Source organism: Canis lupus, chromosome 27 (assembly GCF_003254725.2).
Source record: "Canis lupus dingo isolate Sandy chromosome 27, ASM325472v2, whole genome shotgun sequence".
NCBI classification, from domain to species: Eukaryota; Metazoa; Chordata; class Mammalia; order Carnivora; family Canidae; genus Canis; species Canis lupus.
In genome coordinates this window covers 33,377,383-33,647,789 of record NC_064269.1, presented here as the reverse complement: position 1 = coordinate 33,647,789, position 270,407 = coordinate 33,377,383, and the positions used below count along the sequence as shown (strand labels likewise).

The 270,407-nt window shown below is 42.1% G+C and overlaps 5 protein-coding genes and 2 long non-coding RNA genes across 13 annotated transcripts; 2 read left to right on the top strand and 5 right to left on the bottom strand.

Moving 5' to 3' along the window:
* Nucleotides 1-12,337: 12,337 nt before the first annotated feature.
* Nucleotides 12,338-21,017, bottom strand: GPRC5D (G protein-coupled receptor class C group 5 member D). Of its 2 annotated transcripts, XM_025455144.3 has the most exons (4): nucleotides 20,691-21,017; nucleotides 18,945-19,882; nucleotides 13,878-13,945; nucleotides 12,338-12,775 (listed from the first exon to the last, which is right to left on the bottom strand). In XM_025455144.3, the coding sequence occupies exons 2-4, from the start codon at nucleotides 19,837-19,839 to the stop codon at nucleotides 12,653-12,655; spliced, it is 1,086 nt and encodes a 361-aa protein (XP_025310929.1). In that variant the 5' UTR covers nucleotides 19,840-19,882; nucleotides 20,691-21,017; the 3' UTR covers nucleotides 12,338-12,652. The 2 variants fall into 2 exon arrangements, with proteins under 2 accessions (XP_025310929.1, XP_025310930.1); XM_025455145.3 differs by lacking the exon at nucleotides 13,878-13,945 and having other exon boundaries at nucleotides 12,641-12,775; nucleotides 20,691-20,934.
* Nucleotides 21,018-39,033: 18,016 nt separating this feature from the next.
* Nucleotides 39,034-64,003, bottom strand: HEBP1 (heme binding protein 1). Its single transcript, XM_025455146.3, has 4 exons — nucleotides 63,811-64,003; nucleotides 54,757-54,895; nucleotides 52,404-52,584; nucleotides 39,034-39,623 (listed from the first exon to the last, which is right to left on the bottom strand). Exons 1-4 carry the CDS (start codon nucleotides 63,886-63,888, stop codon nucleotides 39,452-39,454), a joined length of 570 nt encoding a protein of 189 aa, XP_025310931.1. The 5' UTR covers nucleotides 63,889-64,003; the 3' UTR covers nucleotides 39,034-39,451.
* Nucleotides 64,004-99,906: 35,903 nt separating this feature from the next.
* Nucleotides 99,907-134,884, top strand: FAM234B (family with sequence similarity 234 member B). 3 transcript variants are annotated; one of them, XM_025455147.3, is made up of 13 exons: nucleotides 99,907-100,152; nucleotides 110,197-110,595; nucleotides 113,658-113,756; nucleotides 116,302-116,490; nucleotides 117,518-117,648; nucleotides 121,649-121,796; nucleotides 122,161-122,302; nucleotides 124,039-124,182; nucleotides 124,357-124,438; nucleotides 127,350-127,505; nucleotides 129,813-129,930; nucleotides 131,471-131,691; nucleotides 132,464-134,884. In XM_025455147.3, the coding sequence occupies exons 1-13, from the start codon at nucleotides 100,116-100,118 to the stop codon at nucleotides 132,467-132,469; spliced, it is 1,872 nt and encodes a 623-aa protein (XP_025310932.1). In that variant the 5' UTR covers nucleotides 99,907-100,115; the 3' UTR covers nucleotides 132,470-134,884. The 3 variants fall into 3 exon arrangements, 2 of the variants coding, with proteins under 2 accessions (XP_025310932.1, XP_035562917.1); XR_007406364.1 differs by having other exon boundaries at nucleotides 100,001-100,152; nucleotides 131,514-131,691; XM_035707024.2 differs by lacking the exon at nucleotides 99,907-100,152 and adding an exon at nucleotides 100,426-100,578.
* Nucleotides 134,885-135,619: 735 nt separating this feature from the next.
* On the bottom strand, nucleotides 135,620-151,204 carry GSG1 (germ cell associated 1). 2 transcript variants are annotated; one of them, XM_025455150.3, is made up of 6 exons: nucleotides 150,961-151,204; nucleotides 141,132-141,450; nucleotides 139,904-139,951; nucleotides 138,741-138,893; nucleotides 137,989-138,100; nucleotides 135,620-136,040 (listed from the first exon to the last, which is right to left on the bottom strand). In XM_025455150.3, exons 1-6 carry the CDS (start codon nucleotides 151,006-151,008, stop codon nucleotides 135,695-135,697), a joined length of 1,026 nt encoding a protein of 341 aa, XP_025310935.1. In that variant the 5' UTR covers nucleotides 151,009-151,204; the 3' UTR covers nucleotides 135,620-135,694. The 2 variants fall into 2 exon arrangements, with proteins under 2 accessions (XP_025310935.1, XP_025310933.1); XM_025455148.3 differs by having other exon boundaries at nucleotides 139,781-139,951; nucleotides 150,961-151,201.
* Nucleotides 151,205-151,344: 140 nt separating this feature from the next.
* Nucleotides 151,345-160,476, bottom strand: LOC118352492 (uncharacterized). The gene is made up of 3 exons (XR_004809686.2): nucleotides 160,175-160,476; nucleotides 156,842-157,039; nucleotides 151,345-151,504 (listed from the first exon to the last, which is right to left on the bottom strand). It is a non-coding gene; the product is annotated as an uncharacterized LOC118352492 (long non-coding RNA).
* A 34,142-nt stretch (nucleotides 160,477-194,618) lies between these two features.
* Nucleotides 194,619-246,093, bottom strand: LOC112665420 (uncharacterized). Of its 3 annotated transcripts, XR_003140362.3 has the most exons (5): nucleotides 238,971-246,093; nucleotides 237,219-237,292; nucleotides 233,872-234,301; nucleotides 195,201-195,267; nucleotides 194,619-194,947 (listed from the first exon to the last, which is right to left on the bottom strand). It is a non-coding gene; the product is annotated as an uncharacterized LOC112665420 (long non-coding RNA). The 3 variants fall into 3 exon arrangements; XR_007406401.1 differs by lacking the exons at nucleotides 194,619-194,947; nucleotides 195,201-195,267 and adding an exon at nucleotides 221,336-221,448; XR_007406400.1 differs by lacking the exons at nucleotides 194,619-194,947; nucleotides 195,201-195,267 and adding an exon at nucleotides 227,448-230,670.
* On the top strand, nucleotides 237,881-258,934 carry EMP1 (epithelial membrane protein 1). The gene is made up of 5 exons (XM_025455151.3): nucleotides 237,881-238,625; nucleotides 253,164-253,277; nucleotides 255,543-255,639; nucleotides 255,751-255,891; nucleotides 256,653-258,934. Exons 2-5 carry the CDS (start codon nucleotides 253,200-253,202, stop codon nucleotides 256,817-256,819), a joined length of 483 nt encoding a protein of 160 aa, XP_025310936.3. The 5' UTR covers nucleotides 237,881-238,625; nucleotides 253,164-253,199; the 3' UTR covers nucleotides 256,820-258,934.
* Nucleotides 258,935-270,407: the final 11,473 nt, after the last annotated feature.

Below are 270,407 nucleotides of genomic sequence, written 5' to 3'. Positions count from 1 at the left end.
CACCAAAATGTCTGGCCCCAGCCACTTCTAGTTCAGGCTCCCTTCCATATTATTTTTTTTTAAGATTTATTTATTTATTCATGATAGAGAGAGGCAGAGACACAGGCAAAGGGAGAAGCAAGCTCCATGCCGGGAGCCCAACGCAGGACTCGATCCCGGGACTCCAGGATCGCGCCCTGGGCCAAAGGCAGGCGCCAAACCACTGAGCCACCCAGGGATCCCTCCCTTCCATATTATGATCTACTAATCCTGCTGGATTTTTATTGCCCCAATTAAAAAAACTTTGACAAGTCCAGTAGCTATGCCCTGAGCTCTGGGGCTTGGTGGTAGCGGCTAGCACCGTGCCCTGTGATTATGTACAACTACTACCTCTCTCTAAGAAGGAATAATTCTAGATCAACTGTTTTTTACCTACAAGAAATTGAAATAGAGAAAGTATATATTGATTTTGGCATGATATCTTTATGAACAAGATGGAGAAAGGGTAATGGTAATAAAGTTAGGTGGAGTCCCAAGTCAAACATTCCAAAAGATCTGATCATTTAGAGATGGAGGTCCTTAGCGGTTTTCCACAGGGCTCTGTCTTTGGCTATGTTTGGGTAACACTTTAATCAACCGCTTGTATAAAAAGAAAGCATATTTGTCAAGTTTTGCACATGACATACTAGGAAGGACTGAATAATAAAGCGAGAATGCAGATATATTGCAAAGGACTGGAATCAAGATCCCACACCAAGAGTTTACTTGAATAGACATAAGATGTATTCATAACCCCCCAAATAAATTACACAAATATTGTTGGGAGGGGTTCAGTTTGACAGTAGTTTTCATGAAAACAAGCTGGTAGTTTATGAGACTGACACCCACCCATGATGTAGTTCAGTAGGCAAAGAGCCAGTGCAAACGGAGGCCACACTGGTAAAATTGTGAAGCTTGGGTCAGGGCAGTGCCATTCCCACCGAATCAGGGGTGCATTACACCACATTGGAATATTAAATCCATTTCCATGCCTCTCACTGTGAGGAAGGAGCTTCTAACAGGGGAGCTATTTCTAGAATTATATGATCTACAGCAGGGGTGATGAAATGGAGCTGTTTCATCTGGAGAGGGCAAGACTTTGCAGGGCACAGTATCATCACCAAGAATATTTGTATGCTTACTCTGTGCCAGCTTCTGTTTGAAGGGCTCTATTTGTGTATTATCATTTGATACTTATAAAAACCTTAGGAGTTATTATGACCATACTCTCCCTTTTGCCTAATACCTACAGAAACGGAAGCCCTAAGATGACATAGCTACCAAGTGATAGGGCTGGAGGGTCAAAGCCACTGGGGGCTGCCTCAGGATTGCCTACGTGTAACCCCATGCTGTCTCTCAGTTGTCTTTAATGATAACAGCATAAAAGAGGTTGCTCAGTGGTTAGAAACTTCAGCAGGGGCAGATCCCAGAAGACCTTCCCACAAAGTGGTGGGTTATCTCCTGTGAGTGGTGTACAAGCTGAGTGATGCTCTGCTGAGGGCGATGTGGGGAACCCTGTGTAGGAGCAGGCCGGGATGGATAAGCTCCAAGGAGTCTTGGAAATTATGAGGTTCTGGACTTTTACTTGCTGTGGTGTCGTTCCCGGGATTGGATTCTAAGAACCATGGAGGGGTTATCAGGTTTACTATACAGTTTTCATCTCCCACATATGCAACCCCAACACTCCCTTAGCCCTCAGGTGAAAATGAAAATGCTTTTCATTATTTGGACACACCCTTACCTATTTGTGTGTTATTTTGGGTTATCATAGTCCGTCCCCTGGCTGGCAGTTTTATTTTACAAAACAATTCCTCATAGCCTTGCTTGGGGCTGGAAGACGCCATGTGAAAACCTTGTATGCTATAGTTAATAACACTTTATTGTGCTGTGATGATCACTGTAGAATCCTTTGCAAAGATACTTGAACTTAATGGAAGACAGTGTGCCCCCTCATGCCTGAGATACATGTGGTCAATGCCTCATACATTGCCCGATTGAGTTCTTTGCACAAAAGCTACCATTTTTTGGGATCCCTGGGTGGCACAGCGGTTTGGCGCCTGCCTTTGGCCCAGGGCGCGATCCTGGAGACCCGGGATCGAATCCCACGTCGGGCTCCCGATGCATGGAGCCTGCTTCTCCCTCTGCCTGTGTCTCTGCCTCTCTCTCTCTCTCTCTGTGACTATCATAAATAAATTAAAAAAAAAAAAAAGCTACCATTTTTTAAGTACAAAAAAACCCACCACCAACAACAAAACAGGTCCATGTTGCTCTTTGAGGGTGATTCATTGCATAAGAAAGAAACTCATGGTTTGTGTTGCTGAGCAAAATCAAAAAGGTTTTAAAAAAAATCAAAAAGGTTTGTGGGTGATGCTTGCGTAGCGTGTGGTTAGTTATCTGAGTCATAAGCCCATGAACTCTGTGAACACTTGGGAACCGGGGAGCAGGTTACAGGGAGCATCTGACTGTATTTATGTAGCAGAGAGAGAGGGAGGAACACAAGGCTGAGCTGGAAAGAAAGCATAGGGATCGGTTAGGGGGGAGGGGAAGAAAGCTGATAGGTAGGAGGGAGGGTTAGAAAATCAGGCACCTGGCCAAATAACGAAGAAACAAGTATCGCAGGTGAAATGAAAGTTAAGGCCTTAAGAATCAGAAATTCAGGAAAACATGAAGTTACACTTCCCAGAGTGTCACGAGCTATCTGTGCAATTGGGCAACCTCATCCCAGAACCTCTTAGTAAGAGAGGCTATTTTTGCCTCTAAGTTCCAGAAGGCTCCGGATGATGAAAGAGGGGGATAATGTGAGGCGAAGCAGCGTCCAAAAGGGACAGACCCTGGTGTGTGCAGGTGGTTCTTTTGATGACATGGACCAAAACTCTTCCCACCACCCCCTTCAAAGGCATTGGCTGGGTCCTCTGTCCCCTCCTTTTCCTGACACATCTGGAGGCTGTGAACCTGAATACTTTGCCCAGGTGGCTGGTGTGTGTGTGTGTGTTGCATTTTATTTTAACAGGAAATGAGAATAGGAAGAAAAATAGTTCTTTATCAATTTTGCATAAAGGATAAGTGGAGAAGTTTTTAGGCTCTCCAAACATCTTTCCCTACGACGTGTGTGCAGTGTCCCTACTGAGATCCCTACTACGTGTGTGCAGTGTCCACTGGCATACGCACTTGTGCATTCACCTGTACACACAGCACATCTACACATGTATACGCAGCTTAGATGTAACTGTCAGATACAGAGTCCTTTCCGCAGTGAGATGAAACCTTTATCCTTAATCCTATTCATTCTATGTATGCATACATATTATTGTGCCAATAAAAAACATTTTCCAATTAAATCAGTTAAAACAGAAGGTTGTAGATGGTGAAGCAAGAAGGGATGCATGCTACCAGCTGTCCCTTACCTGGGGCCCTTGCTTTCTATGACCTTTCTCATGTACTCTTAGGGTTGTGTCACAATCAAACAGCACTATCTCACTTTTTGGGGCTTCCCAGACCCTTGCTCTTCTCAACCTGTCTCTTCTGCTAGAAATGCATTCCAGTCTGAAAGGCCTTCCTATACATAGTGAAGAAATTTGAAGAGATAACATATTTACCCGGTTGAGGTTAATCCCAGGTAGCTTCCCACGAGCCTGTTTGGTTGGGCCTAAACCCTAAAGCAGGGCCTCTTATTTTCACTTACTGGGGCACTTAGAAGAACATGAATATTTTAAGGTGCACTAGGGTAGATGGATGCTGCTCCTCACTGACAGATGTGGCCAGTCTGGAGCTCTGGTCACCTCAAACCATGCCTGGCTGCCCCCGGGTCTAGGGAATCAACAATTCTCCATCTTGTAATAGACTCACTGCCTCTCTCCCATCCAAGTACTAACCAGGCCCGACCCTGCTTAGCTTCCAAGATTAGATGAGATTGAGCATATTCAGGGTGCCTCTCTCCTGTCTGGTTTGCCAGTCCTTCTTGGGTCTGATCCTGCAAGTTAGATTTCTTGATAGTTTCAATCATCCCCTTCAGAGACAAGTTTTTCCATAAGGCCTCTCCTTGAGGGGCCAACCCCTACATGCCTCCCACTTGGGTCTTGCCCCAGCTCCTCCCAAACCTCTCCAAGCTCTTCTTCATGGCTTTTACACCTCAGTCCAATATGGCTGCCTTTGCGAGGCCTCCACCAGTCAAGGTAATGCTGGTCTCTCACAGTAGCTGGTCTTCAGAGGACCAACCTGTTGTCTTCAGAGTGCTTATAATTTTAAAATTGTATTTATTTGTCTTACTTGTTTCTTCTCTTTTTTCTTCTGTAGGTCTCAGGAAGGCAGGAACTTGCTTTGTATTCCCAGGGCCCAGCATAGTGTCTGCGCATGTAGGAGCATTTGTTGCATGAATGAATATAATTCTGGGGAGAGAGGGATTTTTTTTTGTATGTTTGTCACAGGCTAATTGGGATTATGGTACCTCATTCAGAGAACACCACTCTCAGATTCCCTTTTGTCTGTTCTGGGGTCTCCAATGCCATTTCTCCTGAAATAATTTTGATGAATTTCAGCTGATCAACCATGAGAGTTTTCTTTTCTTTTTTCTTTTTCATATACAAACACTTAAATTCAATGTGATAAAAGCTACTTACAAGCCTGAGGCTTGTAGGAAAGAAAGAAACTTCTTTTGTTGTTGGGTTAAGCACATTTCATCACATCCAAGTTTTATTTCCCTGAGGCTTTTCTTTGTCAAGCTTGGGAAAGTGCTGTTTCCTAGGAGAACCACACAAGAACAAACTTCAAATATAAAAGAGAAAAGCATCCCTCAAAGCAAAAATCAGAGAAGCATTTTAGATTGATCCCCCCTCCCCCAAGATCAATTGCAATCTTTTTTTTTTTTTTCTTTCAAGTGCATTACTTTTCTGAACTGACTCGAACCAAATGGAACAAGAACCTTTTAGTCTGTATAAACCTAACTGGAAATAGATGAGCATGCCAGCAAATAGGCTCGGGAGGGATTTATCTTCCTAAATTTCAAGGTGGTAAGCTGCTTTTGGCAATGTTTTCTCTCAGGAGAACTGAGTGTGTCCTGCGCTGAATATTACGCTGGACAAGGGGAAGAAAGAAGATGTAAATTGGAAACCAAATGTTTCCAGTGACGGAATTGACTCATAAAATTTTTCCATTGATTATGTCACATAAAGCCAATCACTTTCTGCCTTCCTGGGCCAAGCTAGAAAAGCCTGGACAGTCTTTGCTACAAACCAGAGCAAAGAGGGAGACTTTTCTTGTCAACTGAGCAGTGCTTCCCAAACTCACACTATCTTTAGAGTCACATGGGAACTTGTTAAAATGCGGAGTCTTGGGGGCTTCTCCTGGAGGTTCTGATTTAGTAGCTCTGGGTCTGAGAATGAAAGTTTATATTTGGAACAAGTGTTCTAGCTGTTTCTTCTGATTCAGCAGGCTTGAGGAAAGGCATTGGATAGTTAGCCATGTGTTTTCTTTGGTGGATCCACCAATTTTTCCAGGCAAGCTCTAATCACTGCCTCCTGAATCTTTGAATTCTTTCTTTTTTTTTTTTTTTAATTTATTTGTTTGTGAGAGACACACAGAGAGAGAGAGGCAGAGACACAGGCAGAGGGAGAAGCAGGCTCCATGCAGGGAGCCCAAGGTGGGACTCCATCCTGGGTCTCCAGGATCACGCCCTGGGCTGAAGGCGGCGCTGAACTGCTGAGCCACCTGGGCTGCCCTGAATCTTTGAATTCTGAGCCAGAGAAAGACTCTTAGTATGTTCCCTCAGTGCTATGGTTGTGGTTCTGCGAACAGTACTCAGGTCCTCTCTCTGGCGGGATCTTGGTGGATATGCCACTAGGTAAAGGTGGAACTGAATGTCAGGAGAGAGCCCTTTAGGGATGGAATGGCCTTTTCCAGCACTAGATCTCCACCTGGGGCGCCCTCCTTATGTTCCCGGTACAATCACATCCCTCCCCCCCCAACTTCCACCTTAGCCTCTAAGCTCCTTCCTGGGTTTCTGTCTCTACTGGAAGTCCACAGCCTAATGCTCATCGGTGCATTTCCACTTCAAACTCAGCTGGTGCAAGACTAGAGTCATTTGCTTTCCTCTCCACCCCCAGATCTGTTCTTCTCCGGAACCCTTCTTCTTCTGAGTTACCTCTTCTACCAAATAGAATCATCATCTACCCAGTTACCCAGGCCAGGATCCTGACTTCTCCCTCTTCCTGATTCCTTACATCTAATCCCACATATCTGTTTAAGGCAGTGGTTTGCAACCCTGGCTGCAAAACAGAATCATGTGGGAAGATTTTAAAACATACCCATGCCTGGGCTCCACTCCCAGAAGTTCTGGTATAATTGGTCTGTGGTGAGGTCAAGCCATGGAAAGCTTTTAAAATTTCCCAGGTGATTCTAATGTGCAGCCAGGGTTCCCTCTCTGTTCCTGGTCACACCCTTCCACACGAGGCAAATCTGATCAGCAGGGCTGGGGCTAGGGGAAAGAGAATAGCATTTACCTTGGGCACAAAATTCAAGGGAGAATCAAGCCCCCAGTAATCAAGATTGAATAATATGTTGAAAAAATCAAAATTAATGCCCAAAAGTCTATGATAAACAACACATCAACATTTTATAAAAACAGGCTGTTGTGGTTTGTTTGTTTTCCAACCCGCATTATTTCACAACAGGAGCAATTGTTTCAGGCTGCGGTTCCCAGGCCTGTGTGGCTGTCATGTCCCTCCCGAGGGTTTATGAGGATCAACAAAGGCTTGTAAACAGATTGGGCAATGGGTTTAGATTTTTTTCAATGGAGAGTTTCCATTTGGTTCAAAATGTGGGAGATATTTGGATAAGTGCAAACAAGGAGCACTCATTTTGCCTTTTGCCTGAGATCCCAGCACGACTCAACACAGCATGGGCTTCTCACACCCAGGGCTTGATTCCTGCCTTTGGGATATAAGCTCCGTGTGAGCTCACCAAGCCCAGCTCTGCAGCCTCATCTCCTATTGCTGCACCCTGTTGTGCATTTGTGCTCTAGCCATAATAGATGCCTTGTGATTCTCTGGACATATCTTGATTTTGCTTGCAGATAAGCTTTTCCATAGGCACTTTTTCTGCCCCATGGATATGGGTCATTGCAGTCAGCTGAGCAGTTTTTTGTTTCTGTTGTTTTTGTTTTTTGTACTGCGCAGAAACACTTGGCTGAGATGGTGAGTAGAGTTGGAATCTAGCCTTGCTCCACTTACCAAGTCCTGTGTCCTGGCATGAGGCTGCATCCCTGGGCTTGGGGGAAGGTGGGGGCACATTTTCTAATTCATCCACCCACAGGAGGCACATTTTTCTAGTTTGCCCAAAGACTCCCTGCTGGTGGCTGCTCTGAGTATCATTCCCTATATCATCTGTCCCAGGAATTCCTGCCTACCAATTTAAGACTGAGCCCAAGCTTTTGTACTCCACTGTGAAGTCTTCCTTGCCCTCGGTCACTCAGCCAGAGTGGCTCTGTGTTCTAAGTTTCCACCTCACACTCTGTATTCTTTTATGATGACAGCTATCTCAGTGATTGTAATTATGTGAACAAGCATGGAGCCCCATGGCTGGCAGATCAGTTGGGCATATATAACAGTCAAGAACAGGATGGTTCTTCTTTAATCTAAGGATGTCTTTGAAGAGCACTAGAAATATCAGTGGTAAAGGAAAATATTCAGACAACTACCTTCTCCTCCTCCTCCTCCTCCTCCTCCTCCTCCTCCTCCTCCTCCTTCTTCTTCTTCTTCTCCTTCAGGACACCAACAACTGGTTCCTGGCTAATCCAATCAGAATGGGCTGAGGTAACAATTCTGACTGTAGCTTATTTAATAACAGAGTTTTATTTCTTGCTTATACTACATCTTCATCATGGAATCCAGATGGATGGAGCAGCCACTGTTTGAGATACTGCATGCCACCATCATAGAAAGAAATCAAATTCCTGAGGGTCTTGGACTGACAATTTATTGCTTCTGCCTGGCATTGACCTTGGAAGTGACATTGTTTCTGGTCCAATGTATCAGCCAGATTTAGTGTCATGGTTCCGCCCAGCCTCAAAAGTGCAATCCTGCCATGTGCCTGGAGATGGGAGGGTTTGAAAACATTTGGCAAAGAGCACTTATGGCCATCAGAGTTAACATTGTTTTGGTGTTTAGAAAGGAAAGTTATCAATAGCAGGACATGGCGTGATAACAACTGAAGCTAAAAACCAAAAGCGTAGTCTTTTTTGGAAATCTTTCAGTGACATCTCTGCCCATAAATAAAGATTCTTGTGGGGTATGTGTCTATTTCATTTTACAGATGTAGTTCAGATTTTACTGTTAAAAAACAGCAGAGTGGCCATGGCCCAAATGCAGTTTTAGATGACACTCTTAGTATCTTAGAAAGATATATATATATACACATATACATACATATATCTTTATATATGATATAAAATACTGAATAAATATATAAAAATTAAATACATAACTATTGCATGAGTATATATAAACACTAAATACATATAAGCATATAAATATATATGTGCATTTGTGCTCTATACATACACAATTGAATTGTGTGTATATATACACACACAATTGAAATAAATTACCTAATTCATCCAAAAAATCAATGATAGTGGATGTGAAAACCATTTGTAAATTGTAAAGTGCTAACATGTGAAGTGCTGTTTAAAATTAAATTACCATTAGTATAAAGGACTAGTCATCCCAAAGATCCATCTGTTCTAAGATCTTATCCTGCTATGAACATTTCTTTGTTTTTTTCCCCCGAATTTTTATTTGCTTTTAAAGCAAACCCCTCATAATAACAAAGATAGCAAACATTTTTTAAAATGTGAATCAGCTGTAAATTCAAATAAAAAATCAAAACCCTCAGTTTTTCCAGATAGAAATTGCCCTGGGAATAATGCCACTGAGATCGATATTAATGAATTCAAAAATGAATTGCAGATTACCTCTACACAAGGTTCTTCTACACACAAATGAAGTCATTCTTTGAGTGATGCATGACATCAATATTGGAAATTCATCATTCACCTCACCTCTCAGATCTGACAGTTCAAACATCACCATAATCCAATCCCACTGATTTCCTCGAGACTTTCCAGGTAAGGCATTCTAATATTGTCAGCAAAGGATGCATCCTTGTGCTTCCCGAGTCTTCCACTTTGAAGTCCTTTGAATAAATAAATTCTGATTCATGTTAAAATGTAAACTTAATTCTAACTCATCTATCTGTGGAGCAGCAAATATGATCTCTCACAGGAGACCAACAGCTTAGAACTGACCTGAGCTATGAAGACGTTTCCAAGTACTCCACGTAGAAGCCTTTACAGAGATGTCAACCATGTCTTCTCAGAAGTAAAGGTCTTTGTGATTGTTCCCATTGAATGTTAATTGAGAAGCACTTTCTTCAGTGAAAGTACAGAGGCTTTTAAAGTACCAAAGGAAGGAGAAATAGATTTTCTAGTTTATTGCTCATTAATTGTGGGCTTTTAAAATAGATGATTAGGCTTAATCTGAGGAAGAGACTATAGAAGTATCTTCTTTAACCAACTGAGCTTGAAAGAAAAAAAGAGAACCTCGTTCTGCTATAACTTAAGGGCTTGATGTGTGACCACCGTGGGTCCTTATGTCATTAGAGCTAAGTTTCTGGGAAAGGTAGATTTGGAACTGATTGTGGAATGAGGAAAAAAAAGGATAACAAGGCATGAATCTGGCCAATCTGAAGTAGATATAATCCTAGGAAAAGAGATCATTTGTTTAAAAGAAGAGATTCTCTCTTAATAATGGTAGAGTAAGAAAATTTTAGCCTGACCAGACTATAGCTTGAAATAAAACATGTTAACTGGAAGACCTTTTAAGCTTACGGGGAGAGCATGAAATTTAATGTGCAGGGAAACAAATCTTTGATGGTCTTTAGATCAGGAAAAAAATAAGATGAAGGATATATTAACTCTATAGGTATTGTATTAGCATCATGCACTAACTGAGCTAACCAGCCACGTAACACTGGGGAGATATTTTTATAATAAAGGTTTTTACTGATACCCTTCTTTTTGGATAAATAAATAAAGTCAGAAGAGGACTATCTAAAATACTTAAGAGAATAAGCACCTTTCCAATTATACAACCCAGGACATAAAAGTAAATGAGTTTGAATCTTCAAACTGTTGGGCCGACGGGACTGGGGAGCCTGAGGGAAACCTCTAAAATGGCTGATGGAAGGCCAACATTCAGTACATCTACCCACCCCCTTCTCCTTGCAAGTCAAGTAATAAACCGGACACTTAGCAGGCTTACAAAACCTGTGACTGTTGCCCTAGCCAACTGGAAAAAACAAGACCTGGAAGAAGACTGAAACCTGAAAACACCACCAAATAAGGAAACTTCACCCCATATCTCCTTACCAACTCTCCCGCCAAAAACTCCTTATAAACCCTCCTATAACATGTGACCACGTCTGTACCACATGACCAAGCCAGGTGAAGCTGAATGGACCAAGGGTGGGTACAGGACCCATGGGCAGTCAGTTTACAGGCTGATTGTAAATTAAGAGGGCCACTTCCAGAGACCTCCCAGTCAGGAGCAGTGATGATAAGCTGGACCATCTATGGTTTTAATGGGTTTATTAAAATGTGTCTGCCAACTCAACAGAAACCTTTCCTGTCTGCAACACAACATAACACAACAGGATTATGTTGAAGGTGTCCCTGTTGACACTTTTGGGATAAAAATTAGGAGGATCAGTGATGATGATTTTCTTTCTTTTTTTTGTTTTTAAACTTTTTAAAAAAAGATTTTATTTATTTTTTTTATTCATGAGACACACACACACACACACACACACACACACACACACAGAGAAGCAGAAACACAGGCAGAGGGAGAAGCAGGCTTCATGCAGGGAGCCCGACGTGGGACTCGATCCTGGGTCTCCAGGATCACACCCTGGGCTGAAGGCGGCACTAAACCGCTGAGCCACCCAGGCTGCCCTGATGATGATTTTCTTCCAGATCATGGGTAAGATTCCATGGCTTGTTTTCCCTCTCAAGTTGGGTTCTTTATGTGGTTCACTAAATAGTATGCCCTCTAACGGGTCAGAGTCTTAATGTTAACATTTTCCCTCAATTTTGTATTACCAATAAGGGCAGAAGGTCAAACTCTTTGGTCACTTACCTGTATACTGGTTTTTTCTGAGAACACTGCTCAGGGCACAGATTTTAAAAAGGAGTAGCTACCTGAGTGTAGCAGGAAAATATATGAAATGTTGGAACATTGTGTAGGGAGTGAGCAAGCACTTGAACAGTAGTTGAGGATCCGGATTCTAGTCAATTCTGCCATCTAACAAATCATATTATTCTAGCCAAATCCCTTTCCTCATCTGTAAAAGGAGGCAACTGTGTCCCTGAAATCCTCTACATTGTGCTATCTTCCCCAGAGAAAACATAAGCTCCACCAAAGCAGCACTGTCTGCTTTATCTGCTTAGGGCCCAATCTAAGAACAGCTCCTGGTACCTTGCAGGTGCGAGGAAATACTTGGTGATATTGAACAATTCATGCTGTATGTTGCTCATTAAAAAGGTTTTTTTTTTCATATATGGAGTCTTAGCTATTTTTCAAATTGCTTTGGTCTGAACTATCACATTTGATTGTCAGGGGGTCCACATTGTACTTGTTAACACAGAAATATAGGCATGCCTTGTCGAATGGGAAGAGGAGTGGCTTGTGAGTTGGAAGACTTGGCCTACCACTAACTACTGTGTGTGACTTTGGGGAAGTCTTTCCATTTCTCTAGGTTCTGTTTTCTTATCTGTAAGGTGAGGGGGTTGAATTAGACCCTAAGAAGCCCTCTGGTGGCACACATCTAACTTTGGTCCTGTTATATACAATATATGGGTAATAAGAACAGATGGATCCATTGGGAAGGATGTGGGGCTGCAGGAAGATTGAAGGCAAAGTAATTAGTGCAGAGGCATCAGTTCATTGGAAACATCAAGACAGGCAGACTCAGCTGTTTATATGTAGCACCTAAAATCATTTATGAGCATCAAGTAGGGTGGCTCTTTCTTTGCTGTTACTGGTTTGTCAAAGCAGGTTATTGACCTCAGCCACATCTGCCGCCATACTCACTGTTGCTGGGTGCTAGAACCTTGGAAAAAAGCCTACCAGTTGCAAGCTATGAAATGTCTGTGTTATTTAAAATGCTTAGTCATGAGGATCCCAGGGCTATAACTTTTATCATAAATTCTGGGTCAATCATATTTAGGGGCCCTTTATAAAAAATGACTAGAGGAGTAATCCAGTAGTACATGGCTAGTGCTCTCTATATTTTGTCACATTAACATGACCCTAATTTTTTCAGACCAAGGTCTTTCAGCAACATTAGTAAGAGGTGCCAATTTGTTCTTACATTGCTAAGGAAAGGAGTCTTTCAGTTGCGTGAAGGAAAAAAGAGACACATAGTCAAGGTAGGGTGGCCAGCAAGATTGTAATTATGGTTGAGAGGGTAGTCTTCTGATGAAGGGCCCAGATGGATGGAAAGGGCTAGGAAGCAGGGGAGGAAGGATGAGCCCATACTTTGTTGGCAGCATGACTCTGAGCTCCCCAGTAGCCCATCAGGGCTACATTAGGATGGTCTTCTGGGTCTTCACTATGCATGTTTCCTGTGGACTTTCTTCTTCTGTGTCTTGCTGGGGGCTTGGTTTGGCCAATGGGATGAAACACTCTTGTGTGGGATCAACAGTCTGGAAAAGAAGATATGCCATTGTCAATTTGCTGAGCAAACACAATAACTCTCCACAGCTATGTTTAAAATATCACTTCAGCATCACTTAATCCTTTGTTAATAAAAGGAAAAAAATATTGAGGCTATGCATATCAGAATTTTTTTTATACCACCTTCCCTCTTAATCAGTAACAAGAATCTTTATGCAAGATTCATGACTAGCTGATCACTGGAAATTGAAGTAATCTAAGAAATTCTAGAAAAGATAATATTTTCTCATCATGTTAGTGCCCTCCAGAGGGTTAATTACAGCAAATGATGCATCTCTGTTTTGGTCTGTGTGCCATTCCAGGAAAAGGCTAAGTCTCAGGTAACAGACCAGAAGGATTAGCTAGAGTTGCCTCACATGGTTCATCGAACAAACAGCCTAAGCATGACTTTCACCCTCAGATTTTAGTTATGGAGATAAGGATATAAGAATTACGTCCCAGTTTGGTATTTCTGGCTGCCTGTATTTGTATGCCCTCAAGCTATCATGACACAAACACAAGTTACCTCCAATTCTACTTACTAGTGCTTCTGCTTTTGCCTGAAAGGATTAAAATTGGTTATACCCATCTGGTGATGAGGGTGACAGACCTAGCCCAGTTCTTGGGGCAGCTTGGGCTGCAGGAGCTAGACAGTGACTCAGAGAGGCAGCTGGTGGGGCTCAGGGGATTCATTTAGACAACTGATAAATACTAAAAACAGATCTGACCTCATACATATTTACAATTCCCTGTTGTCCCGAGGGCAAAAAGCAGTAAGCTTGTTCCTCTTCACGCTCTCACAAACCTTTCGAGCTGCCTTTTTCTTTCCAGCGACATTCACTTGTATCAGAGTACATTGTTGATGGTGTGGGAGGGCCTTGGGCAGGGGCAAAGGCATGACTTGCCTTTATTGCACTCCTCCAATATGGATTATATCTGGATGGCTTAAGTTCCACATGCTTGTGGAGATGAGCCTGCCCTACCTCTCCTTTCTCAGGTCAGTAAAGACACCAGAAATGAAGCCTGACAGCTTTCTTAAGGAAGGAGTATTTGCTATGCCCCTCTTTGGTGATGGTAGATGAGCACATTTACCTGCAGCTGAATGGGGGTACCATATGAAGTTAATGCTACATCCTCCTCAGCTCCATCACTGTCTCGGGCTGAAAGCCAAAGGAGGGAAGGGCTTGGGTTAGTGTTAGAGATTCACCTGGAAACAGCACATGAGGACCATGAGAAGACCCAAGGGCTTGCAAAGAGGCTCTTGACCCTTTAAAAAGGAATTCTCACTTGAGGCTGTTTTTTTTTTTTTTAAAATCTATGATTTTAAGAAAGAGTGTTTTTAAAGCTTATGAGGAAGGTTGGCTTTGGATGGCATCTGTGTGTTCAGGAGAGCCACATCTGTGGTTAGTGATTGAAGAGGCTGAACACTGGTCATCACCTTCTAGAGGAAGGGCGCTGCTCACAGTGGGTCAAGGTCTTTGGCCCTGCAGTGTTACCTGTGTGACCTTGCATACCTCACTGTCCTCAACACTAAAATAAAAGGCCTTACCTAGATCAAAGCTCCTTCAGGCTTGATACTCCATAAACTTTGGTTCGGCTTTAAAAAAGCAGACCTAATAAAAAAGATCCCTAGAGACAATTTTATCCCATCACTGAATAATAATCATAATAATAATCACATGCACAGTTATTGGTTTAAGGTCAGGCTTCTCGGCAAGACTGTAGGCTCTATGAAGACAGGAGCCATGTCTGCTTTAAGGCCAGGCCCTCGCCTGCATATACATATTTGTTGTTTGATGGTCACAGATGTAGCCATGTCCTAAGTGTTTATGCATAGTGGTTCTCTCACTTACTAGCCGTGTGACCTAGGGCCACATTGTTTAACCTTTGGTTGCCCTTCTTTCTTGATGGGAATAAAAGAGGGATAACAGTGATCATGATAGTAAATCTACTTCATAGGGTTATCTTGAAGATTGAGCCAATCAATATGTATAAGGCTCTTGGAACAGGGCATGATATGTAGAAAACACTATAATGCTGTACTTTGTGTATTTTTATCCATGGTGGTGCTGGTGGTGTGGTCATAACTGATGCTCTGACATCCTCTCCAAATGGTATTTTTTAGAGGGTTGAATCTTAAGAAATATGAAATGCTCTTCTTTCCCTGGAAGCAGAGTGAACTGAATTCTTGGTTTAACTTTGTGCCTTGAGGCAATATGAGACTCCTTCACACTTAGCATTTTGTTGACCAACATTCATCTAACATGCTCATCAGACCAAATCATAAATGAGAGAAGCCTCATTCTCCAGCAATCTCCAGCATTCTCCAGCATTAGTTGTTGTTCATGGATTTACCAAAGGGCTGTGTGTTTCTCTCTATTAATCCTGCAACCCCCTCATGGTGTGAAATCTGAGTTGAATGAGGAAGACCTTACATTTATATGGGGAGGGGGCGGGGATGTTATAACCATCATTTAAAGACAAGGAGCCTGAACTTCTAGAGGTTAAGGAGCTTGGTTTGGTCTCAAAGTTGGAAGGAAGCAGAGGTGAGTCTCAAAGGCAGAACATCCAGATCCTGCCTTCTTTCTGCTACCCTCATGCTGCCCAATTATTTCATGCTCCCTGGATCTTTAGGAATGTCAAATCCTTGCCTTCTCTGCCCTCAGACCAAACAAATCCTGCCCAGACTCATTGTCTTCTTCCCTACTCCATGCGACTTCTCTCTCTGTAACCTGTTGCTCTTGAGGGTGATAAAACAGCAGTTTTGCAATTTGTTCCTGCAAAAGAACAAATAGAAATTACACTGCTTGGGACTATTGAAATTGGTTTCTTCTAGGAAGGGGGGAAATGCCTTGAAGAAAAAAAATGCTGAGAATTGTCAAAAAGGACTGTCCAGCAAAAGCTGGTACTTGCTATAGGGAAAACAATCCAAAGGGACTTCAGTTTGCAGGTACATTCTCTTGGTTCATGTCATTTTATAGTTATTGACTTCTTTTTACACTGCACAGACTCATTATTTTTATCTTAATATCTTCAAAAAGACTCAGACTGGCTTTGTCTGTACACCTTCAGACAACGGACAGAAATAAATGCCCACAGCAGTGTGATACTTTAAAATATACATGGGTCTTGATTTTAGCAAACTTGATATAACAATACACTAAGTAAAACAGATAAAGTAAGCAATAATCCAAACAGAAGCTTTCCCTTGATTAAAAAAAAAAAAAGATTCATAGCTGATACTTTATATTTTGGATCTCCATGAATTAGATCACATTTAAAATTCTCAGTTACAAGGGCAACTGAGTTTTTAAAAGTGCAATCAATATACAGCTCTCTAGGAACACATTTATAATACAGGGCCAAGTATATTTACTCCTATTTGTTTGGTGTCCTGTAGTAACATGCTTGAATGCATTTTCATTCTCCACCCGGATGTTTTTATATCTTGGAATTAAGTCCATAAGCCACTTCAGGAAGATAAAGCCTAATCCTCTTTTGAAAGACTCGCAGGGAAGTAGAGTCCTTAATCCCCTTTGCTGATCTATTTCTGTGTTTACCGACTCTTATTTTCACATTTAATCTAAATCCTTCATGCTTTGGGTTGAGTTCATTTCTACATGTTGTCTGTATTTGGAGATATAAAGCAACAGGGCCACAGCCTCTTGGAGAGAGGTTTCCATACTGGTGAAATTCCCTGCTGATCTTTTCTTGTTTTATTCTTCTTTCAGATGGATAATACTGGCCCCACAACCTTGTGGTAAATAAAATAATTATGTGACTGGAGTCACAGCTACAAGCAGTAGTAATCAGAACAGTAGTAATCAGAATGCGACTTCTCTCTCTGTAACCTGTTGCTCTTGAGGGTGATAAAACAGCAGTTTTACTACTAGAATTAGTAGTAATCAGAACAGTCACATGACAAATGGATGTCTCATGGACTCAAAATGTCACATTTTGGTATAGAGTTTAGAGAAAGAACTTGAACAGTCTACGAGGAAGGTATATTAAGAACTACCACTTGTCTCATTGTCTTAACGTTTCCATATTGGTCTGATGCTATAACCCTTAATTATCTTTGTGGTTCTCCCTTATACTCCCCAAATTGCTCACACTTCTCATTGGTGGATCCCAGAACTGGAATGGGTATTCTCGTTGGAGACTGACCAATGCCAAGCACAAGAGCCTGATGGATCTTGCTGACCACATGTCTGCTTACATGGCACTAGGACTGTTTTCAGAGCCAATGAAAACAAAGACAGTGGTAAGCCGCTTTCCTCCCTCCAGTTTGTGACCTATGGTACACGGGGTTTTTCAGGTTCCTGTTATCACACTCTACTTGTCTGGCTCTTATCTATCTTGCATTGTATTTTTTTCCTGAGCTTGGTGTCATCCTGTATTTTGTACTGAGTTTTCATCGTTCTTCTTATTTTTGATATTTGTATCTTTCCCAGGTGACCTAAATTCTGATTCTGTTGGCCAAGTTTAAGTTTCTGGTTATTCTGCCCAATTTGAAGAGCAATCTGTATCTTTTTTACTACATTACTGATTTATTTTTTATTTTTTTTTAAAAACACCAAACTACATCGACAATGACTGTCACTGGAAGGCTATTTCCTGCTCAGAAATGGATTTTCTAACCATACTCAAGTAACAAGGATAGGACCAGGAAATGTGCTTTTGCAAACCTTAACTCTTCCACCAAGACACTCTTGAAAACACTTGGAACACTTGTGTCTTCGGATATAGAATATCAATCATTACAAATCCCAGTATGTTTGAAGTATCATAAAACTCTAAAAATTCCTCTCTCTTTTTTCCTCTGACTTTTGTGTCCTGGAAACATACGACAACCATAACACGAACACAAGAAGTTTTACCCTAACTTCTGGTGAGAACCATGAAAAGTAGTTTCAGGGATTGACTCTGCAATTCTGCCACAAACCTTAGTGATCTGATGATGCACCAGCAACAGGAAAAGAGAAACTGTTCTAGGAAGGATGTATAGCCTCAATTTCCGACTCTGTCAACTGCACTGAAAAGAATTAATGGGTGCATCTATCTGAGCAGCATTTAATTTGAATGTGTAATTAGCCAGAGATTACAGCTCAAAAAAAGTGTATATGCTTAAAGGGAAGGCTTCTATTAATTTTTTTGAGCCTGGTGAACATTATGTGTGCTATACAATATATAAGATAACATAATTTTTACACATTATAAATAAATTGTGAGGAATCGGATGCCTATTAAGACACAAAAATTGATATAAAATTTTGATATCGGGTTATGAACAATAGGCCAGATGTTTTAGAAAGGAATGAATGAGTTTTGACATATTTCTAGATAACCAGAATTAGTCACTATTTTTCACAGGTTGTTAGGGTCCAAGCATTTTTGTTGTCATGGTTAATATATTTTATTCATTAACAAAGTATAGTCAGATGGCTTGGTCTTACATCATGATAAAAATCTGACCAGAAATTTTTATGAAAATGTTACCTAAGCAAGTTGCTTTATTTCTATTAATGATTACACATCTGAGCCTTTATTAGAATTGTGATTCAGTGGCTCTTCACCTTTTGTAAACCTTGAAGGCTTTCAAGCAATAAATGGTTTGAAAAGTAGAAATCCAGAAGTTATGGGGCTTTGTGACGTTAATGAGGTGATGAGTCCTATGAATCAGTTTATTATGATGTTTGGGCAAATTAACTTCAAGACTTAAAATTTAAAAAAAATGTCAATTGCTGTTGCCAAGATTGACTTTTGCACTTGATAGCCCAAACATCTGGACTTAGCATCATATGTCATGCAATTGCGTGGTCCAAGCCTAATTTGGGGCTGGTTAACTCACTTTATAGTGAGTGCCTTTCTTTACCCAGCGTGAGCACTCAGAGCCACACCCTCTTTATTTAGGCCCTTTGATTCATTTCTGTCTTGGTCTCTTCCCCATAAATCTCTGTATTTTGGAAGAACTGATTTTTCATAAAAGTTTAACATTGATTCTGGCTGTCTTTATCTCCATCCTGGAACTCTTAAGTCACCCATCAAAATTGTGACCATTTCTTTATTGTTCCCTCTTGGTTCATCCTGTTTCTCGATTTCTCTCCTGTTTCTCCCATAGGAGAGCCTCCCTGCTCCCTAAATCCCCTGGGAAAGTACCTCGTGAGAGTTCTTGGTTCTCCACTCTGAAGCTGCATTGGTAGGCTGGGGCTGGGCAGGCATTGCCTGGTAAGGGGCAGTTTTGCCTGCTGGATCTGTAGAGAATGCAGAGCTCGGGTATGATGTACAGCAGCAGGAAGACCCATGCGTTGGTGACCAGGGCAATACAGATGACAGGGTCATCCCACTGGGGCTGCCGCTGGAGCTGTGGGTTGCCTCTCAGGAGCATGGAGATCCACACTACCCAGATGATGATGGAGATGAGCACAGTGACAAAGATGAGCCTTCCATGTTGTTTCCAGTTCTCACAAGGGCCACAGAAAGTGGCTTTGGAGATGAAGAATGTGAGGGCCATCAGGAAGAGGACATAGACCAGGAGTACAACAAAGTCCACATTGAGCTGACAGGGTGTCATATGCATAAACATCATACCTCTGGTCATCATGAGAGTCACGTACTCAATGGCAATGATTACCTGCAACAAGCTGACACCAATAGCAATGCACAGAATTGTCGTCCAAGAGAAGGAGACTCTACCCCGGACCAGCTTCACCAGGTTGGAGGCATGAGCCAAGAGGCATGAGAAACAGAGAGCAAAGAGAACCCCAAAGAGGAAGTAGCGTACGGGGGCAGTTTGCTGATTGAATTGAGCGATGAAGGCAAATGCAAGGCTAAAGAGTCCCAGCACACCCAAGAGGAAGAGGAACTGAGTGGGGAGGGTATTCCACAGGCTGCAGTCTTGAACTCTTCGCAGGAGGAAGAGATATGCCAAGAGTAGTATGATTGTAACCACTATGCCGATTATCGCCAGGGACTCGAGAACAATGCTCCATGCTCCCTCGTTGTCACAGACAAAATAATAGTCCTCAGTGGACTTGATGCAGTCCTCATACATGGTGACTTGTAGGTGGACCTCACGAGAATGGATTTCTGTTTCCCTGCAGGAGAAAGATGAGACAAACTCCTGACTATATCTACACACAAGAATGCCTGTTAGGTAGTCCTATTTGGCCACTATAATGTCTTTCACTCCCAACTATGAAATTGCCCCGAACTATCAAACCCTTAAAACTCTCTTAGCTGCATCTTGCTGGGAAAAGCAGAAAACTCTTCACTTGGAGCTTCCAGATACTTCATCCATCTTCATGTCACAGTTTGCATCAAGGCTTTTCGAAAACTAAGACAAAACCTTTTTCATAAAATGGGGTGTGTGACCACGTTTGCATGGTTGACAAGATTCCAGCTATATCAGGCTCCAGAACAAAGGTTGTCAACATTAATGGATCTTTGGATCATTGAAAACACTACTGCACTGCCTGAAGGAGATAGGCAGGTAATTTTTCCTCATAGTTCTTTTTTTTCTTTTTTTTTTTTTCTTTTTCTTTTTTTTTTTCTTTTTTTTCTTTTTCTTTTTTTTTTTTTTTTTTTCCTCATAGTTCTAATGACTGTTCCTTCTTTTGATTTAAGTCAACCTAACACAACACGTTCTTGCTAAATATCTACTATTTGGTCATCAAAGAATTATACAAAATGGTCCCTGCCTTCAGATAACTTTTTCAACAGTCGAGCCCCAAAATCTATGTCTTTACTGAGGTTGCCTAGGAAAAAATCCCACATATTCATTAGGAATAAAGTACTTTGCAATTGAATACTCCTACCTGGATTCCTCTTCATTTATTCCCAGACCAGCTGGCTGGAGCAATTCGGGTTTACAGCTAAGGGCATGGGCCCTGAATTCCGACTTACCTTCTCTGTGTCCACACTGGAAGTTGAGGCTGTAGTGCCTGCGAGGTTGTAACTGCCAATGAGTAAGAAGGAGACAATCTCAGCTTCTTTAATCTCTCCCCAAATGGGCGGAAGGAGTGGAGGCCCTCACTCAGTTCCTGCAGTGCCTATAAAAAGAACCGGAAGGTCAGAAAGACACACCTATTCCAGTTTCACAGCAACTTTTCTACAGAGATTTCTTTGGTGAGAATAATTATTTTTTAGTCTAATGCTAACCAGAGGCACCTTGGCCTTGGGGGTTCCTGAAGGTGACTTTAGGAAAGACTGCTTCCTCTCCGTATGCTCCACTGTGTTTAGGAAGCCTCAAGAAGCCCTCACATTGGCTGTTATGTGAGGACACTTCATTCTTCTTCTGACCTACTCCCTAGAGAGCCATCTCTGGAGTCTTCCCCACAGCTTGATTTTGATTGTGAGAGCCAAAAGAGCATCTGTTCAACAAAGGAATGAGTTTTACTGGGCCATAAAGAAGGCTCCTGTGCATTTAAAGGACTGGTGGTTGGAAAAATTGTGTAAGAGGGGACATTTGTCTTCTCTACTACTCTCTCTTCCTCTCTATTAGAAGTCTTTCCTCGGGCTTTGGCTGTCCATCAGGTGTGGGCATCTACATGGACCAGCTTCTGGTTATGCCAAAGATTTTGGTGTAATTTCCCTTTATCCTTCCTCACTTCATCCCCATCAGAATGCACTTGCTCTGGGTTTTATTCCATTGGGGTCCCCATCCCAGGGGCCAAGATAGAACTCACAGTTGAATTTACCAGCTGATACCGCTGAGTGAAGTAAGTCAATCGGAGAAGTACAAACATTATATGTTCTCATTCATTTGGGGAATATAAATAATAGTGAAAGGGAATATAAGGGAAGGGAGAAGAAATGTGTGGGAAATATCAGAAAAGGAGACAGAACGTAAAGACTGCTAACTCTGGGAAATGAACTAGGGGTGGTAGAAGGGGAGGAGGGCGGGGGGTGGGAGTGAATGGGTGATGGGCACTGGGGGTTATTCTGTATGTTGGTAAATTGAACACCAATAAAAAATAAATTAAAAAAAAATTCCTTTCCTCCTGTGACAGCGTGTAATGAAGCTCAGAGTAGTGTTCAGCCTATACTGACTGCACCCCTACTTCCCCAATTTACTCCTTGGTTCTTTCCCTGGATATTTGTATTTTGACAGAGGACTTACAGAGACCCCAAATCAGTACCTGTTGTCGGGTTTCAAGTCACCTGTGTGATCTGACCCTATCTTTCTCATCCAATGTATTTCTTTCAGGCCTCCTGGCTCTATGGTTTATCCAGGTTGGCTTTCCCACTGCATCATAAAGAAACAGCTCCTGTCTGCTTGCCTTCTCTTAGATGTTGTCCATGGTCTGAATTGCCATTTGCTTATTCCCACTGATCCTGTTTTCTGACCTAATACTTTCCCTACCTCTAAGATTTAGCTCTTACCTACTCTGAGCTTTCCTGCCTTCCCTGATCTCTGGAGCCCTCACCGATTACTTCCTACCACCAACGCCACAGCATCTTGGGTCTGTGCTGTTCACAACTCTGGAAGCTATATTTTCTGCCCATTTTTTGCATCAATTTTTAGTAAAGAAAACAGTAAATGAATTAAAAATAGTAACAAGCAATAAATTTATTAATTTATTTTATTTGTATTAGCCTCACCTCCTTGATGAGATTTACAGCTGTTTGAGGGGGCAGGTTCCACATTTTATTCCCTCATAGCACCTGGCCCTGAGGGGAGAACCTTCCAGGTGATGGGTGGGCTGCTCAGCTGAAGGAAGGAGTCTAATGATAGAATTCCAGGTCTTGTGAAGTTATGTTTTAGCAGTGTGGTTTTCCAACAGATGCTTTTTAATGGGAACCACCTGCAAATAAGTCAGGACCTTAACAAACCCCAGACGAATTCATTCTGAAGTGGTGTTCTATCTTTAGAGACTCCTCAACTTTAAAGAGCCATTTCTTTCCTCTTTGAGAGAAGAATATTTTAGGGAGGAGAGTCCTCTCCTTTACTTGCTTTAGGCATAATTGTGGTTTGTTGGAAACTGTAAAAGCTAATCTAAAGTTTACATTAAGGGTGAAGAGTTTTTCTAGGTGATGAAATGTGACATCCGTGAGAATTTGCTCAAAGAGCCTAATGAGTGGTTAAATTGCTGTCTGTAGAACAGTAGAGGATTTTCCATTTAATTCCTCCAGAGAACTGTTCTGGTGACCCCTTCCCCACCTCCTCCCTTCCAGTTAGTTACCACTCATGGCCACTCCTCACTGTGGTGATATTTCCATTTCTGGCATACTTGTCTTCTAAGGAGATTCTTTGTGACCTTGATGGCTTGAGGCAGATGAATTAATGGGTTAATGACCACAAAGCCCTTTGAGGACCTTAGATAAAAGAGCTTGTCTCAGGTACTAATTATTGCTATTCTAAAATCTAGGGTCATGGAATTAACCCATCTGCTGCTAGGCCTTAAGGAAATGAAGGCCTCCTTTGCCTACACACATCCACATTACTCATGTCTCCTTTCTTTTGGCTTTTATGTGGCAACAGCATCACACCAAACAGCCCAGATATGGCTTTGATGAATCCAAGTATATTGATTATAACAAGTCCAATAAAAATGAAGACAAAACAGTCAAAAGGCCAAACGCCTTTTGCCAAACACCAATTTGTGTTGTCCCCTTCTTCCAGAAACAGAACTGGAGGGAATGTTAGAGGTTACCTAGTCTAACCCTTCCATTAATAATTAATAATAAGAAGGCCGATATTATAACATGATGAATTTCATAATAAGGAGGCAGAGGCCCAGAGAGATGAAGAGATGTACCGAAGGTAGAGAATGTTAGACGGGACAGCCAGGGTTGTCTGGCTGTTGGAATATTCTTGGCACTATCCCAGGTTGCCTTCCTGACCCTTCCCATCTCAGGAGGACAAGCCTTGAAAGAGACAAGCACTGAGACATGACATGTGGGTCATGACCATAAAAGAAAGAAAAAGCGTAGACTATGAGAGAGTGTCAGATATTCTGTGTCCTTCAAGAAACCCTGTAACTATCATGACTGGCTGTGTGAGGACTGGCTGTGTAAGAGGGGGGTTGCTAACCAGGAATGGGTTCTTTGCTCATTTTGCTCCCTAGCAACTACAGGGCTGGCTTCATGGATGTGTAACCAATGTAGTTGTTCAGAGACCTCCATTCAAAAGGATCCCATGCTGGAAATTTCATGCTCTGTGGTCTCTATCTTGAAATTCCTAATTTTATCTTCATGAAATTGTGTTTTGAACATGAAGTCAGATGGGACAAGAAGCATGCACTGGGGGTTGGGAGCCTGGGCTCAGGTATGATCCTGTCTCCCATTTCCTCACTGCTTCCCTAAGACAGGTTCTCTGTCACCTACTCTCTATCACTCGTTGGTGCTCTGGGTCATTTGGCTTCTCCATTTCTACTCCTGACCTGTGACTGTGGCCACACTCTACCCGGGGTCACTTGTCCCCATGGGTTGAGGTGGTAGGCTCTTGGAAAGGGGAATTGATTTACCCACATCCAGCCAGGCTGCTCTCTTGTGATGCTGGACAGTGACAGCCATAGCCCCTCATCAGCCATGCGATCATTAGGGTAAACAACCCATGCATGCACTTAAAACCAGCCTGTACCCATACAACCATTCGGTTTTCATTTTCAGTATAGTATTCAATAAACCACCTGAGATATTCAACACCTTATTATAAAATAGGCTTTGTATTGGATGATTTTGCCCAACTTTATGCTAAAGTTCTAAGCACATTCAAGGTAGACTAGGCTTGGCAGCCCCGGTAGCTCAGCGGCTTAGGGCCACTTTCAGCCCAGGGCATGATCCTGGAGACCTGGAATCAAGTACCACATTAGGCTCCCTGCATGGAGCCTGCTTCTCCCTCTGCCTGTGTCTCTGCCTCTCTCATGAATAAATAAATAAAATCTTACAAAAAAAAAAAAAAAAGGTAGACTAGGCTAAGCTATGAAGCTTGGTAGGTTAGGTTTTTTTTTTTTTTTTTTTAAGATTTTATTTATTTATTTGAGAGAAAGAAAGCATGATCATGGGAAAGGGGTAGAGGGAAAGGGACAAGTAAACTCCCCGCTGAGCAGGGAGTGTGACACGCTGGGCGATCTCAGGACCCTGGGATCATGAGCTGAGCCAAATGCAGACGCTTAACTGACTGAGCCACCCAGATGCTTCAGGTTAGGTGTATTAAATGCATTTTCAACTTACTATATGTTCAACTTGTGATGGGTTTATCTGGATATAACCCCATTATAAATCAAGGAAGTTCTGTATACCATAATGTCTCATCAAATCTGTATTATTGCAGAACATAATTATAGTCTCATATAAATTTTGTGATTCAACTTGATCAAAGCACTGATGTAAGTTGTCAACACTTTTAGTTAGATCAGGTATGAATGACAGGAAAATTTTTGTGGAGGATTTTTTGTGTTGTTTAATTTTACTTACAACTGGATTAAGTATAATCTTTGAGTTGGAAAAATATATTGATTCAATATCATTTAGACTGGAAAAATTGTAAAAGAATTATAGAGTTGGACAACAAATATGACTAGAAACTATGTCAGAGTTATTAAAAACTGATTAACAATCATGGTTTATTCATCACGAATCTTTGGCACCTAAAGAAATTTTTCTTGAGCCTCATGGATTTATTGAAATCAAATGAGATGCCAGTTAGCAAAACTTGTAGAAATATATTGTTCAGATATTGGTGCTGACCATATCTACTTACTATAGGTAGTACAATTCCTGGTTGCCATAAGATAAAATATTTAGCAAAGTATGATACATAAACTCAGAAATAAGATTTAGATTTCTTGAATTGGGAAAATACCTTATTTGCCAAATATTTTTGGACATGATACTGGATAGTAAAAGTGCATATTTGGCTGATTTGGGGCATTCTTAACTACTATTTTGGAAGAAAACCATATATATATATATTGGTTGGTTGGTTATATATATATATAATCTTTTAAAGATTTTATTTATTTATTCATGAGAGACATAGAGAGTGGGGCAGAGGCACAGCCAGGGGGAGAAGCAGGCTCCCTGTGGGGAGCCTGATATAGGGCTCGACCCCTGGATCCCAGGATCACGACCTGAACTGAAGGCAGAAGCTCAGCCACTGAGCCATCCAGGTGCCCTGGAAGAAAACTATATTTTAACATGTCAAACACATTCAAGGATTCCAAAAGGCATGGCAGTTTTAAAAGATGGTGGTTATGTATTCCTCCCATCAAGAAATGGGATTGAATTCCTTTCCACTTGAATCTCAGCTGATTTTCTTGTAACCAATAAAATATGGTGGGAGTGATGATGTATAAATTCTGCGGTGAGGTCAAAATGAGACTTGCAGCTTCTGCTTTGGTCCTTTGGAATACTTGGTCTCCAGATGATTTCTCCTGAGACACGGCTGTGAAGGTCTGAGAATCCCAAACCACCTAAGAGCCCACATGTAGGTTTGCTGGTCAACAGCACCAGCTGAGTCCAGTCTTCCGGCCATCCACGCCAAAGCACCGGACATGAGAATGGAAAAGCCATCTGGGAAATGGATCCTCTTGTTCAAGGTGTTCACTTGAAATTTCACTGAATGGAATTTATGTACATGTCTGTATGCAAGAATTATTTGCATTGCTATGAGTTTTCTACAAGTTAATGTTTATTTCTACAGAGTTCTAAACAGCCAAGTCAATACTGGGCGAAGGCAAAGGTGACATTGGCAATTACTACTGAGTGGATTTGCAGAATCAAGTATGCATTAACACATTTAGAGAGATCTACACTAGTAAAGTTGGGTTGATTTTTTTTTTTGACTGGTTTACCAATGTGTTATTCTCTTGTTTTTCATTTTTAGAGGTGAATACCTACCTCCTTACCCACTGAATGGTCAAATGACCAAAAATTAGCACCTGGAAGTGTGCATGGTATTTAACAAGATAGCAAATATTGGCTTAGCTAATACTAGAAATAATGGATATCTCCGGAAAATTTGTGGACAACATGAATGCCCGTAACTTTAAATGTAACTTTAATAAACTGTTGGCTTTTAATAGAAGGCTCTGTATGACCCAGTGATAAAATGTCCTGGTGACAGGTCAGCTTTTTTTCTGTAGTAGAAATACAGATAATACTTTTCAAGGTTGTTCTTGTCATATTCTCAAACACATGCCAATTTCCCATCTACCCTCTAAAATTGTTCCTATTCTTAAGATTTGAAGTGCACTGCAACTTCTTCATTCAGTGCTCCAAATAAAAACTGACATGTTTTACTTGGGTGGGTAGGTGGGGGAGGGGGAGCTATCAACCCAGAAAAGCCAAAGGCACATGTCCCTAGAGGATCAGAAGCACCAGCATTCCAATAAAAAGATGTTCATTCCAAAGTCTTTAAATTTCCTTATAAATGTAATAATTTTACTTTCTGGACATTCCCAACATCATTGCAACATATAGAAGGGAACATTACAAAATTAGTTTGAGTGAGATAAAATGAGAGATATTGTTATACTTCATTTCCCTCTCAAAGTCCTAATCATTCCTTTTTAGAGGAAATTCTGAAGCTTGAAAGAACATTTGAATAAATTATACATTTGCTTTTCACTGAATCTGAACCAATAACTCTGAATCAATAATTGAATTGCCTTGGTGAAGAGAAAAGAGAATAAATAATTGCATTTAATTCTGACACTGAAAAATGATTAAAAGACATTATGTTTATTATTTAGGTTGAGATTAAGAAAAATTTCTAGCGCTGATTAGAAAGTATTAACATATTACCAGTCACAACAACCCATTTGGGTGAATTTGTAGGGTTTTCAACTTTGGATTAAAAAGGCAAAGGACAAAGGTCAACAGTGTGTACTAGTTTCATCAAATGGGCTCTGGACTGGAATCTGGCTTGGGTTTGGGTATCAGTTATGAATTATCTCTTTGATCTGGGACAAATTTCTTGATATTTCTCAGCTTAAATAAATGTTTTCTCTTTCCTGTGAGTATATTTACCCAGAGAAAAAACATCAGTGATTTTTCTGATAATTTGATGTGGTCTGGGTTAAAAGTTTTGAAAGCAAATGGATGGTACAAAGCACACAGAAGTTTAAGATGGTTCAACCTAGTAATACTATTACTTTTTAAAGAACTTTCATACCTTAATTACCAACATGTGAATTATTATATTAAATTCAAATTTTAGGTTTTAGGATAAGGTACCTTATTTAGAATAAAGTAGTCCATTTATTTACTTCTAGGGCCTCTTTCTAGAAATGTATTACAGCATTAATTCATTCATTTGCTCATTAGTCCTTCTAATGACTTTTTTTTGAGCGTCTATTTCATGCCAGCCACTATATATGTGCCTGAGATGTCACAGCTAATGAGATCTAGGACCCATTGTCTGTATTCAGGTTGCTTACAGATGGGGTGGATGGAGAGTGAGCAGATAATGGAAATGTTAGGTATTCAGTAAGTAATCTGTAGGCACACAAAGGGGAGGATCAGAGAAGACCTTTCAGAGGAAGCGATGTCTAAGCCAATCTATGTGAAACAAAGGGTCAGAGTGCTCCAGTTGGAGGACACAGTCTGTGTGTGCAGTGGCCAAGGCCAGGAATGGCAAGTAAGTGAGTGGGGAGCAAGGCAAAAACTGGTGAGAGAGCAGGAGGGGCCCAGGGCTTTGTATTGTAAAGAGTATAGATGTTATTCTGAGGGTAATTTTATTTATTGCATTTAAGCTTTATATTGCATTACACTTAATATAATCCATTTATTCCCCTATCCAACACATTGTTATGGAGCATCTGTAAGTATTTCTTGTGTCAAATGCTGTGAAGAAGACAGATATGTTTCTTGCCTCGATGAGCTTACAGTTTGGTGGGAGAGCAGGAAGTAAAATAGTCAATAAAAATATATACATATTTACTGATTGTGGAAAGTACTATAAAAGATGTTGTAATAGGGAATAATGGAGTGGGGTGCCTCTGGTAGGGTGGGTTAGGAGGGCAGAGACCCAGGGGTTGGGAAAGAGCCAGCCACGACCATGCGGAGGGGGAGGAAGAGCAATCCAGGCAGGCAGGGGAAGATGCCAACAAGTGTGGAGTGTCTGAGGAATGGAAAGAAGGCCATCTGTATCTGCAGCAAAGGATGAGAGGGAAACAGGAACTGAGCATCAGATGGTGCAGGGTTGGCACCCAAGAGTTACAGGGCGGTTAGCAGGAGCACCCGGGTGGCTCAGTTGGTTAAGCATCTGCCTTTGGCTCTGTATAAAAGAGAGGAGCCCGTCACAGGAGTTTATGCAGAGGAGAGGCATAATCAAAGCCAACCTTTGAAAGAACCCCTCTGGCTGCTGAACTGATTCTGTTCTGTACGAGCCACAGGCCTGGAGTTAGGGGTGGGGACAAGACAGGAAGCGGATGGTCAGAGAGGTGTCCTCTCCCAGGTGACTTGGGCTGGCCTGTGACACTGAAGTAGTGAGAAATGATTGGAGTCTATATATAGTTTCAAGCTAGAACTAACAAGATTTCCCATTAAACTGCGTATGGCATGGGAAAGAAAAAGTCAAGATAATGGCAAGGTTTTTGGTTTGAGCAATTAGAAAAATGGATGTGGAAGAGGTGAAGCAGGAAGGGGTTCAGGGGTCCAGTTTTCCGTCATTCTCTGTCTCTCAAACACCAGCAAGACAGAGAGTCCACTCCCTGAGAGTCCCTTGAATCTCACAGGCTCTCCCCCACCGGCCCCCTTATATCCTGCAGTGGGCCCCTCTCTTTTATACAGAGGAAAAGCCAAAGCTTTCAAGTGGCCTCTGAGGCCTGAAATGACCCATCCTTTTCATTACTTCTCTGACCTCACCTTCTGTGCTCTCGCCTTTCTGCTCCAGCCCCTCTGACCTGTCAGTTCTTCCTCACTTAGGCTCCCCTTGTCTTAGGGCTTTGCGCTGGCTGGTTCCTCCGCCTAGAATGTACCCCCCCCCCCAGAGGAGCACGTGGCTAATGTGCTCTCTCGCTGCCCCATCCTTGTTCTCCATGGGGCCTTTCCACACTGGTAACAATCTCACACCATCCTCTAACGCTGCCTATTCTCCTAGCCTGCTCTACCTTCTAATTTGGCCATAGCATTTATTACTTTATAAAATATAAGGTAGTAAATGATTTATTATTTCTACTGTGTACTACCTATATTACCCAACTCTACAGGGACAAGGGTCTTTGTTCTGATCACTGATGAATCTAATTGCCTGTGACCGTGCTTGGCATATAGTGAGGGCTTGATAAGTATTTGTAAATGAATGAACGATGCAGAAGGAATCAGCAATGTGTGAAGCCAGAGAGTAGAGCCTAACGCAATAAACACAGGCTAAAGCATGGTTTATACAGGGAAGACTCAGAGGCAGGGGGTCAGCAAAATGTGTGGAGTGCCCCCAATTGTCACTCTTGGCCAGGCTTGACTTGAAGCTCTCTGGTTGTGCTCCAGGAGAGGTCTCCACTCTTTTCTTTTTAATTGTTGTTTAAGATTTTATTTATTTGAGAGAGAGAGAGAGAGAGAGAGAGAGCACGGGGAGAGGAGTAGAGGGAGGGGGAGAAGCAGACTTTCCCCTGAGCAGGGAGCCTGATGCAGGGCTGGGTCCCAGGACCCCAGGATCATGGCCTGAGCTGAAGGCAGATGCTTAACTGACTGAGCCACTCAGGCACCCTGAGGGTCTTCCCCACTCTTCCCCACCCATCCCTCTGTCAGAGGAGTGGGGAAACAACTGGCCAACTGATCAAGTTAAAATAGGGGCTTTCCAAGCAGGAGAATGGCCTTGTTGGCAAGAGGAATGCTCTGATCTCAGATGACAGCCTATGGGAGAGAAAGAAGCTGCTTGAGGACCCCCCAGCAACTAAAGAAGACTTATCTCTTCCCAGGATGGTTTCCAAGTCTTTGACTCGAGCAAGGAGGCAGATGGTGTGCTGTTTTGGAGAGCCAAGGAGGACTGAGGGAGGGAAAGGTTGTGAGGACCAAGAGTTCAGTTTCGGACACATTGCGTCCGAGGTACCTGTGAATTGCGTGTGTGAATGTCAAGGAGTTTGTCTGATAAATGCGTTCTGGAGCTTGTAGATTTCTTTTTGCTTTTTTTGTACTTTTCTTTATGTGCCAGCTTCCTGTTGGCACCCAGCCGGATGGCAGACAGGGAGACAGGTGGCCAGGGTGCCCCTCCACCCTCATTTTCCAGCTGTCTCTCAGCAACTGCATGAATTAGGAAGTACATTCTTTCATTTCTTCATCCCATAATCAGGCTTGGAGCTTTTTCTAAGACCTGGTATTCTGCTGGGAGCTGAGAGTATAAGAACTAATAACATTAAATATCAGCACTCAAGAAATCACATCTCATTGGTGAGATATGCTGACAAATATTGAGATATGCTAAGGTGTTTGTCACTTGAAGAATAAATGAATACATCCACCTCCCTTCCTACCAGAAAAAGACCCCTAATGAGGGTGAGTCTTATCAATGACCTATTAACCCTTATGAGTTAGGGACCCATTTCTTTTTTTTTTTTTTTAAACCTGACAGTTTATTCTCTTATGTTTTTTTATTTTTTAAAAAGTGTTTAATTGGAGTTCAATTTGCCAACATATAGCATAACACCCAATGCTCATCCCGCCAAGTGCCCCCCTCAGTGCCCATCACCCAATCACCCCAACCCCCTGCCCACTTCCCCTTCTACTACCCCTTGTTCATTTCCCAGAGTTAGGTGTCTCGCATGTTTTGTCACCCTCACTGATATTTTCACTCATTTTCTCTCCTTTCCCTTTAGTGAAAGGGAATAAAGGGACCCATTTCTTATTTCCACATGCCTGCAGGCCACGTTTTGAAAAGAGATGGGATATATACAGAAGTTAAGTCAGAGAGGTGGGCTGGAATCAAATACTTGGGAGTCACCAGCACATGAATGGTCACAGAGCCCACAGGCATGATCTGTGACATCGTGGATGGGCTCACCTTGGGAAGATGTGCAGAATGACATGATGTGTCAGGAAGAAGGTAGGGTGTGCCCCCGCCTGGAGAACACCAGAGACTTAAGGGCAGGGCGGGAAGAGAGAGAAGCCCACGAAGGCAGTAGAGAGTAATCTGAGGTAGGTGCATTTGAGACTGATAGACCACAGGGGCCAAAGGAGAAAAGCCAGGGAGAAGGGGGGATCTCTGTCAAATGATACAGAGGAGCTATCCACCCTGATATAGACCAAAATATGCCTGTTGGACTTTGTGAATGAAGATCAATTTCAGAGGAAGTTTTAACATCTATCAACAAAGTGAACAAGAGGAAAGGAAATGAACACTCTGTGTGTAAAGCAATTTGTAAAGCAATTTGTGGAGGAAATGAGAGAACTGAGATATACTGGAAAACAAGATAAGACCAAGGGAAGTGTCTCTGCTTCAACTGGAGGGTGTGAGATGATTCTACGTGGAAAGGAGAGAGTCGGGGGAGAGGGAAAGGTTGAAATCACAAGGATGGAGCAAGATGGGCCAGAATGCCCAGAGAAGTGATACCTGGCCCCAGTGCAGGTGACAGGATCAGCCTGGATGGACAGTGGGACACCTCATCCTCTGAGACAGGGGAGGAATCAAGGATGGTATTCTCCAATGACCACTGAGCCCTTGTCCTACAAGTTACATGAACTCCCGTAACTCCACTTCCTCCATGGGGCCTTTGCAGGTACAACCAAGTGCTAAAGGTTCTTCTTCGTTTCTGGAATGGTTGAGGCATGACTGGGCTCTGCCTCTACTGTAGGCTTCTCCATTCCTGATGCACTCTGCTCACCCAGCAAACACCCTGTGGGAATGCCCCCTTTGGGTGGCCCAGAAGAAAGGACTCTAAAATCAAGAGTGGAGAGAGCATGATTGAAGACACGTATTATATATTCGGAAGTATGTTATAGATATTATTTAAGGAGTGGCAATGGTTCTGTGTTTGCACTGGCGGCATAAGATCTTTTAGCTAAATTTTAATCTGTAGAGGGACTGAGAGAGAGACAAGACAGACAGGGCTGCTGGTTGGACAGGTGGCAGACAGGTTGCTGCTGCATATCTGTGTTGTCTCTGAAGTTCATGGGGTTTGTTCACCTAAATTTCAGGCAGTGGGACATACCCTAGGGATATGGGGTTCTATCATTGCCACTTTGGTTGAACCTCGGAATAAATTATACAAGGAGGAGGGCACATCCACCCAGACAACTCCCTCCCAGCCTCCTTTCCTTCTTGCCAGATGAGGAAACCAGACATCGAACTGAATGTTGGGGAGTATTTGCTCCTGGAGTCAAGCTTCCTGAGCTTGCATTCTGGCTCTGTCAGGTACCATCTCTGCAGCCTGGGGTATGTTAATAGGCCTTCCTGAGCTGCCCTAGTAAATGGGTAGAGGTGCAGAGCCTGTAACAACCTCACGGGCTTGTTGTGTAGGATAAATAAGGCAATTCATGCAATGAGTTTGCATAATGCCTGGGACTTGACGAATGTTCCATAAATGTTAGTTATCAAAAGCTCTCTTTTAGAAATTCAGAATAATCTACATTAGTGAGACTGAGCATTCACTGTGCACATGTCCTTATGCTCTGGGCGGGGTGGGGGGGTGACATAGGGAAGAGGGGCATAACTGGAGGAATTAGGGAAGAATTCAAAGTCTCTTCAGCTGATATTTGAGGGACATGCAGAGGAGACGTGGGGAGGTTCTAGGTGTGCTAGCAGTGCGGGCAAAGGCACTGAGCAGGGGAAGTGAGGGGCACCTTAGGGGAACCAGCATTTATTCTCATGCTGCTGGAGGATGAGGAGCCCAGGAGAGAAGAGGCATGACATGAGAAGCTGGGTGTGAGCCAGCTCATCAGATGACCTTTTGATGAAGGTCTAATGAATTCATTGCCAACAAAAACTAAATTCAAGTTTTAGTTGGAGTTTGACTACGAGATCGCTCTATGCAGCCCATACCAATTCCTGCTGCACCTCCATCCAGTCCACTTTGGCATTTTCACCGTGGGCAGGTTGATTCTTGATTTTGCATTTGTGTCTATCGCCCGAGTCTCTCCCCAGATGATGATGGCTATAGAGACAAAGTATTTCTAAATAAAAAACCGTAGAGCTAGTCAAGAATATAAATTCAAAGGCAGGATCTACAGTATTCAACCAAATAAATACCCATCGATGTGGCATGCTATGAAGCTTTAATTACTGTGCTCAAGATCAAAGTAGTATTACTCAGGAGTGGAGAAGCCAAATGTAAGTGAAGGAAGTCTTCCTTAAACAAGTGATGACCGGGGCGCCTGGGTGGCGCAGTCAGTTGAGCTTCTGCCTTTGGCTCAGGTCATGATCCTGGGGTCCTGGGATCGGGCCCCATGTTGGGCTCCCAGCTCACTGGGGAGCCTGCTTCTCCCTCTCCCCCTTGTTTGTGCTGGTGTGCTCTCCTTGCTCTGTCTCTCTCAAATAAATAAATAAAATCTTTAAAACAAAACAAAACAAAACAAAACAAAAAACAACTGATGACCAATTCCCTGAGCTTAGCCAAATGTTCCACCGTATTTATACCCACAATGACCTTATGGAAAGAGGAGAGTGTGGTATTGTGCTGTGTTAGGTTCGGGACACAGTTTACTGGGTGGTGCTCACAAAGCACACAAGGATGTTAATGCCACAGGAAGATGGCTTCTGAATGAGGCAGAGCATCCTTCTATCTGCACTTCCAGGCTGTGTTCCTGAGCACTAAACCCTGAGCATTGCTTAGATATTTGTTAATATCTGTACTTTACTGTTTTCCAACTTCATTACACCATGATCTAAAATATTAGCCATATGCTCAACTCTAGACCCTAGGGAGAGGAGGAGTGAGACGGGGCCAGAGGATCTTTTCAAGTTCTATTTTGGGGAAGATACAGACAAGACATGGGAGTCAGGAAAAGAGATTGCTTTACTTGTCCATAGATTGGCAATTAGAAACCATGGTCTCCGTGGTTCTGTTTTTCATTTTAAATCCAGATCGAGAATAAACAATTTATTTCCTTTGCTCCTGGCTCTCTTTTCTCTGAATTCACTATATCACCATCATCCAATCACCCCATGTCCTCACTGAGGGGGAGGAGACCTAAAACCAATCTCTTCCTAATCTTAAGGGATGCTCCACTATTTGGGGGTTTCAAAGGGGGAGGAGACATGGCCAGGGGAGGTGGCAAAGTGCTCCTGTGCCATTTGCATCAGCTCATAAGTAAGAATGTAGAATTAAAACCTTAAGAGCCTTTGCAATCTGGCCTCAACCCGTCTCTCCAGCTGTCTCCCATTTCTCACTGTCCCAAATTATAGGCTCCTAGTATACACCCCTACTCATTGTCTCCTAGCAGAAGCCCCTGTAGGCTAGCTACTCCAAAGCCATTCTGAATATCATTCTTCTTTGCTGCTTCCCACTATAGAGCCTGGGAAGCCGAACGAACACTTTCCTCATCTCTTTTGCAGATGTAGGTGACTCTGTGTCAGCTCTGGCCCATTAGATATACATGGAAATCTGATGGGGGAGCTTCTGCTTTTGTTTCCTCATAAAATTAGACAGATACTATTGATACAGCCTTTGCTCCTCTCCCTTTTTTCCTGCTTTGAACATGGATGTGATCATGGATGCAGCACCAGCCATCTTGCAGCCTCTGACAGCAAGGAAAGTCAGAGATGTAAGCATGGAGCTGCTGAGCCTACTGCTAGGTTTCTTACTATGTGAGAACATAAAAGTGTTTTAGTTTAAGCTGCTGTTGGTTCAGTTGTCTGTTACTCACAGCTGAATTCATCCCTAAATGTGGCCCTGAACTAGGTGCTGGGGGCATAAGGGGGAACAAAGTAGGTTTGGGCCTCCTTCTTATTATCAAGAGAGAGAGAGAAAGAGTTAAGTCTCTAAACTGCAAATGATGGTTTGTCTTAAGAAGGAAAACATAAACACAACTCTATGATGGAGAACTGTGGGGGGCTCCTGGGTTAGACAGAGGGGCCACTGAGGACCTTTTTGAGGAGGAGTGGGTTAGGTTAGGACCTATAGGATGAGAAGGCCCGGCTGCTTGAAAAAGAGGTAAAAAGGGCTTCAGGCAGACTTAACAGCTAGTGCAAAGGCCCTGGGACAATAAAGAGCTTAGTATATTCAAGGAAGTAAAAGTTCACCAAGGCCAGAAGATTAGAGGAAGAGATTAGAGAAAGGAAGTGGAAGGAGTGGTCAGGGGCCAAATCACACACAGCCTGGCAGGGCATGAAATGGAGTATACATTTCAGTCTAAGGGCAAAGTGAGAGTTTTAAAGCCAAGTCCTCCTGGATGTTGCCTAGAAACAGATGGAAGGGAAGTGAGACTAATTAAGGTCACTGCAGGAGTCTAGGGAAGAGAGATGGTGACAAGCCCTAGGATGATCCAGTGGAGGCAGACTTGCCTCAGTGGCACTTACTGATATAGTAATGCAGGCTGGTCACCTCCTCCTCGTTGATTTTCTCATTTTCCTCCCATATGACTGGTCGTGTCTTTTTTTTGTGTTTTGTTTGTTTGTTTGTTTTTGTTTTTGTATTTTCTAATCAGGTAAACTTAAAAAAATTTTTTTTGTATTTTTTTTAATTGGCGTTCCATTTGCCAACATATAGTATAACACCCAGTGCTCATCCCGTTAAGTGCCCCCCTCAGTGCCCATCACCTAGTCACCCCATCCCTCCACCCACCTCTCCTTCCACAACCCCTTGTTCATTTCCCAGAATTAGGAGTCTCTCATGTTTTTTTCACCCTCTCTGGTTTTTCCCCCTCATTTTCTCTCCTTTCCCTTATAATCCCTTTCACTATTTTTTATATTCCTCGTATGAGTGAAACCATATAATGTTTGTCCTTCTCCGATTGACTTACTTCACTCAGCATAATACCCTCTAGTTCTATCCATGTTGGAGCAAATGGTGGGGATTTGTCGTTTCTAATGGCTGAGGAATATTCCATTGTATACATAGACCACAGCTTCTTTATCCATTCATCTGTCGATGGACACTGAGGATCCTTCCACAGTTTGGCTCTTGTGTGGAGTTTCCTCAAAGAGTTAAAAATAGAGCTACCCTATGACCCAGCAATTGCACTACTGGGGGTTTACCGCAAAGATACAAATGTAGTGAAAAACCAAGACACCTGCACCCCAATGTTCATAGCAGCAATGTCCACAATGGCTGTGTCTTTTTGATTGTTGTCAGGCTCTTTCCCTCTGCTCTTCTCCAAACATTGAGGTTCCCCTGAGCTCTCACCTAGGTTCTCTCCTCACTCCACAGCCTTTCCCTGGGAGAGGGCATGATTCATCCACTCCATTTGTATATTCATGACCTCCACACATCTGTATGTCTGCAGCTTAGGTTTCTTTTTCTTTTTTTTTTTTTTTTTTTTTAAGACTTTATTCATTTGAGAGGGGTTGGGGAATATTAGCAAGGGGAGCGGCAGAGGGAGAGGGAGAAGCAGGCTCCCTGCTGAGCAGGAAGCTGGATGCAGGGCTCCATCCCAGGACCCTGGGATCATGACCTGAGCCAAAGGCAGACACTGACTGAGCCACCCAGGCTCCCCTCAGATTTCTTTTTTAGCATCAGACCCCACTTCCAATTGTCTAGGAGACAGCCTCAGTCAGGTGCTCTGGGGACCTAACTCCGGTCTAGTGCACGCTGCTCTCGCTGCTCTCGATCACCTGCTTCCTGCCTATGCTCCCCACTGCTGAAAGTGGCAGCCCCAACCACCCCACCCCAGTCAACTTCCTGGGCATTGCACCTGACCCCTTCTCCCTCACTTCACTCACCTGCTCCCTTCCCAGTCCTGTTGATCCTGTTTCTCTCCAACGGTTCCCTTCTCCCCACCCCCATGCCCCTACCCTGGCTTCTAGGCCTCCATCATCTTAGAGTTTTGTAACTGGTCTTCCTACCTCTGGTTGCATTCCCTTCTGATCGATTTTCCACACCGAGGACAGAACTTTCCCTTTAAAACACGATGATGTTGTGTTCCTGCTCAAAGTCATTCATTTACTTTTCCTAAAATTCAAACTCTTCGACATGCCCTAAGACCCTCATGGCTGCACTTTTGTTTTGGCCCTGAGTTCAGGGTGTGAGACTACAGGCCCTCAGCTGTGTGTGGGGGTCACAATGATACCTCCCTCACAGGGTGCGTATACGGGGTACGTGGGGATCACATAAGGCACCCAGCACGGTGTCTGCCAGGTGGTCAAGACTCAGTGTGCTTTCCCACTGATCTTCAGAAGGGATTGGTTGCCAGGAAAGGTGATGGCATAACTCTTACCCCTTTCCTTAGCAAATCCCTTTTTTTTTTTTTTAAAGATTTTATTTATTTACTTATGAGAGACACACACAGAGAGGCAGAGACATAGGCAGAGGGAGAAGCAGGCTCTCTGCGGGGAGCCTGATGCAGGACTTGATCTCAGGACCCTGGGATCATGCGCGACCCAAGCCAAAAGCAGATGTTCAATCACTGAGCCACCCAGGTGTCCCAGCACATCCCATTTTATGTCCAATGGGAACCTTTCTTGGTGAGGATTCAAGCTCATTTTTGTTTCTTTCCTCACTGCTCATGCAGTAACTTTCTGATGGGTGTCAAGGTGGGTTTTTCCATTAAAACCTGTCCAGCTGTCCTGGGGAGGGCTGCTGATAGGGCCAGGCCTTGGTGCATGCTGAGAGATCAGCATACTCTCCACACGTCCTGTAACCTGCTAGGCTCTTCTGTCCTCTTGCTTGCTTACACATTCTATTCCTTACTCACACATTCTGTTCCAGCTCAGCCACTTTCCCACCTGCCCCTCACAGCCTTGGTGTGGTGGTGGGGGGTACCTTTCCTTCTCTGCAGGCCAAACTGCTCATTCTTCTTCAATTCATGAAACTGGACCTCATTTTTTTGTCACCTCATCTTACCCTCATGAATAAAGCCTCCAAGCAGATTTCCTGCCTCCAGGGATATGTATCAGAATGTGATGATTTTTCTCCTTGGTTTACTTTTGTCATTCCTGGAGCCCTTTGTAGATCACAACTGCAAACAGGATCCTCCACTTATGATTGTAGAATCACCGTGACATGGTCATGGTAAATGTCTATGATGTAGATGTATGCCAGCATGTGGTACATGCCCTTCCACCCCGGGATCTGTGGCTTTATATCCTGAAGGACTTTGGAACTAAATATGGGATTCCTGTAACAGTAAATATCATCATTAGTACTCATAATGATATTCCTTATAAGACTGTGCGGTCTTGGAAATCACTATATTCTGGATTGGTCTCAGCTGTTTTAAGTCAAAGATCTTTATTTTCAGACAAAGGCCTCGTAAGAATCACAGAGGAAGGATCACGCACAAATCGCATTTCCCTCCCTCAACAACAAAAACACAGGTTCAATAATTTTTAAAGATCAGTTCTGAGGGACCCAGAGAGCTGAGAGAATGTTTGCTGGATTTTTTCTCATCTACCACAGAAATGTCTCAGTCAGTTCGAAGGATGCTGCCTATCTTGGCTGAATTATTTCCCACCGGGAGAGAAAGAGCATGGACAAAATACACATGTTTCAGAAAATTGGCAGTACATGGCTTTGAAGGAAAGTTGGATTAAGCTAGAGATACAGTTGGAAGCTGTGCTCCCTCCTTCTCCCCTGAGGAAGTGGAAACACAGAAACACCCGTCCGGGAAGTTCTAACTCAGCGCGTTACTCATGCTTTCACCAGCCAGACCTCATTGCGACGTCCGTAGGGCTTCATGGGAGGGTCATACCCAGTGCAGAAGTAGATGTCACTCCGGCAAGTGGCCGTGCCCTCTAGGGCAGTACGGAGCTGGGCGGCATGAGCTACGTAGTCAGCTTCCTTGGCATAACCACCAAATTGCCTGAGGGACAAAAGCAAGGGGCTGGTTAAGAGAAAACATGGTCTCCAAGAGAGGGGGATCTTTAAAAAAGAAGTTGTCACCTGCTGCTCTTACAAGCACACTAGAGCAGTGAGACTGCACATCTGCCACTTCCCAGATGGGTGGATTTGACCCCTCCGAGCCTCAGATGCTCGTTTGTACACCTGGGATATGCTGTCTTTTTCCTCCAGGGTTGTTATGAGCATTAAATACAATAATGGATGTGAAAAAACACCAATGCAGAGCCTGAAACATGACAGTCAAGTACTAAGCGTGAGCTTCCCTTTGCTTTCTGAATTGTCCCTGGGTGACAGTAGGCTGACCTTCCCCTAGGCCATGCCTTTACCCTTCTCTCTAGCTCTCTACTGCCTTGGCAGCTCCTCCTCTTGGCCCCTCTGTCTCCAGCTGGGGAAGGAGGAGGCTGCAGGGGCATTAGTTCAGGAGGAGCTGTAGCTAATGCTTCTCCCCCAGCAGATCCTTTCTGATGAGTGAGCACAGCAGAGCAGTGACAAGTAGCAGCTTTGTTAAAAAACAGAGCGACCAAAGGCAGGGACCCAGGGAAACCTTGGGAGGCCCCTTGGCAAGCTTTAAGCATACCCCAAATAAAGAAATCACTTCTAATAAACCCCTTTTCCTGCTCAAATCATGAAAGCCTTCTTTTTCTAGTAAGTAAAAAGACTTGCCTAAATCAGGCTTTTCTCTTAATGGCAGAAGGTGGTGACAGAGAAGGAATAAAGCTTGTCTTTTCAAGATGATTATTCCCTCCTTACGTCATCTGCCTACGCTCCAAAATTCATCCTGCGGCCTACCCTAAATATACCACTCTAAATCTGGGTTGCACTAAAATCTTTATTAGAGTCAAATATGTCCCCATTTCTAATGAGCTTTATGACTCAAAAGTCTGAATCTGCACCAGGCCAAGATTAGGCCAAATGCATTATTTTTGGTGGGGTTCTCTGAGTCACACTTTGCTCTTTTATAAGTGGTTAGTCATGCTCAACAAGCATTCAGCATGTTGATTACAGGGTTATTGATGTAAAAATACCGAGGATTTCATCTCTAAGGCATTGGTTCTTCCAACGTCTAGACAACTGCTATAGGACACGGACAGAACTGAGACCAATCTGGAATAGAAGAGGTTTGGTTCAAGTATCTTGAAGAAAGACTTTAAGGCAGATGAAGAAAGTTGAACTCTAGCTTCACTGAGGCTCAAATGAGAGGAAACTGGATTAGTAGACCAAGGATGAACATTAAGGAAAGAGTGTTCTGGCAATAAAAGCCTGTAAGACAATGCAATTATTTTCAGAGATTGTCTATGGATTGCAAACCACTTGCCTGAGACAGATCAGATGCTGAATGTAGGAGCAGGTATTGAGTGTCTCCTGCATCCCACACTCATGCTGTGACACTTAATTATTATCCTCGAAAACAAACCATGTTGGCTCTTAAGTCTACAGGGTTTTGGAAACGTCTAAAGAAGGAGTGGTCCTCAAATACCTCCACTGATCATTTGGTGGCAAAAGGGCTAGTTGTATGCTCAGTCCTACCTCAGCCCCTTTCTAGCTCATGGCCTTGGGTAAATGCCTTAACTTCTCTAACCTTCAGGTTCTTCATCTGTTAAATCGGGCTGATTGTATCAATCTCAGAAGGCTGTTGTGAAGATGAAGGAAGACAAGATGGTGGACAGTTCAGCGTAGTGCCCAGCGCACAGTAAGCCCACAATGAACAGCAGCTATTACTGTTACTTTGCAATTGTTGAGAACAGCCATCTAGTTCCCTGCCTCCTGGGATGAGGGACATGACGGTGATCTCAAGTAATATCAGGCCAGGAAGGGCTGCCCGGGTGGCTCAGTGGTTTAGCGCTGCCCTCAGCCCAGGGTGTGATCCTGGAGACCCGGGATCGAGTCCCACGTCAGGCTCCATGCAAGGAGCCTGCTTCTCCCTTTGCCTGTATCTCTGCCTCTCTCTCTCTCTCTCTGTGTCTCTCATGAATAAATAAATAAAATCTTTGAAAACAAATTAAAAAATTAAGAAAAATATCAGGCCAGGAAGAGAGACTAGTAATGAAGAGGTGGCTCGATGAACAATCTCACCTTCTCGACTGGCCCTTCTCTCAAAATCTTATTTAATCTTTTTTTTTTTTTTTTAAATTTAATCTTTAACCCTGCTCCCCCTTCTCATTCTTTTTCCTTTTTTATCCTTGTTTTTTCTTTTCTTTTCACTCTCTTCCTCTCTTTCTTTTTTAATTTCTCTTTTTTTTCACAGCACTTACGACCTTCTAACATACTACATAATTCATTTATTGTGTTCATTGTTTATGGTCTGAGTTTCCTGGTAGAATAGGCCCCATGAAGGCAAGGATCTTTGTCATGTTTTGTCCACTGGTGTAGCCTGAGCACCTAATACAGTGCCTGACACATGTTAGATCCTTTGGCTAAATCAACAATTCTGGAGTAAACAACAAAAGTTAGTGTCTTCAGGTCTTCAGGTTGATAGACCTCAAGATGATAGGGCTTAAGACTGTTTGCCTCCATATTCACTCATTCATATAATAAAGTCCGAAGCACACACTAAGGGGACAGTGGTGGGAATCCAAACAAGGAAACGATTGACTGGAGCCCACTGGGAAGGGCCTTGAATGCTATGCCAAGGATTTTGATCCTAGATGCAAAGGTGGACCTTGCTTTGAAAGTAAGGGCTGACATGATTGTGTTAGGTTGTGTTTTGATAGCTTTGGTGGCACTGGAGGAAAGAGATGGAATTACTGGAGGCCAGGAAACAGTCAAGCGTGAGATGGCAAAGGCCTCTGGACAAAGGCAAACTTGACAGGGGACTGGATATGAGGGGAGGGCGCAGGGAAAGGGAGGAGTTGAGGATTCTCTAGGGCTTCCAGTGATATGGTTTGGGTGCATGTTGATATGAGGGTGTGTCTATGAAATATATTCGTGTACCTATGTGTCAGGCACTGTGCAAATTTCCTCCAACCTGGGAAAGAACTGGAGCCAGAGATCCTGATTTGGGAAGGAGGTGGGCCTAGTGACAGTTACTGGGAGTCCTCAGTGAGTGGGTACTGGCTATAATCATGGTAAGGAGGGAGACGAGGCCTAGATGGTGAGCAGACAGGGTGTCAGCAGGTCACTCTTGAGAATCCTAGTCCCCAAGTGGTGGGTGGAAGGAGAGCCCTTGGCAAGGGCACGGGAGAAGGAGCTGTCTGAGAAATACAAGAAGACCCAGCAAGTGATACAGAGAATGTCATCATTTGGGGATTTTTAAATGCACTAAAAAAAAAAACCCCTCCCAAAACAACAAAAAGACCAATTTAAAAATATGTATTCCCAGGCTGACTGAGAAGCTGATAATGAGGATAAAAATTTCCTTCTTGCTTCATCATGGAAGCATTTTTCTAGAAAATAAGCAAGTGAATGGGTTATGAAACAGCAAATACATGTGTTCCCTTCATGGCCAGCCTAACCAACACGCCCTCACCCAATCACAGAACTGCACAAACAAGCCAGAACACTAAACCCAACCAGGTGCATGGCCTTCATGTATAGGATGGAGGCCCATAAAAAAAAATAAAAAAAAAAATAAAAAAAAAAAAAAAAAAAAAAAAAGGATGGAGGCCCAGTGCTAGCTCCTCAGCTCGTTCTGGGATAAGCCACCTCATTCCTCCCTGCCTCAGCTTCCAAGGTGTACACAGAGGAGAACACAGTGCCCACAGCTCTCCAAGCTCACAAGCACATTTGAGTGTGACTTCCAGAATTCTCATAAAGCACTGTGAGCTCCTCAAAGGAGGTTAACATGAAGTCTATACAATATTTTTGTAAGCCTATTAACAAGTCTCTGTCTCCATCTTCAAAGAAACTCTCCTCCAGGGCACTGTATTTTATCCCCCCACCCCCATGTCAGAGATCAGTATTTGGAAGAAAGAATTTGGTTACTATGGGAACCGAGTAAAGACACACAACCCCCTTGATTCCACACAACCCCCTTGATTCCAGAAACACAAAAGGAGCTGTCTGGAAGCGTTTGGAACAATCTGGAAGAGTTCGCAGGGTGGGAATGAGGCAGGCATCAATGAAGTGGGCTAACAAATGGAGGCTTTGGGCCAAGGAAAAAAAAAACAAAATCATAATGGTTGAGGCATGCAGTGACATAGACAAAGAAATGGATGGTCTGAGCCTGACCCTCTGACTTGGTCTAGCAAATCAACAAATGAACACAAATTTGGGGGAGAGTCTGCTATGCACATAGCTCTGTGCTAGGCAAAAGTAGTGTTGAGACTAGGAGCTGATAATTCCATGTCAATAGGAAAGAAGCTTCACATCATAAGCCATTTATTTCATTCAGTCAGACTGAACCATGCTTGCCAAGTTGAACATGACACGGCACAAAACACAAGTGAGACACCACACAGTTGTAAAGATGATAAAGACGTCTTCCTACCCTTGTGAGGTCTCACTGTAGTGGTCAGGCCAGAAACACACATTAAGATTATATAGGGCAGAAGGAAGCACTAGAATGAAGGCAGAAGGTACAGATGGAATGCTCTGGGGGTGGGGAATAGGAAATGATTAGCTCTGACTTATAACATGAAGGGAAGGCATCATGGAAGACCTGATATTAAGCCATTGTTTATTGAGCATCTCTTCTTGATGTCAGCAATGAACACTATGACAAAAATGCCGGGCCTCACACAGTTTCCAATAAGCAGAGGCTGGAGAAGGGCCATGGGAGGAGCTGGGTGAGTGGAAGTGAATGCTGCATGTGTAGGTGTTCGGGGGGAGGTAGGAGGTTGGCATATCCTGAGAGCAGGTGGACATGGAGCAGGGCCACATCGTGGATTAAATGCTATGACAAAGCATTTTTACTAGGCTTCACTGCCTGGCTGGACATTTGGGAACCCAACTCAAAGTCTATCCATCCCCCATCTCATTTTATTACCAGCTGGGGCTCTGTTCCCAATCCTAACATGTGCCTAGGTCAGAGGCAGGTCAGAGGCAGGTCCGAGGTCCAAAGCAGAGTTGAGAGGCAGAGGATGGTAGTAGGATTGGTCTTGTGCTTTATGGCTGGCAGTGAGAAAAGGACACTGTAGAGGGGCAGAGGAGGAAGACTTAGAAATAATCAAGAGGACACAGCAATAGTTCAGGCAAGAGGAGCTGCAGATGGAAGGGAAAGCACGGTCAGGAGGTGACAAGGACTTGGCCAACAGCTGATGTGGAAGGTGAATGTGTCAGGATGCCATTTGAATGGGATGAGCAGGAGGATGGAGGGGACTTTTAGTGAAACAGAACACAGGGCAACAGGTCTGGGAGGAAATCCATTTTTCACGTATTGATTTGGGAAACCTTAGGAAGGTTTATGTGGAGACGCTCCCAGGGAGCTGGCGCTTGGGAGATGCAGTAGCACCAGCTGTGTTGACTCGGGCTCATCCACCCAGAAATGGTGATTGAAGCTACTTCCAAGTACCCATCCATAAAAGACTAGTGGGTTATTTGACCAGTTGTGGGGGGAAATGGTGATTAACTAGGTTTTTGATTCAGAATCTTGTCACTGTCAGGACTCTCAGAAGTGAGGAGGCTTCAGTGTCAGAAGTGCTCAGGAGACATTTGCCAAATGGAACTGAACCTGCCACTGAGCACACACATTACATGGCATACCTGCTGTATGTCTGTCCAGATGGCACATAAGCTCCCCAGGGCCAGGCCTTCATCACCTCATTGCCTGCCCCTCTTACTGGGAAATACTTCATGCCAAAGTGTTTTCCAGTAAGAAATATGCTTCCCTATAGTTTCAATCCACAAATACCACTTCTCATCTCTGAAATAACACAGGCCTGAAATATCAGGGACATTTGTTTCTCGTCTGTTTTCCCCACCAGGATGTTTTTGCTGCCTCAAAGAGCGGATACTTTGCTTGTTCCCCTGCTCTATTTCGAGCACCAGAAACAATTCTTGGCACAGAAAAAGTGAATAATGAATACATGGGTTTTTTTTTTTGAATGAATGAATACATGTGTAAATGGCATCATCTTGGTCATCATGTTGAGTCTCATAAATGCTAAGACATTTCAGGGAGCTGGAGAGATGGTCGGGTTGGAGATTTACCAATGGAAGAGGACCAAGAACTTTAGGGAGGACAGCAAAAAAGGAGAAATGTGGGGAAGGCAAGGACCCAGACTTTCACTAGCTTATTTATTGCCCAACTTTCAACTGAGCACTTACTAGAGGATAGCTCAAGCCCTGCCCTCAAGAATATTCTAGTGAGGGACAGGACAATAAACAAATGGACAAATGGGTTATATAATGCAAGTAGTAAGGTGAAGTAAGTAAGGTGAAGAAAAGTAAGTAAGTGAAGAAAAGTAAGTAAGGTGAAGAAAAGTAAGGTGAAGAAAAGTCAAGCAGGGTAAGAAGACAGAAAAGGAGGGGTGCTATTTTTGATAGAGTGGTCAGGTGAGGCTCCTTGAAATCAAGATGACAGAGTTTGGGTGTTGAGCAAACCAAAGAGGCAAAACTGTGTTATGTTATCCATGGCTAGGGCCTCCTGTGATTACAGATGGGTGCTGGAATGATCTAGGAACTTGGCTAACACTGATCTAAAGTGCTCCTAAGCAATAAAATGGAACACCCTTTGGGTTAGCAGTTGGGCCCTTTCTTTCCAAGGGAAACAGGCTAACATTTACTGAGCATCTACCTAACGTCCAGCATCGTGTAGGCATCTATGGACACCATGTTTCCTCCTCACAACAACCCTGGCCGTTAGCTACCTCCATCTTGTACTTAGAGAGACCAAGGCACAGAGAGGCTTGGTAACACACCAGAGGTCCCATGGCCATGGAGCAGGAGAGCTAGGACTGGATCACAGGTCACCCTGACAACGAGATCATTGTTTCCAATTCTTTCTTTTACATCCAGACATTTCACCATTTCACTAAGAAATTTCATTACCATCCGCCCTCTCCTGCCATTGGTCTCTGTTGAACCCAGTGCCACACTGCGCTAAGGAAGCTGTGCTGTAACCTAGGTGGCCTTTAGGGAACACAGAAGGACCTGGAATATGGCCACCCATATAAGTGTGAGGATACTTCCATTGCATCTTGTGAATACTAAGATTCTGAGAGTGTTATTCCTTTTTAACCTTCTACCCACTGACAGGTAATATATGCTACTAATAAATGCACAATCCCTTCTGAAAATCCCTTTCCAAGGTCATACAAAAGGGAGCCTGAATTAAGGATGCAAGGCTTTCATTTTAGAAGTAATTTTACCATCAAATGCACTTACCATGTATTTGAACTAGTACTTTTGCCTTCTACTACCTCGTTCACTCTGCCTTCCACAGGAAGGGGCTTTTAAATGCACATTTGACTGTGCAGTGACACCAAGTGGCTAGCTGAGGAATAACATAAGCTAATTTTAGGACCAGGTGTTCCACGAAAAAAGCATCCACAGAGCCAAGCTAGACACTGTATTTATCGCACTCATCTGTTTAGGTTAACAGGGAATTAACAGGAATCTTCCACAGACCTGACTTTGATAGTAGCTTTTAAGAGACATCCCATCCCACCATGAGGAACCAGGGTTCCTTGGAGAAATAGCTAATTCCAGCTTTAGGGCAAGAAATGCCAAAATGTGTTTGCAACACCTTGTCATACCAGAAGCCAAGGAAGCTACCATAGAGTACTAGAGTCATATCAAAAGGACGAAGAAACAAGTTTGAAGAGGCTCCCACTGGCCAAAGATGGGACAATTTCAGCATCAGTAAGAACAACTGAAAGAACAGAAACACATCAATTATGTTTAAATTCGTATGTTTATATTGATGCTCAAAAAACAGGGATCACCATCACCTTGCCTGTAGAGGAAGTTCAGGAATGAAATCATTCTTCTGAAAACAGACAAAGAGAAGGCAACAAGCTAAAGAGAAGGTATCTTGCCTTTTCCCTGTGACTCCGTCTCAGGGAAACCAAATAGCAGATGAGGGGAGGTTTCTCTTTATCAAAGTATTCCAGCTAATAAATGAAGGAAAATAAATGAAGGAAAGAATGACACATTATCATTTTTATAAACTCTATTGAGGCAAGGCATCTAAGTAAGGGTGATCTACAGCCACTGACATCACAAAAACAGAGGCAAGCAAACATTATGAGTTCCTGACGGCGGTATACACCATTACTTATGAAATATCCTTGTTGAAAGCACCAACCTGAATCTGACCATGCCTCTGGTTCTAACTAATAATTTACAGGCAATGCCAGAGGCAGAGAACATGTTAAAATGCCAATGGAAAGGCAGTCTGCAAAATTCAGACTATGGGAAACAATAGGACAAATGATCCATAAGTAGCAATGAAAAATGAAAAGGTGTGGTAGTGAGAAAAGCCACAGGTTAGTAAAAGCTTAAAAGGTACACCAGATAATTGCAATGGATGGATTTTATTTGGATCCAGGTGCAAACAAACTTTAAAAGCAAATTACCAGATAGTGGTGGAAATCTGAACCCTGGACATTTTATATTATTATGATACTAATGAAATGATGTTAAAATTTTAGGAGGAGTAAGACATTATGATTGTCTTTATAAAAAGTTTTTTGTAGCCACACTGAAGTATTTATGGATGAAATTAATATAATGTCTGCAGTTTGCCTCAAAATAACCCAGTGGAGGGGCTGGGTGGCAGTTGTGAGGGTACACATGACACAGATCTGCCCTGGAGTTGAGTTAATTATCACTGAAGGTTAGTGATGAGTTCCATAGGATTTCATTACCTTATTCTATCTTGTTATGAGTTTGAAAATTTCCATACTAAAAAGTTAGGGACAAAAGAAAAGCATCGTGCCAACTCATTACCCTGGCTCTGGTAAAAACACCAGCCCTGTCTGCTTGAAGTCTGCTTGAAGTGAACTGATTTAATCATGCCAATGCTATTCCTTACGAAATCAAAAGGGGCAAAGGGAAAAAATAATTACTGAAACCTACCACAGGTCATACATAGTAAGTCATCTGTAAAAACAGATGCATTTTAGTAAGTACTAAAAGATATTCTTTAGTAGTAATCCTATGAGGTAGGTTGTTACAGGCACTTAGCAGATGGGGAAACTGTCTTAGGCTCAGTGACTCCCCGAGCATCATTCTGGGATTCAAACAAAAATATACTTGTTCATTAGGGTGTACCAGCTTGCCTCCCAAGACTCGAGAAAGAGAATGGAAAAGAGGGAGCAGGAATAAGGGTGAGACAGAAAAGACACAGCACCCAAGGTTTAAGGAGGCACTCACTCTCAGTGCCAATCCTGCACTTAGACAGCTGTGCACTTGAAAGTGGGTGCCTCCTTAAATTTTGTACCACTGCCACCACCTCGCTTCCCCACTCTAGTCCTTGCCCTTGGGAAAGATATTCTGTTCCTAGAGTTTGCTTTCTCTGCAGCCTCTGTAGTGAAGGCTGGAAAGTCTGAATGATGGATGGCTGGAGTAGAAGAGCTAGGGGCCCCGCTGCAGTACACTCACTGTCCTCTGGGGGGCTCTGCAGCACCTGGCCTAGGGCTGCTCAGAGCAGACAAGCTCACATTCCCAGCATTAGTGTCAGTTCCAGAGAAAGCTACATGTTCAGGTGCAAGGCAGCCAAAAAGTAAGTTCAGAGGCCCCTGGGGGTAGACAAAAACTGCCCAATGCAAGATTATTTGTTAACCTATTTTTCTTTAGGTTTTTCTAGAGCAGAACCAAATCCACACTTATAGTTAATACTGGTCAAGCTCCTGGTCTGTGACTGTACATGGTTCAGCGTTTGTTACAATGTAGGATTTTAACAAATGGGGAGTCACTGATTATCTACAAGAGACTTGTTTTCTGAAGAGTTCAGACCCAAAGAATAAAAATATGTAACCATCTGCCACCCTGTTAGGCTCTATAGTCAAAAGAAATATGACCTCAAATAAGGCCCTGGAAACAGGATGAGAATGATAATAGGATGCATGTGTGCTCTGCTCAAAGGACCATGGATAGTGAACAACTAAGGGGGTGGCAGTCCAGTTCTGGCAAATATTCCTTGTTGTCTGGCATTCAAGGGGAGCATGGAATAAAAAAGGAGGTCCCTCAAGTCCTATATATTCATATACTCATTTATGTATTCATGACCCCAAACTAGAGTTTGGCTTAGATATTCCTTGAGTCTCCCAGAACGCTACTGTGACTAATGTAGGTGCTTAGCTTAAACTGAGGGGATACTCTATCCAAGTCAATTTGGCAACTGGCAAAGTATTTATTCAGATACAATGCAAATGTTTGTGTGCTATAAGCTAAAGAGAATGAAATGAGAAATTGTCAGGACTCGGCATTTCTTAACTTAATTCATCAACAATATAAATTAATTAGAAAAAAATCCAATTTGTATCAAAAAGAATAAAATACCTAGGAATAGGGGTGCCTGGGTGGCTCAGTCAGTTAAGCATCTGCCTTCGGCTCAGGTCATGATCCTAGAGTACTGGGATGGAGTCCCACATTGGGGTCCCTGCTCAGTGAGGGGTCTGCTTCTCCCTCTGCCCCTCACCTTGTTCATGTTCTCTCTCTCTCTCTCTTGCTCTTTCTCTCTATCAAATGTGTGAATAAAATAAAAAAAAAACCTAGGAATAAATTTAACCAGGGAGGTAAAAGATCTATACACTGAAAACTCTAAGACATTAATGAAGAAAATTGGAGAAGGGACAAATAAGTGAAAAGATATTCCAAGCTCATGCATTGGAAAAATTAATATTCTTAAGATGTATATATTTGTATGGAACTACAAAAGACCCCAAATAGCCAAGCAATTTTGAGAAAAAAGAATAAAGCTAAGCATATTTCCTAATTTCAAACTATATTACAAAGTTATTGTAATCAAAACAGTATGGTGTTTATATAAAAATAGGCATATAGATCAATGAAACAGAATAGAGAGGTCAGAAAAAAACTCATGCATATAAGGTCAACCTACCTAGAATAAAGAAGCCAAAAACAGTGTCTTCAATAGACAGTGTCTGGAAAATTGGACAGCAACAGACAAAAGACTGAAATTGGACCTCTATCTTATACCATACACAAAAATCAATGTAAAATAGGTTAAAGACTTGAACATTAAGACCTGAAACGATTAGATTCCTAGAAGAAAACATAAGGAGTAAGCTCCTTGGCATTAATCTTGGCAACAGTTTTTTGTATTTGGTGACAAAAGCAAAAATAAATGAGTTTTTGTCAAACTAAAAAGCTTCTGTATAGCAAAGGAAACCATCAACGTAACAAAAAGGCAATCTACTCAATGGGAGAAAATGTTTGCAAATCATATATCGGATAAGGAATTAAAAGCCAAAATATATAAAGAACTCTTATGACTCAATAGCAAAAAAGCCAAACATTTTGATTAAAAGATGGGCAGAGGATCTGAATAGACATTTTTCCAAAGAAGACATACAAAGGCCAATAGGTACATGAAAAGGTGCTCAATATCACTCATCACTAGTGAAATACAAACCAAAGCCAAAATGAGATACCACTTTACATCGATTAGAATGGTGAATATCAAAAACACAAGGAAAAACAAGTGTTAGTGAGGCTATGGAGAAAAGGGAATCCTTGTGCAGTGTCGGTGGGAATGTGAATTGGTGCAGCCACTGTGGAAAACAGTATGGAGGTTCATCAAAAAAATTAAAAGAACTACCATATGATCCAACAATTCCACTTCTGGGCTTCTGGGTATATATATATATATATATATATATAAAGGAATTGAGATCACTTATAAAATTTTTTTTTTTAAAAAGGAGGAAATCACTATCTTGAAGAGATATTTACACTGCCATGTTCATTGAAGCATTATTTACAATAGTCAAGGCATGGAAACAATGTAAGGCCCATCAACAGAAGATATGGTATATATACACAAAGCAATATGATTCATACATTAAAAAAAAACACAGAAAATCTGCCATTTGTGATAACATGGATGACCTTAAGGATATTATGCTAAGTGATATTTCAGAGAAAGGAAGATGCTACATGATCTCACTTGTATGTAGAATTTTAAAAACAACCACACAACCAAACTCATAGGTAGAAGAGACTGGTGGTTGCCAGAGATGGGATGTGGGTAGGGAATGGGAGAAATGGGTGAAGGTGGTCAAAAGGTACAAATTTCCAGCTATAAGATAAATTTGTCCTGGGAATGTAATGCAGAGCAAGGTGACTATAGTTAACAATACTATAATATATATTTGAAAGTTATTAAGAAAGCAGATCTTTAAAGTTCTCAACTCAAGAAAGAAATTATAACTATGATGGATGTTAACTGAACTTACTGGGATGACCATTTCACAATATTTATTTATTTATTTATTTATTATTATTTTTTTTAAAATTTTTATTTATTTATGATAGTCACACATTGAGAGAGAGAGAGAGAGAGAGAGAGAGGCAGAGACACAGGCAGAGGGAGAAGCAGGCTCCATGCACCGGGAGCCCGACGTGGGATTCGATCCCGGGTCTCCAGGATCGCGCCCTGGGCCAAAGGCAGGCGCGAAACCACTGCGCCACCCAGGGATCCCCATTTCACAATATTTATATATATCAAAGCATTTTATGTTGTATACTTTAAGTTAATACAATGTTATATGTTAATTCTATCTCTATAAAACTGGAATAAAATACACAGTTAATGCAAATGCTCACTGCAGATGATCAAGGAGCGGTTATGGAAATCAGACGTTACCCTTGGATGTCTAAAGAATCATCTCCTTACAGGGAATAGACAGTGATGCTTTCCCTCTCCTCGATCTTAATGCTGTCATCAGTGGGAACCGGCGGGTTGCTTTGAAACTGGTTTGGAATCCGGAACCAGACTTTTAATTTCTTCTGTAGGGAGCCATCATCACCAGGAAACACAGCAAAGGAAACAGGAACTGTCATCCCCATTCCAATCCCTGAAAACATAAAAACCCACAGAGTGAGATGGGTATTATAGACAGAACTTGTTCAGGACTGTGGAAGATCTGCTAGTCTCATTCTTCTTCCAAGATAGTATTTTTTGTTCTTGAAATTAGTAACAAACCTTTTAGGCATTAAAAAATATATAGTCAGATACATTTAAAAAAAACTCTTATTTGTGTATATTGGAAATAGGACTGTAGTGACCCAACTCATTTGGAAAAAAATTATTTGGTAATATACATTAAGACTGTAAATATCCTCGTATCTAATTATTTTCTATTTAAATATACATTTTAAGCAAGTAATCCAAAATACGGAAAAGGGGCAACCTGAGTGGCTCTGCAGTTTAGCGCTGCCTTCAGCCCAGGGCATGATCCTGGAGATCCGAGGTGGAGTCCCACATCAGACTCCTTGCGTGGAGCCTGCTTCTCCCCTTGCCTGTGTCTCTGCCTCGATCTCTCTCTCTCTCTCTCTCTCTCATGAATAAATAAATAAAATCTTAAAAAAAAAGATCAAAATATGGAAAAGGCTAGAGGTAATAGGATATTCATTGCAGCAGAATTAATAATTGTGAGAGACTGGGAGCCATATCAATGTTCCAAAAAGAATGTGTCTAAGTAAATTATAGACACATGATGCAATATAATGTGGCTATTAAGAATTAGACTTAAGAAGACTATTGAGCAATAGTGGAAAATAGTTATAACAACAGAAAGATATATAATTGCACAAACACTATGATTACATTTTAAAGGTCTATTAAAAAGCTCTAAAGAAATACATTCAGAAGACAGCAATGATCATATTAAAAAAGATGGATCAGGGGTGCTGTTTTGTTATTTTCAAGATTTTCTTTAATGAGTTTTATCATTTAAAAAATTTTTTTAAAGACATGTATTTATTTAAGGGGGGGAGGGGCAGAGGGAGAGAGAGAGAGAATTCTAAGCAGACTTCATGCTGCTCATAGAGCTGTGGGGCTCGATCTCAAGACCCTGAGATCATGACCTGAGCAGAAATCAAGAGTCAGATGCTCAACCAACTGAGCCACCCAGGCACCCCCAGTTTTATCATTTTTATACATATTGTCTTCTAAAAAAAAAAAGTTACAACAGTACTATGAAGGAAAAGATTTTCTTTTTCTTTTTTTAAAGATTTTATTTATTTATTCATGAGAGACAGAGAGAGAGAGACAGAGACATAGGCAGATGGAGAAGCGGGCTTCCTGCAGGAAGCCTGCTGTGGGACTCGATCCCAGGACCGCAGGATCACGATCTAAGCCAAAGGCAGACACTCAACCACTGAGCCACCCAGGTGCCCCGAGAAGGAAAAGATTTCTTCCTGACCTCCTACTAATGGACTTATTGTCCAAAGCCTGGTTTCTTTACTACCAAATGTTACTGAGGTTAATACCAGTTTCTGACTTTCCAAATTATCAGCTTGAAAAAATATCCATAAAATTAACATCACATCTCTTTTTTCACCTCATTTTCTGACCCATTTTGGGTTTGCACTGATTCTAAAGAGTAGTCCAAATTAGAGAGCTTTAGAGTTAAATTCATATTTAAACATGGTTTACATGTTGACAGGTACACTGAAACTTCAGGTTCATCATTTTAAAAATACCCCTATCCTGCAGCCAGCATAAAGGGCCAAGTCTAAGAATGGAGTAGCCTCCAAATTCTCAGACCCTTCATTTGCCAGAACAGAGCCGAGGACCTGCCATACTCATTATTCACTAAGCCTCAGTACCCCACAGATTTTGAGCGATCAGAGGACTGAGCAGAGATATTCAGCCTGGAGGCAAGAGGTATCAAGTCTGAGGCTGGCCTGGCTCTGTGACTTGGCTTTCTTCATTCAGTCAACCAATCCAAAGATAGTATCAGAGCTGTGGGATTAAAAAAAAACCCAGAGTGTCTATACAGTTCACACTTGGACGAGAAGCATGCATCAGTAATATGGAGCAGGGATACCGCCTACCGGTGGGTAGGCAGGGATGACGTTGGTGTGGTCCCCTAGAGCATCCCGTGCACACAGTACAAGTTCACATGCTACTGAAGCAGGTGGTGACAGGTGCCCTGTGGCCCCTTGCTGTATTTTCCCCTGATGTCACGGGACCTAGCAAGCTTGCCTCTGAGACGAGAGTCACATCCCTCAGGGATACTCACCCTTGTCATTGGTGCCTCCCACGTACTTCATGACTTTGGGCATTGCTTCCCTTAGACCCTCATCCACAGGCTTATCAGTCACTTCCACTGTGGCAAACCGCCCACCTTCACAGGTCCTTTCCTCATAGGAGACTTCTTCCTAGACACAGAATACACATGCTTAAGAGATTTATTTATTTATTTATTTTTTTAAAAGATTTTATTTATTTATTCATGATAGTCACAAAGAGGCAGAGAGGCAGAGACACAGGCAGAGGGAGAAGCAGGCTCCATGCTGGGAGCCCGATGTGGGACTCGATCCCGGGTCTCCAGGATCGCGCCCCGGGCCAAAGGCAGGCGCCAAACCACTGCGCCACCCAGGGATCCCTGCTTAAGAGATTTAAAGTGGCAACCTGTGATCACTCTAGAAGCTGTAATGGTGCAGTTATAAGAACTGCTAAAGAGCTTTATTTTATTTACTTATTTTTATTTTTTTAAAAGATTTTATTTATTCATTCATGAGATACACACACACACACACACACACGCACACAGGCAGAGACACAGGAAGAGGGAGAAGCAGGCTCCATGCCGGGACCCTGATGTGGGACTCGATCCTGGCTCTTCAGGATATCACCTTGGACCAAAGGCAGGGGCTCAACCACTGAGCCATCCAGGCATCCCTAGAACTGCTAAAGAACTTTCTATAATGAACCTGGGCGTGGTGACAGGGTAGAAGAGACAGTATGAGTATGAAGGGCCATGAGAAAAAGATTCTGAGATTTCTTACAAATGTACTGTCAGCAGAAAAACTTCAAATAATATCCTCAGGGAGACAAGAGAAGATATGCGTCCCAAGCCACTCAGAACACCCTTAGAATGCTATAAAAATAGAATGTTTAGAGATAAAAGAGCTTTTAGAAATTGAAAATAGGGGATCCCGGAGTGGCTCAGTGGTTTAGCGTCTGCCTTTGGCCCAGGGCGTGATCCTGGAGTCCTGGGATCGAGTCCCACATTGGGCTCCCTGCATGGAGCCTGCTTCTCTCTCTGCCTATGTCTCTGCCTCTCTCATGAATGAATAAATAAAATCTTTTTTTAAAAATTAAAAAAAAATGAAAAATTCAGTAGAGAAGTCAGAAGATAAACCTGAAGGAAATCTCCCAGAAAGTCAAGTAAAAAGCAAAGAAGTAGAAAACAGAAAAGTAAATCAAAGGATCAAGCCAGGAGATCCAACTTCTGAATGACAGGAGAGCCAGGAAAAAGAAGAAAATTGGAAAGGAGGAAAGAAGGAGCTGCAACAATAATGCCACAAACTCTAAGGCCCCAGGATTAACGTCATTCTAGAAGCAGAGCCACAGGTCAAGAAGGATCAGAGTAAAGTTCTCTTCACTCTGTACTCCCAGATGCAACTCCTCATTCCCATTCATCTAAATTGTACCCTGGACTCCCCTGAATGCCCATGGCTACTGCCACTTCCCCAGAAAGCCTTCCTCCCTGGCAGGACCCCTGCTGATCATGACCACTCCCATGCAAGTTTCGGTCCTAAGGTCATTTTCCTTTGCCCAACAGACCCACACAGCTCTTCTTTACCCCCTCCTCCGTGCCTTTTGGTATCTCATATAATTTTGTATTCCTTAAACATACACTATAAGACAATGTTTTCCAAACTTGAAAAAGAATCATGATCCAAAACAAGAAATGCAGTTTTACATCATGCCCTGTCAAGAACATCCACATGATTGAAACAAAGTTTCACAAGATAATACTGTACCCTGATGGAGGGGAGGCTTTCTAATACTACTGGCCTTTTCTTTCTTTCCTGTTGACTTCTGCTCTAGTCAAGTGAATTTTATTCCATATTCCACTAAAAGAAGGGAGATGTACTCTATATCGATTTTGCTATCTGGTAATGGAATACTGGTGCAGGTTGAAAAATCTGCTATAAAGTCTTTGTGGACCAGAACTATACCATGGAGTATCATAAACGCTCAGGCGTTTGTTTAGTGATTAAGGAGCTGCCTCTCTTACTAACAATTATGAAAAACAGACATAGGAAAAACAGTTCCTATGAACTAAAAGAGGAGTTGGCTGCCCTAGCTGGGCAAACAGACTTCCCTGTCACATCCTAGACTGCAAGTTCTTAACTCCAAAGGGGATAGGATGACTCTCTGGAGGTGGGTAGGGCTGGCAGGCTAAGGGACCTGTATAGTCTGAAAAAGTACATTTACATTATAATTTTATGTTTAGAATGAAAAAAATACCTTTTTTTTTCTTTTTTTTTTTTTTTTTGTAATACACAATTAAAGGAGAATAGTGAGAAAGGGGCTGGGAAAATCTGAAAGGTTTCTGAGTGCCAATTTCATCAACTTCCCTCCACATGGAGCCAGGAAAATAGCTCCAGAAGCTGCAAATCCACTGTGGCTACTAATTCTGAGGACTGCTGTGAGGTCCTCCCCTTGCAAAGTGAAACATTTCCAAAGGACCTTCAGTAGCAAATGATGTATAAATCTGGGGAGTTTTGACCTTCCTTGGTTCTGTCATAGTAGAAACTAGATTCACCCCTCATTTGATGGCCTATTGAGTCTTGCCACTTATGTTTAAAATTCTAGAAATGCTACTCTGTGAATCACAGAATTTTCTGCCTGAAAGAGGTTAAAGTTCATCCAATCCAACTAATTTTCTCAAAGAGGAAATGAAGAACCAGAGGAATAGAATTGCCCAAGAACACATAGTTATTAAGTGGTGAAAAGAGAACCAGAATTCCAATCTCCAAACCTTGGTCTGATGCTTACTGCAGGGCTCTACACTCTATGGGGGACAATGTGAGTGCTTTACAGCATCTTTCTTTAGCTATTGAGTTAGTTCTTTCTGATAGACATTTGTATGTCTGTGTCAAACTCAGAACAGGGGCATCAGAAGTCATTTAATGCAGCTTCTTCTCTCATAGATGGAGAAACCAATGACAAGCTCTCACTGGAGAAAAGAGCTGGTTGGCTCTTTCCTTTCTTATTCATTCAACCAACAACTATGGAGTTTCTACTATGTGCTGGGTACTGTGCCAGGTGCTAAGAGACAGAGATGAAAGACACAGTCTCTGACATCAGGAAGGGTGTGGTCTAATAGAAGTAGCCAGGAAAAAGGGTTATAATCTCATGATATGTTTAAGAGAGGCAGGGCACTGTGAGAACACAGAGGAGGACTACTTAGGTTATTTTGGGGGCATGGGTGTGTGTTTATGTGTCTGGCTAGGTTAGGCTGACTTCAAGGTGCGCATAGATCATTTAGCTAGACATTCAGTCACTGATGCATTGACTTATTGAGGAAGTATTATTGAAAACCTCTGCCAGGTGCTATGGATTTGGAGATTAATATGATATGGGCAGTCTAGTGGAGTGGTGAGAAGATTATGAAATTATTTTATGATGCAGTAAATGTTCTGATAGTCTGGGGAGGGTGATTTCGGTTAGCGGGCACCACAGGTATAAAAGAGCAGAATAGAACAGTGTGCTGCAGGCAAGGAATACAAGTGGCTCACTGGGGCTAGAGCAAAGGCTGTCAGGCAAGGAACGGCAAGAGAGGGGCTGGAGATTCTGACAGAGGCCAGACCTCCGAAGAACTCAGGCTGTCATAGGGAGGATTTTATAACCATTGTTCCAGTGACGGTGAGCTGAGCACAGGTTGGTTTCAACTACCCCAAATTAGTTCAACTGGGGCACCTGGGTTAGGCTTAGGTCACGAATCCAGAGTCCTGGGATTGAGTTCCACATTGGGCTCCCTGCTCAGAGGAAGAGTCTGCTTCCCCCTCTGTCCCCCCCCCTGCTTGTGCTCTCTCTCTTTCTCTCTCTCTTTCAAAAAAAAAAAAAAGTAGAATCTTAAAAACAAAACAAAATAAATTAATTCAACGGACTTTGTGATCCAAATATGGGATTTTGAGTGGGAGGGGTCCTGGAAGAGAAAGGAGTTCTGGGGATGGTATAGGTGATCTGTGCTCTCAGCCTGTTCCTCAGGCAGAAAGTCCAGGGCAAGGGAAGAAAGGCTGACAAGAAAGGAATCCAGTTTAATTCAGAGAGCCAAAGCCCCCATGATAATTCTACCAATCTTTAAGGCTCAGCTCCACCTCCTCTTCCTGAGTGATCCCTGCTTCCTATTAACTCCAAAGGTGGATAACAAAGACTAAGGTTAAAAAGGCCCTTTCACATCTATCACTTCATCTGCCTTCTGTTACAGATGAGCAGCTGGACATGTAGGTCTGGAGCTCAGCAGGAGACTGATATCGAGATATAACTTTGAGAGTCATCAGCAAAAGGGGAAATTAAAGCTGTGAACAAAACTGATATTGCCCAGGGAACATACACATAGCATTCTGTATCACTTAATCCTGTTAATGTATGCCCTACCTAAAAGCCCTCATTCACCAAGTTCTTAACCTATCCCAGGTGGTCCAAGTACCACCTAGCTTCTACCTACCTTGCCAACTATACCCAGAGTACTTCCTCACTGGCCTTCCACTGTTTCCTTCAATGCCATGGTCAATCCTGCCCCAGGACCTCTGTACCTGCCTCTTCTTCTGCCTGGAATATCTCTTTCCTGTCTTTGCCTGATAGACCCCACTTATCCAGAAAGTCCCAACCTAAAGGTCACTCCTCAAAGAGGATCCTAATCGAAAACAAGTTCCCATGAGATTTTTTTATAGGCTCCTGTACTTTCACAACACAATAATAATGTGTTTAATCTCCATCTGCAACCATAAGCCCCTTGGGGTCAGGAGCAATCTGTATTTACCACTGTTTCTCTTAGCATCTAGTACAGCATCTAGTACAATGTCTTGCATATAGTAGGTACTATAAGTATTTGTGGGAAAGGACGCTGTGGAGTAAAGCCTGGTTTTACTCTAATGACAAGGAATACAACAGAAATAGCTGAGTAGACAGATGAGAAATCAGTCTAATTGTATCTATGCTTGAGCAAAGCAAACTCACAGTATCCTAAGGCGATACTATGGCAGGTCCCATCTGTTTTTATAGCATCTATGTCCATAAACTTTCATTTGAACCATGGGATCATTGTGAAGATTTAGGTTTGAGAGATGGATATTATAAAACTACTCTAGTTCTCCAGGGAGAATTTAGAGTCTTCTCTATCTCTGTGGAAAATAAAGCACCTAGGTTAACACAGCCAACACGTTGGATTCTTCAAATTTAACGTCTTTAGTGTGTGTACTTGTCATATGGAACATAATAAGCCCACCTTTGTCCCAGATCCAGCCAGTTTATGCTCCCAGTCAGGTAAGGATTTGGCCCACAGCCACCAACACCAATTTTCAATGTTTACTGGGAACCCTGGTCAAGTTCAAATTCCAGACAGGGATCTTGCAACAATGCCTCTTGCTATGGGCTTTTCAAGGCCTTCTGCATCAATTTTTTTCCTTGCTACCTGCTATGATAAGTATACATGTTGATTCTGGAAGCCAGCTTTCTCATTATAAGAAAATAATCTGGGCAGCCTAGGTGGCTCAGCGGTTTAGCACCGCCTTCGGCCCCGGGCGTGATCCTGGAGTCCTGGGATCAAGTCCCACATCAGGCTACCTGCATGGAGCCTGCTTCTCCCTCTGCCTGTTTCTCTGCCTGTCTCTCTCTGTCTCTCTCTCTCTCTCTGACTCATATGAATAAATAAATAAAATCTTAAAAAAAATAAGAAAGTAATCTAACTCAGTACTTGTTATGTGTCAGGTGTTATTTTTAATATTTTGCACAGATTTGTTCATTCGATCCCTCCAATGATCCTGAGAAGAAGTGAGTGCTTTTATCTTTATTTTCAGATGAAACTGGTTGCACAGGGGGTTAGGTTACAGTGGGCAAGTGGTAGAGCTCAGATTCAAGCCCAGGTTGTCAGGTCCTAACCAACGTGCACAGGCTGGAAAAAAAAAATCCCATTAAGATGTCAGTTATTAACAACAGTCCTGCTCTGAGCATCCACACACCCACCTAATCCAACACAGAGAGCAACGTGCCCTCCTCCTTCCCGAGGCAATGTGGAAGGCACCTGATAAGTTATGCGGTAGCCTGGACCTCCCCATCACAATCAGTCCTGAACATCTGGTATGCTTAAACCTGAGCTACACAGGGCCTGCTGTCTGTCATCAATTTGCCCAAGAAAGTGGGCAATGGTTCCTGACCCAGATGCTTTCCAGGGCAAGAGAGATAATTTCAGGGAGGGTCTGTCTTCAAAATAATAGCCCCCTGAATTTGTATATATTTTTAAAAAAGGCTTATAAGTATCTTTGAATAGTTAAGTAATTGTCACAGGGGCACTGTCATTCTCATATTACAGTTGAGAATACAGAATATTCAGAGTTCAGAGTGGTTAGGAGGTTTAAGTAGCTTACCCAAAGTTACCTGTGAAACTGATAGGAAGCTGACCGTTACCATACCCAACCAAGTGCTAGGTATTTTGTTGAACAACTTATAACTGGTTATCTCATTTAAACTTCCAAACATTCTTATTTCCTCTCAAGAGTGGTTTCAGAGAAGTTAAGTAAGTTGCCTGTGACTACACAGTTATTAAGAGCAGAGCTGAGTTCTGACATAATGATATCACTACATTTGTAGGGTGTATTAGTTTACAAAGCATTTCATGTTTTTAAAAGATGTGATATTTTTCGTTACTCTGGAAGTAGATGGGAGAGATTTTTATACCCAGTCTACAGCTGCAGAAACTGAGATCACTCAGGTTAAATGATTTGCATCAGCCTGGTAGCAATATCCCCTACGGTGCCATATTCCCATCAAATGTTGAGGGAAGATGCTTATCAGGGAGCTGTATTTATCCCTGGAGGAACCAAATCAGTGGCAGGTGACACTGTATCACTAAGGGTCTAACAGTAAACAGAAACTACTAGAGTATTTTGAACTAAGGCACTTTGTTTCAAGGAATTAATTTCACAGATAACAGAAGAGCTGAGTTGCCCAACAGGGAACAGTGAGGCAACCCAGACATGAGTGAGCACCCTAGGAGACGAAGAGGGAGGATTCTGTTACCTGAGCTCAGATACCTGGATCACTCGATGGAAGCTAGAACCATGGTGGCCTGTTTAGAAAAAGCCAGAGCTACAGAGAAACTCTTGGTGCCAGAGACCCGATAGTTGGGAGGAGAGGGAGAAACACCTTCTTCCCTTCCTCCCACCCTCTTATCTCCCACTGGTGCCTCCCACTGGGTGAACCTCACTGCGAGTCGACTGACATTGGCGCCCAGGAAGCAAGCAACTGGAATCAACCCCCACTGCAGACTCCAGACTGAGACGCAGGGAACGAGCCAGGGAGGGATCTGAGGGCAAACAGGCAGCAGAGCAGCCCAGACCTTGCGTTGGCCATTGTCCCCCACAAAAGACCAAGTGAGCTGGATTCCACTACAGAAAGGAAAGCACTCGGGGAGCTGTTGGTAACATGTAGATTCTTTATGCATTAGGGCCAACAAGTACCCTAGATAGCGCTGGGCCGGATCCACAGACTGGCATGCACATGGCACACAGTCACCGTCTAGCCACAGACAGAGCCTATGGCCTGCAGTTTGCAAACATTTGTAGGCAGTTGCCAACAGTTGAAACTGACATGTTTGCCCCGCTCAAAACCACAGCCTCATTCCTAAAATTCCCTACTCCTGCCTCCCTTTCTCACTTGTTTTTCTTCACAGCCCTCATCACCATCTGATAAGGAAAGATATATTTGCCTGTTTGTGTGTTAGCCACTAAAAGGTAAGCTCCACGAGGCCAGGAATTTTTGTTGGTTTTGTTCCTTGCTTTATCCCTACTGCCTGTAAGAGTGACTGGCACACAGATGGCATTCAGCAAATAGTTACTTGTTGGATAAATTAATTTTAACTAGGGAGAGCTCACATGAAGTCCGGATTTCTGGTTTTCCTTAAAAATCTGGCAAGCCTGGTTTGCATCCCTGCATAGCAACATTACTGCTTCTACAGATGGGGCTCAGAGTTCTCTCTTGGTTTCGCCTCAGTCCCCACCTTGCCTTAGAGTCTGACCCAGCCAGCTTCACTCATTTCATAACCTGCCTGGAGGATTGTAGGCATCTGCAGATGTCACCCCTGATCTGGTCTAAACTTGGTCATTCCAGTGGCAGCTGAGGAAACTCAGATGAAGTGACAGGCCTCTGGTTATAGCTGCTTGAAGTCCAGACTAGAGTCTGGTTGAGGGCTTTTGTGTGACCATCATAGTACTAAATGCCAGAACTTGGCCCCCAGACAACACAGTCCTTAAACATGCCAGGTTCTGAGCGAGGAGCGGAGTATACCAAGTGCATGAAGTACCTGTTTGCAAGGAGACTATCGTCTAGTGGCAGACTCTGTTTTCAGGGGCAGTCCAACTCGCTTGTGTTAGCACTGATGTGAATCTTGGGAGGTGGGGGATAGAGCAGTTATGCTTCATTCACCCATCCTGTATTCTAGGACCCAACTCTGGGAATTCCACTGGCCCGCATACCATTTTATAGCTCTGGGCCTTTGCACATACTCCTCCCTTTTCTGTGCACTCTTAACACCCCGGAGACCCAGAGGAAGTGTCTTCCGAAGGCCCCCTCCACAGGGGGCCCCCTGGCAGGATGGCTTGTTCCTTCCCCATGCTCCCTCCCTTGCACATATACCTCTGTGGAGCACAGGTCTTGTTCTTTTATACTCATTGCTCCTGTAGTTGGGAATTTTTTACGGACATGAACGTTTTCGGGCTCAGCAAACAAATGCTCAGAATGCCTGGGATGTTAAAATGGACCAATGCATTCAACAGGCGCTGCTTTGTCGCCCGCCACCCCGGGAGCCCGCCCGCAGAGCAACCTCCTCCGGCAGAGCCCTCGGCCTGCTGCTCTGAACTTCCCTCTCACTTCCTCCTTCCCAGTCCACGCGCCGGGCCCCTGGGCACCGGACGGCCGTGCCCCCCGCCCCGGCAGAGGCCAAGACGCACATTCTGGGGCAATCGCCGTCCCACCCGCCCGCCACGACCCGCTCCAGCCCCGGTCAGGTGCGGTGGGGGGCGCAGCCCGCTTCAGGTCCTCGGCAGCCCTGCGGGCCTACCTTGCCCCCTTGGCTCACAACCTGCCAAGGCCACGTCTCTACGCTCCCGAACAGCGAGTTCTTGATCATGCCCAGCATGGCGAGGCTGCAGCGCTCCGGACGCCCCGGCCGACGGGGGGCTGCGAGGGCGGCGGGGGCGGCGGGCGCCTGGGACTCCGCCCCGCGGAGAGGCGTTCGGGGGCGGGGCGGGGCTGGGGGCGGGGCTGGGGGCGGGGCTAGGGCGGGGCTAGGGCGGGGCTCGGGGGGACCACGCCCCGCCTCCTCCGCCGGCCCCTCCTCCTCCGCTGAGCCTGACTTTCGCCAGGGCCTGGACGCAGATTCTCCTCCATCTGGGATTTAGGCTGCAGTGACGAGAACTTTCTACATCCCTCCCTCCCCCACTCAGTCCACCCGGGCTTCCGCTCTCAGGTACCTGAGCGCCAGACTTCCAAGCCTCCGGATTCCTCTCGTGCTTTTTTTTGTTTTCTTGGCCCTCCACCCCAAGCCTCTGCCCCCAGCACGTACTGCATGGACGAGATTCAATCTGTCGTCCCCGCCCCTGAGACACCTGATTGCTGCATCTCCACTGATAGATATCCTGGCTTCTTTCCCCCTCCACCCCATTACCTCTCACCTAGATGATTGAAAAACCATCTTTTTTTTTTTTTTTTAAGAATTTTATTTATTTGAGAGAGAGAGAGCATGAGCAGGGGGAGGGGAAGAGGGAGGAGCAGACTCTGCTGAGCTGGAGCGGATGTGGGACTCGATCCCAGCACTCTGGGATCATGGTCTGAGCCAACTCAGCCACCTAGGGGCCCGAAAAACCATCTTAACTAGTTTTCTTCTTACTACTCTCTTTCCTCCAATCAGTTTTTTTTTTTTTAATTTTTTATTTATTTATGATAGTCACACAGAGAGAGAGAGAGGCAGAGACACAGGCAGAGGGAGAAGCAGGCTCCATGCACCGGGAGCCTGACGTGGGATTCGATCCCGGGTCTCCAGGATCGCGCCCTGGGCCAAAGGCAGGCGCCAAACCGCTGCGCCACCCAGGGATCCCTCTCCAATCAGTTTTAATCACAAATTCCACCTTAATTTCCCAAGGCAGGGCTTTGCTCATTCCGTCCTTCCAATCAAAGCCTTCTAACCACTTTAGTTACCATTTGTTGATTGCCTGTTCCTCCACAAGTATTTTATAATATCATCTCTACTTCTTAAACCACTAAACATATGTATTTTATAGCCATCTTACAAAGGAGGAACCTGATACTCAGAATAATTAAGTGACTTTCCTACAAAAACCAATGCACTGCTTGGCCAGGATTTGAATTCATGAATGTGGTGTCCATATCCACAACACTTTATGGGGCTTCTGGTGGCTCAGTGAGTTGAGTGTCCACTCTTGGTTTCGGCTCAGGTCCAGATCTCATTGGTGGTGAGATGGAGCCCCTTAGGCAGGCTCCCAGCTCACTGGGGAGTCTGTTTGAAGATTCTCTCCCTGTGTCTCTCCCCTCCCCCCCCTCGATTGCAGCCCACACTTTCTCTTTCTAATAAAAAAATAAATCTTAAAGAAAAAGTCCATAACACTTTTTTGCTCCCTGTCACTTGATCTCTTACAGAGCTACATATGGCACTACTTGCCAAATACCCTCTGTATGTTCCTCCCCTTGTGCTACGGAGATGCCTCCACCAGACCATCACCCTCTGTTGCACCCCTTGGTATTTGAATTCTTTGAAAGTACACGTTCATTGTATCTCCAGAAACACTGTGTGGCCCTTCTATCTGAACTCACCTACCATTTTGTGTATTCAAATGTTTCTGCCTGTATAAAGATTTTATATGCACATTTAACTCACTGGTTATATTGTCATCTGGCATTGTTAACCTGATTGATAGCCTCATTTGTGCAGGCCGCTCTGAACCAACCCTGGGGGACTTTGGCTATGCCTGCATCTTGACAGAGGGGAACCTTGAACCTGAGCCAGATAGTGGGAATCAATAATGGTTGACTTCTAGTTTTGTGGTAACAGATATTAACTTTATTAATTATGTATAAAAATATTTACTTTTGACTAATGTTTGTGGATTGCTATAAAATAAATGGCTATTTAGTTGTTTATATATTCTTGACTCTAAAATGACGAGTATGAGTCAGTGTTATTTTATGTGCTAGTCAAGAAAGAAAACAAATGCTATCTAGTAAGCTATGACATTTAATTGATTTGAAATCATCCAGAGACATTAAAATGTGAAATAGCATGTAACTTACAATTCATAAGAGATTGCATGTTGCTTTGTGAGAGTTTCCGAGTCTTTCCTCCTCATAGCCATGTCCCCTTTATTACAAACTAATCTATTAAAGGGCAAAGATCTGGGGATCCCTGGGTGGCTCAGCGGTTAGTGCCTGCCTTCAGCCCAGGGCGTGGTCCTGGGGGCCGGGGGTTGAGCCCCGCATTGGGCTCCCTGCATGGAGCCAGCTTCTCCCTCTGCCTGTGTCTCTGCCTCTTTCTCTGTCTGTGTCTTTCATGAATAAATAAATAAAATCTTTAAAAAAAATAAATAAAGGGCAAAGATCTATTTTTCTTTGGCTTTACCCCACCAAAGAGTTGCTCAATAACTGTCCAATGATTAACAAAACTATTTTTTAAAAGATTTTATTTATTTATTTTAGAGAGAGAAAGGTGGGAACAGGGAGAGGGGCTGAGAGAGAGGGAAAGAATCTCAAGCCGACTCTGCACTGAGCATGGAGCCAGACACAGGGCTCGATCTCAGTACCTTGAGATCATGACCTGTGCTGAAACCATGAGTTGGATGCTCAACCAACTGAGCTACCCAGGTGACCCAAAACTATTCTTGATATTAAATCTAATCATCTGTTTTAGTTACTAAAGTAGTTACAGTGAAATGGGCCTATTACTCAGCATGGTCAAGTAGCAAAAACATTTGGGAATCAGAAGACATAGGGTCAGATGATCTGGATTCCAACTTGGCTATGCCTCCTCTGCAAATTCCCAAACCTTTGTAAGCCTCGGTCCCTACATCTGCAATATTGAGGTAATAATGTCCCCTCACAGTGCTTTTGGCAGGATCGAAATTGCCCAGGCATTTAAAACCACTGCACTGTGCACTGTTAAGGGCTAGACTCTCCCCACCCCTAGGGTCAAGTTGGTTCTTCTACTAAGAACTGAACCCACAGACCTCAAGGGCGTCACATGGATGCATCATTTTAAAGATTATTTAAAATGCATCATTTAACAGATTATTAGGAGTTTTCCTTTATCTGAAGAATTTGATATGTTGCAAGATACTTCCCTTTGCAATTTATTAAGTATGAAAATTGAATAATTTTGGCTGTGTGTGTATTGTAGACAAAAGATACCGTATATATTGTTTATGCAGTGGTTCTCAGGGTAAAATGTTACAATGAAGCAGAATTTGTGGGAGAGGGACAGCCATAACCTACTTATATTCCTTGAGGGCTGGATATGAGCCGTAAGGACCATGAGTGCTCTATTTGTTTAACCTCATTAAACTTTACCCTAATCCTGGAAGGAAGGTACTTGTACTTCCCCAGTGTTGTAGGTTAAGAAACTGGGGACATAGACAAGCTAGGTAATCTACCTAAGAGCAGGCAGCTTAACAGTGAGGGTAGGGTTCACACGCAAGCACCTTCTGTAAGCATCTAGGGCTGTAGAGGAGGAAGTATGACCCTCCCATTTCCAAATCACCAGGTGCTGAAGAGGGTGGGGAAGAAGGCACTGGAGAACTTGATAATTAATCAGAGCAAGCACTACAGCTGCTTGTTTCCCTGGAAATGATACCCAGGAAGAGAGATGAGTTCACGAGATCGAGGGTGGATGTGGGGGTTGATATCTACAGCAGAGGAACCCACTCAAAATATGGAGCTTGATGGGAGAAACATTTAGTTTTTAGAAAAAGTTGTGATATAAGGAGGGGAAATCCATAGAGCCACTGAAGCCAAGAGAAGAGTATATCCAAGAAGGGGCGATGGACAGTATCAGATGCTATTAAGAAGTCGTTTGAAGGGGACAGGACAAAGTAGAGCTCTATCAACCGAACTTGTATGCATGTTAAATTGCCTACTCACCATATACAAGGTGAAGAGAGCAAAACCAGGAGCTGTGGGAAGACAAACCGCTGAAGTGAGTGTGGTAAGGAGAATTCAGTTGCTGAGGAGAGAGGAAGATTTGGAGGAAAGTCACTTTAATTGGAAGGGTTTTTTTTGTTTTTGTTTTTGTTTTGTTTTGTTTTGGGATACATACGGTAATTGCCTCTTCCTTCTTTGCAGGAAATGTTCATTAAGTCAACCTACTTTCCCAGGTCAGTGGGTCACATGGGAAGTCAAAAGTTGAGCCTGGCCTTAATTAAAAGGAGATGAGGTTCAATGACTTTGGATAACATCTAATTGACCTTGAGTTTTATTTTTATTCTTCCTTTGAATTGAAGCCCAAAAACATACTCTATATTGGTTGTATGATATAAAATCTTTTCTACCAAATTAGACAGAATACTGGAAACTCGTTCCATCGTTGTATGTTATTGCAACAGGAATGATGAGCCATTTTATTTTTGGTCACCCCACCCCTTTCAGAATGGGCTTCAATTTATTGTTTTATTTATTTATTTTTAAAAATATTTTATTTATTTATTCATAAGAGAGGCAGAGACATAGGCAGAGGGAGAAGTAGGCTCCCCGTGGGGAGACCGATGCAGGACTCAATCCCAGGACCACAGGATCGTGACCTGAACCAAAGGCATATGCTTAACCATTGGGCCACCCAGGAGTCCCCAGTTTATTGTTTCAAAGATCACTTGCACATTAAAAAATTGGCATTTTAGTTAAAATGATGAATATGCTAACAATACCACTAATAATATCAGTGAAATCATTGAAGATGGCTCCTAACACCTTTGGCATCTTTTCTACATGACAATTATAACTTTGTTTCCTCTAAGAAAAGGGATCCCTGGGTGGCGCACTGGTTTGGCGCCTGCCTTTGGCCCAGGGCGCGATCCTGGAGACCCGGGATCGAATCCCACGTCGGGCTCCCGGTGCATGGAGCCTGCTTCTCCCTCTGCCTGTGTCTCTGCCTCTCTCTCTCTCTCTGTGTGACTATCATATAAATAAATAAAAATAAAAAAAAAAAAGAAAAAAAAAGGCACTCTGAAAAACAGTAAACCAAGTTTCCAAGCCTTAAAAGCTGAGGCTGAGGATTAGGCTCAACTGTGATGTCTCAGTGGGGAGATGTAGGTTAGAGAAATAGATATGAAAGTCTATCTTCGGCTGCTCACAGGCACCTTGGAAGTGATGAAATTGTCCAGGTAGAGTAGGTAAAATAAGAAAAGAGAGCCCTGAGAGGACACTGAGGAATGCCAACATTCAAGGGGCCAGAGTAGGGGACAATTGCACTAAGGAGAATGAGAAAAAGTTGTGATATAAGGAGGGGAAATCCATAGAGCCACTGAAGCCAAGAGAAGAGTATATCCAAGAAGGGGCGATGGACAGTATCAGATGCTATTAAGAAGTCGTTTGAAGGGGACTGCTACATCCATTCGGTGTAACAACAAGAATGCCTCTGATCTCGGGGCACCTGGGTGGAAGTCAGTTAAGTCTGCAACTCATGATTTTGGCTCAGGTCATGATCTCAGGATCATGGGATCGAGCCTCGGGTTGGGCTCCACACTCAGTGCAGAGTCTACTTGTCTGTCTCCCTCTGCTCTTCCCCTGCTCTCTCTCTCTCACTCTCTTAAATATATATATATATATATATATATATATATACTTTTTTTTTTTTAAGGAATGCCTCTGATCTTGGCAAGAACAGTTACAATAAGGGTTGTGAGGTGCAAAATCAGACTGAGTGATCCAAGGAGAATGTAGATTTACCAGAAGTAGATGACACAGTTTGGTTGTTAAAAAGAGGAGGGTAATACATGGCAGCTGAATGAGGAGGGAAGGTCAAGATACTTTTTTTTTTTTTTTAACATGGTAAGGATTGAAGTTTTAATTTTGAAAAGAAGGAGCAAGGAAGAAGGAAGATGCAGGATTGATATGGTCAACTGGGTGATATTTCTAAGAAGTTAAAATAGAGGAGACCATTCTGAGGAGGTTGGACATATCTTCCATTATACAAAGAGGGAAGGAGGAAAAGATGAATATAGATGTCTATGCTTTTGTAGGTTGCAGGTGGAAAGTTGTGGGAGCTCATGTCAGAAGGTTTTTCTTTTCCCTGTGAGTAGGTTATGAAAATGATGGAACAGATACAGGACAGAACAGGGACCATTCTTTCCCTATAGGCAAGGCATCTGCAAGTCAAATAATGATTGGCAATAAGGCATCAGAACACAGTTGTATGCACTACTCAGAAGGCTAGAACGTTTGGTCAAGGTAGAGGGGATCTATCCCACTAATATTTTTACAGAGAATGGCTAAATAATTGGTCTTCCTGTCTCACATTAGCAGAGAGTGTAATCTGGTGCAACCAAGATGCTTCTTTTTTTTTTTTAAAAGATTTTATTTATTTATTCATGAGACACACACACACACACACACACACACACACACACATACAGAGATAGAGAGAGAGAGAGAGAGAGGCAGAGGGAGAAGCAGGCTCCGTGCAAGGAGCCCGATGTGGGACTCAATCCCAGGTCTCCAGGATCACACCCTGGGCTGAAGGCAGCGCTAAACCGCTGAGCCACCTGGGCTGCCCAACCAAGATGCTTCTGAGTGCAGATCCAAGAGCCTGAGGCTTGGAGACGAAGAAGTTCCTTCTTCATTACCTTCTTCCCTCATCTGCATAAAGACTGCATCCCAAATGAGCCTTTTTCATTCAGGACATCCTACCAGGTGTTTGACTGTGCACATGTTCCAACCTCAGGGGAGTCCCCTCTCTGCTCAGAAAAGTGATGGTTTGTCCTCTGCCTCCTCTTAGAACATAACACTAAATCACTACTACAGCTATTTATTCACCAGGGAATGGCTTCCTTGCGGTTTTGCTTCCAAATCACAAAACAAAAGGTCATATCCTTTAGTTTTCTTTCCCCCTCATTTAAAAAAATAATTAAATTCAATTAATTTACATATAATGTATTATTAGTTTCAGAGGTAGAGGGCAGTGACTCATCAGTTATATAATACCCAGTGCTCATTACATCACATGCCCTTCTTCATGTCCATCCCCCAATTACCCCTCCCCCCTATTTCCTATTTCCTTTAATTTTCAACTCTTCTTCTGGTCTGGTTTGTTTAGTCTTATACCCATTTGGCACATGTTTATTGAATGCCTAAGTTCTTACATAGGCTCTATGCTGGAGCAGTGGCAAGACAGACAAAAACCCTTGCTTTTTATAGTTCAATGTGGGAGAGAGTCACCAATAAATATCTAATAGGGCAGATGGTGTGTGTTGAGGCAGAGGTGTGTCAATGTGTGTCACTTTAGACAGCATGGGGACATCTGAACAGAGACCCAAAGCAATGAGGGAATAATTGAGGAGATAGCAAGGGGAAACATTTTTAAGTCAGTAAGAAGACCATAGGCAAAGGTTCTGAGGTAGGAAATACCTGGTATGTTGAGGCAAGTGAGGAAGCCAGTGTGGCTGGAGGTGACTGAGAAGGGAAGAAGGTAGTAGTCCCAAGAGTGGCTTCAGGCATGGGCTCTAGAGCCAAGCTGCCCAGGTTCAAATCCTAGTTCTACTGCATACAAGTTCGGTGACCTCAGGGAGGTTATTTGTCCTTTCTGGGGCTCACGGTTCTAATCTGTAAAATGAGGATAATGATAACACCTACTCATAGGCTTGTTATAAGGATAAATGGTTGTCAAGCCCTTAGGACAGTGCCTGGCATACAATAAGTGCTGTATAATGCATCTTAAACCAAGAAAGAAGAAAAATGACTTGACATGATGTGATGGTTAATTTCATGTGTTAACCTGATCGGGTCATGAGGATATACAGGTGTTTGCCTCAACATTATTCTGTGTGTGTCTGTGAGGGTGTTTCTGGATGAGATCAATATTTGAATCCGTAGTTCCGTAAGCCAGATTGCCCTCCCCCATGTGGGGGAGGGCCTCATCCAATATGGTAGAGGCCTGAATAGAACAAAATGAGGGGCAACAGAGAATTCAAGATCTTGTCGGATTTTGAGATGGACCATTGGTCTTTTCCCCTCAGACTGGAACTTATACTGCTGGCTCTCCTGGGTCTCCAGCTTGCAGACAGCAGACCACAGGACTTCTCAGCCTCCATAACCACATGAGCCAATTCCTTATAATAAATCTCTACATATGCAATATATAAAATTAAATATAAGATTGTATATAAATATATGAGTATAAATTTAAATAAATACATAAATTTATATAAATTTGTATGAGAATCCTGCCTCATACAGATGGGGTATAGGGCAGATCATATACGACCTTATAGGTCATTCAGGTTCATTGTGAGGACTTTGGATTTATTCTGAGGAGGATGGGAAGCCACTGGAGGTAGGGGCAAGGGTGGAAACAGGGAGGCCAGCTAGTAGGCCCTTGAGGTAATTAATACAGGCGAAAGGTGTTGATGGCTCAGGCAAGGATGAAGACTTCAGGGATGCTGAGAGGTGATTGAGTTCTGGGTGAACTTGGAGGTACAGTTAATAGGATTCTTTTTTTTTTTTTTAAGATTGTATTTATTATTTATTTAAGAGAGAGAGGGAGAAAAAGAGATAGATCACAAGCAGGAAGGAGAGGCAGAGGGAGAAGCAGACTCCCTGCTGAGCAGGGAGCTGATGTGGACTCGATCCCAGGACCCTGGGATCATGACCCGAGCCGAACACAGACACTTAACTGACCGAGCAACCCAGAGGCCCATGGGCTAATAGGGATTCTGCTGGTGAAATGGGGTGTCAGGCATTGAGGATGATTTGAAGGTGTTTGGCCTGAGCAACTGTAAAAATACGGTATGTAGGGAGTACCTGGATAGTTCAGTTGATTTCAGGTCAAGTCTTGATCTAGGGGTTGTGGGTTCAAGCCCCACATTGGGCTCCACACTGGGCAAGGAGCCTACATAAAAAAGGAAAGAAAGAAAGAAAAGAAAGAAAAGAAAGAAAGAAAGAAAGAAAGAGAAAGAGAAAGAAAGAAAGAAAAGAAAGAAAGAAAGAGAAAGAAAGAAAGAAAGAAAGAAAGAAAGAAAGAAAGAAAAAGAAAGAAGAAAGAAAGACAGAAAGAGAAAAAGAAAATACAGTATGTAGGACAGTAGTAGTTACTATATATATGGCCCTTCCTCAGGAGTGAGGTTGCAGATTAGATGCAGACTCAGTCAGTCCTGCATGCTTCTTTGCTTCTTGGTTGTAGTTGAGCAAATAAGGACAAATATATCCTCCCCCAAACAACCATTAGTTTTCCGCTATAGCACAGCTGAAGTTCTTAAAAATGGTCATTGTTTTTGTTGCCTAAAGGAGGCGGTGTGTACTGACTGCCTCAGCTCACACAACTGTTAACCCATTTTGGCAATGTTCAGAGTCTTTTGGTTCCTGGGAGCTGCAGCTTCCCAAATCTTGCCATTCACTAAACTATGCTTCACATTCACTAAATTATGCTGTTTGAGCAGTTTTCCCCAATATTAGAGCCTGCACTAAGCTGGAAGTCGAGCCTTTGTTGCAACACACACACACACACACACACACACACACACACACACACTCATACCCAGCCTTCCCAACAAGTTTGCAGGATTTGAAGTGAGTTTTTCCAGCTTCTACAATTCTCAGTAATAGTATCTAGATATTTCCAGCCAGGAGTTAAGCTCTTCTCCACACCAGCTGTCAGAGCAAGGAACACATGGTCTTGGACAGTTGAGCCTGAGGGAATGACAAAGAAGGCCTTTCTTCCTCCATGTTACACCTCTGCCTCCTGAGGAGGTGCTTGGATATTTCCATGCCACAAGCAGTCTCAGCCCAGGCTTCACGGGGACTCCAGCTATGCTAATGTCTTGGAGTCCTGCCCCAGCTTTTCTCCTTGCCCAGCATCATAATTTTACAGTCTGGAGAGCCCACAGCACAGCTACTCCCCGCAGCAGAATGAGACCATGTGCATACATGTCAGGCAAGTGAGGATCTAGTAGTTCACCAAAAATTCATGAGCTCTCTGTGTCAGGTGCCAGAAATAGACTAATGACCTTGCAACGTGTGCTTGGGATGCTTCTCCACCTTGTGGAACTCCATGCTTGTAAGAATTGGTAAGAATTTATGATTCCTTGGGCACCTGGGTGGCTCAGGGGTTGAGCGTCTGCCTTTGGCTCAGGGCATAATCCCATCAGGGTCCTGGGATCGAGTTCTGCATCAGGCTCACTTCAGAGAGTCTGTCTCTCCCTCTGCCTATGTCACTACCTCTCTCTGTCTCTCATGAATAAATAAAATCTAAAAAAGAAAATTTATGATCCCTTGTTGAGGTCAAAAGAGGCTTAAGAGATATAGCAACTAAATGCATTGTATGGTCCTTCTTTGGACCCTGATTTCAATAAATTAAAAGTTAAAGTTTTTTCTAAATAATCCAAAACACTGAACCCAGGAATCACTGTTAGTTTCGTTGGGTATAAAATAATGTGTATCTCTCCACAAAGAGTAACAACACAGTGAAGAACCTGGACAATTCCTTCCCCAAATGATCAAAATTAACATTGCCAATAAGGCATGATGTTTCTCTGGATTGCTACTCTGAGAACAGAAAATTGCCCATGTAGCATTCTACCCAAAGATTTGTAACCTGAATCTAACATTAAAGATATTAGAAAAACCTAAGTGGAAGAAAATCCTATGAAATTACTGGCCTGTAGTCTTTTAAAATGCCAATATTTTAAAAGACAAGAAAAGGTTAAAAAAGCTGATCCAGATCAAAGGAAGCTAGGGAGACATGACAGCTACATGCCTGTGACTTTGGACCAGACTTTGTACTAATAAATGGTATAAAAAACATTAGTTGAATGTTGAAAGTTTAAATTGGAATAAGAACTGTAGATTAGATAAACGTATCAGTGTTGAAGTTTCTGAAATTGATAACCGTATTGTGGTTGTGCAGGAGAATATCCTTGTTCTTAGGAAAAATACACTGAAGTATCAAGGGGGCAGGTGGCATGATATATCCAGCCTGATAGTGTGGAGATAAATTGGAGTAGGTATGCACACTCACCCATATAGCCTACTTCTTTCACCCAATACATTAGTGCTCTTCTCCTAGTGTCCTATGCCTCAGCCATACTAGTCTTCTTCGTATTCCTCAAGAATCAGGGCCTTTGCATTCACAATTCCCCTGCCTGGAATCCAGTTCTTGCCCTAGAAATTCACTTGGCTAGCTCCTTCTCATCATTCAGGTCTCAGATAACCTCTTCAGAGAGTCTTCCTTTGACTACCCAATCTCGAGTGTTCCCTCTCCCCCAGAGCACTTATTATCTGAAAATATTGAATTTATTTCTATGCTTTTCTTTATTTTTTCTACCTCTCTCCACTAGTATGTATACATAACGAGAGGAGGAACCTTGATTAGGACTCTGTCTCCAGTACCTTGTGTCAGAAACATAAATTCTTGTCATATATTTGTTGAATAAATGAAGGTGGGATGGGATAGGGTGGGGTGAGAGGAGCAGAACTCTAGGAGGAAGGCTGGCAACATGAAACAATTATTGGAGAGATTCTGTATGTGTGTGTTTGTGTGTTAGAGTCTAATGTTCCATCCTATACCGAGGACATTTTTTTTTAGAAGGGAGAAGGAAAATGTCATTTAAAATTTGCTTGTTTAAAACTTAGAGGTTGATCATAATCAGCAATTTTGGAGAAAAAGAGGAATCAAAAGAGAGGAACTTTATTGACATATCCATAACTCAATTGTAATGTCAGCGATTTCATTTTGATGACAGCATCTATACTAAGATCGCAGCTAGAATGATACAAGGATCGAGTTCCCAATTAGATCTACATGGAATGGTTTGTCCTTTATTTTGGGAAGTTCCTCTTCCATCTTACCCTATTTAGAACATAATTTCCCGATTCTATGGTATCAACACCTGGATGTCATCTTTAGCTCTCTTTAGCCTCACTGCTCTCTTTAACTTCTTGAATACTTTGGTATGTGGTCCTGTGGTGTGGATCTGAGCTGCTCACAATGGGTTCCTGGCATCTCCTGTATCTCCTGCATCAATGCAGATTCCTTGGTGCAAAGTCAGAAGGGACAAGAGGAAAATAGTCACCTTTTAAAAATTGTCATGTACTTTTTTGGAGTAAAGTATACGTTTGAAAATTCAAAATGTGAGGCCGCTGGGTGGCTCAGTCCATTAAGCATCCAACTCTTTTTTTTGTTTTGTTTTTTTAAGCATCCAACTCTTGATCTCAACTCAGATCTTAATCTCAGGGTCATGAGTGCAAGCCCCTCAGTGGACTCCACGCTCTGCATGGAGCTTACTTGGAAAAAAAAAATCCAAGATGTACTGAAGGATATGTAGTAAAGAGTTTCCTTCTAGCTTCTGTTTCTCAGCTACCCACTGCCCTTTCTCAGAAGCATATATTGCTATATTATTTTCAGATATATTTTTCCAGATTTGTGTAGACAAATACATGCATATATTCTTCCCCCTACTCTTTATTACACAAATGTCAGTATACTATACTCATGGTTTTAGTACATTGTTTTCTTTTAGGTGCCAATATATCTTAGAAATAATTCCATATTGATATACCAGAAACATACCCATTTTTCCCACAGCTGTGTAGATTCCCATGTGTGAATGTATCATACTTTACTTAGAAAGTAGCCAATCAATAGACATTTACATTTTTTCAATCTTTTGATAATGAGAACAATGCTGCAATGAAGAACCCCCTACACATGTGCAAGTATATATAAAGAAAAATTCCTGGGCCAAAGTATGTATACATTTTAAGTTTTGATAGCTATTGCTAAATTATCTTCCATATAGATTGGCAAATTCACCAGTGAAACCATCAGGGCCTGTGATTTATTTTTTGGAAAGCTATTAATTACTGATTCAATTTCTTTAATAGAGATGGGGCTATTCAGGTTATTTATTTCTCTATGCATGGATTTTGGTGGTTTGTGTCTTTCAAGGAATTAGGCCATTTCATCTAAATTGTTAGATTTGGGGCATGGAGTTGCTTATATTTCTTATTATTTCCTTTTGGTGTCTATATGACCAGTAGTCATGATCCTTCTTTCATTTCTGATGTCGGTGATTTGTATCTTTTTCTTTTATTTCTTAGCTTGGCTGGAGGATTATCAACTTTATTGATCTTTCCAAAGAACCAGTCTTTGGTTTTGTTGATTTGCTCTATTATATATCATCAATTTCTGTCCTAATTTTTTATTATTCCTTGGTTTTTCTTGCTTTAGGATTATATTACTTTAGGATTATATTACTTTTTTCTCCCTAGCTTCCTAAGATGGAAACTTAGGTTATTAATTTTAGGTTTTTCTGCTTTTCCAACATAGGATTAAATATTTATTTATTTATTTATTTATTTATTTATTTATTTATTTATTCATTCATTCATTCATTCATTCATTCATGAGAGACACAGAGAGAAAGGCAGAGACATAGGCAGAGGGAGAGGCAGGCTCCATGCAGGGACTCAATCCCGGGACTCTAGGATCACTCCTTGGGCTGAAGGCAGATGCTCAACTGCTGAGCCACCCAGGCATCCCAGTATTAAATTTCTTTGTAAACCCTGTTTTTGTTGCATATCCCAAATTTTGATTAGTTGGATTTTCATTTTAACTTGGTTGAAAATATTTAAAACTTTCTCTTGAAACTTCTTCCTTGACCCATGTGTAATTTAGAAGTGTATTATTTAACTTCCAAATATTTGGGGAGTTTTCCAACTATCAGTCTGTTGTTGATTTTTAGCTTAATTTTCTTGTGGTCCAAGAAATTCCTTTGTATGAATTTTATTCTCTTAAAATTGCTAAGTTAGGTCTTAGGGCCCAGAATGTGGTCTTTCTTGATTAGTGTTCTCTGTGGGCTTGAGAAGAATGTGTCTTCTACTGATGTTAGATGTAATAGTCTATACACGTTAATTAGATCAAGTGGTGGTGTTGTGCAGGTCAGCTATATCCTTATGGGTCTTCTTTTTTTTTTTTTTTTTTTAATTTATTTTTTATTGGTGTTCAATTTACTAACATACAGAATAACACCCAGTGCCCGTCACCCATTCACTCCCACCCCCCGCCCTCCTCCCCTTCTACCACCCCTACCTTATGGGTCTTCTGCTCTTCTGCCTGCTTGACCTATAAACTACCCCTAGGAAAGTGTTGAAGTCTCCGACTATCATAGTGGATTTGTCTGTTTCTCCATTCAGCTTGGATGTGAACATGTTTAGCATTAGTATGTCTTCCTGGAGAATTGACCCCATTGTCATTATATCTTGCTCCTCTTTATTCCTAAAATTTTTCCTTGTTCTGAAATCTGTTTCTCTTAATATAGCTCCTCCAACATTCTTTTCATTAGCATTAGCATTATCTGTATCTATCTTTCTCCATCACTTTACTCTTAATCTAACTGTATCTTAAAAATTAAAGTGGATTTCTTGTATTGTAAACAGTACATGGTTGGTCTTATTTTTCTTATCTACTCGGGCAGTCTTTGTCTTTTAATTGGTGTATTTATGAATATATTTAGGTGAATATCAACTATGTTTATAACTTTTTTTTTTCAGAAAGAAAAGGTAAGAAAGTAAATTAAACTGGGATATGATGAGAACACCATCCCTGCCTCTTTTAATTCTTTGAACTAATTTCTGTAATTCTTCACAGTATGTGGTATTTCTTCTGGAATACTGTCCTGGCTAAAAGAGCAGGCAGTTGATTTCAGAGGCTTCCTTTTGGCCTATTTCTGCCATAATGACTTTCACTCAATAGGTCAAGGAATAAAATTGAGGATATATCCAGTTTTTAAGTATAGTCTTCCCAAGGATGTACTCAGGGACCTAACAATAACTGGTAGGTTCGTGTACCCATTGTACCCACTGTGAGATGTACTTGGGCTGGGACTCCATTATCTCCTGGCTCTCATAAGCTTCTGCTGTAACCTAGGCATTATGGTGGCATTTCAGGTGCCCTGGCATCAGGATCGGACCAGACTGTGTGTCTAATAGCCTTCAAAAGATCTGAGTATTCCCCCTTTCCTAGTATTTCTAGAAAATGATTGCAGGTTGCTTTGGTTCCTCTTCAGTCAGTAGGCTCTAGGTCTCAGAATTGCCCTAGATATGGAAAATGAGACTGCAAGTACCCAATGTGGTAATATCAGCTTTGTACTCACAAGCTTTCTATATTTGTATGGTTATATAAACCAAATAATATCTTAATCTGTTGCTCATCTGTATTGTTCCTGGAAACACCATGGTCTATTATTAGCCATTGCCATAAGTCCCAGCAGGTCAAGGGACCTCAACTATCATTCCAGCCTTGGTCTGTATTATAATAATTATGATCACCTTGAAACTTTTTTTTAAAAGATTTTATTTATTTATTTGACAGCAAGAGAGAGTACAAGCAAGGGGAGCAGCAGAGAGAGAGAGAGAGAGAAGCAGGCTCCTTGCTAAGCAGGGAGCCCAATGTGGAGCTCCATCCCAGGACATTGAGATCATGACCCAAGCTGAAGGCAGATGCTTAACTGACTGAGCCAGTCAGGCACCCCACCTTGAGTCTTTTTTTTTTTTTTTTCCCACCTTGAGTCTTAAGATTGGGTGCCACTATCTGGATTCAGCTATTCTAGAATCCTATCATCCTAGTTGAAAATAGAGGGCCCAGTTCCATGTCAGAATCTCCTGCAGTCATCTATGATGTACAAAGGATACTACTCAAATTCTCAAAGATCCCAGTGCCCCATCACCAGTGTTATCTCTTACTGCCCTTGTGATAGGAGTGCCTCTGAGTCTTACTGGGGAACCTAGTTATATCCGGTTCTCTGATTCATATACCAATCATTCCAACATTTATACTTTCCTGAGCTTACTAACACTTTTCTCAAAACTTTGTCAGGGCAATTTCAGCATTTTTATCTCATTGAATCCAAGCTTCAAGGAGTCATCCCAATAGCACTTGAAGACTGACTTCAGATGTCCTTGTCAGAACAGAAGCCCCAGTTCATGAAAGAGTGCTCCCTTGTCAGTAATTGCTCTCTTATCCTGCCTTAAATTCTTCACTCCCTGCCTAACATCTTTGAACTCCACTCCCATACGTGCTCTAGTTCCTTCCAATACATGTTGGCCAGGTATTCAAATTCCTTGGATGTGTCTACAACAGGTTTCCAGAGGAGGAATTACCTACTTGGGTTGTGCTGTGACTTTTCCCTAGTTAATTGGTTTGAAGGGAGTTAGAAAAGGTGGAGCCAGATCTTGAGAGGGTTAAGCACCATTTTGTGGATTATGTGCCTCAGCTGGGGACTTCTGGAGCTTCCAACTGAATGGAGACTGTTCTCCTTTAGCAAGGGGGAGGAAGCTCATACAACCAGGAGGATTAAGAGGTATCAGGGTTCAAGGTTGTTAGGCTCATGCACTTATATATCCCCATCTTAGATCTCTGATTCTCACTACCATCATATTAAGTCCTTGACCTTGACATGAGACCTGTTTAGGCTGTTCAGTATTCTTTGAGCTCTGCTAGCCTAGTAATGAAATCCTGCACTTGATTTTCAGCAGAGTCACCCCTGTGGTGACAAAGGATAAGCACCTCTTTAAACACTACTATGGAGGCTTTCTCACTTTCACAGGATATCTTTTTTTTTTTTTTTTTCACAGGATATCTTGAGTTGTCCGGTTAACCTGAGCCCATTTTTTTTTTTAATTAAAATCTGAATTTTTTTCTTCAAGACTTCTAAGGCCATGAACAAAAGCCAACCAACTCCACAGTCTTTATAATAATTTCCTTCCTGCTTATCACCAGTAATGGAATTCCTTACCTGTGGCTGGCCTGTGGGTGATCCAGTTCCAGAATCTCATTCTGTGGGTCTGCTTTCCAGAGCCTCTTCTGCTACCAATTATTTTAGCCTATGTTCTTCAAAAATGCAGAGCATGAGACAAGGACTTACATGATGGTGATTATTTTGGAAAACAGTCCTTCAAGAAACAGAAAAAGGAAGAGTGAAGCAGGAAAGGAGGAAAAGATAATCTAAAAGCACCTCACTGCATTGATCCACTGTGAGGAATTAGGGGTTAACTGCTAGGGAAGAATATTCATAAGAGCTGTCTGCTTGAAAGGGAAGAAGAGAATATTTATCACTACTCCTGTTCTTGCATGGGGATTACTCTATGGGTATCTTGCATTTCCAGTTTTTAGAAAAATTACTTCATCCTTTTGTATCTTCTAAAAGTGATCAATAAGGGTTTTTCTTTAAAGTATCATTATAAACGTATGGATTTTGACACATTTTATATGTTTTACTCTATTTAAATAATTATTCTTAATGATAATGTTCTATCTTTGGCTATTGGGAGCCCCTTCAAATTGTTTCAGTTTTGACCATTGGGAGCTCCTTCAGATGGGTTTCTGTAACCTTTCAATAAGACTCCAGGGGACTGTAACAGCTTTCTTGTTTGTTAGTGTGACTAGGTATCCCAGGCCCATTCCTGCTCCCTATAGAAACTCACTTGTTTTTTCAAGGAGCCTGGTTGCTTTTCTTGAGAAGTAATGTTTAGAGATTCAATCTGGGCACTAGGGGTCCTCGTTGGGTTGGCCATCACCTCTATGCCTTTCCTTGGACAGAACTAGAAATATGTACTCTTCTATGAAAAAGAAAAATACCTCACAAGCTGATATTCATACTTCCAATTAAAATAAAACATTACAGTTTACCTAATTTATTTTATTTTATATTTGTATCTCTTTATTCTTACTCATTAACATGACTACTTATTTTGCTTTAGCTTATTCTATGTGTATATATAATAGTTTCAAACATCATTAGCAAATTACATATTGGCTTTCTCCTATTATGTACATATGTATAATAGTTTCATACTCTTGTAATTAGCAATATGACCCCTGAGTACAATTTAAGATTTCTTTGCAATTTTATTTTCCCTTTAGAATATATCCCACTGGGAAAATACAATCAAATTGCTATATTTTGAAATTACTGAATAAAATCTTCTCTATAGAGTTAAGCCATCAACTTGATATATTTGATATTTTGTTTTTAATTTTCAGGGATTGATATTTTCCCATCTTGATTTAATTTTGTTTTGTAATTATGTAAGCCATTTACATGGTTTGTAGATTAAAAGCTTTACAACAGAGTATATTCAGAGAAGTTTAGCTTCTAACCCTGTGTCCCTTTAACCTGCTTCCTTTTTCCTCCAAAAAGTAACCATTTTTTCTATTACATTTTAATTTATTCTTCCACTTTTGAAAATGTATGCATTTTTTTCATATTTTCTTATTTTTAAGATAAAAAAGGTAGAATAGTACACATTTTATTTTTTACCTTACATTTCTCACTGAACTAAATATAAACATCATGAAATTCACTCCATAGTGATACATGGAAACCTTTGTTTTTTTTAAGATTTTACTTATTTGAGAGAGAGAGAGAGAACTTGCATGCAGGAGAGAGCACAGGGAGAGCAACAGAGAGGGAGGGAGAAGCCGACTTCCCACTGAGCAGGAAGCCCAATGTGGGGTTCTGTCCCAGAACCCTGGGATCATGACCTGAGCCAAAGGCAAACATTTAATCAACTGAGCCACTCAGGTGCCCCAGAAATCTTAGTCCTTTCTACAGCTGCACAGTTCTCCACTGTAGGCAATTATCCAGATATAAATTGAAGACAGCACCAATAGATTTGAAATCAGTAACTTGAAGGATAGAATTATCATTTACTGCAGTGGGGAAGACTGCAAAAAGAACAGGTTTTATGGGGACTATCAGGAGTCTAGTTGAAGACACATTTTGTTGGAGGTGCCTATTTACACCCAGGGAGAGTTAGAGTAGACAGTTGTCTGAGTCTGGAGTTCAAGGGCACGGTCCAGGGTGGACATAAAACGTAGAAATTAACAGCCAGGGAAGATGGCGAAGGATTGGAGGGGTAAATGCTTCAGGTTGGTCAGTTCTCCCGTCTTCATGAACTCCTAACTCTAGCTAAGATTATAGGAGCTTGACTTTATCCTGAGGACCCCTCTCTGACTGATTTCCCTGGTGAACAGGAAGACAATCATTGCCTCAAAGCAGAGTAAGCAAGAGGCAAGAGGAAACGTGAACTTGTTTTCACTAACCTATTTCTCCCTGCCAGTCGAATGCCCCAGGCTATGGCCAACATGTGCCCCCACCCGCTGCAGGTGCACCACTTCTACCTTCCCAGCACTTCTGAATATTGACGTCATTAGTTCCTGGAATTCTTCTTATCCCCTTTAAGCCTTTCCTCATTTGATTCTGCAGAAGGGAGCCAGCAATCTGTGCCAGGTTTCCGTCTTTGCAGGAAGCAGAAATTCTATTTGATTTCTAAAATTAACAAGGGAAAGGGGTATTTATTGTTTTAAAAGAGAGAAAATATGGGGAAACTCTGGTTTATCATTTCTTTCAAATACTCTATGAAAACATCCCAGAAAGATTGAACCTGATTAGGATCCAATTGAGGAAAATAGGCATGCAGCAAAGCTGGGAATCGTGTGCTGGGTGGGAAAATAAAATATTGACTACTGCTAGGGAAAAGAAAGTATTCTTTGTGAAGAATTCTTATAATATAAAAATTCTGAAATCCTATGTGGTCAAACATGTATGATGCCTCCTTAAGAGATATTTCCCTAGTCTTCAATATGCAAGGGGGAAGATATCAAAGTTCAGCACAGACGATTTTACAGAAAAATTGCAATCAATGTTAAACCCGATCGCCATTAGACTATAAAATTAAACTATGTAACATAATTGGAGGTTAATAAAATTTAAATAGATATTAGAAGTATTTTGATAGAAATTAGTGCCTATGTTTTCTATAATTTCTCTTGATTGACCCTATGTTTCCTTTTTTCTTTTCTGTTTCTGCTCTGGTGGCAATGTTAACTTTTTAAAAAAAATTTTTTTTTTTACAGAGAATATACACTTGTAACTCACGAATATGAGTGAATATAGTCAAAAGTGAAAGTCGCTCTGTAACAATACTCTCTCTTCATGGATGCAACACAACATACCTCTCAGAGATAACCATTTTTGACAGTTTTAGATTTATTTTCATATCTTAGTCTGTTTGGGCTACTATAACCAAAATACTATAGATTGAGTGGCTTATAAGGAACAAAAATTTATTTCTCACAGTTCTGGAGACTGAGAAGTCCAAGATAAAGGTGCATCATATTTAGTGTCTGGTGAGAACCCACTTCCTGGCTCGTAGACAGATGTCTACTTGCTATGTCTTCATATGGCAAAGGGGTGAGAGAGCTTTGTGGGGTCTCTTTTATTAGAGCATGAATTCTATTCATGAGGGTTCTGCCCTCTTTATATAATCACTTCTCAAAGGTCTCATCTCCAAACACCATTACCCTTTAGGATTAGGTTTCAATATATGAATTTTGGGAGAACACAAACATTCAGTCCTTTGTACTTTTATGCATACGTTAAACATTTTTATAGGTACTCACACATATGCAGAACCATTATATACATATATATATATATATGATGGAATGATGAATATATTCTTATATTAGTATATTTAGATCCATGTCATTATTTTAAGTCACTGAAATTCATTTTGTACATATATTAATAAATTACATTTTTTGAAATATATTTTTAAATTCAAACAACTCAGTAGAATAATGGGCAAAAGATATAATTAACAATACTCAGAAAAAGCAGCACATAAGAAAAGAAACATTTGAAAATATTCTCAACCTCACTAGTAATCAGTGAATTACATACTGCCTATACCCCCCTCTCTCTTTTTTTTAAAAGATGTTATTTATTTGAGAGAATGTGTGTGCATAAGTGGGGGGGCAGGGGGGAAAGGCAGAGGGAGAGGAAAAAGCAGGCTCCCTGCTTAGCAGGAAGCCTGCCAGGGGCTTAATCCCAGGACCCCGGGATCATGACCTGAGCTGAAGGCAGACACTTAACTGACTGAGCCACCCAAGGCACCCCTGCATATACCCTTTTAATTAGCAAAAAAGAAGTCTTGGCAATACCACATGTTGGATTCTTTTGCACATTGCTAGTGGGAATGATATTAGTACAACTACTATCAAAAGCAAGTTGCTATTTTTAAGTTTTCTTTTTTTTTTTTTTAAGTAGACTCTATGCCCAGTGTGGAGCCCAAAGTGGGGCTTGAATTTATAACCCCAAGATCAAGACCTGAGGAGACATCAAAGAGTCAGACACTTAACTGAGCCATCCAGATGCCCTTAAATTTTCAAATTTTAAATTATGGTACCATTGTACATTTGCATATCCTTCAACACGTCAATTCCATCCCTAGGTATCTATTCCAGGAAAACTTTCCCACAAATACAAGAATGCTTACAGCAGCACTTATATATGGGAAAAATATAGAAACAACCAACATATGTTAACAGAAGAATAGCAACACAAATTATGATACAGTCACCCAACAGAATATTGTACAGTAGGAAAAGTGGTGAAATATAGCTACATGGATGAATCTTTGAAATATTTTATTGAAGGACAAAACAAATCCAGAAGATAATGTATGTGTGATACCATTTTCATAAAATCAGAAACAAGAAAAATTAAATAGTTGTTTAGGCATATATATACATGTATTAAAACATTTTCATAAAGTAAGGAAATCGAAAGGCAATCTTCAGTATATTGGTTATCAGTTGTGGGAAGCAGAGAAATAGAACAGAGAAGAAACACATGGCTACAAACGATTGGGAATGTTTTAGTTCTTGGGTTGGGTATCAAGTTCATGGATGACCACTAAATAATTACATTTGTAACATATTCTTATATCATGTATTCCTTTGTATCAAAATTTTGTTTTGATGTATAGTTGACATACTGTATTATTACTCAGTTGTGGTGTCCAACATAGGGATTCAACATTTACTCATATTATGAAGTGCTCACCAAGCTAAATTTAGCTACTATCTGTCACCACAAAGTTGTTATATATTATTAACTATACTCCCTATACATACATTGTATCACATTGTCTTACTTATGTTATAACTGAAAGTCTGTACCTTTTAATCCCTTTCCTCTATTTTGCACACCCTTCTCCCATATGTAATGAATTACATTTTTATTTCATTGAAATGACACACAAAAGACACAATTAAATGAATCATACCCTTCTTTTATTCTTTTAAAATGAAAACATTACACATAAAATCTGAATAAGTAGTACCTGGTTATTGGTCCTAGTTGTATCTATTCTCTAAATTGCCAGGGTTTTGTTTTGTTTTGTTTTTGCTTATTCACTAAAAGAGAGAACAAATCCACAGATCCAAAGGCTAAGATGTGGGACGCCTGGGTGGCTCAGTGGTTAAGCATCTGCCTTTGGCTTAGGGTGTGATCCTGGAGTCCTGGGATCGAGTCCCACATTGGGCTCCCTGCATGGAGCCTGCTTTTCCCTCTGCCTCTCTCTCTCTCTATGTCTCTCATGAATAAATAAAATCTTAAAAAACAAAACAGAGTAAAAGGCAAGAAGTAAAGGCAATACATTTGTAACAGAAGCAAATGGACTCCTGCATCCTCGATCTTTAAGCCAGGGGAGTGGAGGAAAATATATTCAACAATTGCTCAGATAAGAGAACAGAACTGCAGGACTAAAATTAAGTCTTAAAAAAAAAAAAAGAATTTGTAAGGGATTTTATTTTTAAGATCTTATTTATTTATTCACGACAGACACACACACACACACACACACACACACACACACAGAGGCAGAGACACAGGCAGAGGGAGAAGCAGGCTCCATGCAGGGAGCCCAACGTGGGACTTGATCCTTGGTCTCCAGGATCACACGCTGGGCCAAAGGCGGTGCTAAACCGCTGGGCCACCGGGGCTGCCCTTGTAAGGGATTATATGGGATAGGCAGAAAAACATGCAAAAATCCTTTCTTTAAAGTGTTTTTTCTTATTTAGGGCTGGTCTAGTAAAGAAGAAAGGCTCTCCATTCTTAGAAATGAAAACAAAACTGGGTTCTTTAAGGCTAACAAGAAAGGGAAACAGAGTTCTGTGATGAGATAGGATAGGTACAAGTAACTCTAGGTACATTCTCTTCTCTAAAAAAAACCCTTCTTGATCTTCAAGTCTCTGCCAGTAGAAATGGACATTTTCAGCTTTTAGAGTATATACCCAAGGTCTGTAAAGATTTAAAGCTCATGCATTGAGAGAGAAAAGCTTTTTGAGAGAAAGGAGGAATTGGCTCCATAAAAAGCCTTCTCTCTAAGGAATGTGAGGTTTGATTGCTGAAGGAGAAGTTAATGTCAATGTAAAGATCTTGCACTGGGAGACAAGACTTCATATACCTACGGCAAAGGGTAGGAGGGAGAAAGAAATATATTTTTGATAGGAAAGAACAAATAACTTCAAGTGAAATTTCTTGAGAATGCTATCTTGGATTTCAGGCATGTTAAGGATTGCCTTATGGCATGGGGACTAAGTCTTGTTCCCTTATGGCTTTGGAAGGGGGCATTACTATTGCTGGTAGGGGATAATTTCAAGCAGGATTAAATTAACTGGGGAGTACAGAAGCAATTCTTACTCTATGGGGGTTAGATTTGCAGACCTCTGAAATCCTTTTTCAACACTGAGATCCAATATTATTAAAAGAAACAACCCCATACCCTCAAATCTCCTTCAGCAGGGTTGGCACTGGATTTGGGGGTGGGAGTGAGGTGGGGTTGCTCTGTGTGGCTGTGAGACTATTGGTAGGTTTTGGGGTGGAAGTGTTGTGGGGAAATATATCTAGCAGGGCCTCATCAATTTAAACAGTTTGAAAATATTTTGGAGAATTCATGGGCATGTGGGTAGGGGCAGGGTCAAAGAGCTCCCCCAATGAGAGAAAAACAGGAGCTGGTAGGAGCATGCTCCACCTAAATGGTACTGCACCCACTTGGTCCCAGGTACTAGGGGTACTTAGAACATTTCAAGGAAGGTCTTCAAACTGGGCATGCCCTGAGCTGTAAGGCCCAGGATAGAAGCCCTGTCTGCCCTGGTGTGAAGGCTATACTTACTGCTCTTTTGTCTGAAGTTGTCATTCTGGAGTTACTTAGAAGGCATGACATTAAAGTTGGTAGATGAATAATGCCAGAGGTAAATACATGGAGTGGGATTAAGATTAAGATTTGGGCAGCCTGGGTGGCTCAGTGGTTTAGCGCCGCCTGTAGCCCAGGGTATGATCCTGGAGACCTGGGATGGAGTCCCATGTCAGGCTCGCTGCATGGAGCCTGCTTCTCCCTCTGCTTGTGTCTCTGCCTCTCTCTCTGTCTCTCCTGAATGAATTAAAAAAAAAAAAATTAAGTAAAGTTGTTTATTCCATTATAAACTCTTCTTTTTTTTTTGCCAAATTTTCTCCTCTATTCCTTCATTCAAATGAAAACTTGAGAGCATGTAATTTACTATGTACCAGGAACTGGAAATGATATATTATCAATGAAATTAATATTTAAAAACCTGTATAATGATGTAAGAGAAGACAGATTGAAAATTAAGTTGTTATTTCACTTGGAAAAAATTATACAATATAAAGCCAGAGAGTAATACATTCTCCAGTGTCTAATATTTCTAGTGCAGTTTCAAGGTGAAAGAGAGAAGATGCACACAGATTTTCTCAATAAGAGAACAAAATAATAAATATTTAAGGCTGATAAAAAAAAAATTTGTACTCTTAAAGAATGGGTTGACACTATGTGACATGTCCACTATCAGAAATCTACTTGTCAATGGCACACAATGAGATGAGCACTGGGTGTTATACTACATGTTGGCAAATTGAATTTAAATTAAAAAGAAAAGAAAAGAAAAGAAAAGAAAAGAAAAGAAATCTATTTTAAGAAGTAAGTTTTATGTAAAAAGATAAAAATCAGCATTTTTCCACAGGCATGAGAAAGTAGATTCATGTGCAATCTCCTGAATAAAAAAATAAAATCTTATCCTGCAGGGGAGAGGTTAGAATGAAAACAAAGCATTGTTGATGATAATAAGAACATAGTTTCATGTAAATCTAAGAATCCTACTTAATAGTTTGTAAAGCAATTGACAAGGCAAATGACAACAACAAAAAAATCCAAAGTCTTGAACTCCAAGGTAAAAGAAAGAACGAAGAATAGAGAAGTTTAATTTCATGCAAGAGTAGTCCCCATATGCTATTATCTCTCTAATAAATCCTAACTTGTTTATTTTTAGGCTCTTTCAAAATTGGGGCCAGTGCCCCATCTCAGCTAGACTGCAGCTTGATGCTTTTGACCTTGACAGAGAAATTTCAGATACTAAGGGCAGGAGGCCACCAGAGGATTCCACCACATTTATGACCTTTGTGACTCCTGTTATCGGCTGAGGAGGTCTTTCTTAAAGCTTCCAGGGGCCCTTGGCCCAGATTCTATGAGAACATGGAAGAGAAAGGGCAACTGAGTGCCTGCAGGCATGACCTGGAGACTTTTTCAAGGAGTAGGACTGTTTTTCATTCCATATATTCCTTTGCTCAGAGCACATACTGTGGGCTCATGGAGATAGCCCATCATTTCCTCTACTTCATTTGGGTCTCCAAGAGGCATGTTTACTCCTGTCCTCCTAGATGTATGAAAAGATACAAGCATGTTTTCTCCATAAAGAAGGGCTTTAAAAAACAAAGTTGGAAAAAAAAAATCCACCTTCCTCTCTTTTGTGTCTGATGTACAGCCCAGCTTCTGGGAGGCGGTTTATGAACTTTGCAGTACCTTGTTTAAGAACAATAATTAGGAATGGTCTGTTGATCCCATCTGCTCCCCATTAGAAGAAGGAATCACTACATGGCTGGATGAGGATCTGGGTCCATGTCAAGGTATTTGCAGCTCCTATAATAGGTGTTAAAAGCTGAGCTAAAGAAGAAAGTAGTCCAGGAGAGAATCTTTCTAAGATAGGGCTAGAAGAAGAGGAAATAATATCATTTGGAAAACATAGTATAAGAGAGCAGACATTCACACCTCTCAGGCAGAGATATACAAAAAGAATATTTGTGACTGTTGAAGGTTTGGAGGATAATAAATTAATACCCATTTTCCCTGCATAGCTCTGACTGAGCTGAGGATAGATCAAAGGGATGAGAAGATAGATGGAGATAAAAATATCAGCTTCACTATTAAAAGAAAGCCAGACTGAGTGACATGGCTTAGATCTGTGGCCAAAAGAGCTTGCAAATTCTTTGAGTTAGACTTATCCAGAAGGACAACTGCAGAGAGTAGACCAAAATGTATGCTCTGAAAGTAGGCAGATCACTCCTAGTCTATTCTTCCTTGGTCTCTCTGCAGCATTTCAAACTCTTCATTATACTCCCACCCCAAAACATGTTTTTCTCTTGGCTTCTGGGACACCAAATTCTACTGGTTATTCTCTGATCTCACTGGCTGAATAGCTGGTTTGCTTTGCTGGTTCTTCCCCCTCCTCCAAGAACAGTGAGTGTTGAAATGCCTCAGGGCTCACTCTTCCCTCCCCCTCTTCCCTCTGTCCTCCTCCACACTCTCTGTTTGAGCTGATCTCCTTGAATATGGGCTCACAACTCCCAAATTTACATCTCCATTTAGGACTTCTCCCCGAATTCCACTGCCTAATTGCCGTTTCCATTTGTGTATCCAGTTGATGTCCAATTTGGCACAGCCCCAACCAAACCATGATTTCACCTTTCATCCTAGTCTTCCCTGTCTTCCCTTCACTGTTTTCCCAGTTGCTCAGGCTAAAAGCCTCAAAGTCTCCTTAATTCCTCCTTTCACAGCTCACATTTAATCATCAGCAAATCCTATGGGCTCTATCTTTAAAATAAATTAAGAGTCTTACCACTTCTTCCCAATTCCTCTGTTACCATTCTTGTCAACTACTGTCAATTCTTTTTTCTTAATTAATAATTTATTTGATGGGGGGGGGGCGAGTAGGGACAGAGGGAAACTTTAAGCAGACTCTCCACTGGGTACAGAGCCTAACTTGGGGTTTGATCCCACAACCCATGAGATCATGACCTGAATGGAAACCAAGAGTCAGACACTTAACTGACTGAGCCACCCAGGCAGCACCTCCCCCAACAATTCTCACTGGGATTATTGTAGTAGCCAAAAGCATTCACCACCCCCACCATCCCCACAGTCTGTTCTCAGAACAGCTAAGTGATCCGAAGGAATCCTGAAATCTAAGTCAAGCCAACACTTCTATGCTCCCAAACTTTCAAAGGCTTCCTATTTAACAAAGACTAAATGCCAACAGGTCTTCACTTGGTCCTACTATAGACTCTACATACTCTGTTTCTGCTTTGGCCATATCTGATCTCATCTCTTACTGATCTTTCTCTAGACTCACCCTTTCCAGCCATATTTTTGCTAATCCTCAACAGGCCAGGCTTCTGCCTTTAAGACTTTTCACTTGCAATTCATCCTGCCTCCCTAAATCTTTGTTCAAACATCATCCTCTCAGTGAGGCCTTCTCTAACTATCCTATTTTAAATTGGGCACCCTGCTCCCTTCATTGCCTGCAGCTTCCATACTTCATTTCCCCTTCCCTATTCTTTTTTTTTCTACATAACATATATCAACATTTGACACAGCATATATTTTATTTATTTATCTACCTTGTTCTCTGGATGATTCCACTGCTCCCACAAACACATATAGCAGAGAGCAAGGAGTTCTGTCTGTTTTGTTTGATCTTACCTCCCGAGCATCTAGAATAGGGCCTAGAAAGTAATGGTCACTCAAATATTTGTTGACTGAATAATTTATGAATGAATGAATGAATAAATAAATCAATGAGTCCCAAAGGGGAAGCAGCTATGTTAAGCATGCTCTCTTTCTTCTGAACTCACCAATCAGAAAACTCCCTTCTTCCATGATGCAGAAATCCTTCCATATGGAAATCTGAGCATTGGTGAATAAATGCCCCCCCAAAAAAGACAGAGGAAAATATAACAACTTATTATAAAACATCTCCTCAAGTAAGACCAGCACTAGTTTTTAAGATTGGGGAAGTGGTGGAAAGATTAGTTTCATGCAAAACCTTCCAGGTAAAATAAAAACAAAAACCAAACAAAACAGGACCTTCTAGATGAAGAATAAAACTCAAATTCCTAAGATTAACCCAAAAGATGAAATAAAATGAGACAATCTGTGTTAGGAGGGAGGACGTGACTTTATGCAAAATTTCATCCCTAAGCAACCCACCTATGGTCTTTAAAATTGTGGTAAGGAAATAAAAAGTAATTACTCAGATGAAAGAATAAAAATTCCCAAGTCTGGAAGATTATGATGTAAAAGAATAATACTCATGATAAGAAAGAAGAAAAATAAATGAATGTGATTTTATGAACTGGATAAATAAAGAGCAGCTTTATATAGCATTCTGGGAAAATTTCTCAGAGCCTTTTAAAATTTTTTATGATTATTTTTTGAAAGATTTTATTTGAGAGAGAGAGAGAGAGAACACGAGTGGGAGGGGCAGAAGGAGAGAGAGAGAGAGAGAGAGAGAATCTCAAGCAGATTCCATGCTGAGCATGGAGCCCGACTTGGAGCTCAATCCCAAGACCTCGAGATCATGACCTGAGTTGAAACTAATTGTCAGATGCTCAATCAAATGCACCACCCAGGTGCCCCAAGAGCCGTTAGTTCTTTTTTTAAAGATTTTATGTATTTATTCATGAGAGTCACAGAGAGAGAGAGGCAGAGACATAGAGAGAGAAGCAGGCTCCATGCAGGAAGCCTGATGTGGGACTTGATCCTTCCTTGATCCTTGATCCTGGGACTCCAGGATCACATCCTGAACCAAAGGCAGACACTCAATCGCTGAGCCACCCAGGTGTCCCAAGCCTTTAGTTCTTTAAGAACAAGCTCTTGAAAAGAAAATGAAATAAAAGAAGAATGAATGAAAATATTTGTGGTGGCAAAGGCAGAGTAGACGTATTTGTTTCACAACCTTTGCATGTTTGTGGTATGTATGTCCTTTCAGCTCTGCCAGTGTGATTACTCCTCTCAAAATCTCAAAGAACATGCTAGAGACAAACTAAGCATCACATCAAGTACTATGCCATATTAAACTCCAGTTTGACCAGATAAGCTCTCTACCAAACCCAGAAAGCCAGCCAGAAGTAAATGGTAATCAGGGTTTTATTAGATTATCTTAGATACAAGATTATAATGAAAACTATTTAAGAAATGAGCTTTAGATAAGATTATAATGAAAAATACTTAAGACATAATTTTTAGGTCAAAAGTTTCAGAAATAATTTTTAGGTTTAACACTATTCATTAAATTACATTATAATGATGTGCTTCAAATAAGGAAAACTAAAAGTGTTAACTATATAGGAATGAAAATAATGGATGTTATTTAATATAATGGTGTGTTAAGGAGAACTAGCTTTGTATAGTATATCTCATATGGGGTTGTTCACCTCCTCTTCGTGGCAGATTCAATATAGAGGGAAAGAGCTTATTTCCATATATTGCATGATGGTCTGTTGTCTAAGGCAATGTTTCCGCATGGCCCAGTGGCATCACTCAGGGTGGAAGAGAGCCAGGGAGCCTGTGACTGTGTGTGACCAGTGCTCCAATGGATGCAAGCTGCCTGTGGCATGGTGAGCTGGCTGCCAATGGCAGACACATGTCAGGCAAGGTGTAGGTAAACTGTCCCATCTACAGTCAGGCTCCCAGGAGAAAACATAGGACTTCTGTAAGGTTTGTGTAATAGTTTGTGTAATAAGAGGAAAATCAACACCATCCATATTTTCTTTCTTAGCAGAATAGGAAGACAGGTAAAAAGTCAGAATTTGTGCATACACTGTGTCTGAAAGACTAAGCATCAGTAACTTAATCCACCATGACCTCTGTTACACCTGCTCCCTCTGTCTGCCTTCTTGCCTTTCTCCAATTTATTCTCCACATTGCAGCCAACAAGATCATATCACTTTTTGGTCAGTCTTTCAATGCCATGGCCTTCAAGTCTTCAGCACCACCTGGCTCCTATCCCCTCTCGCTCTCACCACTAGCTCTTCAAAACAGTCTTCCAGGTGCACTGGTTTCCTCCCTAGAACCAAGCTCCCCTCTGACTTTATGCAGCCTTTACCCAGACAACTTTGACCATGCTTCCTTCAGGTCTCAGTTTCTCAGAGAGCCATTTCCTGCCCCATCCCCACCGCTGCAATGTTCTCCTTCATGTTCTCTCTCATAGTACTAGCTTCTTTTCCTTCTGAGTGTGTATCATGATTTGTAATGATACATTTTTGCATTAGTAGCTTAGTGTCCATCTTTGCCAATAGATTGTAAGGATCTTACTGGTTTTGTTCACTATTTTATTATATTCAGCTCTGCTGAGAGAACTGGCCAGAATGGCCCCTTGAGAAGGATATAGGATGGGGACTCCAGGAGCAGGGCACTTGGTACAGATGTCAACGTTTCTTTTTTTTTTTTTTTAATTTTATTAAAGATTTTTATTTATTTATTCATGAGACACAGAAAGAGGCAGAGACATAGGCAAACAGATATATTTGGTAAAATGCCATGTGTACCTTGTAAGTAACTCCATCCCCTCACCCCCCTTAAATCTTCAGGAGAACTACACAAATCACAATATACTTGGTTCTCTGGATTTTTTTGAAAGCCAGTGAAGGGCTGAGTTTTGGATCAAGGTTGGCAAGGATCCAAAACAATGTTCTCTCCTGTAGGAGTTCAGTGCTCAGTAAACGGTAACTGTTGGCAGGCCTATTTACTACAAGTACTTTGGTACACATAGGAATAAGCTACAATGAAGGCCAGAGGGATGGGAGCCAAGTTGTCCTGGGCAGGTCTGTCCTTAATTATACTGTCATTCTTAAATATATGTTCCAGTCAGAGACTTAAGAAAAAGCTTCTGTTTAAATCTCAGGGCCCAGAGGACATTTTATAATCTAGACTCTGGTAAATTCTGTAGACTGGAAGTCTATATGAATTTAAGCTGGATGAGCCTTGTGTTTTATTAAAGAACACTCTGAGAACATAAACCTGTTTGTCTTCACAATAAGCCACTCAACTCCTGATCATAGAATCAAGTTATCCGTGGTGAGAAGTGAATATACCACACGTGCCTGCCCTTTTAGAACTTCCTGATCCAAATGTAAGGCTGAATTTTTTTTTTTTTTTATGATAGTCACAGAGAGAGAGAGAGAGAGGCAGAGACACAGGCAGAGGGAGAAGCAGGCTCCATGCACCGGGAGCCCGACGTGGGATTCGATCCCGGGTCTCCAGGATCGCGCCCTGGGCCAAAGGCAGGTGCCAAACCGCTGCGCCACCCAGGGATCCCGTAAGGCTGATTTCATAAGACTCTCGACATTGGATTGACCCCCAAAATCATCTTTGCTGAGGACCTCTTTTGCTCTTTTCAAACTCCTTGCTCTCATTGCTATTTGCTTTTCTTTTTGCTTTTTAAATCTTAATATTGTTTTCTGATTCAATGTCTTCAGCAACAGTGTAGCAGACAGTAGTACTCTGAACCTGTTATGGGTCTGCCAATGGTTTCAGATTGGCCATGCCCTGCTGACAGATGTTGGAATAGCCCCCAGAAATCCATCTGTGGAGAGTTTGAGGAGCCTCCTGGGAGAGAGGCTCACCTTACACACAGTGGAAAGTCTTAACTCAGGACAAGCTCAGCTCAGGAACAAAGCTTTAGCCTCTAGAGGAGAAGGGTAATTCTTTTTTTTTTTTTAAGATTTTATTTATTTATTTATTTATTTATTTATTTATTTATTTATTTATTTATTTATGAGAGAGAGAGAGAGAGAGAGAGAGAGAGAGGCAGAGATGCAGGCAGAAGGAGAAGCAGTCTCCATGCTGGGAGCCCGACGTGGCACTGGATCCCAGGCCTCCAGGATCACACCCTGGGCTGAGGGAGGCGCTAAACCACTGAGCCACGTGGGCTGCCTGAGAAGGGTAATTCTAAATAGAGCAGGGTTGAACCTCCTCTCCACTACCAAGAACTCAAGTCTATATCCTAGAAAGATGTAGGGTATCTACTATAGCACAGACTGAACGGATGCTCACTAAACGGTTTCCTTTTCTTCCTGGGCTCATACCTTCCTGGCATACATGTTCTGTGTCTGAGTTATGGACAAATAGATGTGGGCAGAAGTGACATATACCACCTCCAGGCCTGGCACATAAAACTTCTTGCATGACTGGGGATGCAAATAATCCAGCGGAGGAATCCAAGGACCTAAGGATGAAGAAAGAAGCCCTAGATGGAAACCCTGAATAACTGGGAGGAATAGAACCCCATTGCTGCCTATCTCTGTTCTCACTTCGACTGTGACATGAGCTCAAGTGAACATTTACCCTCTAAAACCATTGATATTGGGCAGCCTGGGTGGCTCAGCGGTTTAGCCGCCTTCAGCCCAGGGTGTGATCCTGGAAACCTGGGATCCAGTCCCATGTCGGGCTCCCTGCATGGAGCCTGCTTCTCCCTCTGCCTGTGTCTCTGCCTCTCTCTCTCTGTCTCTCATGAATAAATAAATAAAATCTTAAAAAACAAACAAACATTGATATTGTGAGGTTGTTTGTTAAGAGTACTAACCTTGCGCTGATTGACTAAGTAAAAATGGAAAGTTCTGCTTAATGAAAACAATGCATTTGACCCTGAAGAAGAGGCAGCATAGCATTCATATTTTTTCTAATTAAGAAACACAGAAAGAGGTAACCTTCCCTGCCCTGAACAGCTTTGCTAACATACAAAGTGGCATTGACTGCGGAGAGACAGAGGAAGAAGGAGCAGTTTTAAAAGGAAGTAGAAATGGCCAAGAGGCCTGGAAGTCTCAGTGGTACCAAGAGGAAGGGTGGTAGTAGCTGCTTGTGGACACAGTGGTACTGTTTCCAAGAGGAAGCGGTGAAAGCTAGTCAGAGGGTCAGAACCAGCAGAAGTGATGACAACAGTCACAGAATGTTACAGATTAGATGACCAGATGTTTTTTTTTTTTTTAAAGCTTTTATTTATTCGTGAGAGACACACAGAAAGAGGCAGAGACACAGGCAGAGGGAGAAGCAGGCTCCCTGCTGTGAGCCCCATGCAGGACTCAGTCCCAGGACCCCAGAATCACACCCTGGGCTGAAGGCAGACACTCAACCACTGAGCCACCCAGAAGTCCTTACATGACCGGATTTGATCATGAACCCATGTAGGACGCTTAGGGATTCTGAGCAACACTTGGGAGATCACAAAGGTAATCAGAACCAGCTGATATCTGTTCCCTCGACCAAGTATTAGAAAACTTGGAAGGTTGGGGAAGAATATTCCCACTGCAGACCAACATTAGAAAAAGAAAGGGCTCTTCTGGCTTCCCTTATGACTTTTAGAAATAGAATTTCTGCTCTTCATAGCAGGCACGGCAGTCAGCTTAGGCTTTCCGTGGGCAGCTCTCCCCAGCCACTGTTGTGTTACTCCTCAGGGAAGTAAGCCAAGTTGGGAAGTTCAGAAGCCCAGAGTATTTGCATTTTCCGCAGAGACCTCAGTGGGTGTTCCAGCAGTGAAAGAACTCAACAGGCTGCCAGGTAACTGGAGAGGAACTCGTGGGTTTTTTCCATGTAAAAGGCAAGGATTTTGATTCATTTGGTGGTCTCTTTGAGTTTTCTTCCTCTCATTGGAAGAAAAGCACATTGAATTTGAGAAACACCGTTCTCAGCCAGAAGTCCTGTGTTAAGATGCAAAAAAATGTGGAAAGTGGAAGCACCTGGGTGGCTCAGCGGTTGAGCCTTTGGTTCAGGTCATGATCCCAGGGTCCTGGGATCAAGTCCAGCATCAGGCTCCCCACAGGAAGCCTGTTTCTCCCTCTGCCTGTGTCTCTGCCTCTCTCTCTCTCTGTATCTCTCATGAATAAACAAACAAAATCTTTTTTTTTTTTTTTTTCAAACAAAATCTTTAAAAAGAAATGTGGAACGTGGAGATTTCTGGAAGGGCCAAGGAAAAAAAGAGGAGGGCCACTTAAGGAGCTGGGAGGCAAGGAGTCCTCAGCAGCTGCTTCCCCTTGAAAATCATCTGGGTAAACCTGGGATAATTATAGAGTGAAAATGTTACAAAGATTAAGCATGGAAAAAGCTGAGGGGCTGGAGATGACATATCTATGGGATGTGTGTACACTCACATGTAGTTATGTGCTTGCACATAAGTATGTATGTTTATCAGTGCTTTTGGTGGCTACACTATGTGAAACAAAATTTTAATCGAACTTTAAACTGTACAATTTTATTTTACTTCCATCACATAAGAATATACCTTTTCACTATGAAAAATGGGACAGATTTCCTCTTTTCTTCCTCTTCTATGTAACCTGGCTGTCCCAGGCCCCCTGCAGTCACCCAGAAACACAAGTTCCTGTTCTTCTGCAGCTGAAACTGACCTATCCTACATCCTGCTCACTTGAAAGTTATTTTCCTCAGTCTCCATATCTCAAGAATGTGTTCCAATTAACTAATCTTATATCAGGCAAGCTACTACTGGCTTCCTGTGACTTGTAGTGCTGCTCCTTCTGAAGATGACCTACATAGATGTAAAATATGGTTTTTAATCATACCTCCAGAGAGGTGACAAACAGTAAAAATTTTAGGTATTATAGAACGTTGGAAGAATAAATGAATAAATTATTAATGCCTTATTATAAAATTTACTATTTGTTATTAAATTGTCAAAATGAATAAATTATTAATAAAAAGAAGAGCTAAGGCTTATAAAACACGGACTAGGTGCCAGGTACCTTCTAACACTCATTCAAAGCACTCTAAGTGCTTTGCATGTATCCATGTAATTCCCAGGACAACTCTGGGGAACAGGAGCTATTTCAACCCCCATTCTGCAGATGAGAAAAATTGAGGCAGAGAGAGATTAAGCAAGCAGCCTTAGATCTGGCAGCTAGGAAATGGTAGAGTCAGGATCTGAGCTCAGTGGCCTGTACCAAGACTCTGTGCCCTGTCGGAGTCCCCGGAGTCCCTGACATATTTTCCACCGGCGGGGGGCGGGGGGGAAGAGTGTGATAGGATGGTTTTAAGAGTCTCTTGGTGTGTGCCTATTATAAATAAATAAAAATTAAAAAAAAAAAAAAAAAAAGGGATCCCTGGGTGGCGCAGCGGTTTAGTGCCTGCCTTTGGCCCAGGGCACGATCCTGGAGACCCGGGATCGAATCCCACTTGGGCTCCCGGTGCATGGAGCCTGCTTCTCCCTCTGCCTATGTCTCTGCCTCTCTCTCTCACTGTGTGCCTATCATAAATAAATAAAAATTAAAAAAAAAAAAAAGAGTCTCTTGGATTACACCCCCAGGGTAGTCCTACTGGTTTCTCATGGGAATGAGGCAGAGTGCAAGACAGAGGTATCTTAGAACTTTTGCTTGATATTAAGTCCCATTATCTTTCTAGATCTGCTTTCTCTTCAGTGAAACAAGGAGGTTGGACTAAAGGGCCTCTAAGACCCACTCCAGCTCTAAAGTAACATCCTTAGCATTCCTGCACTACAATGCTGATCTCTTGGCGCCAGTGGGGAAGAAGCAGGTCGGTTCCTGTTCCTAGACCCTTCGAACTGGAAGCTCCAGGGTAGTGTCCAGTAGATACCTGGAAAGAACTAGCAACACAGCAAGAGGAGGTTCAGAGCTCTAGGAAACCTCGCCCTTTACCCAAGAAACATAAAAATACACTTACTAGGTGCCTGCTGTGTGCCGTGTGTCTGAAACAGGTTATCTCATTTAATCCTTACAGTGAGCCTGTGGACCAGGTAATGTCTCCATTTTAAAAATGCGGCTGAAGCTTAGTCATACCAAGGGACTCGCCCAGGACGGCCCAGCTAGGAAGGGATGCGGGCAGCATTCAAGTCCCGTCTGCCTGACTCCAAAGCCCACGCTCATTTCACAACCGGCGCCTCCTTTAATACCTGCGATCTCATTCCTTTCAAACGGCAAGCCTCCGGGGTAGTTCTTATTTCCCCATTTCGCTGAGCAGGAGCGTGAGAGTCAGAGCGGCGGGTCGGCCCCGAGGGGAGCGCGCACGTGGGCGCGGACGGCGCAGCGGGGGCCGCCCCCGGGCCGCTCCTGCCCGCAGCTCCCACCCGCCAGGTCGCAGCCCCGCGCACCGCCCGCGGCGAACTACACTTCCCGGCAGGACGCGCGCGCGCGCACGCGCACCGGGGCCTCCGCCATGGCGACTGTGCTGTCCAGGGCGCTCAAGCTCCCGGGTAAGGAGCCGCAGCCTCGCGACCCCCCCGCCCCCCGCGCGGGCCGGGGGAGCCTGCGAGGCCGGGCTCCGGGGCGCCGCGGGTCGGGGCCTGGCCGCGGCCTAGCGCAGCCTGCAGGCGCACGGAGGCGAGCCGGGGCAGCCCCGCGGGCTGGGGGTCCGTCGCCAGCAGGGGGCGAGAGGGGCGCGCGGCCGGTCGGGGGTCGCGGGCGCGGGGCGAGACTCCAGGGAGGGACCGCTGGAGGCGCGCGGGCCGGTGGCCGCGGGCGGGGGCGACCGTCGGAGCGCGCGTGGCCGCCATCCCCAGGGGAGGGCCGGTGAGCCGAGCATCCTTCGCTGAGGAGCGGCGGCCCGCGGGGGCCCGGGGCGGCAGGACAGCGGGCCACCCCCCGCGGAGCAGCCTCTCCGCTTAGAGACCTCACGTGAGGTAGGTGAGGCAGGTGCTTGCCCCTTCTGGTTTACAGAAGAGGAGAACGAGAGTTACTCGGCCGACTGCCCAGTCCAAGGTCGCGCAGACGGTATTGGAAAAGCCTGGACCAGAACGTCGCGGGGGGGTGGGGGGGGAGGGTGTCTTTTGAGTCTAGATCTTGGACTTTTAATTCCTCTTGGCCAGCCTCTGGCTATCGAGGCCGAGCATTTAGGAGGGAGATGATTTGGCACCTGCAAACTGCAGATAAATTGTGGAATATTCTTCTAGGAGGCACTGGTGGTGATGACGACTTCAGAGCTAATTCAGTACTTTGGGCGGCAGCTCCAAGTTTAAAAAAAAAATTTTTTTTTTTTTTTCCTCTTAAACCTCCGGAGTGAGACTGTGCTGCTACAAACTTGTTATTTTAATAAAAGTATATTTATTCTGCCCAAATAAAATTTAAAAGTAAAGGCTTTAAAAATGTTATGGTTCTTGGGGCACCTGGGTAGCCCAGTCTGTTAAAGGTCTGCCTTGGGCTCAGGTCGTGGTCCCAGCCTCCTGGGATCAAGCCACATGTCAGGCTCCCCCTGCTCAGCCGAGAGAGCCTGCTGCTTCCTCTCCCTTTCCTGCTCCCCTGCTTGTGTGCACGCGGGCTCTCCTCTCTCTGTCAAATAAATAAATAAGTCTTAAAAAAATAAAAATATTATGGTTCTACCTAAATAAATTTTAAACATTAAGCTATAAACATTTATTTGCTGATAGCTCCAGGTGATAGTGGGAAAAGCAGGTGTTAGTAGGAAAAGCAGTTGCTTTCACTGGCATCATTAGAAAGGGCTAGTTAGGTGTCTGGTGGATATGTAGCATGAGGCTGCAAGGGGATCATAGGGACCTTATTTGCAAGGAGCATCCAGTATGCTACATTGTGCCATGGATGACACTGGGTTGGATATGAATTTGCATTTCTGTCCCCAGACTTCATGACCTCAGACTTTTTTTCCCTCCCCACTAGGCTCATTAGAACTTTGGAAGAAACATTGATGATATCTATCTTGGAATACGTATGTAACATTGGGATGAAGTAGGGGATGTGTCCCTTTATCAGCAGGGTAAAGAGAGGACCTTTTATGTCCTTAGTGTAGGATGATGTTCTTCCCAAGGGGGTAATGAGATATCAGACAGATTTAGCTTTATTTATTTTTTCTTTTAGATTCATTTTTTTTTCTTGGCATAGATAATTGTTCTTCTCTAAGGATAGGAATGCAAGAAAACCACATTAGAAACTCTTGAGCTCTTTTTCGTTTTCACATCCTAAGGCTGTGGCATTATACCTCCCTGGAGTATTCAGTTGCAGTAACTTGGTCAGCTGACAGGGTAGGGAAAGTACAGTCTGGTCCTTGGGCCTGTGTTTGGACAGCATCTTGGGCCTGAACAGAGAGGTATGTTTGATACTTTTTAATGGCCATGTGTTCTTTTCTGTGATGTGGGTTGTATTTTTTTTATTTGTTTTTGTTTTACTTTTGTCTGCCTCCCCTTTGCCCTTTCTCCCCACTGCCCAAAATGCAATTTTTCACTTTTATATTGGGTAGAAGTTGCTTTCTTACAGCACTTTTTGGATACCCTGTAATTGAGACTGTGAGGCTGCTATCCTGTGTGGGCTACTGTGTTATGTTACTTCAGTTAACATCCTTTCTCTCTCTCTTTTTTTAATTGAAGGCTAGTTGATATATCCTATTAATTTTAGGTGTACAGTGTAATGATTCGATATTTGTATATATTGCAAAGTGCTCACCACTGTCATCATCACTATTTCTCTGTATGAGGAAGCAGACTAGAATGGAGTGGCTAAGAGCACGAGACAGCTTTGGGTTCAAGTCTAATCTTTACCAGATTAGTTACTTAATCTCTTTAAGTGTTAGTTTCTTCATGTGTAACAGTACTGTTATTATGGAACTTTCACTATATTCCACATGCTCTACTACATATTTACCTTATAGGCTTATTTGGCTCAGTGGAAGAAATGGATGTACTGAAGATATTTGTTTCCCTTTGACGCATGTTAATTATTCAGTGTTAGCAGTTATTATCATCTTCATTAGCACAATGCCCGTTTATGAACCTTGTACCCAAAGGAAGGCCTGATGTGATCATGAGCTGATGACAGATGTCATCAACCTTGTGAAGAAAGAGCAGTTTCTTGGAGTCTGTTTCGTGGTCTCATATGCTTCCACTAAGCTCAAGATGGAAAAATATTTGGTTCACATGCATACAATGAAGTTAATTAGTAACAGAAGGACAATGTGACATTCATAAAGCAGCCCTTGGAACAACTTATCTTAAGTATATATATATTTTTAGTCCATTTTAAAGTTTGAAGGTCAATCACTGAAGGGAACATCCGAGCACAATATTACTGTAATGATTTGTTTTATTATGTGTAATTTGGAAACATTATATGCTCTTGGATAATCTAATCCATGAGGTGAATTATTTATCTTTAGTTGCAGTAGAGAGTATGGTATAGTGTATGTATAGTGTGTATTATATAATAGTATATACTATAGCATATTTTCCTAAACATTGCATCTCTTTCCTGTTTTCCTCTGTACCATTGTGGGAATGTTATTTAGCAGGCATCCTCAGTCTTCCCAAGAGGAAAAGTGATAGCTATGGAAAGTTCCTTTATATTGATATGTTATGAAAGTGGTATCCTCTCCTTTATTTTTTGAAAACCTTTCACTGAGGGTCACCTGGGTGGCTCAGTTGGTTAGGCATCTGCTTTCAGCTCAGGTCTTGGTCCCAGAGTCCTGGGATCAAGCTCCTCATCGGGCTCCCTGCTCATCGCAGAGCCTGCTTCTCCCTCTCTCTCTGGCCCTCCCCCTGCTTGTGCTCTTGCTATCTCTCTTTCTCTCTCTCAGATAAATAAATACAGTCTTAAAAACAAAACAAAACAAAACCTTTCATTGATTAAAAATGTGGGTGGTGGCTGAAATCATTAAAGAGTGCTAAAGTGCCCAGGGCTTTGAAGTGTGGATTTGATGTCCAGCTCCTTAGCATGATCAAAGTTTTAGGCAAATTAGTATGCTTTGTACTTCACAATCACTTCTCTTTCTGTGAATAGATAGCAAAAATATTTGCTTAAGAGTTGTCTGATCAGATTTTGCAGTCTGAAATAATTAAGCTGACGTTTGTTTCTGTAATGTCTGGGAAAATATACTAATTTTTAATAATATATGTTACTGCAGGGAAGCTAGCCTGAGTTTTGTTCCCATCCTTAGTGACTTGACTTGATTTCTTTTTCCTTGGCTTGGGTGCTCATATGGTTCTTTTTTTTTTTTTTTGTCCTTGAAGTTCATTCAGTACCCTTACTGCAATGTGTTTCAATATTGATTGTTCTGTAGGAGTTGTTCTTGGGATTCCTTTGTACCCTTTATTTTACAATTTTAGGTCTTGCTATGTTATGGGAACTTTTTTGGTATAGCTTTTTTCTGTTCTCTTCTTCAGTTCTGCACATACTGGATCACCTTTGCTCTCTCTGTCCATGCCTCCCTAGTCTTTTTAAAAGCTTTGATCTTTTCAGTGGGTGACACACAGCACAGACTTCCCTCAAAGCCAGACTGCCTGGATTTGAATCCTTGCACTATGGCTTACTTGCTCTTAAGTAATTACTTAAACTGGGCCAGTTACTTAAACTTCCAAACCTCGTCTTGAAAATGGAGATAATAGTGTATCTAGAGTTGTTATGCAGATTTGTGGAGATAAGACAGTAAAAGGATTTGGAAGAGTGCATGCAGAGGAAGTGCTTGGAACTGTCAGCCCATGTCAGTTCCATTTTATTTTGCTTGATTTTTCACCAGCCTGTCCTTTCTGTCTCTGACTCTTTTTAGCCACATCTGCTCTCTGCTCATCCCGCTAAGAATATCTTTTCTAAAATTGTTTTATTATTTTCTTCCTTTGTTTTTCTGGGCCCTGCTTGTTTACTTCTGATCATCCCTACTGAGTTGTCATTTCTTCTTGGAAATATTGTATTTTTTCCGTGAGCTCTTATTTCAGAGAAAAACTGTTCTTTAATTTCTTGGATTCCATAGGGAAGCATCTGGTCATTATTTCTTCCATTTCATGGCATCATTTGCCCAGCATTGGTTCCTTGGCAGATTTTGTTTGCAATGTTTTGTTGTGACTTCCTTCTTGAATATTTGTAGAACTTTGTAGTATCTTATAGAATGAGTACTCATGGTGGCTTCTTTCTGATTATAAGTCATATTTAATGGTCAGTTGTTTTACAGCTAGCTCTTGGCTGACATATAGACAGAGGTTAGGGCCAGGAGAGTGAGTGAGGGCAGTTAGAAGCTAGAATTTAATCTAATGGGACCCAGCCTGTCAGAGAGAGAGAGAGATCCCTCTCTTCAGGACTGATTGTGCTACAGCTACTTTTTGTAAGTGCCATGCTGACAGCCTGCTTTTTATAAAGCCTTTCTCATTTAATCTTACCTCCCCTTTGACTCTGTGGTGTTGAGTTGGGCTCATTGATGCCTCTGGGATGCCAGACTTCTATTTCTAAGCAAGAGATAGTGGTTTGGCTATATATCCATGGAAGAAGGGATGGAGGTAGTATAATTTATTGGTTAGGACTGTGGACTGTAATCAAATTGCCTGAGTTTGAATCCTTGCTCTTTTTCTTCCTAGTTCTATGATCTTTTGCAACTTACTTCTCTATGTTTTCATTTTCTTGTTGATACAATGGAATAATAATAATAATACCTGCCTTCCAGGGGCACCTGGGTGGCTCAGTTGGTTAAGCGTCTGTCTTTGGCTTGGGTCATGACCCTGGGGTCCTGGGATCCAGCCCTACATTGAGCTCCCTGCTCAGCGGGGAGTCCGCTTCTCCCTCTGCCCCTTCTTTGCTCATGTTCTCTCTCTTAAATAAATAAAATCTTAAAAAAAAAAAAACAAAAAAAACTCCCTTCCAGGGTTGTCATGAGGATTAAATGAATTAACATGTAAGTGCTTAGACCAGTGCCCAGAATAGTAGGTAGAGTACTTTTCCGTTACCATCATTGCTATCATCATGGTTGTTGTCATTATTAACTCTGTGAACTGTGCTCATGGTTGGAGACTCAAGACAATGTGCCCACTCTTAACTGTGCTTCTTCAATTGGGTACAAGTTTTGCTGCATTTGACAGTAATTTTCCATTAATTGTAGTTTCAGAATGTGGCTCTTTTTCTTTTTTTTTCCTATTTTTATTACCTCCTCTCCCTAGTTTTTAGGAAAGACACTGACAGAAATGCCTTCCTTTGCCATCATCAACTGGAAGCAGATAATCTTTTTTTTTTTAAAAGCTTTATTTATTTTAGAGAAAGAGAGAAAGAGAGTGGGGGGTGGGCAAGGGGAGAGGGAGAGAACAGAATTTCAAGCAGCCTGCCTGCTGAGCATGGAACCCAGCCCGATGCAGGATTAGGTCACAGGACCCTAGGATCATGACCTGAGACAAAATCAGGAGTCAGATTCTTAATCAACTGAGCCACCCAGGCACCCCTACAAATTATTTTTAGTAAAGATTTTACCAAAAATTAGATTTAGTAAAGATTTTACTAGTTTCTGTAGCATATGCAGCCAAGTTCTCTGCCTGTGATCATGTGTGATATCATAAAAATGCATTTTCTTTAAACTTTTGTTAGCCAGTATTTTAGTAATTATTTTACTTTGTTTTAGACTGGTGTGGTTGTTGCAAGGTGGCAGCTGACTAGTAAGATTGAATTTAAAGTATCTATGCTAAATTTTTCACTTGATGCTAAAAATTCAATTGTACAGTTACATAAGATGGCTTGAGTGTGTGTAGAAAATACTTGGGAGTTCAAATTGAATCAGTTGTGTGGTGTGACTGCCAAGGAAGCTGGCAAGATATTGGGTCACAGATCTTGAATTGTAGTATACCCTCTGTTCTAGGGAGGGCACAGTTCTGCCCTCCCCTGCCCTGATCAGACTGCACCCTGGGGATTGTATCCAGTTCTAAGAACTATACTTTAAGAAGCAATGACATATCATATTGTGTCCAGAGAAGAGTGAACAGGATGTCGAGGATGTCTGTGAGGATGTCTGTCGAGAATATGTGAAAAAAATGCTTCTTCCAGTAATGAGTTGAAAGAGGTGGAAACATTTAACCTGGAGAAGAGAAGGATGGGTGGGCAATTGGGAGAAATAGTGCTAACAATAGTAACAGAAGCTGAAATTTATTTATTTTAGAGAGTGCAAGAGCAGGGGGTTAGGAGGGGCAGAAGGAGAGGGAGAGAGAGAATCCCAAGCAGGCTGCATGCCCATTGTGGAGCTGGACATGGGGCTCGAATTTACAACCCTGAGATCATGACCTGAGCTGAAATCAAAAGTCATTTGCTCAATTGACTGAACCACCCAGGCACTCCTAGAAGCTGAAATTTATTGAGTGCCTCTGTAAGCCAGAAACTAAAGACCATGCATGTTTTCTTATTTAATCCTCAAAAACAATCAGTGAGGTAGGAAAAATAATTATCCTATTTCAGAAATGGGAAGAATTAGGCTTACTAAAGCCAAATTTAATTGAGGTCACATGGTTAATAAGAGATGGAGCCAAGATTTGACTCTTTGTCTGCTTGTAAAGACTTAAATTCTTAAATACCATAGCATATGTTTCTTATGATTGGTATCTTCAAGTTTTGAAGGACTTGCATGTGGAGGAGAGATCCAGAAATTAGAACTAGGTAGAACAGATAATTGGCAAATGCCCAGAAATAGATTTTTTTAAGAAGATTTTATTTATTCATGAGAGAGACAGAGAGAAAGGCAGAGACATATGCAGAGGGAGAAGCAGGCTCCCTAAGGGGAGCCTGATGTGGGACTCGATTCCAGGACCCCAGGATCATGACCTGAGCTAAAGGCAGAGGCTCAACCACTGAGCCATCCAGGTGTCCTCCAGAAATAGTTTCTTAAATCAGTGTATGGGACTGCTTTCTGGATTGGAGAGCTGTGAATTCCCTCATTCTGCTTATGTTCAGGTGTATGCTAAGTGACTACTTGGTGGGTGTTTGATTATGTGATCTTCAGCCTCCTCATACCCAGAGATTTGGGGCAGCCATCTACGTTTTCCTCTTTCTCAGATATATTCTTTTTTTTTTTTAATGTAAAAATTTTAAAATTGTGGTAAAATACACATAAAATTTACCATCTTAATTATTTTTAAATGTACAGTTTAATATCGTTAAAGGTATTCACATTGTTGTGCAACCAGTTTCCAGTACTTTTTCATTTTGCAAAGTTGAAACTCTAAAAGATAGCCCCTGCCTTTTGATACTTTGCATTATGTCACTTCACTTGTATGAAAGACCTACATTAGGACCTGTTTTTGCTAACCTAAAGAAATCAGAAGAGGATTTTTGCTTTTATGAAAAATGGCAAAAAGCGAAAATAGCATTCAGCGTTTGTTTTGCATCAAGTCCTCCTACAGATAGTGCTCACCGCCTACCCCCCCAGGCCTCAGCAGTGAGGCCCTGCCCAGCTCCTGGCCCCGGAGCCACACTCAGCATCTCAGCTTCAAGCCGCCAGAGCCTCAAACTGTGTCTGTGAGCATCTGTGTTTTATCTCCATTTATTCTGTGCATCCATTAGCAAGATGTGTCCTGAGGTATCAGAAAGGCCTGGGAGAGGTTATTGCTTGGATCTGGGAAAGCTCAAAAATTTTTCCATGTAAATTAATTTGCTTCTTTGCTTTATAATACTATATTAGCTTAGGAGGAGTTTGATAGGAATGCCCTACTTTTGGATAGTGAGGGAAACCTGTACCTATTAAATAATAACAACTCTCCATTTACCCCTACCCTCAGGCTCCGGAAGCCACATTCTATTTTGTATCTATGATTTTGACTAGTCTGGATAAAAATGTTATATAAGAATCATGTAGTATTTTTCTTCTTGTGATTGGATTATTTCACTTAGCATAATATCTCGTGGCATGTAGTTAGAATTTCTTTACTTTTTAAGGCTGGATAATATTCCACTGGATGTATATACCACAGTTTTGATCCTATCAGTTAATCCTTTTAGTTAAAAAAACTTAAAAAAATGTTATGATTAATATTATTACAGCAGTCTGGGGTTGTGTTTGCAAATTATTATAACTAAAGTTATATGGGCAGTTAGAGAGCAGTGTATCCTAATTAATAAAATAATTTGGTTCATAGAGTAGATATATAAAATATAGGAGCTTAGCTTGAACCTGTACTGATTTTACGGCATATCCTGGAAGTACTATTTTGAATTAAATTCCTAATAATTGGACTACCTTCTTACAATTTGTGCCTTTAAAAATCAAATCCAATATTTTTTGAATAAAATGAATAGCTTTGAAAGGGAAAATACATAGAAATTTCTAGTTAATAGAATGCCAATTTTCTCAGTACCTTCTGTTTTTTTTTTGTAAAATACTTAATGTTATAAAATATTTCTGTGTAATATTTATTTTTAATTATGTATCTATTGACTTTCTATGTACCCAGCATGAAGCTTTACACTAAAGATTTTACTTCCCATATTAGTTTCCATATAGTGTTTTATTGCTTCATTTTATGTCTTGAGTAAACAAGGCATAATATATGAAGTGATATCACCAAGATAACAGTGACTAGAGGCAGAGATTGACATCAAGAATTCTTCTTTTTTCCTTTTTAATTAGTTGGGTTGTGCTTTATTTTTTATATTTCTGCATAATAAAAGATTTAATAATATAGTTTATATTAGTATTGCTTACCATATAATTTCCAAAACCAGAAATTTTTTCTTGGTTTTTGCTTGGTTATAGCATGAACAAAAGGCACAAGATTATTCAGTCACTGGCAGAGAGAGCCAAGGATAGGCTTGGGAGGAGGTGTGCTTAAGTTCTCCTGTAATCTTCACTTCTTAGCCACCCTAAATAAGTGTGTTTAAGTAAAAACAGGGTGCTGGTTGTGTAAGCCAGCTTTGAGACAAGTCCTTTACCTCTGCCTTCCTGCTTGATCCCTCCCCTCCTAGAATACTTAGGATAGCATTTTTAAAGGTAAACACTGTTTACTGAAACATGTACTGACAGGGCATTAGAATCATAGGAAGCTCAGAAGTGAGTTTTTAGTAAGAAGTCTCCAGGTAATGTTTAGTGTTCAACTTTCTAAGTTATTTCCATGGAGACAATTGAGAAGCCACAAATATCCAACTGTGAGAAGCAGTGTATAGAGAACAACTATTCTAAGGTTTAGGCAAGTTCCAGGAAAGATTGGAACATCACAGATCTAAGAAAAATCAAAGGAAACATGCCCATTAGGCATATGGAAGGTTGATATAAGAGCCATGTCTTTTTCATTAGTGAGATTCACACAAATTAAGAGAGGCACTTTTTTTTTTTTCCAAACTAAAAAGGTATCTAATTTTCTTAAGCTCACGAAAGCAATAATTCTAGAACACTGATTTTGTTTTTCCTCTCACTCTTTTCCTTACCCATGGCCATCAAGATCTAAAACTTATAAAACGTAATTTGTTTTGTTTCTGTGTGTTCTTTTAGGTGTCCACAGTTGCCATGTAGTTGGTAATGGTTTCTCCTTCCTAGTTTGCCCTGACACTGTGTCTTTTCTGTGTTTCAGGGAAAAAGAGCCCAGACCTAGGGGAGTACGATCCCCTTACACAGGCTGATAGTGACGAGAGCGAGGATGATCTTGTGCTCAACTTGCAGCAGAAGAATGGAGGGGTTAAAAATGGAAAGAGCCCTCTGGGAGAAGTGCCAGAGCCTGACTCAGATGCTGAGGCCGTGGGGGCTGCAAAGCCACATCTTTCGGAGGTCACCACAGAGGGGTACCCCTCGGAGCCCCTTGGAGGCCTGGAGCAAAAGGCAACCTCTTCCATCGTGTCTTACGTGCGCACATCTGTCTTTCTGCTAACTTTGGTCATCTCCATGATCCTGGTGCTCGTATGTGCTTTCCTGATCCCCTGTCCCCCTAGAGATCTGCACAGCACTTGGAGCCACCACCTGAGCCCCCAGGGAGGTGAGTTGCAGGATTTCTCTCCCTAATTCTGTAAAAACCTTATGTTTACATGTAATCTTGTAAAACTTCTGATTATGTTGAAAATTCCCTCCAGGTTTTTACAAATATATGTGTGTTGTATAGCATCTCTTTCCTGTGTGTGGAGGTGGGTAGGAGGTTAAGATTGGAAATAAAACAAAAAGATAGATTGATACAGCTCCAGAAACTTGGGAAGATCACTGCTCTGTTGTGTTTCTATTGGCGTTGGGCTTAATTAGATGCAGGAAAGAAGGAACATTGGTTTGCTGGGTCCCTGCACTGCCGCCAACACTGTATTATGGGAGAGCAAAGCTGTGGGACAGGCTGTTTACTGAGAAAAGTAGGGCTCAAGTCCTGGCCAGACCAGAGGCCAGGGCTTTTGTAGGACCTTCAAGCATTTGTCGATTATAGGAGCCTGGCCAGTTTGAATTTTAAAATAATTTCTTTTCAAGTAAAAAAAAAATGACTTGCTTTCTTGCAGTAAGTTTTGTTTCTTGCTCCTAATGATTGGGGTGGTGCCACCCAAGTAGTTCTAACTATTTTGTCTCATTCTGGAGCAGGTTTCTTTAGAATGCTTGCTCTGGTCCAAGAATGGGGATTCCATCTCCGATGTCAGTGCCGACCAGTTTTGTTTTTTATAAACTTCATCGGGGTGAAGGGGTTCAGAACATAACACCTGAAAATATGTCACTTTGGCACATTGTTTGAGTCGAAGGCACATGAATAACAGCAGATTCAGGAAGGGCACTCTGACCTTGACCTTTAATTCTTCCTGGAAGCAGGAGATGAAACTCCCATGTGCAAGATGCCCTCCAATACCAGGAGGACAGAAACATTCTTATCAACAGAGACTGGGAGTTGAGGCCGAGGGGAATCTGTTAAAACAGACCTTGTTAAAATAACTCATCTTCCTGTAGTCTCCTTGCAACCCATTGGTTCACTTTTCAGGGCTGCCGCTCATCGTTCAACAGGTACAGAAGCACTGAGGCCTCACCACTTCTGCTCCAGGCCTTTATCTTTCTGTGGGGGCTCCTGTGGACTTAGGGAATCTCATTAAATAAACTTTGCATGCTTCCCTCTTGTTAATCTGTATTATTAATCAGTTATCTCGTTATCCGTCCTAGCTAGAAACCCGAAGGGGGTAGAGGAGAAATCGTCCCTCCCCTATAGTCCTCCCAGACCCCAACATCATCTTGATTTACCTCTGACGCTCCCCTGATCCTAGTTGATTTAGCTTCTGATGAGTTCTGGGTTCTCACTGTTAGTTTCTCTCAAGGTGAAACTAAGTAGATGTGACTTATGATATGTTCCCATGACATAGTATATGTCTCCCTCTCTTCCTTCCTTTTTTGATGGCTCTCAGTGAGCTCTTATATTTGTATATGATATAAAGACTAGGAACAAATTGTTAACATATCCACCACTTAGTTTAAGGAATAGGACATTGGGGTACTTGGGTAGCACAGTGGGTTAAGCATCAGGCTCTTGATTTCAGCTTAGGTCATGATCTCAGGGTCATGGGATTGAGCCCTGTGTTGGGCCCCATGCTCACTGGGGAGTCTGTTTCAGGACTTCTCTCTCCCTCTGTCCTTCCCTCTCACTCTCCCTCCCTCTCTCTCTCTCTCAAATAAATAAATCTTAAAGAAAAAAAAGAAATAGGCCATTATAAAGACCTTTGAAACCCCCATGTGTCCCTCCTCGCCAAAGCCACCTCTTCCTGCCAGAGTTCTACTGTCCTGAATTTTGTGTCATTATTTCTTTACTTTTTGTTGAAGTTTTACCATATGGTAAAATAATTTTGCCTGCTTTGAATTTTATATAAATTTAATTAAGCAGTCTTCTGTGACTTGCTTTTTGTTTAGCATGTTTTTAAAAGTATTTTTTGAGATTCGTCAAGATTGATGCACTGTGACTAGAGTTTATTCCTTTTTACCACTGTCTCATTTCCCATGATATGAATATCCCATGATTTATTGATCCATTTTACTGTTGATAAACATTTAGGTAGCTTCTGTTTTTAAAAAAATAAATAATACTGTTAAGGTTCTTATGATGCAGTGTATAAGAATTTCTCTAGGGCGTTAAATTACAACTGGTATTGCTAGGTCATAGCGTGTGTGTCATAGGTCCTAGTAGTTTATGTTAAATTATTGTCCATAGTGGTTATACCAGCTACTCCCACCAGCCTCTTATGAGTTCTCTCCAAATTTGGCAGGCATCCTCTGACTCTACACTGTTGAGGGGCAGGATAGCACTGTTTACCTTGTCACTGCCCAGGCTGGAAGTCTGGGCTCACTGCCAGGCCTCTGCTACCACTAGTCTAGTGGGGGTGGGGGCTGCATCATTACTGCTGGGTGGGGTGGAATTCTAGGCTCCCTTATGTGTAGAGGGCCCTAGGCGGGGATGAAAGTCCTGACTCCCCACCTGGCCTTCTCTGACATGACCTTGGTTGAGAGGTGGAGGGGTACCCTGTTTTATAGCTGGGCAAGGGTAGAAATCTAGGCTCCTATTTAGCCTTTGTTATGGGAGTAGGGGTGGGGCCATAGTTCTATCTGTGTGGTGTTTGGTTGGAGTAGAACATTTATCATCTAAAACCTTTCTGTCTTGCTGTAGTGTTCCTTTTTTGGACCTTTGGCTAGGGGAGTCAACTTTTCTTGGGCCTTTTTTGGGCTGTACCTGTTGGCATTTCTGGGTTGCCAGCTTCTGTAGCACCTTGTCTGGGACATAATGAGGCCAAAAGAAAACCCAGGGGAGTCATCACCTTGTCATCTTTAGGCTCTAATCCCTGGCCAGTCTACCTTCTCTCCACCTTCTAGAATAGTCTTAAGTTTTTTTTCTCTCTAATATGCAGGGAATTTACGTGTACTTAGAGGAACAGGCAGAGGAAATTGTGTATATGTTCTTATTTAGGAACTGGGAGTCTGCCTGGTTTTTATAGAGCTGCTAGCTGTGCTATGTGTCTCTTCCCTTTCTAACCCAGAGCAGAGAACTGGTTTGTGGTGACTTAATTCAAGCTTTTTTTTTTTTTTTTATGTGTTTATCAGGTGGGGACCTGTCTCCATTGGAATTGGCTGATGTGAATGGAGATGGCCTGCGTGATGTACTTCTCTCCTTTGTAGCTTCAAGGAATGGGAGTGCAATCGGTAAGAGACATACATGTCTTTTAGAGGCTGCTACAGGAGAAGCTTATTGATTGGAGGGGCTGTGAGCTAAGAGAAAACATCAGAGTTGTCTCTTGAAGGGCACTGTAGAAAGGGATCTGGAGTGAATAGTTATCATGGGTCTGTCATACGTGACAAACTTTATCAGTAAGCTCCTGCATGTAAGTAAAGTTCATTTGAAGAAATAATGGAGAGGGGCACTTGGATGGCTCAGTGGTTAAGTGTCTGCCTTTGGCTCAGGTCATGATCTCAAGTCCTACCTCTCCCCCTTGTGCTCTCTCACTCACTCTATTTCTCTCTCTGTCAAATAAAATATTTGAGATTTGTAGCTGGAAGGAACTTTTGTGGTTACCAGTCCTGTGAAGAAATAGAGATCCAGAGAAGTGACTCGTCCACACACTTGTTATGAATAGCATTGGTTCTTAGGGTTCTTGAGTTTTTCCCATCCAATTTTCCATTGCTTCTTCAATTATAGGAAGTGTTGACACAATCCTACCTTCCCATCCCCAGTAGAAAGCTTCATGTTCATGTTTTTAAATATTTTTATACATACTGGTGGCCAGGTACTTTCTTTTTACTCCTTCTGTTTACTCCTCTCTCTCTGTTCTCCATCCTCTGTCTGCTTTGGAAGGTTGGCCAGTATTCATTTTGTCAACAGTCTCCCTTACCTCCAACTTCCAGTTAGGTTTGGCCAGTAGGGAGCACAGGCAAGAAATTGGAGGAAAGGAAGAGAGTGAGGAGAGGGTTTTTATTCCCTTGGCTACCTCCCCACTAGTGACCTCAGGCTGGCTACATCCTTGATCATAGTCACATCCTCTCTTAAGGTGGTCTTATTAGGACTTTCTTTTTCTAGATTCCAAAAATTGGTTCCTCTCCTATCTCTTTGGGCCTAGGAGTGATTACAGTTCTCACAGACTATACTATCCTCATGATTTTTCTACACCCTGACCACATCTTTATAAATTATCTCTTATTAGACCTATATAACTTAACCTAATTGAGTGTGTTGATATACATCAACTGCAAAAAAAAAAAAGGTTGCATTTTCAACATAGGTACATGGGGTCTTCCAGTTTGTCATGCTGCATCCATTAAAGTAGATTCAACCTTACAATCTGTAAACTGATACAGTAACTCTGGTTTGAGGCTGAGGATACCCTCATCACAACTTTTTTTTTTTTTTTCCAATCACAACTTTTTAATCCTCCAGGCCCTGGGATAAACATCTAGGTATGTTTCAGAGAATTCTAGGCTGCCTGCTTCTCTGATGTTATTAGAAATACCTTTCTGAGTCTTGTGTAATATGTGGAAGCAATTTAGAAATGGATACAGAGAGGCCTTCAGCTTAGAAGGTTGGTTTTTGACTTTAATTAGTTTTATATGATTGAAAATTAATTACATTTTTTTTTCTGCCTTTGATTAGCCTTTGAAGTAAAAAATTTCCCCATCCACTTTTAGATTTGGAGGTTTTTTGTTTTTTTTTTAGTCATTTAGTATTTGACACAGTTTGCTATGTATGAGAACTCATAGGACAAGGCCATGATTTTGGACACAATATGGACCAGCCTGATTTGGTTACAGATTATAAAAATAATAGAGCTAGCATATGGTACTTCCTGTATGCTATGCACTAGTGTAAGTACATATGTTACAAATGAATTTATACCTCAACATAATCCTGTGGGGTAGACTAATTTTATTATCCTTCATTTGCAGATGAGGAAACTGAGACATAGGGAGGTTAAGGAACTTGCTCAAAGTTCCACACCTGATAAGTGGTAGAACTGGGATCCAAATGGTGTAGCTGATAGACTGTCTCTGGAGTTCGTGTCCTTGGTCTTCCCAGACATTCTTGGAAAAATACTGAGGCTGTATTACCTGATTCCATGGGACTCTAGACCTACTGATCACTGCTAAGTTGTAATCCTCAGGTTTATTTTCAAAATATTTATTTTTTCTGCTTTCAGGGAGCACTTGCTAGCAATGATTAGAATTCAGGTATTTCTTTGCTCCCTGCTCTGTAGATGTTCTAGATCAGTTTCACTTTTCTGAGCATGCCTCTCTTGATTTTTTTTTTTTTTTTTGGTTCTCAACAGTGACTTTCCCATATTCTGGATTTTGCTCCTGTCTTTTTTTCAGCAAATGATTGGTTGCTGAATATGCTAGGTGCTTTGTTTGCACTAGGATACAGAAATCAGTGTGATAGTCTTTATCCTTTAGGACAGGACTATTTAGTGGGAGCCGAGGTGACAGGTAACCAAGTGTGCTGGGAAAGATGTGTAAGATGCACACAAGGTGGCATTCAGGACATCCACAGCATCTCCTCTAACCTGAGAAATGTGTTGAGCAGGTATGATAGGTACTCCGTTGTTCAGACTTGGTATCAGGAATATGGGAGGCTGTGGAATACACAGGTGCGACTTGCTGCCTTAGCACCATTTACTTTTGGTTTTCTGGCCTCCTGCTCACCTGTACTGTGTATCTTCTCTGCCTCTTTTCCTTTCTTGTGTCTCTTGTGTGCTTTTAGGTGTCTCAAAGCCAGCTGCCATTCTTGTGTGCCTTTCGGGGATGAATGGCAGCACACTCTGGTCGAGTCCCCTCCCCGAGGAGGCCCGAGATATTACATGTTTGGATCTGATGCCAGGAAACGTGGCTGAAACCATCTGCCTTGTGACAGGGACGCATAAGATGTTCAGTGCATTCAATGCGACATCAGGTAAAGATCATTACATGAAAGTCTCTGCTCCAGTGAGCCATAGTCTTGGATCAGAGCAATCTTATATGGAAGGGACCTTTCCACTCTCACATGGTGGAAAATCTGATTTTACTGTTTTGGAAGGTGGATATTAAGGTAAACAGAGAGGATTTGAATAGGTTGAGTAATAGATCTACAGTTAAACCTGTTTGGTGATAGGATGGGGCTAAACTGAGTTACCCAAACAGAAACTACCCTGAAGCTTTTGGTTTCTAAGTAGTCCTCTCACTCTGTACAAAAGAAGCAGAGCTTTGGTTCTTCATATTTGATATAAATGGGGTTCATGTGTAAACTTGGTGATTAACCACTTAAAAAGGGTCCGGGAAGAAACTAAGATTTGTTGATATGTGTTGACTTGGCCTTTTAACTTCTTATTATATATAGACATCCATGATATGAGGAATGAAAAAGAATCAAATATAATGAAGGCCCCTGACAACACCATAAATGTACTGCTTGTTAACACTTTGGACTTGACCGGAGCTGAATACATAATAACCTTCCCAGTTTTAGAGATTGGAGTTTGGTAGTGGGGTAATTCTGAGTGAAAAAAAAAATTGAAATGTGAGTTAACTCCAGAACTGAAGTCATTTTAAAGACTTCCTATGATTTTCCTGCTTATATAAACATGTAGAAGGAGAGAGAGTTGGTCTGGTTGGCTCCCCTGGCTGGTTCCTTCATAATTGTAATAATCTCTAACAAATCAGTTCCTCTGCCCCAGACAAGTGGGCTCCTCATTCTTGGAGAGACTTCAGCACCTCCATTTTATTTAAAAAACTTAGGTGTGAAGTTACCACATGGGTTTATTAATTAGACACTTGAGGATTTCAGCTCCCTTCGTCCCCAGTAAGTTAAAAACTAAAAGAAAAGGTAAGGAGTTATTGTCATTTGTCCATTGAGTTTCTCTTTTCTGAACTAGGAGCATTGCATCTACCTTTTCCAGAGGCCGAAAACTGTAATTGTTATCAGCCTATTTGTCCTTCCCTAGGGAAAGCCATTTGGACTTTAAACCCAAACTATTTATCCAATGGTACCCTGGCTGCCCCAGGGGTGGTGCTGCCGGACTTGGATGAAGATGGCGTTAGAGATCTTGTCATTCTGGCCATTGGGGAATTGCAGGTATGCTCCATGTTAAATGGTCTCTGTTTCTCATAGGAATTGCTTCAACTTCAGTCAGTTCCTAGTTATTATTATAGATGCTGCTTGAAACCTTTTTACAAGGGCTTAGGTTTAAGCAAATTCTCTTTTGGAGATTATTTTTTTAATACTTTATTTACTTATTAGAGAGCAAGCATGAGACAGAGACAGACAAATAGGGAGGGGTAGAGGGAGAAGCAAACTCCCCGCTGAGCAGGGAGCCCGATGCAGAACTTGATCCTAGGACCCTGAGAGTATGACCTGAGCTGAAGGAAGATGCGCAACCAACTGAGCCATTCAGGCGCCCAACTGAGCCACCCAGGCGCCTCTTTGGGAGATTTAATGAATAAATTGCCATCATGAACTCATTTTCCTGGCAGTCTCATTATGTTCCCATTGATTATGGCATAGTGGAGCTTTGGAGCCAGATAGGTCTGTGTTTAAATTCCTGCTCTACTGTAGCTCTGTGGCCTTGGGCAAGCCATGGAATCCATCCAAGCCCTGGACATGGGAATGTTATATCTACTTACAGGGTTGTTGTTAAAGTTGGAGCTAACATATTTGAAGTGCCTTATTTTATTTTTTTACTATGTGTGTATTGTTATGTATACTTGACTTTTATATAGAACAATAAAGACAGTTCATAAAATATATATATAGACAACATTACAAGCTGAATAGGTAATAACAACAATGACCTAAGAAAGACTAATTCTAACACAGGCTGTGACAGTACAGTCTTTGAACCTAGTACGCTGGTCCTTAAATTATGGTCCTTGATTATGCTTTCTGGAGCTCCAGTGTACTGGAACTTGTTATTCTGTGCATGGATAAAATAATAGTAATTTTCCTTCCTGAATCACAGGAAAGAATATATTAGTGACCAGATTTATCTCAGTTTTAAGTTTTTACTCCTAACACTTTTCTTTGAGCTTGTGTCAAAGTTCCCTTAAGACTTTTTCTTAGACTTCCTATGTGAGTTTGCTTGTGGATGAAAGAATTGAATAATCAGCAAATAATATTTGTGGAAAAATGTGGATGTAGATCATTTTGCTTTATTTGATAACTTATTTAAGAGACCTTGTGTTTGCTGTTGTGATTTTTGCAATCCATGTACATGGGGTAGAGTTTTAAAAGCTGCAAGTAAAATTATTTAGAATAGAACGAAATCAGTGTTTTATAATTTTCTGCCAAGAGCACCATAAATGAACTGAAAGTGCTTCCCCAATCATAGGTTTTGAGGTGCACTGCTCTAGTACATCTGGTGATATACTTTATAAGATGAGAACAAAGAAGGAAGGTACATTTCTGAAGTCTAGTTAGTGTTAAGGTGTTTTCTGTTAGTTTTCCTTCCACTAGCTAGTTGATCTCAAAGTAGATTGAACCAAAAACCTTTATTTATATAATCCTTTTTTATTCCAGTCATTGTGAATAAAGAGACCAGGTCTAGGGAAAATTTCAGTAACTATGTCCATCAGGGAGTGATTATCTGAAGGTCCCAAAGTGGAAAATATGGGGAGTTTGTTTTTAAGAGTTTAATGAAGTATGGTTAGCAGAGGCATAATAAGAAATTGAACAAGTTTATATATCCTGAGCAAGTTTAAAAATCTTGGTCTTCATACTCTAGTTGGCTTCTTAGCCAGTGGTGGTTGATAGACTAGAGGTTCAGGCTTTTATGGACCCTCCACAATGAGGCAGCCTCTGTGGAGGAATTGGCTTATTGCCTACTCCATGCCTTTTTTTTTTTTTTTTTTTTTGGTCCTAACTAAACAGCAAAAAAGTATACTATCCAACTTGCCTCACAGAATTTACTTATTTTCACATAGTATAGAGAAATGAATAGTCCCCTTTCTGTCTGAAAAGTGGTAGTACTAGAAAAATCTTAGAGAAGCGATGGGTTTAGAGCAGTAGCCTCACCTTTATACTGACCTTTTTGACCTCTAATGCTAACAACAAAGAACTTGGGGAACCTAGCTCTGGTTTACTCTAAGCTACAGTATGGAAGGCTATCTCTTCTGAAGGAATAGAACATATTAGGTCTATAACTTAGAGTAATTACATTCTTAGATCTGAGTTTTAAGTGAGGTGGGCTTGGGACAGCCAGACCTGGTTTGAGGTTAGAGAAACTGATCTGGTCTAGAACATTAGTGAGAAGGACCTCAAAAACCATGTGGTTAACACTCTCACACTGTTATAATCTCTGGTACAGTATTCCAGACACATTGGCAACCGTACTCTCCTTGAGTACTCAGGCTAATGGGAATGTCACTGATTTGTAAGATAGTTCATTTTATTTTTGGTCAGGTCTAGAATTTTCTGTCATTGGTGAGAATTCTGCTTTCTCATAGCTTCTACTCACTGTTTCCACTTCAGCTACTTTGAATGAATCTAATCCTCTTTTTACATAAAAGTCCATTAGCCTTAGCCTCATCCCACTAAACCTGCTACTCGCAAGGCTAAATACTCCCAATTTCTTATACTGTCCCCTATGTAGCATGAAGTCTAGATCTCTCTTGCTCTTTTTCCCCTTTGCACTCCGTTTTTATCCAGATCTCTTTTAAAATGTACCCATTATCTGAAAACAGTATTCTATTTGTGATATAACTAGTTATATCAATGTAAGGAAATTGTTACTTTGACATAGGCTTTATATTTCTGTTAATGCCGTGGAAGATTGTGATAGCCTTTCTAAGATTTAGTTTTTGTTTATAATCATTTAAAGCACCCACACCTTTTAATTAATTAATTAATGGCCCCATTTCTTCTTTCAGATTTTGACTCCTCTTCCAAGCCTAAAACTTCTTTGAATTTTGAGATTGTCATACAGCATATTAGCTATCCCTTTCAGCTTTGTGATAAGCTTGAGATAAGCTATTCATTCAAGTCTTTGTTAAGAATGATTAGTAGGAATGAGACAATAGTAGAGTGTTGTGATATTCCACAAAAACCTCCCTCTGAATTGGTATTGACTTTCACTCTGGGTACACTGGAAAATGTATCTTTTTATCTTGTCCAAAAGAATTCATGATGGTAAACTTTGTCGAAAGCTTTACTGAAATCAGGATGTTACCACAGTTCTTATATTTCCCAACTAATGACTCTATTTCTAAAAGAAAACCCTCTAGAGCAGAGGTTGGCAAACTGACCTGTAGGCCAAATTTGGGCCACTGCTTGTTTTTGTAAATAAAGCTTTTTTGGAGCACAGTCATGCCTATTCATTTATTATTATCCATGGCTGCTTTCACACTATGGCGGTCGACTAGTTGCTTCAGAAATCATCTGGCTTGCAAAACCTACAGTGTTTACCATTTGACTCTTCACAGGACAGGTTTGCTGATCTCTGCTTGAGAGTAAGGTTGATAGTGGTCAGGCTAAACATGTTATGTTATGATGGGAAAGACTGCCTGTATTTATTTTATTTTATTTTATTTTTTTATTTTATTTTATTTTATTTTATTTTTTTATTTTATTTTATTTTATTTTATATTTTATTTTATTTTATTTTATTTTATTTTATTTTATTTTATTTTATTTTATTTTATTTTATTTTATTTTATTTTATTTTATTTTATTTTATTTTATTTTATTTTATTTTATTTTATTTTATTTTATTTTATTTTATTTTATTCTGTATTGATTTTAGTTGGGACTGAATATAACTGGGGATTTCTGGGTATGAGAGTAGAGACCAGGGAGTCAGCGGTTCTGTAGTTAGCTCTCAGCTAGAGTTCTGTGTGCTTCAGAGAAATTGCCTGGGTTACCAAAAAGATGCTTTTTGCACATATCTGCCAAGGGATTAGGAATGTTGGCTTCATTTTCTTCCATTTTCCAGGGAAAAAATTGAAGCAGGTTTAGCTTTGTGCTTTCCAACTTTGAGAAGTGTTCCTGAACCCTTAACTAATCAGAAAGCAGTGACTTCTGGAGAAACTTACTTGATTAGGAAACGATATGGCATCTGTTGACTCTCTTTTCACTTCTTCAGCCAGATCTGTGCTTTCTGCTGGTGTCTGGCCGGACAGGGAGTCCAGTGGGCCGACCTGTGAAGTACAACATCGTGGGAGTGGGGAATCTGATTGGACCTCAGGTTTATGTCACCACAAATGGGGCTGTCTACATCCTGTTTGGCTTTGGTAAGAAGCAAAGCTAGTTTTGCTGCTGTTCTTCATCTGTGTGTGTGGTAGGCCTCTCTTTTGAGACAGAGTGAAAGCTTGGGAATTGCTGACACCAGCTCTTTTGCCACCTCCTGTCCCAGGGGCCCCTCACTCTCCCCTACCCATTGCCAGTTATTAACTCTGCTTTCTCCAGCTACCTTCTACAAGGAGAAGCCTCTTTGTCCAGCATCTGCTTCATCCCTTCCCCAGTCCGTATTGGATCAGTCTGAATGGACTCTATGATACCCATCTGATCAGGCTCTGTGTCTCTCACTCAGATCCTCACCTTGGGAGATTTCTAGTAAATTCAGCTTCTCAGTGTTGGTTCTTCCTGTGGTGCTAGGAAATATCCAAGCTGTCGCCCTGCGGGACATTTTTGTTCAGGCCCAAAACCGAGACAGCTTACCACCTTCTCTGCAGATAGAAGAGCCAGAATGGGAGAAGCGAAGATCCATCAACCTGTCTGAGCTCATTGACATTTACAGGTAGGGCAGATGTCTGACCTTGTCACACAATTCAGTCTCCTGAAATCTTACGTGCCGTAGAGTCTCCAAGTTTGATTGGGCTGGTGAATAAGGGAGCGGAGGAGGTTTGGGGGGAAACAGTACTAGCCTTAATATACCAACTTCTTTTTTTTTTTTAATATAATGAAATCTATTTATTCAATCTAGAAAGTTGAAACTTGGGAAGAATAGTTATTTTCATATCCAGTCAGCAAACATTATCTTAAAATGGTTACATTTTTCTATCATAGTTTCTCACAGATTTTAATATTCTTTTTTTAAATAAATTAATTTTTTATTGGTGTTCAATTTACCAACATACAGAATAACACCCAGTGCTCATCCCGTCAAGTGCCCCCCTCAGTGCCTGTCACCCATTCACCCCCACCCCCCGGCCTCCTCCCCTTCCACCACCCCTAGTTCGTTTCCCCGAGTTAGGAGTCTTTTTCTTCTCCCTTCCCGTATATTCCCTTTCACTGTTATTTATATTCCCCAAATGAATGAGAACATACACCGTTTGTCCTTCTCCGATTGACTTACTTTACTCAGCATAATACCCTCCAGTTCCATCCACGTTGAAGCAAATGGTGGGTATTTGTCCTTTCTAATGGCTGAGTAATATTCCATTGAATATACCAACTTCTGATCTGGTGAATTAGAAACATTGTTTTCTTGGTAACATAATGTGCTGATAGCTGTGTGTTGGTGATCAAGATTTGTGATCACTCTGCACATGGATTGCAAAGAAGGATATTTGTTTTGCGTTCTGAGTCAGAGCAGGACAGGCTGAGATGGGGAGACCTTCAGGCAGGGAGAGAGATTTATGTAAAATACCTGCTTGTAAAAGCAGGCAGAAGTATCTGCCCTACTCTTTTTCTGTGTTTTTCTCTTATTTGAAGAATCATTTTGGCAGGAACAGGGCTAGCATCCATGAAATCTTATTTTTTATTCTTGTTTATTTTATTTTGTTGTTTTTTAAGATTTTATTTCTTTATTCATGAGAGACATGGAGAGAGACACAGGCAGAGAAAGAAGCAGGCTCCCTGTGGGGAGCCTGGTGTGGAACTCAATTCTGGGACCATGCCCTGAGCCAAAGACAGACACTCAACCACTGAGCCACCCAGGCATCCCACTTGTTTATTTCTTAATCAAAAGCATGTCGTTTGTCACATGCAGTGGATTTTACCCATTTAACCCTAGGCTTATATAGTGATTGTCTTCATTCTTTTCTATCAGAAGTTTCAAATCATTTTCTAGCATTTTCTCAGACAGTATCACATTGTTTCAGTGAATTTGGCAGGTGTTAAATAGAATGGTCCCAGTTGTCCAGAAAAAGAATAATTGAATGCAGTGTAGAGCATGAGTTGCTGTCCCAGCTTAGCGACAGCTTCAGGCCTCCTGTCCAGGTCTCCACCCACCTTCCCTGTCGTTATCCTTGGCTCTGTTATCTTTCCCAGAGTATCCAGTGTGAGGGATATGGCTCTGCAGCACTTCTCTGGAGACTTTCTTTTGAACTTTCATGAATCTCATTTTAGAGAGCAGGTTTTCTTTCTTGCTTTACCGAGTGCCCCCCCCCCAATAAGATAATGGTGGGAGATGAATATGAGAGTATATACGAATATGTACCCCAAGAGAAAGAGCCCAAACCTTGGAGGTGGGTGTGGATCTGGAATCTCATCCAAACTGGAGACTAACCGTTGGGATCTTGTTTAATTCAGTGATGGTGTTGAGCTACTCCAGATGGTGAAGGCACCTGATTCCAACTGCAGCAACCTCCTGATTACAACCAGACAAGGGCTTGTCCTGCTTCGGGGGCAAAATCTTACACGTTCCTGGACATTAAGCCTGCATAGCCTGCACAGGTTTGCAGTGTGTTCCTTCTAACGGGTACTCTTTTGATCTGCTTTCCCATGTTTAAAAATTGCCCAGAAGAATTTCTTGATATTTAGGATAATGCAGGAAAAGAAAGAGAGATAGAATATCCTGTTTTCCTCTCCTTCTGCTTCGATACTGAGCACTTTTGTTCTCATTTGCAGCCAGCCTACTCCCGGATATTTCACTGATGATCAGACCTTAGACTTCTTCCTCCAGATACAGGATGGAGTTGGGATGAAAAAGGTAAAACTTTGGGACTCAAATCAATTAAAACACTTGTAAAGTGTCTTTGTTGTGTCTGCCACACACTAGGCACCATGAGAAACAAAAAGAACCTAAAATATCCCTTCCTTCAGAGAACTCAGAGTCTAGCTGATGGATAAAATGAGAACTCACCATTTAGTGCTAAAACCTATAGCATTGGAAGCTTTTCCAGCTAACCTTCCTGTATGTGCATTCACTCTTTTGAATTCTTAACTTACAGTTAGGCAATAGAAGCCTTCTGAAGTGTCCTGGTGGGGAAAGGCAGGCATAAATAAACTTAGTACTTCAGTACATATCTTCCTAAGATTTCAGAGAAGGCAGGATATCTGGGGTGGCTGGGTTGTTATGGAAGACTTAATAAAGGAGGGAAAGATGATGAGCAGGAACTCGAAAGCTGAATTATATTTATGTGAGGAGGAGTGAGTGGGAAGGCATGTTGGGTCAGGAACACTGACACCAGAGGCCCAGAGACAGAATGGTATTGTGTGTTCCAGGGACACAGAAGAAGTCTTTCTGATAGATAGAAGGTACGTATGTATGTATGTATGTATGTATTTATTTATTTTTCTGATTTTATGTGAGGTTGCATACTATGAAGATACAATGATTGGATACACAGTTTTCAGTCTTTTTTTTAATTTATTAATTTATTTTAGAGAGAGTGTGCATGCATGCACACGAGTAGCGGGGAGGGGCAAAGGGAGATGGGGAGGGAGGATCTTAAGCAGACTGTATCCAGTGTGGAGCTGAACTGGGGCTTGATCTCAGAACCCTGAGGTCACAGTCTGAGCCGAAATCAAGAGGTGGATGCTTAACTGACTGAGCCACCCAGGCATTCTTATTATAGGAAGAATTAGAGTTTTTAAAATTTCTTTTTTATAATTGACCTAGCTTTTTGGTTTATCTTCACTGTAAAATATGTATTGTATATTGCACACTGTTCCCTGTGAGCAAACTTGACAATCATTGCTTCTAACGTCTGCCAAGTTGCATGTCAGATGTACAGATGTCTTTGGAGACACAGCATTAGTGACGACAAGGTCCTGGTCTTGTATAGTTCACAGTCACTGGAGTGCCTTTATGCACACGGCTCTACCACGTCATGGTTAATGCTGTAAGGGAGGTCCACACAATGCCACAGGGGCAAGGAGAGCAGATAGAGTCAGGGGAGTCAAGAGGTGCTTCATGTTGCGGGCTACATGTTCAAATTATGAAAGCAGAGAAGTGGTTTGCTGGATTGATATATAAAAAGAAGCTGAGGGGTTTTCTGCCAGAGAGATCCAAGTGAGCTTAGCTTATGGAAGGCTCTGAAAGGAAGGCTGCAGAATTTAGGAGACATATTGGAGGCAGTAAGGTTATTTGGACATGAGCAGAGGACAGCTCCAATGATAAAAGCATCACTTCAGGGAGAGTCTCTCAGCAGTGCTGTAGAGGAAAGAAGCAATATCTGATTGTGTTTCAAAAGAATTTCAGATAGTGACTGGAATTCTCATTGGCATTCCCAGCAGGATTAAAGGGAGGGGGGTATATCTAGCTTGATTAAGAGCTGAGGTGCTGAGGGTTTGGACCTGGAATTTAATCTTGGCTCCACTCCTTATTGGTGACCTTGGCCAAATTACATAATTTCACCTAACTGCATATTTCTACATCTATAAAGCAGAGGTAATAATATCACTTGTCTTCATAGGGTTCTCATGACAGTTAAATATATGTGACTGGATGGTATTTTTTAGTGTGGTGCCTCAAGGCTTTTCTCCCAAGACCACCAAAGGGAATCTTGAACTGCTGGCTCAGGGGAGTTTGTCTCTCCAGGCGGTGCCAGGACCTTTTGTGCCAGTTGAGTCTAAGCATGGACGTAGAGGGGTGGGACCCAGAGGCTGGAAGAATAGGGAAGTGGTAGTCGACAGAGGTGCCGTCCTTCCTCTTTCCAAAGAACAGACACTAAGGAGAGGGGCCCTTAAGATGGGCTAGGGTGGGAGGGGAGTTTCTTGTGCATTTTGGCCAAGGAGAGGCTCTGTAAAACTGTGAGATACGATGTATTTGGGGTGAAAAGGAGACATGCTGCCAGGGATTATGAGCTCAGTCCCCTTCATAATCTGTGAGAGATGCATCTGAGGAGTAAATTTTCTCTTAGTTTGCCTGTTTCGATGTGCACTTTTGAATTTGAGACCACACTGGGGCTGAGCTCCATGTGTGTAACACCCAGGAGTCAAACCCATAAAGCTTGTAGCACAGCACATAGGACCTGCATCCATGGGGTCACTGTTCCCTTAGCAGGGGATGCATTGTGAGAGGGAAGGAGCAGGCCAGAGGCACTGCTGTGGGCAGCTAGTTACAGCTCCTGCCCTCCAAAGGGCTGCTCCCTCTGCACAACAACAGCCATAGACACTGAACAATATGACTTCCATCCTGTCCCTGAGCCGCCATTCTCTCCTCTGTGGAATGAGAACTGGATTGGATGATTTATAATGTTCCTTCCTGTTTGAGAAATTGGCAGTCCTTTAAACTCTATGAAATGGGGACAAGGGCCGCAGAAAACCAGATCTGGTCCCTCGTCACTATTTAATGCCCTCTGAATGCCCAGTTTGTTCACATGTAATAAGCTCAACCTATTAATATATGTGGGTTTTCATTCTTTTGTGTGTTTTCTTGGCCTGCTGCCTTTTTTTGTTTTTGTTTTTAAGAGACAGAGTTGGGGAGGGACAGATGGAGAGGGAGAGAGCAGGCTCCATGCCTGGTACAGAGCCCAATGTGGGGCTCCATCTCACAACCCTGAGGTTATGACCTAAGCCGAAATCAAGAGTCTGTCGCCGAACTGACTGAGCCACCCAGGCGCCCCAACCTGCTACCTTTCTTAAGGTGGGCTCTACTCACTGTCTCCTCTTTGCAGATGATGGTGGTGGACGGGGACTTGGGCTCCATTACCTGGAGTTACAGCGTTCCTTGTCACATGAAAGAGACGCCAACCACCTCAGCAGTTACTTCAGACCAGAAATCTGTCTTCCTCTTCTGGGCTGAAGGGATGTCCACTGTATCTCCCAGTTCTGTGAGTTAGCCTTGGGGGGCATGGGTGGTGTGGGGGTCCTTATGTCACTTGTTGAGATGACAACTGCTCTGCGGGACTGACGGAGGGGCTAGTAGAGCACCCACGCTTCCAAGTGGGTATGGGTGAAACCCAGTGACACCTGAGTAGGCGAGGCTGGAAGCTGCTTCCTCCTGAGCTCTGCTTGCCCTGGCCTTGCCTTTCAGCCCAGCATTGTGAAAGCTGACAGCAGCCCCTGGGTACTGGCTGCCAACAATGGGAGTCTAGATGAAAGATAAGCCCTCTCAAGATGTGAGGTACAATTTCCAGATGTGTGCTATAGTCAAAGAGAAGTAACTGACTGGTCTGGAATGGGCAGAGAAAGTTTCACAGTGGATAAGACTGGGCTTCAAGGTGAATAAATTGAGTCTATAGAAATGATGTGGGGCAGGCAGGGATGGTCAAGCAATTGGAGAGGACATTGACGAGGCTGAGGTTGAAAGTTCACCTGGGGGGAATTATGGGAAAGAAGGTCCAATGCCCAGAAGGTAGATTTTAGAAAGTCTTAAATGCTATACTGAAGTATTTTAATGGGGTTGATGAGGCAGGGCACCATCTATAATAGGTGCCTGGGAGTTTTTGGTAAGGCCTACCCTGAGTTGGTTCAATGAAACATATCTTAACCAGCACCTGCTATGAGCCAGGCACCATGTTCTCCGTAGGGACATAAGGATAGACTAGAAACGGTGCTTGTGCTCTAGAGGAGAAGCCAGATGGTCCCCCGATGCTGGGGGGACACAGAAGGACTTAGAATCCTGAATTCATCAACTATGCACTCTTGGACAAGCCACCTAACTTTTTTGAGCCTATGTTCCTTATCCATCATTGAAGATGCTAATCTGTTCCCTCATTTTGAGGACCAGATCAGAATCCAGATGATAGTCTTAATTTGGCCCATGCCCTAACATGTGCCCATGGACAGTTTACTTGACATTTTAACTTCCTGGTTTTCTCATTTAATAAAATGAGGGGATTGGAGCAGGTGACTCTCAAATGTAAATGTCTATAAATAACATAAAACAAAAGCATGCTACAAATGCACAAATAAGAGATTTAGGTGGAAACACAAAAGGAAGGGGATATTTTGTCTGGGGCAACTAGGGAACTTTTCATAAAAGAGGTGGCATTAGGTGGGGCATCTAAGGACGAGAATTATTTTAATGCATGGAAACAGGATCCAGAGGATCATTAGACAGTCTAAGGGGGAAACAGGATTGACAGAGGTTAACTAGAGTACAGGTAACAGTCAGACTTTCCTGAAATGTGGGTGGGCAGGTAAATAATTGTAGGAAGAGGCTGGAAAAGGCAGGTTTGGGTTAAATGGTGTAAGACCTTGGTATTCAGGCTAAGGAATTTGGGCTCCATTCCCTTGGCAGTGAGGAAGGAGTTTGACTCTTGTCATGTGCACAGAGCCAGAGATCTGTCCTGTTAGGTTTGGGGTCCTGGGTGTATGTGGAAAATGCCCTCTTGTGCTTTGTGGCATATGCTGGGAGTGTGGCTGCAAGCTTCCTGCCTGTGTTTCTCCTTACTCTGTGGACTTCTTATGCTAAGAATATGGGATTCCATTTCCTCCACTAGTGCGGGCCCAGGATGGTCCCAGGGGAGGGGCGGTATTCAAGTTTGGTAGAGCTCTTGTATGTGGTATTTTTGTGCTTTAACAACGATATGGCTGCACACGTGTGTGAAAGCCAAAGGTCATTCCTGCACAGAGGTCATTCAGGTAAAAGCAGCTCTAGTGTGCATTGCTTCCGCTGTAGGGACTTTAGAGACTGACACTTGGGCCTTGGAGTTTTTGTTTTATAATTAGTGATTCGCTTCTGTCTGGTCAAGGCTCTATTTATGTCAGGAACTGAGATTTTTGTGATTTTAGCTTGATACTTGCAATTGGCTTTAATACCCAGTGAAAGGAAATGTCAAAGCCCCACCTACTTCAAGAGATGACCCAATGTTCTAATATTCCCACAGGCAGAAGACTGGGAGCCTGCCCTTGGGGCATGCATATTTCTGTTCTTTTTTTTTTTTTCTCATAAGGGAGAAAGCATTTTCTAGCTCTAGTGGTTTGAAGAAATTAGTGATTAGTCTGTTTTGAGCTCTTTGGTATATATCTCGTTTATGGGAGTTTCTCTCAAACACAAGCTTATAGTTGAGGTCAAGTCATAGCATCTGAGAGGAATGAGTTATCACCACGGTCTCCTCTGCCCTCTTTATCTGAACTGTCACATGTGGGAATCTAGAGTTACTGTGTTTTACCCTTTTGCTTGTCATTGTCAGGATGTCATCCCAGGAACTGGGCCACCTAGCCTTCACCACCTTTACCTCCTGCATCCAGCATTCCCTTCTATTCTTCTGGACCTGGCCAATGCCACAGGCACAGTGACAGCTTCAGAAGGTAAATCCCCTTGATGGGGCTGTGTACACATATGAGGGAGATGTGCTGGCTGTGTGTGCGAGGATACCATTGTCTTACCAAGGGAGGGACATGTGCCTTTAAACAACAGTGGGAGTGGGGGGCCGTTGAGCCACTCCCATGCATCCCTGGTATCCAGGGCCATTGCCTTTGGGAGGAGCATCAGGCTCACAGACTGAGGAACCAACCCTCTGAATAGGCTGAAAGCGGAGGGCAAGTGTAGCCTCGTTCTCAAAGGATTCTTAAGAAGCAGCCACTCCTTCAGCAGACATTCACTGGGCATCATCTATATGTTGGGCACTGTGCCACGTTCTCAGAAAACCAGTAAGACTAGTTGCCTGACCCTCTAGGAGCTTAGGATTTAGAATTAACTGTGAGGAATATGATGGAGGTAGCATGTTGTCTCCAGGATGTTGGTTTAGGATCAATGGAGACTTTCTTTTAACTAGTACAAGTAAACATGCCCATTGCATAAAAATGGCTGCCAAGAGGAAAGTCAAGGAAAAAGAAAAATCACACAGAATCTGAGCACTCATTACCACTATTAACATTTTGGAAGTATTCTTCAACTTTATATACATATGTAAATAATACTATATAGCAAAATTTGGATCAAATATTAGAGACCTGTAATTCAGGCACTCAAAACTGGAAACTCAACCACTGCTACCTCCTAGTCTGGAACTGTCTGATGGTCTCCCCTGAGATCTTTTGCTTCACTCTGGCCTAAGGGAGTCTGTAATTCTTGCTGGGTGGATTATGTGGGGAAGAAGATAAGATTGGCCACTTTTCCTTGACTTCTTTCTGTGTTCTCTTGCCATTCAAAGATTTGCTCTCTGTGTACAAACTCATTTGCCTTGAAGTTAAAGCCAGTACTTGTGGCTCTCAATTTGCTGGGATATGTTGGGAAGAACATGTGATCTGGAACTTGCAAGCACAACTGCCCACTGGCTTTGTGTGTGGTGGGGGGCTGGGATGGGGGAAGTGTCATCCTATAGAATCCTGAGATTGAAGCTCCATGAGTTGTTTTTCAGTATTTTAGCATAAAATACTATTCAGTGAGCATTAAATAGTGGTAATAGGAATTGACACCATTTCTATTACACCACCTGGTTTAAGGATAAGGCAAACTAAGTACTGGCTGGGCAGATAGCTTCTTTGACCATGTCCAGACAGCCTGGGAATTCTCAGAAGTTCTAGCCTGTTTTACTCCCTTTTCTACCAGATTGAGTTGGTGTATCCTTATTTTCTGATCTGGGGCTTTTTAGAAACGGCTTCAGAAAAGGAAAGGTCTACATAGAGACTGAGAGGAATGTGCTGCTTTGCCGGCATCCTGTCATTGCCCACTGTGTACCCTTTGCCTAGCTCAGGGCCCTGCATGTGGTAGGTGCTCAATAAACTCCACATATGAATTAATGAAGGAGTAAATGAGGGAATGCATCTAGTTGCTGAACCAAGCCACTTTCCCATGAACAGAAGTTTTCTGTCTTTGTTAATTGCTCTTGTTTTTGTCCTTCCTCAGTTGGAATTAACGACCTCTGGAAAGATGCCTTTTATGTTACCAGGACAACAGGGCCGAGCTCCGAAGGCCATCCAGCACCTCTGGTGGTCAGCAAGCTTAGTCTACGGTGGGCGCTGATGGAAGGCCAGGTGGTCGAACTCGAGGACACCACCCCCAAAATTGGCCGTGGGGAGCTGCGAAGATTCCTCTCTAGGATAAAGTTTGTTGATCCTCCCCACCAGGTGAATCTCTTCGGAGAGATACCTGTGATTACTACTAAGGGTTTGGGGCAAATGCTACCAACTCCAGTTTTGTTCTCTAGAAAGTAGGGGGAGTAGGAGCCTTCTTGATTTCCTGAGTGTCAAGAGCCAGTTGTTCTTCAAGAACAGCACTATTTTCTTAGGTGCTTTTTGACCATTCAGAAGTGGTACTCAGTTTTTAGCTGGGAATGGTACCATCCACCTTAGGGAACATTTGGAAATGTGGGGTCATGGTTTTTATTGTCTCAGTGACTGGAGAGGGTAGATACTACTGGTATTTTCTGGATAGAGGCTAGCGATGTTAACATCATGCAGCACTTGTGGCAGTGATATACTCCAGAGAATGATCTTTCCAAAATGCTAACCTCCCAGCCCTCAAATACTATGGTCTAGTTCAGTGTTCCAAGAATTTATCATGGGATGCCTGGGTGGCTCAGTGATTGAACATCTGCCTTTGGTTCAGAGCATGATCCCGGAGTGCCAGGATCAAGTCCCACATCGGGCTTCCTGCATGGAGCCTACTTCTCCTTCTGCCTATGTCTCTGCCTCTCTCTCTCTCTCGTGAATAAATAAAAAATCTTAAAAAAAAAAAAGTTTATCATGGAAAAAAACAAAGTCTCTGGATCTTTTTGGAAGGACTTAAGAACTATTGGGGCTAGACAAAGGACAGAAAAGTAGAGGAAAAGCCTGACCTTTGGGTTTCTTTATCATGAAAAAAGATGAAAGTTGCTGATGCTTGCACTCTTTCCCCTAGATATAGTCCGATGGAATCTTCAGTTTCAGAAGAAATGAACAGAGTGGTACTGTCTCTCTCCCATGAGTGTAACGTCAGTTCTTTGGAGAGAAGGAAGACTTCAACCTCATTTCACCACCTCTGCATTATTGTTGCAAAACACTTTGGAGGGCACATTGGGAGTTCTTTGATGACAGCACGATCCATTTGGCTGGGGTATCTGACCTACCTTTTCAGTCCCTACATAAACCCCTCTGGGCACTCCATGGATAGTTTGGAAATGTGAATATTATGTTTTATTTTTTGTATGTCTAATTTATAAGCTCTTACTAGGGAATTCTGGTGAAGGTCTTCCCTGGAACATTTTGTTTTGCGTTATGCCACATGTGTGTATGTATTGGTATTGTGATGACATTTTCCAGATGTTCTAAGCTCCAGGGGACCTGAACACCACCACCCCCACCCCATCCCCCACCCATTTCTTGTCCTCCTGAAATACATCTGGTTGGTTTGGTCGTCTTGAAACTTCCAGGTGCCCTGCCTCTGATATTCAGGGCCATTTGTCCTTTCCCTTCTGTGTTCTCTCACCACCTGTACCTTAGCTTTTTCCCCAGCCAGGCAGCACGGAGACAGACAGTGGGAGCCTCCCTCCTCACGAACTTTCCAACTCTACACACTTGACCATAACGACCACCACATTCCTGTCAGAAAGGGAGCTAGAGAAGCACAGTTTATGACCACCCTCTAACAAGGTCCCCGTTATTATGTGGTTTTGATTGGTCTACCCATCATGACCTTTTCCCTGAAGTAACTTCGGAAATGCTTGTGTGTGTGCTGTCCTTATGTCTGTGAAGTTGGGGACGATTCAGGCAGGTAGCCTTATCCCTGCCTCATTGCCACTCTGATTTCCTAGCAATCTTTAATTGGCCATCCTCTGTACTGCCTCCCATTTGCTCTATTTTATTCAGAGATATTTTTGCTTTGCTTGCACGAGAGCAGAGTGGTTTCTGGATTTTTATTCTTGCTCCTTGAGTCCCGTATGCAACCACTTTGCCTGCAACATCTCCTTGTAGAACCTTTGAAGTGCTATATTTTGAGAAAATTCCTACGTGTAAGTACTGTAACTTCTATCATTGGTTAAGTTCTTTAGAATTACCTCCACTGCTTACTTCTGCCTTCTTCCATAAATATTTTACTTCCATTAAGTTCCTTCCTAAACTTCTGGGTCATTGTTTATATACCAGAAAATGCCATGTTAGCCAGTAGAGAACTGCTTTTCTTCTTGAATAATTTTGATCATACCCGAGTACAACTCAGGTTTTGTCTTTACTTGGGCCAGTATCTTTTAGCTTGTATTAATAGAGGGAGTCCAGAAAAATTTAGGGAATATAGAAATTTAGGGATCCCAGATTTGAAGGGGTATGTATTACTTGCCCAGTGGTAGGCATTATAACATAACAGAACAGTGGTAGCAAACAGCAGATTGGCCTGCCAGGTTTCTGGACATCCCCTGGCCTCAAGCCCCTGAAAGCAAATTTGGTTTCAACACTTTGAGAAGCTTGTGTGGGTCTAGCTTTTGTAAACTTGGGGCAACAATTAGAGGAGACCCGAGAGGATGGGGATGATTCTAGATTCACTTCTAGAGTCTGAATCTCTTGGGTAGAAGAGTCTGGGATCTTGTTTGGCCCAGTAGAGGATTCTAAGGACTAATTTTTAGTCGACTGAATAGCTAAAACTTGACTTGTGCTCCTGTGGCCTGGGCTGAGCCATCTACACCTAATCTTCCTTCTTCCCCATGTTGAGGCTTTCTGGGAAAGCCACTTTAGGTAGAGGAATAAAATTCAAAGTCATTGACTGAGGACCTGGTCTGAGCTGGGGGGGATCCTTTTGGGTAGGAGATTGTGTTTATGCTGGATGAGTCCCAGAAATAAGATGAAGCTAGAAGAATGTCAGTCACTAAATTCTTCATGGTGTGTTAACAACCTAACTTCACATAGTTTGTTTTGAATCCCTTTTTGCTAGACATGGGACAGGCTCTGGGCTTCTCTTCCCTCCTGCAGCCAGGGCAGAGGGTTGAAATGGTGGCTGAGGACCAAGGAAGCTTCATCCGAGCAGTGTGGGTGCTAGTCTGTCACGTGTCCCTACACTTCCTTCTCCTTGTAGGCACCCACTCCACCAGACATCTAAGATAGGAAGAGCGCCTTCCTTCCCCCCACTCCAGCAAGGCCAGTGTGACTGCTCTATCCACCCTAGACAGCATCTTCCCCTCCCCTAGATGGTCTCTACTCCACTTTCCAGTGTGGTATGCTGATATCAACCCCTTTTGAATGTGAACTACTACTTTTATTGCCCAGACTACAGAAGAGCTAGCTGGTATATTGTCAGGAAGCACTATTTAAAATGTGAATTGTTGCAGAATAAATACTATGTATAGGAAACACATTTGTGTGTCATTCTCATTCTTCTTTGGCCATCATGATGGTTTTCTCTTATGGGAAAGAGGAAGGGCAAGTGGATGGATGAGTTGGGGATCCAGAGAGGAGATATGCCATGGCCTTGTTCATTGGGGAAGTGTCCTTTACCATAAATTCCATCTAAATAACTTCAGTGGACCATTTCTGGAAGTGGACCTGTCCCTGCATGCTATGGGAGGCTTCTTGTGTTTAATAGTCTCCTGGTAGCTTCTAGGTTAATACTTAAGCTCTCACTGGTATCTAGTCTGTGGGACACTGTGATAGGCAGTGTGGAGGACATCTGTCCTGCATGTCCAAGCTCCCAGGAGGGCTTTGGCTTTCCATTCTGTGACTTCTAGGAAAATTAAAGCACACCATGGAAGGTTGAGCCACAATGGATGACTATTGAGTTGCCCACCTGCATTCCTCCAAACCCCAGATAGAGGACCAGACTGATAAGCCCCTAAAAGGCAGGAACTCGATTTTACTTCTCTTTGTCTCCATTGTTTAGCCCAGAACCTGGCACATAACAAGCAACCAGTAGAGAAGAGGTGATTCTGAACGCGGGAGATAGGGGGGTGGTGAGATGGGACACAGGAAGGGAAAAGAAGGAAAGAGCTGGGAAGGAAGAGGGAATGATGGCCTCTGGGCACGCACCCCTTTGGACTTGTATTTTCAGAGACGCTTGCTCTTACCCTCTGAAAACCATGCTCAAGACACAGACTTTGGCTTCAGTACATGTTGATAACAAGTGAACATGTAAGATTGGGTTCAGCCTGCCCTCTAAACCCGACTACTGCTAACACAATTCTTCCTCTACAGATGACCCTGCCACCTCTTCCTTTAGTCCCCGGCTAAGTCCTTGTTGGAATCCCTTGCGGTGTAGCTCTGAGTAGAAGTCAACTCCTTCAGAGACAGAGCGGATGGGCTGATTGTGGTACTGGTGGTAGCTGGTCAAAGTACCCCCCGTGTGGGCCGCGCATGACAGATGCTGAAGGGAACACTGGTGGTGGTGCGGCGGGAAGCTCAGCTTTCCTTTGAAGCTCTTACTGTGCTTACACTTGAACTCCAGCACCAGCTTGGTGTATGTGTTGAAGGTGGTGACTGCTGATGCCATGCAGCAGGTGAAGGAAACCCAGGCCACGCTAGGGAAGAACAAAAACACTAGACAGTCAGAATCTGACCTACTTATAGGTCTGAGAGAAAAACACCACAATCCCTCACTAGTAAACCAGTAAACTAGGCCGATGTCCCTTATGGATTCGGGGACCTGAGTGTGCTCCCTTCTACCATGTTGCAGGTAAAGAGCTATGCTTAAGAGGCCTGAATTTGGTCTGCCTTAGTAGGATATGTTCTGAATATTTTCTAATCAAAGAGAATGATTCTTGTAGTATTACATGTCTGACTAGGAGTTTAACAGATTCGTTTTCACTGGATTGCTTAGCTATCAGCACTGTGCTCTTTTATTCCTGATGTGCTTGTTCAGGCACACACACGCACACAGTTTTCTGGACTATGGTTTCCCAAGCTGTGGTTATCCTTGTAATCCCCCAAGATTCATAGACCTATAGCTCAGTCATATAGAGTAGCCCAGTGAAGCACCCCACACCTACCTGAGACACACACACACACACACACACACATTCTGCCCAAGATTTTCCTTCTCTCAGATCAGACACTGGGAGTGAACATTCCTCTTCCATCTTCTTTTGTTTTGAGTTGGTCTTAGGGGCCACAAAGTTGAGCCTCTATCTTGCAGGCAACATTCACTACAAATCTGGAGGTATTATATGTTGTACTGGTAGAATTTGCCTATTACAAAAACAATGTGGTTCTTGGCTTGAGGAAGTTTAGAATGGCTGGAAGAGAAGCTGGAGATTTAAGAGAAGCTGGATGGATTCAACAAAGAAAAAAAACCACCAGGGAACTATATCAGACACATTCCTAAAAACTTGGAAAGTCAACCCCTAAATCTCTCACCATGATTCTGGGAAGCCCAGGAAACAGGAAGTTGTGTGAGGTTAGTGAGGAATTTCATGAGGTCAAGTGATGGGTAAAGCCAGGCCACACGCTGGCACTGCATGTTCCCGTGTGCCGCCTCTGACAGCCTGAGCAGACCGGGCTGGGGATGCTTCTGATGAGTGTGCTGTAGTCTGAGCTCTGCAGGTGTAATGCCAAGAACAGCGAACGAAAGGTGCAAAACGATGGGTCTGGAAAATAAGTTCTGGCGCCTGGTAAATAGCCCAGAGACGCCTGAATCAAACAGCACATATTCTATCATGAGAAAAGGGGATAGGATCTCATGACAGACATGGGTAGTCGTCCATATTGCCTCCGTTAGCTTGGAAACTCCAGCTGGAGGCATTGTCTTCTCAGCACTGTTAAAGTACTTAGCACTTTGTCCAGACAGCAGTGCAGGTCCAAGCTGGCACCGTGAATAGGATGTGTTGCTCAAGGGAGAGAGTGAGGAACTCTGAGACAAAGGGGATATTTGCTTCGAATATGTTTATTTTCTCATGGTTGCTGCTTCTCTCTTTTTAAGAGAAACCGAAAGTAATTGCTTCCTTCGTTCTTTCAGGGTTAGAGAATGACTGGTGGGGGAGGGGTGGTTATTTCTCACAGTTTGGTGGAGTAAGAATGGAAGTAGGAAGAAGTTACTCTTCATTATAGAAGAGTCAGCCATTCACAGGGAATGGAATTCAAATCTCAAGGCTAATTCTTCGTTTCTCTGTCCTCCAATACCTTGAACCATAAAATGTATAGAATACAGAGAGAGCATCACTTGCACAAGCCACGCAGAATCAGTCTTATTTCCCACGGCAAGATATATATCAGGTGAGGGAGCAGCTACTACAGTTGTTGCTTTGGAAAGACTGGACAAAACAAGCCAGAAGGATCTTCTCTGTACCTTCACAGGAGGTGGGGAAAGAACAGGTGTGGCCTGATGGGCCAGCCATTGGGTCGACAGATTCCTGGGCTGAGCGACGAAGAGAAGACAGAAGGACACTGAGCAAGCATCTAGTCAAGGGCAGAACATCTAATGCAGGGTGGCTGGGGAGGGGCTAGAAGGTTCAGGAGATGGTGAGCACTTACTAGAAGGCCCAGCCATAATTCCAAGCATGTGGCCTCCAGTCTTCTGGACCCAAGTTGGCAGTTGCCTGGAACACTTGTGAATACATCATATGGGCCACCATCCCCAGAAGGCCTACAGAGGGAACAGGAAGGCAGCACCCTCAGACGCTGGCATTGCCCTCTCTGGGGAATGTGAGTTTGGAGCAACTTTCCTCATTTTGCATCGGGTACAGCCTATGTTGAGATGCTCCGTTTCCCATCTGCCACCACACGTCCAGGGAGACTAATCTGCAAAGGGGGCTTCTCCTTGAATGCATAGCCTTGCAGTAGGTTGCCCCAGGCTTTAGGTGGAGAGCTAAGGGGAAAGTTTCTGAGTCAATGCTCACTTAGGGCCTTTTGACTTCTTCCCACCCATGCCCTCAGCATGAGATTTATTTTTGATCTATCTTTATATCTGCATCTCTTGCTCTTACTTGATCCCATGGAATCTTAAAAAGCTCTGGGTATGTACAATGGAAAAAAGTAAACCAAACTGTATTTCACCTACTGAGAAACCTTGCAAAGAAGATGAACCTATAGAGAAATCATTTTGCCAAGTACATGATGATCTAATATAAAATTTCATTCCAACTCCGATGTACCTGCAACATGTCTCCTCCATCCGTTCCTTATCCTGCCTCCTCCTTCCTGCCCTCCCGATAGACACACGAGCCTAGCAGAGGTGCCTCAAAGGTGATGAGGCACCCACTCTCTCCTGTCTGGGAGGCACCCACCTGACAAGACAGAGGAAATTGCCGCGAAGGCACTCAGCTTGAGCCCGTAGCCCGGGTTCCCAGTGAACAGCAGGTCCATTAGCAGCAGGAGGAAGCTGACGAATTCAAGTCCGATGGAGAAGAACTGGGCTCCCAGTGATAACCATAGGATCTCTGTCAGAAACCAGAGGAAGAAGAGCCCTCACCCTGACAGTTGGATGACTGAACACTGAGCAACCAGTGCCTGTCAGGAGGGAAAGCCTTGCAGAGTCAGAGAAGAGGAGAATGGGACAGAGCTGGCACCAGAGGGGGGCTTTCCCTAATGTGGGTCCTTTGCTGTCACCCCCAGGGCTCTCTGCTCTGCTCAGTACCTGATAGAGAATCAAGGAAACTTGGCTGACTGGAAATAGGTGAGGAGATTCGAGAGGAAATCTTCTAATTGTCACAAAATCTTGGGGCGCCTGGTGGCTCAGTGGTTGAGCGTCTGCCTTTGCCTCAAGGTCCTGGGATCGAGTCCTGCATCGGGCTCCTGGGGATCCTGCTTCCAACCTCTGCCTATTTCTCTGCCTCTCTCTCTCTGTGTCTCTCATGGATTAAAAAAAAAAAAAATCTTAAAAAAAAATCTTGCAGGGGCATGACTTTGCTGTGGGTCATTTTTGCTCTCTTTTTTCCTGATTGATTAGAGCAATCACTTCTGTTTCTCCCTTTCCTTTTATCACTCCCTCTGTTAAAATGTATATATATTTTATTTAAAAGATATGTGAGGAAAAAAAGCTTTCTAAGCTTTTCAACATGGTTACTTGGCAACATGAGGAGGTTAGAGCTGTTGGTGTTTTTTTTTTTTTTTTTTTTTTCTATTTGGGAACTTTATTTGTTCCTGCTGTTCCCTTATTTTTTTTTCTTTTGCATTCCTGCATATAAATGAGAACTGGCTCTGGAAGGAATGTGTCACCCCTGGGACTCAGAAGAAGAGAAAAAGAGAGGACAGTACAATATAGAGCACTGTTGGGCCAGAGGGGCCCAATTCAATGGCAACTAAATTTGTTACCAAACCCACATACTTGCCACAAGCCCCAAGGGAGGGTGGGGGAGGAAAGCCTTCTCCATCAACTGCTTCCCTCCAAATCGGAGAGTGGGGTGACATGGGCCTTGCAACGTGGCAAACTCCAGTAGTCCTTTCTCACCTCTCTCGGTTGGTGGTGTGAGTTCATTGAAAGTTCGGCACCTCTCCCCTGAAACACAGACAAGGTATAACCTCAGGGAGGGATGAAAACTTCCCCAGTCCCACACCTGGCACCACTTCAGTGGCTCAGACCAGACATCTCTCTTTGAAAGCAGGAAAGAATGCATCGTGGATGGATGGATGGATGACATAGGCAAGAATCACTCAGGATTAATTTCTCTGTCCCCGGTTCCTGACAGTGAGGAAGAGGACATTACCCCGAGAGGGCTTCTGCAGGGAAATGTTCCCGTTTCTCATGTCAGGAGGGTTAGCAGTCCTAATGTTAACCAACACCTTTTGCTGCCACCTACCACTGGTCTGAATGGCTCTCAATTGTCTCTAGGACTGAGGTGGGAGCTGCACTAAATGGCACATTATTAACACATAGAAATACACACACACACACACACACACACACACACACACACACACACACACAATTTATATTCCTCTTCGTCTCCTTTTTCCCTTAGCCCAAATAGGGAGAAATAGGCTAATTGTACTCAATTCTGGGCTTCAGGAAAACTTCACTACCTGGTGATCTCTGAATGCTCAGAGCAAGGAGGCGAGGGTGTCCTTAGGCTAAAAACCCTAGGAATGCAAGTTAAGGAAGGCACAGTGACACAGCCCCCACTTTGTCAGTAAAGCATTGAGCTGCAGGAGACCTGAGAGGTCAAGCGTGTCTTTACTTGATCTAGTTACCTTCCTGGGGCTTCGGTTCCCCTACGCTGGAAATATAATGGTGATACTTAGAACAAGAAAATCCTTTGGGTGGGATGGGGGAGGAAGGGGCTTTATAGGTGATCTACTCTGATCCTTCCATCTCACCGACAAAAAAATCAAGGTCTCTAGAGAGGATGCTGCTCATATATGGTCGCAGCTGGGCAGAGCCAGGGTTTTTCCTGTAAGAATCATCTCTCCTCATTTGGTCTCCAAAGTCACCAGAGTGGGAATTCTCATGATGTTACAAGTCTAAATGAAACCATCTAAGGACAGTGCTATTTAAAAAGCAGCATGTCTACTAGACGGTCAGGAGGGTCAAAGCAGGTGGACTGTTGGTCTTATTTACTGGGAGCCCTAGGCCGAAGGGATGGGATACAGAGGTGGGAGATGCTGAGCCTTCCCACTGGTTCTTGTCCTTGTTAGGTCCTCTGGGGAAAGAAATCAGGCATCTGGGCTGAGGAACCCACCTGGTTCTTCCACAATTTCCTCACAGGATAGCCACATGCCGCTCCAGAAGGCATGGAAGGAGAAGCGGTCATCCCCAGCCTCCCAGCTGTATTGCACCACCTCCTGGGATGATGCGTCGGTGCTGCTCCCATCCAAGGGCACCGGCACGTCAAAGCACTCGGTTGCCAGACCTTTTCCGCACACGGGCTTGGGCACCTTCTGTGTGCCCACAAACCAGGAGTTGCTGAGCAGGGATGTTGTGGAGAGGCTGAGTGATAGCATGTTGAGGATGGCAGATAGGAGTGTCCGTTGACCAGAGGAGCCCTTCGAGAACTCCATCTGTAAGACAGAGAGCTTGATTTCAGAGCCTCCTTGGAGGGCTGGAAATCCTTCCCTGCGGCTCCCTGAGCACAAGCCACGCTCCTCCACCGCGATGGGCCTACCCCCGGAACTTTCTCCAAGGAGTCCTGTGGAGGCTTAGCTTCAGGAATGGCCTGGAGTAGGCACCATGGTGTTTATTTAACTGGACCTCATTATACTAAAATGCTTATTGAGGGTGATCTGAATAAGTATCAGAAAATAGCCTGAGTCAGAATGTGATTAAACCACTGAGCTAGTGTCTATCAAGTTGAGGGAAGGAATTGGGGCCACTCTAATGCGCTTACTGATAATTCTTTTTGGCTTTGTCTCAATGAGAGGTAGTAGCACTGACTTGCTGAGGTACTTTTTAATCGTAACAATGGAAGTTTGGGGTGTCCTCTCCTCTGTATTACGGAGTCCTCTGAGAGAAGAGTAAAGGAGGATGTGGCCTATCAACCAAAGTTAAGCTGGGTCACCCCAGGTAGGGAGCAGCAAGGATTAGGGCTTTCAGGATTGAAGAAGGCAGTGGACCAACTGGGCTATGGGGTGGCTGAAACCCCTGGAGAGGAGGTGAGGCTATAGGTTCTGAGAGAGGTTGTGATGTGGGTTGAGGTTTCATACACAGCCACAGAGATGACTGAATCTCAAAGAGGAGGTGGCTACATGGCGTCCATGGAGACTGGAAACCCAGAGTCATGGTCATGGAGCCCCCCAGGGAGGGTGCCCTTGGTCAATGAAGAGGCGCTTAGAGGGGCATCTCCATGGCTTGATGTCACAGTGGTGCCTGGCTCTCAGAGGGGACAGTGTGTGGCAGCAGAAAGATCTGTGGCCCCATGGCTCTGGCTGGAGTCTCTGACCCCCCTATCATTTTAGCCTAAGAGAAGAGGAAAGTCAGTTGAAAAATGACCACTGTTAGATGTTTGGACCTTGGTGAGTGGTGACTTGGAGCCAGATGGAACTTTAGAAAAATCAAGTAATCTGACAGGTCTTGCACTTTGTGTAATGGAGCAGTTTATACTGTTATATTAATACACACTGAAGGGAAAAAAGAAGCCCATATTTAGTTGCTGACAGATGCTTCTTAAAGTAAACCATCTTGAGCTTTCCAGGGGATCTCTCATATCAGAATTAATCAGACCTAAATCTGCTTAGCTTAAGAAACGTAAATAAAACCATAGCTAAATGGGACAGGCCCATAAATCTGCCTCATAATCTCCAGCTTAACATTGTCTGCATTTAACAGGGAACTTTATCTTAGAAATATAACAGTTTGTTTTTCAGAATTTCCAGGACTGAAACAGTGCATACCACAGACAAAGTGCAGATTATTTATGGCAAAAAGAAATATACAAAGTTCATATGCATGTAAAAATCAATATATAAGACACATGATAAAACAACTTTGGGAAAGTAATCTGCTAATATGATTTTTTAAAAAGCACTCAACGAATTAAATCCACCAAGAATTGTCGGTCTGTGCAGGACCTAGGTGACCTTGGTAAAGAAAACCTTAGCATCTGGAGGGAAGAAGATCTCCTATTAGCCCGTATGGAAGTCACACGTTGCCCCTGTTCCCCCCACCCCCAAAAGAATGTTTCTATCTTGCTTTTAACTGTGAAAATCCTATTGGTTTTAGCCACAGTTCCATTACTGTAAGTTATTCTTTCTAATTTTTTTTGTATCTATTGCTTGAACAGGAAATGGACTTCCAGATAAAGCATCATTAATCATTCTGTATCAAGACTGACCTAATGATTTAGGCAATTCTACATTTTAAACAACTTCCTTTTCAATCTAACATGGCTTAGAAATTTGTCTACTATCACATCAGATTTTTACTCTACCCTCAATTTGTTTCAAGTTACGCATATTTGTAAATTGGTCTGCAGATTATTCACAGATAAGAATAATGAACCCTGGACCACAGTACAACCACTTTGTGGCACCAAAGTGATAACCAATTTAAGGAAGAAGTGATCTGAGAAACAAAGGATGAAAAAAAGCTTGAAATAAAGATCAAAGAGGCTGCTTCCAGAAGAAATGTCCAACCAAGGACACAGGGAGCCTTATTCAAGAATTATCTTGACAATTGAATGGGAATTAATTCAAGAGCCTTTTCAACACTTATAGTTCCTTGCTCTTCATCATGTTTTATTTCTCCCTAAACGTGTCCTTTCTCTCTGGGATCCAGATAACCTCTTGAATTGGAAGATCAAGTCTAATTTTGCAATGATCTCTTTAAGGTGATCATGAAGCAGCAGCAGCTATAAGAAAGGTTGTATCTTTGCATATGCTGACAAGCCCAATGCCAAAGTGACTCTTTACTCTCTAGAAAAGGGACAGAGAGTGGCTTCCCAGACACTCTGGCTCAGATCAATAGGAAATGAATGCATAGGTGCCAAAATGTCACTAATTCTCCCATCAACATAGGTTAACAGAAAAACTCAGAATTAACATAGATGACAAATTGATGAGACAGTCACAACTCTTAATCAGGTGCAAAATAGCTATGGAACGTGTGTTCTGAGCAATAAGAGGGGGAAGCTGGTTACCTTGGCCATGGTCAGTGTCTTGCAGCTTGTCTGGAAGGATCGTAGGATGTCATCTGCGCCCCAAATCCCTTTGGTTTAATGTTGACAGAATGAGACTGCCTTCCCACCCTCCCTTCTGATCCCTCCTCTTCTATCGCCTATTTTTTTGGAGTGTCTCATGATTAAATGCTGCCTTGCAGGGAACTTGGGCATTTAATAATTGACGATGCAATCATGGCCCAGCTGTTCTGGAAGATTACACAGGAGAGCTTGCCAGTGGGGATCTGGGATTAAGCAAAAGCAGCAAGGACCTGCATTCACCGAAGGAAGTTTCTTTAAAAAGTTAAGATTCAGTTTCCACCAAACTGCCATTCCCTAGGAAGCTGGTGGGAAGGGCTTGGGGTTGATTTGAAGGCAGATACAGAAACTATTACAGGGGCGCCATTACTACAAAAGTTCCCATTCCTTCGTGTAGGGTTTTCCATCCTTTTAATAAGCTCTGTCATCTGCAATGTCAGGGTTTCGGAAAGCCATGGATATGAAACAGCTTCCTTGTGTCACGGGTGATCTTCACCGTCCAGTTAACATCGTTAGTGGGGGTTATTAACAACGTCCCTCCAATGGAATCCAATGGGATACTGAGACAGTCAGAGAGTGTTGGGTGGGGTTGGGGGCGAGGATGCAGATGGACTAGAACTGGAGAGAACTCTGTGTCTCTCATGAATAAATAAAATCTTCCAAAAAAAAAAAAAAAAGAACTGGAAAGAAATGATCTCCAGGGTCAGCAATGCTAGATTTTATCTGCCATTTCTCTCCCAATCTTCAGGCAGAGGAATAAAAATGTTTGTTTCTAAAACTCAAAAAAAAAAAAAAAAGTAATCTGACAAATGAATAAGGGACATATCTTCTTGCTGCCAGTCACCTAGAAGTACAAGCTGTTCTTATGTCCTCAAAAATCGTACTGATTAACCGGATGACAAGACTGGAACACATTCTGCAGCTTCTTTTGATTCTCTGAATACCCCATGGGTTTTTGTCCTCTGTGCCTTTGCAGATGCTCTTCCTTCTTTCTGGAATGTCTTCAGTCTCCTTTTTATCTGGAGATCTGCCTCTCATCAAGATTAGTGTAAAAGTCACTCCTTCTCTGAAAATGTCTCTTTTCTCCCAAAGAACAGTTTCCTCCTCTCCGTCCTTCCATACTGTAACCCTCTTGTAATACTTCCCATGTTTCATGATACTTGTGTCTCAATCATAAAGTCCTGAAAGGCCACTCCTTTACTGGAGCAGCAGATCAGTTCTCAGATCTGACTGAGCACCAGAACTGTCTTTGAAACTTAGGAAAATATTCAGATTCCCGGGCCCCTGTCCTGAGATTTCACAGTAGGGATGAGGCCCAGGACTCCTTCATTTTAGAAATTAAAGTGCCATCAAGGAACACCCGCTGTTTGGCTCATTTGGGGCTTACGTTTAATGAAACCCTCACATTCGGCCCGGTCCTCCCCTACCTCTCCCAGACTGACCACCAACCAAGTCATGGTTTTCCCATTCTGTATTTGTGCAGTTAGTTGGTGGAATCAAAGGCAGGCTCCCCTCCGAGTGAATGAGCCCACATTCTAGCCAGATGAGTCTCCTCTGGATCTTGCTCCCTACAAGATCTAGGGGTCTCGTCCTCTTCTAGCGCTGATATAACAGCACATTTGATGCACGTGTGCTTATGCACAGTCACAGGTGTGACTCCTATATCACCCCAATGACTCCATTCATCGTGACAAAGCTCCCCCTCCTTTGGGAGAAGGGAGAAGGATTTTGTGGTCACTTTTCACATTTGACTTGGCTGTCACTTGCCTGACTATACAGCTTTTGTCCTGACGCTGGGTGGCGCTCTCTCCTTATATTTTTCTCTCTCTGGTCACAGGCTGCCCCCAGGAGTCCGCAAATGTGAGTGTAGGTGGCGGCTCCTCCCTGTGGGATGGCTTTTTTTTTTTTTTCTTCCTTTGGCTTCTTCCCCACTCACACATCTATAGAATGCCTTGTGTCAGCCGTAGGGAATTCAGGGCTTGGAATGAACCCTGGGAGCATCTAGTCACTCCCTCGAGGACATCTCGTAGGATTATTTCCTGTAGCACATTTTTTTTTGTGACCAGTTCCAGCTTTCAGTGACTCAGAGAACCTCAAATACTTCCCCTGGGAAATGCAACTCTATGATATCAGAAAATAGAGTTAGCCAATGCTTCCTGAGGAGTTTGGTGCACATTTTTCTTTACTGAATTGTTATCCTCATTCCCTTTCCACCCCACAATAGTGAACAATTCTTTTCCCTTCTCCGCGCTTACACCCCTCAAATACTTGCAAACACTTCTCATATCCCGCTTGAGTCACCGTTTGGCACAGTGTGATGTCTTTGGTTTTTATTGCCTCTGCTCATAAACCACACCCCTGTGCCTTAGTAGGTTGAAATTCGCCTTCTCCAGGGAAAAGGGGATGTGAGTGGCAGAGTCTTGAGGTTATGTGAGGGGGCCTGGAGGTAGACTGCAAGTAAAGCAAGCTAGTGTCACTTCAGTCTCTCAATGACTCGGACCCCTTCCAAGAAGACCTGCACATACTCATCCCTTTGTATTATTTTCCTTAAAGAGAGCCTCCAAAGTTATATTATTTTAGGCCTCCCCAAAGCTTGAATCTATCTCTTAGGAGGCTGTGCGTTCTGGATGCCTGGGCTGTGGCTGGTGGACTACTTAGCTGTGATCTATCTTGAGGACATGTCCCCTCCCCATGGACTCTGTGCCACAATGTCTAATTTCCTTTTTTTTGACGAAACATGAGTTTCTCTGCCTGGCATCCCACTCACTTCCTTTCATTATAATTTAGGCATGTTAAATATTTTTTCTTCTCCTTCCTCTCTTCAACAGAAAAAGTAATTGCTCGTCAATGCAACATGAGTATAATTAGCTTGGGCTCAGAAAGCTCATGACTCAGGACAGACACAAAGATTCCATATTTCAAAACAGTATTTAACTTTGGTATGTTGGACTGTTACCATGTCAGGATGATCCCCGCGGGGACCTATACGTGACTCAGCACTTATGACATCACAAAGCCAAGGTTTGGGACTAACCTATACTTGCTAGGCCCTCAGTGACTGTACCCCCGCACTGTAAAAACCATATTTACTAAGTACACACAGAGAGAAACAATGGTCTTGAGACACCCACATAAACTTCGTAAACAGGAATCCAATTTATTGTTTTGTGAATACACTGTAGATTAGAGGTGATTAAAGCAATGGGTAAGAAAGCTGAGCCAGAGCAGATTGCAAAGCATATCACTCGCCTAATGGCAAAGCCTGGGGCTAAATGATCTAGGGGTTTGTTTCTTCCCCATCATCAATAGTGCCATCTCCCAAAATAGGTTCATTTGCTGCCTCTCACCCTCCCACCCCTATGGGGCAGTAGTATCTCCCTCCTCTGCCCAGGAGTCAGATTTCTGACCCATGCCTCATTAACTAATTCCTTTCTGTTACTCAGCAGTCAAAAACCTGGAGTGGAATGTAAATGTTTCTGCTGTCTCGGGCTCTCATCTACATGCCCCCTGTTCTTTGTTTCTGCATGTTCCACCGTGAGCCTTTCTCATGCAGCTCCAATGACAGGCAGGCTTGACTTGGGAGTTGCTTGCAGCTGTGTCTTATTCATTGCTGATGCTCAGAACCTAGCACTTTCTAACACGCAGGAATGAATGAATGAAGTTTGTAATGGAAACCAGGCTCAGAATACAATTAAGCAGCCTATGAGTGAAGAGAAGATACGAATAGAGAAAAGTGTCCAGTCTTCTATTGTCAAAGGACACACGAATCCTCCTGATTCACACACATAGGAGCAGCGAGAAGGTAGGAGGAGGTTCACAGGTCCACAGACACACCCTGTGCCTTTCTACACAGATGTGCATCGAACAGATCCTCTGCCAATACATTTCCTCCCACCTGTGGAAACATTCCTGCTTTTCGATGAGCAAACCCCAGAAAACAGCAATGATCTCATGAACAAGTATTATCTTTGGTTCACAGAGACCAGGGTACAAAACAGATTGCTTAAAAGCCAGTGACCGATTGAAAATGCCATGTCCTTTCCCAAGCTCCGTGATTCCCTACTGATTAGAACCCTTTCGGATGACATATCCCCAACCCATTTGGGATTTCCCAGCTCCACAATTTTTGCTTCAGTGCCTCATGTTTGTCTCATTCACTGATGAAGATAAGGAAGGTCTTCTACAGGACATTTGGTTTTCCTGCCAGCCTGGAAGGGCAGAACAATGCCACCAAAATGCTCATGCTGAGTGTCCAAAATATTAACATTAGGACACTTAGCTGTGGGATCTCTCGGTTTCAGGTTAAGCTCCTCTGCAAGTGTTTTTTTTTTTTAAGATTTTATTTATTTATTCATAAGAGACCAGAGAGAGGCAGAAACACAGGCAGAGGGAGAAGCAGCTCCCTGTGGGGAGCCCGATGTGGGACTCCATCCCAGACCCTGGGATCACGCCCTGAGCCCAAGGCCGATGCTCAAGCGCATCTGAGCTCCCGCAGGCGCCCCTGCAACAGTGTGGAGTCCCCTCGTGGCCCCCCACAGGGGCGTGGAGAACCAGAAGGGCTCTTTCTGTCTAACATGGGTCCAGAGTTCTGGGAACACTTCGACTTCTGTTCAGTTGGAAGCCCTGAAGAAAAGCGCTTTGGGGCCTCTCCTCTCGGTCGCCTTTCCCTTTCCGTTGTTAGTGGAATTGTTAGAGGGCTTTTGCTAATGCAGTCATTTCCAGGAGAGGAAGCCGCCTTTTCTTCCCTGCCCCGAGCAGCTGGAGTGAATCACAGGGGCAGCCACATCTGCGCATCCTGTGGGGCAATCGCTCACGCGCGGGTGACCGAGCCCTGGGGCCTGCCGGGGCCGAGGGGTCCCGGGGGCCGGGGCGGGGTCTCCTGGGTGCTCGGGGCACGGAGCTGGGCTGCCCCCGTCCACTCAGCCCGCGCTCCCTCCGCCCCTCCCGCGGCCGCGTCCCTGCGGGCTCCCCTCGCCCCCCTCCCTGGCTGAGTAACACGCCCGCCCCCGGGTTACTACGGCGCCCGGTCGCCTAGCAGCGGGCGCGCGTTGCCATGGCGACCCGAGCGCAGCGCGTCTGGAATCGCTCGGCGCGGCCCCGCCTCCGGCCCGAGCGCGCGCCGCCTGGGCCCCAGGGCTGCGCTGGCCAGGCTGGGGGGGGGACGCTGCCCCTCGGCTCAGCCTCGAGGCCTGAGGCCCAGGAGTGCGGCTGCAGGGGAACCCCAAGGCGGCATTTCCCAGCCCCGCCCTTCCCCTAAAGGCCCAGCAGACCCTGGTTGCCGGGCTCTGAAGGAAGACTGCGTTTGCCTCCTTTCGTGGATCGGAGACGGACACCCAGAGACCACGAATCCTCGAGCAGATCTGGGTTCTAGTCTCTGCTCCACCCGCGACCGCACTGATGATTTTGGCCACGTTGCATAACCCATCGGGGTGATTCAGAAGCAGGGAGAAAGGGTGGTCCTTCACGGCTGTGCTGCGAAGCGCCGAGAGGCAGCGGGGAAAGTGTAGAGGAAGGGGGAGGCACTCGGCCAGCTCCAGACCCCTTGCTGGACTCCCCCGGTAGTCGTCACCATCAGCCTGAAGGAGAGGTGGCCGCTTCCTTCTAGGAGGGAGCATTTGCCTTGCCCAAGGCCACAGCGCTAGTAAATGGGAGTCAATATTCAAAACCTCTTGGTTCATCCTCAGGCTGCCAGGCAGGAAAGGGGAAGTGCAGCCACTTGAACAAAAGGCAGGGATCGCACGACAGATTATGGAAACACACAGAATGAGGCAATGGATTAAGTGTTTCATACTTCAGATATATACTGAAAAATACTCCCTCATTCTCTCAGTCTCTCCTAAATAGATAATAGAATTTACTACACTTGGCTGTTTCTATCACGTTCTTACCCATTTCTGTGGGTTCTCCTATGTATGCTCTCTTCACTTTGGGTGCTGTCCTTCTGGATCCCTAACTACCAGACAATGAACAGCACACCGCAGTGCTCTGTGTGCGTGTCTGTGTGTTATTTCCCTGTCTGATTGTAAGCTTCATTTTTCTCTCCTGAGAAAGGCAGGAAGTATGAGAGTGAACAATATTTTCTTTTTCCGTAACTCTCTGAGCTGAAAGTTGGCCGTTCCCAACTATCTCAGATGGGAGGCAAGTCGTTTCCAGATGTGGGTTCTCCTACACAAGCCAAGACACATCTTTTGCTGCCTGAGGGTCTCTCTGGATCTGGAAGGATACTTGAAGATTCTCTGAGACCAGAAAGAAGCAACTAGCACAACTAAGGATGTGTTCTCCTTAGTTCCAGTAGATTTTAGACCATAGCTGGCTATCAGCAGGACCATGGAGGGGGGCCTGCCTCACCATTCCCTGGCAGAGAACTTAATATCTGCTCTTACTGTCGTGGTTGCCACCACCACTGGGCCTTTTACCAGGAACCAGATTTTGGCAACAGGAATCATACAGAGGGGAGGGAGAAAGGAGAGCTAGAGGGTTCTAAGCAGTCTTGGGAACAGTGAGGAAAAGTCTGATGAAGAAGGCAAAGGAAGAGGAAACAAAAATTTAGCAGAAGAAGATGAAAAACCAAAGGCCGAGGTATGACATCACCAGGTTGATCAATAAAAATGGGGCTTGAGGAACAGATTTCTATTCCCATTTGTATAATCTTACAGTGTGTTCTCCAGTTGGTGACTTTGTATAACCCGTATTACAAATCCAACATAAAGGATACGATACAGGAAATAGTTACGAGAGTCCAAAAATCTTGCTGTGAGGAGCATCGGGTATTTGTTGTATGAAAGTGTCCAGTCACTATCTTGTACTCTGAAACTAGTATTACACTGTATGTTCATTGGAATTTCAATAAAAACTTAAAGAAAAAAAGTGGAGTACCTACCTTCTGGGTGAGACAAACATTTTGAGTCAGTTGAGAGGGATTGCTCATTCACTTTTGAAGCTCTGAGGCAAAGGTGTTTCAGTTTCTCTTCTGCTTGGCCTTGATCGGTTGCGTGGAATGAATATCTAGTGGGGAGATGAATCAGGCCCCTCCTGCCAGCAGAGGGGTGAGGTGGTGTGAGGTGGGCTGGAGAAGGTGTGAAAGGTTATGCTGCAGCCAGGACATCAGTTTGGGAGGGGCTGGCTGACACAAGAGATTTTCTCTGTGACATCACAGTGGCAGGTAGGGCTCTCACTGCTGCCCCCACCCCCGCTGCCTCTCGCCCTCCTCAAAAGAACAGGGGTGGGGGTGTGGGGGTGGGGGATGCCCTCTGGGGTACCTGTCAGAGGCCTGGATGTCTTCTGAGTCATCCAAATCATAGCTTCTGTTACTGTGTGTAAGAATCACCAGGGGATCCTTGTAAGCTAGCAGATTCTGAGGGTTTGTGATGGTTCCTATGTGATGCTGCCCAGACCACACTGAGTTGTGAGACTCTAGACCAGTGCTGCCAAAGAGAAATAGAATATAAGCCATACGTGTGATTTAAAGTCTTCTAGTAACCAAAAAAAAAAAAAAAAAAAGTCTTCTAGTAGCCACATTAAAAAAAGTAAAATGGACCACGTGTTGCAGCACAGCCATGATATCTTCTGTAGTGGTATAATTAAAGTAAAATGTAGTCCTCCTCAAAAGTTCAATGGAAAAAGAGTTGACACTGCTTCCACTTTTAAAATTTAAATTAAAGTGAAATAAAATTAGAAATTCAGTTCCTTTGTTGCATTAGCCACCTATGTGGCTCAATAGTCACATGAGGCCATTGGCTACTGTATTGTATGACATAGCTCTAGAGCATTCCCAGAAAAGGCAATAATGTACAGAAATTGCTTTTGGAAACCTAGTCAATGTTCACTAACACAATTTTAATAGTACATAATGAAGATTTTTTTAAAAAGATTTTATTTATTTACTCATAAAAGACACACAGAGAGAGGCAGAGACATAGGCAGAGGGAGAAGCAGACTTCCTGTGGGGAGCACGATGCGGGACCCAATCCCAAAACCCTGGGATTGCCACCTGAGCCAAAGGCAGATGCTCAACCATTGAGCCACACAGGTGCCCCCATAATGAGGATTTGGGAGCTATTTACACTGAGACATATAACTCTGAGGCTTGAAGAGAGGGGTAGTGTCTTCTCCAGTATTCCAGCTAAGAGGCTGGCTGGGGGCTTTCTGTCCTGTGAGACATGTCACTCAGATGCACCCCTGAGCTTTGCCTGGGTGTCCCTCACTGGGATTCCTTACCCTTCTTTGACACCTGACCTAAATCCTATACAACCTTCAGGATACATGATTCCAGTTTCAATTCAGTTCAGAGTCTTCTCCTGTTATTCTAGCTCTCACCTCTTTTTCTTCCCTTTGATCTTGCATAGCGTGTATGGTCTGGCTGCATGACGGGGAGCTTCTTACTAGCTAAGATACATAAGGAAAAGTCTAAGAGAGGACATCAGATCTAAAATTATCTATCACTAGGGACACCTGGGTGGCTCAGTGGTTGAGCGCTGCCTTTGGCTCAGGGCATGATCCTCAGGTCCTGGGATCGAGTTCTGCATCGAGTTCCCCACAGGGAGCCTCTTCAACCCTCTGCCTATGATTCTGCCTCTCTCTCTGTGTTTCTCATGAATAAATAAATAAATAATCTTAAAAAATAAATGAAATTATCTATCACTAACTTGAACAGAGGGAATTTACATGTCTTGTGCTTGCATGTTTCAACTTGATCTGATGTCAGTTCTCTGTAATTTACAAATTTAACGTGACCATAATACAAATACCAGTGAACCGTTTTAAAGAGCAGGACAAGCTGATACTAAAGTTCATTTCGGAAAACATGCACAAGACTAGCTAGGAAATACTGGAGAGAGGGAGCTCTGAGTAAAGCAGGCTATATGCCTCTACAGGGAAGACAGTGTGGCACTGCGGAAGTCCAGAAATAAACATAGCTAAGTAGAGACATCTAAGATATGACAAAGGTGGTATCTATAATTCCTGGGGCAAAGATGGTCTTTTTTAACAAATGGCAGTGGGTCAGACTGGATAACTATTTAGAAAAATTTAAATTGTACCCACTTTTTACACCATATACAAGAATAAGCTCCAAATGGACTGTAGATGTGAATGTAGAAAATGAAATTATAAAAGTGCTAGAAGAAAGCATGAGCAAAGTATAATCTGGGTGGCAATAGAGGCTTTCTGATGATGGCTAAAAATCCAGATACTAGATAAGAAAAGATAAATTTGACTATGTCAATAGACAAACAAACAAAAACCTTCTCCATAGCAAAAATCACCATAAGCAAAATAAAAAACAAATCATAAACTGGGAGAAAATATGACCCATACATATGACAGATAAAAGGCTACTAACTACTATATAAAGAACTTTTTAAACTTTAAGGGAGAAAAGAGATAAAAATTACTATAGAAAAAAAGCCAAAATTAAGGAAGAGGTGATTCATGAAAAGAGACATATAAATGGCCCTAAATATATGAAAAGGTGTTCAACTTCATCTATAGTCAGAGTAATGCAGGTTAAAACAGCAATGAGGGGGCACCTGAGTGGCTCAGTGAGTTAAGTGTTTGTCTTTGGCTCAGGTCTTTGGCTCAGGTCATAATCCCAGGGTTTGGGGATTGAGCTCATCGGGGAATCTGCTTCTCCCTCTCTCTCTGCCCTTCCCTACTCCCCCTACACCACTCTGCTCGTGCTCAAATAAATAAATAAATAAAATCTTTAAAAAATAGAACAGCAATGAGATATCATTTTCTATCTGTCAAGTTAGCAAAATTAAAAAGCTGGACAATATATTCTGTTGATAAAGCTCTGGGGAAATGGCACTTTTTATTCATTGTTGGTGTGAATCCAGAATGGTACCAGCCACAAGGAAAATTGGCAACATTAAAAAAAATTATTTATTTCATAAGAGATACACATACCGACACAGAGGCAGAGACATAGGTAAAGGGAGAAGCAGGCTCCCTGTGGGGAGCCCGATGTGGATCCCAGGACCCCGTGATCATGACATGAGCCAAAGACAGATGCTGGAACCACTGAGCCACCAGGTGCCCCAGAATTGGCAATATCTAATGTTAACAAAACTATGTGTGCATTTATCCCTTGACCACAGAAATCCTACTTCTAGGAATTTACCCTGAAGATGCGCCTCCAACAATATGGAAATATATATGTACAAAGTTATTCACTGCAGTGCTCTTTGTCATCATGAAATCCTGGAAACTACCTGAATCTCCAAGTGGAGTATTTGACTTAAATATGGCACATACAATGGGGTACTGTGCTGATGTATAAAAATAAAAAACACCAAATGAGGGAGATTTCCATGAACTGGTATAGAATAATTTCCAGGAAATATTAACTGAGACAATGGCAAGCACAAGAGAGGATATATACTATGCTATCTTTTGTGTAAGAAAGAAGGGCAAATAAAACATACAAATATTTGCTTATTGTTACCAAAGAAACACAGAAAAGATAAACCAAAAAATAATGAAGTTGATTACTTACTGGAGGGAGGGGATGGAAGTGATTCAGGAGGGAGTGACACTTCTCTGAGAACAGTGTTTTTTGTATAGTTTTGACTTTTGGAAGCATGTTAATAAATGTCATACACATTCAAAAATAAAATTAAAACAAGATGGGGAAGGAAAGAAAAATCTAAGATGGAAAACAAACTGAAACAAATGAAGGCAATTGTATTTCATATAAACACTACAACCACACTGAAGGGGGAAAAGGAATAGAAAGATCAAATGCAAGTAACTCATGGCACAATGTTTGGCTACTTACCTTCTGTTTTGGATGAGGTTGAGTTGGGGGAGAATTGCAACCACTCCTGAACTCCTTTTAGTAAATATTACTTAATTCATCTTGTGGTGCATGTGTCAGGCAGTTTTGAAACATTTTGGATATACTGGGACACTGGGCAAATGGAAATGTGTTAACGCTGTTGGGAGCTGAATTCCCAAATGAGAAAGTGACATCAAAATGTAGAATGGGAGAAGGCAAGAAGGAACCTTATTGGTGTAGACTGGACTTAGAGGCATCAGTGGAAATATACGCACATACACACATATATCTATATAAATACATATGAATATATATGTACATATTTGTGTGCATGTGTGTATAATATGTATGTGTGTGTTACACTTGTATGTATATATGGAAATACATGTATATTTTTTCTAGTTTTGTCTACTTGAAAGGGCCTAGAAGTAAAGGCTACCCACTAGCAGTGAGCACCTAACACTCAAATCTTGGCCTCTAATATCAAAAGGTCCTCAAAGAAATAGCCAATCCCAGAGATGGGACAAGGTAGTTACAAGATGAACTTTGAACATTAGTCCAGAAAGTAAAGTAATGCTTGAAAAAAAAAATGATGAGGGGCATTTCACAAGGGCATAGCAGCCACCCTGAAAGGATCTCTACTGGTTAAATCTGGTACAATTTTTTTTGAGCACCAAAACAATTAACTACAGTACTGAATGATAAACCATTGGAAGAAAACGGGAATCAGTGGGTCTATACTGATAGGGATAGGTACACATACAAATAAGGAACAAGGGAAGGCTCTTGCTTACTGAACAATGCAAGGAGCTGACTAGTAAATGTGGAGAGCATGCTGGAATTGAAAAAAATCATCATTTTGCAATTATTATGGAGCCCGTGGATGTTAATTTATGTGCCAAAAGCAAAACAAAACAGGTTTCAACCCAATCATTAATGCATGCTCAATATAGGGGAAAATTTTGATGAGAAATAGGCTATATTCATGGTCGTAAAGTGCCTCCCTACACATTGCTCATTAATTGCAAGGGAAAAAGTAACTGTACAGTAGAGAAATTAGATAACCCTTTGGCCAGGTGATTAAAATTGACGACCAACAACAGGCAGATGGATATCATGCACTTCTAGAGGTGAGACCCTGAGAAGAATATTGCATCGCTTATGTAAGATTTGGGTGGCAACTGTATGAGATGAGCCTAAGCATGAGAAAACATTGAACAGATCCAAAATGAGTAGCAGTCTATTAAAAAAGTTGGACTGTATTCTTTAAAAATGTCAATGTCACGAAAGGCAAAGAAAAGCTAGGGAAATAGTCCAGATAAAGGAAATTAAAGAGGCATGACAATGAAGGTCAATACCTGATCCTGGCCTGGATTCTGTCCTAGAGGAAGAAAAACTTAAAATAAAGGACTTTATGGAGTCAACAGACATAATTGGAAATCTGATGGTTGATTAAAGTATTATATCATTGCCAAATTTATAAAAGTTGATAGCTGCATTACCCTTATGTAAAAAAAAATTTCCATTCTTACAAAATACACAATAAAGTAGGAGCAAAAGATTGTGATGTAAGGAATTTGTTATTGGGATGTTTAGAAAAATTTAAGTATAAGAGAATAAATGATAAAGCAAATGAGGTAAAATTGTAACTATAGGTAAATTTGGGAAAAGGGTAAATGACTTTTTTGTATTATACTTATTTGTGCAATTTTCCCATAAATTTAAATTATTCCTACCTTCTCCCCAAATAATTACTAAAAGTGTCTAGAGATCCCTAAACAATTCTCAACTATGTTTTGGGAGTAGATATGAATATATCCAGAGCTGGTGTTAGATCCTTTTGTGACCAGGGCTTTTGTCCAGATGTGACTCTCAGTCTTAATTTCTATTCATGCTTTGTTTATTCTGTTATTGCTCATTAAGGAAAGTGGAACGACTGTTTCTCTAGTTCCACCTGGTTCATTTATGGGGGCAGCGAATATACCTTACTCATCTCTGAAACTCCCGCGGTGCCAGAAACACAGATGCTTGCTCAGTTCTCATTTGCTGACTTGAAATGAGTTGAATAAGACCAGATTGTTCTGGTATCTGAAGCATCTGTGGGCAGATCTGGAGAAAAACCTCTTCAAAGTCCAAGAGAGTAGCCTAGGTAGCAACAGCTCCAAGATCTTCCCCTTTGGATCTGGTGACAGGGGTATAAACAGAACTGAGTGCAGAGTTTAATAGAAAAAGTCCTTGTAGCAGGCTCAACACACACTCCTCCACCCACACCTCCCCAAATACTCCCATCCTAATCTCTGGGGCCTGTGAATGTTAATTTATATGCCAAAACCAAACCAAAACAATACCAAAAAAGGACTTTGCAGGAATGATGAATTTAAGGACCTTGAGATGGGAAGATGGTCCCAGCTATCAAGATGGACCCTAAATGTAATCACATGTATCCTTATAAGAAGGAGGCAGAGGGGAGTCTAGACACACAGAAGAGGACAAGGCAACGTGGCCGTGGAGGTGGAGACTGGCATGATGTGGCCACAAGCCAAGGAATCCAGCAGCCACTGGGAACCGGAAGAGGCAAGAAGGATGCTCTCTTGAGCCCTCAGAAGGAATGCAGCCCTACTGACACCTTGCTTTCGGCTTTAGTGGAACAGCTTTCAGACTTTTGGCCTCCAGAAATCTGAGGTAGTAAATTTCTGCTGTTTTAAGGCAGCCACAGGAAACGAATGCAGTGGTAGAAAAGGAAATTACTTTGACTTTCATCCTCACCCCCACCTTATACACAAGACTCATGGGAAGGCATATCTTCTCTGAGCCTTGTTGCTTTTAATTTATAAGAGAGACATTGAATACGTAGGGGTTCTGTGAGTAAGGAGCAAAGGTCCAAAAGATACCACCTCTTCCTGCAAGCCTCTGTTGCCTGTGATACATAGAGATAGGTGGTTCTCAACCTTGCCTTCCTCCCCTGATCCATTCAGACATCACAGGCATGACATGATCCAAGCCAACTAGATGAATAATTCTGCCTTTTGTCTTTTTCTTTCTTAATCCATTGTTTGGCTGAGAAAGAATCCAATTCAATGTTTTTTTTTTTTTTTTTTTTTTTTAAATTTTTTATTTATTTATGATAGTCACAGAGAGAGAGAGAGAGAGAGGCAGAGACATAGGCAGAGGGAGAAGCAGGCTCCATGCACTGGGAGCCCGACGTGGGATTCGATCCCGAGTCTCCAGGATCGCGCCCTGGGCCAAAGGCAGGCGCCAAACCGCTGCGCCACCCAGGGATCCCCAATTCAATGTTTTAAAGAAAAAAATCCAGTTGCATATACCAATTAGTCATATTCTCCTTGATTAAATTCAATATGTTCAAACTCCTCATGAGTTATAATAATAATATAATATTCTGTCATTATTAATAACATAATGCAGTACAGTATAATGTGATGTAATACACTATAATATTGCCTACCTAGTATCTATGGACTACTTACAATGTTCTGTGCTATGGGCTTTTTTGTCATTGTCTCAATGAACAGTGAGGTGGGTTTATTAACATTATTTTATCCACAAGGAACCTGAGGAGATGACTATACAGATTGCTGACCCTTGACCTTCTGATAAGTTACAGCAGGACTGCAGTTCTTAGGGGGAGTTCTGTGCAAGTAGAAGTACCGTGGCCCGGACACAAATTCTGTTCAACTTACTAGGATGACTGAAAAACATGGCAGGAGTTCAGAGAAGGTGACTCTCCATGGAGGCAAACTGAGAGTGGACAGGCTTGCAAGGGAGGGATTCCAGGGGAGTTTGGGGTCTGAGTCACCAGTGACTCCAAAATAACTGCTAGTTTTGAGTGGTAAGTGCTCAAGCATGTCTGTTCAAGGTTACAACCATCTCTGGCACAGTGTGGCTTTGAGACAGCCCAGGAATAGGAGTTTTCTCTAATGTAGGTCATTTCCAGCTTGGCTTTGAAGAGTCCAAACCATCTGCCTTCTCTACTGGGTGAATGATAGAATTTTTAACATTTGGATGTGATGTTACTCACGTGGCAAATAATTTAAACATGCATGGATTGCATTCCTACTTGTACTCAAGACTGTTTATAATATTCTGGTTTTCCCTCTTGATCCAAGAAGTTGCTGGTACTATGGGGAAGAATAATGGGCTAGATTGCTCTAAGTGAAATGGAGTTGCAGGGTTAGCGCCAAAACTCTTAGATAAGTCATTGAAACTCTGGACAAATCTCTTTCTTCATCTTTAAATTTGTTAACTTAAAAAAATTTTTTTTTTATTTGAGAGAGAGAACTAGAGTAAGCATAAGCAGGGTAAGAGGCAGAGGGAGACACAGACTCCTCATTGAGCAAGGGAGTCTGACGTGGGACTCCATCCCAGGATGCTTGGGGGTGAATAAAACCTTCTTTCTTGCATCATAAGACTGTCATCAAGCTAAAATGAAAAAAAAATAAGCTTAGGAACTTTGGATTTAGACAGATCTTGGTTCAAATCTATTTCTTCCTTACAAGTTGTGTATGACTTTAAGCAGGTTTATTCAAAATCTCTCTGGCCCTGAGTTTCTATATCTGAAGAGTAGAGTTAATAACACCTCCCTCATAGGGTCTTAGAAAGGATTAAAGGAGGTAACAAATACAAAGCATTTAACAGTGCCTGGCACAGAGTCAACATCTAATTATTGGAAGCTATTATTATTAATAGTCCCAATTGACATAAAAGGAATTTCAAAGGGTAAAAGAAAGTGTGCCATATATTAGCTAAAGTAATAGTGAATGCAAGGCTGTGAAACCTAAAAATGCCTTTGAAAATATGCAAGTATGTTTTTATTTCCTAATGACAGTGAGCAAGGCAAATATGCTGGTTCAAACCATTAGCTGTAGACATAGAAGTATGACCAAGCCCTGATGATGCGCCCCCCCCCAACCCCCAGACATTGTCCACCTCTACATAGACTTCATGTACTCCCATTAACCTTGGCATTTTGTGAAGCATTTTATACCATGAGTAATTTGATATGCATTTTCTCCTATTTCCTCTTAAGACTATAAATTCCTTGAGACTAAAGACAGCATTTTCTCTGTGACCATAAAGACCTGCAGGGCTTGGTGAGGATTGCGTGGGTGTTCAATATATAAGGTACTAATTGGTGCCCGAGTGCGGCAAGGATTGTTATGAACTTTTCCACCCAGTGTGATTCTGAGGAGTTGTGGATAGTGTGTGTGTGTGTGTGTGTGTGTGTGTGTGTGTGTGTGGCGGGGGTTGGGGGGGTAGTATTCAGGGAGAGGCTAATGATTTGCCAGGAAAGCACACATACTTCTCTCTTTTGGGCCTTACATCCACAGTGGCACGAATTAAAGTAAATTCCAAAGCAAAGCAAAGAGGATTGGTTATGCGTCCTTTCTTTCTTGTTCCAAGTACTGCCTTTCGTTAGTTTAGACGGAGGTCTGTGTGAGCTCTGACACTCCCCAGCCGTGGGAGCTTGGCTATGTCATTAGGTTCCTTTGAGCTTTAGTTTTCTTACTCTTAAAATAGGGGTGACGATATCAGTTGTATTTACTTCCCAGGGTTGTTATAGCATCTGATGAGATAGCACACATAAAAGCTATGCACACTGTAGAGCCTGATCCACAAGCTTTGGGACACACAGGTACTATTATGATGTCACTCACCTAGGGGCATGGGTCCTTATTGGTGGCTCTTTGCCGAGAGATGACAGCTATATTCAAAGTATCACATGCTTCCTCAGCTTTCAGGAGGCACTGCTGTACAGAGCAATTCAGGGGATGTACTCTCCCCTCCAAGTGGTCCTAGTTCTGTTCACAACCTGGGCTGTCCATTGCTCCAAAACAACCCAGACCCAGACCTGGCTCTCCAGAAGCAGACAGGGATGTGCTCAGATATGTTCCTCTCACTCCAACACTCGTGTGTGTGCACTGACTCGTCCCTGTTTTGTCCAGGGCCCATGTGGCTATGGGCGGGCATCTAGGTGGCAACTGGTTGTGTTTGGGATGTGTTGAGGACCAGAACAGAATTTCCAGGTGGGAAGGTGACTAGTCCCTAGCTGTTCTGGCTTCCTGGGGGCCTTCAGGGTCTCCCAAAAATATATCTACCCTGATGCTTCCCCTCTCATTCCACATTTTTGCCAGATTTTTCCTTCTAGGTTCTTTGATTTAACTCACCATGCGGGTGACCCACTTGTACACCTGGTCCATGGAATTTGAAGTGTGAACTAACTTATGATAAAATAAGCTGCTGATGCCACACAGGCCTCCTGTCTGTGCCTTTTCAGACCCCTCAGGAGAAGGGACACTATCAGTTGTCACCTTGCTTCTCCAGGAGATTTCCAGAAGAGGGAGGTCAGTCTGAGGTTGGTTTTGCCTGTCCCCCCTGGCAAACAATAGGCATGGAGTGTCTTAGGAAACATCTAGGGGCTTCCCTGCTTATGTTTCTCATGACTTGATTCCTTTTCACCAGCCCGTCACCCTCATGGGTAAATTTCCTTCCTGCCCCTCTCTCCATCTCCTTTCTTTACCTGGAGGACATTCCCTGGGCAATAACCAGAAGGGCCTTGGGACCATGGTGCCCTAGAGGTTTCATGTGGACAGTTGTGCACCCTGAAGCTTAAAATGGTGAGGCGATTTTGTTTAAGCCCCGGAGCCAAGCAGGGGACAAGGTGACCCCAGCCCAGGATTCCCTGTTTTCCTACACTGCACGGAACAGAAGCTCCTCTTTGTGAGCATCAACATGTCACAAACCAGAAAGAACTTGAGAGAGAGCTTTTGGCCTTGGTCTTCGGATGGAGGCAGCATCTGCCTGGCACCTAGACTGCGTGAGGCTTTATTTACTTCTCTTTTTCAGATGACTCTCTTTTCTGAGATCTCTTTCCCTCCCTCCTTCTCTCTTTTTTTCCTCTTAATCCCTCCCTCCCTCTAAACTGTAATTCAAATAATTACTTTAGTCCCTAGCTTGCCGATGGTGATGCATTTTCTTTAAAAAAGATGTATTGTGTTGTATTTTCTTTCTTTTTTTTTTAAAGGTTTTATTTATTCATGAGACACACACACACACACACACACACACACAGAGGCAGAGACAGGCAGAGGGAGAAGCAGGCTCCCCATAGGGAGCCTGATGCAAGACTTGATCTCAGGACCGCAGGATCATGCCCTGAGCTGAAGGCAGATGCTCAACCGCTGAGCCCCCCTCCCACCCCCCCGGTGCCCATGTTGTATTTTCTTTAAAAAAAGTAAAAACACAAAACAAATAGAGCAGCAGTGCAACACCAAAGGACAACACATCCCCAACCAACACTATTTCCCCCAGGCACATAGGGACCCGGGGCCAGGTCCCTGCCTGTCCCTTCCACCCTTCCAGTCCTCTGTTTATTTTGAACTTAGATTCCTTCACCAAGTCTTCTGGGCCCCACAGAACACCCTGTTCAGAGAGCTCAGTCACTTCTCCACCCTGCTGCCACAGGCCCTGGAATTCCAAGTCAAACAGAACTTTCCTGCCTTTTCCATTCAGCGTGACATTCCTGGGCTCATTTCCTTTGCTGGTTGGAGCTCACAGACAGGAAAGTGGGGCAGTCCTGGGAAAGAACAGGCTCAATCACCACAATGGAAATGATGGAAAAGTAGATACAAAGTGTAATCCTTGTAGTTACAAATCATTACTAGGATTACTGTCTCAAAAAAAATCTTGTCTATGCAAATTTAAAAATAACATGCTTGGAAATGTTTTAAAACCTACACAAGTCATCTGGAAGCTTAGGGGCTGTGTTCCCTCTTTCTGGTGACCAGTAATTTAGACCCGAAGCAGGATTCTTGAGAGTGAGAGGATGTGTTATTAATAAGGACACCAGTGGTCTTCTAGCTTGTACTCAAACTCCTTTGCTGGGACTAGGTAATGCGTTTGTCTTTGCAGAGCTCTGAGCATTAGCTAAAATAAGCTTCATTGCCCTTATGTAAATTCTTCCCTTGGGAACATCAGGCAAGGTCTCATCCGTCTTCCCAGGAGAACAGATCAGGTATCTGAGGATAGCTCTTCTGTTTTCTGAGTCTGTTCTCTAGGCTAAATATGTCCAGTTCCTTGAGCAATTCCTTATTTGGTATAGTCTCCTGTTCTTTCAGCATCCTGCCTGTTCTGAATGAGTTCCACATGGTCTGTATTTGAAAGTGTCTGCCCAGAGCTAGCTCAGTGTGGTCCTCCTTCCGCCTCCAGCAATGAGAGCTCTCCATCTATCCTTACACAGCAGCTTCTTAGACTCGAGGAGCAAAGGCTCAGCAGATACCCCCTTATTTTCTTGAGGTTTCTTTTTACGTACTTTCCTGGGCACTGTGGATAGGCTTGGTGTTCACCAACATTGAGACCAGAGGTACAGAACGCAGGAGTATGGGGGCTCTATTCCCACCTGAGCTGGTCTTTTATGAAATGGACAGGATTACGTATGTCACCTTGTCTCTCTTTCTGGCAAGAGCTTAGTTTCCAGAATTAGACTACTTGGATTCAAATTCTGTTGTATCACTTACAAGATCTTCACATTTGAGCAAGCTACTTAATCACTCTCTTGTCCCAGCTTCCCCATCTGGAAAATGTAAAATAAAACTGTTGTCATCAGGATTAAATGGAAGGTACTGAGAACAGCATTTAGCCACGTGGTAAGTCTCACCCATGCTGTTATTATTATGAGAGTTTTTGCTCTTCAGCCCTCCTTTCCACCCCCCCCCCCCTTGGAGCTGTTGGTCACTCTTGGGGAGGTTTTCTGCAGCAGCAAAAACTGCATGTCAACTGAGTGCTTCAGGCTGAAAACTCACCTTCTGCCCTCGAGATTGTAGGTGTCTCTGTGGGAGGATAATGACACCCAAAGCCTGTCATTAATCCCTTTCAGGTTCCCAGGACCTTTCATCCTAAAGGATTCCAAGGCCCTTGACTAGAAGAAGCAAAAGCACTCATTAAAACATTAACATTTGTGTGGCAGGTACAACAAGTGATTCGGATACAGCACTGCATAAAATTGCTTGTTATCTGAAAGCTTGGTTTTAAGAGGTGAGTTATTTCAAGTAATCTCTAAATTTCAGTGTATTTAATTCAGAACTTCACCCTGAGTTCCCCCAACGTTTCTTTTCCCTCCAGCAAACTGGAGATAAGGCTCTGAACATCCCCTTGAGCTCTGTGTCCTCAGAGAGGGCAAGTAGAAGGCACAGGGCAAAAGAAGAAAAATGCAATAACAAAGGATTCTTGTGAATAATAGAATAAATCACACAGGGTGAAGAGAATCGGACCTTTCATCTTCAGATCACAAAGCTATTTCTCCTTGACATATCTGATATCTGCTGCCTGGTATAATTGTACTTAATTTATAGAGAGAGTATTTTGACTTGCCCAAGGTTAGAATTTCACCTCTTGGGCAGAAACAAACAACAATCATATGTTGGTTCGTGCAACCAGTCCTATCGTTCCTGATTTTTAATTAACACTGTGGTGTTCATTGATCATGGGTGTGCTGGAGGTCTGCTCTGGTGCCTTCTCTGGACAGTGTGGTTGGCACGGGAGTGACCTGGTAGCAAGGAATGTGGGGGTTTGTCACATGCACAATCATGAAGGGCAGAAGGCTGGCTCGAAGTCTAGCTGGGTGGCATAACAAATCCTTCACGTACTGGTGAGCGAAAGTGATGGCAAAATCTGTTTCTGATGTCCCATGCGAACACTCTCAGGTGTGTCATCTGCTGGAAATAACCTGAACCTATCTGCACGGATCTCATCACAGTGCAAGCTTTTAGAGGCAAGTGTTTCCATCTCCAGTGGCAGCAGATGGCTTGGGTTTTCCTCTTGCCCTTCCCCCCATGCATGGCTGGCCAGTTTGGAGGTGGCAATGGACCAAGCCGGCTGTGGTGTCTCACTGTCTCTGACTTCTTGGGTTTGGTGGCACATTCTTAGCTTTAATTTCCGGTTCGTTTAGGGAGAAGGGAAAAAGAAGTGAATGGACATTCAATGAATGCTTATGTTGAATCAAAAACATTACAAACGTGATTTCACTTAATATATGGGGTTGTAAAGTTACCTGAAAGCCCTGTTTTGTTTTTTGAAAATCCAAGTGAAAGAACATGGTGGGTCATGAGTACTTCAGACCAGAACAGAAAAGGACAGAAGATTCTCTTTGTAGGGCCTCTGCTATTCTCTTTACTCATAGGAGATGAAAATACTGAGATGTCAGATTCTAACATTGATAGACTTGCACATGTGGGCGCTTTTTGAGAGTGCCAATCCTCACTTGCACGTTTGTGAAGTGATAGATTCATATTACTTGGTGGGCTATCATATCCAATGACAGTAGCAGTTTGGATTTGTACTGGGGACTCTGTAGAAACAACTTAGTGTATTTAGCATAACTAATTGAGAGAGCCTTCTCAATTCTTTACTAACCATGTGTCTGAGATATGTAACCACTGGACAAGGAGGCCATGACCAAGGTACCTCTACCACCCTGTATGATAACAATCTTGGAGAAAATAAACTGCCTGATACCACAAATGTGTATAATGATGGCAATAGCATAACAACTATTTGTAGTATTGACTTGATTTTGGTTCTTATTGCTTTAGTTTTGCTTGTGCTCAGAAGAGTTATTGCTTGCTAGACATAATAGCTCAGAATTTAATTTCATTAACATCTTTTTGAAATAGAGGCCATGCTTTGTGGCCCAGAGATCCCAGGAGCAGGGCAAAGATTTGACTATTTCCTGTGGGTGGGCAGACGATTTGTTCCACATGACAAGTTGCTGGAAAAAACTTGTATGAATTATTGCAATTTGCTTTGTATGTATACATAGTTAAGTCTGTGTTTAATAATACACTTGATGCAAATATCTTATGAACATATTAATTGCTAAATCAGCCTTTTAGATAAGTCCAATGGGCTGGCCATCCCATGAAGAGTTCTTATCAGCTTGTCCTCTCTTCAGGCTATAAAGCCCATGTCACAGAGACAGTAAAACTGATGAAAAGCAATTAACATTCTTTCCTCTTGACTTTTCTTAAGCCTCTCATGGTAATAGGTATGTAGAACAGTGGTATATGAGACTCAATCAATTTACAAGTGTTCACTGGTCATCTTTACCATAAGTATAGATGCCCGATCCAGAAGAGGTGGGAGATATGATTCCTGTCATCAAACACTAATAATCAAGTCAGGGAGCTAAAAATAACAGTCAAGAGGTAAGCATAAACATTTTTGACAGTATGTATAAATTATATGACTAACCTCTGTCCTGATACCTATTTGAGAAGGTCAAAATGGAGACAAATATGTAGGGAATTGAGGACGTTGTAGAGTTTGTATTGTTAATAACAATGATTAGTAATGGAGCACATTGGCATTTACAGTGAACTCTTTTTATAATCCCTGTACCATCTCTCTGAAAGAGGTAGTGGAAGGAATATAAATTGTTGAGTAAATATGCAAAGTGGTCTAGATGATACCTACACGTGAAGTGGGTTACACTAGAGAAGAGGAATCTTGAGCTTAGGAGACCCAAATCTTTTATAATGGGCAGTAAGCCTTCTTGAATTTTGTTCCAAAGGGAGACTCTATCTTCCAAATCTATTCAATATACAAATTACCTTGAAAAGATAAATCTGGAACAGACTAGTCAGTGCCTCTCTCATAAGACATGTGAACTTATGAGAGACTCATGGAGAGTTGTCTTTTAGCTTGCTCAAGGTTGCTCACCTAGTTAACATCAGGGCTATGGTTAGGAGCAAAGTAGCCAGATAAATATAATGATCTCACTGGTCCCTTGTTTAAGACATCAAACTCAAATTTGTCCCAACACCTGGGACCAGCCCTTATCCTGTTTGCTGTTCTGGCTCATATGAGGCATCCATCATAAGTGATTGGGTTCTGTCTTTGTCCCATGGGCCAAGCCCCAGTCTTGGGCTCCATTCTTGTGATATTTCTTGTCTTGTTGCTCAGGGCTGAAGTGCCTGCCTTGGCCCTCCACTGAGTTCCACTGTCCCAGAAATTTCTTTGCTGTATTCTGAGTCACTCTTGGCCAGCATCATGCCCAGACCTTTGTATCTTCTATTTCACCATACATGATCCAGTTGTCACACTTGCAGGAACTTCTTGGTGCTGATCTGCCCACCAAGACATTGATCTGTCACTCCCTCCATAGGTCCAGTTGAACTTCAGATACTTTCTCCTATAACATCTACTCCTGTATGCTTGCATGAGCCATTCATTCATTGTGTTTTGTTTCTGCGTCATGTCCAGTTGCTTACTTGATTTCATTCCAGTAAGAGAAGGAGTTTGTTTTGGGAAGAACAAGGATAAACGTCCTAAGCAGAGTGCTGCAGGGGGATGAGTATAGTGTATCAGCCCCAAGGCCAGTGTGATTAGAATGGGAGGAAGAGTGGCCCAGAAGAGACTCTGGCTGAAGAATACCAATAGAACAACCAACTGAATCATAGAAAATCACAAGGCTTCATGGGAGTGTGCACAAACTGATAGAACATGGGTTTGGGGATCAGATAAAACTGGGTTTGAATCCTGGATCTGCTATATACTCGAGCATGACCTTGGAACTTTTGGTCTATGTCTCAGACTTCCTCATCTATAAAGTCGTGGTAATAACATGTACCTCATGGGGCTGTGATGAGGATTGTTGATAATAAAGATACGACATCTAGCACTGTGACTTCAATTTTTAAATGCTCAACGAATGGTAGCTGTTATATATTTATCATTATGGAATGTTTGCCCTGGAATAGACTATAAATCTTCATCTAACTCTCTAATTTTAGACGTGAGAAAAAAGAATGAAGCACAGAGTGGTCAGCAAAGTAACCCATTTGCCCAGCCTTCTTAGCTAGTAACAGAATCTTACTCATGGAACACTTATTTATCAAACAGTACTTGATACTATGCAGTCAGACATTTATTAGTTGGTGACTTTGCTGCAAGCAGTCGGGAGCATCCTTGGGAGGCACAGACTCTGGGTTTAATTCAGGCTTGCCCTATGCTGGGGGAACTTTCCTTTTTAGCTACAGACTGTCTAGATCCTCAAAACTGCCTCACTCTTTGCTGCCACTTTGGACCACTTCATTCAGCTTATTCCTTTTTTTTTTTTTCATTCAGCTTATTCCTACCCATCCTACCCATTCCTACTTAGTTTAAATGCCACTTTCTCAGGGAAATCTTCCCAGATCTCCCCAGTGAGGCAAGGCTGCCAGTCATATGCTCCTATAATGCCTTGTGCTTCTCTTTCATGGTGTTCCTTGTGCTCTGCTGACCTCATCAATATCTGTCTTTCCTCCTAGAGATTTCTTTAAGAGCTGCAGTTAGTGGCACTTATTCTCTGGGACATTCCCAGAGCTGGACAGAGACCAGATGCTTAATGCATGTTAGTTAAATGATTAAATAAGGCTTGCTAGCTGCAGTTATTGTGCCAGAATTTTGGAGGTGCTGTTTAGAATGTAAAACATGCTCTAAAAATGGGACAATACTGGTCTCAGAATAAAGGAGAATTTTTCCCAAGAAAGATATTAGAAAAATTATACTGATATGTACATATTTATGTAAGACACCTGCATACACACGAGCATTTTGCAGTGCCCTTATTTTTCTCATTTTACCTTCTAGTGACACTTCATTATGGAGTCATTTGGCCTGAGGACTAGCATTTGGAAACTACTATGCTAAAAGTCAGAGTCATTAATTAACTGTAGCAATTGCTATTGCTCCACATTGCTAAGGAAAGCAAACTTCAGAGTCCTGAAGGTTTTCATGACAAATGTACCAAATATACATCCATCTTTTATTTCCTCTTGGTACAATTTTTATCCCTATTTGTACTTTTTTTTTTTAAGTGAAAACTCCACCTCATCATGATGGCTTATTTAGTTTCAGGGCAATGCACACAAGGGAGATAGTGGCACATAGAGAAAAAGACAATTTCTCTGGGAAGTTCCATTTAGCCAAAGTAGAACATGACCCTCCTCTAGCAGCTGAAATCCCTTTGTGGGTTTATGGTGTCTTCAGATTGTCCCAGTCCTGCCTCAGGATGAGAACAAGGGAAGCATGCTTAGGAAATGGGATATAGGGCCACCATGTATAGCTGTGCAGTCTGTGGCCTGCCAAGAGTCCCCAGCTGAGAGAGGTGGGCTCTCTCATGAAGCTATGCATCCTGGTGGGGACTGGCTGTGCTAGGAGGTCAAGGCCACATGTCCTAGGCCACGAGGAGAAAGGGCTGGAGGTGGTGGCATTTCAGTGAGATCATAGAATATTTTGGTGTAGAGGACATGAGCTTTGCTGTCAGAGAGAAATGGATTTAAATCTCTGCTCCACTGCTTACTGTGAGCCTTTGGGCAAGATTGTAAGCCTTGGTTTCCTCATCCATAAAACAAAGATAACAGCACTATCTATTTCATAAGATTGTTGGAAGGATCAAATGAGATAATGTGGGTGCCACTAAGCAGAGTGGCAGGGCCATATTTAGTGCCTCCTGCACCTATGTTGGTCATTGGTGGTATCAAGATGCCCATGACCATCTGGGACATACTTATGGACAGAGAACTCATATATACTTTGCTCTTTTCTCCTTAGCTCACCACCCTGTCTCAACTTTGCCTCCCCTTAATGTCCCTGCCAATCTCATTTACTAAAACCAAAAACCCAAATGCCATCCTAGACTTTTCTCTCTTCTTCTCCTTCTGACATTGAGGTGGTCACTAAAGTCTATCAATCCTACCAGCTTAATCTCCATCTCCATCCCTTATTTCTGCTACTTGTTCCAGAACAACATGCAATAAATTCCTTTCTTGGACAATGGCAGCAGCCTCAATGGACTCCCATCCCCAATCTTTCAGAAAGGCACATCTGATCTCATGTACTCCCTTGCTTAAGACTATCTCTGTTTATCTACAGGATAACACCCAAAGTTCTTTGGGAATAATTATGGCTCTGCAAGACCTGGCTTGTCTCCTCACTGCTTCTACCCTGATTTCTGTGTTCCAGAGATACTTTCTACAGACTCAATGGCCTCACGTTTTTTTTTTTTTTTTTTTTTTTTTTATCTCTGTGCCTTAAACATGTTGCTCCCTTTCCCTGGAATGCTGTTAATAATGATGATAATGATGCAGCGAGGGAGGATGATAATAACAGCCATCATGTATTGGGAATTTACAATATACTGTTTTCGGTACTTGGTGCTTTACGTTCATAATCTGTCTCTCCCCAACCTTAGTCACCTGAAGGTTGACCTAAGGTGGATGAACTAATCAAAACCAATTACAACTTTTTAAAATATATTTTTAATTTATTCACACAAGTGCTTTGTTTGTAATCCAGAGGGCATGACTTTGCCTGTGTCTCTTACCTACAGGGGGAACCCACATTGGCGAGTGTGGTAGCTGGTGCTATGCCTCTTATTCATTCTTTTTTTTTCTCTTTTAAATAGACTTCATTTTTTAGAGCACTTTTAGATTCACAGTAAAATTGAGTGGAAAGCATCAAGAGTTCTCATTTACTTCCTACCTCTCCTTTTTTGCCTCTACTACTATCAGCATCCTGCACCAGAGTGGTACAGGTATTACAATTGATGAGCCAACATTGATACATCATTATCTCTCAAAATCCATGGTTACATTAGGGTTCATTCTTGGTGTTGTACATTCTATGAATTTTGAGAAATGTATGATGACATGTATCCACTTTTGTAGAACCCTATAGTATAGTTTTACTGCCTTAAAATCCTCTGTGCTTTGCCTAGTCATCCTTTCCTCCCACCAACCCCTGACAACCATTGATCTTTTTACTATCTCTATAGTTTTATCTTTTTCAGAATGTCATAATGGAATCATACAGTATGTAGCATTTTCAGATTTTTTTTCACATAGCAACATGCATTTAAATTTCCTCCATGTCTTTTCATGGCTTGATAGCTCATATCTTTCTTTCTCTCTCTCTTTTTAAAGATTTTATTTATTTCACAGAGAGACAGAGAGACCACGGGCACAAGCAGGGGGAGCAGCAGCAGGTAGAGGCAGAGGGAGAAACAGGCTCCCCGCTGAGCAGAGAGCCCAACACGGGACTCCATCCCAGGACCCTGGGATCATGACCTGAGCTGAAGGCAGACACTTAACCAACAGAGCCACCCAGGCATCCCGATAGCTCATTTCTTTTTAACATTAAATAATATTCCATTGTTTGGATGAACCAGAGTTTGTTTATCCACTCACCTACCGAAGGGCATCTTGGTTGCTTTCAGGTTTGGGCAATTATGAATAAAGCTGCCATACACACCTATGTGCAGGTTTCTGTGTGGACATCCATTTCCAACTTCCTTGGGTAAATGCCAAGGAGTGCGATTGCTGGATTATTTGGTAAGAGCATGTTGAATTTTATAAGGAACTGTCAAACTGCCATCCAAAGTAGTGGTACCATTTTGCATTCCCACCAGCAGTAAATAATGGTGCCATTTTACATTTCTGTGGCTCCATATCCTTCCCAGCATTTGGTGTTGTCAGGGTTCTGGATTTGGGTCATTCTAATTGGTGTATAGTGGTATTTCATCGTTGTTTTAATTTTCAGTCACCTAATGGCATATGATGTTGAACACCTTTTCATATGCTCATTTGCCATCTGTCTATCTTCTTTGGTGAGGTGTCTGATCAGGTCTTTTGCCGCTTTTAAAAATCGGGTTGTTTATTTACTGAATGTTGAGTTTTAAGAGTTCTTTGTATATTTTGGATAAGAGTCTTTTATCAGATGTCTTTTGCAAATATTTTCTCCCAGGCTTGGGTTTATCTTCTCATTTTCTTGAGCTCCTACTCATTTTTAAAGCACAGCTCAGAGGTCATCTTCTGTGACACTGGGCCTATCTCTTCTCCTACCCAGCAGTTGGTCTAGATTGACTTTGCACTGTCGCTGTGCCTTTTACAAACATCCATCCTCATGTAAATATTTACACAGCAGACTGTGGGATTCTTGGGGAGAGGGTCCTATGACTCATTTTTGCATTTCCAGAGCAAAGCAGAGTGTCTGGCGCGAATGAAGCACCCAATATGTGTGTGTGAACTAAATGAGGTGCCAGATGAGGACATACATGCACAGGGCACCCTTGTCTCTCTCAGAAGCACGGGGTGGGGTGGGTACTATTCCTTTAGCAGCAGTAGTGAGAAACACGTTCTGCGAAGAACATTTTGGTCTAGGCTACATTCCGTCTTCATCTGAGCACAGGTATTTTTCCCAGATTCCAGATGCAAGCCATCCAGTCCCCACCAGAGAAGCTGCAATCGGGCAAGAAACTGAATGCCCTTCCCACTCACAACAGGAATGTTTGTAAAATGCTCTGAGGTGTTCTGTGGGCAGGAAACCTGTTCCTCGGAGGCATGCAGTCTTTCAGAATGTATCCCAACCCAACATTTCCCGCTCCTCTTTCCATGTCTGCATGTCTGTAAAGCTAGAACTCTCACTCTGAAGGAATGATTTACCATTCTGTCTGCCTCCAGAAAGTCTCCTCTGGTTTCCTGAACAGAGCTCCTTGTGCAAGTATATGTGCGTGCCTAGGTGGCAAAATTCCTTGTGAATTCTTTCACGGGTCAGAATGCTGCAAACATTAACATCAAAACTCTTTATTTACTCTCTCTCCCCACCGCACCCCCACCTCCACCTTCCTTCTGCTTTTCTCACTTCTCAAATGTGCTTCTCTTTCCTTTGGCTTGCAGTGTTTTTGTAAAACTCTCCCCTGTCTGACCCATCTAGTCTTTGGTATTTAGCTCAGAATGTGTTCCATTATGTTTAGGAACAATTTTCTGTCAATGGGGCTTCTATTGGGAGCTGACTGCATCCAGAGTTGGGTGAAGCCCTAGGGGAATGCAGTTGGGAGAAGAAAGAACTTTCACATGATTTATAGGCTTGTGACTGTTTCACTCATAGACATAAATGCTGAGACATTCAGATGAAAAGTAGAGAAAAATCCTGTAAAAGATCACCAGATGTTTTGTCTGCAAGACTTCAGGCTTTTGATGTTAGGAGGGAAAAACATGTGAATTCCTGACTGAATTTTGCAATTTTCACAGGGCATTTTAGGGATATTTAGATTTTAGTCATTATTAGCATTTCGGATCAATTTAAGGAAAATACAATGTGATCAAGGATTGCAGGCTTATTGTAAACACTCCAAGTAATGTAGAAGTCTATAGACTAGAAGCGGAAATGTCTTCTGTCTTTTCTCCTTCCCTCCAATTTCACTCTATTCTGAGTCACGAGTTGAATATGTATGCTTTTAGGCACTTTTTCTGTACATTTGTATACAACATAGTTCTATTATTATTTTTTATGTAAATGGTAATTTTATACAATGTATTTTGTAATGTCTATTTTTTCTGTGAACAACAGACCTTGGAGATCTTCTATGTCAGTATAGACAGCACTACCTCATATCGTGTCACTGCTGAAAGGGTTCTGTCATTTACTTAACCATTTCCTCAAGGAGGGGTGTTTGGGTTGTTTTTTTTTTCCATTCCTTTCTTATCTTTTCTATTTTCTATTTTAAACAAAAAAGCAATAAATATCTTTACACATATATTTTTTCATGAGTGTATTTTTGTTGTATGTTATCAAGCTTTAGAAATTTTTTTTTAATTTTTTTTTATTTTTTCAATTTTTATTTATGATAGTCACAGAGAGAGAGAGAGAGAGAGAGAGAGAGGCAGAGACACAGGCAGAGGGAGAAGCAGGCTCCATGCACCGGGAGCCCGACGTGGGATTCGATCCCGGGTCTCCAGGATCGCGCCCTGGGCCAAAGGCAGGCGCCAAACCGCTGCGCCACTCAGGGATCCCTAGAAATTTTTTCTTATTCCAAATGAAATTAAAAATCCTCTTTTATACATTTAAAAAATTTCAAATTGTTAATTTTTTTACTGTTCTTGAGAGTTATATGTATTTTAAAATTCGTTTTAGGAGTCTTCCCCCAACATTTTATTATGAAAATGTTCAAGCACACAGAGAAGTTGAGAGTTGTGCAGTTTAGGGGTGCCTAGGTGGTGTAGTCAGTTGGACATCTGACTCTTGGTTTTGGCACAGGTCATGATTTCAGGGTCATGACCTCAGGGTCATGACTACGTTGGGCTCTACAATCACTGCAGTCTGCTTGAGATCCTCTCTCCCCTCTCCCTCTCTCTTTCCCCCTTGCTCTCTCTCTCTCTCAAATAAGCAAATTTAAAAAAAGGAACTGTGTAGTTTAAATATCCATATACCTATTATCTATACTGATAACATTTTTCTATATTTACTTTATCATATATCTTTTCATCCATTTGTTCCTTTATTCATTTATCAATCCACCTTATTTTTGTGCATTTTGAAGTGAATTGCAGATATCAGTACACTAAATATCTCAGTTGCTTACCAACAACAGGATTTAATGTTTATTTATAGTCTTTATTATTTTTTGAGGTAAAATTTACATACTGCAAAGTGCACACATCTTAAGAGTATGATTCAATGTAGGGAGTTTTTATATATTAAGATTAGTCATCTTTCTCTCTCTATATATATATGTATTGCAAGTATTTTCTCCCAGTCAGCCTCTTACTCTTTAACTTTGTTATGATAGCTTTCACATATGGAAATAGAAAATTTACATAGCCAATCTATCATTAATTTTCTTTATGCATTCTAGGTTTTATGTCTTGCTTAGGAAGACTTCTCCCACCTAATATTACTTTAAAAGTTCTATATATTTTTAGTGCTTTGATAGTTCTAGTTTTAATTTGTAAATCCATATTAAATGACATTTTTGTGTGTGTGTGTGGACCCTAAAACCTAACTTTTGCATTCAGAAAATCAGTTGTCCCAAAGCTAAACACTCTTTTTAGAATTATCTCCTATAATCTTTGGCTGACAGTTTCCTTCAAATCTTGGAAGAAACTGGGATAGCAAAGAGAGAAAAGGCAGTAAGACTAAGTAGGCAGGGGAGAAGGGGATAGAGAGAGATAGGATGACATTTGTAGTGAAGATTCTAAAGGTCTTGCTGCGATTTTTCTGCAACCACCGAATGAAGTTATTTCTGGCATAAAAGAAAGTGTTAAGTCAAATGTTGGTTTTCAACAATATCTCCCCAATAATATTATTTTCTAACCAAAACAATATGGTAAGATGATTCAGGGCTTGGGAATTACATAAAGAGCAGTTTCTGGATCATCTTAGCCGGGACATCTGTGAAAAAGTTGGAGTCAAAGATAAGAAGTTTGTAAAATACGAGCTGCAGCATTAGTGATTGATGAGTCTGTAATGAATGGAATGAGAGAGAAGGCAGCAGTTGAGAGCAGGCAAGTAGAGGATCTGGTTTGCACCTTGCTGACTCACTTTTGCAGTAGGGACAAGCCAGCCTTTGGCAAGGGAGTATGACTTGGGGTAAGTGTTGCCATTTGAGAAACAAGGGAGCAAAAGCAATTTGGATATGTAGTTCTTTTAAGAACATATCTGGAATACTTCATTCAGTCTTAGAATGTGTTACTGTTATGTAGGGAGACATAGTGAATCAGAGAAAGAGAAGAAATTACTTGTAAGGCTACATGACAGTAATATATGCACAAGCATTTTGTTAATTACATTGTGTAAAACAAAAGCAAATTCTTTCAATTATTACAATAACTTAGAAGAAAGTATAATTTTTTTTTGTTCCATGATAAACCATTGTAGGCATCAAGAGAACTGTATGTAAGGGTTCATATATATCATGCTTTTCTCCTAACCCATTATCTATTTGTTCAGGATCTACTCAGAAGATAATATTATACCATAAGACCTAGCCATTTCACTTCTTGGTATTTATCCAAGAGAAATGAGAGGTTATACCCATGCAAACACTTGTACATGGAAATCCATTGTAACTTTATTTGTAATATCCCCAAATTGAAGCAATTGTCCATCAACAAGAGAAAAGATAGGGGGCACCTGGGTGGCTCAGTCCGTTGTACCTTCAGCTCAGGTCATGATCCCAGGGTCCTGGGATTGAGCCCTGTATTGGGCTCCCTGCTTGATGGGGAGTCTGCTTCTCTCTCTCCTCCCTGCTTGTGCTCTCTCTCTCTATCCCTCTCTCTTTCTCTCTCTCTCAGATAAATAAAATCTTAAAAAAAAAAAACAAACAGTGAGAAGATAAATAAATGTGATATATCCATACAATGGAATACTATCTAGCAATAAAAAGGAATGAACTCTGATACACTCAACAGTATGGAATAAATCTCAAAATAATTTTACCAAGTGAAAAAATCCAGGCAAATGCTTGGGGGTAATGGGTATGTTCATTATCTTGATTAGGGTGATGGTTTCATGGATATATATATATATATATATGAAAACTTTTCAAATCATACAATTTAAACAGTGTATTTTATTGCATGTCATTATATCTCAATACAGCTGTTAAGAGAAAAGGTGATATCAGAAGGTGGCATTTTCACCTTGAAAAATATAATATTTTCTAAAAATTCAAAATTAATTTTTTTAAGCAAGTGACATTTACTACTGCTCTTAGTCCACAATTTGATGTAAAAAAATCTAGTTTATACCATATACTTTTAAAATGAAAGCTTTTCAAGAATTTTTCTTAGAGTTGAAGCAGTCTGTGTTGATCATGTATGAGACAAAAAAAAAAAAATGAGTCAGAGAGAACCATAAGAGGTTTATAAAGGCATCTGTTCACCACCACACTCTTAGGGTTAAGGAATTAGTTTCTCCAAAGGGAAATTATAGAAGCTCCATTGCCATAGTCAAGAAAATCCAACTGAACAAAGACTCAGCTTAAGAACAGAGCTCAAAACTTGTAAATGCTTTCATCCAAAGATACAAGCTTTTTCAAGCACCAATTAACCAAGTCTCACAGCATGCTGGGACCAGAGGGGTACAATCATCACTGCTGTTACAGACCGAGAGTTAGAATTCAAAAGGGCTCAGCCAGCCTGCCCGAGATCACCTGGTGTGGCCCCTGCTGACTCAAGGGTGAGGCCTGAGTTCTGCCTCCTGGTTCCCTTACTTACTCCAACCAACAAAGAACTCTCTGGCCCTAGACCGGCCTGTGGAGGGGGAAGAAAACTTAAGTCTTAACCAGTTTGCTTTGGAGCCAAGATGGTATGAGAGGCACACCAAGGGTGGGATCCAATGGTTCAATGCTAATCTCATTTCCTCACTTCCTCCTTATTTTGAGCCAGTTCATTGCTATCTTTATTGCGTTCTTTGTGAGTGACAGAATGTATTATTGAAGGCTAAATGATTTCTTGGTAAACTTGAAATCAGGTTTTTCACCCGTTTGCTTTGTGTTTTCAGAGAGCTGTTTAGCACAAAGTAGAGATTCTTTCCACTCCAGGGAAACTGAGAAATTCTCAATCCTACTGAATTGCTTATGCAATAAATTTGGAGTCTTTGGGACCCAGAGAGAAAGCGTGTTAGACCCAAAGCACCAGCAAATGGGAGATCCATTTGGCATATCCTGGGAGTGGTTTACTTGTGAATTTTGAGAAATATTATAGTCAGGGGCTCCCCATCCTTCACCCTTTTCCGGAATGTGAGCTCTGTTGGCTTTACCTCACAAGTGTGGAGGAACCAGTTAATTTAGATGTGAGATCCTATGATCAGCGGCAATCTTTTCCTGGATGACATATGGTGAGAGGTTCTAACCCAAGTAAGACTCATTTATTATGAGTTTCTGTTGTAGCTTTCATGGTAATACTTGACTTATCTGGGAATTACTCATTTAGCAGGAGCAGCCATCTGAAGCACAGCTGAGAAACCAGAAGGAAGCAAAAAAAGCCTTTGTGTGGCCAGTATGGGCATCAAAAATTCATAGAAGCTACTTTGCCTTTTTTACTTACTTTTATTTCAGGCATGACCTAATAAGCTTAATTCTGATTTAGAGCAGATTACAGTCAGTGCATTAATTGGGCAGGGAGGAAATTTAGAAACCGAGAGAAGAAGTTGGCAACTTTACAGTGAAGGAGGAGACAGGAGAATTGTACGAATAAGAATGCAAAAAACAATCTGAGATGAGGCCAAAGAGCTCTTTGTAATTCCAAAGCCCAAGAGTTCATTTGTTTCGGACAAGAAAGTCTGATATTGGAGGTTATGTATTTGTTCTACAAATACGTATTGAGAGCCTGAGTACTCCACCAGATACTGGGTATGTAATGCTAGAAAAGGTTCTGTCCTTCCAGAGGGTAATAAAATACGTTGGGTTAGTTTAATTTAGGAAAATAGCGAATAACACAACGTATTTAGAAAGATTTCCATAACAACGAAAAATGTTTAAATGATTTGATTCCCCAAATTTTAGGCTCCAGGAATCTGGGAGGATCAATTATGTAGAACAGTTCATTCCCCATTGGACGTAATACATGAAGCCTTAATTATATTAGCATGACATTGTTATTAGTTTTATATTAAGAGCAGTATGCATATGTGTTATTTTCTGAAGACACAGATGTCTGCTTTACCCTTTAATTATTGCCAGCTCCTGTGACATTATTTCAGCTCAATTAAGGCAGCCAGCTACTCCTTGGGGTGAGGACACTGGGCACAAACTCGGGTGTTTGATGATGAGTGGAGGTGACAGGTTTGAGGGAGGAGAAAGTAAAGAGGTAAAACAGAGGTGCAAGGGGCCCTCAAGGTTCATGTTTCTAGAGGACAGTCATTTTGCCAACCTGTCTCCCTACCTCTCTTCCAGTCCCACATTCTAATGGAGAAAAATAAAGCTCCAAAGGGAATAGATTTAATGGAATTAGAACAGGGGGTGGGGCTGCCTGGGGATGTACTGTGCATTTAAAATAAAACAAAACAAAATGCCTCTTGATTGCCAAGTCCTTTTGACTGCCAAGGCAGGAAATTTCTGCCCAACTGGAAGGGCTGGTTGCAGAAATCCTTGAGGGCCTTTCTGGAAAGGCTGGAGGAGGCGTGACTGAGGGAGAGCTCCTCTGGGCATCCACAGTCACCTGTAGCCTGGTCGAGGTAATGAGTCAAGTATACCAAGGGTGTCAGGGCTGTGAGATGAGTCTGACCCAGCAGAGGGGTCGGGTCAGAATGTGACCATGTTCAGACAGGATCATCTCAGTGTCAGAGAACTGGGCCCAGGAGGCCAAAGATGATTGAATTAAACAAGTAGTATGGAATCAGAATGAGAGCCAGCATCAATCCACAGGTGAGGCCTCTCCTTATCCAATTTACTTTGACTTCCACCTCTTCTGTGTGTATTTCTCATCATTGTACCCTTAATACCTGGAACAGCTCCTGGCATGAGGCTCAGCAATGTTGAACGAATGAATGAACTTAGATTCATTCATTCATTGCTACCCTCTTTGCTACTCTCTTACCATTATAATAAACTATTTTTCTGAAACTACTTGCCATCCCTGATTTAAAACACACACACACACACACACACACACACACACACACACACACCAAGAAACAACGGAAACAGTTCTCTACCCTGCTTAAAATTTCTCATACAATTAGATCCAAGGAAATTAATCAGATGCTAAAATTGGGAGAAATTGGGCAAATCATCCCCACATTATTATTGCTCGTTACTTCACAAAAGTTTCCGGAGAATAAAAATAAATATTTACTGTTGTCTTAGTAAAGAGTTTGGTGGTTTACCCTTAGTAATGAAGTGTACACTCAGAAGTTTATGGTTAGGCAAGTTTTACCGTGAGCAGTGAGCAGTCTAATTATAAGGAAGACAAACAAGCATAAATACACGTAAGTGCCTCTCTCATCAAAATAACCTCTAGGCAGAGCTTCTGTTTTGAGGTTTCTGAATATCCACCATCTTTTAAATATGGTGTCTAGGATGTCAGTATGTTCTAGGTCTCTGCATTTAGGGAGGTAGAATGATGGCTCTGCCTCCTTAGAGCCCAAACTCTGAACTCACAGGTAAGCAGACCCTATCTTTCCCTACTGCTCTGTGGACAGCGCTACTCAAAGAGTCCACAGAAGTCAGTCCACAGATGACTACTAGCCCATCACCAGTGAGGAACTTGCACCAAAGCTTAAAACAATGGTGTCACAAACCACACTGTTAGGTTCTGTTAACATTCTTGAAGATGACCTCTAGATCAAAGGTTGACAAACTTTTTCTGCAGAGGGCCAGAAAGGAAATATGCTAGGCTTTGCAGGGCAGTCTCTATCACAATTACTCAATGTTGCTGTTTAGTAGTGCCAGAACAGCCATAGAAAACACGAAGGGTATGGCTGTGTTCCAACACAACTTTTCTTTTTCCCTCCCCTTCTTTCTTTCTTTCCTTCCTTCCTTCCTTCCTTCCTTCCTTCCTTCCTTCCTTCCTTCCTTCCTTCCTTCCTTCCTTCTCCTGTGTCTTTTGACAAAGATTGTCACAGGTGTGAAATGTTCAGTGGGGGAGATGTGGCTTGGGGGTGGGGGGAGGGGTTGTAATTTAGCAACTTCTGTTCTAGATGAAGGAAGCTATTCGTGATTATATTCTAGTGCAGGTTTCTTGAGTACCACTGGACTGGACAACCTATGAAGAGCCATGTCAAGTAGGATCCCAAGTCCATCCATCTGTTGTCCGTGAGACCACTAACGCAGGTGTCATGCGGAGGGTTATAGTTGCTCTTCATGGATAATGGTTTTATAAGAATAAGCATCTACCCCTTGGAAACATTGCATTTTCTTCCAAACTCACCAATGGCTTGACCATCACTGCGAAACTTATAACTTCATTTAGTAAATGTCCACTTTCCCTTTGCCCTATCTCCTTCTTAATCTACTTCTACACCACTACCTACCTTCTTGCTTCTCTCTCACTTCCAGTTTTCTTTTCTGGCTAACCTAGTTTTTAGCCAGTCACCCCAGCTTTCTTTCTCCCACCAACAGTTCTTCTATTAATATCTCCTGAGGCAGATGCTCTTTTTTCCCACTTGTAGTCACAAAATGGTCAGGGCCAGGTTTTTTGGGTCATCTTTCTTCCTATTTGGGTGTCCATACCCTTTCTCTGGAGTTCTATGCTATTTAGATCTTCTATCTCTTTTTCCTCTGGGCTCTAGTTCTTAAAAACTTTCTGCATTTGCCAACAAAAGGACCCTTATCTCCAAGAGTAAGTTTCCATGCTGTGCTTCTTATTCTTACATTTTTCTATCTAGTTTCCACCTGAGCTCACCTCTACCATTTCCAAAATTGCTCTCCTGACGTCTTGATCTTCTCTTCTGAGTTGCCATCAAAAAGCATCAGTGGGGCAACCCGGGTGGGTCAGTGGTTGAGCACTGCCTTCAGCCCAGGGCGTGACCCCGGAGTCCCAGAATCGAGTCCCATGTCGGGCTCCCTGCATGGAGCCTGCTTCTCTCTCTCTCTCTCTGTCTCTCATGAATAAATAAATAAAACTTAAAAAAATACGACAACTTGACTCTACCCCCTCCGAGTCAATTTTAGAGTGTGTGTGTCTCAAAACAAACAAACAACAAACAAAATAAAACAAAAAACCCAAAAGCACCAGTGTTTTCTCTGCTTGAGAAATTACCCAACCACCCTTCTTGTCTCTTTATTTCTTGTCCCATTCAGGTTCTTTGACATTGAATCTTTGCTTTATACTCTCATAATCAATACAATGTCCACAGTTATTTTCTAGGAATCAGCCTCCCCTGACAGAGGCTGGCTTCTTTAAAACTTGGACTCAAAGTTGTCTAGCTACTACCTGGTATCTGATGCATGTTCTATAAATTTATTAGGCTGGGCTAGAGATTGTACAGAGCCATGATTTCTTGCTAGGCAAAAGCACTCTCAGAATGAGCAGTGGTAAAGTTTCAGAGGAGTTGTGGGACCTTGGTCAGCCAAGCTCTAAACAGTCTTCTGTCTCTAAGTGGATCTTTCCTCCACTGTTACAATATCTACCTTATCTTCTTTGAGGTGCCCACTCGGCCTCCTGGACTCTTGCAGATTCTACAGGAATCTCCCAGAAAGGCTGGATTGCAAATATCAGTAGAATGGCTTCATGCACCTGACAATGGCAGAGAATTGGATTGGAAGGGGTAGGGAGGCTCTGACTTCTCCCCTTTCCTCCCAATAGTGGGATGCTCTGCATAGAATATGAACTTCTCTATCAGATTGCTTGTCAGTAATGGTACCACCATCCACCTATCACTTAATCCAGAAACTCAGATGTCCCCTGGATGACTCCCTCTCACTCATTTGTTCCTATCTGTCATTGAATCCTGCCATCATAAACCTACTCCCTCCCCCCCGCCACTTTAATTCAGGTGATAATGGGAATGATAACAAGCTTACCTAACTCTTAAGGTTGTTATGTGGATCGAATAAGTTAATATACATTAAGTATGTAGAACAGCATCTGACACAGTAAACACTATAGTTATTATCATTGTTATTTTCATTGCTATTTTCTTTTCCAGTGTGGGGTCAGATAATAGCTAGTATATGCTAATTAGTATTCTATTTTAGCACTTTCCACACCATACTGTACAGTCTCCTGTTACTTGTGTACCTGTAACACTGTATAGTGTCTGACCCAGAGCAGATATTCAAAGAAATTTCTTGAATTAATGTATGAATATAAAGTGAGGATTTTTGGTTTCCCATAAAGGGAGGTAGAGGGAGGCGATAAGAGGAGAAAGAAATTGAAACAAACAACCAGCACCTTATGATAGGCTTATTCCTCTCCTTACCAAAGATATATCTCCTTACCAAAGATGTGTCCTCTGCAGCAGCAGCTGCTGAAGCTCATTTTCTTCCTGACTCAGCCAAGCAGGCATCTGCTGTCATCTTCAGGTCCCTGTCTCTCTGATCTATTATGATGGGTGTTCAAAAGTTGATTTATCCACTGAAAAGTTTTTCGTTGTTTTGCTCCATCATTACTTCCAGGTTCACAGCCATTCTGAGCATTCCTGAAGGCTGGCCTCTGGATAACTGAGACAGTAGAGACAGTTCTCAGGATCATAGTTGAAAGTGAAGTGGACCCTCAATTTCTCAAATTCTAATAGCAGAAAGCCAGTGTTATGAGTTCAATAATGAAAGGCTTCTGATTCCTATAGCTAAATTTATTGGTGGTAGTGGCAGTGCAGAATTCATTAAGTTCCCTGTCACTCACGGTGCCACAATGAGCACTCCCGACTGTCCTAGTTTCTTAATAATTGGACTTTGTTAGACATTTTCTAACAAAGCAGGGAAGTGTGTTGCTTTGCAAAGTGAATAGCTCTTGTTTAGGTCCCTTCAAAGATGGGCTCAGATGAGAGTTTGGAAAGGGTATTGTAGAGGTGAGTGGAGTGAGACAGTTTCCCTCAGACTCAATTTAAGTAGTAGCCAATGGGAAATGCTGGAGCCATTCAACTTTTCTTTCAACAAATGTTTATTGGGCACTAACTGTCTACTAGACACTGTACTAGGCTCAGAAAACCCAAAATGAATGATATGAGTTGCTGTCTTTCAGAAGCACATAGCCTGGAACAGTCTGTCTGGGACAATTAGAGAAGTCACCACGTGATGCTATGCAGAGGAGTCACATTTCATTCAGAGATTTAGTCCAAAGTCAGCATATAAAGTGAAATAACAAATAGTCAAGAAAATCGCCCCCACAAAAATCCCTAAAATCAAGTCTAAGAAACTTCCTTCATTTTTTTTCAATTTTAGTGAGTACTTCCTTAAAAGCAATTTTTTAAAAAGATTTTATTTATTTATTTGACAGAAAGAGAAAGAGAGCTCCAGTGTGCGAGTACACAAGTAGGGGAAACAGCAGAGAGGGAGGGAAAGGCAGGCTCTCTGCTGAGCAGGGACCCTGATGTGGGATTCAATCCCAGGACACTGGGATCATGACCTGAGCTGAAGGCAGATGCTTAATTGACTAAGCAACTTAGGCACCCCTAAAAATTGTTTTAAAAATTTTATGAAGCTATATTTTGTAGAGTGTTAGGAATAAAAATATGTCTTTCTCTTTTCTCCTTCTTTTCCCTCTTTCTGTTTACTGAGCACGTGTAGTTAAATCCATGCAAGTCAAATGTACATATGATACAGCCCCTTGGTTATCCCTAAAATGGAAGTTCATATGACTGTATAAAGTGCTCTGAAAGCAAGGGGGAAAATGTTCTAACTTGGCCTGAGGAAATCTAAGAAGGCTTTATTGAGGAGGTATCATTCCAAGTGGTAGAAGGTTAAGGCTTTATAAACACACAGAAGAGCATGAACAGAGGCCTGTAGCTATAGGAGAGCATAATTTCTTTAAGGAATGATCTAGAATTTATGTTTGGGGCAGGCCTGATGATAGTGGAGAAGGTGAAGAGTGATGAGAAAAGAGGTTCATCACAAGATCACGAAGGGACCAAAACACACCATGGCTGGCACAGCTGGAAGAGTGATTGGAGACATTGTGTCCACTCTCTGGCAGTCCACCTTCTCCACCCTCCCTTCTCATCACTTGCCACTTCCTCCTACTGTTCACTACTTCCTGAAGTGGCTTGATGCACCATTCTGTGCCTCAGTTCTGTTGCGCCGGATCTGACTCACGGAGTGCTGTTTTCTAGCCGAGGACAAGGATGAGTTTCTATTTCCTAAGCCTCTTTTTATCCAAGGATCACCAAGTCATCTGGAGACATGCATCATTACTGATTTTGATTGTGGCCCTAAATGTAGTGGGTTTCCTGTGTCTATTTCATAGTTCGACTGTGGGATAGCTGCTCTTGGCAAACCAGGGAACCAGAATTTGGCCTGGATGGGAACCCAGATGCTATTTCACTTTCTGCTTTGTCATTCATGAGATGGGCATCTTCAGGGACCATGGGAATATTGTCTTCTTAATTTCCCTCAAAAGAAAGGGAAAGTGAGTTCCATATTTAGACACCTCCAGAGAAATTAAGGAAATGACAATGGAATTTCTGGACTAGAATTTATTCAAGATGGCTTTGGTGTTATACCTAAAGCCTGGAGAAATGCTTTGTCAATTAGGATCAGATAAAGTGACATATAACAAAGAAACCAAAATTACAGTGTTATAAACAAGATAGAAATTTATTTTCCTTTCAAATATAAGATGTCTAGAAGTAAGCAGTCTAGGATTGGTACAGTCATGCACAGTCAAGGACTCAGACTTTGGTTTTAATAATCTGGTATCCTCTGTATGCGGCTCTCATCTCATGGTCTTGGGTGGTTACACAAGCTCTAGCCATCACATCCACACTCTAAACAGCAGAAAGAAGGGAGGGACAATTAAGAAGGGGAAAAATAGCACCTGACAGCAGTCTTATAAAGAGATTTCCTGGAAGCTGCTATGCATTGCCTCTGCTAATCACACATTGGCCAGAACTTAGCAGAGGCTGGGAAATGTCATTTCTCCAGTTGATGAGGTAAAAAGATACTGCAGTAGGCAGTAGCAGCCTCTGCCATAAATCCCATGAGCAAGAGCCCAGAACTGTACATGTGATCAGAGTTGACAGGCCCTTGCCCCTTTCCTTTCCTTGATAACCAAAAAGTCTGTATCTCAGAGAATCATGTAGCTGTAGGGACCCTTCTAGAGAGTTATTAACTCCTATCCTTGTGTGTGTGGTGTGATCAGCACTGGCATTATTTAAATGCTGAAGAAGGGAGACGTCTCCTTGCTTGCCAATTCACCAGTCCCCCAGGTATCTTGAGAACACCAATATGGGTGAATGGATGTCCTCGGCCTCCTGGATGGATGAATCCTGCCTATTGGTGTTTCATCCACATAATACCCATTGTAGGCAGAGCCACAAATGTCGGGGCCCATATGGAAACATTCTCTCAGATTCCCTACCTGTCCTCAGGCCCTCATCTGTTTAAATGGTACACCAGAGGTACCTGGGATCTTTCTGCCAATTGTGAACGTGAATTTCATCTGCAACTAGGCAATACATAAGTGGAGCCCAAGGACACAAGAGAGAAAGAGGAGGAGGAGAAGGAGGAAGCAGCAGTTCAAGTAGAGCAGTAATGGGTGGAGAGAAGGAGGAAGGAAATAGGTGGGGCCAGCCCAGCCCTGTACAAATATGTGAAAGAATCCAGTTTCTTTTTAGGGTCCTTCCGTATCTTTGGACATAATCCCCTTTACTTGTCCTCTGTGTCCTCACATTCCTCTAGTCACCCACCCTCAGCATCCTCCTTAGCGTGCAATGAACAATCTTTTCCTTCCTTTGTCCCCATCAAGCAACATTTGCTGTACTATGTCTTTAGGGAGTTGTGTAGGTGATAACGCTTAAATAATGGCTAATAAATCAGACTCTCAAAACATGTTATATTTATCCACTTTCCCCAATAAGTCAGAGAAGGTTATTCACTTCCATAATGATCAAGATAAGAATGTGCTCCTCCCAGAAGTCGTATTTACATTGTAAGAGAGATTTCTAAGCCTAAACCCAGAGATATATTCATCATCTACAATAAAATTTTATTAAAGGGAAAAGAATTAGGTAGGAGTTACCCCTGTAGGGCTGGGGCTGGGGTTCCCTGGCACTAGCAGGAAGGAGGAAGAGGGGAAATAGAGCTCATTTCCAGCACCAAATTGGTGTGTGCCTAGCACAGTGTCAACTCCATACTGAGTGACTGATCCATAAGGAATAAAAATGTGAATGGAGGTTTAATGAAAGGACAACTTACAAAGCTGTGGGATATGGTTTAGAGAACCAGGAAGGGATGGTACAATGTACAGGATGAACATGAACATGGTGGAAGACCCATATCACCTCTCAGTCTGAAGGTGTCACGGGAAAAAGTGGCTATCAGCCTTGGAGAGGGCTACGGCTTTTGGGGAAGGGCCATTTACCAGGAGTTGTGGGGTTTGGTAGAAGAACACAGCCACTGCCCAAACATGGCCTAGCAGCTAGGAATTAATTCTCCAGAAGATGCTCTTTTCCCATCCTCCATTTTTCCATCTGTACTTCTCATTGGAGAACCCACTGGAAGTCAATGATGCAAGGGCAGAACTCAGCCTCCCAAGAGCAGTGTGGAGAAAGGAGAAGCAAATAGAAATAGATAATGTTTTAACACATTAGCCTTTAGCAGCTTGTGCTTTAGTGGGAGACAGGCTGAGATGAACATAATTTATGTACGAAGCAGCCATCAAGTTCAATAATAGAAGTGTATTATCTGATTCATTTTATAAAATAAAAATTCACTGGCTGTTGGCAGGTCCTGAGTAGGATCTGGAGGTCTCCAAATCTTCAAATCAACTATAACTCTCAATTGAAGCATCTTTTCTGTCTTCTTTTCCTCTCTCTCTGCCTCCTTCCCTTCCTTCCAACAGGTATGACCTGAGTCCTTCATGTGTGGTAGGACTTGTGCCTGTCATCTGCTCCTTGTTGGCTTCTGTCCTGGGAGTGGCTCTTGATCACAACTGCCCCCCTCTCTCAGTCCTGCAGACTAGCCTTTCCATACCCTTTTTGAGGGATGGTGATGCTTCATTGTTGCCTGGGGCAGTAAGAATTGTGATGTGAAAGTTTCTCAAAAGAAGTAAGCTGTGAAGGATTTTTTTTAAGCTCAATTGTAGACTGGGGAGCAGAGGGAAAGACTGGGATTCTGGAAATCCTGGACTAGAAGGTGAAGGCTGCAGGGCAATGGGAAAGGGGAATAGCTGGGAGATTTAGTTCAATGTTATAGGGGGCATGTAGTAAATGATAGCTTATATCCCTTCCTTTTCACCCCTTCCTGAAGAAATCAACACAAATACAGAGGAAATGTACTTCAGTGGGTGGAGGCAGAGCCCTCTCAGCTCATTTGACCCAGGACTGACCCTTTTTCAGACCTAAACCAGGAATGCAGTGTACAAGACCCATTCAAACAGTCCCAGAACCATTAAGCAATGGAGACAGGCTCTTGGACACTTGGCATGAGTTTCTGGCAATTTCCCCTCACCAACATGGCTCCCTCACCCTGTCTGTAGGGGCCTCCCTGTTTATCTAGTCCTCATTCTGTCAGTGGTCACTGGCCTGACTTCATATTTTATTTTGAGAACGACTTTTCAGTCTATCTTTCTCCTCTGTCCCTTGGGCCTCTGTTTCTTTGGCAAATCTGTTCTGAAGTATCTCTGAGGCATCCCCCTGGATTTTATTGAGTACCTATGTATCTGCTAGACCATGTATGTTATTGCTTTTACAACCTCTCCTTCCTCCCCTGATGAGTCTTCAAATGTCAACAAGGCCTCCATCTTGGTCTCCACTTTGTACAGCATAGTGGTCAGGAACACTGACGCTAGACTGCCTGGCATTGAAGTCTGCTTCTGCTATTTGAGCAACAATGTGTGGGATAAATCACCTAACCTTGTTGAGACTTAGTTTCCTCATTTGTAAAATGGGAATGATAACAGTTTTTTTGAAAGATTTATTTATTTGAGAGAGAGAGAGAGAGAGAGAGAGAATGCACAAGGGGAAGTGATAGAGGGAGAGGGACAGGGAAAGAACCTCAAGCAGACTCCCAGTAGAGTGTGGAGCCTGACATGGGGCTCCAACCCATGACCCTGAGACCATGAAATCAAGAGTTGGTTGCTTAACTGACTGAGTGACCCAGGCACCCCAGGAAAAATAATAGTTCTAAGTTGTGGGGATTAAAGAAGTCAACATCTATAAAATGCTGGGCCCCAGGTCTGACCCATGTGAATCCTCAATAACAGTAAACTTTTATTACTATGAGTGCTAGATTATTATTATGGCCCAGGGCACTATGGTATGAAGCACTAATTTCATCTCTAAATTGTGTTCTGTGCTCAGTTATAAGGGTCTTCTAAGAATAGAGATGACAACAGTTCTCAGGTTTATCTCCATGTGAAACTCCATCTTCTCAAGAGGAGGAGACCAAGGTAGGGTTCAAGCTCTGGTCATTAAGACACCTGGAAGCTTTGTCTAGAGCTTCCTTACAATCAGAGTCAATTTTTGTTGGGGCTGAAGGTCCCTAGAGAATTGTTAGCCCAAATTGAGAGTTGATCAGTTGAAACAACCCCAAGACTTACAAGTTACGATCTTGCCTAAGACCATATAGGGACTCAGTGGTGGCCTGGGCTAGGGCAGCCTCCTAACTCTGAATGCAGCATTTATTGTATATCAGCATTCATTCATGTTTTATATATTTTATCTGTCTACCTGTCTGTCTCCTCTATTTGGACCTTATTCCCCTAGATTAAATGCTTTCCAGAGTTCCAGTTTATGAGGAGGGAAAGGGAGCTGTTCTAGCTGGGAGAGGCATGGCCTTGATCCCTGCACACTGTCCTTTTTTTTGCTTTGTGCAGGGGCCCTTGAGACAGCCTACATTGCTATCTTATCAGTACCTATGCATCTTTTTCTTTGATATGGTGTCAAATTCCATTTTTCTAACCAGTTTTTCTGGTATATGGAGTTTTTGAACATATTACAAGGGTGTTGTCAGCAAATGCTCTCTATATAATATGTTGTAAATGGAGAAGTTTTTGGATTGATCACCTTGAACTTTGGTCTTTGCAGGGAGCCTGGAAGCCAGCCTGACTCTGTGACATTGGCCAAGGTTCTGGAGGATGGGAAGGACCCTAAAACAAATAAGCCTACACCCCACTTTTATAAACCCAAATATGTCTGTCTTCAGCTTGCAGCACACCCAGAATCAAGTTCCAAAAATTCCATTTAATTTTCTTGGCTTCTATATTCACTCAGTTACAACTGGACCAGAAGGAGTCTTGGCACTAAAAGCTTGCAAGGAAAAGGCTGTTTCTTTGAATGTTGTTGCCCAATTTTGCAGACATTTTAGGTTCAGATAAGGTTTTGGGTGGCCAGTTAATTCTTCCTACATGTTGTTCTGAAATGAACTCAAACTCTGCCACCTTCCGAGATTCTCTGGTCAAATCATAGGAATGATAAGCTGACATTCCTGACTCTAAAGCCAACTTTTCCTAAAGGTCATTTCTCCTCCTTCTCTGAGAAGTGCTCCTTCTCTGCCATGCCCCTCTCTTCACCCTCAGGTCAGGGGGAGGGTTGTCTGAGCCTCTTCCTCTGGCCCCATGAATGGCTGCTTAGAGGCATCTGTGTGCGTGCTGTTGTTGTTCCCTTGAGAAGATAAGAGGAAGATTTCTTGGAAGCATCACCCCTGCTTTCTCAGCTATTGCTTATTTTTAAACCACCATCTCTGCCCTAGTCAATTGAGACTCCCACTGTAAGAGTTATGACAGTTAAGTGTATGGTTTTGTTCTTTCTTTCTTTCTTTCTTTCTTTCTTTCTTTCTTTCTTTCTTTCTTTCTTTCTTTTCTTTTTTAAAGATTTTATTTATTTGAAAGAGAGAGAGAGAGAGAGAGAGAGAGAAAAGCGAGCATAAGTTGGGTGAGGGGCAGAGGGAGAGGGAGAAGCAGACTCCCCACTAAGCAGGAATTCTGATGGGGGCTGGATCCCAGGACTCCAGGATCATGATCTGAGCCAAAGGCAGACACTTAGCTGACTGAGCCACCCAGGCACCCAAGTGTATAGTTTCTTTCCTACTCAGCTGTGTGTATGATGTGGAGTGTATGTGTGTGTGTAAAAATGAGAAGGGGCAGCATAAGGATCTCCATTATTTTCTAAGCTCCACCAGATCAGGGAACATACCTACCTTAGTTACTGCTGTATCTTCTTTCCCTGCCACATCCTAGTGGTACCTAGTAAACACTCAATAAATATTGCTGGAAGGAATAAAGGAACATCTGCCTTCCCGTATTAGTAGACCTTTTTGGCCTCAGAGTTAAAAAGTACAACAACCTCTGAGATCCAGGATGTGGACTTCAGTGGATTGTCTGATTATACTGTGCAGATTGTGGTGACTTATGTTGTATGTTGAAGAGTGTTGGTACTTCCTAATGCCTACAATAACCTCATGTCTTAGGGCCTTAAATGCAATTCGTTCAGAATGTTATTTGTTATCTGTGAGAATGCAGATGTTCCTGGCAGGATAGCCTCTTTAGATTTGTTGGAAAGTTGTGGTGGGTAGAACAGATTCTGGAGTCAGATGAGCCTGAGTTTTAACTTCAGTTTTGCCATTTACCATCTGTGTGACTCAGATACATTATTTGACCTCTCTCAGTGGGTTTCCTTATCTATAAATTGAGGATAATAATATTTTCTTCTCAGAATTATCAGCTTTAAATGATATTGAGTATGAAAGGTGACCAGTCACATAGTGGCATGTGGGAGACATTCAAATACTAGGAAGTCTTTCTCTTGCTCTTCTCCTTCCCAAAAGCAAGGAAGAGGTGTTGGAGGGTGGGAGGTAGGAGAGGGTGGCAAGAATAGATCTTGTCACAGACTTAAAACTGTCTGGGAATAGTTCCATAGACTGATATTGCCTAATTGGCATGTAAAACTAGTAAACATGGAAATAGGAGACTTTTTCCAGTTATATAATTTTATTGGAGTAAACCTAATTGTGCCTATAGTGCCTCTGCGCAAATTAGAAAAATATCTCCATGGGGCTATCAGCCCTCTGGGCATATGTGACTTGGCAATCAGACTGTGCCTCTGGACACATTTGAAAAGGGGCCATTTCCTCTGGGCAGATGCAGCCCTGAGCTGGGGCCCACAGCTTGGTAGGAAAAGTTCAGGCTAAATACCAGTCTTCATCTGCCCCTTCAGCCATTGCCCCTATGCAGTGAACTACTTGCCCAACCATATGAGATGGGCTTACCAACCAGAGACAACAATTTGCAGTAAACTTGGACTGAATCATCAAATATAGTAGAAATTTGTGGAGGAAAACCTATTTGAGGCAGAAGACCTGGTTCAAATCACTTCCACTTCTAAGTCTTTAACCCAGGGTGGGGTTATGAAGCAGGTAAATACTTCAAACCTCAATTTCTTCATCTATAAAACAGAGATAAAAATACTATATTGGTTATCTATTCCTGCATAAGAAATTATCCTAAAATTTTGTAGCTTACAAACCAATAAGTATTTATTATCTCACATAGTTTCTGTTGCTCAGGAATTCAGGAGCAGATTAGTTGGTTGGTTTGTGCTCAGAATCTCTTGTGAGCTCAAGATGTTGGTAGGTCAATCAGTGTAATTAATGTAATACACCAGAATAAAAATAAGCCACATGAGCATTTCTCTAGATTTAGAAGAAGCATTTGGCAAATCTAATTCCCTTTCATGATAAAACACTAACAAATTAGGAATAGAAGGGAACTTCCTTAACTATATGAAGGGCATCTATGAAAAACTTACAGTTAACATCATACTTAATGTTGGAAGGCTAGGTAGGTACTTTCTCCTAAACATCAGCAAGAAGACATGGATGCTGCTATCACATTGTATTAGAGGATCTAGCAAGTGCAATTTGGCAACAAAAAGAAATAAAAAGTCATCCAGATTGGAAAGGAAGAAGTAAAGTATTTTTAGATGACATGATCTTATATATAAATAATCCCTAAGGAATTCTCAAAATAACCCCTAAGGAATTCACAAAAATGATTATAACTAATAAATAAGTTCAGCTAGTTTGCAGAATATATGTGCAATGAACACTCTGAAAATGAAATCAATTCTATTTATAGTAGTATCAAAAAGAATGAAATACTTGGGAATAAATTCAACAAAAGAGGTGCAAAATTTATACTCTGAAAACTACAAAACATTGTTGAAATAAATAAGCTGTAAGTAAATAGAAGTCATTCCATGTTCATGGATCAAACAACTTTTTAAAAAAATATTTTATTTATTTGGTAGAGAGAGAGAGCGAGAGAAAGCACACGTGCGTGGGGAGGGATAGAGGGAGAAGGATAAGCAGACTCCCCACTGGGCAGGGAGCCATACAATGGGTTCAATCCCAGCACCCTGGGGATCATGACCTGAGCCAGAGGCAGACACATAACCAACTGAGCCACTCAGGTTTCCTAAGGATCAGAAAACATAATATTGTTAAGATGGCAATATTCCCTAGATTTGTCTATAGATTCAATATAATTCCCATCAGAATTCCAGCTTGCTTCTTAGACAAGCTGATTCTAAATTCATACTCCCAGAATAAATAAATAGTCCTGAAAAAAAAGGAACAAAGTCAGAGGACTGATATTTCTTAAATTGAAAACTTATTATAAAGCAACAGTAATTAAGACAGTGTGGTACTGGCATAATGATAGACATGTAGATCAATGGGATAGAACTGAATGTCCAGAAATAAATCCACGTTAACTGATTTTTGACAAGGGTGCCAAGACCCTTCACTGGGGGAAAGAATCATCTTTATAATGAATGGTACTGAGACAACTGGATAACCACAGGCAAAAGAATGCAGTTGGACCCCTATCTCACGCCATATACAAAAATTGACTCAAAATAGATCAAAGACTTAAGTGTAAGAGGTAAAACTATAAAACTCTTAGAAGAAAACATTGGAGTAAGTCTTCCTGATCTTGAATTGGGCAACAGAATCTTATTTATGACACCAAAAGCACAAGCCACAAAAGAAGATATAGATAAGTGGGACTTCATCAAAATTAAAATGTTTTGTGCTTCAAAAACAATATTAAAAAAGTGAAAAGACAACACACAGAATTGAAAAGAATTTGCAAATCCTGTATCTAGAGTCTAGATATCTAGATTGAGAGTATATAAAGACCTCTTATCTATCTAGACCTATAATATCTAGAATATATAAAGACCTCTTACAGCTCAGTATTGCAAAAACAAATAACCGAATTAAAAAAATTGGCAGACTGCTTGAACAGACAATTCTCCAAAGAAAATGTACAAATGGCTATTAAACACATGAAAAGATGCTCAACATCATTAGTCATCAGGAAAATGCAAATCAAAACCACAGTGTGATGCTACTTCACACCCACTAGCATAGCTCAATTGTGCAGCCCTGCTTGTTAATTCAGCATTTGTCTCCTCATGGCTTTATTGTGTGGTTAAAAGATACAACAAAGTAAATTGCAAAATTAATGAAGAGAAGGAGAAAAGAAACCCAGGACTGGGACCCAAGAAGAAACAGGGTTTCTCTGAGAGATTGTCTAAGAAAGGCGTTCTGTCCCCCAATTTATATGGAATCTGGTCCAGCTTCAGGCGGGCCCCAGGGGTGCGGTTTCAGACAGGATGGAGAAGAGGGTGTGGTAGGACTGTAGCCAGATGGCTGTAAGCGGCCAGCTCTGTCCCTCCCATGTTTACGGCTTCCGGAACACAACACTCCTTGTCTCTAAAACCCTTGATAGCAGTGGATTTCAGGCTGTCTTCCCGTGTCCTTCGGTTGTCCTTCTATCACAGGCAGCATGTAGGCTCAATAGGATTATAAAAATATGATCTCAAGTTCATAAGTTAAGAGCAGAATCTGATTATTTAGGTAGTTTCCATCACTGGCTTGGATGTATCCTTCCAACTTCCTGAGTGTTATCCTTTATCTCCAGAGACTTTCTTAGAGGTCTAGTCTCTCTGGTTTACTCCCCTAACTTGCTTAGAAATCTATACTCCCACCTTCCAGGTACCTCTCTCATAATTTTATAAATATCAATTAACATCTGGGTTAGATATTACCAGAATGTTTGGTTGTCTTATCTCACTTAATCATCCATGTGACACTGTGACATAGGTAATGTTACCATTGTTTGAAAGGTGAAAAAATGAACACATGAAAAGTTGAGCAATTTGTTTAGTAGCGCACAGCTAGCAACTGGTACCCATAGCCGGATTCTCTGGATTTTCTTCTGACCCTATGGCTCCTTTCTTCAGCCCCAGACAGTAGAGTTTCCCTTAACCTATAACTCCTCTGCTCTTTCTTGGGGAAGAGAGTGGCCTGATATAAGAAACTCACAGAGACAAAAATAATGCTTTATACATTCTCCCTAAACATCGAGTTCTGATTTGGATCATTCGCAGGAGTTCCTATCTAGCCCATTTAGAAATTAATGAGAAGACAGTGAGTTCTGGGAAGGACCAGGGAAGGACCAAGGACCTGGGAAGGACCAAGGACCTGGGAAGGACTCATCAATGAGCTTACAATAACTCAAGATTAAGGTCAGCCTTGAAAGGCCTAGATAAATTCTAGAATCCTTCTTACTTTTAGAGGTTCCTCCGGATTCCTGGCACTGGGCTCCATTCTGGTGTGGATTCCCGCTTTGTGTTGAGGTAAGAACTGGACCATCTTCTGTGGTGATGAGAGGGAGGACATATATGTCTTATGAAGAGATCTAATGACCCCACTCATCTTGGGATACTTCTTAGCACTGAGCAAATACTCAATAGATGTCTTTTAATTTAATCACATGGTAACCAATATTTGGGTTTGTCTTTTTCCCCCTCCAGGAAACCTATTCTACAAATGAAATACACTTAACTGCAATTCCTCCCTCTCTCCCTCCTTTTCGTTCCCTCCACTTCTTTCTTTTTTGTTTTCTTACCTCCTCCCATGCATTCACCTATATGGAATGTTAATGTTTTCAGACTGTCTTCTAGTCTCTTCAAGGCCTATACAGAAGAGGGCAGAATATAAACAGATCATGAGCCTCCCCAAATAACCTCATTCCATTTGTACATTTCACCACTTTTACTCACAATGCATCTCACATATAAATGATCATTAATTCATCCCACCCCATTTTGTTCCATTTTATTTTTCAACTTACTGTCCTAAGAAGTTATTATCCACAATCCATCACTCCCACCTTTGGAGGGAGAAAAAAAAAATCCTCTTGTTTTCTGTGGGTGGCCTGTGAGGGTTTCTGAGCAGATGTTCAGGGAGTTGGATTTCAGCATCTGTGAATTTGACTGGATCACTTTGGTAAACTGTTAGTATTCCATAAGCTACCACCTGGGTACACCCCCTCTCCCCCCAACTATTACCTTTTTTTTTTTTTTACCTTCAGTTCAATGCTATTGTTTAAACAAACTCTTCTAGTTCCTGAGCATGTATTTTCTTACAGTAATGAGTGCCAGCTGCCTGATATCCAGGGAAGATTTCAAAATTATTTAGAACATACATAAATTGATAATTCTTTTCTCAGTTCTTTTCTTTCTTAAAACTCCAGTTCAGGGATTTGAAGGACACCAAAAAAGTGAGATTTAGCAATTAGCCCCTAAGAAAATGATACATAATCTCTTGAGCAAGCTCCACAGTTTTTTTTTTTGAACAACCTTCCCAAAGTTTGCAATGCAGAATGCAGTAGTATTGGAACAATTTCTGCATATATCTTCTTTGAAAGGAGACAGCATGAAAATGGCATAAAGTGAATGAATTCTCAGGCTTATGTAGGACAAATAACCCCTTATGGCAAGTGTTAGAGAAATCAAATCACTGGATTGAAAACACAATTCTTGATATGATACTTATGTTCAGGGAATAAGTGTTTGAAAATTTAAATTTATCAACCTGGTTGAAAGTGACTATACATTTATATATTATAAATGTATGATTCTGAAGGACAGAAGGAAGGAAACCAGTAGGAGAAAAAAGAATGATAATCAATGAACTGGTTTCCACTAGCTTAAAGGGTCCCCTGGGCAGGTTTTTTTTTTTTTTTTTTTTTTTTTTTTTTTTTTAAGACAAAGAGGTCTAAGAGAACTGCTTGTTTCATAAGAAAACAATATGGCTTTAATAACATAAGAAAAAAGATTTTGATCCATGAGAAAGCAGGGAAGGGTAGAAAGAAATTAACTTGGCAGGGTCAAGGGTTGCTTTAAAATGATCTCAGAAGTGGAAGTTCACCAGGCAACCAGTGAAAAGAATGGTCAAAAATTGAAATAATTTGCTGAGAAAACCAGAAGAGCTAAAGCAGGAAATGAAATGCAACTAGCAAAAGATATAAAGAGAAACAGGAAAAAAATTATTTAAGTATTTAAGCCATGTATGAAAGATACAGAAAAATATTACCCTTCATAAACGAAAACAGTTAAAATATGGGATACTTAAATGCCAAAGCTTTAAAAGTTTTAAATTATGAAAATTAAATTTAAATTTAATTTAATCCCTCCATTCATGCGAGACCATTTTATAAACATTTTTGAAAACCTTTTTGGTACATTTTCTTCTAGACCTGAGTTATATAATACTTGAAATATGGCTAGTTCAAATCGCGATGTGCTGTGTCAAATACACTGGATTTTGAAGATTTAGTAAAAAAAAAAAAAATCCCATTAATAATTTTTATATTGATTACATGTTGAAATTGTTATATTTTGGATAATTGTAAGTACAGTATACCATTAGAATTACTTTCACATAATTATACACGTGGGTGACATTATATTTCTATTGGACAGTGCTGTTCTATTCTTTATTTTCTATATACAGCAATTAGGAAGTCTTTGTTAACCTAGAATCAACTGAAGTTAATCAATTGAAATGAGAATCAAATTTCATAAGTAGATTGTGATTTTTATCTTGAGGATACAATAAAAATTGTACAAATAATGTTATTATAAACCTTTAAAATAAAGTTTAGTTTCAAAACATCTGGGTGGCTCAGTGGTTGTGTCTGGCCTTGGCTCAGGATATGATCCTGGAGTCCCGGATGGAGTCCCACATTGGGCTCCTTGTGGGGAGCCTGTTTCTCTCTCTTTTTGTCTCTCATGAATAAATAAAATCTTTAAAAAAATTAGGTTCTACTTGCAACTATATACTAAATCTTAGAAAAAAAAGTCAATAAATAAAATGATGGGGGGAGAGAATATGGGATGATTTTTTCTAAAGAAAATGAAAGATAGCTTAATACTACATCTTTCACTCTACGTTTGATTATTTTATAGCACAATTATAAAGAGGACCAACTGTGCAAAGATGTTTGAAGAGCTGGTCAGTGTCCTGAATGGCCTCTCATAATACTTTAATAGATTATTTTCTTTTGCTTGGTCCATCTTGTCATCATTCTTGCTAATTTTCTCTTTGATTTTTTTTTATTGATTGAACTTTCAAGATTTTTATTTGCTAGTGATTTGTGCAGCTCTCCAGGTGCCCTCTCCTTATTTCATTAAATCTTTCAACTACAGAGACTTAGATAATGAATATATAGATAATGAGGACCCTGTGTATATTTATGTTGCGGGGGCAGCACTGTAACACAGGTCTATGCCCTACATATCACTTAATATTGCATCACAGTCATTCCTCAGTATTTTTGTGAATGATTGATAAGTGTCATCAGAGGTGAAAGACTACATAATAGTCTACGTTATAGGTAAACCATAATTTATAAGTTATTGAAGCATTCCCTTATTTTGGATATTTATGTTGTGTTTTTTTTCTTCCTTTTTTGGCTACTATTATGAACAGTACAATAAATAACATCTCTGAACACAAATCTTCATTACATTCCTGCTTTTGTTTCTGGTAGATATCTGGAGGTGTAATTACCAGATAAAAAAAATGTGGACATTTTTATGCAAACTGCCAAATAGGTTTTTTTAGCTTATTGATAGTAATTTATAGCTTACCAGCGTCATATGAGTGTACATGGAATCACCTTTGCCAACATTAAGAAAAATATTTTTTCACATATTAAGCTAATATGTGAAAATAACATCAATTACTCTTTTTTTTTTAATATATATTTTTTTATTTTTTATTTATTTATGATAGTCACAGAGAGAGAGAGAGAGAGGCAGAGACATAGGCAGAGGGAGAAGCAGGCTCCATGCACCGGGAGCCCGACGTGGGATTCGATCCCGGGTCTCCAGGATCGCGCCCTGGGCCAAAGGCAGGCGCCAAACCGCTGCGCCACCCAGGGATCCCTCAATTACTCTTAATTTGAATTTATTTGATAATGGTTTTTTAAATGTTTATTTATTTTTTTAAATGTTTATTAATAATACTTTATTTTCTGTAAATTTTCTGTTCATGTTATTATTTCATATATCTATTGTGGATGCTTTTGACTTCATTTACTTGCAAGAGGTTTTTTATATTAAAGATATTAACCTATTGTTTGGTATATTTGTAACAACCTCAGCTTTTACTTCTTATTATTAAATATTTCAACATATAGAAATGGAGAATATTTATAAGAATTCTTTATACTCACCACCAGTTTTAAAATGTTAAATTTTGTCATATTTGGCAAAACAGTAAAAAAATAATTGGATTCCCTGTGGAACTTCTCCCCTACTTGCCACTCTTGGCTTGCCTCAACCCCTAACCTCACCTCAAGAAGCACTTTCTTATGCTTCTTTAAAATTTTTTTCTTTTAAATTTATTTATTTGAGGGGGGGTGTGGGGAGAGAATGAAAGAGAAACAGACTCCTTACTGAGCAGAGAACCTGGCGGGACTGGATCTCAGGACACTAAGATCAGGCCCTGAGCCAAAGGCAGACACTTAAACAACTGGGCCACTGAGGCACACCTTTTTTATGCTTCTGATGGTCATTTCTTTTTTTATCTTTTTTTTTTAATTTTATTTTTTGTCCTTACCGAAGTGTCCCTCTTTTTTCTTTTTAAAGATTTATTTATTTACTTGAGGAGAGAGGGAGAAAACATGAACCTTTAAGCAAACTCTCTGCTGAGCATGGAGCCCACCTCAGGGCTCAATCTCACAACTCAAGAGATCATGACCTGAGATGAAATCAAGTGTCAGAATGCTTAACCAGCTGAACCACGCAGGCACCCCTGATTGCCGTTTCTATGTATGTTTTTGTATTTACTACACATTTATGTGACCATAAATTACACAGAGTATTGTTTTTCATGTTTTAAAAATGTATATAAATGGTGTCATACTGTATATCACTTAGGAGGTGGTTTCTCTTCCTTTTTTTTTTGATCCAAGGTAATTTTTTGGATTAATCCATGGCAATCCTCTTTAACTGCTGTAGATATGTAATCGTAACTATTCACTCTTCTGTTCAAGTTTTGTTTTGTTTTGTTTTGCTATTATAGTTAATGCAAAAAATTTAAAAACAAGCTTTCCTATGCACTTGTGCTATAGTTTTTCTAAAGTGTATATACCTAGAAGGAGAATTTCTGTCCTGAAGACTGCATATCCTTAACTCTACTATGTATTTCCACATTTTAATCCATAGTGGGTTGTACCAATTTACATTCTTACTAGCAGTTTATGAAAAGTCTTATTTTTCTGCATTTTTGAGAAGATTTGGTACTGAAAAACTTTAATTTTTTGTTTTAAAGATTTCATTTATTTATTCATGAGAGACACAGAAAGAGAGCCAGAGACATGGGCAGAGGAAGAAACAGGCTCCCCACAGAGAGCCCTAGGCAGATCTCAGATCCCAGGATCATACCCTGTGCCAAAGGCAGATGCTCAACCACTGAGCCACCCAGCCGTCCCGACAAGTCTTAATTTTTTAAAAAAACTTCCACTTTCCTGATTCTAATGAGGTTGAGCATCATTTCATAAGTATATTGGCCATTTGGGTTTCTCCTATATATTTACTATTTGTATCTTTTGACCATTTTCTATTGGGTTATTCTTTATTGAATTAAATAAGCATTTCATATTTTTTAGACATTAATCTTTTGTTGATTATATGCATTGAAAATATAGTCTCTCAGTTTGTGATTTATCTTTTCACTTTGTTTTTATATTTGTAATGCTGCAGAATTTTAGAAAAATCCATTTAATCAAATCAATCCATTTTTTTTCATATAAAGTTAATGCTTTTTTTGCTTGTTTAAGGAAATCTCTACCCTGAGATCATGAAGACATTCTCCCAATTTTCTCCTTATCTTTGTAAAATTTTCTTTTCCAAATTGTATTTAAGTCATTTGGAATTTATTTCTGTGTTTGGTGGGGTGGGGAAGATAAAATTTTGTAGGTAATTCATTATATCAGGATTATTTATTAAATAACCCATCTTTCAAAAAAATCTCCACAGATTTTTTTTTTTAAGATCCTTACTCTTGGGATGCCTGGGTGGCACAGTGGTTATGAATTAAACTCAACACCATAGAAACAAACAATCCAATCATGAAATGGGCAAAAGACATGAACAGAAATCTCACAGAGGAAAACATAGACATGGCCAACACACACATGAGAAAATGCTCTGCATCACTTGCCATCAGGGAAATACAAATCAAAACCACAATGAGATACCACCTCACACCAGTGAGAATGGGGAAAATTAACAAGGCAGGAAACCACAAATGTTGGAGAGGATTCCCACCCTCTTACACTGTTGGTGGGAATGTGAAATGGTGCAACCACTCTGGAAAACTGTGTGGAGGTTCCTCAAAGAGTTAAAAATAGACCTGCCCTATGACCCAGCAATTGCACTGTTGGGGATTTACCCCAAAGATACAGATGCAATGAAACGCCGGGACACCTGCACCCCAATGTTTCTAGCAGCAATGTCCACAATAGCCAAACTGTGGAAGGAGCCTCGGTGTCCATCGAAAGATGAATGGATAAAGAAGATGTGATTTATGTATACAATGGAATATTACTCAGCCATTAGAAATGACAAATACCCACCATTTGCTTCAACGTGGATGGAACTGGAGGGTATTATGCTGAGTGAAATTAGTCAATCGGAGAAGGACAAACATTATATGTTCTCATTTATTTGGGGAATATAAATAATAGTGAAAGGAAATAGAAGGGAAGGGAGAAGAAATGTGTGGGAAATATCAGAAAGGGAGACAGAACATGAGAGACTCCTAACTCTGGGAAACGAACTAGGGGTGGTGGAAGGGGAGGAGGGTGGGGGTGGGGGTGAATGGGTGACGGGCACTGAGGGGGACACTTGACGGGATGAGCACTGGGTGTTATTCTGTATGTTGGCAAATTGAACACCAATAAAAAATAAATTTATTATTAAAAAATAAAAAAATAAAAATTATCTGATTGTTTTCTCTAGCTCTTTGAGAAAAAAAAAAAAAAGAATCTGCCTTTGGCTCAGGTTGTGATTCTGCATCCGGCTCCCTGCAGGGAGCCTGCTTCTCCCTCTGCCTATGTCTCTGCCTCTCTCTCTCTCTGTGTCTCACATGAATAAATAAATAAAACCTTTAAAAAAAAAATCCGTGCTCTCATACGCCAAGTTTTAAAATCTGTTTCTGAGCTGTCTATTTGGTTGCATTGGCTTATTTGCCCATCCCTTACGAATATACTCTTGTCAATGATTCTACTTTATAGGAAGTCTTGATCTCTGGTAGGGTAAATCTTGTTTCTCACTCTGTCCACTTCAGGAGTATCTTGGCTATTTTTAGCTCCTTTCCCTTCCATGTGAATATTAAGATCAAATAGTATCTGAATGGGATCATATTCCTTTTATGGATGTATTTAGAGAGAATTGATGTTTTGCAGTTTGAATATTCCATTCATGGACATGTTTTATTTCTCCACTTATTCAGGTCTTTTCTTAAGCATTTTATTTATTTATTTATCTATTTATTTATTTATTTAATTTGTTTATTTAAAAAGATTTTATTTATTTACTCATGAGAAATAGAGAGAGAGAGGCAGAGACATAGGCAGAGGAAGAAGCAGGCTTCCCGTGGGGAGCCAGATGTGGGACTCCATCCCAGGACCCCAGGATCATGACCCAAACCAAAGGCAGACGCTCAACTGCTGAGCCACCCAGTGCCCTCTTTTTCTTATGCATTTTAATATTGAAATTCTCTCAATAAAGATTTTACACAATATTTGTTAGTATTCTAGGCACCTTACAGATATCATTGATTTTGTGAATGAAATTTCTTCCATTAAGTTTTCTAATCATTTATTATGAATAGATATCTCTCAACTTTTTGATGCCTTTACTGAGATGTAATTCACATACCATGCAGTTCATCCATTGAAAGTATAGAATTCAATGGTTTTTGGGATATTCAAAATATGTGCAACTGTCACCATAATTTTCGATCATTTTCATTACCACAAGAAGAAACCTGGTATGTTTAAGCTATTCACTTATCCTTCCATTTCTCCCCACTCCACAAGCCCCAAAAGGGCATTAATCTACTCTCTGTCTCTATAGATTTTCTATTCTGAATTTTCATTTGACTGGAGCCATATAATAAGTTGTCCTTTGTGACTGTCTTTCATTTAGCATAATGTTTTAGGGTAGCTCCGTGAAGCAGCATATATCAGTACTTCATTCCATTTTACAGCTGAATACTGTTTTATTGTATGTGTATAGTCTATTTACTTTTACATGTCGATTTTAAAGAAGGATATTTCAGGATGCTTGTGTTAATTTTATTGATATTCATTTTCTATATGGATTTTCTATAGATAATCATATCCTCCATCAGTAGTGGCAGTTTTGTAAATTCCTTTTTATTTTGTATACTTATTTCTAATCTTGTCTTGTTTCCTTGATGAGAATTTCTAGTACTGAATGGAAATGCTATAACAAGCACTCTTGTCTTATTCTTGACTTTAAAGTAATTGCTTTTAAGATTTACCATCAAATATATTATGTATAAGATCTTGATGAATAGACTTTTTGGATGAACACATTGTATTTTATTCTTTGTTAAGATTTTTTCATGGCCAAATTAAATTTTGGCTGATTGTTTTGTATTTCTTAAAATGATCAGATTTTTCCTCCCTTTAATCTGATTTTGTGGTTTGTTAATTAAAAGATTTTCTGATGAAAAAAAAGATTTTCTGATGTTGAATTTCATTTTATTAAACAATTCTTCAATCATCTACCATTATTTTTTAAAAAGATTTTATTTATTCATGAGACACACAGAGAGAGAGAGAGAGAGGCAGAGACATAGGCAGAGGGAGAAGCAGGCTCCATGCAGGGAGCCCGACTTGAGACTCAATTCCGGGTCTCCAGGATCATGCCCTGGACCCAAAGCAGCGCTAAACCACTGAGCCACATGGGCTGCCCCATTTACCATTACTGATCGGATACCTATTATGGTCAGGTGCTATGTTAAATGTAAAAATGCAAAGATAAATAACAGACAATCCCTTTCTTTAGAAAGCTTACCATTGCTTTAGGAAAGTAAGATGAAAAGAGACTAGGTGATTAACAAGTATCCATGTTTTCTATGTGCCGGGTACCCTTTTAGATACTTTAGAAATGTGTTCTGATTTAATTCTCCCAATAATCCTGTAAATACAGTGGCTTTATCCATTTTATAGATTAGGTATCTGAAGCTTCCAGAATTAAATAAATTTACTCCAAACCAGGATTCAACCCAAAACTTTCTAGCTCTAAAACTCAAGCTCTTGTAATGTGTAAGTGGTAAGCATAGTGGTTGTTGAGTGCATGGAGAGCCATTTTTAGTTGGGATATTTATGGTTCCAGAAAATAATGGATTTAAAAAAAAAAAAAAAGAAAATAATGGATTTAAATAGTCCGTTCAGTGGTAGCCATAAAGTAGAGAGGAGCAGTAGATGGCAATTGAAGCACATGCGGAGGTAAGCAAAGACACAGAGTCAAAAAGCACCAAATAGCCCAGATATCAAAGGGTCGACCAGTGGCTTGTGATGCACAAGTTGTGCAAGCTGGTCTTGGGAAATAAATCTAGATAGGTTGGAGTTTTATCTCATGAAAACTCTTGTGATGACTTGCAGCACAGATTGGAGTAGGAAAGCCAGACTTAGGTAGGAGGCCTTTGCTATAGTCAAAGTGAGTAATAGTGAAGACTCTTCATTTGCTCCTCATCAATTTTAAGATGGAGTCCAAGCAATTAACTTACCCTGATTGACCGGGGCTGACACGGTTTTTCCCCTCCTTTCCTAGTCTCATTTCCCCCCTTGCCCTTTTAGCAGAAGCCTCCCTGGCCTCTTTCAGTTTCTTGAACCTACTATGTTCCTTCTGATCAAATAGCATGAATAAATTATTTCATCACTGAGCAACTCTCTTCCTTCTCTCAGCATGTTACATCCATTTTTCTAATCAACTTCTACTCATACTTCATGTCTCAAACCTTAATTGCGTTCTTCTCTTTCAGAATACTCATTTCAATTCACAGTCATATATTCATTAATGTTTTCTTGAGCAATATCTGTCTCTCTTACCAGACTGTAAATTCCATTGCTGGAACAAGGGTAGTCTGTGTTTGTTTCTGCTTGCCTGGTTCCCTGCACAGAGCCTGGCACAGAACAGGCACTTAATGCATGTGTGTTAAATGAATAAATTAAAAAAATGAATTTTCTTAATTAGGGAAGGTGAAGTCAGTATGAATGAAATGGATAAGAAGAAAAGGAGATTGCAAAATTATTTAGAAAAAAAACTGACTTGACTTGGTAATTGACTAAATATGGGGATGAGAAAGGTAGAGGAATTAGGAATAGTTCTAAAGTTCAGCACTTCAATGATGAATTAAGAGGGAAGTTGTGTTATTAATGGAAGCACAGAAGCCAAAAAGATGATGAAATTAATTTTAGATATATCAAATCACTATAAAGATCCTGAGGAAGACAACATTCAATTGGCAATTTCAGGTATATGGAAATTAAGATTTTGGACATATTTTCAGAATGAAACTAACAATCATCTAAAAGAGTAGATGAAATTAACAAGGAGAAGAGAATAAACAGAATAGCAGAGGCCCTGGGAACTAGATCCTAACAAATGACTATATTAAGGAGCCAGTAAAAGGAAAAGGTCTTGACAAAGGGGACATGGAACCAGGCAGAGAGATGGGGATGTGAGGTTGTGCATGGCCATCAAAGTCATGGGGGGAGTAAATCCCACTGAGTGGAACATCCATACTACAGAGGAAGAATGAGGACTGAAAATTAACCATTGATCTTTAGATAACACCCTGGTGACCTTTGGGAGTCAAGTTTTCATAGAGCACAAGGTAAGGCAAAATACTGATTTTAGGAAAAGAAAGGACTGCTTTTACAGATCACTGATTTAAGAAGTGTAGCAATGGAAAGAAAATGAAAATAGGATTGTAAATTGAGTAAGAAACATCAAAGAACATTTGTCAAATTATCAGAAATCTGAACATGCTCATAAGTAGAGGAGAATATGTCTGTAGAGAGGAGAAATTGAAGGGGCTGCTGAATGGGGTCAGCCATGCTTATTGGGGATAAGGGGAGCGTTTGGGAAGAAGTGACCAAATGGGTGGTGTGGTTGACTTTAGTAAAAGAGGACACTCTTTCTGAAAGGAGCAAAGTCTTGAGATGGAGGATATCACTCTCAGCTGGAGAAGAGATTATTATTTCTTGTCAAGACTGCTGAAGATATTGGAGTCAGAGGGTGAACTGAGTGCTCAAAGGACATAGGAAGTACGTGTCCACATTCCCAATATTCTCCACTTCCATAAACTCAGACTAAGAAAAAAAATGAGTCGTTGCCCTAGAGCAAGCTGCCTGTTGTCTAGGCCAGTAGTAACATGGCCTCTTTAAAATGCTCCAGAAGCCATGAGAACTCAAATTAGGGCAGGGCAGGAGAAAAAAGCACCTAGAGGGACCTACATGCAGCAGCAATCACAGTGCATTCTGGGATTGTGCTCACATCTGGCTCCAGATATGACCGGCCTCTGCCAAGCCCCCTCTGAGGACTGTGGGAAGGGGCTCTTTCCTGTGCACACAGGTGGAAGAGACCACAGTTCCAATGTCCAGCCCTGTCTGTGGCCCAGCCCAGCTGCCAACACCCTTCCTTTCAGCTGTGAACTCTAATGCATGATCAAGCAGCTCAGAGGTAGTAATGAAAATCTCTTGAATTTCCTCTCAACAATTTCAGAAGGGTTTTCCCAAAATATGATCTCATTTCATTCTCATGGTGCCATGGCATTATTGCCCTCAATCTGAAGATGCCAGTTGTTAAATGTCTTGAGTAAAGTCACGCAGCTAACATGTAGGGAAGTCTTTTGATTTGAAACTCCTAATTCTTTTCAACCACCCACATGTCTACACCTGATTGATTCACTTTAGTGGTGAGGAGGTGGATTCTGGAAATTGGGAGGCAACAATGGGAAAGAAAAAAGGGGTGGATGGCAACTCTGGGTGGCATTTATCACTCAGCCTGAGTTTGCCAAGGATAGCCACCCCCTTCTGTGGGTCAGGAAGCCATTCCCATTTCTGCTAGAGGAAACGAATGGCACCTATAAATTTAAGATCTTCTCATGGAAATAAAAGGCTTAGTGAGTTCTTAGAAGCAGTAGAGCAGGCAATTTATGTGTGTTTAGCGACCATGGCGGTGGTTGGGACATGGACGGGAGGCAGAAACATTGAAAACTATACCTGTCAATGTTAGGCAAACCCCATTACTTGAAATACAAGAGGGAAATGGCCTGCTTCCTCCTCCTTCACCTTGGATGTGTGCTGGTCTGCTCCCAGGTGAAGGGCACGGACCAGATGTGTGACCCTGGGCAAGTCGCTTCATCTCTCTGGGCTTGGGCTTCCTTTCCTGGAAAACAATGGGCTTGCGCTAGGTGATTCCTAAGATCTGACTGACTGGAACAGTCTCTGAGTCTATGGTTCTTAGAAAAATGGAAATCATGACAGTAGGAGGAGAAAAGTTTCTTCATGAGGTCTTCCTGTTCAAGGCTGTTTTCTGATTTCCCTTACGGGCAGTGAAATCATTAATGAGCCCGTGAAACTCATTTTCTAGGTGGTGGGCTGTGCCCTTGTGCTATTTGTAGAACTAACTAATTAACCGACCAATCAACTAATCAACTAACTGTCTGATGGCCTAACACATACCTGGGCAGCAGCCAGGGAGCCGGGAAGGAGCCACTTTGAGCATCTCCTGCTGTGGAAAACAGTGTGTGGTGCTGGGGCCTCCTGTCAGCACACCTGGCCCTGCAGCCTCCCACAGACCCCAAGTGTGGACAACAGGCCTTAAGTGGCCCACTGAACTGGTCCTTCAGCCAGGCTGCCGGGCCTTAGAATCAATCATTTCCATTTATGAGTTTCCTCTAAAGCTGGAGTGGCTGGATGGCTGCTTTGGGTTGTTTCCCGACAGCAGACCTGTACCTGGCTGGTGCTCCTCAGCTCCCAGGGCACCGGTGATTTTGGTTTCACGAGGCTGTGCCAAGTGTGGAGAGGCCCCGTGTGCACTTTCTGTCACGTGACCCAGTGACTCAGGCCCTTTCTGGTTCATGCTTGTCGGAGTATGGGAACCAGGGAGAAAAGGTGAGAAAAGCCTTCCCAGTAGTAGCTCTCTGGGAGGGTCTAGGGTTGAGTAACTGCTGCTGTTACACAGGTTGTCCTGAACCTTCTTTATGTGAGCATAATAAAGTAATCCTGGAGGAGCAGGATTGCTGTTTTCAGGTGATGTTTCTAGAGCCTGCGTCTCCAGTGGGAGCAAGCCAAAATCATCCAAGGGAAAGAAAAAAAAAAAAAAAGAATCTACGTTTCACCACTTCCTTTAGTGAAAGAGTTTGGTATTTAACCACCTCATCACCAGAGATTTTTTTTTTTTTTTTTTTTGGTCTATTTAGCCTGAATCCACCCTGCCACGTTTCAGCATGATTCCTCTTACTCTGGGAGACAGAGTGGAAAATTCATTCCGGGACAGGAGGAATGTCTAAGTAACTGTAAGGGAAGATGCTTATTCCTGCTTTATTTTCTCTTCCCTGCCAATCTAGAGCCCTCTGTTCTTCCTTCCTTTCTTTTTTTTTTTTTTTAAGATTTTATTTATTTATTCATGAGAGACACACAGAGAGAGGCAGAGACACAGGCAGAGGGAGAAACAGCTCCATGCAGGGAGCCCGATGTGGGACTCGATCCCGGGTCTCCAGGATCATGATCTGAGCCAAAGACAGGTGCTCAACTGCTGAGCCAGCCAAGTGCCCTGAGCCCTCTATTCTTTCACATGTGATTTCAAAGGTCTCCTCGTGTGAGGAATCTTTCTGTTTTGTTTTTATTTTATTTTATTTTATTTTATTTTTTTATTGGAGTTCAATTTGCCAACATACAGCATAACACCCAGTGCTCATCCCGCCAAGTGCCCCCCTCAGTGCCCATCACCCAGTCACCCCAACCCCCCGCCCACCTCCCTTTCCACTACCCCTTGTTCATTTCCCAGAGTTAAGTGTCTCTCATGTTTTGTCACCCTCATTGATATTTTCACTCATTTTCTCTCCTTTCCCTTTATTCCCTTTCACTAATTTTCATATTCCTCAAATGAATGAGACCATATAATGTTTGTCCTTTAGAAATGACAAACAAATATCCACTATTTGTTTCAATGTGGATGGAACTGGAGGGTATTATGCTGAGTGAAATAAGTCAATGGGCAAAGGACAATCTTTCTCTTTCGAACCCTTCCTTTTCACAGAAGACACCAGAGCACTCAAGCTCAGAGTTTATTTTATCACCCATTAGTTCTCACTAACAGTCTATTTTGAAAATACTTTGAGTTGATTTCAAGGCACAGTGCTCTGTACTCCCAAGTAGGTTCGATTCTCTTTAATGCAACTATGATGTGAAAAATGCCTGGGCTTGGAGGTAGAAGTCCTGGACCTGACACTGGCCAGCTGCTGCTTAAAAGGCTCAACCTCTGAGAGACTCAGTTTACTCATCTGGAAAACTGAGAAAATGAGGCTTTCGCTTTTGGGGTCATGGTGATGATAAATAAAGGACTGTATAAAAAAGTGCTGAGGATAATGGCTTTCACTTAACAGGTAACCCACAGACACTAAGTCATATTCCATAAGGGCAGGGCGTATCTATGACATCTATGACTTCTGTTTCTATAGTTTTTCTCCTTAAGGCCTCAGTACGCTGCTTGGCCCACAGGGTAAGCTTCGTGGGTGATGCTCACTGATCATCTATTTGATAGCTGAGGACAAGGAAGTTGGAAAGGATTTGGGGCCATTTTGAGGTCTGGTAAAGTCTGGAGAAGTCCAAGATTGAGGGTCCCCGCTCCAGGTGGGTTGAAGATGGGGAAGACGGTTTAGTGTGTGCATCTGAGCTGAGGAATGAGGCGAGGCAAGACCCATGGCATAGAAATCTAGGGAAAATAGAAAAACTGAGGATTTGATCCTAAAAGAGAAATCTGGTGCAGGCATATGTGGCAGAAAAAATGGGCCAGTCATGTGCTCATTAAAAAGAAAATCTGCCTCTTGTAACTTTACTGGCTCTTTGAGTTTACCTTTGTACTGCCTTGCCTGGATTACTGTGTCATTTCAATAAGTCCACTCCGATCCTTATCTGTGGGAGGTGGGGTTTCTTTATCTAGGTGCGTAATTTATTACCTAGGAGGGTGTAGAAGTAAGCTTTGGGAATCATTTCCCCCAGAAAGCACAGATCTTGCCTTCATCTGCTTCCTTAGTTCTTTTGCACAAGGGCCAGAGACCCTTGAGATGGCTGCAGGGCCACCCTGGTGAGTACAGGGACAAATGTTGGAATGGCTCCAATGTGACCCCGGGTGAAGTGGGCATTCACTGTGGGATTGAGCAACCCACTCTAAAGGATTCTGTTGAAGGAAATGAGATTTGGGTGGGAAACACTAAGCCTAGAGATCAATGAGGGTCAGGGAGGGGTTTATTTACAGAAGGTGAGGACTTCTCTTTCTTTCCATGAAGCCTGATGAATGGAGATGAGGGAGATTGCTGGAGGGTCAAGGACAGGAAAGGTGACATCCACTCCATAGCTCACTTCTTTGGTCAAAGCAAGTGATGCAGTCTGGCAGCTGCTGCTCATTGATTTTTCTACCATGAGTGCCTTGACTCAGGATAGGATACCAGATGGTAGAAGGATGCTGAGGCATTGTGGGTTTTGGTTCGTGGAGCCTCAGATAACAGAGAGCTAAGTGGAACACATTCTTTAGTTTGTATGGCATTCTGGCTTTATTTCACTATTTGTTTTTCCTGTTCATCCCTGATCTTCATCCCCAGTTCCCTTCTTCCCCTCTCTCATTCCCAATCTCGCCAACCATCAACCTCCAACACACACGAGATTCTCTAACGATAGGACAAGTACACTTTTACGCATGCTCCTATGGATCTCTGCAAGAGCTTCCCTGAGCATATACCCAGCATGGGGGGATTGTTGGACATAAGGTACATGCTCACTTAATTTCACTAAATACTCCCCAGTTGCTTTCCAGAATGGCTGTGCCAGTTTAAGGATGCCCCAGAAATGCATGCATACATCTACTTCCCTGAGTCTTCTCCATCACTTGGTATTACTAATCTTTGTATCTTGGATGTATATGAAGTAGTATATCACTGTTTTAAAGTTTGTATTTCTCTGATTTCCAGGCCTTCCTAGAAATACATATCTTATCTCATACTTGGAATCCATTCTCTGAACTGTGTATTATTACATGTTTTGCTCATTTTTCTTTTGGGCTTCTAATCTTTTTTCATGCTGATTTGTAAGGGTTTCCTATATATGTTAGACATGTAATTATCCATGTATGGATACTGTGACTTTGTTTTGTGTTCCTGTCCTGTTTTGGAATCAAGGTTATACTTATTAGCCTTATAAAGTGATTGATAATTTAATTTCTAAAATGTCTATTTATCTATGAAAACTTTTAATTAATTCCTTTCCAATTTTGATACTTTATAAATTCACTGTGTCTAGGTGTGGATGGTCCCATTTATCTATGTTATATAACACTCTGTGAGTCTTTTCAATTCTACTTCTCTGTGTCTTAACATTTTATTGTTCCTTTTTTTTAGGAAAAAAATGACATTTACTGTGCTTGTTTATTTATTATTAATTAAAGTGAGTCTCATAGTATTTTCTCACATTTATTTCTCTTCTTATTAGAGTACTTCTTTCAAGAGAATGTTAAAAGACCTTTTACATATGCCTGAGATATCATTAAGTTGCCCCAAATTTTAAAAATAGTTTAATCAGTGTTAAAATTCTAGGTTGATGGTTCTTGTCTTTCAACACTGTGGAAAAACTATTCTTTTGGCCAGCATGTATTGTTAATATTGAGAATTCTTGTTCCTTTTCAGATCTTCACCTTCTCTTTGGAAACTTTTAGATTTGTCATTTTTATTTTTGGTTTCTTGAAACACACATTTATTATTAATTTAACCTTCTGAGCCTCATGACATGACAGCAAAGGAATAAAAACTGGTATAAACTACCAGCAAAAACAAAACAAAACAAAACAAAACAAAAAACCTACCAGCAATGAAGAGATTGTGGAGAGGTCATTGGAGGATAAGCAATTGTGTGATGTATGGATTGTAGGAAGTAGGAGGAGGACCGGGAACTGATGAAGTGAGGTAGACAGAGGAAGATGCAGTAAAGAATATACATAGTACAGGCAGTTGTCAAGAGCAACTGTTCTTGCACATTCCTGGAAAGGCTCAGGTCTCAAAATCTCTAGATTTGATGGTGAGCAAGAGGGAGATTTGGGCTGAGAGAAACTCCGGATTTCTCCATCCTATGGTCATGGGGGAGGATCGTTTCTCTCTAACAAAATTGAACAACTTGTTAGCTTGGGAGCTAATGCCACTTCTACTCATCTTGAAATGGAGCCCAATACTCAACCAATGCCTGCTGGTGTACACTGAGTTGGCTGTCAGACTTGCTAATCCCGTCAATGGGATTTGAGGGAATTGTGGTACATGAAAAGGAAACATTGCGAAATAGAGAAATGATCCCATAAAAAACAAGAGATGATTCAAGGTAAATAAGGCGGTTGAAAGAAATGAACTTGTATCCGCAGAGATATTCATGAAGACATCACATCAATTAAATAAGAAAAAGATGCTGTGAAATACCAACTAAAAAGATAGGGGATAAAATAGAGAAGAAAGAAAAGGAGTATAATATGACCATTATCAACAAAAAGTAACATTTAGAATAATCCAGGAGCTCAACATCCACCGAGAGAAGAGCTGCAAAGAAAAATATGTAGGAAGGAATTATTAAAGAAGCATTAAGAGAATCTCCCAGAGTCGAAGGATGCAAAAGTTAAGAAAGAAGTATTTCCTTAGTACCCATCATGATGCAACATAAAAATTCAGAACACTAATAATGAAAGAGAGATCATAAATATTTCCAGAGAAAGAGAAATGAAGAAAAATGAACAACAATCCACAAATAGGCATCCAAGACTTGTAAGAGCAATGCTAGGTGTTAGAAGATAATAAAGCAGTGCTTCAAATTATGAAGAAAATAACTTTCAACTAGAAGTCTATATCCAGCAAAAATCACTGTGAATTTTGAAGGCAGAAGAAAAGATATTTTCAGACAGATGAGATGTGGAAAGTCTTAATGCTACATGTCACTCTAAGGAAGTCACTGGAGAATGTACTTCTGCAAGACAAGGGAGTAAAACCAGCCAAGGAGGGGGACTTGGGTTCTGAAGTAGCAGCCCCTCCAGCCTTGAGCAGCTGTGAAGGAAATGCAGATGACAGTCTTGCTGAAGGCCTAGGGAGAGATCAGTATATATTTTACCATGAAGGAAACACTAATTTGTATCCTTTGCCACTTATGAAGACATCATAAGCACAGAAAGGTTAAGTCAATTGGCCAAGATCACACCGATAGTAAGCCGTTAGTTAGCAATTTGGACCCAGCTAGAATGACTTCCTAGCCTGAACCCTTACTCTTATATCATATTTTGCTTCTTCTCATCACTGATATTAAAGTGATTAAAAGTTTCCACTGGCAAAATAAAAATAAAGATATGTTCTATGTGGGCCAAACACTCATTTATTAGAGTCATAAGGAAAATTAAAAAAAAAAAAAAGAAAAGAAAAGAAAAAAGAAAAAGAAAATAGGAAAGCCTATGTAAAATTGATTAAATAAGAAATAAAGCAAGAAATAGTTTCTAGAGAAGGGAACCACCAGGAAAGAAAATTTAAAAGGGGTGATTTGGTTGAGGGAGAGGGCCTGGGAGGGAGAAGGAAGAAGGTGAGAGATTGTTTCATTGCATTTAAAATCTTCTGTTCTTTTAAAAACGCACACGTTTTACTTTAAAAAGTTTACATTTTTTGCTCTGCATCACTTGCCATCAGGGAAATACAAATCAAAACCACAATGAGATACCACCTCACACCAGTGAGAATGGGGAAAATTAACAAGGCAGGAAACAACAAATGTTGGAGAGGATGCGGAGAAAAGGGAACCCTCTTACACTGTTGGTGGGAATGTGAACTGGTGCAGCCACTCTGGAAAACTGTGTGGAGGTTCCTCAAAGAGTTAAAAATAGACCTGCCCTACGACCCAGCAATTGCACTGTTGGGGATTTACCCCAAAGATACAAATGCAATGAAATGCTGGGACACCTGCACCCCGATGTTTCTAGCAGCAATGGCCACGATAGCCAAACTGTGGAAGGAGCCTCGGTGTCCAACGAAAGATGAATGGATAAAGAAGATGTGGTTTATGTATACAATGGAATATGACTCAGCTATTAGAAATGACAAATACCTACCATTTGCTTCAACGTGGATGGAACTGGAGGGTATTATGCTGAGTGAAGTAAGTCAGTCGGAGAAGGACAAACATTATATGTTCTCATTCATTTGGGGAATATAAATAATAGTGAAAGGGAATATAAGGGAAGGGGGAAGAAATGTGTGGGAAATATCAGAAAGGGAGACAGAACGTAAAGACTGCTAACTCTGGGAAACGAACTAGGGGTGGTGGAAGGGGAGGAGGGCGGGGGGTGGGAGTGAATGGGTGACGGGCACTGGGGGTTATTCTGTATGTTAGTAAATTGAACACCAATAAAAAAATAAATTAAAAAAAAAATAAAAAGTTTACATTTTTATTTCTTTGTATTTTTAAAAGGTGAAATAGGGCTCGTTCGGGAGATAAGCCAGATGAGGAGATAGGGCAGTGGACCGAAGGAGCCAAGAGCTCAGGGTGGACACTGGTGTGCCTTAGAGTGCGCCACACTGCAGGGTAGCTGGGCTTGACAGGAGAAGCTGGAGATGACTCTGGAAAAGTAGACGAGGGCAAGGCTGTGGAAAGCATTGAATACCATGCTAAGAAGTTTGGAATTTCCTTTGTTGGCAAGGGGGCGGGAACCATGAGAAGTTTTGAGCCGCGCGACTCCATCTGTGTTCTAGAAGGCTCTTCCTTATGGTGACATCCTGTCGGTAGGATATGAAATGTGGAGACGCCAGGAAGCACAGGCGCGGAGTGGAGACTGTCACAACAATCTTAAGAGACTTTTGAGGGCCTGAAGTAAGGCTTTTGAGGCTTTTTTGTGAGGAAATGGAAGCTCCATACCTGGGACTAGAAGAGAAAATCTCGGTGCCACGTTCACTGCCGCCCTGGGGTGGACCCTGCCCAGGGGCACAGGGGTGGCCGCTGGTGGGCCACTTGCAATCGCCCCACCTCTTCACATTCAGGAGCCACTAGGAGCCCCCCTCCGCACTCCCCCTCCCCAGGCAGCATCTTATTTTAGCTTTTTAAAACCTTAGCATAAACCATTTCTTGGCCACTTTTCAAGACATGTTTTAGTTTTCAGTACAGGATTTTTACCAACTTCTTTTCACTCCCCTCCACACCCTTTAATGATTCCCTTGGTTTTTATAAGCAGTTTTTCAGTTTTTTCCTCCTGCTTTGCCAACTCCTCTAAGAAGTAGGATTTTTTCTTTCTCCCCTCCTCCCTCTTTTATTAGTATCTTTAAAATAATAAAATGGAAAAAATGAATGTTTGTAAACTTCTGGTCTCCTGCTTCCTAGGTTCACACCCACTGGACCCTCCCTCTGAGGCTCCTAACAACATTCCTCCTTGCTGGGTGTGCGTGTCTGTGTGACCACAGCTCTCAGATGGCTTCAGCCCTGTCTCTCCTGTTCCATTATGTCCTCCCTGCCTTCTGAGCGACTCCCATTCCTCTGGTCCTCCTGCCCTCTGGTTGCCAGGCAACACAGTGGGGGGGAGGAGGCGGGGAGGCAAGAGAGGCTGGTAGCCAGTGCCCCTTGGAAACAGCATTGGTCTTTCTCCCTCCTGGAGCAGCCTGGCTGGGAAGTGAGCACCACGCTGAAGGTCAAAGGCAACCATCCATAGCTGTGGCATTCTCCACTTGGCCTGAACCTGACTCAGGAGAGGAAATACTCGAAGGCAGGGAATGGGGTGAAGTAGGGCAGTTAGTTTTCCCTTCACACCCAAAGGCCACGTGGCTCCTGCCTTGGGACAGGAGAGGGTCAAAGTTAAGCTGAATAGGTCTTTGTGCATTTCAGGAATGTGAATTGCATTTCTTTCTACACCTCTCTTCCCACTGCAGAAATGGCAGATTCACTTGCTGAATTTTTGGGTTGGGGATCTACTTTCCTAGTACCCACCATGTCTGGGGACAGTGTAGGCATCACCTGGGATTGTTAGAAATGCAAACCTCTGTCCCACCCCAGACCTGCTGAACCAGAATCTACATTTTGTCAGAATGGCCAGGTAATTTATATGCACACTGAGAACCACTGATTAAATACTCTACTGTCAACTTAGAATGACAGGTGTGGCTGACATCAGGATTCATGTTCCAGAGACTTCTGCCTTTTTGTTCTCAGTGGTGCACCGTAGAGCAATAGCTTTGTGTTTTCCCTTTTCTCCATCAATCCTTATGTTACCCAGGGTGTGAGACCAGGCATGTTCACTATATTATCTCACCTTATCCTCAAACAGTTTTATGGGATAACAAAGCATATTCATTGATCTGATTTTCGGCAATAAACCCCCATTTTATTGGTGAGGAAATGACTATCATATTCAGAATCATAGAGCTAGGAACTGGACTCATCCTTGTGATTGCTGAACATCTCACTTCCCACCTTCCTTTTCTGTAGACCTAGGCTAGAACTTCCACTCCTTTTCAATATGAAGCTCAGAAAAGTAATTACTATAGAAAATAAAAGCAATCAGAAACATAATGTTGGGTTTGGTTTGAGTCATAAATTCCACCATGTAGGGACAAAACTGAGGACTTTTTCCTGAGCCTCTGCAAATGATTCCAGTAGTTCAGAGGCCCTTTTGAACAAGAGGTTACATGGATTGAGTTTCAAAGAAAAGAATGTCCCCCCCCCCACACACACAAAATCTGTCCAGATGCGAATGGTCTCCAGATGTGCACATTGCTCTTCCAGATGTGTGGAAGACAGGGTGGGGGAGGGGGGCTGAGATGCCTCACATGTCTGCAAAATGAAATGGAAAAAGCGCTCTCAGCCACGGGGGAAAGTAGGACAAGGGGAAGAGAAACGAAATGAGAGAGATGGAATCCAAGTTAAACTCTTCAACGTGGGGCCAGACTAATTCGAAGGAATTGTTCCCACGTGGGCTGACCTTTTAAATCTGCGCCGCGCATGGAGGCCACACCTCAGAATGTGCTGCTGGACAGCAAACTCTAAAGGTGTTTGGGTTGGGGTTAGACCTGAGTGAATCTGATTGGGCCCCTTCGAGGTTTCCCAGCCCAGGCGGCCAAGCAGGCAGGACCGGCTCTGGGTCTTTGGGGAGAACAGAGGTGAGGCCAGAATGCGGAAGGCGGAGAAGCCAGGAGCTACCGGGCCTCTCCTGCTCCGGTTCTGAATCAGCAGCTCCTTCTTTTGGGGATCTGCTGGTTTGTTCCTTCACAGTGGTGAGAAGGTCCCAGGTTTCTCAGATGAGTAAATCTGAAACCACAGAAAACTGAGGTCTTGCAGCCACGTCATCACGGCTTGTCACATCTCTGAGAATCTGAGCCATTGTCAAACGCCTGGCTGCATGGCATAAAACTCCTTTCTTTCCCTCTGTTGGCTGGCATCTGTGCCTTCTCCGGGCAGATCTGTGAACTGCTGCTTCAGGGGTATGTCTCCCCACCTTCCCACATGTCCCTACTTTGTTTTTCTTCTGTGCACTGTCCTGAGTCTCCATTTCTGTGCCACTCTGAAGTATGATTTTGATTCCTACTTCTGCCTATGTTTTTTCACAACACAAATAACTCACTTTGTGCTGGTTTCCTTTCTAGGAGGAGGGAGGGGGAGGTTCACATTTTTATTTCCCTCTAGAAGTTCCCAAGATCTAAAGAACACATTCCAACAAAATGAGTAAATTCAAGTTACTAATTACTTATATTACTAAAACATGTGCATATGCAAGTGTCTACATTTTGATCACACGCACACATACTTGTACGCACGTGCACGTGCATGCATGCGTCCCTATATTATCTCTGGCCAGTATGCTAACAATATCATTACTAATTGCTTAGTTGAAAAGTTAATTAGCTATCGTCTGTTTTCCTTTGTGGGACCTAATCTCCTGTGATCTGTAGCCCAACACATTTCTCAAAGGTCACACCAATCAGAGGTAAATGATCTAATTGGAAGGTACTGAGATCGTTGAGGGGCAAACCCAGGATCAGTGCACCCTGGATACATAGATACATGTCATTACTCTAGGAATCAAGTATCAGGAAGTACAGTAGTTTCATTAACAGCATCATTAGCATCATCACTATTGGCTAATTGTGAATTCTTTCTTTTTGTTTTGATCTAATCAGATTCGAATTCTCAAGCTATGGTTTGATTTTAGGCATATTTTGATATTCCAGTGAGTACGTGATTCAATTTTATGAAATTGATTCTGTCCTGGCTCACTAGGGTGCATATCTTTAAGTTTTTATACTTAAGCCGACTTGGAATTGGTTTAAAGTTTAGACGAATAAGTAAATGGTTTAGTTCAATTATGTGCTCTGAAAAATGTAAATACTTCACTCTGGCTTTTTTTTTTTAAGGATTATTTATTTATTTATTCATGAGAGACAGAGAGAGAGAGAAAAGCAGAGACATAGTCAGATGGAGAAGCAGGCTCCCCACAAGGGGCCCGATGCGGGACCTGATCCCAGAATCATGCCCTAAGCCAAAGGCAGATGCTCAACCACTGAACCACCCAGGTGTTCCCTATTCTGGCTTTTAACTACAAACTTGGTGTGTTTCACACCTCTGAATTAGATTTCTGCCTGACATTTGTGGTGGCAAAGGTATATTATTTTGTTCTTGTAAGTTGGTCATATTCATTGTTATTTTGAAAAGGTTCCAGAGAGCCCTGTGTTGCAATTAGCCTATCTTGCTCCAAAATGCTGCACAGGAGGACTTTAATCATTGCATTCTGCTCGGGCATCAGGATTACAGAGATTTTCCTTCTTGTATTTCTAGGCTTTTCCCATGCCTCCCAGTCTGGAGTCACACATCTATGGCAGGAGACATGGTGTTTGGGTTCACTTCCTTCCCTGGTGCCAGGAGGGCTTTCCAGAGAGGGTGGAAATGGCCTTTCTCCTGTCACAGCTCAGGCCCCTGACGCAGGGACTTCCTGCCTGAGAGGACTGCACCATGCACTCCCCAGCTCATTGCTCCTCAGCAGTGACTAAAGCTCAAAAACCCAGCCCCTGTCTTTGGATTCCAAAGGTGTAATTTCTTGTGGAATGTTCCTTTCTGTTGATATGTTCTCCACCTTTCTTTTCACCTGTCTGTTATGCTTAGCTCTACCCTCTTGCATGTGTTAATTTAATCCTTTGGTGACCTAAGCTAGAGAAAATGTTTCAGCAATGAACTTTTCTCCATCTAGGAGTCTTCTCCTGCATGTTGTGACACCTATTCCTCTAATGTTCATATTTTAGATTAAATCTACCATTTATTTTATGCCTGGGTTCTAAGCAATTATATTTATCATATTTATTGTTACTAACAACTCAATCAGTTAGGTAGCATCATCCCCATTTTACAGATGAGGAGACTGAGGCTCAGGGAAGCTGAATGCTTCACCCAAAGCCCTGCAGCTGGAAATCAGATAAATCTGGTTCATCCAACTCCAGAGCCTCTTCTTCGTGGACATCTAGTCTGGTTCAGGTTACCCCAAGAGGCCCTCTGTGATTTCAAAAAATTCTAAAATTCCCAGATCAAATTTATTTTCATTCATTTTATTTAAAAACAACAATGCCTGCATGTTTCATAGGTGGTATAATGAGGTGAAAAGGAGAATACAGTGTTGTAGCCTGAAAGGTTGGAAATCAGCCCCTCAACCTTGAAAGGAAGATTTCAGGTTACCAATAAGTTTCCCTCAGAATGACTTTTGCTGAAAGTGCGTGAACCTGCCACCACCTGTTTCATTTGGTGAATTGATTTAATTCTGTAGCCGAACCTGCTTGCAGAGATTCCTTCCAGGTTCATGACCCTGGTTGTGGAAATGCAGAACTTTAGCTGGTAGGCCCTGGTGATGGAGCACAGAGCTGGAGGTATCTGGATGAGATACAGCAGGATGGAAGACTCATTTTATCATCAAACGATGTAAAGTGCAGACTTTCATTCTAGAACTTGTAACAAGATAGTGTTCCTATTAGAAGAAAATATAAGCCATTTCCCTCAAGTTTATATTCTTATGCATACCTTGATACCTTCAAGAACAACCTCTCTTGGCCACCAGGGGACAAGCCCATGTCTGCATAGAGTAGAAGTGTGGTCAAGTGTAGACTTATCCCCTTCTGACTCCTTCCCTAGAGCATTTGAAGCAGTAGGGCTATTTTATTTTTTGGTGATGAGACTCCACACATTTGCCCTGCTTCTGGAGCCCTGCAGACAATTCTGAGGGATCAAACAAGTCCTCTGACAGAAGCACTAAAGCTAAAAGTCACAGTATAACTCTGCAGTCTTCTCATGGGAGATGGTATTTCTGGAGGATGCACAGAAGACTTTTCCTGTGGCTTCAAGAAGACTATTAAATCCAGAAAGACTACAGAGGAAAGGGTGTAATTTGTGAGCATTCAAACTTTTAGGAAAGTGTTTTTCATCTTTTATTGAGTGAAAACAAAGGAAAGAAGGCCATACCCTTCCCAGGATCCCCTCTTGGTCATTTTTTATTTTTTGTGCCAATAATGGATGTGCTATTAGAGGAGGGAGACAAAAGCCTCTTGTTCCTTAGGTTATATGTGATGTTTGCACAGGAAATATGAGCAAACATCTTGGAATCCTTATCATTATATATAAATGGCCTTATGGGTTGATTCTACAGAGACTATCATATTTACAGAAATACAATGATACCCCTGTGGAGAGCCTTTCATCATAGGATTTCTTGGCTTAGTCATCTTACCCCTAATTTGCAGAGATGAGAATAAAACCCAGGAGAGGTCACTAGCTGTAGAACAAGCAAAACACGTTGGGAGCTCAGCCTCCTTCAATCTGCCTGTGTAGCCAAGCCCTGGGTTCAGCCCATGAGCCTCCTCATGGTATTCCTAGCCTTTGATATGTACCTTTTCTGCCATGGACACATGTAATTAGTGGAATAGAGCAAGTCTAGTTGCTGTTGAATCAGTTGCAAATTCAAGGTCAGTTAGGTTTCCTTAATTATAGCCAATCCTCCAACAATGATATTGAACATCTATATGCAACATACTGAGTTGGACACCAAGGAGAGGAAGCAGGAGCTATGACATGGCAACATTTAACTGGTACAGAAGAAAGGGGAGGAACAATATGCTTTTCCTGAGAGAGGGGGTCACTGAATAAACATGAAGCCATTGGAGCATGACAGGGGTATTTGATCAAAATGGCAAAGAAAAGAGCACGAAGGGAACATCAAAGGAATGAGCATCAGGCTCCCAGCAGTGGAGCCAGGCCAAGGCTTGAAGGAAGGATGGACAAAGACTGGTTCAGAGAGAAGGGGAAACAGTTTGGGAATGTTATTGTGAAGACAAAGGAGTGAGACTCTTCAAGGAATAGAGGGCTGGATAAGAAATAAACCCAGCTAGGGACGCCTGGGTGGCTCACCGGTTTAGCACCGCCTTCAGCCCAGGGTTTGGTCCTGGAGACCAGGGATCAAGTTCCACATCGGGCTCCCTGCATGGAGCCTGCTTCTTCCTGTGCCTGTGTCTCTGCCTCTCTAAAAAAAAAGAAAAGAAAGGAAAAAAAAGAAATGAACCCGGCTAGAGCCATAGGGCCATGTTGTATGGTAGTGGAGTATGAGGGGGTTGAGGTGGGTGTAGGGAAGGGTGGGAAAGTAAGGAGCCATCTACATGTCCTGAATTGAATATGAAATGGTCTTTGAAGCTGGTTATTCTGAGGAGTTTAGGTGGTATCAATTAACATAAAAAACCACAGAAACCAAAGAAATCTCTAGGAAGACAGACCTAGCAATCTAGCACTGAGAAGCTTAAAAGATGAATTAATGTTGATACTTTTGGAATGGAGAAAAAAGACCACAAAACAGGAAGTAAGGCAGAGGAATGATTAACAGGACACAGCCAAACAAACAGAAAAGAAGCTTTGGTATTGGAGGAGTGCTGTTGAATGTATTTATTTTTTATTTTTTAATTTTTAAAATTTTTCATTTAAATTCAATTTGGGTAATATATAGTGTATTATTAGTTTCAGGGGTAGAATTTAGTGATTCTGATTCATCAGTTGCCTCTAAGACCCAGTGATCATTCCATCCAGTGTCCTCCTTAATGCCTGTCACCCAGTTACCCCATCCCTCAACCCCCTTCCCCTCTAGCAACCCTCACTTTGCTTCCTAGAGTTAAGAGTCTCTTATGGTTTGCCTCCCTCTCTGTTTTCTCCTTATTTTATTTTTCCTTCCCTTCCATTGAATCTTGGAATTTTTGAATTGGAATAGCCCTGAGTTCAATATTCTTCCTTTGCAAATTAAACCAAAGGCCTAGTAAAGAAGCTGTTCATGCAGAGAAAAATGTGGGCTAGCGAAGTTCAGTTAGGCCTGGATTTAATTTAGAAAATGACATAAATATATTTTGAGCTTCAGACATATTGGGTTTGGGCTCATGATGTCACATTCTGATTCCAGAAAACTTGACCCCTGAGAAGCCCTGATCCTCAGAGACCTTTGTGGGGACAAAAGAGGTACTTTGCACCTGGGGCTAATACGGGTAGAGAGAATTGGGTTTGGAAAGCATGGTAGATAGAAGCCTGGTGGGATCCTGCAGCTACACCCTGCTTCTGGGGGCTCTGAGATCTGGGAATAGTCAGGCTAGTTTGAGGGACTGGCGCTCTTCCAGGGTGGCCCATGCTAGTCTGGGTCACCCAGCTCCCACCCAGACTCACGTCAGCTTCACGCACTGTGATTATCACACTTCAGCCAGCACCATCTCTCTGCACCATATTACATCCAAAAAAACAAACAAAAAAACTTTAAGAACTTTCCCAGGGACTAGAATATGTTTCATCTAGCTTCATTTAAAATACATTGCTAGAACTGGGCTCTGCAAATCTGTCAGATACTATAAATATGTATGAAGTTGCAGTGGCCTCCCACACCCATGGAGAGGCCAGTTTGTGGATGGATAACAGACAGGGAGAATTTTAAGTACATCCTGTTCCACCAAAGCTGACTTTTTCCCCCCATTCTGCTCTCCCTCATTCTTCTGCTCTCTGCTGCTCATCAACACCCTCCTTCCTCAACAGAAAAAATAATTGCTATGAAGGCTGAGCCTGGGCAGAGGCAAAGATTTCTTATTTCTCTTCCTTAAAATGTTGCAAAACCTTAAAAACTGTAAGAGAATAATGCCCCCCCCCAACACACACACACACACACACACACACACACACACACCTCTCCTCCAGCAAACAGGAAACTCTCCCTGGGCTGTGGGACTTCTCAGCCAGGAAACTGGTCTTTGCTGCTCTGGCTACCTTCCCCTCAGGTTCTTCCTGGCCATTCAACAGAGTTAAAAATAGTAGCCACCAAAACCAGAAGAAAAAGATGATTTCATTGTCTAACTACTGCAACTTGTGGCCTGATTTGGGTGGTAGCAGATGCGGCTAATCCTCTGACTCTGCACCTTGAGAATTCTTTTAGGGTCAAAGCTGGTCCCTCCCACGGATTTCAACACCCTGGTGCTCCTAGAGGAGCTAGCCTCATCTCAGGAGGGCAGAGAATCAGGCTGGGCACACATGTGCTCAGGCCCACACGTGCAAAGGCATGTGCACACAAATACACACTGCGGTTGGGACAGCCGTGGAAATCCATGGTCTCTCCGGGTACAACCTGGGCACAGTGCAGGCAGCTCATGCCCATTCTGGCTTGGGAAGGCAGAGCAGGGGTAAAACCTGTCTGCCTTCCAAGCCAGTCACCCCTGCTGTGGCCTGGGGAATGTGTATCCTCACCCAGACCTGGCAGGCACAAAAATTTGTACAACATGCTGAATTCCATTCCTAGCAGAGGTAGCTGTCAGAGTGACAGGTACAGAAAGAACCCAGTTGTCCTCCAGGATGAGGAGAAGAGAAAACTAATTTGGGAAGGTACAAAGGGTCACCAGCAGTTAATCTGAAGGAATGAAGAAGAAATCAATTTTTACCATGAAGCACTCCAACTCTAGCCCTGCCATGTAACTTAAAATTCTCCAAACAGAAGTAAATTCACAGTGACAAAAAAAATCCACATCCCTCAGTATTGGGCTTACGGCCTTCAATTTTGCATATTTTGCTACTCAATCAGGGAAGTGGATTTTAAAATAACTTCTATGTTCCTGGCACCTCCAGACATGTGTGGGGATACGGAAGATACATAGGATCTGTTTAGTATCTCTGAGGACTTTGTAGTTAATAAATGAGAACAACTAATTCAGTGGAAGTAACTGGAAACAAAACACGTCACTCTTTCAATCAGTAAATACTGAGCACCTGCCAGACACTGCTCTGGGAATGCAGCTATAAAGAAAACCAATGCCTGCTCTCAGGGGGCTTGTGCTCTACTGGAGAAATAAGTAGAGTACATAGTATGTGGAACAATAAGGAGATAGCTTAGGAAAACAGCAAAGCAGGGTAGAAAGTGTCGGGAAGGGTTACAATTTTAGAACAGGTGACCAGAAGGATTCTTACTAAGAAAGTGACATTTGAGTAAAAACATGAAAGATGCAAGTACTGGAGTTGCATGGTCCAAGCTGACTTAAGTACTTAGCGGAGGGGATAGTCAGTGAGTAGCCAGAGGAAATTAATGCAGGGGGTGAAGTCAAATCTAAACCTTGGAAAGTTGAAAAAGCTTGATCTAATTAGAAGAAGGGATGAAAGGGACAAAATTGGTATACTGAAATTCGGTAATCGGTACACTGCTGTGAACGTGTTCTCTGAGCTGGGTCCTGTATGTTACACACTTTAAAGAAAACCAATCCTACTGCCTAGCATCCCCTTTAGGCAGACATATCAGCATCGAGACATTTACCAGGAATGTCCAAGGGTCTGGAACTTGGAGGCAGCGCGGATGCGGGAGTGTTCCTTGCTCTAGCAGTGTTCTCTAGAGAGGTGGCGGGGGTGGAAGAGCAGGTGCTCTGCCCTCAGCTAGGAGCCAGGGGTTCAAGCCTTGCCTGGCTACTTCCTAATCTTGTGACTGGATAGGCTACTTAATTCCCTGAGCCTCAGTTTCCTTATCTCTAAATTGGGAACGCTACATTTTTTTTTTTTTAAACAGGGCTGTCATAAGGTACATATAAAGCATTCAGAAGGTCATACCCATTATTATCATTATCAGGATATCACATAATGCTGTGAAATAAAATGACGGGCACCCTGTGGTTGCTGTGGGATCTTGTCATAAGTCCGAGGGGTACCAATAGCAGTGAAGCTCAGATTTAACTGTGGAGCTCTCTGCATGTGGTAGATGACTAAATGGGGGACACAGAGAGGTTAAGTGATGTGTCCCTGTCATGAGGTGGGAGTGTGGTTGGATCTCATCCTCTGACCTGCGCCTACAAGAGCACATCAAGGGCCTGAGGGCTGCCGCTGGGACAGGGGAGTTGGGAAGAGGCAGAGAGGGTGGTGTAGGACTAAAGCAGACATCAGCCAAGGGGCCAGGAGCTCCTGGAAGCCTTCCTTCCTACAGAAGGTACCTGCTTACTAGCATCATGAATTGCAGATAACCTACCAGTCCTTCCCTGGGAGTGTCACTTAGAACTGGACCTTGGGAGAGTTGGCTCTGAGACTTTTGCCCTCTTTATGGACTATCTCTTCCTTTTTTTTACTGATCTTGACTGCTCACCCATGTGAGTGCTCAAAAGCCGTGTGATAAAAACCTAATGAAACTATGACACTATGAGAGTTTCAGGCATTTAAAACTGGCCTGAATATGACCTGAGGAAGTCAAAACTTAAGTGAGTCAAGAAGGCCAGGAGGCACTTGGAAGGTTGGGGGAAAAAAGCGTGGGGCCAAGGAAGCTGAGTGATTCAGGGCAAATTAAAAGTCCATGATGTGTGATAGAGGCTAGCAGTCTGGGTGATAAGAAGACCAGGACCTAAATACCACATTCATCTTTTGGAGTGTTTAAGATGCTTTGCCACTGGGGCATGCTCATCTCTGAGCTCAGGCCTGGCTCTCAGCATAGAGGACAAATATTTCTGGGGCCTTCTACACTGACCTTTCACATACCATCTAGAGTCTCTTTCTATCATGCTGGTGACCTGGGCCTCTCTTTGCATCCCAAGGTCCAATAGACAGCCATTCAAACCCTTGCTGATTCTTTGATCAAAAGGCAGTTACTAGAACTTCTTAACCCTTAATTTATTTTTTTTAACATTTATTGAACACTTATTATATGCTAGGCACTGTGTTTTACCTGCATCATCTTGTCTTATTGCCATAAAAACTTTATGAAACCTGTACCCTAATTATATTTGTTTTGTAGAGAAGGAAACAGAGCCTAAGAGAGGTTGCACAATATGCCTAGGCCTCACAGTTAGTAAGTAATATGGCCAAAATTGAAACTTAGCCTCTAACACCAGTGTCTGTGTGCTTGAACACAATGCTAAAGAGCCTCACATCTACCATCACTTAAGTTTTGACTTCACTGTCTGTAACAGTAAGTTCCTAAGGATAGGAGATGAGAGGTGTTTGGTGACTCAGTCAGTTGAACATCTGACTCTTGATTTTGGCCCAGTGAGTGGTCAGGGAGCAGGGCTGCAAGGGCTTTGAATAAAGGGTTTTAAAACCCTCAGTTACTCTCCATCTCAAATAAGAAAATACATATTATGCTTTCATTCTAATGTTATTAGTATCATACTTAAATTCAAATGGGTATTTCTAACTTTCTTATATCTAATGTTGATTGAGTATCACTAACGGAGTCTATGGACATTCCTGAGAGACTCTGTGGCCAATACCGTTCAAGGTTTCCATGTATGTCATGTCATCCCATCTCCCTCTCAGCCTTCTGGGATGCATTTAGTTATCCTCATTTTTGAGTGAAGATATTGGGGTTCAAAGAGGTTAAGAACTTGCCCAGAGTGACAAAGCTGGTATTCAAACTAAGCCTGGTGTTATTTTATTTTATTTTTTTAAGATTTTACTTATTTATTCATGAGAGAGAGAGAGAGAGAGGCAGAGACACAGGCAGAGGGAGAAGCAGGCTCCATGCAGGGAGCCTGATGTGGGACTCGATCCCAGGACTCCAGGATCCCACCGAGCTGAAGGCAGACGTTCAACTGCTGAGCCCTACCCAGGCGTCCCTAACCCTGGTGTTCTTGGTGAAGTCCCATCATAGACTTTTGGTGTTTTTTGTGGTGTGTGTGTGTGTGTGTGTGTGTGTATGTATCTGTGTGTAATTCTTTCCCTTCTTACTCACATGCACACTTTATAACTGTGTGTTATAATCCAAGTCCTTTAGAAAGCTCATTTTTGTACTCTCCAATTCTTGTAAGTTAAATAAGGGTTGCTGGTTGTGTCAGGTACTGGAATAAAGATTTTGTAGTTTGCAAAATGTTTGTACCTAGGCCACCCTCATTAGATCCTTGTATCTTCCAGTGAGGTGGGAAAGACATTAATATCTCCATTGCACAGGTCAGAAAACTGAGGGTCAGAGAAACAAAAGTCACACAATTAAGTGTTGTGGTTTGCTCTTGGTCCTCTGAATGTACCCTTTTCCTTTTTATTGTCCTTTATTGACTGCTTTCAGGTGACAAATGGCATCACATGACAATCTTTGGTGCATAGAACTCTGGGGAAAAAAATGGACCCTCTAGCTGTTTCTATTTCTTTTAAGACTTTATTTATTTATTTGAGAGAAAAAGTGAGAGAAAGATAGCAAGAAAGAGCATAAGCACGGGGTGGGGAGAAGGGGAAGCAGGTTCCCCACTAAGTGGGGAACCTGACTTGGCTTGATTCCAGGACCCCAGATCATGGCCTGAGCTGAAGGCAGATGTTTAACTGCCTGAACCATCTGGGTGCCACAACCCTCTGGCTATTTCTATCTTCACGTCCAATCCGACTCATTCCAGAAATGCTGCACATCTCTTGTCTGGGCACTGGATGCTAGAAAATGTCCAGCCCAGCCCTTAGGGAGTGAGTGCTACTCACAGGGGCTGGACACAGTACAGCTAAAGGTGAGAGGATGTGGCCAGTGCCATCCTAGAATTATGTGCAAAATTCTCATTACTCACTCTGTTTAGGGTGGGGTGGAAGGATGAGGAAGGCTTCACTGAGAAGGTGACATCTGAACTGGCTATGGAGGTGGAACAGCATTGCTTCAGGGACAGAAGGGCAGGACAACAGTGACAACAACACAGGGATCACCTGTTAAGCTCTTGCTATGTGCCAGGCCCTGTGTTAAGAATTTTACAAATATTACTTATTTGTTCCTCCCTGTAACCTCATGAAGTATCAACTAGTCTTATTTCCATTTTACAGATGAGGAAGGCTTAGAGAGGATTTGCACCTAAGCAGTCTGATTCCAGCATGTTCTTTTGACCACTACAGCACATGGTCAGGCACTCAAGCTAGAGAACAGAGCTTGAGCAAAGCCTCAGAGATGGGGAAAGTGCCCAGCACACTCAAGGTGCAGGCTGAGAAAAATGAAGGCCTGGGCTTGAAAGGTGGATGGAGCCAGTGTGTGATAGGTATGGAATGTACACCATGATTTTATTTTGCCAGCAAAGTTGGATTGTAGTCATGTGATTCGATTTGATGAGCTCTGTGTTTCTTACAGATAGCTCCAGTGACAGGACAGAGGAGGTACCACAAGCATCCATGCCTACAGGCCCATAAGCCAAAGGAAGCAGGCCAAGGAGGAAGGAGGGGGATGTCCCTGCTGGAGGGTGCAGGCTCCATGCCTCCAGCTCCCTCTAGCTCATTGCAGCCCTATGGAAATCAAGTGCCTTTGTTTCTAGTCACTGTGATTTTTAAAGAAATTGTAAAACCAAAATTTTATTTGAAAAGTCCTGATTTTAAAATGTAGGAAACTAATTCATATTATTTTTAGAAGATTTTCAGGGCTAAACAAATCATGTATGTGGGCTACTAGTTTGCCACCTGTGCTATGGAGGATGGGTTGGAAAGGAGAGTGCTCAGAGGCAAGGAGACCAATGTCAGGAGGACTCTGTAAGAGTCTAAGCAAAAGAAGACCCAAGCAAAGAGGAGGGGTCAGGCCTGAAACACATTTTAAGTCGGTTAACTAGGACTTGGTGACCTTGGACATGGAGGGTAAGAGAGGGAGAAGTCTTGGTTGAGTGGGTAGATGATGGAGCCATTAATTTTGTTTAATTTCTGGACAATTACTTATTAACTACTTACTATATATGCAAGATACTGTGTTAGACGCTGAGATACAGCAAGGAATAAGACACAGTGCCTTGGTGTGAAGGAGCTCAGAACTTAGAGAGGAGGTCTGTTGGAAGGCAGGCACAGAGAGATTTGAGGGTATGAGGGGGGCACGTCTCCCAGGCTTGCGAAGCAGGGGGTCAGGGAAGGCTCTGCTGATAAGGAATACAGGAGCACTGCGTGTGTGAGAGAGATCATAGGTCTGATTTTGGATTTGTTGACCTGAGCCTTTATCTTCAACACCGCTGTTGCTGTGAACTGGTACACTCCGTAATGCTTTTCATTTTGTGATAGTTAAAAGTCCAGATGGCTTGCTCACTCATATGTCACATTTCTTTCTTGTTCTCCTGTTTTCCCTTTGTCCCTGTTTTCCCTTTGTCCTTTGACTGAAATGGTCAGCATAAGTTGGTACATGGTTGGGAGTCTTCCCCAGGTCCCTTCCCATTAGCTGTTCACCTGAGGTGTTGCAATGTTTGTAAAATTAACCTGGGCTTGTTTTTTGTTTGTTTGTTTGTTTGATTGTTTATTTTTAGCTTACTCTTTGCTATTGTGGTAAATGATTTGCTTTCTTTCAGGTATTATTACTTTATTATTATTACTGTCTGGTGGGTTAATTAAGAGATGTTTTTAGTCACTTCACCTTCTTCCTGAGAGTATCCCATATTCTTTTTTCAAGCCTAGGCAAGGTTTTGCTTCATTCATTCAATAAATCGTTATCAGGCACCGGGAACTGTTCTAGCTGCTTGTGATGCATCTATGAATAAGTATGGACTCCTACTCTCATACAGCCTCAGTATTTAGCAATAATTGATTTCTGTATTGTTCTTTAGGGATATTCACAGATGAGTGGCCCCCTCCCAGCCAGAAGAATATTTCCTGCAGCCTTCACACAAGTGGGGTTGTGTTCTCCATCATGTGAGCCTCTTCATCCTCTTAGCATGGATTGTCCACAGCATAACATCTCCTTACCCTGGCAATTGGAGCTCCGCTGTCCCAACTAGATGTGTTGGGATCCCATAGATGGAATTCCATAGATGGAAGCTCCTCTATATGCCCTGAAAACAATTTTTGTCGTCTTTTTAGAAGATGTTTTGACTTTAAATTTTGTCAATAATCTAACCAGATATACACCTTCTGTCATAAAGTCCTTATAACCTTAAATTCTTTGTCCTCAAGTAAGAGTCCTTTCTGGGGGAAAGTCTCTGGATATGGTCAAAGGGTAACTGGAATCCAAGCTTGTGATGGTTCACTGAATTTGGTGGGGCAAGATACTCAGGGAAGCTTCCCTAGGGAGGTTAGTTCTCACCAGCTTTATGGGAATGAAAGATAACCCTGGGATGAGGAACTTAGAAGCCATTGCAGGGGTCATTTGGGTTCAGTGAATTCTCCACTCAGAGAACATGGATGAAGGGATCTCTTAAAGTCGTAAGCTGCTCCATGAACGTCTAGGAAGCTCCAATTTGGATAGCACCCAAGTGCAGTAGTTCAAAACCACATCACATATCTGGAAAATCTTCACCTTTTTTGGACCATTCTGGATCTTCAGCAGAACTCTTATAGCTTCCATGAACTACAGAAAGGTAAGTAATATAGAGGAAAGAGGAAACTTACAGAAAACAAAAAGTTAAAAAAAAAACCCAAAACCCAAAACCTAAGAAAACTAGGTGCTGTTCTTCAATAGTTCTGTGGCTTTGACCAAACAATTAGGCCTCTCTGAACCTAAATTTTGCCCTTCTGATAATGTAAAAAAAGAGGTTAAAATACAAGGAATGTATGCTCATAAGGTGCCATGTGAATGTAAGTCTTTACTGTTATTATTTTTTTGTTATTATTATTTTAAAATTTTATTTATTTGAGAGAGAGCGAGTGAGAGCACATACCCAAGTAGGAGGGAAGGGCAAAGGGAGAAGGAGAGAGTCAGAGAAGCTCAAGCAGCCTCTGGACTGAGCATGGAGCCCGATGTAGGGTTCCATCTCATGACCCTGAGATCATGATCTGAGCGGAAATCAAGAGTTGGACACTAATCAACCAATCCACCCAGATGCCCCTCTGTTCTTATTATTTTTAGCAAGCCTCCCTTCTGAAGTTTATACTATGAAGGCCTAATCCTCAGAATTGTGCCAAGAGCTCTCCTTCAACAGGCTGAAGACATCCAACAGCCAATGCCTAGTGAGCCAGCCCCTGTTGCATCTATCAGGCAGTCAGCACTGGGCTGAGGAATCTGTACAGCTGTCGCTTTCTACCAGCTAGCACGGAGCTTGCATTTTATTGCTTCTGAGCTAAGATTGGAAATTCCTTGGCAAAAGCTTTACCACCACAGACTTGTTTGTTTCAGTGCACCTAGTTTGCTGAGAGAATCCCATGGGACCAGGAGTTCATTAGGGATGGATCACTAATGCACCTCCTGCTGCCCCTCTGAGTTCTGTGTGACTCTAGCCTGTGGAGCTGACGAGGGTCATATCCTGAGCCATGGGATTAAGACATACAATGAGGGTGAAATGATGCCATGAGCCTGGAATTTTGGGAAATGGGTGTGTCGTGTTGAGAACACTAATGGAGCAGCCCATGGAGATTTAGCCAGAACTAAAGAATCTTTTAAATCTCAAATTCCTGGCAATCACCCAACTCTATATCTGTAGAGTTAGGCAGTCCTATTTGGCTCCATGTTCTCAGATGAAAGATCAGAAGGACAACAATACGAATTGTCAATTACTGTTTTTATCTCAAGAAAAAAAGAGAAGGAAGAGGTCAGAGACAGCTGGTTGGCATCCATTTATACATGTTTTGTATAAGTTTTTAAAACTGGCAAAGTGACCAAAAAATGTTGACACTAGAAGAGACCCTAAAAATCATGAGGAATAGGATCCAGAGAACTTAAGTAAGTTTTCTTAGATGTACACAATTAAGTGATAAAATCAGTACTATGTGCCAGTGCAATGAATGAGGGACACAATATTTAAAAAGATGGCAAATATGCATTATGTGTACAGATATGTAACATAACAAGAGTTTCACCATGGTATTGTTTATGGTGACAAAAACAATCAAAGCAACACACATATCCATTATGGTAGATGCACATGATGGAATAGTTTGTAGCCATTACAAATAATGAAGTAGATCTTTATTATTGACATGGAAAGCTGTGGGGAGGAGCTAGAGGGACCCTTGTGACTTTCTTTTGTGTGATGATAGCACATGTCAATGCAGCATGTATGCCATCTGGGGTAAAATTTTACATATATATATATATATATATATATGAAAAAATATTTACAATAATTGTCTCAGAGGTGAGGTTTTGGATAATATTAATGTTCTTACATTTTCATGCACTGTAGGAATTTCGTCCAAAGATCATGTATTATTTTTTATAATCTGAAATCAAACAGTAAAAGGACATTCTCCATTTTATCACAGATATCTGTTTGCAGTTTCAGAGGTTTTCAGGATGGTGGGAGTGAATTCCAGAGGTTTGCAGGGAACCATATCTGATTCATTTATAGTTGCTTTCCCCTCAGCGATCGGCAAGTGCTACTTAACACACAATCTAGAAGGAAGGACATCATGGAGCACATGATGCCTTGGATCTTCAAATAGAAATTGTTAGTACAAAGGTACATTAAGATATCCCTACAACATTAATAAAACGTCTCTGTTTAAGAGTAAAAATTAGGAAGAACAGAGTGGTTGATTTGAGACTCTGTGGATGTGACCACCCTGAACAAACAGGTGGCAGTGATCAGAAATCCCTAACTCTAAAGAAGATGCTTGAGTGTAGCCACATGTAAGTATAACTAAAGCAAAAATATAACAAGCAAAATGAAACTGAATTAGTCGCATTGGATAGCACTGTAATTTGCCTGAAAGCATCGTGAGCTAACGAAGGCTGAAAACTCAGTATAGGGTTGGAAAAGGAGCTTTGCGTATTTGTCAGCATTTACCAAGCCTGCTAGGGAAGAACGGTTGTGAATCCCATGGCCACAGGCTCTGCCGGGTTCCAGAGCCTTGAGAGACCTTCCTACATACCACCCACAAAGAGTAGCGTGGACCTGGCATCCGTGTGTTTAGAATGGCAAAAGCCATCTTGTGTGTGTACATGTGCACACACGTGTGCGAGTCTTAGCGATTTGAAAGATGTCTGTTTAGTCCTGTAAGACTTGAAAATATTCAGTCAATTATCCTAAAATTTAACTGGAGAGGATACTCCATTTTCCAGTGAGGCTGAATAATGGAGTCACTTTACTTAGCGTTTGTTTGCTTCCACCAAGAAAAAATTCATGTCCTTGAAAGTGTTAACTTGGTCTCAAGATCATTTCTAGAGTGTCACTATGTCTTGTATGCCCTGCTGACCACACAGTCCCAGTAGAGCCCTAGGCTGGGCTGTCTTGCCTTGTGCCCCCTTCCCTGGCAATTTTCCTCAGGCAAATGTAAAGCTATGTGCTAACTGCTTTCTCACATCTGTGGAAGCTTAGCCTTGGGGTGCTCTGATTAGCATCCGAACTGGAGGGGAAAACCTTGAAGGAGGACAGGAGATTCTTTGATTTGGGGATCTGACACTTCATTAATTAAATGTACTAGGTTTTAATGGAATAACTGCTATGTAACCAGCCTCTACTTACTGGACATACTCCCACTACTGCACGCAAAGGGTGGGATAGTCACTCTTTAATTACTTACAAATATCCAGTGCTTTACCTGAAATGGTCTGTTAAGCAGTAGTAATAATGCATTCAGTAACATGAGGGGCAAAGTGATGAAGGCAACATACCTTTAATATTCACCTTCTGGTACTGCTATTGCCATCAGCTGGAGAAAGAACTTTCCACTTTCTGTTTTGATCATCACTTATTTGTCTGCTAGTTAGTCTTCTCTGGCTTTGAAGCTGCAGGGATACGGATATGGCTCAGGAGTTCTGTTCTTTCAGTCATTTCCAACATCCATACACATCCCAGCTGCCCATAGAATTTAAAGACAGTAATTAGTAGCAATCTGGTAACTGTCCAAGGTGGCAGGGTTGGCTCCTTTCCCCTGCCAAGTTCAGATGTCTTCGACAGCCCTTCCTCTTCTACAGCATCACACCGCTGGGTTGGCGAGATTTTCCACTTGGCTGGAAGTGCCAGGCCGAGGGCCCACATTCTTGGAACGCTCTTGGAGTTTCATGAATTTTATCTTTCAAAAGCAGTTTCGGGACAAGCTCACTGAAACAAGAAAGGGGGAGCCTAAGAGGGTTTTAGAACCTTCCCATTTTGTGGGATTATATCAGAATGACATGTCACTGAGAAGGATCTGAGAAAGGAAACAATCCAGGCGGGAAGAAAGTTCTCTCTGAAGAAGAACTAAGGACAGAAGTGTGGCAGGAAGGAAAAAGAGAAGAAATTTCTGGTAAATTCTCAAGTTTCAAGTAGGAGTAGCAAAGAACAAACACTCATTTGATTTTGGAAGACACTATATATCTTTCTCTTGACTTAGTTACCTCTCAAGTAGTGTTTGCTAATATTAACACTGACATCCCCGGCATGTAAAATGGCTTTGGGGTAAGTTGCTGAGATTCCTTTTGGCTAAGTGCGTTTGAGCAAAAACATGCTTAAGTTTTTAGCAGTTTTCTTTTCTGGGAGCCATAAGGGGCCAGACCTACCTTTGGAGATCTCTCCTTGTATCTCGTCATTAAAAGCCCTTGATTCATACATTCATTAAAAGTGTTTACGCCAGTTCAGACTTGAAAATCTGCCCCAAATGGCATTGTGCCCAAAGTTGATTCTCATTGCTTCAGAAGGAGGGAAAGATATTCTTGTACTTGAGGGTAATGCAGTGGCACTGGGCAAGAGGGGACATTCCTTCCCAAGAATATATGACTTTACTGAGGTCAAATGAAACTTTGGCCAGTTCTTTACCCATGCAGAAAATGAAAGGGTCTAACCTACCCTCCAGATGAGGGGCACAGAGCAGAAAGGCAGATTACCCCAAAGTGTTTGAAAAAGATCTGTGCAGATAGCAGAGAGTTGCATTCTCTGGTCCCAGGTGTTTTTAGACTCCTGACCTCTTTCTATCCACAGTCTTAAGCTCATGGCTGTGGAAAGAATCAGACTGAACATGTTAATCACATCCAGAGGCATAGTAAGCTGGAGCTTCAGCCAGAACAGATCTGATTTCCTTCCCCGACTTGATAACTTTGTTTTATAAACTAAATTCAGTGAGATTTCAAGGGTTAATCATGAACCTTTAGAGATCCTGGTCTGGCATTTATCTTTTAACAATATTTACACAACTTAGCTTTATATGACACCACTGTGTGTGTGTGTGTGTATGTGTGTGTGTGTTTTAAGAGCTTAAAGCATTTAAGATTTTTCTCTCCAAACACTAAACATCTGCAAAAGTGTACAGGCAGGTGAGATTCATTAGGCCTATTTGGAAGGCTAGGACAGGCTCACTTTACAGTTGAAATACAGGAGGACAGCTCACTTGGTCACCCGGCTGCCAGGCAGTGTGGGAGAGGAAAAGTAGAACCCCTGTCTCTAGGACACCCCCACCCCACCCCAGTGCACTGTCTCTCCCTTTTCAAACCCAGTGTGGGCATCCAGAAGGTCCAAATGACTCCTCTACCAAAATACCTTAAGAGAAGTTTCTGCCTTTCTCCTTTGTTAACCTGAGAGGGAAGCAAGGGAGAGAGTGCTTCCTCTCCAATGTTTCCTGGCTCCAGATTTCTCTATAAAGAATACAACCAGACCACATACTCCTCAACATCCCAGCACTCCACTCCCCTGTCCCCAGACCGTCTGCTTCATATGCTGCGGGGAGGGAAGGGGACGGGGGGGGGGGGGGGGGTGCAGAGTTTGAAACTGGCCAAGGGCCTTGGAGGTGAAGGCTGGCAGGTTGCAGCTCCAAGAGGATGTGCTGGTCATTCTGCCGTGACAACCCGAGAGGATTCTTGGGCCTCACCATCCTCCCCTCCCGGAGGGTTAGGCTGCTCAGAGATCACAGGGCCTCTTAACCCACTCCTGGGAGTGGCTTTTCTCAAACAGGCACGTTTATTATCAAATGAGTGATGGGGGAGGGGGAGGGGATGAAAGATATGAGAAACTGATGCAATCTTGTGTCACATCACCAGTTTTTTTCTTTTTAAAGATTTTATTTAATTATTCATGAGAGACACACAGAGAGAGGCAGAGACACAGGCAGAGGGAGAAGCAGGTTCCATGTGGGAAGCCCTATGTGAGACTCAATCCTGGGACTCCAGGATCACGCCCTGGGCCAAAGGCAAACTCTCAACTGCTAAGCCACCTAGGCATCCCACATCACCAGATTGATTGATTGATTGATATTTTATATATTTTTTTCACATCACCAGTTTTTTTAAAATTAATTAATTAATTAATTAATTAATTTGTTTATTTATTTATGATAGAGAGAGAGAGAGAGAGAGAGAGGCAGAGACACAGGAGGAGGGAGAAGCAGGTTCCATGCTGGGAGCCCAATGTGGGACTGGATCCTGGGACTCCAGGATCGCGCCCTGGGCCAAAGGCAGGCGCTAAACTGCTGAGCCACCCAGGGATCCCCCTCACATCACCAGTTTTTTTTTTTTAATTTTTATTTATTTATGATAGTCACAGAGAGAGAGAGAGAGAGAGGCAGAGACATAGGCAGAGGGAGAAGCAGGCTCCATGCACCGGGAGCCCGACGTGGGATTCGATCCCGGGTCTCCAGGATCCCGCCCTGGGCCAAAGGCAGGCGCTAAACCACTGCGCCACCCAGGGATCCCTCATCACCAGTTTTTAATGAAAAACCTACACTGTCTCAGCCTTCCAGGGACAGACTTCAGTTCTCAGGGACTTGGGAAGATACAGGAGCAAATCAGTGTGTGTGTGTGTGGTGTTTTCTCCAGCACACACTTCAGAAAATATTCTCTTCTTTCCTCTTTAAAATATTTTCCCTAAAAACTGAAGAAATGTAGGCTCATTAAAAAAGATTTGGAAAATACAGATATGTGACCCAGAAGAAACTGAAATTCACCTGTAATTTTGCCATCTAATTTTATCAAAATTTTGGTAAATAGCCTCAGTCCATCCCCTATTCTTTTATGGAATAGAAATTCCAGGAGGACGGGGATCGTGCGCTTACCTCTGGGACCTAATGCTTTGAGCAGTGCCTCATGCGTGGCATTGTGCAGATGTATTGGTTGAATAAATGCGTAACTGTAAAAAGAATATTTGAATTAAAATAGGTTGTCACAATGCAGCAGAGAACAGAAATAGAGTTGCCTGGATGTGGCCGACTTGGATCCAAGCTGCCTCTGCTAATTCACGGTGTCTCCTTAGATATGTCATATCCCCTCTCTGGGCCTAAGTTTCTCCTTCAGTAAAATCATCATAGTTAACACTTATTGAGCCCTTCTGGGTGCTGAGCATTATTATAAGCTCTCTCTATGTATTTCTAACCACAGCTCTGTGAGATAGGTATGTTCTGCCCCCATTTGACGCACAAGGAAACAGGCCTGGGGAGGTCGATTTGCCCGCAGCCACACAACTAGTGAGTGGAAAGCAGGGCTTGAACTCAGGCATCTGAGCTCTTGTCTCCTGGGAATGCCTTGGCTGTAGGATTAGGTGACTCCCAGGGCCCCTCCCAGTGGAGCCCAAGTATGGAACAAGGTCCAGATGATTATTACAAGGAGATCAGAGAGCAAAGTTCTCAACTAGAGCACTTGCTCCAGGATGTGAGGAGTCCACATGGGCATTCACTCACAGAGTATAATTAAAGACCAGCATGCTGTTTTACCGAAGCTCCATCATTCAGAGGCAGGGCTATGAAGGATCTCGGCTTGTCCTCTTCTGGACTGATTCCCAGGCCTTGTCTTACAACTGCCCATAGGACAGGGCACCAGGATTAGGTGGGGAAGAAAATCAGAAGTAAATCTGATCATTCCTGACAGTGGACAGCCACTGATGCATTAGATGGGAGAGGAGGAATGAGGATTTCCTTTGATGATTAGCTAGGATTTCAATGGGCAGGGCCCTGTCCCCCCCTCTCTCTCCCCCTCCCCAAGTGAACATTTGGACAGATAACTTCTGTTTTGCCTATGCCCATGGTAACCAAGTCTCCTTTTTGGTGAGGAGGAATGGGCTTCGGTAAACAGATCTATTTGTGTGACTCCTATTACTCATTTGAAGCAGTGTCACTCCTTTTTCCACTGTGGTCTATGTGTGTGAGTCAGAGAGAGCCTAAACAGGCTCTTTGAATTGATGGCTCACTCCCAGCCTCTCTTGACCAACTGCCAACCTAGCAGGGCGTAGCTTTACCAACAAATCTTTTTTTTTTTTTTTTTTTTAAAGTCAGACTGATTCATAGAAACTCCTTTAAAACAGAGTGAAAAGAAACCACCCATCACACACCCCAGCACACCAGCGCTGGAAACTTATAACCTCGGGAGGCACGTCCCTCCCCTCACTGCGGTCACATACCTCCAGAGGAGCGGACCAGGCAGCCACCAGCTCCGGCCACTCAGGGCACATCAGTCCCTTGGATCCTCAGGTAGGAAAGCTTTCAAAGCTGCGGGGAAGCTCAGCAAAGTTTCGCTTTCCTTCTCCGCTGTCCTTCCGACCTAGTCATCTAAGCTTTGCTTTTTCTTTTTTTCTTTTGCTATTTTTTCTATGATTCTCTGAATTGGACTCTTGAAACTTCTGGCTAAAAGTGGATACCCAGACAGACTTTTTCTATGAGGTTCAGACAAATGCCTTTTGACGGGGGTTGGGAGACTCATGCAATTCAGCAGGACTGGGCTGCGGTTGTGCTTTGCAGTGACCGGGTTCTGCTCGGGAGCAGGGACTTTGGAACCCACCAGGTTATGATAGTCTTTATGGAGGAAACACTACATACCTTTGAAAGGGCATCCTGACTTGCCAGATGTGTTCCAGGTTGTCCGTTTTGATTCAGATTGCTTCAGGACTGGAGTTGTTTCTCTTGTTGGTTGTTTGCTGGTCTTTTTTGGATGGTGGTGGAGAGATAAGTGCTTTTCAGTTTACTTTTGCTGTTGTTTTTACAGTTTTTTACTACTCTTTCAGCTTGTTCATTCACTTCTGCTTAAATTTAGATCTTTTTTTTTTCCTCCTGGAGAGGCAGGAGGGAAACTGGATTTGGAAGAGAGGGTGGGGTGGGGGAACTTCATCTGCTCCCATAAAAAATAAAAAAATAAAATAAAAAAAATATTGAATGGCTTTGTGCTTCCACCCCCAGAAACAGCTGAATTTTAGTGCTGAGTGAAAAGATGACATATTAGAAACAATAAGATGATTTTTTAGGTGGATGCGGAATTTTTCCGCATGGAAGGCGGTGATTGTTTTGGACTATTCATCTTCTCACTTTTCCAACATGTGGTTGTGCAAATGCAAACACTCGGGCTAATCATAAAGTGAATCTGGAGAGAAAGGAAAAGGAATGATTTCTATTTGCTTTTGTTTTACATTAGCATTTTGGTTGAGGTGTGGCCCATTTCAACATAGATACTGGCTTTATTTTTCCCTACATAAACAAGACGAGGGGAATGACAGGATTCAGCTTGTCTGACAAAATTAGGCTTTTCCTTTAGAAATGCCGTTCGTTAGAAGAGAAGATTTAAATGTAATCAGCCTGTGTACATTGTACAGACAAGGCGCCTTGTAAAACTGCCCTCGAGGGGATGATTAACTAAGTGCAAGGGAAACTTTTCAAGATGCAGGGAACTCCCACATTTGCTTAAAATGTTTATTATTTCCAGATTACATGGATGTGGATGAAGGGAAGCCATTATTAAGTTGATAGTAGTGGTATTCTATGAATCTAGTACGGACCTTCTTGTAGTTCTGTGCAAGTTAAAACTATAAGCAATATTGAACCAGTCGGCAGGCAGAAAATACTGACAAATCTGAGGATATAGACCATCCTGAATCGCATTTTTTTTTTTTTTTTTTTTTGTGTGTGTGCAACATTTCATGTTACACTGTAGCTCCCTAAGTGAGGAAATAGGCTGTATGTTATTTCCTGGAGTTTGAGGGCAATTTTGAATTCCTGCTTTCCTTGCTGCCTCAGAGAAAGAGTGAGTGCCTCCGAGCTCCTTAGCTGCAGGAGTTTTTCTGGATTTCAGCTGTAAGTCTTTGAAAACACTGAAATGTGAGGGTTCTGTTTTCCCCCTGCTGCCTCCCACCCTCAGAGGCAGATTGAATTCCACCAAAGACTCAGAAGAATGGGGCGGGGGTGGAGTGCTGTCTGGAGGGCTGCAGGACATCCGGTCTGGCGTCCTGGTCAGAGGACCCCCCAGATTTCACATTGTTTGAGGGCACTACACTGTCCTGGAAGTTGGCAGAGGGCCATCAGGGGCCAACCCGGAGCAGACCACATCCCAAACAGATGCTGGCTGCCTCCCAGGAGTACAGGGCACATCTCTGAGGAAAGGAAAAGCATCCCTTCCACTGACCAGAAAGACTTACTGTGACTTTCTCAACTCTTCCTGCTTCCCTCTGGAGACCAGCTTAGGCCCATCCAGGTCCTGGGGGGAGAAAGAGCGTTCTAGACCCCAAGGGGCCTTGAGTAGGCTCTATAAAGACCCTGGAATGCAGACCCTCTTGGCTGTGTCTGGGGGCTCTTAGGGCCTCAGTTGATGCCAGATGCACTGGGATCAGTGGAGAGAGAGCAGTCAGAGACCTAGAAGGCTTACATATGAAGCAAAATGTTTTTCTATAGACTCCTCAGAGCCTGGTGGGGAGTATATCTGAAAAATGGCCACAGGAAGGACACAAGGCAAGTTTAGTTATGTTCTATCTTGAATTTCGTGCATCAAATTCTCAGTTCGGGAGGGATTCTCAGTTTGAAGAACGATTTATTCATTCTCCTACCACATGCAGAAATCCTATTTTTTACCTCTCCTTGGACAGATGGCCACTTTACATTCCCTTAAAATATCCAGAATAGGGGAGTTCCCTACCTCAGAGTGTGCCTCTGTGCTCCCCCACGCCTGCCCTGGTGCCACATTGCTAGATAGCTCTAATTATTAGAATTTCTTAAATTCAGCACAAGTGGCATCTCTGTAACTTCTATACTTTGTTCATACTTCTGCAGTCCTGGGCGTGCAGAAATGATCTATTCTGTATTTGTAGTTTCTCTACCCAGTGCCCTTTATCCTCTAAACACTTAACAATATTTAATGGTAAAGCTTGATGGGTCAGTATTATTATTATTAATTTTATTACTATTACCTAAGACTTAGAAATAGCAGGAAGTGTTTTTAAGGCTTTGAAACTATACATGTGTCAGCCATACACACATGATTTGATTCTGAGGTATTTCATTTTCTACACACATGAATATGGCTTTGTCTTTCACTTACCACATGTATGTACATGGCTGCCTAACACAAAAGCTTGGAGACATTTGGGACTCTTGGATGTGCATACTCAGAGGGACACACCCAGTTTGCTACCCACGAGGTCATGGTTAAATCAGTCCAATACCAGAGACGCAGGCTTCTAACTTGGCCCTGTTGGGGTGATCCTATAACTTGGTTTATGGTTCCTGTAGCTCACACCTTCACATTTTTACCATTTTACCATGGAGCCCCTGTCATGATAACTACGGGAACAAGCCGACAAACCATTGTAACCCCAGACTGATTGCTGGCCTGCAAAATGGGTCAGTCCTTGAGAAGAGCTCATAATCTTTAGCTAGTGTGGATCTGAAATTTTCTGATCATAAATTTCTCTTTTCCAGTACTCTTCCTAGTTTTGCTTAGATGATCCTGGACTTCTGGTCAGTAATCAAAGGAACCCAAATATGATTCTGATTAGAAGTTTACTTGAATTCACAATTCCCCAGCCCCCAAACACATATGTCTGGAGACCACTCTTTGTAATACTTCAGTCCCCAGTGTCCTGAATGGGTAAAATAATTTCTTTTAATTTAACTGGGGCATCCACTGACATAAGCATAAAGATAAAAGTACAAACCTTTGTGGAGATCGCTGTTTCTCTCTCTTCCTTTTTAAAAATATTTGGGTCAGCGTTTTCTTCCCTTTTCTGGTTATAGGCATTTTCCTAGAACTAAAATGGACTCCTTTGCTCTTGGTGCTGGGTTTTATGTGGATGTGGCAGCTTTTGTATTTCCTGAGTCTGTTTCATGAATTCTCTCTTCCAGTGGGGTCGTTAAAATTGAGAACATAGGCATAGGTTGAAAGTGGTGGCAAGAATCTCAGGGCAGACGCAAGATGGCTGAATAGGGAGATGGAAAGGGCACAAGGCAAGTTTGTGGTCTTGTCCTGACTCTGCCTTAGGAGCATGGGCAAATCCCTTGTCTTCTTGATTGAAGGCACTGAACTGGATGGTCTCCAAGGCCCCTCATGACTTTGAGATTCTAGTGTTCTAGGATTTTATCATTGCGTTTTGAGAAATCCCTCGGCTCACGCTAATAGTTTAATCTATAGGAATTGGTAGAAAAGTTAAATGAGGCATCCTGTTGCATTGCAGGGCATTTTCCAGAGGATTGAGGGCCCAGGCAGCCTCCTCTGCTCATCCACTCTGAGATTCCTTAGGCCTTATCATCAGATAGCAATGAGCATTTCACCCAGCTCTTGGAAGACAAGGAAGAGGTTCGGTTAATAAAACATCCAGGGTGCCAGCTCTGATGAGAAGAGGAGGCTGCCTGGGCCTTTATATAAGCCTGTTAAGATACCGACAACAACAAGAGATTCACCGATGACCAAACCAGGTTCAGAGAGAAACTGAGCTGGTCCTGGGACAGGAGCTCCACCCTCTTCTCTGAGAGGGAGACCCTGCAGCAGGAGGGTGTGGCAGTAAAGGTGTGGATGAGAACGAATAGGAGGGGAGGAGAGAGGGATCAAATGCAAATGATTGGGTTTCCTTAGGCCCGGATGTGGAGGGAGAGAAGAGGTGCCCCTGGAAAGCCTTAGAAGAGGGAGAAAGAGTGAAGTGGAAAATGAAAGACAGGGAGAAAGCCAAAGAGCAAAGGAGAAGTATGAGGAGGATTCCACTCTTATTCCTCCTGCCCCCGTTTTTTAAGTAGACCACGCCCAGTGTAGAACCTAACATGGGGCTTGAACTCACCATCCTGAGATCAAGCCCTGAGCTGAGATCAAGAAGTGGAAGCTTAACCAACTTATTTCCACTTATTTCCTTCCCTTCTTGTCTGGGGACCCCACCACCACCACCACCCAGTGTTTCAGAACAGTCCGTAGTGCCAAATATTCTTTTCCTCGTCCCCTTTGAAGAATCTTTGTTGCCCAAGGAAAAAATATTGGTCAATACATGCTCTGTGTCATATGAATTTCCATTGGATATTTATGCCAACAGAGCAGTGATCTCCCTTGATGCTTTCCCCCCTTTCAGAAGAGTCAGATCAGAGCTAGGAGCAAAATGAAGTCCTTGATCCTTTGACTTCTTTCAAATAATCAAAGGTCCCTCCCTAGGGGGCTGATGATGGGGAACTGGAGAGAGGTTTGCTACCCTGAAACAGTGAGTTGGGCTGGCAATTGCGTTCCATCTTCCCTCTGTGGGATATGGCTTTGGTGGGGAAGGGACCCTGGTGCTGAGGGCGGGGCCAGGGCAGAATGCTGGAAGCACATCTCAGAACTTGCACTGTGGGGATCTGGTTTGGGCTTTTTGGTGGCCAGGTAAACTGGCTCTGCTGGCGGGCCTCCTCAGCTGTATGACAGAAAGAAGCAGCTGCCCTTGGCACCTTTTTGAGGGGCTGTGTTGACCCTCTGATTGACTAGGAGCTGGTGGGAGGAAGAGAGTGAAGGGTAGCTCTGGTAGAGGTTCTAGAATGTCTGCAGAATCCTGAGGCCAATGCGGGAGGGAAAATCATGCTGGAGTGGAAGAGGCCTCGGTGTGGAAGATGGGAGATGGTAGGCTTGGGTTCTGATTCTGGTTCAGCTCCAGGGAAGGTCCATTCCCTCCTTTGTTCAGGGAACAGACTAAATAACCTCGATGCCTCTAAATCCCTAAATAACCAAGTGCCCTCAAGAAGAGCAGGAGCCCCTGCCACCCACCCAGAGCCTCTGGTGGCAGGCTGCCTTCCGCCCAGCTCCACAGGCTGCCAGGCCGCGGCTTTGCTGGGTGAAGCATGTTGTCGCCACCTACTGTCAACCCACCCAAGCGCCGCCAGGCCTGGGACACACCTTGATTTTCCTCCCAAACCCTGGTTTTTGTCTTGGCAATCTCTCCTTTGAAGACGTCCTGGTGGCCAGAACACTCCTCTGGTGTCAGAAGCAGAGGACAACTGCAGCTTCTGTCCTCACCCTCGGGGGACACCACCCAGTGGCCTGGCCAGCTGCGGTCTGGGGGCGTGGGCTGGCAGAGGCATGAGGCCCAGGTCTGGCCTGAGCCTTCGCAGATGTTGCCAGATCCACCCCCTCCTTGGACAGGAAGGAGGACAAGGGGGAAATGAGAGAGAGAGAGAGAGAGAGAGAGAGAGAGAGAGAGAGAGAGAACGGTTATTCTCCTTGGGAGCATTTGCAAAAACAAGGTTCATTCCACTTGTTTGCCTTTAGCATAAGTGTTGGACCTCAGATTCTGCCAGAGAAGCTAAAAGCCCATTTTGCTGGCCTGGAGCCTCTCATTTTAAAGGAAATCAAAGAAAAAGCAACAACCATATAGCCTTTGCTCATCAGTCACGAATCCTCACACTAGCCCTCTGAGGTCGATAGATGGCAGTTAAGAAGTGTTGGAGTCAACAAATCCCCTCAATGTATACTTTAAATATCTTACAATTTTAATATGTCAATTATACCTCAACAGCACTGAAATGAAAAAAAAAATGGTGGTTCAGGATTTGAACCTGGCACCCATGCTCTTTACTACTATGTACTCTTATCTCCGTAGGAGCCACCAGCCAGAGGTATGAGATTTTCCCAGAGTCAGCAGTAACTCAGAGGCAGAATTTTTTTGAGATTTTGATTTTCTAATAGGTGCTTCTCTTCCTTCCTTCCTTCCTTCCTTCCTTCCTTCCTTCCTTCCTTCCTTCCTTCCTTCCTTCTTCCTTCCTTCCCTTCTTCTTTTTTTAATAGCAATCTTGTTCCCACACTCCCCATCCCCTGGTTCTTCATCCCTAACTATGCGAGAGTCTGTGCTAGTTTATACCAGTAACAGATACACACTACCCTTTCTATAATACCTCCATTTATTATTGATAGACCACATTTGGGAGATGGAATTCCCTTCTCCGAAGACCATGAAAAAATAGTTGTTTTCCCTGGAACAATGTAGTTACTTTTGTGGCTTGATGCCTGATATTTCTCCTGCTCATAAAAACTGCCCTGTACGTAAAAACATCAGGCCCCAGGATGACGTGGATATGGTGAGGTACAACCTGAAATTCTTTCCTTCCATACCAAACATCAGATATTCAGAGGCAGGAGGAAATGGTCCTTTGGGATCCTTTCTCTCCCCCTGTTTCCCACGGAGAAATTAACATCCCCTTCTCCTACCCCTACGTAAAAACAATATTTAGAATGGAAAGTACGCCCGACAAAAAATAACAATAACAATGGCCAGAAAAGCTCATCCAAGGTCTCATCCACTCAACCTGCTTTTAATCCCAGCCTTTTCCTCTTCCAGATACATCCTCTCTGACTGCTCCCAAAAGAGAGTGTTTCCTTTTCTGCTTTTGTGTTTAATGGACATCCACTTTGCCAACCCAAATGATCCTCGATGGGACACAGACACATGAAAAACAAACTGACCAAAGCAGAATGATACTGAGGTTGAGACCATAGAAAGGCGTTGGTGCTGCCACTCTACATGGTGTCCTTAAGGAGAAGTGGCAGCTGCTGGGTGTCACGCTAGGGAGATGGCACAGAGATAGGGGCTGACTCATGGAGCGCATGTGATCAGGGGCAGCTTTGTCTCTCATCTTTTCTCGTGCCTTGAAGAAAGCACCATGTCTTTGGTCAGATGGTGTGAGACAACTTTTTTCAAAATTTACAGTTTTCCAGAAAGAGATGGAGATTTCGTAATCGGGAAAATATAAATCAATGAGAAGAGAGAGTTGAATAAAATCTAACGGTTGAATAAAATCAAGACCATGTTATGATGTGATTGAGATTTGGGGATCTAAGGTGATGTCTTTTGGGTAATTCTCTGGTAACCTGAAAGTTCTGCTGAGAAGGTGACCATTCTAGGAAAGGTGTGAAGAGGCAGCTTTAGATTAAGGGCAGAACTAAGATCAAGAGTATTATTTGCCAAGAGCAAATTCTGATTCATTGTCAGAAGGACTTTCTGGTGGGAGGGTCTTAGCAAGTAGTGAGCGCCCTGTTATTGGAGGAGTTTAAGCATAACTTAGATAGTTCTGTGGTGTAGGTTTGTAGTTGAGATTCATTTATTAGGAAGGAATTTTAAGGCCCCTGTTCTCAGTCCAATGATTCTATAACTTAAAGAGATAGAAAAGTTAAATCTGCTGACAAATTAGTTTTTAGAAATTTAAGGTATTTTCTTTGTATCTACTTATTTCCTCTTAAATAAAAGGCAATATATATATATACACAATATATATATACACACAATATATACAATATATATATTGTATATATATATACACCCTTGCGTATTAAAATGTCAAAGTTACTCAGGAAATATTCATATGTTTACAAAGGCATTTATATAGGAATATGTAACACAGAGTTTGCATTTAATAAGATACAATAGTAGTGATGTATAAATAATTTCTACAGAAATAATGTAAGTGGTAATATATAATTTCTAGTAGTAATTCTAAATTAATGTATAAATAACAAGAGTAATGTATAAGTAATTTCTAAAAATTTTAAGGACTAAAGTTCATGTATGTAAGAAAAAATTGCCTTCTTAATAACATTTATTTGCTCACCGAATGGATGTTTACTTGGTACCTGTCATAGATAAGACTCTCTCTTCAGAAACTTACAATCTTAGGGGTTGGTAAGCCAAATATTTCCATAAGTAATTCTGTTACCAGGCAGGCTGCCACTAGTGGTTTTAGTAATATGATAGTGGGGAAAATGACTACTTCTGACCTATGTATCTGGGAAGGCTTCCTAGAGGAGGCAGGATTTGAGTTTCCTTGAAAAAAATTTGATAGCTCCTGGAGGAAGGACACTTGACAGCAGGGCTGTCTTTGGAAACTTTGGAAACCACATTATCAGCATTCCCAGGGCTCGAGTAAGGTGTTTAGAGCCTCTTGCCTAGTGACTGGTGGAGGGGGTGGTGAAATGTTTGGAGGATTTTGAGCAGAGGAGTGACAAGTTCAGATAATGCAGTGGCGTGGAAGATATGTCAGAGAAGGAGGAGCTCAGAAGGAGGATCCTGCGAGAGGCTGATGCTTGGGCTAGGTTAGGATCTGAATTGGGCAAGGACAATGTGAGCAGGAATTAAGGAATAGATGAGGGATAAATAATAAAGGAAGAACTCATGACCTGACTGTGCTTTGGGCAATAAAATTGGGTTGAGCGGAAGGAGAGACGGGGAATTTGGCAGCTGACTATTACTGCTCTCTTCTCATCAGAGAAGATCGGGTTATCCAAGGCGGTCAGGAAAATGACTAAACTGTCTTCTATCTAGCCAGCCGATTCACATGCTCTCAGAAGGCTCTCTTGCACCATCTGGTAGAGGATGCTCCACTGTGCCTTTGGGAGAATCTTACCCACTCTCAAATGAGTCATGAACATTTGAGCTCTGTGAGACTCCCCCTCTGCTCACACAACCCCTGCCCTTCCCACCCTCCACCTCCATTTTTTATTATGTTTTACCCTCAGGTTCAGGCTACTTCTTCAGCGATTCAAGCCCAGGATTTCCACTACTTCCTTTGCTGGAGAAGTGGGTTTTTGATTGTTTTTTTCTGTTGTATTGTTCCCAATTATTGTGACCTAAACCACTCTTAAAGATATGTATCCCCCAGACTCTGGTAGTGGCTCTTCAGTAAACACACATATTCTGTGGCAGGAAGAAGTTATCTGATCCTAGCTTAACAACTATGGAGCTAAATTACGAACATCTAAACTCCCCTACTGTGTCTTTAGAAGTCCATTATTCTCAAGGTCTGCGCAGTATTCGGTACTCACCAGAAAAGGAAAGGTGTTCACAGGGTCCTGATTGATTTCTCAGGGTCAGAGTACCATAAAAAAAAAAAAAAAAAAGAAGGCAAAGAGGAAGTGCAAGGCAGTCTCAGAACTACGTTTCTTTGATTCTTTCATATTTTAGGGGAGTAGGAAGGTTTTAAGTTTTAAGTGAATGGAGACAAGTGGAGATGACAATTATTCCCCCCCATATTATTTAGTCATTTACACATCCAATCACCAGCAATTGTAATTCTCAAGGTCATTTCCACTAACTATAATGGTTTTCTTTGGGCAAAGAACTGAATCCAAATCTAGAATGGTCAGCGATTTTGAGGTTTGCATTGGGACTAGGAGCATAAAGAGACTGCTTGTCCTCTGTGGGCTGGGCAATTCGAGAAAAAAAGGAGAAATATGAGCAGGAATAAAAAATGGTGGTGGTGGAAAGGGAACTGGCTGGCCTGTGCATTTGGAAGAAAGAACAACAGAAAAGGGATATCAGAGAGCTGAGGTGTGGCTCTAAGTCTCTAACTTCCCTTTCTCTTTATACTCCATTTCTTTCTAGAGTCAACATTCATGCCTCCTATACTTTTCTGTTTCTCACCCAGTCCAATGATAGCCCTGAGCACTCCTCTCCCAAGAAGTCCTATTCTGCTTACAGTGATGGGTGGAGAAATGTGTTCCTGGCACCTCACATAGAATAATCAGTGGATGTCCTATTCTTCAAGAACCCTGTGAATGGACTAGCTCTGTGGGCTGGAGTCTGAGAGCTGAAGTACCATAAATGACGTTATGGGAGTTCCCAATAACCAACTGACAAACTGGGACTGCCCAGTGCACCAAATGCTCTGAGGGGCAGGCATTGCACCAAAGTATTCAGGATTGCAATACTGTTATTTTGTACTTCCTGGTTTGAGTTGCCCAGCTGTGACTAAGGGTATGCTTTCCACTGGAGAGTGCCATCCAAAGCATTTTAGAGAGGTGTGAGGAAGGAGCTAATTACTGTTTTAGTGAAACAAATTGCCAAGAAAGAAAGTTGTAGCAGCCAATACTTCCAATGATATGAATGTGCAGAAATGGTCTCTTTTCAGTGCTTTTGTATGATGCAAGATACAGACCAGGGTAGGGAATGAGTCTCCCTGTAAGTTATGCTGCAAGTAGCGGGTGGGTGGAAGTTTCAAGAGCCTGAGGCCTTCTTTTATCCCTATTATGTTCTGCTATTCAATAGATCTCTAGACATTCACCTATTAGGTAGTTCTCATGGTTATCTATAAAGATCTCAAAAACTTGCCCTTGTACCCCACCTCTCGCTGAGAGTTTCAATCTGCTGGGGACTCTTTATTTTTTATTTTATTTTTTTTGTAAATTTTTATTTATTTAATTTATTTATGATAGTCACACACACACACACACACACAGAGAGAGAGAGAGAGAGAGAGAGAGGCAGAGACACAGGGAGAGGGAGAAGCAGGCTCCATGCACCGGGAGCCCGACATGGGATTCGATCCCGGGTCTCCAGGATCGCGCCCTGGGCCAAAGGCAGGCGCTAAACCGCTGCGCCACCCAGGGATCCCTGGGGACTCTTTAGTATAGGGTCTGGCTCACTAGGAATAATAATCTAGGTCAGAAATTTAAGAAGACTGTTCATTCTGTTTCTGAAGGTGTTGGGGAGGGTCCCTAAAAACAATGGAAGCACCTCTAAGCTGACAATGGATGATACTAATAAAACCTGACAAATTGGGGGCAGTGAAAAGATGGAGAAGCTACATACATTATGCACTAGCTCCAGCTAAATAGCCCCTACTTCTGGCTGGATGCAGCAGCCAAAAGCAGAGGGAATTATGTGTTCTGTATTAAGAGCTCCAGCTAATCCAAGACATTTTCTCCTTTCCTTGGTAGATAGATGTGACACAATCACAGGAACCTAAGATGAAAGAGAGTTACTTCTTTGCTTGCTTCTCCCACCCACTCCTCCAGCCGGCAGCAGGCAGGGGAATAATGATCAGGTGGGGCTTCGGTTTAGATCAGGAGTGAGATTCAGCCTTGGTTCTTGAACGGTGGCAACGGTCTCATTTCATAAGCAGACCAGAGCACACTTAATTAAAATGTGCCACAGTCAGCCCAGGGATCAAACAGTTCTCATGTCAGGCGAAGAGAGCCTCCTCAGACAACTGGCCTGAAGGATAAAGTGGCCAGGACAAAGCAGCAGAGCACATGCAACACACACGGGGAAGTGCCAGGCCCTGGGTAACAGGGGACACTCCACAGCAGGGCACTATCGAACCTCTCCTCCGTAAAGCCATTACCCTCTAGATCAGGAGTGAGATCCAGAGCCTGGGGGTGCAGTGGATGGGCTCAAGTGAGCTGCAGTAAGAAAAGGGTGTGTGGAATGCAATAACAATCAAGTCATCCCAATAGAAAGGGCGAGCAGGAATGAAAGCAATCAGAGGATTACATAGCAAACCAAGGAGACAGAAAGTGCTGCTGAATTCCCAACAGCATGTAAGGCAGAAAACTCACAGCATTTCTTCTCCCTCATTTAAGAGGACTCACTTGGTGTATTGTATTCTGTTCTTGGCCTCTCCATCACTTCCCTCTATTAGGAGGAGGATGTTTGTCAGTTAGAAGCCAAAGGAATAAAAAAGACATTTATAAGACCAAGGAAGATCAAACATATAAATTGTTATGTAATATTTGTAATTCCCTAGAGTCAGCCTCTTTCTTTCCCCATGAAGGGCAAGATCAGGATCCAGTGATGTTGTGAATTTTGGGGGTGTAGGGAGGATGGTCAGGATAGGACAGAGAAGAGTGAGATTTCTCCTTCTGATTCTCGAGGGTGTATTCTTAGTGGTGTCCCCACTCAAAGGGCAGGGATTAGACATAATGGCAACTTCTAAGAGGACCAAAATGGTTTATACATACTGCCTGGTGAAGTATGTAGCAGGTATCCTATTACTTGTATTTAACAAGGGGTAGCCTGGTGACTAACTGACTTGTTATGTTGACAACAGCTACTCTCAGTTTCACAGACTAATAATGGTGATACTAATAACCACAAGCAAAGCAGCCCCATTACTACCTGCCATGTGGCAGACACTGTGATAGTTTCATGAACATGATCCATAACCCTTGTATTTCCCTGTATGATCAGCATTGCAGCCCCTACTTTATATAGGAGGATACTGAAAATGGAAGAAATGGACTAGATGATTCTAACTGAAACTGTTTAATTCAAAACCTCTTTTCACTGTACATTAAAGTCAAGCAGAAAATTGTGGAGGTACGCGCGAATCTGCAGAAAACAAAAATGAATTTGAATATTTGAATGCGCAGGGAGATTATTAATAGCAGGCATGAAAGCTCCAAGCTCTCCCCTGAGGTGGCAGGATAAACTTCATGATTTTTGTCATTCACAGTGAAATTGGACAAATTCCTACAAAGTAGCCTGGGGTGGAGGGAAATACTGGGACTGGAAAGGAAGGCAGGGGCTGTTGGTACAGGTTGGGATAGACGGTGGAAGCCAAAGTCTGACTCTAATTCTTGGCCTGTAAAGAGCAGGACCCCTTCATGTACGTTAGGACATTCTAGATTTTTTTTTTTTTTGAAAGAGCATTCTTAATTTTGAGTACCTGATGAGGAAAGTGATAGGAGATAAAGGCACTTGAAATGTTGGGATGATAGCATTAGTGCTTGCCACTAGATACCCGGGACAGTAGGAAAGTGGCTCAAACATGCTCAAAGCTTCAATTAAATTAGGTGGAGTGAGGGGAGAAGCGGGACAATTGCAGGATGTGTCCAGCCATCTCCTCCCTAGGTGGGGACATCCACACATCCACCCCGGTGTGAATAACCTCCAGCTCTTTCCTTTTGAAGTCCCTTGAGACTGCATTGCACCGTAACTGTAACTATCTTGGGGATGAAGAAGCACTCCCTCTGCTGTTGACATAAGTCGGAATAGGCACTCCCATGTGCATCCTTCATACTTTCTTAATGATCAGTGGACTCCCTTCTTCTCCTCTGCTGAGATTATGGCCGAACAGTTTGGTTTATCTATGCCCACTCTTAATCTGTATTAGTTCCCAATCCTCCCACCGTGTGATTTATGCATTTGCCTATCTTTGCCACGGAGTCCTGAAGGATTGGACTTTGTGTAAGTGTCATGCACAAATAGAAGGCCCATATAGTGGTGTTTCAGGCTGCATACTTCTAAAGCCCTGGAACTGACGTATTGCATCAAAGAAAATACAGCATTTTGCCCTAGACCAATAGCAGAGTCCCCACCATGAGGCACATCCAGCCAAAAGGCTCAGGTGCAGTAATACAAATCTGAAATGTTTAAGCAGTAGGTAAGCAGACCATTATGCCATAATTAGGTGGTTATAATTACTGAATACCAAACAGCATTATAAATAACAGAAGTTGTGGCTCTCACATTTTTTATATCACCTAGGATCAAATTAGTAGCCTATTCAGTCTATGGGCACTGAGTAATAGCTGCTATTCTGCAGAAGGCATCCACATCTATTAATATCGCTGAATGTGCAGTTTGATAGAGCCACGGACACTTCCCTAGTGGAAAATGGGGATTTATATGACATTGTCGCACAGAAACCTGGAAATTACAGCTGTGAAAAGGCCTTCTAAAAACCAAGTCTTATTTTGGTTTTTAAAACACAAACAAAATAAAACAGTAACAGTGATTACATGTGTTTTTAAAAAATTTTTCCCCAAACAGGCTGTATTAGAGAGATGAGTATATAAATACTTGAGAAGCAGAATTATGTTTATATTTATATATATATATATATATAAATAGATGAATAGGCATTTAGGAAACTAGGTTAACAAGATGTTTTTAGGAATTTATAATGAAATTGTGACATGGTTTTTATTGCAACTCCTGATTTTAGTGGACAGTCCACATGTGTGGGAAAGCTGAATTGTCTGATTGAATCTGACAGTAACCTTTTTTTGCCTCCTTTATCTTCTCTTCTTTTCAGAACTCTCATTGCTCTTTGAGGCATCAAAAAGCCAAGATGTTGGTACTACTGGCTGGTATCTTTGTGGTCCACATCGCCACTGTCATCATGTTATTTGTCTCCACCATTGCCAATGTGAGTAACATGTTCTTTTGTTCATTCATTCACCCAGAAGTTATTTGAATATTTACACAAAGTGCTACCAAGTACTACACAATCCCTACCCCTCATGAATATACAGTTTAGTTGTGGAAAAAAATAAACACACACTTGCACTTCAAACAAATAGCAGGAGGATAAAAGCCAATGTCTTTGGCGAGTGACCAAAGCCCTTGCCAGGGCTGTAGGCGTCGAGAGGCTGCAGAAGGCAATGAGACTTCTTCAGTCTCCCGCAGAACCTTCTCGGGAGGTAGAGCTTGGTGGATGGGCAGATGGGAGGGGTCTCTTAGCAGAAGATGAATCCTGGAAGGAGCACAGGGATGCATTCTGGGCAAGAGTGCTGGCCAAGGTCCCCTGGGGAAAGGGAGAGGCTTTGTTCAGGGCAGAATGGGGACACCTATGTGGCAGGAGCAGAACTTCCTTTCCTTCTTCTGGGAACCTTGATTAGAAGGATAGATGGGAGAGAGATGATGAGAAGCTTTGGTTGCCACACTGACCCATTCAAATTCTGAGCAGCGAGTAGCATATGAAGGTGGAATTTTGAAAGATTAACCTGGTTCCAAGGAATTAGCTTGAGTTCAAAAAGAAAAGAAAAGAAAGAAAGAGAAAGGAAGGAAGGAAGGAAGGAAGGAAGGAAGGAAGGAAGGAAGGAAGGAAGGAAGAAAGAAAGAAAAGAAGTAACAATATGAAGGCAGTAGTAGCTTTTTCTCTCTGAACCTTGGGCTACTCTGACCTCTAGTGGTAGTTTATAGCATCAAATTTGCCTTTGTTGTGCTTTTCTCAAAGAAACAAGACTGCTCCTTGCAGGCAAAAATCAAGGCCAACAATCACTAGACGGGGAAACGGTGGCTCTAGGATCTGTTCAGGTCCATGTTACAACTAAAGGACTGATGTGTTTTGAAGTTCAGATAGGAGAGTTTTGCTAACGTTGGTGGATGTGGGTCACGAGCAAGGCTAATTTAAGAATCTTCGCCCATGAGGCCTCCTCCGGACCTCAGGTTAGCCTTTCTGTGCACCAGCCCCCAAGTCTTTCAGGATAGCAAGCCTGAGAAATGACTTCAGACTGTCCTAGTGGATGCTAGAGTGCTGAATACTGAATTTTCAGCCCCTATATAGGGCTTGGCATACAGTTGTTTACTGAATTGAGAGCAGGTGATCACACATCCTTGGCCCTGTCTTTCCAGCAATGCTCATTCTAACAGGTGCTCTGTGTGGACAAGGCAGGTGTGTGTTTCCCAGGAGAATAATTGCTTTTCTTGGGCTGGGTGGGAAGGGACAGTGGCACCACAGTGAGCCTTGGGAATTACATCTCGATTACTCTGCTACTTTCAGGGGCCCCCACCTCCCTCTGTTTAGATGGAAGTGGCTTCTTGACACCCAAACTCACTGCTATTTTCTTAGTGGTCCATATGCTTCCTATTTGCCTCCAGATGAGCATTTTTTTTTTCATAACACCCATAGTCCCTTACATGAAATGGTCTTTTTTTTTCTTTTAATATTTTATTTATTTATTCATTAGAGACACACACACACAGAGGCAGAGACATAGGCAGAGGGAGAAGCAGGTTCCCTCTGGGGATCCCAATGCAGGACTCGATCCCAGGACCCCAGGATCACGACCTGAGCCAAAGGCAGGCATTCAACTACTGAGCCACCCAGGTGCCCCTGAAATGGTCTTGATAGAGCGTATGGTTGTGCATACTTAGAACAAATCACCTCATCTAGTGTTTCTTTTACTTAGAACTCAGAATTTTAAGCCACTATGATTGAATTATTTCATTTTTTTCCTAAGTTACAAGGGATGTGAAACCCAGAGATGCTAAGTGATTTTTTAAAAATGATTTTATTTACTTATGAGAGAGAGAGAGAGAGCGCCAGAGACACAGGCAGAGGAAGAAGCAGGCTCCATGCAGGGAGCCTGATGTGGGACTCGATCCCAGGTCTCCAGGATCATACCCTGGGCCAAAGGCAAGTGCTAAACCGCTGAGCCACCCAGGGATCCCAGCTAAGTGATTTTTCTTTGGCCACACAATCCTTCATCTTTTCTCTTGGGACTTACGTGACTTCAGTTTTAGCCAGATCTCATTTCCGCCAAGAGATGGGGGGCTCAGCCATATTTGTGGCTCATTACGGGGTATTGCTTAAGATTTGATCCTGACACCAATCTGATAATGCTATTTCTTTTTCTTCAGAAGCAGAGGGTCAGCTTTTGAACAACTGCTTGTTTCCTTTTGGTTGCAGGTCTGGGTGGTTTCAGATTTTACAAAAGCATCAGTAGGTCTTTGGAAAAACTGCACCAGTGATGGCTGTGATGATGTCCTGTCCTATGCCAGTGAAGGTATGTATGGAAGGACCGTATTCAGTACCGACAATTCGCGTGATTGGGGAGGCAGGCAGCCTGCCGGGGACGGATCTGTCTAATAACGCTGTTCTCATCCTGTATCCCCAGACGCCCTCAAGGCAGTGCAGGCCTTCATGATCCTCTCCATCATCTTCTCCCTCATCTCCCTCGTGGTCTTTGTGTTCCAGCTCTTCACCATGGAGAAAGGAAACCGCTTCTTCCTATCCGGGGCCACCATGCTGGTGTGCTGTGAGTATCCTAAGGGGCAGGCTCTGGTGTAGGCAGGAAAAGCTTTTATGTAGGTCTTACCATGGGCGTTTCTGGCCATTTGGACAGATGACCACATGGCTTAGTGAAGCTGCTTTGGACAATTTTCTCCTCTGATTGTTCTCTTTTTGAGCCCCCCTGCCAGTGTTTGGAATAAGTACTGTCACCTGCTTTAAACAGATGGCCATGTTTAAACCTAGGGCTCCCTGGTAGCTACCAAGTGGCTGGGCCACATCCGTTGCTAGTGGTTGTATACAAGACACTCGAGGGCAGGAAGATGAGAGTCCTGAGAGAGACAAAGCCACTGCGACAGGGCTTGCCAGCAGTGCTGTTCTCATTCTTCTGCCATTCTTCCCAAACACATGCCATTTGGTGAAAGGCTGTGTTCTCTTGCATTCTGGGCGGCCTGCCTACATATGCTGGGATCCAGAAGGAAAAGCTGGTTGAGGGACAGGAGGGTCTGTGTTTTTTACTCTACACTTTTAGCTACACAAACCAGTGCAGATGTGAGAGCCCAAACACCTCTAGTTTATCAATACAACTATCGAGGTTGGTTCAAGGCATATCAACAAGACCATGGTTTGGGGCTCAATGGCCAGATTTTATTTTCCCAGTGAAATTTCCCATTTTGCTAGTGAGGAAAACAGGATCTTTTAAAAGTTATACAATTTGTTTTCTTGGTTTTAATGTAAAAAAAAAAAAAAAACCAAACAAACCAAATGATTTTTTTTTTCCTCTTGCAGGGCTGTGCATTATGGTCGGAGTATCCATCTATACTCATCATTATGCCAATGGTCAGGGAACTCAGTACCAGAGCAGTCACCACGGCTACTCCTTCATCCTGACCTGGATCTGCTTCTGCTTTAGCTTCATCATTGGCGTTCTCTATCTAGTCCTGAGAAAGAAATAAGGCTGAACAAATTCACAGGGATCTGGGGGGTGGGGAGAAAGAAGCCATTGGATCTGGGCGGGAAGTGGAAGATACTATGCAGGAAAATCCAAGAGTGGGGAGGGGGGGGCGGGGAGGGGAAGTAGGGTGGGAGAGGCTGAAATTCAAACCATTCTTGAGGAGGTTCTCTACTGTCGAGCCCCTGCCCTTGGGAGAAAGTAGTTGGCTAGTACTCTGCTGTTCCCTTGATGCAGCAGGAGAGCCTCTCTCCAGCCACCAGACTTGGCCTCCAGCTGTTCTCAGTTACACACACTGCCTGGGGCCCCATCGGCTGCCACACCACTGACTCCACTCCTAAGGCTGATTTCTGGGTCTTGCATTGAGGTTCTCAGACCCATTGCATCAAGTTAAAATAGCGGTACAAGTTCCAGCAAGAGCAGATATTGTTTTTGTGTTGAATATGCTAAGCCTGCCTGGAAGCCATCCCGCCTTTCTGACCCAAAGCAAAACATGACATTCCAGTCTGAAGGACCTATACAAGGGCTTTGACTAGTGAGCCATTATCCCTCTTTAGAACAGATACTTAACTCTGTGGAACTCAGTGGTATTTGTGACGAAATGGGAGAAAGAGATATAGTCCTAAAGCCAAATTAGTGGGTTAGTGAAGCCAAGAAAGAACTTTTCACAGTGGAGGGCCTGGGGGATGGTCAGAACCCAGACCAGACCTCACACAGCTGTCCCTCATGGAGACCTCTTGCTATGGACTTTGCTAGGCCTCTTGCTTAAAACTAAAGCAACTCTTCTGGCATTTTGGTAAAGCCACTAGTGACCAATTCATTGGTGAAAGCACCACACAAATTACAGGACCAAGGGTCAATCTTGTGACAGTGCTACGGTAGGGTTACGTTTTTAGGACTCCCTGTCCATGTAGTCAGTGTTTCTTTTAAGAACATATTGGGAGAGAGAATGGACATGGTTCCTTGTAAGATGATTTATTACTCTCCCTCTAATGATAACTCTTGAGTACATTTTTGTTAATTATCCACATTGGGGATTAGGACTCTTAGGCTCAGTGGCAGTTCTCACTTTGACATGGGCTAGAGCCGTTGCCTTTCAGGGGCCCTGCCTATCCCCTTTCACAGGTGAGGCAGGGTAATTTTGGAAGCATAAGAAAACACACACAAACCAAAACCAAATTGATCCTTTGGTGAAAGGTGCTATATAATTGTCAAGTATTAAGTGTACTAGATTCCTGTCATGATTAGAACAGAGTGCCTGCATTCCCAGGAGAATCAGAAATTTCCCACAAGATAAATAAAGATATAGGTGACGGGCAGATATCTTCTTTAAGAGAAAAAGTAAAAAGCAAAAACTCTTATGGTGTCCAGTCAGTTGGTAATTGGGCTGTCTGTTTCCATAGGAGCATTTCTATATAGGATTTAGTAGCAGTATGCTATTCCTGGTTAAGCAGGCATTGCTCTGGCCTGGAGCAGCTATTTCAAGCCATCTCAGATTCTGTCTAAAGGGGTTGGTTTGGGAAGACATTTCCTTTATTACCTGAGAAGATCTACCCCAGGGAGAATCCGAGACATCTTGCCTACTTTCCTCCTAGCTCTCCTTATCCCATTTCTTGCATACCTTTCCTTTTTGGGGAGTTGTTATGCCATGATTTCTGGTATTTATGTAACAGGACTATGACTAAGTATATTGCTCTATGTTCATTCTGGTTAAGGGAATATTGAGGGTAGGCCACCAGATTACCTGGGCTGGGGGTAGAGAGATGGCAACAAAAACTGTAGGATGATGAACTTTTTAATTATGATTTAATTATCACATGATTATAGATGGCTGTTTTATGTTCAGAGGTATACTTACATATCAGATATACCCCAAAGAGATACTCACATTGTGTTGAAAAGTCAAGCTATGACTGGAATGAACCATGTATTCCCTTGTCTTTTACTTTATTTCTGTGACATTTATGTCTCATGTAATTTGCATTACATTGGTGGGTTGTTCTAGTACTGTATTTGGCTTTTTCTTTAATAGATTGATATTTCATATACTATAATTGTAAATATTTTGATACAAATGTTTATAACTCTAGGGATATAAAAATAGATTCTGATTCCCTTCCCTGTGTGAATGTTTTCTTCCTAAAAAATGCAGGACAGTGGGGATAATAATGACATTTATACCTAATGAAGTTGTCAAATCAGTGTGATTTGAACAACTTGGCATTAATTTGAGACATTAAACTACTTTCTGGTAATACATTAGGCATTTCTACAATAACTCTTTCAAGCAAATGAATGTTATTAGGTATAGTTTTAGCTTACTTTAATTAAACCTCTAAAGCAAAAAATAGAACTTCATAAGCTAATACACCAGGAAGATGTTATGGTCTTGAATCAGAATGACTTATGACATTAAGAAATGAGATACTTGTAAAATTTCTTTGAAATAGCCAACACCTCTAATGTGTCTTCAAAATACAAAGCAATTCACAAAGGTATGCATCACATTAGCTTTGCGGAAACCCATTCATTGCATAAATTGGGCATATCTGTATGGGGCAATGAGAAAAGGAAAGCTTTACTACTTTCTGCGAGCAATAAGGACTGGAGTTAATGGTGGAAAAGCAGAGTGGATGCTGTGTACCCTAGCATCATGTAAACACCAAGATCATACAAATGGTTTTAATGTGGATTTGGTGCTTTGTCAGTCCCCTGTGGTTTCGGACAATATAACTGCACAGTAATTACACAAAAAATACACAATGGAACCTGAAAATAAAACTCTAACATATTTTAAAGTCAGTTAATCAAATTGCATTGATTATTGATACCCTCTCAGAGACCTATGTGATTTCTTAGCCCTCTTCTGGGATACTATCATAAGAGGCTACTTCTTTCCCTTAGTTCTCCCTGGGATTCATTTCCCCTTGTCATTTGCCGAGTCATGGATCAGACCTCCAGAGCATCCTTTCTTCCTTTCCTTCTATAGATCTTTAATCAGAATCTCCAATAAGGTCTCAAAACTACTCAAAGTTTCTCTTCTGCCAAGATGAAATCTTCCATCTCGAAGATCTAAATTGTGAATGGCAGTGTCTTACTCCAGGATTCTCCGCGGAAATAGGACCAATAGGATGTATAAATTATACATAGAAGGAAATTTATTTTTAAAAATTGGCTCACATGGTTATGGAGGCAAGCAGGTTCAAAATCTGCAGGGAGGATAGGGCTGGTGGGCTGGAGACCCAGGTAAGAGGTCCAAAGACTATCTACTGACGGAATTCTCCCTTGTTTAGAGGGAAGGGGTGGTCAGTCTTTTGTTCTATTCAACTGATTGAGCCCACACACGTTATAGAGGGCAATCTGCTTTACTCAAAGTCCACTGATTTAAATGTTAATCTCATCCAAAACACCCTTACAGAAACATCCAGCAGAATGTTTGGCCACATGTCTGGGCACCATGGCCCAGCCAACATGACACATAAAATTAATCATTGTGGAGGAAACATTCTAATTAAGAATAAGGCACCAGCTTACCAAACATTTTCAGAAATAATTTAAAGGAAGCTTAAACAGTGGAAATCTTTATGTTTACAGGTGATACTTGGCTCAAAGATGATCTTGGATATCCTATAAAAAGACAGGAAGTTGTCATAGTCCCTTTTATAGAGCAGCTTAATAAATATTTGTTAGATTCAATGTCTTAGATAGGGTCAAATTGAATTAAGGTGGTTAAGAAAATATTCTTAAGTGAAACTGGCTCAAAATCATGAATATAGGGAAGATGAGCTACAGAGCTCTCCATTACTATGTAAGAATGAGATGTGCAGGCAAATGACAACTTGTTTATTTATATAAGTGATAAACATGAGGTGCCAAATGGTTAATAGGAAGCTACAACATTCTGCATTGGACTCAGCCATTACAGTCCCAGTGCAAAACCCTACTGGCTTTAAAGCACACAAGAATATTTCAGTAGGGCCCTGAAGGAAGGCATATGAAAACTAAGAGGATATTGTACAGGACTCCACACTTAAACAAAAAGAGAAGCTCTCGCCTATGTTTACCAAGATATAGTCAGGATATACCAAAATACAGATAAAATTCCCTAGCAAAAAAAATATACCTGAACTTAAAAGAAGGCTAGATTTTGGGGAATAGAGAGGAATGAGGTAGAGTGGTGTGGGAAGCAGGATGAAAAGAGAAAAGCTTGTTGGAAATTTTGGAGTAGATTCTGAAGAGGATTGATTCATTTTAAAGAGGTATTTTTAGTCCAAGAGCGCATGCAGTTCTTGAATATAGAGCAGGTAGGGAAGGATGTACACTGATCACGTGGAGTCCAAGGAAAGGAGTGTTTGGGAGTTCACCTAGTCCTGTTTCTGAAAGAGAAACATGTGGGGCCTCCTCATGGGGCAGGAGGGCGAACATTAAAACTTGTATTGATAGGGGATCCCTGGGTGGCTCAGCGATTTAGCCCCTGCCTTTCACCGAGGGTATGATCCTGGAGTCCTGGGATCGAGTCCCACTTCAGGCTCCCTACATGGAGCCTGCTTCTCTCTCTGCCTGTGTCTCTGCCTCTCTCTCTTTCTCTTTGTCTCTCATGAATAAGTGAATAAAATCTTAAAAAAACAAAACAAAACACTTGTATTGATAAACCATTGGGTGCTAGGTGCTGTACCTAGAGGCCAGGGAATGAAAAATCAAGCAGACATGTTTTCTGTCTTCATCTCATTTACAGTCTAGCCTGGGGGTAAGACTCATACCTAAAGAAAATGGAAGGAGATCCTCTGGGAGCACAGAGGAGATGGAAACACTGCCACTTAGGGGAGGATGGAAGATTTTCAGGTCTTCATCTCTTCCTCATGGCCCTTATCCCACCCCATGAGCAATTAGCTGACAACCCTTATGGATTTTACCTCTGCTGCATCTCTTACCTACCCAAATCTCCCTGCCCCAAAGGCCATTCTTTTGGTCTAGGCTCTCATTGTCTTCTATCTGAATAACTGCAGGTGGGAAACATTCCAGTGGCCTCTAGTCTCCACCTATTCTCTCCAACTTCTCCGGATGGCTGTTGATGGATGCTTCTCTATCACTGCCAGGGAGCCAGTCCAGGGCTAGGAGGACCAGAATTCCCATGTAGGATGGCCAATGTTTATGGGAGGTTCATAATCTTCTGGTTAACTGATGATGATCAACAAGGGCTATAGAGTGAGTCTCAAATCAAGAATGACTGTCTTCATATGACAAATGAGGGACTTCATTATTTTAAGAGATAAACTGAATGAGCAGTGGGGGGTGGGGAAGCAAGAACAAACTGTTAAGCCCTTCCCAATATAGGAATGGGTCAGGTTCCAAAAGTTGTTTTCCTAAGTCGGTTGTTGGTTAAACTCAGAGCGTATTTTTCCATAGAGACAATTCAGAATTAGTTTGCTTATGATATGAGCTAAAAGACTTTTGAAACCTAGGCTGGAAATAAGTTTAATAATTTTTGAACTATTATTATTTTCAGTGGGACTGAGTTAGTTTATATTCTGAAACCTAGAATCCTCTGTTATCCTTCTAAACCCAGGAGTATATCTGATGGAGAGTGGAATGGAGAATAGATATGGGTCCATATTCAGAAGACAAGGCAGCCTGTTCCCTTTACCCTAGCCATGTTCAGAGTTTGCCACTGAGAGTAGGAGAACATGGAGTTTAGTATGACTCTGTCTGGCTATAAACATACACAGCATATAGTTTTTAAAATTGGGTGTTAAGCTGGAACGGCTTGCTCCACTGTCTTCGTCTCATGGCTCAAAATCAATCTTAATTTTCACACTTGTGTTATCATATCAATGGCTTCGATCCAGTCTATCCAGACCTTTGGAATGATTCTAACTCCTTAGTATAGTAGTCAACATGCCTTTGGGCATTATGAAATCTTACTATTTTAGTTTGATTTAACAACTTCTCCTCCCTCTTACAAAATGCTGACATAGGGAAGATATATTTATAAGTTTTAAGGTGAATCAAGATCCAACCTGTTTTGAGTATTTGGGTACAATTTTGCAATTGCTCTTGAGGTAACTAGACATTGCAAAATCAAGTTTGAGAATTATAGTACTGGATTTATGAGGGAAGTAGATTATACTAATTAATCTGACATTTAGTCATCTTGTTTTTAAAAAGTTAAAATCTTTCTGGCAGTAATATTCACATCCAGATTTCTTTCCATAAGCCAAATTACCAACTCATTCACTTCAATATGGCATACTTGCACTGACTGCTAATTTCTTTCTTCGGAGTAATTTATATTCTTTACTTCTCATTGTATTTAATACTTGTCTGGAAGGACAGATAAAAGGTAAATGCAGACAACACTTAAAGGTTCAACTTAAGTTCATTTCAGCTACCCATTCCCATGACCTTTCCCTGAACATATCCATTCCAAGAGTTGCTCTTCCTGACTTGAAGGAAGGAATTCTCCTCCTTCTTTCTGTGGTGAATACCCATCACCACCATTTTGTGAATTTCATACTCTTTTATTTCCTTGGGAATGCTTTATAGATGCTTCCTTTCTCCCTGTATCTCCAACTTCTCTCTTTACTGGAAATTTTCTTTTGTGGGTTAAATAAATGTGAGTTTATCCCATCATAAGTAAAACAAAACAAAACAACTTTTTTCTATCCTAATAACTTATGTCTCGCTGTCTCCTCACAGGCATGCTCATTGGAAGTGTGGCTTATTGTCTATGTCTCTACTGGACCCCAACTTGGCATTTATGGGGTCTTAGGCAAAAGTACAAATGGAGGGCTGTGCACTACATGTCTAAATATTTAGAAGTTATATATCAAGTTAGAGAACTGCTAAATAAATATGTCCTATTGTTCCACCTTGATAAGCATATGCAGAAAGTCAGGATCAAATTTAGTATTCTCAGAGTCCTTGGAGTTCTGGGCTAGGGCATGGTTTTGTAGGGGAGAGTTGGTCCTAGGCCTCCAGCTCATAGCTTGCTTTCCTGGCTGTTCACTTCTGGCTCCATCCCTCATCATGAGAGACCAACAGTGCATAAATATGAGAACCCCAGCCCACATACCTATGACTAGTCCTCATTCCTTCCCAATCCTGCAAATGATTGCTCCTCAGCCATTTCACTCTGGGAGTGTGCACACCTGTGACATGTTTTGACCTCTGAATAAACTGGACTAGGCCCAGGGGAAGGAGGCCTAAAAGCGAGCATGGGGAATTTGGGGTCCTAGATAATCAGAATAGAATCTTGAAGGACAGTGTGGGCTACAGTAGGTCTGCTCCTTGGCCCCAAGCCCAAGGACTTTTAATCAATGGACAGGTGTGGTTGGAGGAGAGTCAGAGCTGAGCCTTGAAGGCACAGGCCTAGTGAAGGCCCCCTCACCTGGTCTCTAAGGGCAGTGGCCTATCATTTCACCTCTTACTCATTCTTTCATGGCCCCATTCAAGCCAAGCTACTTCTACTCTCACCATTTGCTGCTCTCCTACAGTATCTTTAGATTTCATAGCACAGTAAACACTCTTAATCTGTATCTTCTTCCTCTCCTCCTCCTGCTCCTTCTTCTTTTCTTGACCCTCTAGTCATTTATCACTGTATTCTGCACGATGACTTAATTAAAACTCATATAATTAATCACCACTTATCTTGTAATGAATCTAAAATTTGCATCTTGACTCAGACCAATTTTCTGGATCCAGGCCCATAAAAACTACAAATTCAACTGAACCCATTAGGTCCTGCCCCTTTCTTTTGTATTCCCAGTCTCAGAAAATAACCACCTATCACTTAGATGCACAGGCCAGAAACCCAAGTATCATTCACGATTCCTCCTACCTCATTCTTCACATCTAATTAGTAACTGTATCTTGTTGATTCTAACTCCTAAATATTTCTAGACTTTCCTCTACCTTTCCATCCCCTTTGCAGTATACCAGTTTTGACTTTTAATAGCATTTAAAAAAATAGCTGAATAGTCTCTTAAAAATCCACTGCTATAATTCATTTTCTACTCTGTTGCAAAAATTATTGTCCTAAAATGCAAATATGATCATGCCCTTCCTCTGCTTTTAATCCTTCATTGGGCCTTTCATGATAAAATTCATGATAAAATAGAATATAAATAATAGTGAAAGGGAAAATAAGGGAAGGGAGAAGAAATGTGTGGGAAATATCAGAAAGGGAGACAGAATGTAAAGACTGCTAACTCTGGGAAACGAACTAGGGGTGGTAGAAGGGGAGGAGGGCGGGGGGTGGGAGTGAATGGGTGACGGGCACTGGGTGTTATTCTGTATGTTAGTAAATTGAACACCAATAAAAAAAAATTCATGATAAAATAATATGATAAAATAAAATGATAAAAAAAAAGTTCATGATAAAATTCAGAGTCCTAACCCGTCTATTGCAATCTTTTCTCCCCATGCCATGCTATCCTTGAATAGAGAAATACTACTCACACCATGCTTTTGGAAGTGTTACTCACATACTACTTCTTTTCTCTGAAGATCTTTCCTTCCTCTGGTATTTGGCTACCCTCTTCTGATTCCTCAAGATTTAGCACATTCCTAATTTCTGCAAAGGTACTCCGACTATCCCAAACCCTACTGGGATACCTTTCATCAATGCTTACAAAATACCCATGTGCATGTTCTATCAGGATATTTTTCACAAAATATTTTAATTGTAGCTTTAATTGAATGTCACCATCACTTGAATGAGCTCCACTGGGTCAGGGAACTCATCTTTCATATTCTTTCTTTCAGCATTTAGAATTATGCCTGGCAATTAACAGATGTTCAATATAATTGTGTGAGAAGTGCCAGGGAAGGTGCTGGGGATATCACAATGGGTGACAGAGCCCATCCCTGTGGTGCTCACTGACTAGAAGGCGATTAGACAAGGGGCTCCAATGTAGGCGGAGTGTTGCTGATACTGAGAAGGAAGAAGGTAAGACAACTCTAAGTAGGTGTTTCTGTCTTTTAGGGTCATTAAATTTGATAAAGCTATCTCTGCCAAAATGTAAATATATACATTATATATGTATATATAATTTGTTTCATAAAATTTAGTATACTCACGAATTCCCCTGGAGCCATCCATGGATTTCCTCAGTGGGACACCCCTTAGATCTGGGCAAGAGTGGCCTCTGCCTTATAGCAACCTGATCTGGTCCTTATCCAGCTGTGCTCCATGGGCATATGCATTTCAGGAACATCTGAGATGAACTCAAGGGGTGGATACAATTTTGATTTTGGATACATATGGGAGGAAAAGGGAAGCTAGTTCAGAAGGATGAGCCAGAAAAAAAAGTACAGGGATGGAAAAGCTAGCCTGGTCCAGTGATATGTTTGGAGAAGTAGATTAGGGTCTACAGTATGCCCTGACTCTCTGAATTAGGAGTTTTAAACTGACTTGGTGGGACCATGGGGGAGTCATTTAATGTTTTTGAGGAGGACATGATATAATTTGGCAGATTATAAAGTGGATTCTAGGGGAAGAAAAGGAAGGCAGATAGAGGGCTGGGAAGCTGTTGCGGTTCTTGAGGAAAGAAGTAAAATGGAAGTAACTGGACAAAGTGGTTGGAATGGGACTGGAAGGGATGAATACAAAAGACCTAACATATGCCACATGATTCAGCAAGAATTTGAAGAGGAGGTATCAGAGAGTATTCTGATTTATAAGACTGGATGGTGGGAAACTGGCCATGTTGTTAATGAAATAGGGAGGCTGGAAGAATAATTAATTTGAGGGGGAAGAGGATGAACTCAGATCCAGACATGCTAAGTGTAAGGAGCCAACTGGACACCAAGGGTAGCTCTCCCCTCCAAGTCTAAAATGTTCTAGGATAATCTTGAAGGGTCCTATTCCAGAGTGGTCCTGGAGGTCCTTGAAGCACTCCAAATAGAAATCCTTAAGAGGCTGCATATTTCTCATGTTTGAACTCTAGAGAGTTAAACTTTTCTGGACACATTCATCTCCTGTGTCAACTCACTTGGAATTGACCCTTACATTTGTTTTAATTCAGCTGTTTTCTCATTTAAAATTTTACTTTTAAATTGTTTTATTGCCAAGTTTAGCTTCCTCAAATTAGCATCATATTTTCTTGTTATATTAGTTCTGATGCAGATCCTGTAGCCCTGTGGAGAACAAGGCATGGGGTGGGATGGGCATGGAAGGATGACAAGAGGACAGGACATGGAGTTGGGCCACACCTGGAGTTTTAATTTGGTATCCCATGAAACTTCTTGTTAAAATGTGATTTGCTTAAATTTGATTTTCAAAAATGTTGCCTTTTACAAAATTTTCCTTTTGAACATTTTTAACATCTGCTTTTGTTTTAAAAATGGTTATTTTTTAAAGACATCTTTTACTTTTACCAAACTTTCTTACCCCGCCCAAATAAGGACTTCTTTTGGGCAAGCTATTTTGATAGTAAACCTCTGAACATCACTCTCATAAATGAGAGATCTGCAATGATGTCTGGACACAGGTAACAGCAACCTGGCATGGACATAGTCAGATGATTATGACAAAGCCCTTGTGATTCTAGGAAGGATGAAGAAATACGAAAATGAAGGGCAATAATTTCTTCATGTTCTGAATTAGTCAGATTATAGTCTGAATTAGGGAACGACTCAGGGTTGGTCACTACTGTTCAAAGGGATGTGAAGAAATTGGAGTAACTGTAGATACAGGCAACAAAGATGATTAAAGGGTTGGAAAAATATGTTCCAGGATGAAAGATGTAAAGGTTTTTGATGTCTCAGGAATGGAAGACAAAGGTAGGACATGATTATGAAAGGTGTTTTAAGGGGATGGCTAATGGAGAGATAGGACACTAGAATGTATGATAAAGGAAGATTGTGAACAAACCTAAGAAAAAAATTCCCTCTTTTAGATAATTTAGGCCAGAGTCAACTTTTTACCCTTTCCTGTACCCTTGACAGACATTAATAACTAATCACAACTCTTTTCTGCAGTTTGGGTCAACCCTCAAAAATCCTCAACTCACAATTCCAAGAAGCCTCTACCAGTCCTTTGAAACATTTACATAAAAAAAAAAAATCCATCTGCTAGTCTCACTTTAGACATTTCACTTTCTGAGGGCTTGAGGTTTTACCAAATGATTTCTCAAAGATTTTTTGCAGAACCATGGCTCTACTAAATAGTTTGCTTCATGAGTTTCATGAGGAATAGACTTAACTTATAAACAATAATAGATCTTGATCCCTTGAGCACACTGGGACATCTTTGGAATGCTTCTAGTGAAGGAGTGGGGGGGGGGATTTTGCTACTAATTTAATAGATACAATTTAGTTGTCTTCTCAAACAAGCTCTTCAGACAGCCTTGAAGATCTCATAATACTGGTAAACTTGAACAAAAATAAATATATACAGATGGACCTAGTTATAAGGGAACAGTTTCTACTAGGAGGTTCTCTTTATTTTATTTTTCTTTAGAGATTTTATTTATTTATTTATGACAAACACAGAGAGAGAGAGAGACAGAGACAGAGACAGAGAGAGGCAGAGACACAAGCAGAGGGAGAAGCAGGCTCCATGCTGGGAGTCCACATCTCGATCCCAGGACTCCGGGACCACGCCCTGGGCGGAAGGCAGGCGCCAAACCGCCCATCCACCCAGGGATCCCTTGGAGCTTCTCTTTATTTTATTTATTTATTTATTTATTTATTTATTTATTTATTTATTTATTTTTAATAAATTTATTTTTTATTGGTGTTCAATTTGTCAACATACAGAATAACACCCAGTGCTCATCCCGTCAAGTGCTCCACTCAGTGCCCGTCACCCATTCACCCCCACCCCCCGCCCTCCTCCCCTTCCACCACCCCTAGTTCTTTTCCCAGAATTAGGAGTCTTTCATGTTCTGTCTCCCTTTCTGATATTTCCCACTTATTTTTTCTCCTTTCCCCTTTATTCCCTTTCACTATTTTTTATATTCCCCAAATGAATGAGACCATATAATGTTTGTCCTTCTCCGATTGACTAATTTCACTCAGCATAATACCCTCCAGTTCCATCCACGTCGAAGCAAATGGTGGGTATTTGTCGTTTCTAATGGCTGAGTAATATTCCACTGTATACATAAATGAATGAGAAAGAAGAGATCACTACCAACACCAAGGAAATACAAACGATTTTAAAAACATATTATGAACAGCTATACGCCAATAAATTAGGCAATCTAGAAGAAATGGACGCATTTCTGGAAAACCACAAACTACCCATACTGGAACTGGAGGAAATAGAAAACCTGAACAGGCCAATAACCAGGGAGGAAATTGAAGCAGTCATCAAAAACCTCCCAAGACACAAAAGTCCAGGGCCAAATGGCTTCCCTGGGGAATTCTATCAAACGTTTAAAGAAGAAACCATACCTATTCTACTAAAGCTGTTTGGAAAGATAGAAAGAGATGGAGTACTTCCAAACTCGTTCTATGAGGCCAACATCACCTTAATTCCAAAACCAGACAAAAAACCCACCAAAAAGGAGAATTACAGACCAATATCCCTGATGAACATGGATGCAAAAATTCTCAACAAGATACTAGCCAATAGGGTACAACAGTACATTAAGAAGATTATTCACCATAACCAAGTAGGAGCTTCTCTTTAAAATTAACTATTTGACCCAGGAGAAAAAAAAAAAAAAATTGGGCTCTAGGTTGACCGTTAATGTTAATTGGCCGAAGAAGGCATTATGATGCACTAATGAAGCTAATTCAAATCTTTGTTTTTTTTCTGTAGTTGTTTATGTGTTGTTGTGAGAAAAACCTGATGAACAGTGGTATTCTGACACCGAGTCTTTGGGAGGTAAACAGTGATAAATGGCAGATCAGAAAGTTGAAGGGCAGAAATCAATACTTGCTGTTACTTGGTAGTAAATTACGAGAAGCTTTGGATGAGAGGGACAGATGTTTTTCAAATCACACTGTTTGAACTTCAGTTGTTTATAAATTCTTCTTTCCTTGCAGGTCTAAATTTCCATCTTTGCCTTATATACCCTAAACATATGGTGATATATATGAGGTCAATTAAAAAGGTGGCAGGTAATTCGACCTATTAATATTTGAATTTTATTCTCTACTGTCTAATTTCTCCAGCTTTTCTAGTGATGACTAGCAGAGCTGCTTTGTTAAAGTAAAGCTTTTGGATCACAAAAATGGATTAAAATAAAATTAAAAGAATTAATTGTGCTATTAAAAAAAAAACCCTTAAAATTTCCTAATACTAAGTTTCAAGGGCAGCATCTTTCTTGGTGCCACTTGGCTCAGGTTTAAGACTCCATCCTGGAGTCACTAAATTTGAAATACAAAAATAAGGCGGATTTTTAAAAAGCCATCTCTTCCAATGAGGTCAGCAACAATTTTCACTGTATTTTATACAAATTTACCATGTTCCGCCAAGTCACACATTTACATATACCAACTTGAAATTTCATCCCTGAAACATAATAAAGAAAAAAAAATCAGTCTCCAAAGATGTTTTAGCTGTTTTTTTTTGTGACAGTTGTTGAGTTTTAGTGCTTATTGATTTTCCTATCTTTTCCTTATTTATAATCCTTCTCTCC

Excerpts from the sequence above, each read along its gene's own strand:
- GPRC5D (XM_025455144.3), bottom strand. The coding sequence starts at position 19,839 with ATGTATGAGGACTGCATCAAGTCCACTGAGGACTATTATTTTGTCTGT. Across the intron at positions 13,946-18,944 it reads GAACCAAGAACTCTCACGAG|CCCGAGACAGTGATGGAGCT; the intron begins GTACTTTCCCAG and ends TTTGGCTTTCAG. Across the intron at positions 12,776-13,877 it reads GTACCCCCATTCAGCTGCAG|ACTGTTGATCCCACACAAGA; the intron begins GTAAATGTGCTC and ends CTTCTTTTCCAG.
- HEBP1 (XM_025455146.3), bottom strand. The coding sequence starts at position 63,888 with ATGCTGGGCATGATCAAGAACTCGCTGTTCGGGAGCGTAGAGACGTGG. Across the intron at positions 54,896-63,810 it reads TTGTGAGCCAAGGGGGCAAG|GAAGAAGTCTCCTATGAGGA; the intron begins GTAGGCCCGCAG and ends TTCTGTGTCTAG. Across the intron at positions 52,585-54,756 it reads GGGAGGCACCAATGACAAGG|GGATTGGAATGGGGATGACA; the intron begins GTGAGTATCCCT and ends TTATGTTTTCAG.
- FAM234B (XM_025455147.3), top strand. The coding sequence starts at position 100,116 with ATGGCGACTGTGCTGTCCAGGGCGCTCAAGCTCCCGG. Across the intron at positions 124,183-124,356 it reads AGCCTGCATAGCCTGCACAG|CCAGCCTACTCCCGGATATT; the intron begins GTTTGCAGTGTG and ends TCTCATTTGCAG. Across the intron at positions 127,506-129,812 it reads CCACTGTATCTCCCAGTTCT|GATGTCATCCCAGGAACTGG; the intron begins GTGAGTTAGCCT and ends TGTCATTGTCAG.
- GSG1 (XM_025455148.3), bottom strand. The coding sequence starts at position 151,008 with ATGAGCAATCCCTCTCAACTGACTCAAAATGTTTGTCTCACCCAGAAG. Across the intron at positions 138,894-139,780 it reads TCCCTTGGGGCTTGTGGCAA|AGATCCTATGGTTATCACTG; the intron begins GTATGTGGGTTT and ends GGTTTCTGACAG. Across the intron at positions 138,101-138,740 it reads AATTTCCTCTGTCTTGTCAG|GCCTTCTGGGGATGGTGGCC; the intron begins GTGGGTGCCTCC and ends TTCCCTCTGTAG.
- EMP1 (XM_025455151.3), top strand. The coding sequence starts at position 253,200 with ATGTTGGTACTACTGGCTGGTATCTTTGTGGTCCACATCGCCACTGTC. Across the intron at positions 255,640-255,750 it reads CCTGTCCTATGCCAGTGAAG|ACGCCCTCAAGGCAGTGCAG; the intron begins GTATGTATGGAA and ends CTGTATCCCCAG. Across the intron at positions 255,892-256,652 it reads GGCCACCATGCTGGTGTGCT|GGCTGTGCATTATGGTCGGA; the intron begins GTGAGTATCCTA and ends TTCCTCTTGCAG.